The 205,501-nt window shown below is 37.1% G+C and overlaps 7 protein-coding genes across 16 annotated transcripts; 5 read left to right on the forward strand and 2 right to left on the reverse strand.

Moving 5' to 3' along the window:
- The first annotated feature begins 816 nt into the window (after nt 1-816).
- LOC106142079 (uncharacterized) lies at nt 817-7,264 on the forward strand. The gene is made up of 4 exons (XM_060952853.1): nt 817-865; nt 1,616-1,708; nt 6,300-6,407; nt 7,081-7,264. The coding sequence occupies exons 1-4, from the start codon at nt 817-819 to the stop codon at nt 7,218-7,220; spliced, it is 390 nt and encodes a 129-aa protein (XP_060808836.1). The 3' UTR covers nt 7,221-7,264.
- A 564-nt stretch (nt 7,265-7,828) lies between these two features.
- On the reverse strand, nt 7,829-113,036 carry LOC106142093 (mitogen-activated protein kinase-binding protein 1). 9 transcript variants are annotated; one of them, XM_060952826.1, is made up of 37 exons: nt 112,698-113,036; nt 91,566-92,185; nt 63,166-63,257; nt 56,051-56,210; nt 54,548-54,616; nt 53,623-53,727; nt 52,571-52,681; nt 51,823-51,949; nt 50,863-50,918; nt 50,105-50,265; nt 49,193-49,328; nt 47,782-47,946; nt 47,133-47,248; nt 46,489-46,693; nt 44,599-44,733; nt 43,828-43,938; nt 43,144-43,233; nt 42,219-42,349; nt 40,329-40,457; nt 39,796-39,915; nt 38,929-39,050; nt 38,025-38,119; nt 36,257-36,355; nt 33,589-33,669; nt 32,239-32,363; nt 28,933-29,080; nt 27,631-27,778; nt 26,656-26,879; nt 26,284-26,410; nt 20,749-20,862; nt 18,861-18,988; nt 18,002-18,140; nt 15,806-15,904; nt 15,236-15,346; nt 13,853-13,969; nt 12,551-12,697; nt 7,829-11,305 (listed from the first exon to the last, which is right to left on the reverse strand). In XM_060952826.1, the coding sequence occupies exons 2-37, from the start codon at nt 91,704-91,706 to the stop codon at nt 11,184-11,186; spliced, it is 4,506 nt and encodes a 1,501-aa protein (XP_060808809.1). In that variant the 5' UTR covers nt 91,707-92,185; nt 112,698-113,036; the 3' UTR covers nt 7,829-11,183. The 9 variants fall into 9 exon arrangements, with proteins under 9 accessions (XP_060808809.1, XP_060808808.1, XP_060808807.1 ...); XM_060952825.1 differs by lacking the exon at nt 50,863-50,918 and adding an exon at nt 51,165-51,220; XM_060952824.1 differs by lacking the exon at nt 50,863-50,918 and having other exon boundaries at nt 51,767-51,949.
- Nucleotides 113,037-114,073: 1,037 nt separating this feature from the next.
- On the forward strand, nt 114,074-126,483 carry LOC106142100 (kanadaptin). The gene is made up of 11 exons (XM_013343727.2): nt 114,074-114,531; nt 115,113-115,245; nt 116,177-116,369; nt 116,919-117,096; nt 121,459-121,630; nt 123,141-123,289; nt 123,749-123,909; nt 124,265-124,444; nt 124,890-125,050; nt 125,818-125,972; nt 126,295-126,483. The coding sequence occupies exons 1-11, from the start codon at nt 114,264-114,266 to the stop codon at nt 126,450-126,452; spliced, it is 1,908 nt and encodes a 635-aa protein (XP_013199181.1). The 5' UTR covers nt 114,074-114,263; the 3' UTR covers nt 126,453-126,483.
- Nucleotides 126,484-127,078: 595 nt separating this feature from the next.
- Nucleotides 127,079-132,989, forward strand: LOC106142101 (tRNA pseudouridine(38/39) synthase). The gene is made up of 9 exons (XM_013343728.2): nt 127,079-127,213; nt 127,294-127,427; nt 127,891-128,092; nt 128,785-128,951; nt 129,774-129,979; nt 130,717-130,864; nt 131,175-131,327; nt 131,878-132,038; nt 132,800-132,989. The coding sequence occupies exons 1-9, from the start codon at nt 127,139-127,141 to the stop codon at nt 132,850-132,852; spliced, it is 1,299 nt and encodes a 432-aa protein (XP_013199182.1). The 5' UTR covers nt 127,079-127,138; the 3' UTR covers nt 132,853-132,989.
- Nucleotides 132,990-133,056: 67 nt separating this feature from the next.
- Nucleotides 133,057-141,144, reverse strand: LOC106142086 (uncharacterized). Of its 2 annotated transcripts, XM_060952924.1 has the most exons (5): nt 139,709-141,144; nt 138,789-138,969; nt 137,596-137,871; nt 136,647-136,731; nt 133,057-136,423 (listed from the first exon to the last, which is right to left on the reverse strand). In XM_060952924.1, exons 1-5 carry the CDS (start codon nt 139,774-139,776, stop codon nt 135,198-135,200), a joined length of 1,836 nt encoding a protein of 611 aa, XP_060808907.1. In that variant the 5' UTR covers nt 139,777-141,144; the 3' UTR covers nt 133,057-135,197. The 2 variants fall into 2 exon arrangements, with proteins under 2 accessions (XP_060808907.1, XP_013199167.1); XM_013343713.2 differs by lacking the exon at nt 139,709-141,144 and having other exon boundaries at nt 138,789-139,169.
- Nucleotides 141,145-149,596: 8,452 nt separating this feature from the next.
- LOC132903804 (Krueppel-like factor 3) lies at nt 149,597-190,557 on the forward strand. Its single transcript, XM_060953017.1, has 9 exons — nt 149,597-149,719; nt 150,535-150,812; nt 151,575-151,627; nt 160,040-160,096; nt 168,369-168,453; nt 185,815-185,884; nt 186,346-186,423; nt 187,177-187,436; nt 188,502-190,557. The coding sequence occupies exons 3-9, from the start codon at nt 151,616-151,618 to the stop codon at nt 188,672-188,674; spliced, it is 735 nt and encodes a 244-aa protein (XP_060809000.1). The 5' UTR covers nt 149,597-149,719; nt 150,535-150,812; nt 151,575-151,615; the 3' UTR covers nt 188,675-190,557.
- Nucleotides 190,558-194,480: 3,923 nt separating this feature from the next.
- LOC106142080 (uncharacterized) lies at nt 194,481-201,816 on the forward strand. The gene is made up of 14 exons (XM_060952854.1): nt 194,481-194,551; nt 194,724-194,809; nt 195,940-196,035; nt 196,510-196,631; nt 197,957-198,029; nt 198,444-198,480; nt 198,794-198,872; nt 199,408-199,468; nt 199,738-199,780; nt 199,922-199,997; nt 200,487-200,542; nt 201,211-201,274; nt 201,355-201,410; nt 201,746-201,816. Exons 1-14 carry the CDS (start codon nt 194,482-194,484, stop codon nt 201,814-201,816), a joined length of 990 nt encoding a protein of 329 aa, XP_060808837.1. The 5' UTR covers nt 194,481.
- Nucleotides 201,817-205,501: the final 3,685 nt, after the last annotated feature.

Below are 205,501 nucleotides of genomic sequence, written 5' to 3' on the forward strand. Positions count from 1 at the left end.
AAACAGTAAAAGTCAATTAAAGAGAAGACTTATCAACTTGTGATTCTTCTTTTAGGCGATGGGCCAGCAACCTCTCACTATTTAAATCTCAATTTCATCATAAGTTCATACATCTGAACGTGGCCTCTCAGCCCTTTCGAGACTGTTTGCCCTGCCTAGCCCGTAAAGCATAAAGACGTGTTGACATATATGTGTTACATAGCCTATTCTGTCACTCATGGCCTAGTTAGAGAAAAGTTAGGCAAAGGATTGCATTTTAGGTAAAACCTAAGATAAACCGCGGTACAGTCGCGCACAAAAATATTCATTCATATATATAATTTGACCCAAAATGGGTGGTCTTCTGGGGGTGAATTATAGTAGAATAGACATTCAAATAGTGCCAGGTTGCACCCAAGCCTACTACTAGCCTAGAAAGAGTTTATTTCAAATGTCATAATTAAATCATTTCCCATTTAAGCCTAACAGCTGAACGTTTCATGTCGATCTTTCAAGTCTGTTAGCTCTGTCTACCTCGCTAGGGATATAGACGTGATTATATGTATATGATTATATATCAATAAATTATTTAGAAGGTCTGAATTTGGTCAACTTGAATACGCTTAAGTGGACTTTAGAAATAAGTAAGTCTTTATTTATTTCATAAACACTTTACCACTCGCTTATCTTTGCCTAGCCGTGAGAAAATTTTAAGTAACAATATGTTAACATTGTTCAATCAAATATTGTTCCCAACATTCAATACTTATCCTTCAAAGCACACAGTATAGCCGATTAATTCGAAAAATTCAATTTTCCTGTCCGCCATCTTGGAAAATGAGGAAAAACGTGTTACGTTTGTGCGTTTTTGTATTTCTTTTGGAATGTAAGTACTTTTTTGGTCAACTTTAACCAAATAAAAAGCAGTTTGTCAGTTTTGCCTGAAAATAAGAGATAATATTGGAATTGTTTGATCTATTAAACAGCCTTCTAAAAAAGGTGATTCTCAGTTTGACCTGTATGTTTGTCGATTATCTCGCGTTTCGCTGAACCGATTACGTAGCGGTTTTCAGGAAAGTATTTGTCACACTTAGGAGAAGGTTTCAGAAATTTAACCGACTTCAAAAAAGGAGGATATCGATTTGAGGCGGTTGTTCTCTTTTTACAAAAGTAATTAGGCTTTCAAAGCGTGTGTGCCAAATTTCGTAAGTACAGGTAAGGTACAAACATAATAAGCTATAAGCTAATTAATTACGTACGTAATTAATTGCTACGGATTAATCCTTTTTGACTTAAACAAGTAAATTGCAATACACGGTGTCAGTTTTTTAACTTTATCTGCGAATGAAGTCGCCATCAATAGCTAGTTAGCATATAAAAATATTCTGTACTAGAGGCCGCCCGCGACTTCGTCCGCATGGAAACCCTATCAATCCCGCGGGAACTCTGGGATAAAAAGTAGGCTATGTGTTATTCTGGGTCTTCAGCTACCTACATACCAAATTTCATGGTAATCGGTTCAGTAGTTTTTGCGTGAAAGAGTAACAAACATCCATACAAACTTTCGCCTTTATAATAGTAGTAGGATTGTTTAAAAGTAGTTTTTATTTATGGTATTAATATTGATTGTTTGCAGTCTACCGAGGGGACTGCATCATTGTGGTGGTGCCGGAAGATGTGCCGGCTGGGTTTGCGGCTATCTACGGGTTCTCACCTAGGCTCATGATCGGTATGTTGACTTCCGGGGTAGACAGAGCCAATAGCCTTCAAAAGCCCACGTTCGGCTGTATGGCTTAATTTCAATTTTCAATTTAAATTTCAAGTTTTTTAGAGCTTTCCTTAGTCGCCTTTTACGAAATCCGTGGAAAAGAGATGGAGTGGCCCTATTTTTTATTCCTTATCTAGAATTTATTTTACGTATATGTACAGAGTATGCAAACATACCGAAGGACGTCCTGGTGAAATATCAAGAGAACATACATACATATATATAATAACGTCTATATCGCTTGCGGGGTAGACAGAGCCAACATTCTTCAAAAGACCGAAAGGCCACGTTCGGCTATATGGCTCCTTAATGGAATTGAGATTCACAAAGTGACAGGTTGCTAGCTCATCGCTTAAAAGCGAATCCCAAATTGATTAACCAATCCTTCAGTCGCCTTTTACAACATCCATGGAGAAGTTATGGAGTAGTCCAGTTCGAAAGTGCCGAGAATCACACGAGAAAACAGTTTGATGAATATATTTATTTTCAAAATTGGATACAAGGTATCACTTATTGACGTCACATAACTTAAATCCTATCCTACTTCCTACTACTATTATAAAGGCGAAAGTTTGTATGGATGTATGGATGTTTGTTACTCTTTCACGCAAAAACTACTGAACCGATTACCATGAAATTTGGTATGTAGGTAGCTGAAGACCCAGAATAACACATAGGCTACTTTTTATCCCAGAGTTCCCGCGGGATTGATAGGGTTTCCATGCGGACGAAGTCGCGGGCGGCCTCTAGTCTAATTATAACTACTACCGCTTCCAAAGCGCATGTGTAGAAGAAGCGGCGGAACAAACTACACTGCAGCATTTTGCACCGGACGTCAATATACATACATGTATAGATCTCTTAAATCTAAATCATGGACGAATGCACATTGTCTACATTAAAAAACATGAATGAATGTAGAACTAGATGATGATTTGTATGTATGTATATGTATATATATATATATATATATTTAGTTTATTTTGGCACAAACAGTCATTACAACATTTTTACAATAAGAATTACATATAAAATAGACAAATAGTGCCGAAAAATTTACCAAAAAACATATAAATTAGGAAGTGTCTAGTCTACCACCAGCGGTCATTTAATAAAAATAAATATACTGCCACTTGTGGTTAGATAAAAAATAATATTGTTCTGCCGCTGTAGGCAGAATAACAAATAACAGGCTATTCTGCCACAAGTGGCAAGTTAAACCAACAAAATATTCTACCGCTAGCTAGAGGCAGCATACCTACCAAAAATAAACAGCCACCAAAGCTGAGGCAAGCCTTTTGCGGCAATTGATATGTATATGTTCTTATCAAAAGGTAGTAAATGATAAATGATTTCTAAGAAATATATTTATTTTTCATGTACGAGTACCTACATAACAATGTTTATTTAGATATTGTTCTTTTTTTTTTCTTAAGTCCTACTACTGTTAAATCATGTCCTTTGGGTCGACCTCTGCGTTTTCGGACAGCTGGTAATTTTATTGTTTGATTAACAAGAGCATTACAGGTCTGATTTAATGCTGAAGGCATTAAATCAGGCATATTTTTGTCATTTCTATCTTCAGTTTTTACATGTTTCTCAGCCTTTTCTAGATTTTGTTTCTGTTCAACAGGTTTCTCTATATGTAGATTTATTTCTTTCTCATCTTGTTTATTATGTATTATAAGTTGTCTCTCTGCGTATTCTATCTTTTCCATCTTTAAATCTTCTGCAGTATGGTCGATTATATGTGCCTTATTTGTTTTTATCGTTACATTTTCATAGTTTTTTGTGTCTTCATTTTCTGTTTCTGGTTCAATATGAATTATTACATGTGTCTCTAAGTTTATTTTATTGCTTTCTTCTTGTTTATTATGTATTATTACTATGTTTTCAGCAAATCCATTTTGATCTGTTTCTAAAACCTCGGTAGTGTTATTGTTAATTTCTATGTTACTTGTTCTTTTAAACGTATTTTCATCTTTATTTCTGTCATCATTTTCTATTTCTTCGTCGTTTATTTCTAAATATTGTATTTTTTTGCTTTCTTCCTTTTGATTAAGTACTGTTATTGTTTTATGGCCTTCTACACATTCTGTTTGTTCCGTTTCTAAGAGCTCGGCAATAACTGTTTGTTTTCGTTGACTCCAGTAGTTTATAATGTTATCGAGTTGGTCGCAATGTGTTTTGAAGTCGTGCATGCTAAAATTAGAAATGATTGAAGCAATTTTCTCGCATTTTAACATAGCTGTTTTGTATTTTTGCGGTACACTTAGAGTGCTTTTTCTGGGTTTTATCGTTATAACGTCACTTTGAGAACCTTGCTCATTATCAGTAACCGCAACATCTTTATTAATGTCTTTATTTCTGTAGCAGTCAATATATTTTGATCTTAAAAAACGTTCTGGTATAAGATTATTGTTGAATATATTCATTTCCATTTTTGATATAACTGCAAAAATATGCGAGCATGGCAATGATGTGGTGATGCTGAAGGAACAAGAGCATTTCACACTGCTTTGTTGTATTTCGACTATATGCAAGTTTTCGTGGTTTTCTTTGTCGCGAACTTGAAATTGTGTGTTATCTTCAGTAATGATATCAAAATCATAATTTTTTTTTATACTTTTGATAATAAGATTGAATGCAAACGGTGTCATTAATTTCAAATATAAGTTTTCGGGTGAAACTTTATCAAAACGGGAAATTTTCGTTTTTAAAAGCATATCATGAACAGTTTGCTGGCGTTTGAGTTTGACGCTGTTTAATACCACAGCAAAATTTACAAAAAATGATTCTAAATTTGAAAATTTCACGCAGACTTGTTTAATCTTTTGGTTAAATGATTCTAAATGGTTTGATGTTCTTATATTATATGTAATATGTTTTCTCTTAAAACATTCAACCCACTCATGTTTTATACAGTGCCAGTTTTTCTCATAATATTGTGTCACTTTAGGGATATTTAAGCTAGTAAGTCTACTAAGGCATTCATCATATTCTGCTTCAGATTTTGAAAAAGCAATACTTTGCAGGATCTCCAGAACATTTTTTCTTTGTGAAGCAGTGATTTGCATAGACTCAGTTGTGATAGCGGTGCGGAAACGTTTCAAAACATGAAACAAACATAGTTGATGAGAAGCTTCCGGAAACTCATCGTATAGAATAGTCTTTTCTCCAAAATCTTTGTCTGTCATAAATGTTTTTATTTTGATCCAATCTGGATTCAAATCCTTAAACACCCTCACCATATGTCTAATGACATCACTTGTTTCTTCGGAGAGTAGAAATACTGCAATCACTTCTCCTTCATTATTACCATTTATCAACATTAAAACATACAGCGGCATATCCAAATTGTTGAGTTTGTATGTCGCATCTAATACCATTAATTCTGGGTAAGCAGTAAAACAGTTCTTCATATATGGGGTTTGGTGATAAATTCCAAGCAGGTCATTGTTTTCATTAACTGCTACTTGAACAATACCATCATCTTGCGTCAGTACTTTAACAACATTCTCAATGTCACTTTGAGAGTATTTGCAACTAGCTCGCAAATTTTTTAAATCTTTTAGTTGAACGGGCTTTCCAGTTTTTTCTTGTAAATAGGCTTGTACGAGTTTTTGGTTGCAATTCATATTTAACATGGTTATTGCTTCTTCTCTTTCTTCCGGTTGTAATTTTCTTTGCTTTGGCAAATTGTTAAAAAGTTCTCTATTTACTGGATGATTGTGGTTTTCTACCATATACACAATTTTAAGTATTGTGCCATCATTGCTTAAAGCCAACTTAATTTTCATGGGACAGTTATCCTTATAAGTCGAAGATTGCCGTAATCCACTACTTTCCGACTTAAACTGTCTGCCTCCCTTTTTACATGCATAAATAATACTATAATATTTTAATTCTGGGTTGTAAGTTTTTAACTTTAATGGGCACACAGCTTTCATTTTTTCTATTGTCCGACTATCCCGTTTCCACAGTTGCACACAGTTTTCAGTTTCGTAGTTACGAATATATTCATAAAGAAGTTCCAACGACGAAAATTCTGGATAATTAACACTCATTTTCTACAAAAACTTTTTGGATCTGATAATTTACAGTAATATAAACAATGAAAAAAGTTTAAAACTTCCTCGTCAACTACAAAAACAAAAGGTTATGTTTTTGTTTTTGTCACATTGCTAACTTCGGTGCGATACTTATAATAAACGTAATGAAATATATGCTTTATATGCAAGTTTTAAGGAACATATTCCAATAACTAATATCTTGTGGCGGAATAGCATTTTATATTAGTCTGCCGCAATAGGAACAACTTCACTACTACTGCCCTAGTGTATTTTAAAATTAGACTTTATTTGTTTGACTAAAGGAACAAATTTGAATACCACAATACTTGTGGCAGAATTATTTAATTTCTTATTTTACCACTAGCGGCTTAGTAATTCGATTTGTTAAATGGCCGCTGGTGGCAGACTAGACACTTCCTATAAATTATGCTAGTGTGTTTACAACATAACAAACATATATATATTTGTTTTTTTGTCAGGCAAAGACCACCGCGTGGGTTTCGGGTTCAGATTCGGCAACCACGCCGACTTCCAAGTCATGTACGAGTTGGGTCCGCAACTAGTCACCAGGCAGCTGCAGCCAGTCAGTAAGTCAATTAAATCGTCATGAGTCAGCCAAACAGCTGAACGTGGCCTATCAGTCCTTTCATGATTGTAGGCTCTATCTACCCCGCAAGGGTTATAGACGTGATTATTGGATGTATGTTATGGATTGGATGGAAAAAAAACACAAAAGAAGAATTCTTATTAAGAGTAAGAGATTTTTTCAAAAACGATAGAAAACTGGTGAGGAAAAATTATAGACCATTTAATCCAACATGGCGAATTATTTAAAACTTTAGTAGAAGGAAAAATTAATGGAAGACCAGTTAATATATATAAATATACCTACTATCCATTTACTAAAAATTTACCTCTCCATTCATAAATAAAGAGAGGAATCAAATATATCAAATAATAATAATAGTTAATAAATTTCTGATATGTATGTATACTAGAATATATATAATACATATAATCACGTCTATATCCCTTGCGGGGTAGACAGAGCCAAAAGTCTTTACATTACTTAATCTTTTAAAATTATTGTAATCATTATATAGTAATTAATGTAATTATTTTATTAAATAAAATTAAATTAATAATAATAGTTAAATTAATAATTATTGTAATCAGTATAGTAACTAACACTCGCCTGTGTACTTCAAAGTTGTGTTCACCTGTTTTTATAAATAAATAAATAATACCCACCTTTTCCAGAAATAAGATCAGCCTCGTATCGGGAGAGCGTGGTGAGACAGCGCCCTCTGTTGCAATTCCTCATCAACCTAGGACTCGTGAAGAAGGTCTCTTACAACTATGACGTCACCGATTACGAAGTTGATAATGAGCCTAGATAAACTATAACACTCCATTTTCCAACGACAACCGAATTTGTTTTCAAAATTACGGATATAGATTGAAATTGAAAAAATACCTATGTAACCATAGAGAGAAGATACTTCCCAAATCTCTTCAACAAAATCACTAGTATAAGAATAAGCTTGGAAAATTATCCTTGTCTAAAAAATATAAAATTATACATACATATAATCACGTCTTGCCAACTCTACTCGGCTCTGTCTTGCGGGGTAGACAGAGCCGACAGTCTTAAAGAGACTGATAGGCCACGTTCAGCTGTTAGGCTTACTGATAGAATCGAGATTCATATCATCATCATTCATCAGGTTAAGCCCAAGCCTGTCCCTTAGTCGCCTTTACGACATCCATGCGAAAGAGATAGAGTGGTCCTATTCTTTCTTCTATTGGTGCCGGGAACCACACGGCAAAATTATACTTTCGACAGCATTTAACATACTTGGTTGCAACACTAACACGTGCCGATTATATTAGTCATTTGACGGTGTAATAATGGGAATCCCCTTTTTTAATCATGAATTTTGGTATATAGTATTTTTTTGACTTAGCCCGTTTTGGATCTGACATGGATTGGAAAATAAAAACATCAGAAGTATAAATTAATTTATTATGAATGTTCAGGTAACCTAATATAAACAAAATAATAAAAAAGAGAAACAATTACACGAATAATATCGTAAATTATTAATTAGTCTTCGCAAATGGCAAATTTTTGTTTGAACATGTAATAATAATAATGTATCTACACGAACTATTTTTTACAGTTAGATATATTCCTATAAATACAATGCCATACACACTCTTGGCCGAAGAGGTAAATAAATTGTTTGCACGATAGTGCACGAGACGTGTTTATTTATTGCACGATTTTTTCCGCATTTACCATCTTAAATTTTTTTAACCTTCAAATTAATTGTTAATTAAGAACATTTGATATCAAACTGCTGCTGTAAAAAAAACACTGCGAAGTTATTAACGAGCTAAATTGCAGAAATAATGAGAGAGAGATCCTTCATCCATTCCTTTCAGAAAACAAGCGCGAATAAATAATTCATGTATTTGAAAAAAAAACAAAAGAAAATCAATAACAGATTACTAAGTCCTCGGCGACATAACTTGAATCATAATTCGTGCACAATAAACAAATATCGTGCGCCATCGTGCAAACGGCAAAATTCCAAAAAATTGACGATTACCATTAGTCAAAAATAAGCCTCCTGGACGTTGGAGGCTATTTATTATCCTTAATATAAACATTATCATGCACGACCATACAATGTTATTTACACATACAAACATACACTCTATTTGTGACGATAATTAAGAGAAAATACTTAACAACTATCATAACATTGGCTTTCGGACGACTTCACGTAATTCCTATTGTTTTTCATTATCTTCCTTACAATGCGTCGGGTCAACCGATATTACGCATCCTGGTTTCAAAGTATATCTGAACCTCCTGACATAACATACTTTTGTGTGATTATACATTTATGCAAAAATTGTGCTCACACAATTCAGTGTTATCAAATTTGTTTCACAAGTGAGCCGATACGACATATGTATGTATTGTCATAATTTGTGAATCGCCCAACTGGTGGTCGATCGAGCGACGTTGTCCAGGCATATAAATTATGCGTTTTATTCCCTTTTTTCTATATTTAAAGTTAACTTTAAGAGTTAGAGAAAGGAAGTAATATTAGAGGTTTATATATGCCTTCAAACTTTCATGAATAAGCCATAATAAAAAAGTGACAAGTAAAAAATAGTCTGCGTTATTTTTTTTTATGACACCATAAATTAAATCTCGCGCTAACATAATTACTGTGTGTGTTTTTTTTTTCATCAATATTCTTTAGGAATGTTAAAAACGTGTATCATATTTACATATAAACCAAAATTTTGTTTATGAAATTATTGTTTACTATTTAAGAGATAGATAGATGGTCACGCGATTATTTATAAAATTAAATACATAAAATATAATATTTACCCGTATTCTGCAATTCCTCTATTTTATTTCGTAAACATTATGTACCGATTTTTGATACAAAATTATATTCTCAGACAAGCATACCAAATCAATATTAAAATTTTAAAAACTATATATTAAACACAATAAAATACACATATTACAAAACAAAATGCATTAAATGCTGAAACCAATAAAAATGAATAAAAATTTTAAAAATCGAAATATTATACGAAAAATTTTGCTATGTCAAATACTACATTTAGTCAAAAATATCAACAATTTCCTTAATATACATACATAAAATAATAACAATAATAATTGGAATGGAAATTTAAATGCAACAAATTTGTATGGCAGGATTTTTTTAATATGTATTTATTAAATGACATTCTCAATGTCCTGTCATCGCCGCCTTATCTCTTTAAATTTTATTGCGCTGAATAAAATCAGAGCTCTTTTATTTCTATTTTTAAAAAGATAACAACAAAATGAATATGTTTGTTCTAGTTTCATATTCATTTGTTGTAAAGATAATTCGGATACATATTTACCTCTTTACATACGTATGTATATATATGTTTTCAACATGACATCATTACAGGTCATTAATGACAGGTCGCCGGCACATCGTCTAAAAGAAGAGTCCCCCAAGTTTTTTCCATTTTGCATACTCAAATAAAACCAATCTCAATTCCGCCGTAAAACCACAGAGCTGAACGTGGCCTTAGTATTTCCAAGACTATTGACTCAGTCTGCTCCGTAAGAGATTAAGATGTAATTGTATGTAAAATAATATCAAGTTTGTTAATAAAACGGTAAATATACATCCGATTATCGCGTCTATCTATACAATCAAGCCTTGTTCATTTTGATAATATATACCTCAAAATAAGTTGGGATTATTTATGTTGGTTCAAGTTGGAAGGCTGAGCAGTCCCATCTCTTACTACCTACGCCTTTACTAGTACCACTCTTTATTATTAGCCGTACGTCGGCACAAGGTTGGCTGATTTAATCATTCGGATTATGCAGAAGATTGAACGTGTGCGACCTTATCCTTTATTGCTCTTTTTCAACTTCCAAATCTTTTAAACTGTTACTATATGAACTTCGGTGCTACAGTTTGTTGATTTGAGAGGCTTACTCGCTCTTTCTTTTTTTTAAATTGTTTTAACACCTGGTTACTCTTCCTCTTAAAATTTATATGTTCAGTTTCCCTCTGTTTCTCACTTTCACACTTCACTTTTCTCAATCTTTAGTCATCTCCAACTAGCTATGCCGATCCAGGTGATACGTAATTTTGTGTTGGATTGTGTGTAGGAGAAAAAAAACATTTCTATTAAATACCACTTCCCAATTCCCTTTTCAAACGCTCGTGAATGTATTTAAGTCAGTCCTTTTGTGTTTCTCACGTTTCTCACTCTTTATTCATCTCCTACTAGCAATGCTGGTCCGACTGTGGTTGGAGCCTGTGTGTCAACCTTTAAACTTGTAAAACAACGAGTATTTGAATAGATACACTATCACATTTTCTCATCCTTTAAAATTTAATAGAAATGTAACGAATTATAACGCATGGAACTAAAGTGAACAATTTCCCCGTTTGTTTGTTTTTTCTGTAAACACATTCAGTAGAATACGACCCAGATCTGATTCTACTATTTCTTTTTATCTTAATATATGTACTACGTTGTAATTTGTTATGTGTGACAATTAATAAAATAATCCTTTTTTATAACGTATTACTGCGTTTCTCACTTCACTTTTAACTCATTCTCTACTCTTCACGTGTCCTACCAGTTATAGGAGACTATGTGGGAGAACTCGTTTTGCATAATATACAGATAACATTACTTTTTTCAACATCACATTCCAATTCCCTCATCTAACGCTCATGTATGTATGTATGCTGGTCAGCCCTTATGTGTTTCTCACTTCAAGTTTCTCACTATTCACTCGTCCTCTACTAGCTGTGCTGGTCTGGCTGTGGTGGGAGGCTGTGTGTCATCTTGTTCTGCATCATGTGCAGAAGTATGTCGGAGTACTGGTCGAAGAACGACAGAGCCGGACTTGAGGGATTGTTGGCTTCTGTTGACAAAGATATTTATATTACAAGTTACACATACATGCATATACTCACGTCTATATAATTGCGGGGTAGACAAAGCCTTGAAAATACTGGTAATGCCACGTTCAGCTGTTTGGCTTAACGCTAGAATTGAGATTCAAATAGTGACAGGTTGCTAACCATCGCCTAAAAGAAGAATCCCAAGCTTGTAAGCCTATCTCTTAGTCGGCTTTTACGACATCCATTGGAAAGAGATGGAGTGGTCCTATTCTTTTTGTATTGGTGCTGGGAGCCACACGGTTACAAATTACAAGTTATTGCTTTTAATCATGTTTATACATTTAATTCGATTGTAATTCACATTGTCTATTACGGCAAACAATAAAAAAGCATATTTAGCCGTCAAGTTATGAACTATTATCCTATGAATAGTTCTGATGAAATGAGGGCACGACTTTCTCTATCAAAAATTCATTTAACTCTTTTGGCCCATGTTGAGAAGAAAATTATTTGAGTCCAACTATAAATTCAAATTAACTTATGACTTCAAAGACACATTTAGCTCAAGTCATGTTAATGTGCCTTGCAATTAATAATAATACAATTATCTAACCTAAGAAACGGCAGAATTTAAAAAATTGCCTGCCGTTTCTTAGGTATTAAGTCACAAAATGATTAAGAAAAATTTTGGATTAACCAAATGAATGGTGATTTTAGATATACGATTAACACAAATAAACACGTTCAAGTTATTAGTTACAGTACTAAAATAGATTAGCCAAAGTTATTAATGATTCTAAACGCACAATTTAGCCCAAGTTCACCTTAAAAGTCACTATTTGTACAATTTCATACACATACAAGACATACAAAAGCTGAAATTGTCAATAATTTTTAAATTAACTACAAACCCAAGATAAAAAATGTTATCATCACACATAGGTTACCAAAATTACAAATTTCAGATACATGATTAGTCACAGAGATGATTTGAAAACCGTCGTCAAAAATTTTATCAAAATCACCAATGATTTGCCGGATGACTGGAAGAGATCCCTTCACGGGATAAATCCCCAATTGCAAGTGATTTATTTATTTTACAACTAAGTACTATTTTCTTCAAACTGTATAAATTTCTATAAATACAGATATTACAAACAAACAAACAAACATTTCAACACATACACAAAACGCAACAAAAACACAAAAACCAAATTAAAAAAAAAAATAGAAAACTAACCTAAAACGCAACCAGCTTCACCAACCTTTAGACAGCGTCTCCAGCTTCTGCCGTGCGGTGTCGACGTCTCTGAAGTCTCCGTCTGATGATAAAGAACTCAGGGCTTCGGTACCGTTTCGGGCCACGGCCGAGCGGAGCACCTTTTGAGTCTCCATTATGGCCGCTTCGAGACCTGTGACGGGATTAAAGTAAATATGATTAATTATAAAATGAAATAAGTACCCGAAACCGCCGAGCTTACATGAAGAGAGTTATGAATGTGGATGAAGCGAAGGAAGTATGCAGATATCGTGGCAAGTGGAAAGAGGTAGTCTCTGCCTACCCTTCCGGGAAAGAGGCGTGATTTTATGTATGTGTAAAATAAAATTTAAAACGTCTTTGCGAGACTGTTGGCACTGACTACCCCGTAAAGGATAGAAACGTATTTAATAAATATGACATAAAAAGAACAACAGGTGGACTAAATGCCAAGTGAAATTCTCTGTTCAGTCAAAACTTTTGGACCAAAACTGAGATGTCTGCAATGCTAGCTGTTACCCAAGCAAGGGTGCAATTTAACGCCACCTACAAAATAATACAGGTTTTTACGCAAATCCCACGTGAACTGAAGTTTTTACCATAGTTCGGTGCCACAATAAAAGTTTTTCAGTTTCATGTACTGATTCACATGTTCAAAAAGATTCGTTTTAATTCAAAATAACCCTGTAAATGTTTGTGACAATTTACCGCGTTAAGGAAAAAATGCCGTGTGGTTCCCAGCACTAATAAAAAAAAAGAATAGGACCACTCCATCTCTTTCCCGTGGATGTCGTAAAAGGCGACTAAGGGATCTGCTTATAAACTTGGGATTCAATTCGGATATACATACATACATAAACTCACGCCTCTTTCCCGGAGGGGTAGGCAGAGACTACCTCTTTCCACTTGCCACGATCCCTGCATACTTCCTTTGCTTCATCCACATTCATAACTCTCTTCATGCAAGCTCGGCGGTTTCGGGCACTTTTGACCTGACCCTTCACCTTCAATTCGGATATGCTTAAATAAATATGGCAATGGGCTAGCAACACTATTTGAATCTCAATTCTATCATCAAGCCAAACAGCTGAAGGTGGCTTAACAGTCTTTTCAACACTGTTTGTTGGCTCTGTCTACTCCGCAAGGGATATAGACGTGAGTACATGTATGTATGTAGGAAAAAATACGTGACATGCATGTTATGCAAATATTATATATATATATTAACGAACTTACTTCGAGGCTAACTCAATCTGTGTAATTTGTCCTGTATATATATATTTATTTATTATTTATAATATATACATACCGCTGATGTCCGCCGCAGCGCCGGGCTCCCTCTGCAAACTGGCGTACAGCTGTACAACTTTGCACGCTGTCTTGGTCAGTTGTTCAGTCAATGCTGAACATAGCTGGGATGACGTCACTGTGTTAAATTTAAAAAAAAATCAACTGAAAATCAATAACATGACAAAATGAAGTTAATATTGTAAATATTCAGGGTCAGGCCAAAAGTACCCGAAACCGCCGAGCTTGCATGAAGAGAGTTATGAATGTGGATGAAGCGAAGGAAATATGCAGAGATCGTGGCAAGTGGAAAGAGGTACTCTCTGCCTACCCCTCCGGGAAAGAGGCGTGATTTTATGTATGTATGTATGTATTCGACGCATCTGTGGCTTAACTGACATATAATTCTTGGTTTAAGATCTTCTTCCTCCTGGCTTTAGTCCCGGTTGCATCCTCACCGCTCTGGAGAGGAGCCCGGGGTATGCCTTTTATCATGGATCCTGGATTAAATCAGGTTTTTACACGAAGCGACTCCCGTCTGACCTCCGCAACCTTTTCAGGTAATCCTCACCTTATTGGATCATATGGTTTCCTCACGATGTTTTCCCTCACCGTAAGAGCTTCTTGGTTTAAGATCGACATGTATTATTTGAATAAATTATTATTTGATATAATTAAAAAAGTCATACATTAACATTAGATTACATAATTCTATAAAATGTGGTTCCAGACACTTTAAATAGGACAAACCCATCCCGTTCAACATCCATGGGGTATCGTAAAAAGCAAATAAGCGAATAAAAAACATGATGAATGCCAGCTGCTTCTTTCTTAGGAAAGGGAAACTTGGGATTCTTCTTTTAGGCGATGGGCTAGCAACCTGTCACCATTTGAATCTCAATTCCATCATTAAAACGTAGCCTATCAGTTTTTGCGAGAAATTAACTCTATGTACTAATGTAAGGGACAAAGACATGATTATTTATTTATTTATTTAAACTTCATTGCACAAAATATAAATGTATATAGCACAATTGGCGGACTTGATGTTAGAAGCATTATCTACCAGTCAACCATTGGGTCTGACAGAGAACTTTATGATTATATGTACATATGTTATTATGTGCCGTGTGGTTCCCGGCACCGATACAAAAAAGAACAGGACCACTCCATCTCTTTCCCATGGATGTCGTAAAAGGCGACTAAGGGATAGGCTTACAAACTTGGGATTCTTTTTTAGGCGATGGGCTAGCAACCTGTCTCTATTTGAATCTCAATTCTATCGTTAAGCCAAATAGCTGAACGTGGCCATTCAGTCTTTTCAAGACTGTCGGCTCTGTCTACCCCGCAAGGGATATAGACGTGACCATATGTATGTATGTATGTTATTAAGATAACAACTCACAGTTGTCCTCTGCGGGTGGTTCAGGTTTCGTCCTGTGCCTAGTGTTAGCCGTAAGTCGAGCTGTGACCTCGCGCGCCTTCTGCGACAAATCACGTTCGCTGCCGCTGCGTCCTGAATTGTAAAAAAAAAAATAGTAATTTGAAAAACTAAACAAAAGAACATAGGTATTTTCTTTTTTTTGTTTAAAAAAAGAATTCTCGATTGAATACAAGTATTCGCTAATAGAGAAACATGTTATACTGAATATAAACGAATTTTCAATAAACATACCTAACCTAGTGGAAAAGAATATTCAAGTTCAAAATTTTTACTCATTATTATGGAAGATTTCATACATTACTTAATAATTGTCACATGTCACATTCAGGTTTCACAACAAAAGTCCCAAGTTTATTAGCCATTCCCTTAGTCGCCTTTTACGACATCCATGGTGTATATCTATAAATATATATATATAATATATATATATTTATATATTTATAGGAAAGGACATACACATACATATATATGTCATTTTCTAAAGTGCCGGTAACCACGCGCCACTAACATCTCACCGCTACCAATACGTACCGATTCTCCTCTGATCGACAGAGCCGGCCCTCGGCCGGGCGCTCTTCTCCTGCCCCTCCTCGCTGCTGGACTCCTCCGCGTTCCCGGTAGACAGAGACACTGGTGACGTTAGAAGAACTAAGTGCTGTGGTTATGGGACTACGGTATTAAATTAACACAATCTAAATTAGAACGGGTTTTATGAGTAACAGAGATCGGTTATTCAGATCTTATGTATAAAATTTTCGTGTAACAATCTTCGTTCCCGTACTCCTCCGAAACGGCTTGAACGATTCTCATGAAATTTTGTGAGCATGTTGAGTAGGTCTGAGAATCGGCCAACATCTATGTTTCATACTCCTTAGGTGATAAGGGTTGTCCACCCTTCACATTTTTTTTTTTAACTACAAATAACTTAAAAATTATTTATATGGCAAAACAACGTTTGCCGGGACAGCTAGTAAATAAATAATATTCAATTAATTATTTTGATAGCTAGATTAGACTAGCATCAAGTCCGCCATTTGTGCTATGCATTTGTATTTTGTACAATAAAGTTTAGATAAATAAATAATTATTTATTTTCGTTAATTTTCTGTTTAACTTTTTATTTTTTAATAAAAGTAAATTTAATTTTATACTCTAAGTATGTAATGCAATGGTTTGTCATGATACGGCAGGTTCGTCTCAAACAAATACATACATAAAAAACAAAGCAAAAACTATAACGTTTATCAAATGAATGAAATAATCATGTGAATAACATCAATTCCAGCGATTGTTATTATTATATATATTATAACAATATAAGTATATTTATTACAACATAAATTAAAAAAATAATTCAAAAAAAGGAACACAATTTTACTCTTACGACAATACAAAGTTTTTTATAACACCACTCTATACCTAGCTTTGGAAAAGTGTAAAAATATTTTAATGTTCAAATGATTTAAATAGCTTCACAATACAAAGACTGTACAAATGTATGAAAAAAATTATGAAATAAATACTACCTATCATTATGTCAGATATATTAAAAAAAAAATGAGTAATGTGTTTGTCATAAGAGGAGTTCAGGCTGTAATTTTTAAGATCAATACATAGTTCCTTAAGTCAATTATAAAGTACAGAGTTTTAATCAAATGCTTAAACATTTCGTCAAGCGACAATATCTTTTTGGATTAGCTATATTCAAATGATCTGTTCAAAAGGACATAATGTTATTTACGTCATCCCTGTTATATTTATTTAATACTAGAGGCCGCCCGCGACTTTGTCCGCATGGAAACACTATCAATCCCGCGGAAACTCTGGGATAAAAAGTAACCTATATGTTATTCTGGGTCTTCAGCTACCTACATACCAAATTTCATCGTAGTCGGTTCAGAAGTTTTTGCGTGAAAGAATAACAAATATACTGACATACTCACAAACTTTCGCATTTATAATATTAGTAGGATGATCAACCAATCTCTGTTAGACTCATAGTTAATAGCGTGAGCTATGCTGCTGAGTTAGAAGTACAGGTAGCATCTTCTAAATATATAATGAGTGAGGGTATATACAAACTATTAAAAATATAAGCACAATAAAAATTCACTAGGAATGGTATCTGTGCAATCAAATACTGACTTTTTACATCAATTAAAATTAATTCTCTTGTGACATAAACGGTTATAAGTTTCGCTGCTTGAAGCCATCAAAGGTGAATAATTTTCCCCGTTTTTTTTTTCACATCATCCATTATTCCTTTGCTCCTAATAGTTGCAGCGTGATGAAATATAGCCTAAAGCCTTCCTCGATAAATGGTCTATTCAACACAAAAATATTTTTTCAATTCGAACCAGTAGTTCCTGAGATTAGCGCGTTCAAACAAACAAACAAACTCTTCAGCTTCATAATATTAGTATAGATAAAGCAAATCAAATAAACAAGGTTCCATCAAAATTAATTCAAAATTAACTGTCGGCGTCTCTTCTCCAGCGTGGCAGCTCTGCACGACTCCTACCGACGCCGACAGTCAACATCGCTCTCAACAGTCTCGACCCACTGCAGACTTACTCATCATCTCCACTTCCGACTGGACGACAACCTGGCACTTCACGCACAGATTGCAAAAAAAAAAAAAAAAAAAAAACCAAGACTTCAGACCTCCGGTCTTGGGGGGAGTACTGTGCCGAAATCTATACGCCACAATTATATATTTATATATACCTGCGCTAAAAGCGTTAGCTAGGCCGCGCCTCCTGGCCGTGTTCGCCGCCGCCTTGTTCATGGAGCTGATGGTGGGCCGCATCAGACCCTGGGGCCTGGACTGCTGCCGCGAAGGCTGGGGGTCCGATTCCGAATCGCTCTGTTGAATTCAAATGTTGTTTTCGAAACTTTTGAAGAACAATGCGAAACATACTAAATACATGGTGAGACATGTTGATAGTACGCGTTTGTGGAGACAAAGGTTAATTTCTAATTTAGCCTGATTATGGTGAAATAATAGAATAGGTTTATTTCAAAATTGGATACATGGTATCACTTATTGACGTCACATCACTTAAATCTAATAATATAAAAGATAATTATAACTACTGCCGCTTCCAAAGCGCATGTGTAGAAGAAGCGGCGGAACAAACTACACTGCAGCATTTTCACCGGACGTCAATTTACAAATATAGAATCTCTTAAATCTTAATTGTGGACGAATGCACATTGCCTACATTAAAAAACATGAATGAAAGTAAAACTATTTTTTTATATATACGGGACAAATTACACTGATTGAGTTAGCCTCGAAGTAAGTTCGAGACTTGTGTTACGAGATACTAACTCAACGATACTATATTTTATAATAAATACTTATATAGATAAACATCCAAGACCCAGGCCAATCAGAAAAGTTCTTTTCTCATCATGCCCTGACCGGGATTCGAACCCGGGACCTCCGGTGTCACAGACAAGCGTACTACCGCTGCGCCACAGAGGCCGTCAATTATTAATTATTAACTAATTTAATAATTAGTTTTACATTTACATATGTATAAATATATCGTATATATCGTAAAAATATTAAGAAAATCACCTGATTATTCAACACGCCCACGCTGGAACTTCTGGTCATGTTGGATTTGGCGTGGCGAGCGGCTGGCCGAACAAATCCGCTCGGCGACTTGTTGGAGTTGCTCGGCGGTGTGGTCGGTTTTGTCGGCGCTATAAATTATATGGTTCATCATATTTTTAGGGTCTTGAATTTCTTAATTCAACTGATTAACAGAGTAAAGTTCTCTAAACAGATCTTACAGATTTTTTTTAATGCTTATGTGTTTTGTGGGCAAAAATATATATATCATAAGTTTTCAAAATTTAAGTGTCGGAACATTAGCGGTGATGCGTACCTGCGATCTTACAGATTGAACGACTACTTCAATATATTTGAGAATTTTTTACTTTAGAAAAGGCTAATAAACTTAGGATTCTTCTTTAAGGTGATGGGCTTGCAACCTGTCACTATTTCAATCTCAATAAGCTATACAGTGGCTTTTCAGTCTTTTCAAGACTGTTAGCTCTGTCTACCCTGAAAGGGATATAGATATAATTATATAATATTTATGTCATGTCATCAAAGGTTAAGGTCAATCAGAAAAATAATAATATTTTTTCTAATCCGTGGTTCGAACCTGGGTAAATGTGATTGTGTTCAATTCTACAATGGATATTTATTACTAAATGTTGACATCTATATCCCTTACTGAATGGCCACGTTCACAGAATTGAGATTCCAATAGTGACAGGTTGCTAGCCCATCGTCTAAAAAAGAATCCCAAGTTTCCTATCCCTTAGTCGCCTTTTACGACATCCATGGGAAAGAGATGGAGTGGTCCTATTCTTCGTTTTTGTATTGTTGCCGGAAACCACAAGGCACTGTCATGTCATACATAGATTACGTTAGTTTCTCACACACACAAATAGTATATTAATTTTAATTACAATCAATTTAGCAATTCATACACTATTAGTTTGTGCATGCAAAAAGCTCAGTTAAGCATTATTTAATTCATATTACCTTTGTTTAAACGAGTCGCCCAATTAAATAATGATTTTAGTGCAAAATATACTTACTTCTGTGCAACCTATTCTGCTTTAATTAGACGTGCATTTGAAAGAATAGATATATAGAAGATACAAGGCAATTATTATTAAATATTTAAATATAATAGTTAAACATATATTATCCGTTTGGTGTAAAGACTCCACAGGAATAGTATACACAGCCTTCCTCAGTCCCGGTTTCAATCCTCACCAATCTGGAGAGGAGTCCGGGGTAAGCCTTTGACCATGGACCCTGGATTGGGTGAGTCAAGTTTTTACACGAAGCGACTCCCGTCTGACCTCCGCAACCTCTGCAGGGGGACCTAACCCGTATTGGATCATATGGTCGGTATGGATCACATCCAATTGCCTGAATGTGCAGGTTTCCTCACGATGTTTTCCCTCGCCGTAAGAGCAATGGTTAGAATTAAAACTAATGTACATAACTTCGAAAATAGTTAAAGGAATACATGGCCGAGGTGGGATTCGAACTGGTGCCTTTACGCATAACAGGCGTTTTAACCTTACCGATTCCACCACCGACGACGCTCAGGCAGAAGATATACCGCATGGCATTAAATCCCGGAAGCATTTAATGCCATACGGTATTTTTTTCTAGGTTATTCCATATTATTTGTGGTACAATTGATTTTAAATAAATATATATTACCCTTAACAAATAAATAAATAAATAAAAATTAATAAATACATTGCAATTTATCACCAAACCGATTATACAGTGTTAACTGAAAACTACCATTTTACACAAAAAAAATAAAAAACTACCACCTCGCACCGAAAAACTACCACTCCTCACCAAAAATCTACCATCCCGAACACCGGTAGCGCCCGACACCTTTTTTTTAATCTATTCAACCCACCTTGAGGCGTTCTCGGCGCCGGAGATGGTTTGACAGCTAGATCGGACAGTGAAATGGCGCGCCGCATTCCAGAGGATTCCTCTTCGGGTTCCACGGATAAGTGGTTGCGGTTCGCTAGAGGTAACATGCAGGTAAGCTGTTTGAACTGTTGTCATTTGTCCGTTGAACAATTGGATCTGTGCTTATACTGTGCGTGGAGCGGTTCCACTGTATTGGTTAATTAATTATATACCTATTTGGGTATGTGTGCCGTGTGGTTCCTGGCACCAATATAAACAAGAACAGGATCTCTTTCTTGGATCCCATTTTAGGCGACGGGCTAGCAACCTGCCGCTATTTGAATCTCAATCCTATCGTTAAGCCTATCAGCTGAACGTGGGCGTCTTGAAAGACTGGCTCTGTCTACCCCGCAAGGGATATAGACGTGATCATATGAATGAATAAATGAAATGTTTCATTGCACTTCTCTTTGTAAGGTTTTAATGAGATTTGGCATAAAGTTTGACTAAACCTTCAGGAGTAAGAGGCTTTTTTTCAAATTGGGTCAAAAGATTCCGAAAAGATTTAAATTAAGAAATTTTCCTTTTACCAACCTAATTAAGAACTTTAACTTTTACACTTTTTGAATCTCAGATACTGACTTATGTAGGTATTTTGTGGACAAAAGGAAACAAGTAAGTGATCCATTAAATAAGAAAGACGATCGACTCCAGACACCAAGGTCTGTTAGATTCGGTGGAATTTGAAGAAAAGACAAATGAACAACAGTTCCTATTGCTTGATCGCAAAAGCTAAAAAATTTAAAACACTTAATGAAAAATGACCATGCTTAACACTAAGACACAATACAATAAAATAAAACTGAACAATCTCATGCTTAAAACGGAAGCCAAAGGCTTGATTCGTGAATGTTGTGAAGATGTTGGCGGTGTCTTATAAAAAAAAATGTAATATTAAAATTGAGAGGCCTCTTCACAAAGATCACCAATTTGTTACATAATTCAAATATCAAAGAAAATAAACACTGATATTACTGAAGCATAAACTAGATCTAGGAATATTTAACAAAGAAGTGACTACAGATGTTGTTATAAACAATCAGATTGGTAATCTATAACAACAAAAAAAGGCCACTAAAGCGCTTAAAATAAAAATCGATAATCTTAAGCGCAAATAAGAAAATGTGTCGCCAATCATGCAATCCCAACCTTGCGTTGGTGAAAACTTCGATGGCAAGACGGGGGTCTGAAAAGGCAGCCTCTTCGATAGGAACGAACCCCTTAAGACATTCCCCGAACAAATTACAGGTCTAACTCTGCTCGTAGACGGAAAATTCTTATTCTCCAAACACAATCTCGGAGTTGGAACTCTTATTATCTTCCTGAATGGAGTTTTCGCTCTGTTAAATCCGTAGAAAGACAGCCTTTTCGGAGAGTTAGTACAACTAGAACTCGTGGTTGACGATTCGTAATTCTCACTGTCCAAATGGACGTCAGTTTTGGGGAACACCATTTCGTTGTAAACTCGTTGTTTTAAACTTTTAGGTGTATTAGTTGAATCTGTATTTACAGTGTTGTTAAGTTTCATTTCTGAGTCCTCTGTAACATTATTATTGCCAGCTTCGTTTAGTGTTTCCGTTTCCTCTTGAATTAAACTTCCGATCTGATCTGAATCTAGAATATCTGGAAGACTTAAGTTTCTTTTAATTTCTTTATTCTCTGAATTTGGTTCAGTATCTGTATCAGCCTCTTCCAAAGTCAGCGATGTGAAGTTAGGGCCTGTTGTTTGTTTAGTTGCAAGTTTCTCAAATTTTTGTGATAAAACTTTGACAACGCCTGTCCCGTCATTTATATTAGCCTTTAGCGGTCTCATTCGCCATTCTTTAAGTATCTTTTCTTGCAGTCTCTTCCTTTCTTCCATTTCCACCAACTTGTTAATAATTTCCAATTTCCTTTCGATGTATTTATATTTTTTCAACTCGTCACTCATTTCTCTTGGTGCTATATTTTCTTTCACATCGCTATGACGACTATGACATGGCTCGACAAAATCTCTTTCGCTCGATATTTTCTTATTGATCTGATCTTTAATATTTTTACTGTAAAATTTATTTTCTTGTTCGGCGTAATAGTCCAAAGAATCTTTGGCAAAATCATTGCTATCTTCTATAACGTCCAACGAGTCCATACTAACTTGTTTCATTCGTTCCATTCGCTGCATAGCATATACTTCTAGACTGTCCATCTGGATTTCAGATTTATTCTCATTTACATCTTTTTCTTTCACAAAAACGTCAAAAGTCTTTTCAGAATTATCCGAAGAATCAACCCTATTCGAATTTTGATCTTCATGTTTCTTATTATTAAGATAATTCTTATTTTGTAATCCATCTAATTTGGCTTTATATTGGGAAGATATCGAAGAACTTAGACTGGCTTTTTCTAAACCAGCTTTCAGTCTGTTGTTTATCTTAACGGACGATGTTCTCTTTATCGGTTTCGGAGGTTTGTGTGGTACAAACTCCATAGTTATTTTGTTACCATTTTTGTGAGTATTATTATTTTTCTGTGATCCCCTTTCGAGGCTTTTGGTTGCATTATTATATTTATTGCCATTGGCTTTTTCTTTGTTCATCTGATTTTTGTTCACTTTATTTTGTATATTTTTACGTATTTGCTCTTCAAATTTCTCTAAGTTTTTCTGTACGTGAGAATTGCGTTTTTCCATCAAATTTTTCAAAGGATTTGGCTTAGATGCTGGTTCCAAAACTACTTCAAAACTACAACTCTTTGATTTAACCATTGCATTCCGATCACATCCATCCATTTCACTCGTGTATTTGTGTTTCTCAGCAAACTTTGGTTGTAAAGATTTACTCGTATTAGCCCTGTAGTCTGCTGAATTCAATCTTGGTATCTCACCTGTTTGTTTCTTATCTTTAGTATACTGCTGTACACTATTTCCGTCGAAATAATACGCAATATTTTTAGCTGGAGGTGGTGGTTGCTTAGAAGAAGAATCATACAAACTTCTAGATCTTGTAACAGTTTTATGACCAGACATCTCATTTGTAGGTACTTCGAACCCGTATACTTTAGTAGTAGGTGCTTTCGGGTTCATACATACAGGCGTTGAATCTTTGTAAACTGGACTTGTACCTTCAAGGTAATTATTATACATATACCCGCCAAAATATGGCACGTTGTTAGGACTAGAACCGTAACTTTTCGATGCATTATCAAATTCGTAACAACTTTTACTGTTTCTGGGTATACCGACTCCCGCGTTTCTTTGTTGTCTTTTAGGCTTCGTACCTTCGAATAACATTTCTAAAGGTGCACTCTTAGTGCATTCAGAATCGTCTGATAATACGCTCTCAAGCGAATTACAATTAGTTCTGGACAAATGATTATCATTATCAAGGTACATCTCATCTGAAAGCACTGATTCTTGACTGCAACTAGATTTCATATACTTCTTTTGATTGAGGAAGAAACTAGCGCTGCTATGTCGGTGACTTTCGAGATACTTATCATCCGGTTCATTGATATTTTCAAAAGAGCAATTCTGAGATTCAATCAAATTATATCGACTATCAAATTTAGCTTGTTGGAAAGCTACTTCGTTGCCATATTTGAGAAATATTTCATTAGAAACACTTGAACAATTCGAGTGATCACTGAGCATAGATTCATTTGAACGTGTAACGCACCTTTTAGTCAGCACACTTTGGCACCTATACATGTTAGAGTAATTATAATTCATTGAATCCTCGTCCATTATATCTTCAAGGTTTGACGGCATATTACGAGGTAAAGTTGAACTTTTCTGACCTATATAAGACGGTTTGACGGGAACAACTGGCTTATCAGTCACACTGGATATTTCATAATTAGACACAGTTCTTCTGGGAGCTCTATTTTTATTATGCTTCTTGCAAACTTTCTTAGAATACAATTTGTTTTTACAACTAGCATCCTGACTAAGGCTGCAATCTTCCAATGAATCAGACGAGAAATTGCCGTCATCTTTTTCTTCTACTTCTTTAGTCGGATGCAGATCTAAGTCATCTTGGGAATTAGGTTCAAACTCATCCAAATCACCGTATTTCTTAGTTATTTCCGCAATCATTTTCTCTGTATCGCTTTTTATTGTATCCACGATACTTTTACCGTTATCTTTTATATTTTTACCATCAAAACCTACGAAAAAAATAAGGGAATTTCTCTTTTTGGGATCCAAAGAATTAGTTTGTGATTTCTGCTCGTTTCCAGCTTGGTTTTGGCTTTTCTGAGCTTTGTCAGCCCATTTGCATTCCTCCGACACGGGAGAAACTGGACAAGACTTGTAATTTTTGAAAATACTTCTAGCACTAGGCTTGGGCTTTGGTTGCGGTTTATCATTATTCAAATCCAACGTGAAATTTCTGGCTGGCACTTTAGGTGGATCCTTGTCTTCTTGCGTTGGGAATAATCTATTGAAAACTTTTGATTGCACCTTTTTGCCCATATCTATTGTAAATGCCAAAGGTTTCTGTGGCAACTGTTCTTTGAAAACCATAGGTTTAGTCCCGTAGGGCGTAAAATTCATCGCTCTCTTATCATTTTGAGTTGTCGTCATATTAGCATGAGGTGGTACATAAGGGGCTAAGTTTTCTAAATAGTCCGGAATTAATTTATTCAAATTCGCGGGAATGGCGTAAGGGTTTTTGTTCCTATAGTCTACGTTAACCGGGTAGGGGTTAAGGCTGTCGAAAAAGTTGGAATTTAGACTGTCCAGGGTGTCTTCCGGACAAGGGTTGGGGAATCCTGGCCAGCGTGGTGGGAAATCACAAATGTTAGTATATAGCAATACATGTTGCGTTCTGACGAGAAATATTTATCAATCAATTGTATTAAGTCTTACTTAAAACTTCAATAAAACGGCTTCACCATTTTTATAACACATTCTAAATTTTGTGGAATATTATTAATTATGTTTATAAAATATATACTTCATTCAATGAGCAATCAAAATCATGAAACATAGAGTTTCTCACCGAACATTTCTCGCCAGATTTATAAATGATTCCGTCATTGTTATGATGTTAATGGTAGTGTTTCACTCAAGATCATTAGCAATGATTTAGCAAATAGAATGTGGACAGTCGTGAAAATTTCTATGACAAAAAAAAATTAACATTTGCAATACAATTTTGACATCATTTTACTTGTTTAACAGTCGATTTGGAAATCTAGTATAGCATAAGTTCCCTGGTTTACTCCCGGTTACGGGTACCCCAACAACTACACAATACATCCCATTCACTGAAGATGTTTGTAATTTAGTAATAAGAATTATGTTTATTTCGTCATCCAAAAAGAAAGAAAGTAATCTTTTCTTTTTAATGAATGTTTGTACACAAAAAAGTAAAAAGGTCTTCATAATCTAAATAAAAAAAAAATCCGTAATTTACTCTTTTCTTCCAACTGCTTAATTTAAGACACGACTACCCACATCCAGCAATTAACGCAAAATAAACCTCAAGTTTCTCACCATAATTCCTATTATTGCTTGGCACAGCCATGGAGATAGGTCTGGTTCTTCTGGATCCATCTTTCTCCGGCACGTATGAAAGATCCGTGGTGGATTGGCTGGACTTGAGGTTAGAGCGGAACGCCACCTGTCGGAAATTTGGTTTTAGCGAATAAATCAAATATTTTGTATAATCAAAAATCTATAATTTGTGTGGTATTTCAACAAAGGTGCCGTGTGATTCCCAGCACCAATAGAATAAAGGAATGGGACCACTCCGTGTCTTTCCCACGGCTGTCGTAAAACGCGACTGGGATAGACTGAAAATGAGTGAACAAGTGAACGAATGAATGAATGCGTGAACGAGTGAATGAATGTAGTAATGTAACTCACGTTCTCCAGCTGCCTCCTCGTCTCCAGTATCCTCCTGGTGAGCTCGGCCCGGCGGCGCGCCGCCTCGGGCTCCACGTGCGGCGGCGCGCGGGGCGCGGGCCGGGGCGCGGGGGCGGCGGGGGACAGCGCGGCGGGGGCGGGGGCGGGGGCCGGCGCGGGGGGCGGGGGGCGCCGCGCGGGCACCGGCCCGCGGGACAAGTGCTGCGACGACAGGGAGGTGTTGCCTGGAAATATACATGCTGTTAATACATGCTGTAATCTTCCTTATACTTTTGTTAAAATAAATTACTCACATAATTTAATGTTGTTATACTTTGTTCTATAATAAAATTCATCCTTTAGATAAAAAAAAACTTAAACACAAACCAAATTTTCTTATCAACGTGGAAACTGACATATTTGATAGGCTAATGGCACTTAAAGAACAATCAACGGGTTAAATAAAATTAACGACCTCTTCATACAAATTACAGTGGAGCGCCGATTATCCGAACGTCGCTCACCCGAACGACCGCTCATCCGAACATCACCGCCCGCCCGCGCGTCAGTTTTCGCGACACTTGTCGCGACTTGTTCACTTCGGTATTGTACGTCCTAGTAACTGCTAGGCGTTAATTTTAATTAGTAAACACTAGTTTGACTACAAGATTGTCTGCACTTTTTTTTTGTTTATTTTCTATTTGTCATTAAAGATATTCATAAATGTAATATGGTTTTCATTTACCTGTACGTAAATTTGTATGACTGAATCAATATATATGTACATTAGTTCGATTATCCGAAAATACCGGTTTTCCGAACACCCACGTCCCCCAATTAGTTCGGATAATCGACGCTGTATATGGAAAAGTAGTTACTTAATTATATAGTAAGCACACTTGATGTAGTACATCTTCCTTCTCGACCGTTTTCAAGAAGAAGATGCGAAAGAGACAAGTAGACTAAAATAAATACAAAGATATTTTAAAACCTTACCTCCGCTAAGTGCTGTTTCCATCTCAGCCCCGCTCAAGCTATCGAAAGCTGACTTGATGTATTTCTCTCTTCTTCCAGCCGTATCCAGGGATTCACACGACCCTGATAACGGGTTCCTATCAGCGTTATCACCGGACGGAGTCGATACCTGCGTTAGAAACATGAATAATCATTATTATGTTGGAAAAAAAAATTATAAAGATTATTCATTTGTCTTAAACAATCAAATGCATTTGCTGTTAAATAATATAAGTCTTACGGCATATTTATTATAATATATATTTACCAATATCAGTGTGCAAAAAGTTATGGCAGAAACAATAAAATATTTATGACTATGCTATGTAGAAGTTTAAGTTCAATTTAATTTGCCATACTGTAGCGGTAGCGATGAATAGAATAGAATAAATTTATTTTCAAAATCGGATACAAGGTATCACTTATTGACGTCACAACACTTGAATCTAATTATAACTACTAGTACCGCTTCCAAAGTGCATGTGTAGAAGAAGAGGCGGAACAAATTACACTGCAGCATTTTCATCGGACGTCAATTAACAAATATAGATCTCTTAAATCTAAAACATGGACATAATCATTAAAAAACGAATGAATATAGAACCAATTATCCGGCTCGACCGCCACCAAAGGGAAGATCTTCCGCCCGACTAGATGTTATACCGTCATTTTCTTCGCTATGATTGACAGTTGACGTTTGACGTTAGTGATTTCGCCACACATACATTTTTCATTCACGATTGTATATATTGAAACGATACGACGATACTTATGGGACACAGACAAAACTAAGAAGTTAGGTACATATAAATTCATCTACTGTCAGATAGATGGCACTACTGTCTTAACAAATCTGATATAAATTGCGATATAGAAATTTAACGAGTTGACATCGCACCTTCTTGAAGTGGATTACATAATAAATCATTAACTTCATGATCATCAGAATCATGCTCAATTCTGGTTGAATCCGCCTTTCATCTCTTGGAGCGGTTGAATATTGGCGGCATCAAACTAACCGATCAAAAGCATGTACGTAGTTACTTTTTAATTCACCCGCTGTCAGACAGATGGCGCTATAAAATAATGTCATATCGTGGTGTCGACGTTTCGAGTTGCCGAGACATTTGGACTCAATAGTAAGAAGAATACACATTTGAAGCGAAAAAGTAAGCGGAAGTATGCAGAGATCGTGGCAAGTGGAAAGAGGTAGTCTCTGCCTACCCCTCCGGGAAAGAGGCGTGATTTTATGTATGTATGTAGTAAGAAGAATCAATGACTCACCTCATCATCATCAGAATCATGGCCAGACCCACTGAGAGAAGTACCGCTCGGCGGCAACTCCAGTCTCGGAGAATTCGCCTTCCACCTTTTGGAGCGACGCACGGATTGACGCAACTCTTCCGCGTCCATTGCGTTCACCATGAATTCGCTGTAATAATCAGAATCATATGCATAAATGTATAAAGTCACGTCTATATCCTTTGCGGTGTAGACAGAGTTAAGAGTCTCTAAAAAAAAAATATAATTATAATTATCTATCATATTTCAAAAACCAGTGTTTTAGTTTTACTTACGTTCACTTTCATTCCTTTCTCTTTTAAAGCTTCATGCATACAGTTTACCATCTCCTGTAACTCCTCCGCTGATGACGCCAGTATAACCTGATCGTCGGCATAGAGCAGACATTTGACGAGTAACTCATTCATCCTTAATCCACTTTTAGACTCTTTCAAATCTGTCAAACAGCTATCCATAAATAGGTTGAACAGCCACGGTGACGCAAGACATCCTTGCCTAACGCCTTTCTCAATCTTAAACCACTCAGTGTGCGCTCCGTTTATCCTGACACAAGCACTCGAATCCTCATATAAGGATTTCAGTGCTCGTATTAAGAGACTGCTCACCCCATGCAAAGAAAGTGCTGACCACAATTCATTCCTCTCAACTCTGTCATAGGCCTTTTCCAGATCTACGAATGTGCAATAGACTTTTTGACTCTTGGCCAAAAACTTTTCGGCTATGCACCGCAAGGAAAAGACCTGATCAGTACATCCCATTCCCTTTCGAAATCCCGCTTGAGCATCCCATATTTTGTCATCAGTTTCATTCCTGACTCTATTAATCAATACCTTAGCATACAATTTGCCGACGACGCTAAGCAGGCTTATACCACGATAATTTTTGCAGTCCAGCTGTGACCCTTTTCCTTTGTAAAGTGGCACGATAACAGCCTTACACCAATCTTTTGGTACTCGGCCGCTTCTCCAACACAAATTGAAAAGGCAGTACAACTGACTAGCTACTACGCCTTTTCCTGCTTTAAGCATCTCGACCGACACTCTATCACACCCAGCAGCCTTTCCCGCTTTCATACTCTTAAGTGCTTCCACAATTTCGAACATTTCAATTTCGCCTTCCATCTCATTCTCTTTTTCTTCGCTATAGCAGAAATCTTTCTTATTTCCTTCCTTTTTTTCAAATAAACTTTCAAAATAGTCCTTCCATATCTTTAGTACACATTCTTCTCCTTTCACAACGCTACCATCCTGGCATCTGATCCTAGTCAGCTCTTTGGTTATAGTATTTCCTCGGGCTGACCTTACGGATTTCCAGAATACTTTCAGATTTGACTGAAAGTCTTCTGATAGCCTTTTATCAAAATCCTCTTTATACTCTTCTTTCTTTCTAATCACAGCTTTCTTAACCAAATCTTTCATTTTCTTATATTCCTTACGTGCTTCATTCACATCTTCATCTATAACCTCTTGCATTCTTAAGTTAGCTTTTGCTGCTAACAAATCCAGCCATGCTTTCTTCTTTAATCGCACAAGTTCTTGCACATCTTTACTCATCCACGCATTTTTGTGATTTTTTCCATTCCTTCTTCTACTTACACCACACACTTCAACAGCTACTTTCACAATTCTTTCTTTAAATTCCTTCCATCCATCTTCAATATCGCTCATTTCCTCTAAATCTTCAAATTCATCCTTCAGTCTATTAATATACTTCTTCCCTACATCCATATCTTGCAAATTTTCTACTTTTACTCTTTCCAAAGCGCTGGTTTGCTCCCTTACCCTGTGCCGCCAGCGATTGAAGATACCCCTTATCCGGGATATCACCAGTAAATGGTCCGAGTCAATGCCAGCACCGCGATATGCACGGGTATCCAGCACTTTGTTCTTCAATCTTTCATCTACAATCACAAAGTCTATCATACTTTTTAAAATACCTTCCACTCTTGTGTAGGTGTGGATCTCTTTATGTTGAAACATTGAGTTCGACACAAAAAGATCCCACTCTAGACAAATTTCTAATACACTTCTTCCATTATCATTCACCTTTTCGTCACCAAACGCACCAAGCACCTTTTCATATCCATCACGCTTTACACCCACCCATCCATTAAAATCACCTAACATAATAATCTTCTCATTTGGCTTGGTAACTTTCAATACTTCTCTTACACTATTCCAGAACTCCTCGTTTTCGCTTTTTCCTGATGTTGTACCCCTCGAACCCACATCCCAAGGTGCATAAACACCTAGAACGAAGATCCGAGTGATTCCAACTTTCAGCCTAATCCATAGAAGACGAGGGCTGACACACTCATACTCATTCACGCACTCAGCCATTCGTGCAGAAAGAATTAGACCGACCCCTTGACAGCCTCGCCTGGTACTGGAAATTCCAGACCAATACGCCGTGTAAGGGCCGTGCTGCGTCGCGTCGCATCCTTTCCGCTTCGTTTCATTCACGCACAACACATCCAAACGTCTTTCATCCATCATCTGGCATACTTCCTCAATCTTATCCTTCATTCCTCCTCTTACATTCATCGTCGCAAAGCGGCTTTCAGCAGACCGCATACCGCTCCCGCCGGGAACGAGACGTGATGGGGTGCGGACACCATCGCCGCCATTTATATGCTTTTTAAGGTTCATAATGCGATTCCCACGAGACGCTAGGGAAAAATTTTGTCCGCCCCAGCAGAGCCCCGCATGCCAGGGTAAGGCTAGCCATTACCTGGGGGTCGCCCAACCCCATGGCGGAAGTGGCACGCTCGAGACTAGGCTCGCCCCTAGCCATGCATCCATCGGCGCGGCAGACCTTAGATTGGCAGGGATTTACATTAAAGAGGAATCCCAAGTCTATCCCTTAGTCGGCTCTTACGACATCCGTGGGAAAGAGATGGAGTGGTCCTATTCTTTTGTAATGGTGCCGGGAACCACACGGCTTTAAAACATACAAAACAGCACAAAACAGACAGAGATTGAACAAAGGCAGACTTATCGCTAATGCAATCTTTTCCAGTCTATTTTTCAATCTGTGCCGTGTGGTTCCCGGCACCAATACAAAAAAGAATAGGACCACTCCATCTCTTTCCCATGGATATCTTAAAAGGCGACTAAGGGATAGGCTTACAAACCTGGGTTTCTTATTTAGGCGATGGGCTAGCAACCCGTCACTATTTGAATCTCAATTCTATCATTAAGCCAAACGGCTGAGCATGGCCTATCAGTCTTTTCAAGACTGTTGGCTCTGTCTAGCCCGCAAGGGATAAAGACGTGATTTCAAACTTACCCGGGCGTATCGTCATCATTGTTCCCTGGGTAATACGTGGGCCTGTTCCGGCTCTCAGAAGACGAGGTTCTCTCACCGTCCGATATGTCTTCTATGTCGCCATCGTGCTCAGTCGACTCCTGGTCCTGGAATTGAATCATTATTATAAGTGAATTAGCTGAAAGAAACTCAAGCCTTAATTTATCGAACTACTAGCGACCCGCCCCGGCTTCGCACGGATGAAAAATTATAAATGTTATTATACATAAAAACCTTCCTCTTGAATCACTCTACCTGTTACAAAAAACCGCATCAAACAAAATCCGTTGCGTAATTTTAAAGATTTAAGCATACAGACAAACAGACTAAAATAGCGACTTTGTTTTATACTATGTAGTGATTGTGATAAAGTAAAACTTACTACTAGGTACTTGTTTTTTTTTTAAATGGTCTAAGTACGTGGTTCCTATTTTTGGTCTTTTAATTAACTATTTATTATGTTATTAATATAAAATATTTTATACTGACGTTGATGTTAACACTGTGAACAAACCTCTGTGGTTTTTATCAGTGTTCTTATATAGTTCTTATATATGCACTAGATATATTTAATTTTTATATATATTGTGAAATAAATAATAATAAAAAAAGCTATAACCGCGCGAATTTAGCGCCACCCATGTAAAAGAATAAAGGGTTTTACACGAATCTAACAGGAACTATGGTTTGAACCGGGATGAAAGGTACCCTAGGTCTTGAACTCTTAATTATATTTACGTGTAATTTTAAGGTTCTATAGATAACGCGTGAAGAGGTAACAAACAAACAAACACTCGGTGAGCCATAGTAAAGTTAAAGATCCGTCATACATAAAAAAATGGATGACAGAGACACAAGTATGCGGTTTTTATTATCTTACTCTTTCTTACACAAGACATTGACCGACACCCTGTGATAATGTCAGCACCAAAAGAATCTTTATTAGAAAATTTAAAAAAAAATGGTGGCCTTTCAGTCTTTTCGGGACTGTTGGCTCTGTCTTCCCGCAAGGAAATAAAGACGTGAATGTATTTAATAAAATTTGCTTTTTTTAATAATTTACACAACGTTTGTGGTAAGTATGCGGTTGTCAGAAAGATTTTTCTTTTTAATATTTTTACTATACTCTTACTGCTGTCACCCTTTCCATCATATTTCCTATCTCAGTTCTGCTGAAAGAGATTTCTTCCAAAATAAACAGAAACTATGTAATTTTGTTTCTTGTGTATATCATTCTCGATGTTTTCTGCGCACATATAAATTAAGTAAATAATAAAAAAAAAACAAAAAAAAAACGAAAAAAAAATGAAAAAAAAAAGAACAAAACCCAACCTCATATTTAAAACTGCCGAGCGACGAATCATCCGTGTGATGCCTCGTGCGGCCGTCACGGGCATTCGTTACTATCGTTACCTAGGTAGTAAAAAAAATAACATAAAGTAAAAAAAAAACTTTAAAAAAATAATAATATGAAAATGATCGAGCTAAATAGATCAGATTTACCTATACCGATACCTCATATCAAATGAACGATAAAAAAGAAAATAAAGAAAAAAGAAATGATAACTAAATTAAGGCAACAACTAGTCACTATTCACACTCTATTCGCAAAAACTTTTTTGTAACGCAAACAAAAATCAGAAAGATGTCGTTAAAGGCGACTTAAGGAAAGACTTATAATGTCCCCTAAGCAACCAGTCACCATTTGAATCTCAATTCCATCTTAAACCAAACAACTGAACGCGGCCTTTCAGTCATTTCAAGACTGTCGGCTCTGTCAACCCCGCAGGGGATATAGACGTGGTTGTATTTATGCACGTTAGAAACAAAATATCGAAAATGCAAACGTTGTCTCATTACAATATTTGGATTTTACATTCAACATAGCAGATGCTCTTTACAATACAGCAAAGCATTTATGAAAGCTTTATATACAATATGTGATTAAAAATGTGAATAAAGCAGAAGCATGTATGTACAAAATGTACATATATAGGGACCGTGGCAAGTGGAATGATGCAATCTCTGCCTATAGGTCGCGCGGTGGTTAAAGAACGCTCGGAAAAAATAGTGGGGGCAAACGGCGCATGTGTACATTCGCGCTCAAAAATGCTAAGGGAAATGTTTTTTTTTTTATTTATTTAATACTAGCTGTTGTCCCGCAACTTCGCCCGCGTGATTTTCCAAAAAAAGTAGCCTATGTTTTAACTCGGTTATTTAACTATGTATATCCATATCTTATAATATACTTATAATGTTAGTATGGATTTTGTGCCTTATAAATACTTATAATCCCTACTTATATTATAAATGCGAAAATGTGTATGTGTGTATGCATGTTCAGTTTTCACACTTAACCTGACCTGGCTGGACCAATTTTGATGAAATTTGACATAGTTATATTCAACCGTGGACGGACATAGGGTAGGGGCGACTTGTACTGTTTGAGAATTGATATATTATTTTAAGTTGTCGCGTACAAATATGATAAAACAATTTGTGCGCAACAGTACCCAAGAGACACGGGACGCGCGAACTCAACGCGGGAAGTAAAGAGTGACTAATCCACCAATACGTGTCGCCGTCGGCGCACACCCGCCCCCCCTCTCTCCTCGTCGCACCTAATAGACCTAAAAATTGATCACTGCGCATGCCCCTTCTACTTTTGCCGAGCGTTCTTAAATCACCGCGCGACCTGTACCCCTCCGAAAATAAAAAGCGGAATAAACATGTATTATATAGCGTTAACATAACTAGCATGCGCAAATTAATTGATTTCTATAATTTACAGAGATACATACACACTCACATACATACATCACTATTGTACATCATCAAATAATACTTAGCTAATAAATTACAACGACTTATTGACGATTAAACAAACACTAAGCGTATACGGATATGCGTAATAAAATAAAATCTTAATTGTAACAAATTATGCTCAAGGTTCGAATGGTTCTGTGCCGTGTGGTTCCCGGCACCAATAAAAAAAAGAAAAGGACCACTCCATCTCTTTTCCATAAATGTCGTAAAAGGCGACTAAAGGATGGGCTTATAAACTTGGAATTCTTCTTTAAGACGATGGGCTAGCAACCTGTCACTATTTGAATCTCAATTCTATCATTAAGCCTAACATCTGAATTGGTCTTTCGAAACTGTTTACTCTGTCTACCCCGCAAGGGATAAAGACGTGATTATATGTATGTATGTTTGAATGGTATACGTACGGTAAAATAATTAACGAGTCCAAATACAAAAAGGTTCCTAATTGAAATGCAACTATGTACAAAAAACCACAAGCGAATACGGACAAGCGTACAGGGTGACATTTAAAATAACTGCATCCATTTAAACATAGACTATACCCATGCTTCTGAGCCGTTTGAGCCTATTTTTATTTAAATTAAACGTCATCATTTTCACATTTAAAAAACCCTCAAAAACTACGTCACACGCTTTATTAAAGACCAATACTACAAAAAGAAATTAAAACTAAACATATAAATAAATGTCTGAAAAATAAATTATTTTTCTAGTATCAAGATCAAGTAAAGTACGGAGTTGTCGAGATCGATCAGCTGAATAAATTGTGTCGTTGACCTCTGAATCTTACGCGTCGCTTTTCCGCCGGCCGGGGTGATATTACGTATTTAGGATCGTGGATTTCGATACTTTTATTTTTTTTCGTACTTTCTGATATATGAACCGATATTTTTCTTTTAACGTTTTTAAATATCCTTTAGATGAGTACACTTAACAGTTAAATTTATGCAGTTGAATTAAAAGTCACTCTGTATATACAAACGAGTCTAATCTTAAAAAAAAATATAATGAGATGCGACACCCCAAAAACATATGAATGAATTTACTGGCCGAAAACACATATGGCGACACCAAAAAGAACAATCCACAATGTTCGATAAACAAACTAAAAAACAAAAAAAAAACAAGACAGTCAAGCTAAATAAAAAAAAATATATTAAAAAAAAAACAAAACCTTTGCTCTCGGGGACAAAATCGAGTTGGCCAGCTTATCGAAGCTTTCAAAGAGCGCGGCCACCCGTGGAAGCTGGCTCAGGTTGAGGGATTTCGGTCTCTAGTCCGTTATATATATAGGGTTTAGAGTCGACAATCACAAATTCGAAAGCGCCCTCTATCGTAAAATTTGAGAAGTCTAATAAAAGCAGTTTTGTTATTAACTTTTGTTAGATTTCTGAGGCGCCTTCGAAGTATGATAATGGGGTTGGGATTGGAGTGGCAGATGATTCGAGATAAATTTTACAAAAAATTAATAAAACATAAATAACAGTTTTTTTTTTTTGTATAACATCAAAAAAATACATTACATATTTACTGATTTGCCTCATATTATTCCATTTTTTCATTGTAGTGCCTAACTAATCAAGAAGAATTATGCAAGGATATGGTAATTTCCTCATAAAATTTACTAAAATACATACATGTCTAATGAGTTAGGAGTTAGTTGAATAGTGAGATATCTTCTCATACAGCTGTCACTATTTGAATCTATCTATTTCCATCATAAAGCCATACAGCTGAACGTGGCCTTCTTTTCAAGACTGTTAGCTCTGTCTACCCCGCAAGGAATATGTACATCTCGTACAGCGCATACTCCCTGCCTGTCTTTTTAGTATTGTACAATAAAAACAGAAAAATATCTCAAACCATCTGCATAATGGAAGAAAAGAAAAAAATATGTATTAAGGAGGCAAAAAATATAAAAAAATAAATAAATATTATTTCATTAAAACCATAAACAACTTAACAATTTTTAACTTTTAACAATTACTATTTACAAATTTATTATCTAAATATATTAACACCATCACCTAAAATAACCAAAACCGTGTGAGTGATTAGACGGTTCGTTAATTTTTTTTTTAAATATAACAAAAACAATAATTGGAAAGTCCAGGATAGATATTTATAACTTTATAATTACATATACTCCCCATTAATTTGTTAAAAAACATAAAAAGTAGTTATAACACAAAAATAACACACACAAAACAAAATTATGTTATATTAAAAAGACGACATTTTCTATAAAAAGAAAAACATAGTTTTTTTATATACAAAATGGCGTGATAATGTCACGATGACATATTCTGATCTACACGCTAGGCGTGAACAATAGAGTTGAATTTAATAACATCAATTAGTTGTGCGACAGACGAGTACTAAATAGGGTTTAGTAAAAAGAAACGGCACATACAATTTTTTTAACGGATTCTATCACAAAACCATACAGCTGAACGTGGCCTTACAGTCTTTTCAAGACTGCTGGCTCTGTCTACCCCGCAAAGGGACATCCGTTTCCGAGATCCTGAATCATGATCTCGGAAACGATCTCGGAAAGGATTCCTGATTATATATATACAAGAATTGCTCGTTTAAATATATGAGATGAATAAATAAAATCAAACTAAACTGAAATCCCATTCGTAACGAGATATTCCAAATAAAAATAAAATATTTTTTTTTTACAATTTAAATTTACTTTATAATTTTTTTCAATTTTTATACAACTTAAAATACCTATTTTAAAAATAGCAAAGACTGTCGCAAATAATTATTATCAGTCCAGAGCTTTACTCTTCTATAAAATTAAACTCAATTCATTCACACTGACACGTTATCACTGTACCATCCCAGACTTTCCAATTCTCCCTCCCCCCACCACTTCACATTTAATTAAGATTATATATATAATATATAATATATATATATATTTATACATGTACCTGTTTAGTAACTTGATCTCTCCTTTTCTCAATATACCTAGTGTCGGTGCCGCTGTCTAGAGAACTGTCTTTGGAGCCGTCCGAATCCCGTTTTTCTGTAAGACACAATCATTTATTAGGGGCCACGGTTCAAATCCTAACAAGGCCACCTCTTATTGAACAATACGTAATAATTGTCATATCTTTCGGTTTCACAACATTGGTTGACGTCAAATAAATTACTTAAAACCAAGTTTACTGCCGCTTCCAAAGCATCAGTGCAGAAGAAGCGGTAACAAACTGCACTGCATAGCATTTTCTTCAATAACGTCAACTTTACAATAATCCAAATTTAGAGTAGAAATATGGAAGAGTATATGATTAATTAATTTTCTTTTCCACTTTTCCGTAAAAGGCGACTAAGGGATAGGCTCATAAACTTGGGAATCCTCTTTAAGGTTATGGGCTAGCAACCTATCAACTATTTGAATCTCAATCTCATCCAACCAGCTGAACGTAGCCTATCGGTCCTTTCAAGACCGTTGTCTCTGTCTATCCCGCAAGAGATATAGACCTAATTATATGTAGGTATGTATGTGTGTAATTGAACGGGTCGAAGGTCTGATGGGTCAGTCAGGTCACAATAAAAACGTGATTATTTGTATGTATGTTATGTATGTTTGTTTGTTTGTAATAAATTTATTGCATAGAAATTTACACAGTTAACATGAAAATAGTACAAAGTTATAAAAGAAACAAATCACTTTTTATGTATGTATGTATGTTATGTATGCATGCATGCATGCCTGCATCTATGTATGTATGTATGCCTGCATGCATGTATGTATTAATGCATGCATCTATGTACGTATATATATATATGTATGTATGTTTGTGTTCGAAATTTAAATAATGTCACAGTCACCGGCGGGCGCGACGCGGGCGGCCCACTTGCCGCGCGCGGGCGGCGGCGCGGGCGCAGCGGGCGGCGCGGCCGCGTCCCCCAGACTCTTCTTCGCCCATGTCGGCAGCCTGCCTATCCTCAAGCTGGAAGAGATTATAACTCACGTTAAAAACTTTTAACGTTGCATTCACATATAAATAAATAAGTATATATAAAATACTAGCTGTCCCGGCAAACGTTGTTTTGCCATATAAGTAAAAAAAAATGTTAAGTGTGGACAACCCCTATCACTAAGGGGTATGAAAAATAGATGTTAGCCGATTCTCAGACCTACTGAATGTGCATGCAAAATTTGGTTAAAATCGGTGAAGCCGTTTCGGAGGAGTAGGGAGACAAACATTGTGAGGCGAGAATTTTATATATATATATATATATATATATATATATATATAAAATAAAATATATACGGGACAAATTACACAGATTGAGTTAACCTCGAAGTAAGTTCGAGACTTGTGTTACGAGATACCAACTCAACGATACTATATTTTATAATAAACACTTATATAGATAAACATCCAAGACCCGCGCCAATCAGAGAAAGTTCGTTTCTCATCATGCCCTGGCCGGGCTCGGAACCCGGGACCTCCGGTGTCACAGACAAGCGTACTACCGCTGCGCCACAGAGGCCGTCATGTAAGTACGCCACAAGTCACAACGGCCAAGGTCACGCGACGCTATCAGCCGAATAGCAGCTTTATATGAATCTCAATTCAATCAGTGAGCCAAACATCTGAACAAGGGCTTACCAGTATTTTCAAGACTATTAGCTCTGTCTACCCCGCAACGGACATAGACGTGATTATATGTATGTATGTCAAAACTCACGTGTAATCGGGAACGACGGGTGTAGCGAATTGCGTATCAGGTATCTCCCTCGGCGGCGAACCCAGCTGAGATTCATTCTCACTCTCCATCGATAGCCCATTGGAGGGGGCCGACACTTTTCTGAAAAACAAAAATTCATGGATTATTACATACATACGTATATGTATGTATGAATGTATGTATGTATCCATGTATGTATGTATGTATCTATGTATGTATGTATGTATCTATGTATGTATATATGTATCCATGTATGTATCTATGTATGTATTTATGTATCTATGTATGTATGTATCTATGTATGTATTTATGTATGTATGTATGTTTGTAAGTATGTATTTATCTATGTATGTATGTATCTATCTATGTATGTACACATGTATCTATGTATGTATGTACATATGTATCTATGTATGTAAATATGTATCCATGTATGTATCTATGTATGTACACATGTATCTATGTATGTACATATCTATGTATGTGTACATGTATCTATATATGTATGTACATACATATATCCGTGTACCGACCTGCCCTGCCGGATGGCCTGCTGCGCCAGGCGCGCGCGCATGGTGACCACCATGTCGTGCGGCACGCGCCACACGAACACGCAGCCGTCGCCCGACGCCGACACCAGGTGCTGGCAGTCAGGGGTGAACCTGTCAACAGATAAATGTATAAATAATAAATAAATGTTCGTGATAGAAGAACAAAAAAAATAAAACATTCTTGATTAAAGGGTAGACTTGTTGCAATTTTAGAAAAAAAAAAAATTACAATTGTTAAAGGAACAGCACAGCTGGTTGGTTCAGATGAACCTGAACCAACAGATGATGTCAATCAATTGCGATGATGATGCAAATCATTTAATATCTCGCACTCCAAGGATTTGTTATAGCAACAAAAAAATATCGAACATCAACTGAACAATCTGTCAACAGATATATAGATAAATAAATAAATAAATATATATTTCCGTGTGGTTCCCGGCACCAATACAAAAAAGAATGGGACCACTCCATCTCTTTCCCATGGATGTCGTAAAATGCGACTAAGGGATAGGCTTACAAATGGGATTCCTTTTTTAGGCGATGGGCTAGCAACCTGTCACTATTGGAATCTCAATTCTATCTTAAAGCCAAATACGCTGAACGTGGCCTCTTTACAAGACTGTTGGCTCTGTCTACCCCGCAAGAGTTATAGACGTGATTATATGTATGTGTGTATGTATGGGACAAATTACACTGATTAAGTTAACCTCGAAGTAAGTTCGAAGTGAGATGATGTCAATCAATTGGATTGGTTTATTTGAATTTGATTTTTCAAGGTCACATTGTTACACAGTTAACGAAATGGTTGAAAATTAATATATGTATATATATATATATATATATATATATATATATATATATATATACATATTTTAATATATATATGTATGTTATACGTTGCATGCGTACAGCATCTTTTCTCGTTATTTACATACATATAGTCACATCATTATAAAGCAAACAGCTGAACGCGGTCTTCTTCAGTCTTTTTAAGACTGTCGGCTCTGTCAACACCGCAAGGGATATTTACCGTTATCTACATATAAAAGAACAATGTATATAGTCACGTCTATATCCCTCGCGGGGTGAACAGAGCCAATAGTCTTGAAAATACTGAAAGGCAATGATTTATTAAACACTCACTAAAATTAATATAAAGTTAATATATTGTAAAAATAAAATTGAAAAAACATTGAAATAAACATAAAATAACTGAAACTGAACTGTGTAAACATAAAATAACTGAACCGTTGTGTGGTAATGTGAGAAAAAAAAACAATTGACTGATGAGAGTCAATTGTTTTTTTTTAACTAACTTTTTTTTAATGCTGCCAGTTCACTAACAAAACACAACAGGCAACATACAAAAAAAAACATTAGCTATTAAGTAAGTCCCGATGTTAAGTACAACATACAAAAATAACATCGGCTATAGTATCCAGCGTATCTTGTTCAAACGTATCTTGATCAAATTAAGGACGTCTTGGTAAAGGGTCAGGTCAAAAGTACCCGAAACCGCCGAGCTTGCATGAAGAGAGTTATCAATGTGGATGAAGCGAAGGAAGTATGCAGAGATCGTGGCAAATGGAAAGAGGTAGTATCTGCCTACGCCTCCGGGAAAGAGGCGTGATTTTATGTATGTACTAGCGACCCGCCCCGGCTTCGCACGGGTGCCAAAATTCGTAAAAAATTATACATAAAAACCTTCCTCTTGAATCACTCTACCTGTTACAAAAGACCGAATCAAAATCCGTTGCGTAATTTTAAAGATTAAAGCATACAGACAAACAGACTAAAATGGCGACTTTGTTTTATACTATGTAGTGATGTATAGTATCCTGGTGTTAAGTAGTCACCATCACCACCCACCTCAGTCCGGTGACGATCTCCGAGTGGCCGTACATGGTGGCCATACATTCGCCGGAGTAATAATCGTACACGCTCAATATTTTATCAGTGCTCGACGTGGCTAGGTATATACCGCTGCTGTCCAGCGCCACCTGGAAGACAAAATATTATTATTATACATTATATTATTATACATACATACATACATAAAATCTCAATTACATTTTTTTTTTATTGAGTGAGCCTCGAAGTAAGTTCGAAACTTGTGTTACGAGATACTAACTCAACGATACTATATTTTATAATAAATACTTATATAGATAAACATCCAAGACCCAGGCCAATCTGAAAAAGATCATTTCTCATCATGCCCTGGCCGGGATTCGAACCCGGGACCTCCGATGTCACAGACAAGCGTACTACCGTTGCGCCACAGAGGCCGTTATAAAACCAATTGAACGTGGCCTTTCGGTCTTTTCAATACTGTGCGCTGTCTACAGGAGTATAGACTTGTTTATAGGTATGTATATATGTAAATAAAAATTTTAAGACCTTTTTTTCAAGTAAGCTTCTGTCATTACCTTCCCATAATGATGAAGTATTATAAACCCAAAGGTTTGTGTCTCTGTCTACCCCGCAAAGGGATAAAGATATGACTATTTGTATGTGTATGTATGTATATGTAGACGGCCTCTGCGGCGCAGCGCTATCTATATCAGCGGTAGCGGTATCCCGGGTTCGAATCCCGGCCAGGGCATGATGAGAAACGAACTTTCTCTGATCGGCCTGGGTCTTGGATTTTTATCTATATAAGTATTTATTATAAAATACAGTATTGTTGAGTTAGTATCTCGTAACACAAGTCTCGAACTTACCTCGAGGCTAACTCGATCTGTGTAATTTGTCCCTTATATATTTATTTACTTATTTAAATTATCAACATTACCTTTATAAGAGTGCCGTCCTCAGCCGTGGTGCCTCTAAACGTTTTCGTATGACGACCCTGCGCCGCACTGTACACTCTGACATTACGATCCTGGCGTGATAAACAAACAAATAATTACCTATGTTATTTTTGTGCCGTGTGGTTCCCGGCACCAATACAAAAAAGAAAAGGACCACTCCATCTCTCTCCTATGGATGTCGTAAAAGGCGACTAAGGGGGGTAGGCTTATAAAATTGGGATTCTTCTTTTAGGCGATGGGCTAGCAACCTGTCACTATTTGAATCTCAATTCTAACATTAAGCCAAATAGCTGAACGTGGCCATTCAGTCGTTTTCAAGACTGTTGGCTCTGTCTACCCCGCAAGGGATATAGACGTGACCATATCAATACTAATATTATAAAGCTGAAGAGTTTGTTTGTTTGAACGCGCTAATCTCAGGAACTAATTGTAAAATTCTTTTTGCGTCGAATAGACCATTTATCGAGGAAGGCATTAGGCTATATACCTAATATCACGCTGCAACTATAAGGTGCGAAGAAATAATGAAAAACGTGAAAGAAAAAAAAACGGGGAAAATTATTCATCCTGAAGGCCTTCAATGATGCCCAAAACAACTATTCCACGCGGACGAAGTTGCGGGCACAGCTAGTGTATGTATGTATGTATGTAGAATCTTCCATTACCTGACAAGCTGTAAGTATATGTCTGCCGCCCGCATCCACCTCCATATCGTATAAAGTCGTACGACCCGACACGTTTTGACCGCGAGCGAATTGATAGCTACCGTCAGATGTCTGTAAAAAAAAAACATATATGTAAGAAGAAAGCATAATTTTTTTTTTTAAGTAAACAGTTTAAAAAGAATGCCGTGTGGTTCCAAGGACTGTAGAAAAGGATCACACCATATCTTTCCCAGGGATGTCGTATAAGGCGACTAAGGGATATGCTAATAAACTTTGGATACTTCTTGTAGGCGATGCGGCTAGCAAGCTGTCACTATTTGAATCTCAATTCCATCGGTGGGCCATGCAGCTAAACGTGGCCTTTCAGCCAGGCCAGGCCGACTCTTTTCAATACCATTGACTCTGTCTATCCCGCAAGGGATGTAGACGTTTTAGTGAAACTGCGCAGGTGAGAGAAATGAGAGATGATAAAAGAAAAATTATACAATAACGACAAACTTTTTATTTATTTAAAAGCTGAACGTGGCCTATCAGTCTTTTCAATACTGTTGACTCTGTCTACTAGTAAAAAATTTGACTTTATTGTATAATTTTTTTCGCTGCAGTTTCACTAAAACGCCACATAGGAATATTATTATGTAACATTCTCAACGTATTATTTGAGGGATCTATAAGGATCGTGGCAATTGGAAAACCATAGTCTTTACCTACCCCGACGGGAAACAAGCGTGATGATATATATGTATGTATGTTTGTATGTAACACTCTCACCGTCCGTATCTGCCTGAAAAGTATAGTTTTGTCGGCTCCGCACGACACCATTTGCAGGTGAGGGCCCGAGTTCAAGAACCGCACGGCCGTGATCGATGAGGAATGCTCGTCCAATGTCTGCAGTATTTGATAACCCTGGAAATGAGGTAATACTATCATAATATGTAAGTGTATGAAGTTGTTAAAAACAATTGACGCGGCAATATTAAAAAAAAAAACAATGTTACATAATAATAACAAAAGCACAGAGTAAATTCAAATTTAGAACACACAGATATTATTTTTTTTATTCTGGTATAAATTGTATAGATACATACATCATACATATCGATGTTTATGTGAGCCTGGTATCAAAGGTATGGTTTCTTTGTATCTTTGATGAATTAGATCATAAGTTAATAAACTTAATTTTCTCCTTAGTCTATAGTTGTATTTTTTTCCGTGATTCAGGCACAAGAATATATAAATAAAACAAAATGAGGTACCTACAATTAAGAATGCCTATGAAAAATCAATGAAAAAGGAATACAGGTACATTTGATACAAACTGCTTGGTACTCGTTGAAATCAAGAACGTTGTAAGGTATAGCAGAAAATGTACTGCCCGCCCATCTCTAACTATACCATCCTACTAGTCCTACTAGTTTTATAAATGCGAAAGTTTGTATGTCAGTATGGATGTTTGTTACTCTTTCACGCAAAAACTACTGAACCGATTACGATGAAATTTGGTATGTAGATAGCTGAAGACCCAGAATAACATAGGCTTTTTATGCCGGAGTTCCCGCGGGATGATTGTTATGTTATGATAAGGGTTCTATGCGAACGTAGTCGCGGGCGGCATCTAGTCTTTAAAAAGCTTACTATCAACTAATCTCTAAATAGACCATCTTTATAAGCTGACTATCGACTAAATATCGCATCAGAAGCTGTACACTATCCAGATCCATTTCATAGTCACTATGAATATACAACTGAACCGGACACAGAATTAACCAACACAATTCATTCCACTTTCAAATTTCTTCTAAATGTTCATAAGAACCTCGTTCTAATCCGAAGGTTTCTGCCCCGTACAAGAAGTGCATCTAAGGATGCTCATTCTACTTTCAAATTACTTCTCAATTTTCATGACAGCCTAGTACCAAAGATTCCTATACCTCTAGCTAGACCCATCAAAGCCCATTTAAAGATAACCAAATACCCTTTAAATGGTCATGATAGCCTAGGAACAGTGATAAGAGTTAGAGGACTGCCCGCCCATCTCTTACCAGACCATTTTGAAAGTTGCTTACCTTATCAACTAAGAACACGTGTATCAGCCTATCCCTGGACGCCGAAGCCATAGTAACAGTGATAAGAGTCAGAGGGCTGCCCGCCCATCTCTTCCCAGACCATTTTGAAAGTTGCTTACCTTATCAACTAAGAACACGTGTATCAGCCTATCCCTGGACGCCGAAGCCATAGTAACAGTGATAAGAGTCAGAGGGCTGCCCGCCCATCTCTTCCCAGACCATTTTGAAAGTTGCTTACCTTATCAACTAAGAACACGTGTATCAGCCTATCCCTGGACGCCGAAGCCATAGTAACAGTGATAAGAGTCAGAGGGCTGCCCGCCCATCTCTTCCCAGACCATTTTGAAAGTTGCTTACCTTATCAACTAAGAACACGTGTATCAGCCTATCCCTGGACGCCGAAGCCATAGTAACAGTGATAAGAGTCAGAGGGCTGCCCGCCCATCTCTTCCCAGACCATTTTGAAAGTTGCTTACCTTATCAACTAAGAACACGTGTATCAGCCTATCCCTGGACGCCGAAGCCATAGTAACAGTGATAAGAGTCAGAGGGCTGCCCGCCCATCTCTTCCCAGACCATTTTGAAAGTTGCTTACCTTATCAACTAAGAACACGTGTATCAGCCTATCCCTGGACGCCGAAGCCAACAATCTGGGCTTGGCGCTGTACTCCAGACACAGGACCTCAGCGTCGTGAGCCTCCAACGTGTGCAATGCCGAACCGGAAGCGGAGTGGACCCACACGTTTCCGGCCCGGTCGCCGGACGCTATGTGCCGGCCGTCCGGCGAAACACGCACGCATCTACGGCGGAGAAAGGTGGTGTTATGGGTTTTGCGTAGGCTACTTATATACCGCCGAGCTTGCATGAAGAGAGTTATGAATGTGGATGAAGCGAAGGAAGTATGCAGAGATCGTGGCAAGTGGAAAGAGGTAGTCTCTGCCTAACCCTCCGGGAAAGAGGCGTTTTTTTTATGTATGTATGTATGTACTTATATAAATAAACATAAATATTACCACATATTGATCTAGCCTAAGATAGTTCAGACTTGTGTTAAGGGATACTAACTCATCGATACTATATTTCAAATGTTCACCTAAAATATTCAAGATCAATTTATGTGCCGGTCAATGCATACTAGCTTTTGTTAAGACCATAATTCTTATATTTCTCATCTCTCTATTTGCATCCTCAGAGATAGAGTGAGAGGTAAGATAATAAACTTGGATTATTATTACTCACCTGACACCAGTTTTATCATCATAGGATTTGGACTTGTCCTTATCACTGGGTGCCGTTAAGTCGACGTCCTTCAAAAATTTCAGTTCTGGATCTATGTATATCACTTTGGTGAGCTCCTGTTGAGAAAAGAAATGTTGATTACAAAAAAAAACATGTGTAATAGATTGCATTTCTTAAACGCACAAAATTAAGAAGAATGGAACTGAAAACTTTTACTTCGTAATTATGAAATTATAAAATTTAAAAAAATAGGGTCACTTTAAATTTGGAATGCTTAAACAACCGAAAACTTAAACAACCAAAGAAGTGCGCTTTTTTTTTAAAAAAAAAAGCTAATTTGAATCAGGAACTCTGAAAGAATATTAATTCTGTACGAATTTAAATTTAAAATATCTATCCCACCCATGCTCCTTCCTCTTCAAATCACTTACATCTTCATGTTTGCCTAGTACTTCTACGCCATACTCCGGCCACCCATCCACACTAAGACCATTCCCAAAGTTGCTTAACCATAAAATAGAATATATTAATTTTCACTTACTATCATCACATCACTTAAATCTAATAACAACTACTACCCGCTTCTAAAGCGCATGTGTACAACAAGCGGCGGAACAAACTACACTGCAGCATAAGACGTCACACTCACATTGCTGTATATGTTCTGCGCCTGAGGTTGAATCTGCCAAGCGCGAACCGTGTCGTCACTGGAGCACGTGAGGAAAGTCCCCGGGGGCAGATCCCCGGTGCCCGGCGCCACGTCCATGCCCCAGATGCAAGCGGAATGGTATAAGGCCGAATGGGATTTGCCCACCTGTGGAAAAAATTAATTGTATTGTTGATTTTAACCATAGGACGTTTTAAAAAAAATGACGCGGACAGAGTGTGGCTTTGAAAAAAAAAGGGGAAACATCGTAATAGCGGCGTTGTACGCAGTTGTAAGTGAATAGAATAGAATAGATTTATTTTCAAAATCGGATACAACATACATACATATGGTCGCGTCTAAATTCCTTGCGGGGTAGTAAGAGCCAACAGTCTTGTAAAGACTGAATGGCCACGTTCAGCTATTTGGCTTAATGATAGAATTGAGATTCAAATAGTGACAGGTTGCTAGCCCATCGCCTAAAAAAGAATCCCAAGTTTGTAAGCCTATCCCTTAGTCGACTTTTACGACATCCATGGGAAAGAGATGCGAGTGGTCCAACTCTTTTTTGCATTGGTGCCGGGAACCACACCGCACAATCGGATACAAGCTGTCACTTATTGACGTCACATCACTTAAATCTAATTACCGCTTCCAAAGCGCACGTGTGGAAGAAGAAGAAGAAGTGACAAAACCTGTCATTTCGTGGGATGTGTGTCTGTCTGTCACACTACTGGTGAGAGTGTGTGCGCGTGAGACGTATACATGTATATACTATTGGTGGTTCCTTTTGCCGTATAGTAAAACACCGTCTGCCGTTTTTTTAAGACTACCTAATTCAAATAAAAAAAAAACAATATAAATTTATTACTACTCCTAATACTCCTGGTACATGCGTTAAGATAATCCCGGAATAGAATAGAATAGAATAGAATAGATTTATTTTCAAAATTGGATACAAGGTATCACTTATTGACGTCACATCACTCAAATCTAATTATAACTACTACCGCTTCCAAAGCGCATGTGTAAAAAAACGGCGGAACAAACTACACTGCAGCATTTTCATCGGACGTCAATGTACAAATATAGATCTCTTAAATCTAAATCATGGACGAATACACATTGTCTACATTAAAAAAAACATGAATGAATGTAGAACTAGGAATAGGGGCGAGTTGAGGGTACTCGACCTCGAGACAGGTCACCCATGAGGTGGACAGATCAAATAAAATACACAGCACAAAGGTGACCCTCTCTGTGAATACTCCAGAAAGGCGACGAGTGGCGAAGGATCGTGAAGCGAGCCACTAACCCTTCTGTGTACGACCACGACCACTCCGACAAGAGTGTTTACGCATAAGAAGAAGAACTGGGAATAATGCCAGACGGGGGTGGGCGGAGACCAACTCACCCGTTTTATATCCCGCACGTCCCACACGTACAAACTGTGGTCGTTGTACACGCATGTCAACTTGTGGTTCCTCTCGTCGTATGTCAACGCCACGGCGTCCGGGTATCTAGCGTTCGACGGCTGGGAGAACATATGGCTGTGGGGGAGATTATTATTATTAATATTTTTTTTTAATTTATTGATAATTACAACATTCCCAATTGCATGTAATAATGTAGTGTGATCTTAACCATAGCGCGAGTCAAAACTAAGACTCCACATCTTTTGTTTAATTTTATTAATAATCATACATAACAGAATACAACGTAGTACATTTAATCTATATTAAAACAAAAACAAATGGAATCCGATCTGGGTCGTATTCCGGAGAATTTATGTATATACAAAATACCAACGGGAAAATATTTCACATTAATTCCATGCATTAAAATTCATTAAAATGCAATTAAATCAAATTGTCGATCTTGTATGAAGAGAGTTAGGAATGCAGATGCAATATGCAAGTAGATAAAGCGAATAAAAGTATGCAGAGATCGTGGCAAGTGAATAGATGTAGTATCTACCTACCCCTCCATATATGCTTTGCATATTAAATTATTTATCAACTGCAACGTTTTGCAGTCCTTTATATCCATAATCACTTATTTCGTAACTATATGGTCATTTCTCACCGAAAGTCATCATTATCTCATGTAAAATCATACATTTCTCACTCTCATCATGATTTTCTCGTCCGTTTCTAATCAATTTCTCATATGTACAATAAATTTCTCGCCTTATATAAATCACATCAACATCCAAATAAGTGAGTCCTTGCCAACGTTGTTGTAACATTTCGGAATAAAGGGCAAAATTAATGTGTATATATGTATGTACTAAAATTATAAAATTATTTCTATCTATATTTCTCACCTAATATTCGTCCCCTGCTGTACATCAACACCGAGATAATGCGTCCTGGGTAACGTGGTGACATACTGTAGCGTGTCAGGTGCGAAACATCGTACGATGCCCTCCGCGCAGCCCACGAAAATGTATTGACTGCCGATCGCCATGCAGTTCGCTGATGATGTCTGGAGGACGAGAAACATTTATGGTTTAGAGTAGACAACATACATGTAGTCATATCTATATTACTTGAGGGCTAGACAGAACCAGCAGTCTTGAAAGATTGATAGGTCAGGCTCAGCTATTTGGCCAAACAGCTGAGCGTGGCCTATCTTCCACCCGCTTGTGCAGTAGATAGCCTTCTACTATTGAATTCGCATAGTAGACCTCCTTTAATGATGACTTACTTGCTGCTTTTAGTCTTCCTAACAACCACCTTCAAAAGCTTTATGATTTCCTGGTAACATAGACTTCTCACTCACCCGCAATTCCACCCACTTGTCCAACAGCCTTCTGCTATTGAACTCGCACAGTAGACCCCCTCTGGTGATGGTCTACTTGCTGCTTTTAGTCTTCCTACTCGTATAAACAACCTTAAAAGCTTTATGATTGCCTGGTAACTTATCTCACTCACCCGCAATTCCACCCACTTGTCCAACAGCCTTCTACTTATTGAACTCGAATAGCAGACCTCATCTAGTGGCGGCTTACATGCTGTCTTTTGTATTCCTTTAAACTTCATAAAGTTTATGATTGCCTGGTAACATAGACTTCTCACTCACCCGCAATTCCACCCACTTGTCCAGCAGCCTTCTGCTATTGAACTCGCACAGTAGACCTCCTCTAATGATGGTCTACTTGCTGCTTTTAGTCTTCCTAACAACCACCTTCAAAAGCTTTATGATTGCCTGGTAACTAAGACTTCTCACTCACCCGCAATTCCACCCACTTGTCCAACAGCCTTCTGCTATTGAACTCGCACAGTAGACCTCCTCTGGTGATGGTCTTCTTGCTGCTTTTAGTCTTCCTAACAACCACCTTCAAGAGCTTTATGATTGCCTGGTAACTTAGACTTCTAACTCACCCGTAATTCCACCCACTTGTCCAACAGCCTTCTGCTATTGAACTCGCACAGGAGACCTATTTTAATGATGGCTATCTTTCTGCTTTTAGTCTTCCTATAAACAACCTTCAAAAGCTTTATGATTGCCTGGTAATTAAGACTTCTAACTCACCCGCAATTCCACCCACTTGTCCAACAGCCTTCTGCTATTGAACTCGCACAGTAGACCTCCTCTGGTGATGGTCTACTTGCTGCTTTTAATCTTCCTAACAACCACCTTCAAAAGCTTTATGATTTCCTGGTAACATAGACTTCTCACTCACCCGCAATTCCACCCACTTGTCCAACAGCCTTCTGCTATTGAACTCGCACAGTAGACCTCCTCTGGTGATGGTCTACTTGCTGCTTTTAGTCTTCCTACTCGTATAAACAACCTTAAAAGCTTTATGGTTGCCTGGTAACTTATCTCACTCACCCGCAATTCCACCCACTTGTCCAACAGCCTTCTACTTATTGAACTCGAATAACAGACCTCATCTAGTGGCGGCTTACGTGTTGTCTTTTGTATTACTTTAAACTTCATAAAGTTTATGATTTCCTGGTAACATAGACTTCTCACTCACCCGTAATTCCACCCACTTGTCCAACAGCCTTCTGCTATTGAACTCGCACAGTAGACCCCCTCTGGTGATGGCGTACGTGCTGTCGGCCGAGTCGCCTTTGCCGCAGACCACGTCGCAGAACTCGTTGTCTTTCTGCTCCCCCAGTATCGCCGATCTGCCCATGAGGGGTACTGGTTCTTTGAACTGGAAAAAGAAGTAAAATACGTAAATAAACAATTGAGGGTATTTTTTTTCATTTGATAATGGATAATTCATTTTTGTTAAAAAAAAATTTTTTTGTTTATAATGATTAAAAGCATTATGATGTTATTGTGATGATGTTTGGCGCTGATATAGAAAAAACCTACAGGCCTATGTTACTGCTGATAGATATAATAGAGTTTGCCACATTCAGCTGTTTGGCCAGAGCCAGACAGCTAGCTGAACGTGGCCTATTGATCTTTTCGAGTCTGTTGGCTCTGTCTTTCCCGCAAGGGATATAGACGTGATTATATGTATGTATGTAGTAACATAGTCAAACTTTTCCTGTTAATTTCCACAAGAGCAGACCTCGGCAAAACAAAAATCTTCATAGAACATACCTTCCAATGTACTTAGAGACTCAGACTCCTCAGATAAGGTGTGAAGTAACTACATATAAGTGCAAACCAATTATTTATTATTATGATAAAAGAAATTGCAGATATTACTAAAAACTTAATTACGAAAACAATGTAAATGTATATAACACAATACATATGCAAATAACTGATCACATTTGGAGAAAAAAAAACAATTTGCGGCCTTTATTTTTCAATCACTAACCTTAGCGTTCCTCGAGTATTCCAAATACCAGAACTTGACATGTCTAAACCCGACCGTGACGAAATAGTTGCCGCTCTCCGAGAAACACACCGCTTTCACTCGAGATGACACCTATGAAGATGAAGAAGAATCGTGAATCGTATTTATATCGTATAGCGTCGGTGGCCGAATCGGTGAGGTTAAAATGACTGATGCGCAGAAAGGCACAGGTTCAAATACCACCTCGGCCATGACAATTTTCGAATTAATGTGCATTATAGTCTGAAAACTTACGGTAAGGGAAAACATCGTGAGGAAACCTGCACATTCAGGCAACTGTATGCGTAAGTAACGACGATCGATCCCAATACGGGTTAGATTCCCCTGCAAAGGTTGCGGAGGTCAGACGGGAGTCGCTTCGTGTAAAAACCTGACTCACCCAATCCAGGGTCCATGGTCAAAGGTATACCCCGGGCTCCTCTCCAAAGCGGTGAGGATGCAACCGGGACTAAAGCCAGGAGGAAGAAGATCTCAAACCAAGAAGGATTCGTCAGTTAAGCCACAGATGCGTTGAATATTTACAATTTTAACTTCATTTTGTCACGCTATTGATTGAAGAATCGTATTAATATATTAAAAATGATGCACAAAGATCATTATCCCTGTTATCCTTGCGTGTTCCCATCTCTCAAATCTAGAATTCCCTCATCGCGTTTCTGTCCCCGATATAACATAACAGCGTTCAAGGCAAGAGTGAATAGGCGTTATTTTATTCATTCATACATGAATTATGATGAATGATTATAATCAGGCATTCATAAGTCACCTTAGGCGTTATTAAAACGTATTTTAATACACTCAAATAACGCCAAAAGCGATTAAGGAATAGACTTAAAAACTTGATATTCCTCTTTTAGTCGATGGGCTAGCAACCTGTCACTATTTGAATCTCAATTCCATCCTCAAATCCAAACGTTTGAACATGCCATTTCAATCTTTTCAAGACTGTTAGCTCTGTCTACACCACGAGGGATATAAACATTACTATATGTATGTATGTAACTTAAACTCACCTTATTGCTAGCTAATTTGAGGTTATTCCGCCAATCCCACACGTTCACGATCATGTCGTGTTGGGAGCCGACGGAGACTAGATATTTGGAGGACGTTGAGAAGGCCTGAAATATTTAAAAAAAAAACTAAAGGCTCACATCATTACTTTATAAACCTTCGCGTTGTTACTAAAACAAAATATAGAACTTCGATATTTATAGTTCTTTATATAGCTCTATATATAGTTCTATATATAGATTGTTGGCCTTTTATTAATGTACCTATATAAACGAGGATTAACTTTTCAACTGAAAGTTTTTCCTACAGTGGTACATCCTATGTATCCTATTCTGGTCCGGTCGAAAAGTTACGGATATGTCCGCTCTAATTCCCGTTTGCATACATTAATAAAAGGCCCACAATCAATTTATGTATAGAACTACGATAAGGGATAGGCTTATAAACTTGGAATTCTTCTTTTAGGCGATGAATTTATTAGTTTATAAGCTTTTCTCTTAGTCGACTTTTTCGACCGTCGACCAAAAAGTCGACCAAAAAGCTGAACATGGCCTATCCGTCTTTTCAAGACTGTTGGCTCTGTCTACCACGCAAGGGTTATACGACTACATGTGTAAGTGTGTGATGTCTACATTAAGTTAATAAGTAAATTTTCTGAGGAAGGTTCTTGGACTCTGTAAATGGTCGCTAGAAAATAAATTCTACTTACTATTATAAAGGCGAAAGTTTGTATGGATGTATGGATGTTTGTTACTCTTTCACGCAAAAACTACTGAACCGATTACCATGAAATTTGGTATGTAGGTAGCTGAAGACCCAGAATAACACATAGGCTACTTTTTATCCCAGAATTCCCGCGGGATTGATAGGGTTTCCATGCGGACGAAGTCGTGGGCGGCCTCTAGTAAATAAATAAACAAATCTCACCACACAGCTAACGCCGTGCGTGTGACCAGGGAACTCGGCTATTTGCACCGCCCCGGACGCCGTCGGATCCTGAAACATAAGAGACATATATCATTATATGTGCCGTGTGGTTCCCAGCACCAATACAAAAAAAAGAATAGGACCACTCCATCTCTTTCCCATGGATGTCGTAAAAGGCGACTAAGGGAATGGCTCTCAAACTTGGGATTCTTTTTTGGGCGATGGGTTAGCAACCTGTCACTATTTGAATCTCAATTGTATCATTAAGCCAGATAGCTGAACGTGGCCATTCAGTCTTTTCAAGACTGTTGGCTCTGTCTACCCCGCAAGGGATATAGACGTGACCATATGTATGTATGTATATCATTATATTTTGATTAAGTTACAGTCGTCATCCATGTAAATACTATAGTTTCCGCGACATTTGCGAAAAAACTGTGTATGTCTTTCGTGGGTGGCGCTCAATTCGCGCGAACAGAGCCGCGGATATCAGCTATATGCGTACATAATATTAGATAAATATAAAAAAGTCACGATGTTGCAAAATGTTTGTTTACTCCAACGTTTTAGGTTATTCGCCGCTAGATGGCGTTGTTCACAGACTCCCAATAAAAATTTCAAATTCAATCTATGGAAAATTCTATTGCAAGTTGGTGTAAATATTTCAGATGTATTTATATACATACCATAATTATAAATGCATGATTTTTTTCTAACACACTTTCGTAAAGCCAGATATCAACATTTTTTTTAATATTAATTTTCAGTTTCATTTTCTTATTCAAGTTAGTGAATATCCCATGTTACCTGAAGGTCCCAGACCCGCACGGCTGGCGCGTGCCCGCACTCCCCCGTGGCGAGGAACCTGCCGTCCGGCGAGAACACCACGCACGTGACGCTCTTCCGGGACGCGTTCACAACTTGCTACTTTCTCTACTAGTATATAAAGTTAGTGAATATTCCATTCTCCACTAGTAGGTATATAAAGTTAGTAATATCCCACGTTACCTGAAGGTCCCAGACCCGCACGGCTGGCGCGTGCCCGCACTCCCCCGTGGCGAGGAACCTGCCATCGGGCGAGAACACCACGCACGTGACACTCTTGCGGGACGCGTTCACAACTTGCTACTTTCTCTACTAGTGGGTATATAAAGTTAGTAATATCCCACGTTACCTGAAGGTCCCAGACCCGCACGGCTGGCGCGTGCCCGCACTCCCCCGTGGCGAGGAACCTGCCGTCGGGCGAGAACACCACGCACGTGACACTCTTCCGGGACGCGTTCACAACTTGCTACTTTCTCTACTAGTAGGTATATAAAGTTAGTAATATCCCACGTTACCTGAAGGTCCCAGACCCGCACGGCTGGCGCGTGCCCGCACTCCCCCGTGGCGAGGAACCTGCCGTCCGGCGAGAACACCACGCACGTGACGCTCCTCCGGGACGCGTTCACAACTTGCTACTTTCTATACTAGTATATAAAGTTAGTGAATATTCCACGTTACCTGAAGGTCCCAGACCCGCACGGCTGGCGCGTGACCGCACTCCCCCGTGGCGAGGAACCTGCCGTCGGGCGAGAACACCACGCACGTGACGCTCTTCCGGGACGCGTTGAGAACGTGCGACTGACGGTTTTTCCTGACATTGTACAGGACTACCGTGCATCTGTGGAAAAACGGGACAGGTCGTTAAATATTAAAGAGTAAAAATTGCGGTTTATAAACTCGATATTCTTCCGAGTTTATAAACCTATTCGTTAGTCGGCTTTAACGTCATCCATGGGAAAGAGATGGAGTGGTTCTATTCTTTTTTTATTTTGGTGCCGGAAACCACACGGCGGTACTCAATTCTATCATTGAGCCTAACAACTGAACGTGGCCTATCGGTCTTTTAGGACTACAAGCTCTGTCTACCCCGCAAGGGATATAGACGTGATTAAATTAATTTTAAAACACATTTTTCAACAAAAACACATAAGTACCTATCAATATAGTTCTAACTTAATTACAGTACCTTAAGAAATTAACTATAGCATATACTTATTAGTTGAGTGGAAAGACCTAGACGAACGTATCTTGATCAAATTAAGGACGTCCTGGTAAACAGTCAGGTCAAGAGTACCCGAAACCGCCGAGCTTGCATGTAGAGAGTTATGAATGTGGATGAAGCGAAGGAAGTATGCAGAGATCGTGGCAAGTGGAAAGAGGTAGTCTACCGCTCCGGGAAAGAGGCGTGATTTTATGTATATATGTATGTATGTATACACAACGTAAAAATAAGTAAGAGGTCAGCTAACAAAAGTATTTAAATAAAAACAAAAAACAAAACTTCTCCCACACGGCCGTCCTGCACATTCATCTGACCCAGATGAACAAGTGTCATCGTTGATCCATGGCTTCAAATCAGCAAAGCTTGTTGTCCTATCCTACTACTATTATAAAGGCGAAAGTTTGTATGGATGTTTGTTACTCTTTCACGCAAAAACTACTGAACCGATTACCATGAAATTTGGTATGTAGGTAGCTGAAGACCCAGAATAACACATAGGCTACTTTTTATCCCAGAGTTCCCGCGGGATTGATAGGGTTTCCATGCGGACGAAGTCGCGGGCGGCCTCTAGTATAGGTAATAAATAAGAGGTATATTAGTTGAACCAAAAGTACAGCTATCTCTTACACTAAACCACGGTTAAAATCCCACGGTCTAATGCCTCGTATGCAATGCGTGTCATCTATTGTACCAGCTCATCAATGGGCATACATTAGGCGCGCGCCGGGAATTTTTATTCGACGACATTCTTACATACATAAATGCTTTTTTTAAACCTGACTAATTTATAAATGGTCAGTAATCCAGGTGGATTTTAAGCTTTTACAAGTCCTAAAGATGTTAAACATTGTGCAATAAACTTATTTTGTCATCAATACATATAATAAAATAGTAATAAATAAATTGTCTGTACATTGAGTATATTTTCAGAAAAATCATTTATAACAATATAAAAATAGGACCAGCTAGAAATTTGAGTAAATTTAATAACCTTAACCTTCGTATCTATACTAATATTATAAAGCTGAAGAGTTTGTTTGTTTGAACGCGCTAATCTCAGAAACTACTGGTTCGAATTGAAAAATTCCGTCCCGCAACGCAGAAGGAGTTGCGGGCGTCAACTAGTGCCATAAATAAATTATATTTATTTTTATTTCTTTCTTCAAAATCAAAAGATAACTGGTAGATAATTAACAATATATTAATAAAAAAAACCGCAGTGGAGACAAGGGTCATTTACACTGTGCTATTTGCAACAGCCGCACCTCACCCTCGCATCAAGGTCACAACCGCACCTTTGAATCGATAACTTGGCATGTTTCTGATCAACAACCATGGTCAGTTTTAATTTATAAAATATAAATGGATAGGGGATTGAACTATCGAAATCTTAAAATGTTTTCTTCGTGGATACCCGGGGCTTTTTTCCAGAGGTGAAAATGTACCGTGTGGTTCCCGGCACCAAAACAAAAAAGAATAGGATTAGTCCCATCTCTTGCCCATGGATGTCGTAAAAGGCGACTAACGGATAGGCTTACAAACTTGGGATTCTTTTTTAGGCGATGGGCTAGTAACCTGACACTATTTGAATCTCAATTCTATCATCAAGGCAAATAGCTGAACGTGGCCATTCAGTCTTTTCAAGACTGTTGGCCCTGTCTACCCCTTAAGGGATATAGACGTGAACATTTGTAAGTATGTATGTATGTAGGTGAAAATATAACCGTGATAACGTTAAGACCAAAAAAGGCGGGATCGTAAATCAACTCGTGGCAAACACACCACACCCTCGTTCCTCCCGGGGGGGTTAAAAACAAGAAATCGCGAAGGCCACCAGACGAACAGACAGTCGGATGAGTCAGCTGTTACTGCCAGCGGAAACGGAAGCGCACAGTTGCGGTCGACGCCCCGCAGTCCATTCGGGCCGAATGTACTGTTATTGGAGGTTACGAATATTATGCAAGTAATTAGCTATGCCCGCGACTTCGTCCGTGTGGAATAGTTATTTTTGGCATCATTGAAGCCCTCAAGGATGAATAAGTGTCCCCGTTTTTTTTTTCACATTTTCCATTATTTCTTCGCTCCTGATAGTTGCAGCGTGATGTTATATAGCCTTAAGCCTTCCTCGATAAATGGTATATCCAACACAAAAAGAATTTTTCAATTCGAACCAGAACTTCCTGAGATTAGCGCGTTCAAACAAACAAACTCTTCAGCTTTATAATATTAGTATAGATTCTTCTTCCTCCTGAAGTTGGTCCCAGTTACATCCTCGCTTCTCTAGAGTGGAGCCTGGGTTGCGCCATTTTTGACAATGATCCAGGATTGGATGACTAAGGTTTTTACAAGAAGCAACTCTCATCTGACCTCCGCAACCTTTGCAGGAGAACCTGACCAGTATTGTATCGATCATGGTTACACATCCAGTTGCCTGAATGTGCAAGTTTCCTCATGGTGTTTTCCCTTACCGTAAGAGCTTCGGTTAGCACTCAAACTAATGTACATAACTCGGAAAAAGAGGCATTTTTATGTGGCCGAGGTAGGATATGAACCGCATACGCATATCAAACGTTTTTACACCGAGCACCTTATCCATTCGAGCTTACGACGAGCTTAAGATGAGTGTGTATTTTATTGTTCATATACATATAGTCACGTCTATATCCCTTGTGGTGTAGACAGAGCCAACAGTCTTGAAGACTGATCGGCCACGTTCAGCTATTTGGCTTATTGATAGTATTGAGATCCAAATAGTGACAGGTTGCTAGTCCATCGCCTAAAAAAGAATCCCAAGTTTGTAAGCCTATCCCTTAGTCGCCTTTTACGACATCTATGGGAAACAGATTGAGGGGTCCTATTCTTTTTTGTATTGGTGCCGGGAACCACACGGACACGGCATTTTATTGTTCCATTTCTCCTAACACATCTTTACCAAATATCTCTTGAAACGTTATATTTTCTGCATCAAACTAAATGCTATTCTCCGCAATAGGTTGCATAATCAAACTTGGCTCTTTCAATGCATTTTACAAAATGGAAACACGCTGATTGAATAGCTAGCATTTTGAAATACAGAATGGAAGATGTAATACTTATATTCTGATTTGAATTCAATTGAAAGCATTCCGTTATGTAACACAACTCATAGAAGTCTGTTTAATCAGAGCAGAGGATGTCGAAAATCAGTCAAAGTTGACAATAAATAGGAGAAATGGAGCCAACCACTTTCAGCTACACCCTCCACAGCCGTGTTTCGAGGCCGGGGGTCCCCCTTCCGACTAGTCTCTCTCGGTCCATACATACATACATACCTACATATGGTCACGTCTATATCCTTTGCGGGGTAGACAAACCCAACAGTCTGGAAAAGACTGAATGGCCACGTTCAGCTATTTGGCTTAATGATAGAATTGAGATTCGAATAGTGACAGGTTGCTAGCCTATCGCCTAAAAAAAGAATCCCAAGTTTGTGAGCCTATCCCTTAGTCGCCTTTTACGACATCCATGGGAAAGAAATGGTTATGGTTCTATTCTTTTTTGTATTGGTGCCGGGAACCACACGGCTCTCAGTCCATTGGTTTGCATATCATCTTTTGCGACGAGGATTCCTTCAGCCTGCTTGCTGCTCTTCCACTTGGGCCCGCCGCAGTCGACCTCGGGTCCTAAAGCATAGCGGCAGACCTCTGACAAACCCAGACAGGTGTTCATTGAATCTACATCGATATAAAATAAATGAATATATACGGGACAAAATTACACAGATTGAGTAAGCCTCGAAGTAAGTTCGAGACTTGTGTTACGATGATACTAACTCAACGATACTATATTTTATAATAAATACTTATATAGATAAACATCCAAGACCCAGGCCAATCAGAAAAAGTCATCATGCCACAGACAAGCGTACTACCGCTGCGTCATAGAGGCTGTCTGACAGATATGACTCTCGAGAGTCAAAAAAAATAATATCATAAGCCTTTGATGATGAAGAAAATGTTTGTTTGACCTCAAATTTGTCTTCCAACTAAAGATACTGCAGACGAGACAAAATGGAAAGAGAAAAGGCAAAAGGAAGACCCCAGACCCAGAAGGGGAGGGTGCAACTGGGAACACGCTACAATTAGAGAGATTTAAATTAAAAGCATAATATCTCCAAGTTATAATTGAAATATCTGTGTAACACTGAAATAACTCCGACCGCAAATCGGAAATAGCTTGATGTATAACTTAACTGCCTTTTGTAAGGGCGCGTACACATTGGTTTATCGAGAGATACGGATTACAAAGGCAAGAAGAATAAATGTTATAAATTTTTTTGTTTATTTTTATTTATTCTAGTATGCATGTGATGTGCTTATACTAACGTAAAAAACATTATTGAAAGTTTCATGCAACACTAGAAAAAAATTTCCTGTCAACTTTTTTAAATACTAACGTAAAAAACATTATTGAAAGTTTCATGCAACACTAGAAAAAATTGTCCTGTCAACTTCTGTTAAATATACAAGTAGGCTAAACAAAGCGAGCAAGTAGACCAATAGGACCCTTCCACCTCTTCCCAAAAGAATGTCGTAAAAGCGACTAACGGATAGCCGAACGTGGCCTATCAATCAGTCTTTTGCATTGACTGTTGGCTCTGTCTACACCGTAAGGGATATAGACGTATAGGTACCAAACAAAGCATCAAATTACAACATGGTCAACCAATACAATACGAGTATACCATATTTTTTAATTTGTTGATACTTGCTAGCTACTTATAAGGCTTTATGATTGAATTGAAATTCAAATAGTGACAAGTTGTTAGCCATAAAACATACATACATATAGTTGCGGTAGACAGAGCCAACAGTCTTGAAAAGACTGAAAGGCCACGCTCAGCTGTATGGATTAACGATGGAATTGAGATTCAAATAGTGCCAAGTTGTTAGCCCATCGTCTACAAGAGAAATGCTAAGTTCATCAGCCTATCTTTTCATGCAAACTGAACACACACATTATACACTCAGCCTTACAACCACGACCTAATGACCTTTCACGAGGCAGCTACAGGATGTTAATTTAAACGGCTGACAAATTTGCGGAAGCGATTACCTGTACAGGGTGTTGGTAAATGTCGCATTTCGAATGGAGGGTAATTTAGTTTGATGAAGAATAATTGTGATTTTATTTAGAAGTTGTTATTGAGATGACTTACATCTGGTAAAATAATTAGCAGTCTGCAGGAATTTTTCTAGACCATCCCAAGTTCTAGTTCGTGCCTTGTGGCTCCCACCACATTAGAAATAGGACGGTTCACTCCATCTCTTTCCCATGGATATCTTTAAAGGCGACTAAGGGAATAGGTTATTATATCCAGGAATTATATTTGCCGTGTGGTTCCCGGCATTGCCGTGTGGTTCCCGGCACCAATAGAAAAAAGAATAGGACCACTCCATCTCTTTCCCATGGATGTCGTAAAAGGCGACTAAGGGATAGGCTTACAAACTTGGGATTCTTTTTTAGGCGACAGGCTAGCAACCTGTCACTATTTGAATCTCAATTCTATCATTAAGCCAAATAGCTGAACATGGCCTTTCAGTCTTTTCAAGACTGTTGGCTCTGTCTACCCCGTAAGGGATATAGACGTGATGATATGTATGTATGTATGTAAGGGAATAGGACAGTCATATAATGCAGCATTTACCATGATCCAATATGGGTGAGCTCCGTCTAACCTTGAAATTAAACCCATAAAGGAACACAAAGTAAATTACACATCCAGCAGTTGCCAAATAAGTATTAAATATTAAATTAAATAAGTATTAAAAATATTAAATTAAACAGCAGTTGCCTAAATGTGTAATTTCCTCACGACATTTGTTTTCCAGATTTGTTCACCCCTAATCTGTTATTATTCACGGGGATCACGCTAGCTGGATATTTCTAATCATCAACAGCTGCAGGGCGGGTCCTGACCGGAAAATTGGAGTCGCTCCAGCGTGAAATGTGAACGGCGCGAACACACCTCTAGGGGTAAATCTGACGTGACCTCTAAAACTACGTACCCACATACACATACATACATACATACATACATATGGTCACGTCTATATCCCATGCGGGGAAGACAGAGCCAACAGTCTTGAAGACTAAATGGCCACGTTCAGCTATTTGGCTTAATGATAGAATTGAGATTCAAATAGTGACAGGTTGCTAGCCCATCGCCTAAAAGAAGAATCCCAAGTTTATAAGTCTATCCCTTAGTCGCCTTTTACGACATCCATGGGAAAGAGATGGAGTGTTCCTATTCTTTTTTGTATTGGTGCCGGGAACCACACAGAACAAATACAAATACATCCACATACACAAATACATAAATCACGCGTCTTTCCTGGAGGGGTAGGCAGAGACCACATCTTTCCACTTGCCACGATCCCTGCATACTTCCTTCACTTCGTCCACATTCAAAAATCTCTTCATGCAAGCTCGTCGGTTCCAGGACGTCCTCAATTTGATCAAGATACGTTCGTCAAGGCCTTCCCACCCCGACCGGTTGTTATCTTTGTTCGTAATAATTTGGTTTACTCACCCAGCGGGATAGGCAACCAGTTCGGTGTTGGGGTCGCAGTCCAAAGCCGCGTTACTGCCTACCGTCAGCCCGAGCACGGTCTCCAATTTGATCTGTGGACAATTGAGAAATACATCATTGAAATGTACATACAGACATACAATATATACACGTCTATATCCCCTGCGGGGTAGACAGAGCCAACAGTCTTGATAAGACGACGTTCAGCTGTTTGGCCTAATGATAGTTTTGTGATTCAAATAGTGACAGGTTGCTAGAACATAGCTTAAAAGAAGTTTATTAGCATATCCCTTTGTCTAATACACACATACGTCTTTATTCTCTAACGACGGAGAAATGATCAAAAGGTCGCGTTAATTTGACGTTTACTTAATTGTGGAATAGAGCGTGACACGCTAGAATGCTTTTAAATTTAGATTTTTGTTTTAAACGATATGGTAGCAACCTACTCTTAATTCAATTATTCAGCTAAATTCGTCGTCTTTTGACTATATTATACGTATGGGATAAAAAAGTGATATGTGTTTTTAACCTTACTCAACTTCTCAATATACAACATACAACATAATACACGGGACTAATTATACAGATTGAGTAAGCCTCGAAGTAAGTTCGAGACTTGTGTTACGAGATACTAACTCAACGATACTATATTTTATAATAAATACTTATAAAGATAAACATCCAAGACCCAGGCCAATCAGAGAAAGTTCGTTTCTCATCATGCCCTGGCCGGGATTCGAACCCGGGACCTCCTTTGACACAGACAAGCGCACTACCGCTGCGCCACAGAGGCCGTCATATAAATCAGTGTAATTTCTAGGTCAGTGTCACAACAACTTAATTTAGCGTCATATATTCTAAGGAAGCCAAACAAGGCCTATATCCAAATGTGTCACGTTAACGATGCGCACGCGGCCCAAAACCGCTAATCTTTATAGCAAACATAGATAAACACAAGGTTACAATAGACAAACTGTTTAACACAAACACGGTGAACCTTGGCAATAGAATGATAGTTAATTAGTGGAATCAAATTTGGCGAAACGGAAATCTTGAAATAGATAAGGTATATATACATACGTGCATGTTGTCACGTATATATCCCTCGCGGGATAGACAGATCCAACACTTTTTAACAGAATAAAGGCCACGTTCAGCTGTATTGCTTTAAACAGAATTGGAATTCAAATAGTGACAGGTTGCTAGCCCATCGCCTACCAGACGAATTCCAAGTTCATAAGCCTATCCCTCAGTCGCCTTTTACGACATCCACGGGAAATTGATGGAGTGTTTCCATTCTAAACTATCGCAAATCAAATGCCACGCAAACCATAGATAAGGTATGTTTGAATTAATTTATCATTTGGATGACCTAATTATTTAAGAGTGAGACTTATATTTGTGTGTGGTTCCGTGTGGTTCCCGGCACCAATACATAAAAAGAATAGGACCACTCCTTCTCTTTCCCATGGATGTCGTAAAAGGCGACTAAGGGATAGACTTACAAACTTGGGATTCTCTTTTGGGCGATGGGCTAGCAGCCTGTCACTATTTGAATCTCAATTCTATCATTAAGCCAAATAGCTTAACGTGGCCATTCAGTCGTATCAAGACTGTTGGCTCTGTCTATCCCGCAAGAGATATAGACGTGACCATATGTATGTATGTATGTATATATGTCATTTTACACCTTGCGTGTTCCAAGATACACCCGTCGTCACAAAGTTTTAGGTGACTGGGTCTTCTTTGAAAATGTTATCTGATTCATGGTCTAAATTTGGCTGGTGTTTAAAAATTCACCCGGTAAACAAAACCATTAAGAAATAAATCCCCGAGGCAGTAAACTTTCGTTTATCTTATCTCGACTTTTACTTGCCATGCTTAGAACTAGTTTAGGCGATATAGCTTTTTTTGAATTTAACAAGGCTTTGGCCCCGTCTTCGTCTCTTTGATAAATATCACGTATATATAATAAAGAGTCTGGAAAAAGACATAAGGCAACTTTCATCCCGGCACAAACTATTCTTCCCGTGGGATTTGCGAAAAACTTATTCTTTTATTGGTGACGCTAAATATGTCGCTTTTTGTAGGTGGCGTTTACGAAACATTCGTTGCTTTTTATATTCTTATTTTTTTTTCTTATTTCGCTTTCTTGTAGATAACGCTCAATTCACGCGGGCGAAAGCCAGTAACATACATATATAGCCTAAAATAAAAATTACCAAGTTAATTAGTCTTTTCTTTACCATAATCAAAACTTTACAACCCCGCAAAAAAATTTCCAAGCAAAGTTTTTGAACACATTAGTTTGGCGACTAACTAACATGAAACCATAACATAATAGTTTGTTTGTCTGCCATGGCGCGTCCGTGGGAGGCCGTCACCTGCTACCGACAGTTGCCTAAAACTATACACCCACGACATTCCTTACTAATTGTACAATTCACAAATCCGATTATGACACTTATTGACATCCATACTTGTGAGCGGATTATTCAAGACCGAGTTGGAAAAGGATTTATTCAGTGTGGTCTGAACTGCCGTGCCGTGTGGTTCCCGGCACCAATTAAAAAAAAAGGAATAGGACCACTCCATCTCGTTTTTATGGATGTCGTAAAAGGCGACTAAGGGATAGGATTATAAACTTGGATAATTCTTTTAGGCGACGGGCTAGCAACCTGTCACTATTATTATTCAAATTGAATTCTAACTTTACGCCAAATAGCTTAATGTGGCTTATCAGTCTTTTCAATACTGTTGGCTCTGTCCACCCCGCAAGGGATATAGACGTGATTATATGTATGTATGTATGTCTGAACTGTTAAGTTACTTAATACTCAATAGTTCGCTTCCTTAAATGGTGTTATAAAAATGCCTCTAGTCAGAGCGTCGGTGTCGGTGGCCGAATCGGTAAGGTGCCCGGTTAAAATGCGTTCTGAGCAGAAAGGCACAGGTTCAAATCCCACCTCGGCCATGTAACGATGATTCTTTTCAAAGTTATTTACATTAGTTCAATTACTAACCGATACTCTCACGGTGAGGGCAAACATCGTGAGAAAACCTGCACATTCAGGCAACTGAATGTGTAACCATGGATCCAATACGGGTTAGGTTTACCTGCAATGGTTGCGAAGGTGAAATGGGAGTCACTTCGTAAAGCCAGGAGGAAGAAAACGATACCTCAATGAGAGCCTATAAAACATACCCATCCATACCACCAAGACTTTATCCCCAACCAAGTAGACAGAGCCAACAGTCTTGAAAAGACCACCCTCAACTCTATGGCTTAATGATGAAATTGACATTCAAATAGTGACAGGTTACTAGCCCATCGTCTACAAGAATTTCATCATTGAGCCATACAAATGAACTTGGCAAGTATTTTCGAGATTGCTGGCTCTGTCTACACCGTGTAGGATAAGGACGTGATTATATGTACCCATGTAGTTTGTTACAAAGCCAGTATTACTGTCGAATGGGATAGGAATTTCATAATCTGGCTGCCATCTGAACCAGATAAGGATTGAGGTATGCGCGTCGGCGGAACTGACTTGGTATCAACTGCTTTTGGATTGCGTATTGTTCGACTTGTTCCGTTTCAAATGGTCATTGTTACAACGTTGCAAGATGAAATTTAGCAGTTAGGCTCGCCATATTTTATCTTGTTAGGTGTAAGATTCTTAAACCCTTCTTACAGTAAGATATACATGAGATCCGTACATATAGAATTGACCGAGCGAACGAAGCGAGTGAGGTCTTCCAATCAACTTGAGGCGAAAATATATTTTTATATGTAAGAATGTATATTTGCAACACCATAAATTAACTTCGTAGGACATCAAAATCGGTCAAGTTCTATTCGAGATTTTTACAATTTTTTTAAATTTTAAGTGTGCCGTCTACCCCGCAAGTTATATCCCTTACTCACGTCTATAGACGTGACTACGTGTATGTATGTATTTCATGCGTCCGCCAGGTCTAAGTTCGCGGCGAACGACTAGCTCTACTATCGTTCTGTTCGTGACGTAATCTCTCTCTCGTCGCAATGATCAAACATTACAAAGAAATCTCTTTCAAATCCCTTTCACTCTCAGAATCCCCGACCTACAGCGAACGTTGTTGAAATTCCGGACGATTACTTCACTAATGTCGACCCACGCGTGGGGTTTGACCGATGCTAATCTTACTGGGCACACGCCTTAGGCATTTATGTTCAAAAATAAATATATATACATACATATACATCTTATATATAAAATTCTCGTGTCACAATGTTCGTTCCCGTACTCCTCCGAAACGGCTTGACCAAATCTCATGACATTTTGTGAGCATATTGAGTAGGTCTGAGAATCGGCCAACATATAGTTTTCATACCCCTTAGGATTGTCCGCCCTTATTTTTCTTTTTAACTAGAAATTACTTTAAAAATATTTAATATGGCAAAACAACGTTTGCCGGTATAAGATACTAACTCAACGATGCTATTTAATAAATACTTATATAGATAAACATCCAAGACCCAGGCCGATCAGAAAAAGTTCTTTTCTCATCATGCCCTGGCCGGGATTCGAACCCGAGCCCTCCGGTGTCACAGACAAGCGTATTACTGCTACAGCATAGACACTGTCAGTTACGCTTTTATTGATTGCAATGTAATAAGATATCAACACGCTTATCACAAACAAATTAACTCGACTAATTTTACACTTACATAATTTACATCTGAGCCAACTTTCAAACGCTATTGTTTTTCTATCGGTTAATAAATCGAACACAACATCGATTAAATCGGCGAGAGCGAAAGTGGAATATTAATCTATGTAGCTTCGATTGTGCTCGAAACTATATCGAATCGAGTCGATTCGTAGACACTTTTTTTTGCAATCACAGATGGTTAATGATGGTTTCACAAAAAGTCTTTGAAAGTACCTAACTTTAATTATTTCTAACATAAGTAAGGAATAGGCGTACCTATATAATTGGGATTCTTCTTTTAGGCGATGGGCTAGCAACCTGTCACTATATGAAATTCGATTCTATTATTTAGCCAAACAGCTGAACGTGGCCTTTCAGTGTTTTGAAGACTGCAGGCTCTGTCTACCCCGCGAGGGATATAGACGTGATTATATGTTATGTTATGTATAATTTGTTCGAACTTTTTCACTATTACCCAATACATTATTGGTAAAATTATCAAAAGCACCCAAAACCGAGCTTGCATGAAGAGAGTTATGAATATGGATGAAGCGAAATAAGTATGCAGGAATCGTTGCAACTGGAAAGAAGTAGTATCTGCCTACCCCTCTGGGAAAGAGACGTGATTTTATATAAGTACATAAATCAAATTATTCGGTTACGTCAATAGTGAGAAAATGTGAGAATTGAAGAAGATTAACTTAGCAAATATAACTTAACCTTAACTTTGACGAAGGTAACAATGATTTTATAGTCTCGATCGCTCAATTTACACCAAAAAAAAAGTATCTAAATTAGACCGTCATCCAATGTAACTCGACTGCAAAGCAATTAAATAAAATTTCTATGCAATAAAATATATTACAAACACACAAACAAATTATTCGGTTTCGTCAATAATAAGAAAATTTGAGAATCGAAGAAGAATAACTTAGCAACTTAACCTTAACTTTGACGAATAGTATCGGTCGCTCAATTTACACCAAAAAAAAAACGTATCTAAATTAGACCGCCATCCAATGTAACCCGACTCCAAAGCAAAGGTCCTAAGTAACCGGTTAACTGCCTTACATCCTTGCCCTCAAGGACTTCGGGTCAGGTGGCGACCTTGGCCGTGCGATTAATTTTACTGTCCTTTTGTCAGGGTTTAGTTATATGCATTAATATAAGTGCCGTGTGGTTCCCGGCACCAATACAAAAAAGAATAAGACCACTCCATCTCTTTCCCATGGATGTCGTAAAAGGCGACTAAGGGATAGGCTTAAAAACTTGGGTTTCTTCTTTTAGGCGATGGGCTAGCAACCTGTCACTATTTGAATCTCAATTCTATCATTAAGCCAAATAAAACGTTTTAATTTTTTCACATTATTAATCATTTATTTAGATACAATATGGTAAGTACATAGCAACTGTAACCAGAGATGTAATATTCATGTAAATTTTCTTTTTTACATATTGTTTATTCAAAACGTTTAACTGGATCTTGAGCACCTGAAACACAATGATTTTAAACCCTAGTTCACGCATAACTTTATTAAAATATAACTCAATTAGTGACTTAAGTTAATTGTTATATTTTTTTTTAATAAAGATAACACATACGTACAAACATATAATCACGTCTATATCCCTTGCGGGGCAGACAGAGCCAACAGTTCTGAAAAGACTGACAGGCCACGTTCAGCTATTTGGCTTTAAGATAGAATTGAGACTCAAATAGTGACAGGTTGCTAGCCCATCGCCTAAAAGAAGAATCCGAAGTTTATAAGCCTACCCCTAATAAAGATAATTATTAAAAAATTTATTATTATTTATGATACTCGACCGATCTTAACCGGTTAACTGCCTCACATCCTTGCCCGCAAGGACGCCGGGTCAGGTGGCGACCTTGGCCGTGCGAGGAATCCGTCTGTCTGTTTGTATATTAATTTCCGCCATGTGGAAGTACCTCTGTGTGCAGAGACAGCAGGGCTCTGTCTACCCTGCGAGGGATATAGACGTGACAATGTTTTTATGCGTGTAGGTATAAACGTGCGTGTGACATTTCGAGTCTTGAATAGATCCAATTCGATCATAAGCAAATCGGCTGAACGAGGCCTTTCGATCGTATTGAGACTCTGTTCACCCCGTAATGAATAAAGATGGGATAAATGTATGTATGTAAAAGACCCAGCCTGACCTCGAACCCGCAACCGGTTACGTCAAGGTCGAATGCGCTTGCGCATCCGTGTGCAAGGACGACTGGTCTACAAAACTATTTATTACAGGTAGGTACTCATTGTTTGGATGTTCACATCTTTGAGGTTTATTTCTATGATCGTTGGCAATACATTTTAAAAAAAACGTGCCTTTTTCTGAGGTGCAGACAGAGACTACATCTGTCCACCTGCCACAATCCTTAAATACTTGATTCACATTCATCCATACGTATTTATTTTGAACTTTAGGTCCCGTTAGGGATATAGACGTGATGTTTATGTTTTTTAAAAGAAGCGTATCAAAAGCTAAATTATTATGGCCAAAATCATAGAGTTATGGCTCATAAATCTTTACTTATGGCGACATTAAAACAAATAACTCATTATAATCAATATAAAATCTATTAATTCGGAGGCCATTAAAATAATCATATCTTTATCCATATAAAAAATATTAATTGCTTTATTATGTATCATGCTGAAATAAAAATATAACTACGGTGAATGAATCCGCAAAACAAAACTAATAATTGAAACTGATGTCGAGACAGGGAATCTCAAAATGTAAGTATAGATTTATGATTACTTTTAAAAGAAATCTGCTTTTATATGTATGTTTCCTATATATAAGATATACTCCCACAGAAGACTATGGAAACCCAGTACTGTGTGGTTCCCGGCACCAATAGAAAAAATAATAGGACCACTCCATATCTTTCCCATAAAAGTCGTAAAAGGCGACTAAGGGATTAGCCTATAAACTTGGGATTCTTCTTTTAGGCGACGGGCTAGCAACCTGTCACTTTATATGAATCTCAATTCTATGAATAAGCCAAACAGCTGAACGTGGCCTATCAGTATTTTCAAGACTGTAAGCTCTGTCTACCCCGCAGGGGATATAAACGTGATTATATGTATGTATGTATCAAATATGAAAGAACGTCAAGTGAACGAAACACTTGAGAAATCACTTATTATGATTAATATAGCATCATAGCATAATGATAGTCCTTATACTTTGCGAAGTGTATTCAAACGCCTGCGCAATATCAATTTAAAACGTCAAGTTTTATGGTCACAAAGTGTTGAATGATATCACTAGTCAACTCGAAAATAGCTCGCGATTGGTCATACAATCATATTTGAACTGTATTACTGTACTAGAGACCGCCCGCGACTTCGTCCGCGTGGAATCAATTCCGCGGGAACTCCGGGATAAAAAGTCGCCTGTATGTTATTTTGGGTCTTCAACTACCTACATATTTCATAGTAATCGGTTCAGTAGTTTTTGCGTGAAAGAGTAAACAAACATCCATACTGACACCCTGACATACTAACAAACTTTCGCATTTATCTTTATTGTCAATGTTATTTATAAAAAAAAAAATGTAGAGCATACAATACAATATAAATTATCTGTATTGCCCATAAAAAGTTACATATATGTAGTAGAAACATACATTAAGAATATGTCGAGCAAAGGCGGCTTTATCGCAGAGCAATCTCTTCCAGCCAACCTTTGAGTAGTGAAAGGTAAAACATGGAACCGGGTGGGCAGTATACCTAACATATTATAAATGAACTACATACATGTATTGGTGCCGTGTGGTTCCCGGCACCAATACAATAGAGAATAGGACCACTCTATTTCTTTCCCATGGATGTCGTAAAAGGCGACTAAGGGCTTACATACTTGTGATTCGTTTTTTAGACGATGGGCTAGCAACCTGTCACTGTTTGGATCTCGATTCCGTCATTGGGCCGAGCAGCTGAATGTGGCCATTCAGTCTTTTCGGGACTATTGGCTCTGTCTACCCCGTAAGGGATATAGACGTGACTGTATGTATGTATGTATGTAACTACATACATACATACATACAGTCACGTCTATAGGAGCCCGATGTTCGTTTTAACAATATTCGTCTGTTAGCACACGAAATGTATGTATGTAGTTACGAATATTGCTAAAACGAACATCGGCCTCCTATAGACGTGACTGTCTTCCTGTCACATCTCTCCTCTTCCACCTCCAGGCCTTAGTTCCGGTTACATACTCACCTTTCTGGAGAGGAGCCCGATGTTCGTTTTAACAATATTCGTCTGTTAGCACACGAAATGTATGTATGTAGTTACACACGAAATGTATGTATGTAGTTACACACGAAATGTATGTATGTAGTTACATACATACATTTCGTGTGCTAACAGACGAATATTGTTAAAACGAACATCGGGCTCCTCTCCAGAAAGGTGAGTATGTAACCGGAACTAAGGCCTGGAGGTGGAAGAGGAGAGATGTGACAGGAACTACAATAATAAATTCTGGATCGTCTCCTGAATTGTGGTCAATTGGATCCTATTTTTCTCCCCAAACGAGACAAACACGAAGAAGATAATGATTTAAAGAAATATAGACATCATAAGGGCCTTGGGATTTCAAAAGAGAAAAATATAAGACACGATGACTTGCCACATGTATAAGATTGTTTTACTTTGGACATAGTTACCCTAATTGGTTCAATAAAAGATGATGATAAAGGAACTCGACCACCATTCTCATACGTTACAGACATTTCTTTAAAAGTAGGACGCGAGAGAACACGCGAATACAATATTTCAGCGACGCCACGCTCCGACAAATTCGATAATCTTGTTGAATTCTATCACGATATACTACAGCTAGAAAATGACGATGCTGTGCCGGGTTTGGTTATCAAAATTATAATAAGAGTCGAACTAATTGAACATAATATCGATATAAATACTAAGGTTGACGATAATCAAGATATTCGGGAAGTTATCTAACATAACAAAGATATTTAACGGAAATACGGAACATATAAACTTTACTCGATATATATATTTTTTAAACAAGCGGTCAAACGAGAGACATGTGTAGCGATAGGAATGGAAAGGGCATACTCCCGCTAGATTGTTTGTTTCGGGAATTAATGATATCAGTTTGATTATGCAAATATGTATAAAAGGTAAGTTTAAAGCGTTAAAAAGGTGAAGACCAAGACACAATCCAAGATAGAATCAGAGACGTCCCGGTGAAAGTTCAAAAGAACCCCAAATCGAGAAGCTCGTGTGAAGTGAGTATAATAATTTCAAATAAAGATGATGCGAAAGAAGTATACAAATATAGTTTTTAGTGGAAATATGTAATCCAGCCTACCGCACCGAATATATGGAAAGACCCTACCTTTATCTTTGTTCCTCGATATCTGTCCCTTGTGGCAAAACCTAAATTAAAATTATTTGAATTTTTTGCTCATCACGTCATAGTTAACTCACCTCATAAGCTGGAGTGTGGAGACTGTCCTTGATGACTGGTGCACTGTTCCTCGGACCGATAAACGCCATTTTCTCATTTTAAAACATATAATCACCAAACGTTATTTTATGTTTCAATCAACTTTCCACTTCACTGATTTCTATATTCACTGCATTCCAAATTTCGTCTACCTTTGTAGATTTAACAACATTGGGAACTATGAAAAACAATTTCGAAAATGTTGCTTCCTTCTGAACTTTTGACGTTAGATACAAGGCCAGACTAATTATCGTTAGTAAACGTTACTGTCATGCTAATAACTGGTTCTTTTAGCGGGTTATCTGTTATTTATTGTCGCTTATTTGTCTATGTGTTTACGGTTTGCTATTGTGATATTTTCTAAACAATGTAGCATAAATGGTTCATGTGTAAAACATAATAGGTAAAAGTTCGGTCTTTATTCAAGAGGAGGTCAAGCGGATAAATGAAAACAGAGCAGAGAAGAATATGAGCTAAATTTCTTAATAGCAAGATTTTTTACAAACTGATCCGTTGTAAATTCTTATCGTTAGTGATAAGAATTTTGTACTGAAGAATATTAAATAATGGACCTTATTCATTAATTTTGACGCTTTCTCTTTATTATCCCAAAAAAACCTCAACAAAGAAAGGCGGCTTCACTGAGCAGAACTGGTTATAAGCGAAGATGAGAGACACTTTTCGATACAAAATGTCATCAGATTTGCTGTTTTTATTACAGTAAATAAACGAGAGAAAAGTTTATATACTCAGATACTTCTAGACGAGACGCCTGATTAGGATACAGACGTGTTAAGTATTGTGTATATAAAGCGATATAACAGCCAATAATACACAAATTGCAACAGCACAAGCAACTTTTATCTCTGAAAGATGTCTCAAACATCCTAAACAAAATGCCATCAGATTCACTATTCCAACAGTAAGGTTAAAGTCTAGTGCAACGCAGGGCGGTCCCTGCAAGCTGCACCTGCCACTTTCCCCGGAGAAACTCTTAATTGGTTCGCTTTCTCGCGCCATCTCGCTAGACGACGCCGACAAACGATACTATGAAATATGGCTGATATTTTACAAAATGTGAAAAGTCTTTAAAACGTGTTGGTTGCCGCAAACTAGATTGGAATTACTCCATTTCTTTTCAAGGAAATAAACACTAGGTATGAAGCTGGTGCTGTTAACAGGATCAAGAATGTTAGACGGATATATTTTCATGTAAACTAGCTGACAATGGTTGAATGATATAAACCTATCCCCTTAGTCGCCTTTTTCGACATCATGGAAAAGAGATGGAGTGGTCCTATTCTTTTTTCTATTGTTGCCGGGAACCACACGGCACTAGTAGCTTAGAAATAATTTCTTGAAATTCTCGTAGTTTAAGCGACAGTTCCCAGAAGAGAAGCTTATACAGGCCTGTCAACTAATTACGTTATTAACGTCGCAAAACTAACTAACAAAACTGCGGTTACCAACTTCGTCATAAACTATCAGAAACTCGAAACGTACTGAAAGTGTAAAGCCACATACATGGCTGTATTGTTTCAGCGGCTTTAGAGTGAAAAGCTTTTAGGAAACGCTTTTGACTTGTGACCTTTCGAGCGACAAAAGCGTCTTTGACATACAAAAGATTGGCGTGAAACATGTGGTGTGAAAAGAAAGTTAAATTTAACACTGATAGGAATTGATTTCGATGTAGCGTTTGGATATTTAATGAGAATGATTTTAAAATGGTTGATAATAATTTCTTAGCTATATATAAAATTGTCTTTTACCATTTGTCTCTTCAGCTTCTTTAGCACAAAGTTCACAAGGCTCAGTCATTTATAACTTAATGCTAAAAGCATTCTCTACCAGTCAAACCTTTTGAAATTTAGTGTATTTCATAATACACAACAAAAAAAGGTTTATTTCTTATATTTGTTCACACGAAACCCGACTATCGCATTCTACTCTTTAAAGTTTTTCTACCGAGCCATCAAAGAAATCAATTGCATTTAATTAATCCTAAATCAATGCAAAAAGTAACACACGACCTTTCATACAGTGTTCATTATGGATAATGGTATAGTTACGCCATTTGAAAAGGTAATGTTGCAAAAACACTATCTTATAGGCACGATTGTTACGTCTGCTTTCATATTGATGATAACAAAAACATATTGTGTCAAGAGTGAGTCGTAAAATAATAGGTGTCCACATGTCATATTTGAAAAAAGATACGAGTGTAATTTACATAGATCGTTCTAATAAACAGCTTTGTGAAACTCCACTCTTACATCGTCGTATTACATTTAACGCACTTAGTTATCACGAAGACTCGCATATTAACATCAATCACAAATCATATACCGAATAACAAGAGACGTCAAAATTATAACTCATGAGGGTTCTAATAGAATGCCTTGCGGAACTCCACTCTATATCAAACTATATATCATATACCGAATAACAAGAGACGTCAAAATTATAACTCACGAGGGTTCTAATACAATGCCTTGCGGAACTCCACTCTATATCAAACTATATCGATATGTCACATCACATAATGCAGTCACGAGTAGCAATCACGAATCATACGCACGATATTGTTATAATTGATGTTTCATAATCATAGTTCGAGAGTCAGAGTGGTATAGTTATTAAACAATTTTATTACAAAAGCAATGTTTTGTCCAGAAGTGAACTCATTACACGTACAGGTTTAGAGCTAAAAAAAAAACAGATACCTTTTCTTATAATTTATTAAATACGTAACCGCTGTTATTTTTATATTAATAGGCTTCAGGTCTATTTTATTATTCATATTCTGTGGCAAAAATTTATCAGGGCCGAATAAAGGTCGAAAGAATTTCATTATCTTCTTCAAGTACCTAAAAGCAACCGTAATTCAAGTCGTAAAAATATAATAAATGCAGCTTTACTGATACACATTCTCTCACGACTGCCCTAAGTTGAACTACTGACATTTGACATTTGGACATAAAGATGGCGGGGTTCGTAAAATGGTGATACAATTTTGGCGCGAATATTTCGCAACACAGTTGATCCGGATCAGAAATTACGAAATGTTATATTATGCTCTTATCTAGTGAAAGATAACCGTTTCTTTCATAAAGAGAAGATACAAAAGTCACCACTGCTCACATAAAGTTCTAGATAAAGAATAAATACTAAATCCGAAGTTTGTCTGTTGGTTGCAAATTCATGGAGATGGTGATGACAACTGTATGTGTGTGTAATAAGTGATAGCACAAATTTTAAAACCATCTTAAGTAACTTAACAACACGATACATTCTGAACGAAGATACTAATCCCAAGTCAATTTGAGCCGTCAAGAACTAATCCATTTTTCACACGAATTAATTTCATTCATTACATATTAATCTCTGAATAATGAACCTCTGAACCGAGACAGTATATTATATAATCGCTTTCTTAGCTTCCTGCTAATCGGATATAGTTTCCGTCAACCGCGGAAGCTGGCTTCACGTTTCCAATAATAGCAACAGTAGTGTGTCTGGTTCATTTATCTCTTGTGGAATTAATGTTAAGTAAGACATAATCAAATGTAATAAACGTATGCAATAAACGATTATAATATTTTCACCGACCAGTAGTTACCAAGTATTTACCGTCGTTTAAAAAACGAATTAAAACATATTATAGTACCTTAGAGAAAATTAAATAAATTTTGAATTGGAATTAGAAACAAGGTATGTAGTGCATGAATGAAATCTATGATGAAAAAAATTAGGAGCAACACCAAGTTGCCCATTATCAACCAGTTCTTCAGACAAGACAATATTGAAAATTAGGAGAATTGGTGTTTGATTTATAGCCATCGGAAGTTTTACAATCGTACTTAACGGAGATTTGATAGCCAACGACCATACCAAACACGGCAAGGCTTGTCAACAGTCAAACAAATATGGATTATTTAATTCCCGCGCATTTTAACGTTTCCGGTCGCAGATATGGGGTCTTCCGTTAGCGCCATCTACCGGTCGCCCCGTAAATAGACCGGTTTAACTGTTTGTGTCGTCGAGTTTATGGCGAAGGGTAATATAGGTTGGATTTCCGTAAATACGTTTAAAAGGTAATCGTTTACGTTTAGAGGTAGTCTCTGCCTACCCCTCCGGGAAAGAGGCGTGATTTTATGTATGTATGTATGTACGTTTTAAAGTTAAGTTTAGTGTAACTCCTGTCAAAATTATAAATACTCGGCTTAAACACTTCACAAGAAGAAGATATAAAAGAATTCTCGCTTCTAATTACTAACAATCTCAGCCGTCTCATTCCTCGTGAAGAGGAGCCCAGGGTGCGCATTTTTGACCATGAACCTGAATTACAACAACACAAGAGAGAACAGAAAACAATTCCTGCATATTTTCGCTTTCACACATATTTCATCATTTCACTTAACACTCATATTCACCAATACTACTACTGACAAACACTATTCATACTTGACACAATTCCTAACAGGCAACATAAATCAAAACAAATACTTACAATAAGTCTAAAAGTTCTTGATGATTTATGAGAAGGTGCGAATTATGAGTGAGTGCAAATTCTCACATTTTAATTAACTAACGGAAAAAGGCCGCTTGAGAAAGACCTGTTTGTTGATAATAAAGAAATACGTGGTTTCTGTCAGAATTAATTAAAAGCTAGACTTTTAGGACGTTAGTATTTTATTTTAAAATTCATATTCTAATAAATAAATAAATGAATTATCTAAGAATGATGTTGTAGCCACAGTTATACCTATTAATCGATTAAATACATTTAACGAATATATGCAATCTATTTAGGTATTAATTCCAATATATAATCTGTGAACCCGAATTTTAAAATCAAACAAAAATAACCTCTCAATCGCGCGCTGTATCTACCATTCGATTTCATCTGCGTTCATCGTAAATACTACCTTTCACTAAATCAATCAAATTGTTACAATCCACTTACATCACTTCAACCAACCCGCAATTTAGGACTTGTCACAACGGCATAAGCTCCTCGCATGTCGCTGGATCTCTTAAAAGACTGACAGTAACAAAACCACAGCTGGTATTGTCACGTAATGTAGCGTGACGGTTTGTAGCAGGTTTGGGTAATTACAGGTCATAGTTTACATCTTGAGCAAAAAATTTAATATGTTAAGTGTTAGAGCATCGGAAAATTAAGTGTAGGTTGATCCAGAGGCTAGGTGGGTTGAAAATAAAAACATGCGAAGGTTATATATGAGAAGGTTGGCACAGACAGAAGGTAAGCAATGGATCGGATAATTCTGATGATAATCGATTTGACTCGCTTGGTTGATTGGTGAAAAGCGAAAGTTTACAGGCCATCTCGGATAGTTATAAGGTAGTAATGAAACGATTAATCAAAAAGGTCAAAGAGTAAACTTTGCAAGAAGTACGTGTAAAAGTCATAAAAAAAATGATAAGTATTACAGCTTGCACATAATGAGAGAAGACAAAATTCATATCATTACTTTTGGCAAGCATCACCCACTATCTCTTGGCTGGCGGCCAGATCGAACTTACCCTTTCTATATATTTGCTGGGGATGTTTTCGTTCATGTTTGTCCAATGAAGATGAATAGCAAAAATCTTTTGAATTTATCCACGGTCAATATAAGTGAATACTTTATATTGTAATACTTAATATTAATTCTGTTTATTGTATGCGTCTTCCTCATGGCTTTAGTTCAGATCGCATCCTCTGTAGAGGAGCTCGGGGTAAGCCTTTGACAATGGACCATGGATTTGATGAGTCAGGTTTTTACACGAAGCGACTCCCACCTGACTGTTTAATCTATTCGTTCATTCATTTATGTGATCACGTCTTTATCCCTTGCGTACCCTGCAAGCGTACCTCAGCACAGCACTCTTGAAAAACTTTTAGGCCGCGTTCAGCTGATAGGCTAAGTGATATAATTTCGATTCAAATAGTGACAGGTTGCTAGCCCATCGGCTTAAAGAAGAATCCCAAGTTTTTAAGCCTAACACTATCGCCTTTTACGAGACCCCTGGGATTGGAATGGAGTGGTCTTATTCTTTTTTATATTGGTAGTTAGTTTATTCTATGGATACTTGATAATATGGAAGTGTTTGTTTCTCCATCTTCACTTCTTAAGTTAGCCGATTTTAGTGCAGCTACTCCGAAAGCAACATTGCAGACAAACACAGACACACTTGGATTGAACCCAAGCACCTAAGACCGAGGACAGCAGACCAAAGTATAATGAACTGTCAAGAAAGAAGTAGAGACGATAAACTTTCTATTCCACCTAGCACACTACATCTGTAGCACACCGAACTGACAGACGTACTCTATAACTCAGCGCACAGCGCCAAATGGTCTAGAGGGCTCTTCAAATAGACACTTCATACAGTGTCATAACGTACAGACAATGATCTTGAGTGTCATTACTTCCCACACAGAGGCCTCCGTGGTATACAGAAATTTCTCGAAGTACTCGCATACATATTCATCGGAAGTCCCGCCTACAAGCTAACAATTGCAATAAGAACAAAATTAATAATTTTGATACGCCGCCGACTAAGACTGGTCTTCTTACTGATTTGGACATCTTACGCGCGTAATCTCCAAATGGTTATGTTGTAAGATGTTTAAGCTTTGCTAATTTGAACATTTGCATTTGATCTAAGCGGAGGTCTACTTAAGTAATATAATTATGTGCTTCAAACACCACTACCGAGTCCATGCATACATAATAAATCTGTGACAGATTCCAACACATGTGTTTTTATGTAAGTAAGTTATTATAATAAAATATTTTCATATTTAATACATGTTATTAACCAGGTTCATTTAAATACGAAAGTGAATAAGAATTAGAATGAAACTAGAAAGTAATAAATGATTAATGGGAGTTATAATTATTGACAAAATGAATCTGCTAGAAAATGGAATAGCAAATGAGTACGAACAGGCGGAACATGTAAGAATCTTAAATTAAAAAAATAATAATCTCAAACAAGGTCACTGCATTCTAACAAAGAGATTATTCAATCAAATATGTCAGAAGCCAACTTTTTGAAGCGATTTACATGCCAAATACTACGCCATTGGAGAAAAACAATGAGCTACCATTGTAACTCTGAATATGCACATATGCTAATGTCCATTACGTATATGTACGTAAGTGTGGGCGTGAAAAAAATATAATTAACTGCGTAATCAGAGTTTGTGAGGTAGATTAGTTGATTGTTTTAATGCACTTGTGGGTTATTTAATACATTTATGCATATAATGATTATGATGTCAGTTTTGTTATGTTACAAACAAGGATAATTAATGCAGAACTGATTGACGATGCAATGTTTTTGAATGATCATCATGTGTCAGATATTCTTTTTGGTATGTGTATTCCTTAGATGTGATACAATAAAAGTCATACCAGTAGGCGCAAACCGGTTCTCAATACATACATACATACATATAATCACGTCTATATCCCTTGCGGGGTAGACAGAGCCAACAGTCCTGAGCGGACTGATAGGCCACGTTCAGCTATTTGGCTTTAAGATAGAATTGAGATTCGAATAGTGACAAGTTCGGTTCTCAATGACTGAAAATATTGCGCAACAATGTTGATTGGTAACTTATTTTTAATCGTTCGATTCCCTATAAAATGTTTTAAAATCTTTATGAACCGCCAAAAAACGTAGTTAATGAATTGGATCATAAAGACATTAGCCCACTTGCTCTCACTTTCGATTTCGTACTTACATCGTCTCCGTTACGAAATTTTCGTAAACCTCATGTAATCTATGGGACGTGCTAATTTGATTGTGTATTTGATCCTTTGTTTGTTTTGTAATATAAACATTTATCGTAATCGTTAGAAAAGCTAATGAAATGTTGTATTGAATTTGCCATTTTATCCATGTCAAATGTTTGTGAACCATGCCAACCATCATTTCAAAACGTAATTCATCATTATAGAAATTAATTTTGTCTATGTTCTTACATTTGAACAGAAGTTGAGATTACAAAGTATAATGATTTTAGGCATGCATTTTACAGCGTTTGTTGCATTAAAATGCGTATCATAAAATGTTCCTTCACATATTTTATTATTTATTACACAATCTCCATTAGCACGTGCATAATATTACTGTTAAATATTATCTTGCGTAGCTAATTTGAGACCCACGGCATCAAATTCTATTAAGCTAGTTTAGCGTTCCCCAAGGCTGCATTCTTGGACCTTGTTTGCATGTACTTTCCGACTATTAATAAACTGAAATGGCGGGTATACATAATTTGCTCTCATTTACATATTGGTTAGCGTTTATCGAGGTAATAATGGATTTGAATTATCTAACGAACAAGCTTTAAGAATACAAGTATTTTATGAAGATATAAAAATTAAAGAGAGTGCAAATAGAAATTTTGCAAAAGGTCTAGAAGAACGTGACTTGGGAGACTTTCTGAAAAATATCACGTAGAGTACTTAAAATAGAAGATTTTGTACAAAAAGATTGATGAATAGGGACATTTTTTTAAAAAGGATAGAAGAATATAAAGAATATAAGCTATCTGAAAGTTTTTAAGACATACCCTAAGAAAACTATACGCATATATTTTCCGTTTACGACATAGCGTAAACAATCTATTCAAACAGCGAAATATAAGTGGAACGACCAAAACAGGTATGGGACAAATGACAAAACTGACAGAAGGTCATATTTAATCATGTTTAACTGTCAACAAATTCTTGTATGTTGAAATAACAGCAAATATGATGGTGTAAGTGATGACAGGTGAAAAACATATGAAGAAATGATTTATTCAAAGTACCTAAATTATTACAATTAGTAGGCCGTACGCAGATGTGAGACAAAACACATTGAAACAAGCTTTTAATTAAACCAACGTGGTTTATTATAATGAATGAGAAGGCGAAAAAATATTGCTCAATGATATTGTTAAATGAAGGAATGATGAAACGTGCTCCTAATTTTGTTTGCATATATACTCGTATAATATATAATATAAAGGCTCCCACCTCTCTTAATTCTTAGTTTTTATTTAGTTCTTATAATAATGCAATTATCGATAAAAAAATCCAACAGATTGATAGCACAAAACATAACTGAAGAGAACATAAAAAATGTTAGTAATATATTTAATTACATACATTTGTCTGTTTATCTTAAACTAGTTAAGATAACATAACGTGAGGCCTCTCCACACAGCAAATACATAAAGCAAAGAAGACTCATTACAATGATAGTAAGTCTTCTTTGCGCAATACGCAACACTAACACATGAAATGTAGTTTTTTGTAAGTCTCGTTACTACACAGTGTCTAGCCGAGAAATATAGTCAAGAATGGGCTGCACTTAACTAGCGGGTTCTGTTTTAAACGAGTGATTTCCATAAAGCAAAGTCAAAATCAGAATATTTATTCATAAACAAAATAATTTATTTAGGTTTCACAAGTAATAATTAAAATGAACTCAAATTAAAACTAAAGCTAAAACTACTTATAAAAAGAAAGAAAAAAAAAGATGATTACAAACAAATAAAATTTAATTTACAAATTGTACAGTCCCTGCATAGCATCAATATGCGGGAGTGTGCCCAGAAGGCTGGCAACATTTGTTCATTATTATGGAACATTTCAATATCACTTAGTAATTGTCGGATCTTTTGGTTTTTCACAACATTGGTTGACGTCAAATAAATTACTTAAAACTAAGTTTACTGCCGTTCCCAAAGCGTCAGTGCAGAAAAAGCGGTAACAAACTGCATCGCACAGCATTCTCTTCAAAAACGTCACAATTCACAAACTTTACAATAACAGCCAAAAGACCCTGAATTAGATAGGTAATCGTAAATAAGCTATGCCCTGTGAAAAATTCAATGTACATATACCACTTTTTGACCAGATATTTTTCGCTAGTTCAATATTTATAGCGAGTTTAAATTTTACTTCAATACAATAAGCGAGATTCTTTACGTTACGTGCATATCCCTAAAATTTTAAATGTTTTTTTTTCTCAAACGAGGAAGGCTTCATATTTCACGATGACCTTGAAGCAGTACTTATAATTAGCATCATTGCTTTAGGTATGATTAAGGTGAAAAAACTGATAATTGGCAGGCAGGTACAGTTGATAGCATTTAGTTACGAGCTATATATATTAGTAGGATTATCTTAGCTGGTTCAAAAACTGGCAAATCTGCGTATCAACCTAATTCACTCTTTAAACACGAGAGATATGATCTAACCGGGACACTTATCTCATTTGCAAAGTGACATCATATCAGCAACACTTGCACTTTTCTATTCTTATCTATTAGTATAATAATACTTATATACATACATATACACATACATATATATCTCATCACGTCTTTATCCCTTGCAGGGTAGACAGAGCCAACAGCTTAATGATAGAATTGAGATTCATATAGTGACAGGTTGCTAACCGGTCGCCTAAAAGTATGCCAAGTTTATAAGCCTATCCCTTAGTCGCCTTTTACGACATCCATAGAAAAGAGATGGAGGATATTGGGGCCGGTAACCACACGGCCTCATCGTTCTATGTGTATAATGAATATTCTTTGTATTTATGAATCTTACCTACCCCTCCGGGAAAGAGGCGTGATTTTATGTATGTATGTAGGACATATCTCACGTTTCTGCGAGCTACCAACAGCGCATCATCAATTAAAAGCATGCAAACTAGCTGATATATTTACCGATTCTAAGGGCGTGTCGTGTTAACATACAATGAAGAACGTGATTCATCGTTTCCTGATTATCTGATACTGGATTCCTTTTCAGGCAGCGGTGGAGACTGTTAGGATCATCACATTTAATATGTGTGACTAGCTGTGTTCGTTCCAAGTGATAATCTATCCGTGTACAAAATTTCATCTAAATCGGTCCAGTAGACATTGCATTGAAAGATTAACAAACATTCATCCACACAGAATTTATAAACTTTCGCATATATGATATTAATAGAAAACAAAATACGAATATATTTACAATCTTCTGAATCCTCGCCCTCTTCAAGTATAGTAAGTATATTATAGTGGCGTGTGGTTCCCGGCACCAATTCAAAAATGAATAGGAGCGCTTCATCTCTTTCCCATGGATGTCGTAAAACGTGACTAAGGGATAGGCTTATAAACTAGGGATTCTTTTTTAGGGCTAGTAACCTGTCACTATTTGTATTTTAACTCAATCATTACGCCGCTGAACGTATCAGTATTTTCAAGACTGTTGACTCTGTCTACCCCGCAAAGGATATAGACGTATGTATGTATGTTAGTATCATTATACTTAGATCCTTATAATCACATTTAATTTTAATCCGTATTGCTCCTATACATCTTAAGAATTGTGTCATATCCGTCACATAGCGTTTAACAACATTTGTCACCTTGGTTGCGAATTATTTTACGATTGGAAACATATACACATACAAAATTATATGTAACTGCGTATTTTCTGAGGACAAATGATGTCAGACTTAATATACTTGGCTGACTAGTAATTGTAAGCAAACTTTACCTTTAAAAGTTGCATGTTTAGGTTGAAAATCGTCCGTTACTTCTGTTATCTATGGTATTAAGATTAAGATGGTAGGTAAAACAAATAATGGTTTGTTTAATTAACTATAGCAACAGCGAAGAATACTTTAAAATTACTAGTATTAGTTAGTATAGTAGTACATAGTTATTAGTTACATACTTGGTAAAATTACAATTTTCGCTAAAACTTGATTGATGTCGTGATTTTATTTGTTTTAAATGAGTTTTCAAATTGAATTGACCGATTAATTTAATTTTTTTAGATGATAGTCTAGCAACTTAGATAGGGAATCTTGAATCTCAATACCATCATAAGCCCAACAGGTAAACGTGGCATTTCAGTCATTCCAAGACTGTTGACTCTGTCTACACCATAAGAGATAAAGACGCAATATACGTATGCATCTTATTAAAAAACAACTTCAACTTCCTACAATTAAAAAAGTAGTCTGACACACAATAAGGCTGCGCAAGATTCTTTATACATCTTCTATAAAAGGAGTTCATGTTACTATAAAAGGTTTTGTTGTATTTGCTTAGATATTTTCACTTTTTTTAAAGCAGCAAGTTCTGCAACTAACCGTAGAGAGTAACATACATACATACATATAATCACGTCTATATCCCTAGCCAGCAGTCATAGTAAAGATTGAAAGCCACATTCAGCTTCTTTTTGTATACGATGGACTCACAACCTGTCTGTATTTGAATCTCGATTCTATCATTAAGCCAAACAGCTGAACGTAGCCTGCCAGTCTTTTCAAGACCGTTGGCTCTGTCTACCCCGCAAGGGATATAGACGTGATTATATGTATGTATGTATGTATTTTAATAGCACCATGTGATGTGATGTGACACTGTTCACAGATAGCCGCCAACGATACCGTATGGTACGAGAAGCGATTGAAATTCTAATGTTTCAATGGAATGTCGGGAAAAAAAGTGGGGATAACGGGTCGATGGCCTGGCAACATAGGATACATGGATCAGATTGATAAATCAATATATATGTATATATATAAAACTCTGTTATGAGTGACTGGCGAACAAAAACATCCGAACCCGTAGCCCGCCAAAATCACATATGACGATAACTTTTTCAACCAAGTAAGCATTGCCTGGGACCTCCTTAACCGTAAAAGATTAATGACAAACTTTAATTACATACTTTTAACACTAGCATGAAGAGAGTTATGAATGTGGACGAAGCGAAGGAAGTATGCAGAGATCGTGGCAAGTGGAAAGATGTAGTCTCTGCCTTCACCACCGGGAGAGAGGCGTGTTTTTATGTATGTATGTTTAACACCTACCCCCTTTTTTCGCAATAAAAAGTAAGCTATGTTCATCCTCAGGTTCAACTTTATATCTGTTACCAAACATCATCAAAATCCATGCAGTAGTTTAGGCGTGGAAGCGTTACAATCAGACATATTACTTTTGCATATTTATAATTTTAATAGGTAGATATAAGATTTTCCAATAGTTAAAAGATTGTTCTCCTACGATCAGTTACCTAACATTGACAATGTAAATCACAATATTACAAAACCTCCCATTTTCCAATCGAGGACGGCAATGCAAAATAGCGTATAGGTAGGCTGTGCTTTTGGAGCTGAAGGCTCACCGAAGGTCACACAAAGGTGTAATCAAATCACTTAATATACATTCGTAATAGTGCGAAAACAGGTTACCGAGTTGGGCAATGAGATAATTTAAAAGAAACCGGTTTATGTAACGGATTTTTTTAGGATTCAATGGGACTACACAGACTTATATCTGAAGTTTATGTCTTTAGGTAGGTACTAGAATAGTAGTAAACAATCTTGGTACCTGCTATTTGTCGAAAAATATATTTTAAAATAAATATCACGCTCATTTATGTTGTAAATAAGTTACGTTACTACGTTAAGTTACGTTAAAACGTCACGTTACTTGCTTTTTTTATCATGCTTCGTGTAAAAACTTGACTTTCCCAATCTAGGACCCATGGTCAATAGCATACCCCTACATAGGGATATAGACGTATGTATATTTTATCTTAAACCGGACTGAAATGAAAATATAGTCTATAGGTGACCGGTTACAGAAATCTGACAGAAAATCTATATATAATAAATTCTGAAACTTCGCCGGTTGGGTGGTCAAGAAGGCGACTCAAACGTTCCAGATTCGACAGACGTACGAAGTGTGTAGAAATACCTCCTCATGAATATTACGATATCTGCGGTAGATATCTAAATCATGTTCGTCAAAGAATTCTTTATGTGCATATATATCAAAATGTCAAATTCGTGACACAATACGCAAACACGGTCTGGTGTTATTCTTTTGCCTGACGATAATCCCGGTCACATTTTAATCTTGCTGGATAGGAGTCCGGGTGCCTTTGACCATGGATCCTGGATTGGGTGAGTCAGATTTTACACGAAGCGATCCCGATCTGACCACCGCAACCTTTGCAGGGGATCCGAACCTTTATTTACTTTTTAACCGGACTATAACCTTTATTTACTTATTAAACCAACCTTTATTTACTTATTGACCGGAATAAAACTTGCACTAGATTAATGTACCTATTCCCTTAGTCGCCATTTACGAAATCCATAAGAAAGAGATGCGAGTGTTCCCGTTCTAATGTGCCGGAAACCACACGACACAGTCTGGTATAATAGTATCTGTTTAATTATTAGCCGTGAGTACTAATCGAATATGATTTTTTTAAAATTAAATAATCACATACTTTGTTGTTATTTTCTACGACTTACGAGCTCAGAAGGAAGCGACACATATAACATTTACAAACATTAAAACATAACACACCTCCATTAATATAACACTGGAAAACACCATTAAAATAAACTCACTTTCCCGCCAATATCACATTGCACAAAAAACTCGGTATGTTTTTTTTTTTAATTATTTTTTAAATTACGCATTCGATGTCGTGTGCGCACAAGACGTGCTCTCTCGTGCTTAGTTCGTCACTAACTAAATATTCCGTGGAGAGTGTAGGGTCCATTGATAAAGAACAACTAGATGTGACATGTGTAGTATAATAGAAAGAGGTGAAATTTTGAAAAGGTCTATTATAGCATGACATTGCTTTCTCATATTTGAGGAATCGTCGGTGGTCGATCGGGTGATGTCAACTAAAAATAAGTTTACGTCACATATTTCTACTTAAGTCCCCGCCAAAAGGTCCATCTTGATATTCCATTACATATTGATAAGAGAATTTTTGAAATGGTTAAAATATTTTCAGAGAATAAGCCCCTACATACATATATAAAATACTTCTTTGAAGTTAGTTAGCTAGTTTACTAATTTTTAGATAAAACGTTACGTTCCCATAGGAATTTTGATACAAAAAGTATCCTATCCGTATACTAAATTCCTTTAAAACCCGTCCAGTAAATGTTGCATTAAATAGAAATGGAATACACCCACATTCACACATCCTTACAACTCTCGCGTTTGCAATAATAGTAGCGTACTCATGCGACCCCATGCTTAAATGTTTAAGCCACATCTAGTCACACCTATACCAATGTCACGATAAGTTGCATTCATATTAAACGGCGGATGTCCACATTTGGGCACGCGAAGGTTCCAATGAGGCATAATGTGACATAATTTTAACACCGTCCAATAAATGTCGTGAGCTTTGTAGTTTTATAACAACTAGTTTTTGTCTGTGGATTCTCACGAGTAAATAAACAGAAAATATATATCAAGAGGCAGTTCGATTGTTGAATTTTTTAAACTTGATAAAAAAAAGTGCCATCTTGTTCTAAAAGAAGACTCAGAATGTTAAGTCTAGTGACGAAAAAAAAACAAAGATTTAAAATAAGTTCTATAGTAGGGAGTCATTATTGTTTAAACTGAAAATTTTAATAAAAACGAAGATCTTATGTAAAGATTTTTGATAAAGTTAGGTTAAAAAAACTTTACTATAAGATTTTATTTTGATAATTTAAATACTGAAAGTTTTAAACTCATGATAAAATTGTACAAAATCTTACTTTTTTAATTTGCCCTAGAATCAAAAAAGCCTAACATCAGTTTCCTTAGCAAACCCTTGACAAACACTTGTGATACCAGGTCTAGCACCCTCCACCGTGGCTTTGACACGGCATCTTCAAGCTTTTACAGATAAAAAATACACTGCTTATTTTTGTTTCTTATTTCGCAAATTTATTATTTTTTGAGATTAAGTCGTTTAGTAATATTAAAAAAAAATAAACTAATTACTTCATATATTTTAAAACTGTGTAAGCCATAAAAACATTTCGAGAACCATTAAAGTTACTTCGTTTAAACTTTTCCATTATACCCATTTTATAAAAAGTGAAATATTACTCAATAAAGAATAACTTGGCGTTATTGTACGGTTATAATTATATACAGCCACCTGCAATATTATTTAATAAATTATATAAGCCTTAAGGCACCATTCACACAAAAAGCGCTTTGCTGTCGATCACCCAAATGCAAGCTGTCGATGTAGCAAATGCTCTATTTTAGCGCGCTTATATTTACATATCGCCGTTTCGTTTTTTATTATGACGTAAATCGGGACAGCGATAATTTATCGCTCGATAAATACGGCGTCGCGGGTGTTATGCCACGAAGGCTGAGCGCTCAATGTTTAGTCCTCTATTATACAAAGCTGTTGACATTGATGATAAGGTAATCGACAGCAAAATGCTGTCCGTGTGAATGGAGCGTAGCACCACTGGAGACGAAGAGTATAGTCAGGAGACGAGTCAAAACCTGGCTCACACAATCATGGATAGTGGATAGTAGAGGACTGAAGTCTTCAGTTTTAAGACCATTTGGCCACGCATGCATCTTTAACGTTATCAAGCCATGTGGAAACCTGACTGGACATTCGTCTACCTGAATCTGTCGCAGGCGAAATGACCACACATTTGTTACCCAGACTGCAGATTAGGAACTTAAATTATTTTTTAGTCCTAAAGCCTAAGCCTCTTTGGCGTAGCGGTAGTACGCTTGTCTGTGACACCGGAGGTCCCGGGTTCGAATCCCTGCCAGGGCATAATGAGAAAAGAACTTTTTCTGATTGGTCGAGTCTTAAATGTTTATCTATATAAGTATTTATTATAGTATCGTTGAGTTAGTATCTCGTACCACAAGTCCCGAACTTATTTCGAGGCTAACTCAATCTGTGTTATTTGTCCCGTATATATGTATTTATTTATTAAACTGAATATGAAACCCAATCCATTACGGTGTGACGGTGTGTAGTTCAGTTCAGGACGGGAGCGGCCCACGGGTACCACACCCGGTGACTAACGAATTATAAAGAGGGGAACATAAATTATGACTGTTTAGAATATCGCTTTGTACAGGTAAAAAAAAACTATGATGACAAAAAATTTAATCCAATTAACTACGATAAAAATATAACTCAACTAGTATACCTACTTTCCCATTGATGGCGTAAAAGGAAGTAGGCTTATAAACTAGGATTCTTCTTTTAGGCGACGGGCTAGCAACTAAAGAATCTTTGTCAGCAACTAAACCTATTTGTCTTTTTAAAGCTGCTGGCTCAGTCTACCCCTCAAGGGATATAGGGGTGATTATATGTATGTACGAAGCCTCAATGAACTTAAGTTATTTTACCCAGAAAAGTCCCTGGTAGGTACATGGCCGCAGTAGGATTCGATCGTTATCGGTGAAGTGATTAAAAAAACAGTTGTGACATACACAGATGACCAATTAGTTCTGTATTTAATCTTAATGTTTCTCAATAAAATGTCGTCTGAGAACATCAAGTAATCAACGGTATAGTCAATCTGTTGCATTGGTATGCTGCGTTGCATAGGTATTTTAACGAATGCGAATCTTCTTTCTAGGTGCGACGTTTAGTCTAAATACTTTTTATCTACTTTATTGAATGTTTCTTTAATTGTACATATATTGCAAAACTGGTTTTTCGCCCGAGATTTCGTCCGCGTGGTTTTTTCTAAATTTTTTACTTTTTCCATCTCTGTACTAAATTTCATCAAAATTGGTTCAGTGGTTTAGGCGTGAAAGTAAAGTAACAGACTAAGACGAACAGAGTTACTTTTGCATTTATAAAATTAAGTAGGGATGTTGATTGCTACTTATTTTTACAATAAACAGTCAAAAACATTGAATGGATTTCGTAAAAAAAAATTGTCGGTAAAAACCAAAGCACTAAGGAAAAAAATAATAAGAACAGGCATTGCTAACGGAAGAATTATTGGTAAAATTATATTTGAATTATGTAATTATTAGAGAGGCATATAAATAAGATTAATTTTCGCGAGGGTATTTAATACCGCCTTTTCATTCATTTCGGTAATCGCTGCACCTATTTATTTATGTACATTGTTTATCTATTGTAGTTTTTATGTATAATTATATTATAATTATTTTATATTTTGTGTAGGTATAAATATATTTATTTAGTTTATCCCCCCATAAAGTTCTCTGTAAGGCCCAATGGTTGACTGGTAGATAATGCTTCTAGCATTAAGTCCGCCAATTGTGCTATACATTTATATTTTGGGTAATGAACTTTAAATAAATAAATTAATTTTACAAGAAAACTTACCCTGTCCGATATTGCCTCTTCCATTTTTCCGCGTTTCAACCCTGGCGCTCGAATCACGTTCGCCGGTGGCGCAACGACGGCGGGAGGCGGTACTACGCCGCCACTCCCCACCGATGTGGCCGGTATGAAACCGGCTTCCATCGTTTTAACCACTCATGCCACTCCACAAGAGATGGCGCTGTACACAATTTTCACGAACGAACTAAACCATCCTATTCGACAATAGATGGCGCTGTTCCGAATTCGGTGCAAATAATCAATTCACAATGCATTTAGCGAGGTAAACACTATTATCACTTAATTTTACACTTTTCAATTCACCGTTTGGACGCAAATACTGTGTAGGAATCCACTTTTCATTTTTTGAGGAACTGTTATTTTTGAGCACTGCGGGTGTTTTTGAGCACAAAATGAACGGAATACAGCGTAATTTTTAACTCAAAAGAGCACTGATCACAATCAATAATTATTTTTATCACTAAAACACTATTATTTGTGTCTATTTTTTATTAAAAAAAAACGACGATAATAATGCGAAAAACAAGGGGGACGTGACGCTCCTCGGACGATTTCTACGTTTGTGAGTGACAGAAGTGCTCCGTCCCCTTCACTCGGTATACCTGCGAAAGAGACGAACGCTCCATTAGGGTAATTGACTAAACATTGGGACAGGTTTTACCTGTACAAATATTGTAAATACATTTATAAGCGGACAAGTTCGTGTTTTCTGATATTTATAACACTTGTCGAGCATGTGTTTTGAATAATTAATTAGTACCTATTTGCGAGGTATTTTAAATAATTAGGTATAACTCGAAGCCATTATTCAAATATAAGTCTGAGTGATGTTGGAGCAATTCTTGAGCATAAACATCGTTTGTACTTAGATTCACAAAATTACGTCTTATTCCCACAGGACTTGGCAAGGGCCACATTTATTAGGTATGCCCACTTGCCGGATCTCTGTATACTTCTTTCGCTTCGCCAACTCTTTCATAAAACTTTGATGGTTAAGGGTTTAACCTAATTCTTTCACTAGAAAGTCACCGATTTGAAATCAATTTCCTTACAATCATTTGGCGACTACTAAAAAATCGTCTATGTAGGTACCTACCTACTAAGAATTCGATCTACTTATAAATTTTCATAAAAAAGTGGCAATAACACAAAAATGCTTTGTTTATTTATGGTATGTATGGTATGGTATTTATGGTAGACAGGGCCAGCAGTCTTGAAAAGATTGATAGGCCACGTTCAGCTGTTTGATACAGCAAGTCCCGCTAATAATAGGCTATTCCATATTGTGTCCCTAACTGTCAGCTCAAAATCTACTTACTACATAAATCGGAGTGACCATGCCCTGTCTGATTTCCGGAACCTAAAATGAACAGGACATTCATGTTGTAGTCATAGGTCAAACCTGGAAATAATCGCAACAAAAGTCAGGATGACCATGCCGAGGTAAACTTTGACTTCAAAACACTTTCGATACGTCCCATGTAGATAAAAATAGAGTGAATATAAAATATATTATCAGCGATCCCGTTATCAATCAATTAGGAGCATCCGTTATCACTGCCGATTTATCTAAGAATCAAAGTTACTATGTGATTTATCTTATTGTCAGTGTACTTTAATCACGGACTGTTAAATCAATCATTATGTCATATTTATTCCAAATAGATCACTATATATTCAACTATACATTATTTATTATAACCTACACGAACGTTTCTTTGCTTGACCCAATGGTAGACTGTTAGATAATGCTATAAGAATTAAGTCCGCCTATAGTACTTTACAAATTGTAATTGTTACAATAAAGAATAAATAAATAAATACACTAATACCTTAAACTACTGGCAATGTAAATGGAAACTGTAATTTATACCATATTTCTAGCGGATTATTGTTTGATGACAAATACGAGAGAAATCTTAAGAAGTTCATAGCAATAATAGCTATACTAAATGATTTATACATATTTGTCAACATACATACATACATACATAAAATCACGCCTCTTTCCTGGAGGGGTAGGCAGAGACTACCTCTTTCCACTTGCCACGATCTCTGCATACTTCCTTCGCTTCATCCACATTCATAACTCTCTTCATGCAAGCTCGGCGGTTTCGGGTACTTTTGACCTGACCCTTTACCAGGACGTCCATCAACACATTTGTTTGTTAACATATTATATAAAATATATTTAAACAATACTACACTAACATACTTTGCAATTGGTAATTTGCCCCCGCGTTACACCACGCTTACAAAACGTTCACAACTTCTATTTGTATGCAAATATTTCGGTTACGTAAGTCAGACGCGCCTTTTTCTATTACACTACTTACATTACCATTTTCTATCAACAAAACCTTAAAAAGGCAGAAGAGGCATGGGTTAACGCAGTGAAAATGTGATCTTCAAGAAGTTATGATTGATACATATTAAAATCACGCTTATATCCCTTGCCAGGTAGACAGAGCCAACAGTCTTCAAAAGATTGATAGGCCACGTTTGGCTGTTTGGCTAAATGATAGAATTGAGATTCATATAGTGACAGATTGCTAGCTGGCCCGTCGCTTAAAAGAATCTCACATTTATAAACCTATCCCTTAGTCACCTTTTACGAAATTCATGAGAAACAGATGGTCCTATTTTATTTTCTAGCAGTGTCGGGAACCACATGGCTAATTAGCTGTAATTGATGTAAAATTTGATGACAGGTTAAGGAAATGTTATGATGTGAAATACTGTTATTATAATACCTCGGGCGCCACCTATTTCCATGCCTGAAAAGGTTGCCAAACCATAAGCTCTAGTCTTCATTTTAAGACTAATAAGGTACATTGGTCAATGAACCTTGTCTAAACTCTGTTTTAAAGGGAATCCAAACATACTTAGTCACATTTGTGGCCTGAAAATGGTCAAGTTTCCTTTAGAAATTTTTCCTTCACCGATTCCGTGAGGGAGTCGGATGCTTCGACAAAAAATAAATATATCACAAAAAATAAAACAAACCAGGACATCAAAAGAGTCCATACATAATGGTATCGAATCGAATCCAATAGCTGTAACAATAGGTCCATCAGAGCATAGCATCGCCATTGTTAAGATCGTACCAAGTACGACTTATATTATTAACGATTATGACTTCTACGCTTGAATTGAGTTCTTCAGTAGCATTTACAATGATTGTATTGCCTAGCCCCTAATATCATAATGGCCTCTTAAATGCTTGTGCATTTTTGACATGATGTTGACATAATTTGTACAGTGTGTACATATTTTATTTTATCTTTATTTATTTGACGAAATATCGAATTCGTATTGAAATAACTAGTTCTACATTCATTCATGTTTTTTAATGTAGACAATGTGTATTCGTCCATGATTTAGATTTAAGAGATCTATATTTGTACATTGACGTCCGACGAAAATGCTGCAGTGTAGTTTGTTCCGCCGCTTCTTCTACACATGCGCTTTGGAAGCGGTAGTAGTTATAATTAGATTTAAGTGATGTGACGTCAATAAGTGATACGTTGTATCCAATTTTGAAAATTTTGAAAATAAATAAATAAATCTAATCACGTCTTTATTCCTTATGGGGTAATCACTCAGCAAGCAGTCTCGAAAAGACTGAAAGGCCATGTTTAGCTTTGATAGAATTGAATATATTTATGTAAATGATTTTCTGCAGTCTGTCAAACAGGACTAATGTCCGACTATGCAGAAGACCGAAGAAATCCCGGCTTGACATGAACTGAAGACCTTCCCATAATTATTTAGAAACCAAAATTGCCACAAATAAATAAAATATATTAAACTAGAGGCCGCCCGCGACTTCGTCCGCATGGAAACCCTATCAATCCCGCGGGAACTCTGGGATAAAAAGTAGCCTATATGTTATTCTGGGTCTTCAGCTACCTACATACCAAATTTCATGGTAATCGGTTCAGTAGTTTTTGAGTGAAAGAGTAACAAACATCCATACAAACTTTCGCCTTTATAATAGTAGTAGGATATATACGGGACAAATTACACAGATTGAGTTAGCCTCGAAGTAAGTTCGTGACTTGTGTTACGAGATACTAACTCAACGATACTGTATTTTATAATAAATACGTATATAGATAAACATCCAAGACTCAGGCCAATCGGAAAAAGTTCGTTTATGCTGAGAAATGCCCTGGCCGGGATTCGAACCCGGGACCTCCGGTGTCACAGACAAGCGTACTACCGCTGCGCTACAGAGCCCGTCAAACATCAACAACTAAGTCTTAAGGTCTTTTGGCAGAGAATACCAAAATAGGAATATTAATATTTAATAGAGGTCGGACTAGAAGAGTTCAAGAACGGAGACCAAGATCAGACTCCAGAGAGCATCACAGCCCTGGGTAGACATGCGACGACTTTGAATCAGTCTAGCAAAAGATCGCTTAAAGTATATAAAAAAGAACAAGACTGCATTTCCAATAAGCTACCATCTTGGTGATGAAAGGCCAAATTAACGAAAATATCTCGATCATTCCGTACGACAATATTCAATTATCACGACAACTTAATCGCAGAACGACGGATAGCCACTATTACCAAGAGTGGAAGAGAGAGGAGGCCCTTTCCAAAGGGCCACTATTATGATGAGAATCAAAATATTATCATCAGTTATCTTGACGATTCCGTACTACAATCTTCAATATGTCGATGCAGAAACTTAATTGTAGAACGACCGATAACCACTTTTGCCAAGAGCGGAAGAGAGAGGAGGCCCATTCCAAAGGGCCACTATTCCGATAAGAATCAAAATATACGCAGTTATCTTGACGATTCCGTACTACAATCTTCAATTATGTCGGCGCAGAAACTAAATCGCAGAACGAAGGATAGCCACTTTTGCCAAGAGTGAAAGAAAGCGGAGGTCCTTTCCAAAGGGCCACTTTTATGATGAGAATCAAAATATACGCAGTTATCTTGACGATTCCGTACTACACTCTTCAATTATGTCGGCGCAGAAACTTAATTGTAGAACGACCGATAGCCACTTTTATCAAGAGTGGAAGAGAGAGGAGGCCCTTTCTAAAGGGCCACTATTATGATGAGAATCAAAATATACGCAGTTATCTTGACGATTTCGTACTACAATCTTCAAATTATGTCGATGCAGAAGCTTATCGCAGAACAACGGATAGCCACTTTTGCCAAGAGTGGAAGAGAGAGGAGGTCCTTTCCAAAGGCCCACTATTATAATGAAAATCAAAATATTATCATCAGTTATCTTGACGATTCCGTACTACAATCTTCAATTATGTCGGCGCAGAAACTTAATCGCAGAACGACGGCTAGCCAGCAATGTCGTCGCGATCGGAAACTGTCATTGCGCACGCTCTGTTTGGCAGCAGTCGGCTAGAGATATCAGGGTTCCGTGTGTGGTGATCAAATGCTATTCCATTTGTTATTTTTTTTTTCTTTTTATAGCTGTTGCCCGCTACTTCGTTCACCCGAATCTTACTATGTAAAAGCTGACCCCTGACGGGTGGGGCAGAATTTTTTATAAACTAGCTTTTAAGTTGAACCCTGAGATATTTCGCATGATGGAAATACAAATATACAGACGGACAGAAACACAAAAAATTTTATTTTCCGCTTCTATTGTCTAATACTTTGAAAATTGCCAATACTTTTCAATTAACCTCAAAATCTTCGCTCTTGTAGAACCGACAAAAGAACACTTCATAAGTTCTTGTAACACTAGTCATATCAAATATTTTAAATAATTTGAACCTTGACCAGACCTAAATGTTCTTTCTAAGTACACAAGTAATTTGATGCCTTCAATCCATTCGACACAGCTAACAAACGTGCCAAGTCAAACAAGAATCCGAAGATAGAGTACATCCTATTTTTTTTTTAAAGTCCATTAAAAGTGAAAACAAGTTAGCATAGCAATTATAAGTGGCGCTAACGGTGAACATATTGGAAAGTACAAGTGTTATTATAAAAATAGCCCCCTCACCACACGACAGAGACGACAAACATGTCATTACTACAATAAAATTATACGGAACATCGTCACGCTACAGGCAAAACCGCTAAGTTTTTACACGCAGTTTCTCACGCGTCGGTTAGATAAAAATTCATAGATATAGAATTACCATCTTATAATGTTACGAATGGATAAAATTTTCGATGGCCTCTGTGGCGCAGCGGTAGTGCGCTTGTCTGTGACATAGGGCCCGGATTCGAATTCCGACCAGGGCATGATAAGCAATTTACTTTTTCTGGTGCCTTTACTCTTGGATGTTGAGATAGTAATTCGTAACACAAGTCTCGAACTTACTTCGAGGCTAACTCAATCTGAGTAATTTGTCCCGTATATATTTATTTTTTTAAATTACCTTCTAGGTATAAACTGTCATTTAAAATATTATGACATACTCCAATTCTTGCGGGCTAGACAAAGCCAGCAGTCTTGAAAGACGTTCAAGTTATATGGCTTAATAATAGAACTGAGATTCAAATAGTTACAGATTGCTAGCCCATCGCCTAAAAAATCCCAAGTTTATAAACCTAACCCTTAGACAGTATGTACAGTTAATATATTTGGAAATACCATAGTGTACTAGAGATAGCAAACATATACATACTAAATACCGTGGAGACTGCGGACTAAGAGATATAATTTTTACTGTAGGCTGCCTGAAACCAACACGCCATTACGAACAGTCTTCCAGGTTTATTATGTAAATTTTTTTGTCACAAAACCGTCTTTTGTCATTTGTCATAAAGACAAAATGAGGAGTCAATGAGTCACCACTGTTCTTTGTCTGAACGGTACAAAATACAAATCTTAACTGCACTCATTGCATTCTGCGAAGATTCTAATATCGGCTTGATTACTCATTTCATTGCACATATAAGGACAAGGGAGATTTATGGTGTCTTGTGGTTCCCGGCAACAAATAGAAAAAAGATTATGACATCATCATCTCTTTCCCATGGATGTCGTTAAAGGCGACTTAGGAATAGGCTTACAAACTTGGGATTCTTCTTTTAGGCGATGGGCTAGCAACCTGCCACTATTTGAATCTCAATTCTATCATTTAGCCTATCAGACGAAGGTGGACTAACCCCCCCCCCCCCCCCCCCCCGCCATGAGATATAGACGTAATCATATGATTAAAAATATAAGCCTATTTAGGGTTGCCAGGTCGCCAAACCTAATACCCGGACAGACCAGCCAGTTTGGCCGGACATTTGGCTAAAAAGCCGGACACCCTATATTAATGTAAGCCTAGCCATTAGTCGCCTTTTACGACATCCATGGGAAAGAGATGGAGTGGTCCTATTCCTTTTTTGTATTGGTGCCGGGAACCACACGGCTTTTATCATTAAGCCAAATAGCTGAACGTGACCATTCAGTCTTTTCAAGACTGTTGGCTCTGTCTACCTCGCAAGGGATATAGACGTGACCATATGTATGTATGTATGTACCCTATATTAAATAGGTACGAAAAAACAATTGTTAAATGTAAAAAGCTTATCAAAAGCCGGACAAGACCGGACACCGTTTATTATGGCGATCAAAAAGCCTAACTATGTCCGGCTTTATCCGGACGCCTGGCAACGCTAAACCTATTATTATTTTTTCGGGACATCTCAAATATCGAGGCAACCTGAAAGCTAAACTGAACGGGACAATACAACGTCAGTACCGCTCATCGTCATTGGGGAACGGCCCAATAAAACTACAGCTAATCGAGCGTGCAATCGATCGATTCGTTCTACGTAATCGATTCTAAGATCATTCGATTACAGTTGTAATGGTCCGGATTCTGATTCTCGATGTTAATACGAAACGTTGATACAGACGTAACAATTTTTTTTGCATCCCATTTAGACGAGACGTTGCCCGGGTTTTCATTACGTGGGAATTTTAAATGTAATAATATATACGTAAAGTCACGTCTATATATCTTGTGGGGTAGACAGAGCCAACAGTCTTGAAAGGACTGATAGGCCACGTTCAGCTGTTTGGCTAAATGTTACAATTGAGATTCAAATAGTGGCAGGTTGCTAGTCTATCGCCTAAAAAGAGAATCCCAACTTTATAATGTTCTAGAGGCCGCCCGCGACTTCGTCCGCATGGAAACCCTATCAATCCCGCGGGAACTCTGTGATAAAAAGTAGCCTATGTGTTATTCTGGGTCTTCAGCTACCCACATACGAAAATTTTATCGTAATCGGTTCAGAAGTTTCTGCGTGAACGAGAAACAAACATCCATACTGACATCCTGACATACTCACAAACTTTCGCATTTATAATATATGTATGTATATACTTTTTATCCGTTCACGCGGGATTGATATGGTTTTCATGCGGACGAAGTCGCGGGCGGCCTCTAGTAAACAAATCAAAGTACCAGGCTGCCAGAAATCCTGAAGAGCTAAAACGGAATGTCTCAACACTTAGTCACCGCCAAATTTAACTTCCAAGTTCCAACTTAGGTCGCCCTATCGATTCAACTACCCGCCCTCCGTGACTGAAGCTTATTGGCTTAGTGCCAGGAGCCTAATAAGCAAATTAACAGCAATAAACATGTATATTTAATACCGAATGAGCTTGTTAATAGTGTGTGTGCCGTGTGGTTCCCGGTTATTTTGATATGACTTTTTACTTCATTTATTTTCCGTGCAAGTTGATAATATCCCGGTAATAATATGATTGTTGCCTTTTGTGTATGTGTGTATGTTACTTTTTCACGCAAAATCTTTTGAACGGATACATACATATACTTGTAGTCATGTCTACATCCCTTGCTGGGTAGACAGAGCCTACAGACTTGAAAAGATGGAAACGCCACGCTCAGCTCTATGGCTTTATGATGAAATCGAGATTCAAATAGTGACAGGTAGCTAGCACATCGCTTACAAGAGGAATCTAAATTTTAAAAAGGCTATCCCTTAGTCACCTTTTACAACATCCATGGTAAAGATATATGGGGGTTCTATTCTTAACTGCGGGAAACCACACGGTTTACTAATATGGTATACGGGTAAAACATAGTCTGAAACAACGTTTTTCTTTTTTTATCACGAAATTCCCACGCGAGCAATGTCCCGGGGCGCAGCTAGTACAATATTAATTTTAAAAAATCGTATCCTATTAACTGCTTACAACTTCAATATCATACAAAATATAATAGGAAAACCCGGACTAACTAATAAGTATGAAACAGTTAAAATTTGTGTATAATTAAAAACATCGTCAATGCAAAAACAACTTCACGTCTTTACATATAGAGTTGCATTTTTAACATAAAATGCTACATAAAAAATTGTCTCATGATATCGCTTCGCAAAAAAATCGTCTAGTCAATGGGTTAAGGTCAATGACATTACCGTACCGTGTGGTTGAACCAAAGACTTACTAAATATATAGAAGATTACACTGACTGACTGATTGACTGGTATCAATGCACAGCCCAAACCACTTAGTCTAGAGGTTTGAAAATTTCATTATCAATATATATGTACACATATCATCACGCCTATATCCCTCGCTGGGTAGACAGAGCTAATAGTCTTGAAAAGACTGATCAGCCACGTTCAGCTATTTGGCTTAATGATAGAATTGAGATTCAAATAGTGACAGGTTGCTAGCCCATCGCCTAAAAAAAGAATTCCAAGTTTGTAAGCCTATCCTAGTCGTATTTTATGTCATCCATGGGAAAGAGATGGAGTGGTTCTATTCTTTTTTGTATTGGTGCCGGGAACCACACCTTTAACAAACATATAGCTAACAATTTGTTTGCTGGAATTAGAAGAATATGCACAATGGCGGACTTATCCCTAATTAGTATTTCTTCCAATTTTCTTCCAACCTGAAAAGACTCAGTTGTAAGACGGAATGGACTATAGTTATAAAATTTGTATGCCGATAGCAATATCAAACTACACAGCAAGTTGCATATGCATGCATGCTGAAACACAAACATTCCATAGGCACGACAAAGGCAGGATGCTAACTGATGAATTTTTAATGCCACCCACTCGATAATAAAGGTGATTGTCCACTAAAGATGCGCTATGCTAAGTTCTATCCCAAACTAGACCAAAAAAAAAATTGTCGAAATCACAGCATTTAAAATAAGACTTGCATATTGTTTTTTTTTGGCGAACTTTTAATTACAAAAAGTAATGGCTAGAGGTATATTGACATTTAATTTAATTTATATTGAAATTAATATACTGGGTATTTTTATTCAATATTAATAAATATATATTGGGTAAATAGAATATTGAATTAAAAAGAATGTGTATTTATAACGTCACTTCAAACGTCAAAATGCCTGTTTTATTTATTAAAGGTAGTATTTTACTGTGGTTAAAGTTGCGCCCGCCGCTTGAATTTATACTTACAACTCTATTCATTTTGTTTTTCAGTAAAAGATTAACAAACATAAGCACAAACTTTAACATCACATATTTGATAAAAATTTTAAGTTACATTTTATATTAGAATAAAAATATTCCTAGAATCTTAGCTTTAAGTACAGCACAAGCTTAACAGGTTACAGACATACTTACATACTATAACATAATGGCGTCGGGGCGTCGTCTAGCTCCCGTAAATAATATAAAATCTATTTCCCCAACGTGGGAGACTGGGTGATAGAAATTTAGATTTTATTGCCCCTTGTGAGCATAAAATGTTATCACCTGTTTTGGTTGTACTCGGCAATGTAAGGAACATTATAAGTATATGTGCCGTGTGGTTCCCGGCATCTATACAAAAACAGAATAGGACCACTCCATCTCTTTCCCATGGATGGCGTAAAAGGCTAAGGGATAGGCTTACAAACATGGGATTCTTTTTTAGGCGATGGGCTAGCAACCTGTCACTATTTGAATCTCAATTCTATCATTAAGCCAAATAGCTGAACGTGGTCATTCAGTCTTTTCAAGACTGTTGGCTCTGTCTACCCCGCAAGGGATATAGACGTGACCATATGTATGCATGATATTGCAGAGAAGAAGAATTCATGTGCGGAACGGAAGTTCTACACATAAATGACAACAAATGACACGGGCCGTGACAACAACATAGGTATGGTTTTACAAAAACATTGAAAACACAGTGTAGATCACAAAACTGTAAGTCTTCAACAATGATTCTTATCACAGTGGGGTTACGTTCAAATCGGATCGTATATCTTATGTTTGAGAGTATGTAGCTGCATCGCCATTGATAGTATGTTAATAAGAAGATAAACAAGAACTTGGCACATTCTTGTTTGGATCTGGTAAAAATAAATCAACATCATTCTTCTAGACCTAACGTTTGATCTGGTTGTGTCATTACTACCCTGACATTGCAATTATTATTTTTTAATTGGCATGTCTATCTATTCCTATTACATTTGGGGTTAATGATTTGACCCCAAATGTTGTAGGAATCAATGTAGTAAGAATCAAGCGACCTATAAAATCTAATAGATGTAAAAGCGAGGTCTACAAATCCACTTGGGGGAAAAATACATTTTTTTTACCGACTTCAAAAAAAGAGGAGGTTCTCAATACCACCGCATTTATTTGTCTATGTTACCGCATATCTCCTGCATTAATAATCCGATTTCAATAATTATTTTTGCATTTAAATGAAAGATTAAATTTGATACATTAAAATTTTACGGTAAGTAGGGAAAAGCGGGAATTTTAAATAAACGCGAGCGAAGCTGCAGTCTCAAAATAACATCTACATAGACCGAAAGGCCACGTTCAGCTGTATGGCTTTATAACCGAATTGAGATTCAAATAGTGACAGGTTAGGTGTGACAGGACAGGTGCCAGCCCATCGTCTACAAGAATGCCAAGTTTATAAGCCTTTCCCTTAGACGCCTATTACGACATACATAATAAACTAGTTATCAAAAATAAAAACCGAGTAGTAAAAGTACCGTGTGGCACCAATATAAAAAAGAATAGGACCACTCCATCTCTTTCCCATGGATGTCGTAAACGGAGACTAAGGGATAGGCTTACAAACTTGGGATTCTTTTTAGGCGATGGGCTAGCAACCTATCACTATTTGAATCTCAATTTTATCATTAAGCCAAATAGCTGAACGTGGCCATTCAGTCTTTTCAAACCTGTTGGCTCTGTCTATCCCGCAACGGATATAGACGTGACCATATGTATGTATGTAAAAATAAAAAAATCGCATATCCAACAAAGCTTCCACACGCTCCATGTAATCGTCATGATGCACACCTCTTTCCTGATACCGGTAGACAATGGGATCGCAACACGATTGCTAATTATACACAATTCAGTTGTGTAATCTGTAATCACTTAGATTGTTGCTACTGCAAGAACGAAAAGGCTATCCGGCTCGAACGAAGGACCAATAAATAAAGTTTATTTTATTTCGGCTGTATATAATCCCGCTTGAATAGGTTATCCTTATATTAAAGGATATTAATCTTGTGTGAATCCCTTACGGGGTAGATAAATCCATTAGTCATAAAGGCTCGAAGGTCACCTATAGGCTGGATAGCTTTCTGTTCTAAGTCTCTTAACTTCACTTTTACGTATGTGAAAACAAGTATAATTCATCACAAATACCTTTTATTAATTATACAAGGTCATTCGCGCATATTTACTATTATATATTTACTATTATTTACATTTACGGTCATAGTTACTTACAACATAAAAACTGTTACATAAAAAATACCCTTTCTTCCTCCACGCAAATTTCAACTTTACGACTAGTATGTGAGAGCTAATAAAATTAAGAAAAACCATCATAAACTATAGGGTCTATTATGGCGTACATAGGTATAGTTTCATGGTTGATTCGGGTTCCCACGTGTATGTGTTTGTAGGATTGTAAGTAAGTAAATGATACAGGGAATGACCATTAGCATCTGAAGACTACACAATACTGCTTAATTTTATAAATTAAAGGATATGCCATCTCGAAAGTTTTGACAACAGACCCCGTAATACGTTACGCGCAACGCCGTTTTTATCGCGCGAGTAACTATGCCGTGTGGATCCCGGCACCAATAAAAAAAGGATAGGACCACTCCATCTCGTTCCCATGGATGTCGTAAGAGGCGACTAAAGGATAGGCTCATAAACTTGGGATTCTTTAAGGCGATAGGCTAGAAACCTGTCACAATTTGAATCTCAATTCTTTCATCAAGCCAAATAGCTGAACGTGGCCTATCAGTATTTTCAAGACTGTTGGCTGTCTACCCCGCAAGGGTTTTATGTCATATTAAAAAGAGCGTGTCATGCTACGGGGGCCAATTTACAGTTTTTAACAGACTTCTAAAAATAAGTAGGTCCTCAATTGAACCGTATTTACAATCTGTAGAGTAAATTAGTATCAACTTTCAATATATTGGTAGACATCATTAGCGAGACTTAGAAAAAGTTATATGTTTAATATTACCAAAATAAACCTACCCTAGGCATGATTACTAGGCGCCGGACTAGCAACCTGTCTGAATTTGAATTGAATCTCAATTCGATGATGATGATTGAAACCTGATTTGAATCTCAATTCTATCATTAAGCCAAATAGCTCAATGTGGCCTATCAGTCTTTTCAAGACTGTTTCTGGTCCAACCACGCATAAGTTTTATTGATAATATTACGATTACCAGGTGCAAAGGAATGTTATGTTCTTTACGATTGTCAGTAAAGGTCACAAAAGTTACAAAAACACCTGCTCGTTTATTATGTCTGGTAATACAGAATTTAAAGAATATTATTCAAGATTCTTCATTTCGACATCATTACAAATAAATCTGTTTCTATAATAACTACCGTGAGTCGTCTTACGTCAACAAATCACATCTCAGATGAGACATCAGTATGTAATGAGAACGTGTCATCCCCAAGGAATATTCACAAAAAAATCAGTCAACTTTATTTAATTTTTACAAATAATTTTTATTGCCGTGTGGTTCCCAGCACCAATTAAAAAAAAAAGAATAGGACCACTCCATATCGTTCCCATGGATGTCGTAAAAGGCGACTAAGGGTTAGGCTTTCTTCTTTTAGGCGATGGGCTGGCAACCTGTCACTATTTGAATCTCAATTCCATCATAAAGCTAAACAGCTGAACGCGGCCTATCAGTCTTTTCAAGACTGTTGGCTCTGCCTACCCCGCAAGGGATATAGACGTGATTATATGTATGTATAATTTTTACCTATTATATACCTACCCATCAAAACCCAAAGTTCCTTACGCAAGTGGCCAGCCAGCACCTTCTAGTTAACGAAATTAAACTTAACAAAGTTAGTGTAACTACTACTTAGTCTAATGTCGCCATGAACATAGGCGATGTGCAATGTCGTTATAGCGACCTAACTTCAAGGAGACTTACAGAAACTTAATTTTCATTGGAAAACAGAAGCCATAAGAAATTCGTGTGTAGCAAAGTTTATATAGGATTAAATGGCTTAGTAAATCAACAGTCAAGGGCGGCAGCTAAACGAAACGGCGTTTATTATATATGTATATAGTCACGTCTATATCCCTTGCGGGGTAGACAGAGCCAACAGTCTTGAAATCTGAAAGGCCAGGTTCAGCTGTTTGGCTCAATGATAGTATATGGGTGAATATACGCTATTTGAATTTCAATGGTCTTTAGAAAATGTTTATGTTAAACTTATTATATTATTGTTTCTCTATGTTTAAACAATAAATAACATGGCCTTTTATCTGGCCCACATAGTCTAATCACGATAATTGTTTAATTTAAAGCATTATTAGCTTAAAAAGTTAAAAATGTATACTCCTCTGGCCTTCCCATTCATGCATTATAATGATTGAACGGCAATATACTTTAAATACGTATACACAAATATGTTTTTTTTTAATTATTACTAACTGTTATAAATATCGAAACATATTTAATCAAAATACATTGTAAAAATATTTAATAATATAAAAAAAATAAAACTTATTTTCATGTCATGTAACAAATACGTCACTTCATCTGGCGAAACTCTAAAGAAGAAAAATTTCACTTAAAATCACCAATTTGTGTTTTGATCTTGAATTGGGCGCGTCGAACAGTGTGAAGTTAGTAGCAAGCTAATAATCTTGAGCAAAACTTAAATAATATTGCGTCAGTTTACGAATGAATTTGGGAGAGCGTGTTTTTGCCACTCGTTGGAGTATTTCCTTTGGTAAGCATATGTTTTCGTATTTTATTGTTGGAAAACTGTTTATTAGCACAATGCAAGGTTTATTGTGTGTAGATGTCATGTGTTACATCAAACTGTGGTGCGAAAATCGAGTGATGTTATTTTTGTACATTAAGTACGATTTTGTCACTTCTCTGGCGTCACTTCTGTGGCAAATTTCATGCCAGAGGAAATACATGATCGCCAGAGAAGTGACGAAATTCTGTTTCGTTAAATATCTTAATTATACGGCTGATTTGGTGTAATGGTTAAGAAGTTGGTCATTACGCCTGAGGTCGCGGGTTCGATCCTCGCACAGTAAAAACATTTGTGTGCATGAACATGCCTGTAGTGGGCCATCCGCGGGGATCTCGGGCCCCAGGTACAAGTATTCTGCTACGCAGATGATACGCTTGTGGCCGCCTGGGGACACGAACTTGAAGCGGCAGAAATGATGATTCGTTCGTCGCGTTGGTATGCTAGGGATAATGGTAGCCCTGAGCAAAACGGAGGCCATCGCCTTTGGCGGTCGAGGTTGGAAGACTCAGGCCGGTGTGTTCATGATGGTGGATGGGGAGAGGGTACAAGCGATGCCACACATCAAATACCTTGGCATCATATTGGACCCACGGTGGAACTTCGGGGAGCACTTTAGACAGCTAGCTCCCCAATTAGTGAGAACCGCATCGGCACTCAGCCGGCTGCTGCCCAACATTGGTGGGCCTGGTGCTACATGTCGGCGCCTATATGCAGGTGTAACACGCAGCATGGCGCTGTATGGGTTGCCGATATGGGCGGATAGGCTCACTAGAGCCAACAGGGCCTTGCTGCGACGACCACAGCGTGTGGTGGGCATACGTATCTGCAAGGCCTACACCACTGTGGTGTGGGCGGCAGCCTGCGCTTTGGCTGGTACCCCACCCTGGGAACTGGACGCTCTGGCTCAAAAGGAGTTGTTCTGGGAAAGGAGGAGGAGGGCGGAGATGCCTGAATTAGCGGGAGCGGCTGGTGTAAACTTGGCTGTGGTATTGCGGGAGCGATAGAGAACTCCGAATTCAGCCATTGTACTATCGGGGCGCTCCTTCCATCGCTTGACAACTGGTTGGACCGACGCCACGGCCAGGTGACATTCAGGCTGACGCAGGTAATGACCGGACATGGTTGCTTCGGTCATTACCTGCATCGGATTAGATAAGAGGCTTCTGAGGTCTGCCATGAGTGTGGGGAGCCGGATGATACGACCCAACATACTCTGGCAGAAGGCGTGCACTTTATCGTGCGCGCCTACTGCCTCACTAGGGTCACTTCCCGACCCTGGGATGGAAAGGGCGGCCAGCAACTTACTGGCCACCCATTACAGCAAGATTCCCGGCACAGAAGCGCCGGGCAGCCTGAGAGCATCGTGGTGAAATTCCTGCAATCCCATGATGCGCTCAAAATGGCAAGAAGGGCGCACGGAGGGGTTTTAGTGGGTAGGCTGGTTTACTAGGTGCCAGGAGTCCCACTCTCCCGGGTGTAGACCCGGGGTCTTGTCCGTAAAAAGGATTTTCCCTTCGATAACAAAAAAAAAAGTATAGTAAGTTCAGTATTTGAGTATAAATTATTTAGCTACACAAAAATTGTTGATTCTGATCTGAAAATGAAAGAGTTCTTTTATACTGGAGACTGAAACTTTTAAGTTGTTTAAATAACCTCGAGACTGAAAGGTGTATCATTAAATAGTACTATTGTTATGTTTTGTGAAAGAAGAGTATATTTTTTTTTAGTAAGTTGGTTAAGAATTCAGTGCTTAAATGTTACAAACTTATTGTTTTATAATAAAAAAACTATTAAAGGGTAATATTTACTGTTAATTTCATCACAGATGAGACTGATAAGCAGAATATACTTCATTCTGTTATTTTAAACGGGCATTGAAAACTTAAGCATTAAAAAACTATTAAAATTAATATAATAATAAGGTTGCATTAAGAAATTGTGGAGAGTGAATGTGCCTTATATAATAAAAAATATTCTAATACAATAATTTAAACGTGTTTAATTTAATATAAGTCTCTTTACTCGTCTTATAACAATGGTGTGTCACTTTCCTGGTTCAATTTGTCACTACTCTGCCAGTAGTGTCACTCCTCTGGTAACACATTTTCCTCTGGTACTTATAAAACACCAAAATATGAGAAATTCTTCTGGCCTCCATCATTAAAACTTTAAAAATAGTGTCAAATAGAGAAATTATAAATATTAAATAGAATGGATTAAATTTCCTTCTGGGACACAAAAAAATCAAATAGCGTATATTCACCCATATATATGTTATAGTATATAGACATATGGCTCACTAGAGAGCGTCCGCGGCCCCGTCCGCATAAAACGACAACTCCCGTCATCTCCCGTTTCCGCGGGTTCCCGTATCCCATGTTGCTACTACTTTTTTACTATATGCATACCAAATTTCATTGGAATCGGTCCGGCGGTTTAGCAGTGAAAACGGAACAGGCAGACAGATAGAGAGACAGATTATCGCATTTATAATATTAGTAAGCAATAACTGAAAGGATTGGCAGAGAATACAATTTTCTACAAGCCCCAATTCTTGCATACTTCTTTTGCTTCATTGACATTCATCAAAGTCTTATTTACACAATCCGGAGATTGGATTTTAAAAATTCGCAAAACGAAACCAAAATGGCCAAAGTCTTTTGAAAGGCTCTTTCCATGCAAGTTCACTATGTACCCGAGTTCCTGACTGTTATTAGTATAAATTCACTGGAGAGGATGCAGTATAGATAAAAAACAAGGATGGTGACTGATTAAAATATATGTATGTCATTGTAGCAATGTGCATACTAAATAGAAATACTGGCTTTGACTGATAAGAAAATGATACACGCTTGATATGATATGTTGATAAGATATGTTATGTTGTGACGTTCATTTCAATACTAAAGTTACTCTATATGATAAAAAAAATATTATGTGAAAACAGATGGTATGGGACAAATTACACATATTGAGTTAGCCACGAAGTAAGTTCAAAACTTGTGTTACTAGTAGTGTCCGACCGAAGCTTCGGCTTCGGCTTCGGCTTCGGCCACCTTCGGCCAAAAAATCCACCTTCGGCGAAACATTCGGCTTCGGCCCAAAATCCGGCCGAAGCCGAAGGTTTCGCCGAAGGTCCGAGCGACCGTCGAGATTGAACGAACTGTTACGAAAGTCATGAGGCGGCGGGGAGTCACTCAAAATATCACATTGCTGATTGCATGCATCAAAACAAGTCCGTACGTGTATTTAAACGAGTGTTTTTGTAAGAAATCAAATCATTATTTTTTACCAGTAGTTAAATCACAAACTTTTATCTATATATACATATAATAAAACAGTAAAAATATTTTGTCTGTAGGTACATTTAGTATTTTCGACTGAAATGGATAGAGGGACACTTAGAATGAATAATAGAAAGCAAAAATATATTTTTTTAATTTCTTGTCTGTCTGTCTGTATGTATGATCACGATTATCTCCGAAAGTACTAAACCGATTTACTTCAAACTTTCACCAATTGCTTTGTTTTAACTCAGAATAACATTTAAAGTTGGTTTCATCAAAATCGGTTCACAAAAAAAAGTTATCGACATTTGAATGAACTCAAGGCATCAGTATGCCTGCAAATAAGTTACGAAATTAAAAATTCAAAGTCATTTATCGTTATACGACGGCATTATACCTATAACATATAAATATAAGCGAAAGGCGACTAAGGGATGGGCTTACAAACTTGGGATTCTTTTTTAGGCGATGGGCGAGCAACCTATCACTTTTTGAATCTCAATTCTATCATTAAGTCAAATAGCTAAACGTGGCCATTCAGTCTTTTCAAGTCTGTTGGCTCTGTCTACCCCGCAAGGGATAAAGACGTGACCATATGTATGTAGTCTACTTTAATTTCGACACCAACGCAACGGCTTCGATGGTCCAGTGGTTAGCCCGTGAGACTGTGAAGTTGGCGGTCCAAGTTCGAATCCCAACAATTACAAGATATTTTTTATTATTAAAAATATATTTTTTTTGTATTGTTTGAGTATTTTATGTAAAAAAACTGAAAATCAAAATACTACATATAATAATAAAACGGTAAAAATATTTTTTCTGTACATTTAATATTTTGACTGAAACGGATAGAGATTTTTTTTTTTATTTTTTGTCTGTCTGTATCTGACTGTATGATTAAAATTCAACTCGAAATTTACGCGGACGAAGTCGCGGGCAACAGCTAGTTTATCTCTAAACCATGAGACAGTCAATATATAAACCTTCAATATTGAGGTTTTGAAATGATTTTAATATTAATTGTAGCTTGTAGACAATATTGAACAAAATTAATTACTGAGTGCTGAGAGAATATAAACCTTCGGCTTCGGCTTCGGCTTCGGCCGAAGGTTGTGGCGATAGCCGATTAATCGGCTTCGGCTTCGGCTTCGGCCAAAAATAGACCTTCGGTCGGACACTAGTTACTAGACTCATAGATACTATATTTTTATAATGAATACTTATATAGATATACTCTACTTTTTTCAATAGTTATGAACATTTGATTGAATACCAACCAATGTCACGGTGAAACAACATAAGGAAACCTGTACATTCAGGAAACTGGATGCGTAACCATGATCAGTCCAATACAGATTAGGTTAACCTACAAAGGTTGCGGAGGTCAGATGGAAGTGGCTCCAAGTAAAAATCTGACTCACCCAATCCAGGGTCCAAAAGACATACCCCAGTCTTCTCTCCAGAGTGGTGACAATGCATCCATTACTTAAAGTCAGGAGACTATAGATAAACATCCACGACCAAATGTAACACCAAACACAGAAATTAGAGGCAGATAGATAGCGAAGGTATCTCAACCTGTGTGTTTACTTGTATGTCTGTATCTTTATATTTTAATCTTCAGAACTACAGCACACATTTTGATGCTTTTAACAATGGACAATGGATGAAGCGAAAGAAGTATGCAGAGATCGTGGAAAGAGGTAGTCTCTGCCTACCCCTCCGGGAAAGAGGAGTGATTTTATGTATGTATCTATGTAACAATGGACAACATATGGAATATGTTTCAATTTGATAACTAAAATCGTTTTTGTATAATGACTGTTGTATTTTGTTATATTCTTTTTAGTGTGCAATAAAGAGTTTTCAAATAAGACAAACTTTTGTAGTACCATAATACTGTTCCATGCATATGAAGCAGTAGGAAACAGTTAACATTAGATATTTTTCACTTATCTCTGTATAGAATGAGAGAGAATATTGGTGCAGCGCAAAGTGCAACAGGAAACGAGAATATTCTGATTCGAATAAAGATATACTTCATCAATTTACAAATAAGATTTAAGAAAAAATCAACAAGAATTCACAGATCAGGTTAAAATATCAGAAGCACAAAAGCTTTACAAGTATATTATTATATGGTCAACATAATCAACCTAGGTACCTCAATTCACAAATAAATAATCTCAGAATATGCTCTTCAGCTGTTACTGCATCTCAATTCTATCACTTATCAACTTAATGTAGACTTTGTGACTTGTGACTCTGTCTACCTCCTGAGTAGTAAACAAGTTCAGCTATTAATGGGAATTCGGACGTGGTATAAACTCCAACTAGAAAACAACGGTAGACAAAAAAAAACTAAACAAAAACAATGATCACAGCACAGTTCACCGTTGCTTTGAATTGGAATTTATTCTGAGAATCATCAGAAGTTTTGAAGCATGGCAAAAAAGGTTTTGAAGCGAATGAAATACGCAAACAATACACCATTATAACACGGAGATTTTAGCAAAATATACTTTCACCGCCACGCTTGTGTTAGCAAAAACTTATGAAATTATTTTGCGTAGTCGCAAGTGTAGTAATAACTCACCATATATGTTTTGAAAGTTAATAAACACAATTAAATCACCTCACACGTGTACTAATATGATAAGAAATTCGACACAGGTAAATAAACTCGAAAATACTTATTCAACGAAACGGGTTTTAACAATATGGTCACTGTGTAAAAATTTATCAATATGTTCTCACGCAATATTATAACAATGTGCACAATAAAAACAATTTGAGGACGCGTAATTTAAAATGTTCCGTAAAATTAACACAATCTTTCGGTACGATTAGCATTACCATCACGATTCTTTTTGCCGTTTTGACCATTTGACTTTTGATTGAAAATGATTTTTTTTTTCTTTTCGCTTGTATTGAACCATAGACGTCCAAGAATAGGACTATGACAATATTGACAGTGACAAATGCAGAGTAATTTCAATTTGTGTTTAGATTTTAGAACTAGGACCACAGAATGCGTAATCACTTTGATTTAAGAGTCGGAAGTTTCACATAAAAAGAATAGAAAATACCGTAGTATGCAACGAACAGGAAAAATTTTGCCAACATGAATGCCACAAATCAAATTGTAATGCAACATTGTGCCAACATCAAGAAAAAAGGAAATAGGGATGTACATCACACTTATTACAACCGTAATCAGAATTGTTGACAATGGATTCTTAGGTTGTTAGGCAGGTGATCTAATTAATAGTGACCCATGAGCATTCTTTTATTTTAATTGGTGTAATTTTTCAATTGAAATGAAAATTTTTACTATGCAAAAATGTTATGACATTTCTTGTTTACAATGGTAATGACTTACATAGTTTAGTCACATGGTAATAAATAATATTAACACATACAGATCACAATCTATTGGAAAGATCGCCATAAAATCTCTTTTTTGACCGACCACTCTACAAGTTTTTTTTAAACTTATATTTTTAAACTAAACTCAAATATTCCATTCATTTAAGGTTGTGATTGTTTAGAGTAGCTCTAATAGATGCCAGTCCATAAACAAAATTTTGAAAAAATATGCATAATGCTTGTAAAATTAAAAAATAAGCTCAGATATTTCTTATAAAATAACAACAAACGAGCGTCACGATCACGAAAAAAATGACAATACTTTGACTACCAGCATAGTGGATCTAAGACAGCGGCTCATCAAAAATTCCTGTAATAGTTAACAAGGTCCAAAGTGATTGTAAAGTGTTTATAGCTTTTACCTCAGCGGGATCTTTTTAAACCTTCTTTATGTATGAAATATCCTAAATAGCTAATAATAAAAATAAAACACATTTAAATTTACGCTCTTACAGCGTTCTGAAGACTAATTCGAACTTGAAGACCTGAAAAATTCCCATTTGTTTCATACAATCGCTTTTTTTCTTTACAGTTGCGTCAGGCTGGCTCGGACGTAGAACGTAGACAGGTCCGCCTTGCCTTTCCTTGATTTATAAAAAAAACGGAATTGAATTTTACTGAATAGTAAATAAATAATTCATTTGTATTATTTTTTTTAACATAGTACCTATCGAATATTGTGTTTATTCATCGAGTTTAGTGCTCCTATTTATACTTATTTGTAACCTTAAAAATGGAAGAGGATAAATCAATAGAAAATTCCCAAAATGAAACTAAAATTGAATTCAAGAAGCCTGTCCTTATTGGGCGCATCGGAAAGCTTCCTAAAAAAGCCAAGAGTGATATCGAAAAGCCTACCGAACCAAAAGCTGACGAAAAAACGAATGAATCTTCAGGAGATAGTTCGTCCAAAAGCAACCTGCCTCCGGCCGTTTTACTGAAAGAATTGTCGACCCCAATTCCATACAAAGAACCCAAGTGGTCTGGGCTTTGTCCAGATGGTATGTATCATTTTTTCTCAAAACAATATAATAGGTATACATACATGTAATCACTTTCATATCCCTTGTGGAGACATATACCACAATCTTGAAAAGACTGAAGACCGCATTCAGCTGTTTCGCTTAAAATGACATTGAGATTCAAAGAGTGACAGGATGCTAGCCCATCGCCTAAAAAAGAATCCCAAGTTTGTAAGCATATCCCTTAGTCGCCTTTTACGTCATCCATGGGAAAGAGATGGAGTGGTCCTATTCTTTTTTGTATTGGTGTTGGGAACCACACTGCACTCAATTTGGCTCAATGCGGCTCAATTCTTCAATAACTTTAATATTAACTTTTTATTTACAAGAAGAGATACTTATTCTGCCCATGTAAAATTTTCCTTTAGTACTCTACTAAACATTATTAAGTGGACCCTGGGCCCCAAAATACTTTTGCGGAGTGTGCAACTAGGATCACGCCTCTGCGGAATCCTTTCAAACTTCTCTTAATCTTCTCATCTCTATGAAAGAGATTCTGTTAAACATTTTTTTTATGTAATGTGAAGATTCAACAGCATAATGTTGCTCGTAACTTTCAGGTTCAGAATACGGTTTAGAAGTCCTCAAATCCGGCATGATTGTGGAAAAAGTTGATTTGACAAACAAAGCGTTTTACGTGTTTGGGCGGCTGGCTAATTGTGATGTCATAATGGCACACCCCACCATATCAAGGTTAGTTTCTGCTTTTTTTTAACCATACACATATATAATCATGTTTATATCTCTTGCGGGTAGATAGAGCCAACAGTCTTGGAAAGACTGATAGTTCAGTTGTTTGGCTTATTTCATATAAAGTGACAGGTTGAAACCCATCGCCTTAAAGAAGAATCCTAAGTTTATAAGCTTGCCCCTTAGTCGCCTTTCACAACATCCATGAGAAAGGGATCAGGTAGTCCTATTCTTTTTTCTATTGGTGCCAGGAACCACATGGCATTATTTTGGTGTTTGGTCTTAACATGTAACTCTTAGTTCTATCCTCCCTGAGTAGTAAGGGGTCCCGTAAAAGGCGACTAAGGGATGGGCTTATCAATTGGGGACTGTTCTTTTAGGCAACAGGCTAGCAAACAGTCACTATATGAAACTCAATTCTATCATTAAGCCAAACAGCTGAACGTGACCTATCAGTTATTCCAAGACTGTTGGCCCTGTCTACCCCGCAAGGGATATAGGCATCATTATATATATGTATGTACCAAAATATTGTAATAAAAAGCACTAGTATAACTCATCACTGTTTGTTTTTTTTCATTTATAAGCATTTAGTGCCGTGTGGTTCCCGGCACCAATACAAAAAAGAATAGGACCACTCCATCTCTTTCCCATGGATGTCGTTAAAGGCGTCTAATGGATAGGCTTACAAACTCGGGATTATTTTTTAGGCGATGGGCTAGCAACCTGTCACTATTTGAATCTCAATTCTATCATTAAGCCAAATAGCTGAACGTGGCCTGTCAGTCATTCCAAGACTGTTGGCCCTGTCTACCCCGCAAGGGATATAGGCATCATTATATATATGTATGTACCAAAATATTGTGATAAAAAACACTAGTATAACTTGTCACTGTTTTTATTCAATTTATAAGCATTTTATACTTTATTTCAGACACCATGCAGTCCTTCAATACAAAGCGTTCGCCACAGAAGGAGAGCCACCCTCCGGATGGTATCTCTATGACCTTGGCAGCACCCATGGGACATTCCTCAACAGAGAGCGCTTGAAGACCAGCCATTACACCAGGGTGAGGGTTGGACATCAGATCAAGTTTGGGAACAGCACAAGGACTTACATTATGCTGGTAAGTCTTCATGATTATTCTAAGTTATATTGTAAATGCGTAAGTAAGTTTGTTTATTACCCCTTCACGGAATGTCTATCTTTTTTGTAGATGGCGTTAAATTTGTCGCATTTTGTACATACATACAGTTATGTCTATATCCCTTGCGAGCTAGACAGAGCCAGCAGTCTTGTAAAGGCTGATAGGCCGCATTTAAATGTTTGGCTTAATGATAGAATTGAGAATCAAATAGTGACGGATTACTAGCCAATCGCCTACAAGAACCTCAAGTTTATAAGAATTTTCCTTAGTCGCCTTTTCCGACATCTATGTGAAAGAGATGGAATGGTCCTTCTTTTTTATATTGGTACAGGGAACCAAACGGCACTTTGTAGATGGCGATAATTTCGATAATATAATAAAAAATAATACATGACACAGCTGATGATAGAAGAGATTGAGCAGTAGCTCTTGTTTTGAATTTAATTGTCACAATATACAATAGTCAGGGTGTGCGTCATTGAAATCAAGACATTAATGTAAAAAAATTAAATCTACATTCCATTTCAGGGTCCAGATTTCGACTGCGATGGAGAATCGGAACTCACCGTGTCTGAGATCAAACAGAGAGCTGAGAACATGAAGGCAGAGCGAGAGAGAATGATACAGGAGGCGGTAGAACAGAGAGAGAAAGATAGATTGGCTGAGGAGAAGCGGCGGGAGGAGCAGGGGATTGATTGGGGAATGGGTATGCATATGCACCTTTTTCAATAGATACATACAGTCATGTCTATATCCCTTGCGGGGTAGACAGAGCCAACAGTCTTGAAAAGACCGATAGGCCACGCTCAGCTATTTGGCTTAATGATAGAATTGAGATTCAAATAGTGGCAGGTTGCTAGCCCGTCACCTAAAAAAGAAGAATCCTAAGTTTGTAAGCCTATACCTTATTTGCCTCTTACGACATCCATGGGAAAGATGGAGTCCCATTCTTTTTTGTATTGGTGCTGGGAACCACACGGATATGGATGTAAGGAACTAATATACACACGTACATACATAAAATCACGCCTCTTTCCCGGAGGGGTAGGCAGAGACTACCTCTTTCCACTTGCCACGATCTCTGCATACTTCAAAATTTCAAAATTCAAAATTCAAAATTTTTATTCATTATTATAGGATATTATTATATCGCTTAATAATTGTCGTATGGTTTAACAACTTGGTTGACGTCAAATATATTACTTAAAAACTAAGTTTACTGCCGCTTCCAAGGCGTCAGTGCAGAAGAAGCGGTAACAAACTGCACTGCAGCATTTTCTTTAACAACGTCAACTTCACAATATTAAATTATACTTAGAATATAATGTGGACGGGAGAATACATTGTTCACGGGAGATTTATATATTTATGAGATTTAATATTGAAAAAAGAAAAATATATATATATATATATATATTTTATGGATTGCCAATTTTAAAAAGATTTATGTACAGAGTGTACTGAAATTTTGATTTAAGTTCAAATTAAACTACAATTAATTACGAGGTTCCTGTGCCAAGCTCGAGCCAGATGTTTTTATCATTAAGGTAATCATCAGTCCTATAATAAGCCTTCTCACAAAGTACTTTCTTTACATACTCTTTGAATTTTCGGTAGGGCATATCAAGAACAGACTCCGGCAACCTATTATAAAATCGTATACAGTTCCCCATAAATGATTTACTGACTTTGCTAAGCCTATGAAACGGCATGACTAATTTATGTTTATTACGTAAATTTCTATCAGTTGTGGCACTAACTTTTTGAAAAAAAGAGGTATTTTTCCTAACATACATTATAAGATCAAAAATGTACTGGGACGCTACTGTAGGTATGTTTATTTTCTTAAAGAGTTGTCTTAACGAGTCTCTTGGTCCTAAGCCGTAAATTGCGCGAACGGCCCTTTTCTGAATTATAAAAATAGTTTGTATATCAGCCGCGCTACCCCATAAAAGTAAACCATAAGATAACAAGCTATGAAAATAGCTGAAATAAACAAGCCTAGCTGTAGCTACATCTGTCAATTGTCGGATCCTCCTAACAGCATAAGCGGCAGAGCTAAGTCTATTGGATAGTTTAGAAATATGAGCACCCCACTGTAGCTTTGCATCAATTATAATTCCTAAAAACTTTGTATTTTCAACAAATTCTAATTTCTGGCCTTCCAGTATTATGTCAGTATTGGCCTGCCTTACGTTTGGAAGGGTAAATTTAATGCATTGGGTCTTATTAGCATTTAAAAGAAGATTGTTGGTTGAGAACCAGATAGATATGGCCGACAGTATATTATTAACCGAACTTACATTTTCGCTATGGCGATCTAATTTAAATATTAAAGAAGTGTCATCGGCAAACAGCACTATACCCGCCTGTTTTTCCACCATAAAAGGCAGGTCATTGACATATACCAAGAAGAGGAATGGTCCTAAAATTGAGCCCTGAGGAACACCCATTGAGACGCTTGATCCGCTTGACTTTACTCCATTAATATCTACAGTTTGAAGCCTATCAGTCAAATAGGATGCCATTAGTTTAGTTGATTTGTGGTCAAACCCATATTGACGAAGTTTACGCAAAAGTGTCTGATGATCTACGCAATCAAATGCTTTAGAGAGATCGCAAAAGACTCCAACTGAATCCTGTGAACTCTCCCACGCGTCATAGATTTGAGTAACAAGTGCTACTCCCGCATCAGTGGTGGACTTCCCGGCAGTGAACCCATATTGTTGGGAATGGAAAATGTTATTGATTTTAAAATATTGTTGCATTTGATTAAGCATCATCTTCTCAAACACCTTGCTCAAAACTGGCAATATAGAAATAGGTCTATAATTGCCAAGGACTGTTTTCTCCCCTTTTTTGAATAGAGGTATTAATTTGCTACATTTCATTAAATTTGGAAAAATACCCTCATCAATACATTCATTAAATATAAAAGCTAGATCAGATGCAATAATATCTATGATTTGACTTATGATACTAACAGACATACCCCAATGGTCTTCAGACTTTTTCAAATTAAGTTGTTTGAACGCCTTTAATATAATATCAGAGTTAACATATTTAAATTTAAAGACAGATTTGATGGGAGTTGTGTTATTATTAAGTAGGGTTTCAGCGCGCAATGGACAAGAGTCAACGTCAGAAGTTAGCTCCACAGGGATTTTTGCAAAGAAATTATCAAAAGCATTTACTATGTCCTGAGTTTTAGAAATACTTTTGTTACCGGATGATATTTGTTTAATACTGTCTCTATCTTTGATTTTGCCAGATTCTTTATTAATAATGTTCCATGTTTCTTTAATTTTATTTGGTGCGTTGTTTATTTTACTACTTATGTGAAAAGACTTGGCTTGCCTGCAAACTTTTTTAAATAATTTTGAATAATTTTTGACATATTCTACAAAACTGGGGTCAAAATTGTATTGTTTCTGGGCATATAAGTCATATAACTTATTCCTACTCTTGTGAATACCTAATGTAGCCCATTCACTGAACTGTAATCTATTACGAATATTGACTTGTTTCTGCTTGAACCTTTTTGAGTATTCAGCAGAAATCATATTAAATAAATTGTTATAATGTTCATTAGGATTATTTCCAGAATATGTTAAAGTATTTAATTGATTTGCAATGTTTATTTTAAATTTTCTTATGTTTTTGGAAGAAAGAGGTCTACACATAATTTTATCATTATTTAAATTGTTTAAGGACTCTTTCTCAAAGGTAACATATTGACCGGTGTGATCCGAGGGCAATTTGTGAATAATTGATTTCCGTATAAAAAGATTATTGCAAAAAAAATTATCCAGACACTTGGCAGATGTAGATGTTATTCGGGTTGGTTCGAAAAAAACAAACTCTAAATTATAAGATTTAAACAAATTAATAAATTGTATACTAACAGTTGATTTAACTAAAATGTCAATGTTAAAATCACCACAAATAATTAATTTTTTGTTACATTTTGAGGTAACATGTAACACTTGATCCATTATTTTTAAAAATTGTTTAAATTCACTGTTTGGGGGACTGTACACACAAACAATTATATGATGATCTAGCTCGGCACAGGTCACTTCGGCACACCGCTCAACCGAAAGTCTGGTTATGTCTGTTCGCTCTTTACAGCGAAGACCGCATTTGATAAATATTATAGACCCACCTCTAATTGCAGACTTTCTGTTTAAGCAGCTCACAATATTATAATTGTTTAGGCTGAACATCATCTCCCCCTCCATGAGCCAATGCTCAGTCAAACATAAAATGTCCACATTTAATTCTTCTAAAACTAGTTGTACTTCTAATTCTTTGCCGGGAAGACCTTGTATATTTTGATGGATAATTCTTAACCCTCGAGGGTTTCCCGTTGTCTGAGTGTGCAGTTTAAATTAACTGTCAAGTCAACAGAGTTACCATCACACAGAGTTGGCAATTCTGTAGTCAACTTATAATTAATATTTCGCTTACAATGTAAACTCGTCCAAACATTAATATTATACTATATACTTCCTTCGCTTCATCCACATTCATAACTCTGTTCATACAATCTCGGCGGTTTCGGGTACTTTTGACCTGACCCTTTTCCAGGACGTCCTAAATTTGATCAAGATACGTTCGTCTAGGTCTTCCCACTCCGACCTTTCCCTCCACACTCTCCTTGTATATCAGCTTAGTCAACCTGCTTTCATTCATCCTCTCCACATGTTGTGATATGAAAGAAGATGTAGTTACAGGAATAGAAAATTGTATGTTAAGATGGTTCGGTCATGTGGAGAACTAATATAAATAACATACATATGGTCACGTCTATATCCCTTGCGGGGTAGACAGAGCCAACAGTCTTGAAAAGACTGAATGGCCACGTTCAGCTATTTGGCTTGATGATAGAATTGAGATTCAAATAGTGACAGGTTGCTAGCCCATCGCCTAAAAGAAGAATCCCAAGTTATTAACCTGGGATAGCCTACCCCTTAGTCGCCCTTTACGACATCCATCTGTATGCTATACAAAACGCCAATAACATATTTAAGGAACTAATAAACCAAATTATTTATTTCCCAAACAGGAGAGGACGCTGAAGACGAACCAGATTTAGCGGACAATCCATACGCGGTGACGGCCAATGAGGAACTGTATCTGGAGGATCCCAAGAAAACATTGCGAGGTTATTACGAGAGGGAGGGGCACGAGTTGCTGTATGACTGCGAGGAGAGAGCGCCCGGGCAGTTCATGTGCAGGTAACAAATAATGTATTAAACTTCACTACGAATTGACGAAATATCGAATTCGTATTGAAATAACTAGTTCTACATTCATTCATGTTTTTTAATGTAGACAATGTGTATTTGTCCATGATTTAGATTTAAGAGATCTATATTTGTACATTGACGTCCGATGAAAATGCTGCAGTGTAGTTTGTTCCGCCGCTTCTTCAACACATGCGCTTTGGAAGCGGTAGTAGTTATTATTAGATTTAAGTGATGTGACGTCAATAAGTGATACCTTGTATCCAATTTTGAAAATAAATCTATTCTATTCTATTCTATCACTACATAGTATAAAGCTATTTTAGTCTGTTTGTCTGTATGCTTAAATCTTTAAAATTACGCAACGGATTTTGATGCGGTTTTTTGTAACAGGTAGAGTGATTCAAGAGGAAGGTTTTTATGTATAATAACATTTATAATTTTGCACCCGTGCGAAGCCGGGGCGGGTCGCTAGTAATAAATATATACGGGACATATTACACAGATTGAGTTTAGTTTCGATTTAATAGATCTGTATTTATAAATTGACGTCTGGTAAAAATGCTGCAGGGTAGTCTGTTCCGCCGCTTCTTCTGCGCATGCGCTTTGGAAGTAGTTATAATTAAAGTGATGTGACTACTATAATACTAGATATATTTTCAAAATCGGATACAAGGTATCACTTAGTGACGTCACAAAACTTAAATCCAATTATAACTACTACCGCTTCCAAAGCGCATGTGTAAAAAAACGGCGGAACAAACTACACTGCAGCATTTTCATCGGACGTCAATTTACAAATATGGATCTGTCAAATCGAAATCGTGGACGAATGCACATTGTCTACATTAAAATACAGTACCCGGTTGACCGAGCTTTGCTCGGTCTACCGGGTTTCTTAAAACGCGGCTTTTTAAATGTTTATATATCTTGGGAACCGAGCTTTTCTCGAACCTAGGACCTTGATAAATCGATTCCTTGAGCCAAAAAACCCCTAATCTGTAACTTTCATGAAAATCGTTGGAGCCGTTACCGAGATCCTGATTATATATATACATGAATTGCTCGTTTAAATATATTAGATGAATGAATGTAGAACTAATTATGTACGGTATGTGTCATATTAGTGTCATTGTCAAGAGAGATAGACTAACAGTTCGTAACGGCCATACAATATAATAAATCAGTTCGCATTGCGTCATCATGCAAGCGATGCTCGAATGTGTTATATACATAGAGATACAGGACTAGTCCTAGTTCAGGTGTCAATCCGCCATAATTTTATAGAAGGTACTGTTTTATTAGCACTGTTTTACACCTAAATAAGAATAAAAATTGTTATTGTACCAATTGTCTTAGAATTAAGTTTTTTATACTGTTCTATTTAACTTAACTGCAATTGATTATGGTGAGCAATAAACTTATATTATATTTATAAATATCCTAATATAATCATAAATTCCTATATGTAACACGGTATGTACATATATGTTTGTTTCAGAGTGGAGTTGCCAATAGACGACGCCAGAGGGCGCCCCGTGACGGCGGAAGTGCTCCACCGCGGCAAGAAGAAGGAGGCGGTGGTCGCGTGCGCATTGGAGGCCTGCCGGGTGCTGGACAGGGCCGGGCTGTTGAGGCAGTCTAAACACGGTACGTTACTATGGAATAGATTTATTTGCAAAAATTGGATATATACTTACATATGTATATATTCACGTGTATGTCCCTTGCAGGGTAGACTGAGCCAAAAGTCTTGAAAAGACTGAAAGGCAACGTTCAGCTTTTTGGCTTGGTGATAGAATTGAGACATACACATGGTCACGTCTATATCCCTTGTGGGGTAGACAGAGCCAACAGTCTTGAAAAGACTGATCGGCCACGTTCAGCTATTTGGCTCGATGATAGAATTGAGATCTAAATAGTGACAGGTTGCTAGCCCATCGCCTAAAAGAAGAATCTCAAGTTCGTAAGCCTATTCCTTAGTCGCCTTTTACGACATCCATGGGAAGAAGATGGAGTGGTCCTATTCTTTTTTTTTGTATTTGTTCCGGGAACCACACGGCACTGATCTCTAATTGTATATAACTATTCAGTATTCATTGGTTACAGAGTCCCGTCGTCGCAAAGAGAGAGACTGGTCGGCTGATGACTATTACGATTCAGATGACGACACGTTCCTGGACCGAACGGGGGCCGTGGAGAAGAAGAGGAACATACGTATGAAGAAGCATACCCAACAGCCGGAGAAACCTCTCACTTATGATGACCTGGTGAGTATATATAGAAGAATTACTTCTTACCCTCTCACTTTTCTTCATGCAAGAATTCTGTATTTGAGGTTATTATTTTTTTTTTTTTACTATTAACACGTCCCGGCTTCGAACGGATAGTATTTATAGATAGACAAGTGGATAGGCAAAAGGCTATGCCTGCACATAGAGGGGTAGGCAGAGATTACCTCTTTCCACTTGCCACGATCTCTGCATACTTCCTTCGCTTCATCCACATATCATTTCAATTCCTCATACGCATTTCACCTAAGAAATAAGAAAAAAATTCTATACACTAAAAGATAATGAAATATTTTGAATATAAATTAACCATATTCTTCAAATCTCCCAATAGCTAAAACAAATAACGGACATCGAAACCAAAATATCAGCCGAAGAGAAGTGCCTGGCGAGATTGCGGGAAAACTCCAAGCCTGTACAGCATTCCAGCGAGGAAGACGCCTTGGACGCCTTCATGAGCACGCTGAGCGGTAAACAGAGCGTTGCCCAGAAAGCTGACATTTCCAATGCGAAGGTAAAATTTTAAATAGCGCCATCTGTCGGTTTAAATTTGCATTAAAAAGTAATCTTTAGGACAACGTCATCGCCGGGTCCGCCGGTAGACGAGACGTACATATATATAATCCTTATATAGAAAACATACATACATATAGTCACGTCTATATCCCTTACGGGGTAGACAGAGCCAATAGTCCAGAAAAGACTGAAGGCCACGTGCAGCTGCTCGGCTTAATGATGGAATTGAGATCCAAATAGTGACAGGTTGCTAGCCCATCGCCTAAAAAAAGGATCGCAATTTTATAAGCCTATCCCTTAGTCGCCTTTTACGACATCCATGGGAAAGAGATGGAGTGGTCTTACTCTTTTTTGTTTTGTATTTGTGCCGGGAACCACAGGGCACAATATAGAAAAGTATATAGTAGTATATAGAAAATAATAATGTTATTTACTTACAACAGATGAACATAAGAAAACTACAAGCGGAACTTAGCAAAGTGCAAAGGTTAGCGGAAATAGCGCGACCGGCACATCTCCCGCCGCTAATAAAGAAAGGGACGGACAGACAAGAAAACAAGATGGCGGTCAAAGTCGGATCTAATTCAGTTGTTTATGGGAAAAGGTGAGTTTTGCGAAGAGCGTCGATGGTCGATTCGGTAAAGTGTCCGGTTGAAGTGCGTGTGACGCAAAAAAGGCACAGGTTCGAACCCCACCTTGGTCATGTCCGGTTAAAGTGCGTGTGAGAGGCACAGGTTCGAATCCCAACCCGGCCATATGAACCAATTACTATAACATAACATAAAATCACGCCTCTTTCCCGGAGGGGTAGGCAGAGGCTACCTCTTTCCACTTGCCACGATCTCACCAATTACTATTTTCGAAGTTATGTACATTAGTTTGAATACTAACCGATGCTTTTATGGTGAGGCAAAACAGCGTGAGGAAACCTGCACAATCCAACCAGGCAACTGGATGTGTAACCATGATCTATCCAATACGGGTTAGGTTCCCCTGCAAAGGTTGAGGAGGTCAGACGGGAGTCGCTTCGTGGAAAAACCTGACTCACCCAATCCAGGGTCCATGGTCAAAGGAATACCCCAGGCTCCTCTCCAGAGTGGTGAGGATGCAACCGAGACTCAAAGCCCAGTGGAAGAAGAAGTATATTTGAATGATGTGGTTCGCTTCACTTAAGAATAGGACCACTCCATCTATTTCCCTTGGCAGTCGTAAAAGGCTCTTAGTAGCCTTTTACGACTTCCATGGGAAAGTGCAGGTTCCTCACGATGTTTTGCCTCATCATTCAAATATACTGTTTAGATTTTTTTTTAAATAACTTGAGAATTGCGTACCAAGCCAACTAACAGCTAACTTGGCATTTATTTTTTACAGAATAAGATTAAAAGAAGACGCAGAAAGGCGGCCAAAAGTGAGAAAAGAAGTTAAACAAGAGGAGAAAGAGTTTGTAGAAGAAATGGACTCGGACGAGGAAGTCAAGGACGATAAAGCAGATATTGAGAGTGAGAAGAAGACTGTTGATGATACGAGTAAGTATCTTATACGAGTAAGTTATGTATTTTAATGCTAAGTACCTGGGTGACCGAGCGAAACTCGAACTGTTTCAAAGGACGTAAGAAATATAAAAAAAAATTGAAAAATACATAAAAAATTTAATTATTTGTAGTTGCGGTTCAAACATGGGAACACAAACGTGATATCCGATCGCTCTGACCCGATTAAAAATCAAACAAATTACATGTTAATTAAATAAACCAACAATCGAGAAAAAAGATTTTTCTCTCTACAATCTTATTTTTCCTTCAATAACACCAAATCGGTCTCTGTAACATGTTTTTTTTTTCTTTCTAGGCGCGAACGAGACAGCAACAGATGCCAGTGAGAGTGAAAGAGACGAAACGCCGAGGAAAATGTACGGGCCAATGAGACCGCCGGAAGATTATGTCATACCTGAAAACTATTTTGATCAAGAAACAGAGAGGGATTTACCCGAAATTATAGAGGAATAATGTTAAGCAATAAATTATTTTATTGTTTCTATTTTTTTTTTTCTATAATTTATCCTTTACATACATACATAATATTGGAGAGGCATATGCCCAGCAATGGGCGAATATAAGCGAAAGGAGAAGAAGAATAAAGAGACACAACGAATGTTCGTGTCGATGAAATAAAGAAGAATGAAAACATTATTATTAATATCTTGAAGCTGTTCACAGCCCGAGAAACATTTTAATAAATAATTTCCATTAAAAAAGAACGCTTAAATATAAGGTCTTGTTAAAAGGATGGATTAACCACAGCTGATATAAATAGATGTTCGGATGAACGCAAGTAGTAGTAAATGGGAACATTATAAAACCCCTTCTTTTATTAGTTGGGGGTTAAAAATGTAAATTCGGTTACGAACATATTTTAATTAAAGCCTACTAACTTGCATGAAATGAGCGGTGAAAAAGCAAAAGAAGTACCTACATTGTGTACATTAGAAGGCCCTACTTACCCCTCCGGGATGGGGGTGTGCAACTGCGAAACGTCCATGGGCAAGTCTGTCCAAGCAAGACTCCAAAAAAAATATTGTGTCAAGTGTCAGTAGCATAATTTTTTTGACATTGACAATCATATTATGTTTGTAAACAACAAGTTGTAGCGAAGTAAATATTTTGAAAATATAAAGAGAAATATTGGCAAAAACATGGATAAAGTACCACCAAAAACTAAAAAATTTAAAGGCGCGTCCAAGGAAGATCTAGAAAAAATAGACAAAAACGTACGAGTGCTTATTTTATTATAATACAAAACATAACCTCTCCCGTATTTGAAAACCTCTAAAATTTTGTAATATTTCAGGAACTCATTGAAAGAATAATACAGTTAGAAGCTCACAATCTACAATTGAAAAATATTATTAGTAAAAACCTGTCAGGGGAGCATGAAGATGCTAAAAATGATAAAAATAATAAACGTTCATTTGATTTCTCAAAGTAAGTTTATGCTTGATTCTGTACTTTTATTTTTTTAATGCGGTATTAAAAGTGCAGGGAAACAAACATTCATATCATTATATATGCTTCTTTTACGGAGGAGTAGGCAGATACTATCTTTCCACTTGCCAAAAACTCTTATATATTTTTTTCAGTCATCATTTTCACATCCATACATTGTAACAATTATTCTTTGTTAACTTGTATATTTAGAAAATTAAACGGAAACATATTTGATTATATGTATGATTAAAAAAGGGCCCTAAATAAAGAAATATGGTACAAATTATACACGTTTAAGTTGCCTCAAAGTAAGTTTGAAACTCATATTACATAGATATACTATTTAATCCAAGGCTCAGGCCTATCAGAAAAAGTTTGTTTGTATTATATCCTGGGCAGGATGACACAAGATATTAAATAAATAATCTTTAAATATGATAACCTAATATTTTTTCACAAGATGTCATTACCGCAAAGTACTCATTCGCATACTCTACTTCGGCTGGGACTACCAAGGACTTGCGGTACAAGAAGATAGCAATCAGACGATTGAACACCATCTCTTCCACGCACTGACCAAATCCTGCCTGATACAGAGTCGGGAGATGTCTCAGTACCACCGTTGTGGACGGACGGACAAAGGTGTTAGTGCTTTTGGTCAGGTATGACTGTAATTTTTCTTTTGTTGGACTTCTAGTAAACCAGGATAATATTTGCGTTGTGTGGTTCTTGGCACTAATATAAAAAAGAATATGGCCACTCTGTTTCCTTCCCGTGGATGTTGTAAAAGGCGACTGAAGGATAGCTCATAAACTTGGCGATTCTTTTTTTAGGCGGTGGGCTAGCAACCTGTTACTATTTAAATCTCGATTCCATCATTAAGCTTAACAGGTGAACATGGCCTATCAGACTTTTGAAGACTGTTGGCTCTGTCTACCCTGGCAAGGGATATATAGACGTGATTATATGTATTTAGCCTTTGCCTTAGTCACTTTTTACAACATCCATGGAGAGAAAGAACCACACGGCACTTGAATATTGCATTAAAAAAAATCTATACTCTAATATTATAAACCTGAAGAGTTTTTTTGTTTGTTTGAACATGCTAATCTCAGGAACTACTGGTTCGAATTGAAAAATTCTTTTTGTGTTGAATAGACCATTTATCGGGGAAGGCTTTAGGCTACAATGGAAAATATGAAAAAACGGGGAAAATTTATCATTCTTGATTAATTTTCCCCGTTTCCCGTGGGTTGCAATGATGCCCAAAATAACTATACTACGCGGACGAAGTCGCGGGCACAGCTAGTGGTAAATAAATTAATCCTTTATACATACAATACACTCCTGCCAGGTTATATCAATAACATTACGAAGCAAATTCTCACCAGAAGAACACAAGACGCAAACTTTGGATTCCGAAATGCAGTATTGCAAGATATTAAACCGATTATTGCCAAAAGACATCCGGGCTGTGGCGTGGATGCCAATACCTGATGATAGACCAGAGTTCAGTGCTCGGTAAGTTTAACAGCCATCTTTCTCCCGATGATTTTTTTTATTTTTTTTTTAAATTGATGTTGATTGTACCTATAAGTTCTATATCATACAAAAATTATAAATGCGAAAGTTTGTATGTCCAGATGTCAGTATGGATGTTTGTTACTCTTTAACGCAAAAACTACTGAACCGATTACGATGAAATTTGGTATGTAGGTAGCGTATTCATGCGTACAAAGTCAATTATATGGGGTAATGGTGTCTGACTGTAAATATAACCCTTTAAGATCTTGAGATTGAGTGCCGTGTGGTATCCGGCACTTTAGAATAGGACCACTCCATCTCTTTCATATGTCGTAAAAGGCGACTGAGGGATAGGCTAATAAACTAAGAATTCTCTACATATAAGAAACTCTATACATCTTTAAGCCGTACAGCTGAACGTGACCTTTCTGTCTTTTCGAGATTGTTGGCCCTGTCTAGCCCGATAGGGATAAAAACGAGATTATAATATGTATGTATTTTAAGATCACTTTGTTTTAATTTGTCTCCATAAAAATTTTAAAACTATGTCTTGAACCTTAGAACTCGCTCTTGACGAACACAGAAACAACATTTTTCCATAGGCACGATATAAACATATATCGTGCCTATGGAAAAATGTTGTTTCTGCCTACTCCCAAGGGAAAGAGGTGTGACTTGACCGTGTTATTTCCTTGCTTAGAATTGTCCGTTCTATTCCAGTTTCATACATACATACTGTACACACGGTCACGTCTATATCCCTTGCGGGGTAGACAGAGCCAACAGTCTTAAAAATTGAGATTCTAACATCTATTCCAGATTCGATTGTGAGAAACGCCATTACAAATACTACTTTCCCCGTTCAAACCTCAACTTACAATCTATGCGACAAGCCGCCAACTACTTAGTCGGCTCCCACGACTTCCGCCATCTTTGCAAGATGGACGTCGGGAACGGCGTCACGGAGTTTAGGAGAAATGTGCTCGGAGCGGATATTTTGGCTGTGGAGGAAGAAAATGATGACCGTAAGTCATATTTAAATTTTAAATAGAAATATAATTTGTAGCGGGAGCGATGATTCGGCTCGACCGCCACCAAAGGGCAGATCTTCCGCCAGGCTGGTGTGATGCCTGGGGAACCGCGGCTCTGATGATGTTGTGTCGGAGGTTGTATTTATTTTCCAATCCATGAAATCTTTGCGCGATTTAGATTCTTCACTGCTATTGGCTTGGCGCGTCAATTCTCGTGTGATTTGCTGCCGGGAAAGAGGCCGCCCGCGACTTCGTCCGCATGAAAACCCTATCGATCCCGCGGGAACTCCGGGATAAAAAGTAGCCTATATGTTATTCTGGGTCTTCAGCTACCTACATACCAAATTTCATCGTAATCGGTTCAGTAGTTTTTGCGTGAAAGAGTAACAAACATCCATACTGACATACTCACAAACTTTATAATATTAGTAGGATTTAAATATATATATACGGGACAAATTACACATATTGAGTTAGCCTCGAAGTAAGTTCGAGACTTGTGTTACGAGATACTAACTCAACGATACTATATTTTATAATAAATACTTATATAGATAAACACATCCAAGACCCAGGCCAATCAGAAAAAGTTCTTTTCTCATCTTGCCCTGGTCGAGATTCGAACCCGGGACCTCCGGTGACACAGACAAGCGTACTACCGCTGCGCCACAGAGGCCGTCAATTTAAGTTTGTAAATAAAAGCTATTTTATATAAAAACAATATATTTCAGCAACAACAATGTACTGCCTGGTTATACAGGGTAACGCATTCCTCTGGCATCAGATCCGGTGTATCATGGCGGTTTTATTACTGGTGGGACAGGGTCTGGAGTCACCGGATATCGTGAAGGAATTACTGGACGTAGATACCCATCCTAGGTAAGGTAACATCATAGATAACATACATGTATGTAACATATGGTAACGACTATATCCCTTGCGGTAGACAGAGCCGACAGTCTTGAAAAGACTGACAGGCCAAGTCCAGCTATTTGGCGTAATGTTAAAAATTGAGATTAAATAGTGACAGGTTGCTAGCACATCATCTATAAGAAGAATCCCAAGGTTATCATATAGCCTTTTCTTTTCAGCGTTAATATTATGAGATCGTGGCAAGTGGAAAGAGGTAGTCTCTGCCTACCCCTCCGGGAAAAAGGCGTGATTTTCTTTTTTTTTGTCTTGTTGACAGAAAACCACAATACAGCATGGCGTTGGACATTCCCCTGAACCTGTTCCACTGTTCATATCCCCTGGAGTTGTCACAACCCTGGCATTACGATGTGGATGAGTTGCGGAATACAATTTCTCAGTTACAAGCCGAGTGGACGGTGCAGAATGTCAAGTGAGTGTCTTATAAATACATACATACGTGTAATCATGTCTGTATATCCCTTACGGGGTAGACAGAGCCAACAGTCTTGAAAGGACTGATTAGGCCACGTTCAGCTGTTTGGCTTAATGATAGAATTGAGATTCAAATAGTGACAGGTTGCTAGTCTGTCGCCTAAAGGAATCCCAAGTTTATAAGCCTATCCCTTAGTCGCCTTTTACGACATCCATGGGAAAGAGATGGAGTGGTCCTATTCTTTCTTTTCTAATGGTGCCGGAAACCACACGGCCACATATAAATACATACATACGTGTAATCATGTCTTTATCCCTTATGGGGTAGACAGAGGCGCCGATTCTTGAAAATATTAATGTCTACGTTCAGCTGTATGGCTTAATGATGGAATTGAGATTCGAAATTTGTATGAAGCAAAATAATAAATAGTTTATAGGTACGTATATGTCTAAGGCATATTAAGAGTGACCTTCTAGACTTTGTGACTACAGACGAGGCTCTGTCTACCCCGTAAGGGATAAAGACGTGACAATATAATTGTTTTCAGATCAACAATGATAAAGGACACACTCAAACAGTTGGAATCGGCATATTGCAAATGTGCAAGGGAGACGGGTAGCGTTGAGAGTGTGATGGCATATGCAGATTGTCTGACACAAGGCGTCAAGTCCAAGGTTTACACGCCTTTGTTGAAGCGGGAGACGTGTTGTAAGTATTCATACATACATAAAATCACGCCTCTTTCCCGAAGGGGTAGGCAGAGACTACCTCTTTCGACTCGCCACGATCTCTGCATACTTCCTTCGCTTCATCCACATTCATAACTCCCTCCATGCAAGCTCGGCGGTTTCGGGTACTTTTGTAAGTATTCATTGTTCAATATGTCAAGTGCCGTGTGGTGTCCGGCATTTTAGAATAGGATCACTCCCATATGTGTCCCATGGATGTCGTAAAAGGCGACTAGGGAAAAAAGCTTGGGATTCTTCTTGTTACGCGATGGGCTAGCAACTTGGCACTATTTGAACCTTAAATCGATCATTAGAGTCATACAGCTGAACGTATCCGTTTAATCTTTTGGCTCTGTCTACCCCGCAAGGGATATAGGCGTGACCATTTGTATGTATTCATTGTTCATCATTCGTCTAGAATTAGAACTATCACTTATAAGTCGCCTCGGCAATATTCGGAGGCGCAGAATAGCTCAACCTACCGCCGAAGAAAGTAGAATGTAAACTCAATAAACTAACCTTATAACAGGGACATTAAAATTTAAAATCCAAAAACAAAATGTCTGCTGTTGTCTCGATCACAATAGCGGAGAGTTCAATTCGCGGGTTCAAATGGCGCGCTCTGATTGGCTCAACCGCTCAAATATTTTCGCGCCATACAAACATTACACTCCTGCGCAGGTAAAGGAAAGAGGCGTGATTTTATGTATACATGTATGTACCTATGTATTTTTGTTTCAGCGAGTCTAGAAGAAATGATAGAGTTCTACAAAAAGAAAAGGAAACTTAATTAATTTTAATTAAGATTCCCTGATCATCAAATCGTAGACGTTCTAGCAAAAGGTCTGGTCAAGAGTACTCGAAACCGACGAGCAGGATCGTGGCAAGTGGAAGGATCTGGTCTCTGCCCACCCCATCGGGAAAGTGGCGTGATTTTTGTATGTAAATAAAAATTATTTCTTTTGCAAGTGTTTTTTTTAATTCTTTCATAACTATGTACTATTTCCTGTAACTGTGTAAATTCCGGTGCAATAAAGGTTTTACAAACAAACAAACAAATTTTATTATATTTGAAAAGATATATCGTTTTTAATACTTTTTTTTGCAACTGGTGAGGTTGGAGAATATGTAAAAAATAATCTCAAAAATTTTAAAATACGATTTTTTATCACTATTTTCAAACAATATGCACCACAGACTTTAATTAGACTTACTTTAGCTGCCTTACAGAATTCATTCATTGTCATGTCTCATACAGACACAACAAAACACTTGTATCTACATTACAAATTATAGCATTATCGCAAGATTAGGGTTTCAGTTCCGAATAATAAAATCTATTTAAGTTCAATAAAAGTATTGAAATAAATGTACAAAAATATATATTAATCATTCTTAACCTTATTATAGAATCTATTTTAGTACATAATATAACCGTATCTACATAAATCTTAGTGCCTTACCCATATACCTAACCAAATAATAATAATTATTAGGTCCAATAGGCTATTTGACTGTATTAAAAATATACATTTCTTTTATGTCATCAGTCTTAATATTATTTTTTTGGAGCGATTTGTAATAACGCGAGATAAAAATATTGCATTATTTAAATAAAATCAGTCTCAGAATATTAGGTTTTTATATGCAGCTGTCACGTGACTAAAAACGAACGCGATTAGCTATTTCTATTATGACGTCAATTATCCATAAACAGACTGTGGATCGTACCGTTCCTTAGTGTTCGCTATTATTTTTCAAGATTTTATAAGTTTTTGATCGCTCAGGATTACTCAGATAACATAGGTATTTAATAATGGAAACCAATTCCGCGAAAGCTGACAGTCAAAACCTACCAAAAGTGGACGCAATAATGGTTGAAAGAAGAAATCTGGATTGTCTTCTTCAAAGACAATCCAGATTTCTATGCTGCCGAACTGAAGAATGTGAAAACATCAATGTAAGTATATCTTGGTAACCACTGATCTTAGATCATGATCTGAAACCACTTCTTGCGAATATTTAAATCCATCGGTATAGAAAAAAACAGTTTCGTAGGAGATTTTATTGTTGTATTAGTGCATTGAGGCACTGCACAACATTTATAGGAACTCATTTTAATAATTTTCACACATATGACGTGTGGCACAAGTTAAATAAAACAAGAGAAAATCAAAACTTTTCGAAACACCAACAAGCTTTGTATGATATTTACACGAAATTTACGTCACTGCATGCCATGGCCGCCATATTGCTAAAAGTCGCGTTTTGGCGGCATATTTGAATATTTCATTTTCTTTTTCGATTTTTTAATAAAATAGCTGTAATAAAGGCAGAAAAGTATTTTTGTAGGGCTCCTTATCAATAAATAAATACCCTAAGATAGTTTTTAGAACTTTGTCAAATAGCCTATTGCGAATAAAAGGTGATTACACTAAATGCGAATTGGTCCATACATATGTATATATAATTACGTCTAAGCCAAACAATAATAATGTTTTTAGGTCAGATTGTTCTGATTCAATCATTAATCCTTACATTTTGAAGGTCGCCTTTCAATCTTTTCAAGACTTTTGGCTTTGTCTACCCCGCAAGGTATATAGATGTGATTATATGTATGTATGACATTCATCTAAGGTAGACTATTCTAAATATAAGGAACCACACAGCATCCCTTTCTACTTTTCTTCCTCCAGCTATTTATATCGCGCGAGAAACTATCGCCGTTTCGTTTTTTATTACGACGTGAAACGCAACAGCAATAGTTTTTTTCCTGTGCTATGTTACGGGTGCCTGGTATTAGTCCTCATCATTCTGGAGCAGAGCCCAGGGTTCGCCTTTGACCATAGATGGGGTGGAGTCAGATTTTTACACGAAGCGACATCAATGTGACCTCTGAAACCTTTGCAGGGGAACCTAATTCCTGCACATTCAGTTGCCTAAAGGGTTTTCTCACTATGTTTTGTCTTGCCATACGAACAACGGTTACCACTGAAACTAATGTACACAACACAGAAAATTCATTACCACATACCAGAGGTAGGAGTTTAACTGGTGCTCCCACACGCATTCCTTGCACATTTTAACTGTTCAACCACCTTCTCTACTAGCACTATTTTCTACTCTATTCTACCGAATATCAGCAGCTATGTTCCCATCTGTTCTCAGCCAGCTCAGCCATAGTAAATGAATTTTTACACAAAACACATTGAAAGTCCGGTTCGTTACTGTGACAATTTGAGAAATGACTAACCATAGCACTGTCTAAATCATCCCCACTAAAGCACTCCTTTTTCTCTTTACATAACCCACATTTTATCGTTATCCAGTCCAAATTATCAGGAAACTCCTCTTCTGGGAATTCAAGCTTGCCAGCTTGGAATACAAATCTCGGTGACACCACCTCCTTCAACTGTAAATCGTACAAGTTACCTTCCAATGGTAAGTCTTCACTGTTTTCAGAGAACAAGTATCTTACGTATGAATATTTACTCATGTACCGGCGATAGTCTGTGAACAGATTGATAATTTCAGGTGCTCCGTTAAGATCTAGAGAAATTTGTTCAAAAACTGCTTCAACTATGTTCCTGTATTTATCATATTTGCTGTAGTGTTGGACTATTTTATTTATCATATTGAGTATATCAGAAATATCAGTCTCTACAATACTGGTTTTTAAAATACCCTTCTTGGGTCTGGATTGCCATTTCTCATTCAATTTGACAACACAATTTTCATCTTTATTCAATTTCTTGTTAACTAAAGTATGCTTCAACTCGTGTACTGTCTCCCGTTGATAAAGGAATCCGTTAACATTTATTTTTACTTGTACGTCCCACCAATTGAGTATACATTTATGCGACAGGTTGTTTTTTAATACCGGATCGTCTATTATTTTGAAAATTGAGTTATTCGCTGTAGGTCTACGTAGTATAGCCCCATTGAGTTGGTCCCTCGTGCAGTAAATCTCCATGAACACAGTACTTTCACCTTTGCCTTCTTCATTTTTATTTTTCTCTATAGAATTCCCTATCATTTCTTTCATTATTGGTGTTGCTTTATTAAGTATTTCTTTCAAATAACTTTTTAATTTCAGATGAGTTTCTTGTAGTAATGTTCTAATTGAATCATAGTTTCTTTGTTCTTTTAATTTATTGATGGAGAGGTCGAACATATCCCACTGTGCCCAGTCTTTGAGGAATTTCTTCATGAGGTTGAGGTATACTTCTACCTCGAGATCATGCAGGAACGCAACATCCAAATCAAGCTCTTTTTGTAGGATATTTATAATCTGTGTGTTCGTCAGCATCGTGCTTTGTTTGTTATCACCAATGAGGCGTTTGAAAAGGTGCATTAAAGGTTTATCTGAAAGAACAAAATCAATTTTTTGCATTACAGTAATATATACACATAACGATATTATAATTTATGTTTATGTTTCTATAAAATACCCACGACGTGACGTATGTTAAATTAGAAGCGAGAAAAGCGAGCTATGTGAGATATAAACAAAATCTAAGGAGAAATTCTCTTATATAGGTACCTATTTATTTTAGATAATGAAGTTTTGATTTTTGACAAAACTTACCATCCGGTACTTCTATCATCTGGTCAATTTCGCTACAACTGCTCGTCATGATAACATCGTCCGAGTTGTCGTCTTCCATTTTATTCTAAAATCATAATTTTTGTTTATTTTGTAATGTAAAATGCAAAACCCTCAGGTTTTTTTAGGTTAGGAATTATAAATTTCCTTGTAAACAAGTTGATTTGATTGGCTATTAGAATTGGAAAGTGTAGTTAAGCCATCTATTGGCCAGTAGCTGTAATAAATTAGCAACTACGGACACTTTACTTATTGTTGCCAACAGCAGAAAATTTATTAGCTTACTGCCTGTAATTCTTTCTTAGATTTCGTAGATTCTTTGCTTAATTTTTTGGACTCATTTCCAAAATTTAAATAATCCAGATAAAAACGAATTTTTATTGTAAAATTAACCAAATCACTCATTTATGTGGAATTTTTTGAATATCGAGTACTTTTAAAGTTTCTCAGTAGCATGTATAATAATAATAATACAAGATAATAATGTGTACAAAATGCTTTTGATTTTCATTTATAGCAGTAACATCTTAATTGATGTCAAATATGTATTGTTCGGGTACTTTTAACACTAGATTGTTGTTATTCAGAGACAGACGAAAAAAATTGCCATATGGTTTCCGACACCCATATAAAAAAGAATAGGATCACCCCATCTCTTTCCTATTGTAAAAGGCGACTAAGGGATAGGCTTAACTTGGGATTCTTCTTTTATGCGATGGGGTAGCTACCTATCACTATTTGAATTTAATTCCATCATTAAGCCTAACCACTGCTCGTGGCCTGTCAGTCTTTCGAGACTGCTGGCTCTGTTTACCTCCTAAGGGATATAGAAGTGATTATATTAATGAATGAAGACGAGAAAAAACCTTAAGTTTGACATGATTGGGTGATGTTATTGTCTAAAGTATTTATTAATTGCTTTTATACTCACGCCTATATTTGCAGTATCTCCTTCATCGATACTGAGATCACTTCTCAACACACTGGGCGCTTGTGTAGTTGGCACGAGATCCAGTGTAATGGAAGGTATTTCTTGTGTCAGGTCAGTGTGGGTTGGTGATGTCTCCAGGCCCAGCCAATCAAGAACGGAATCGTTCAACCGATTGTTCAGTTGTGCGACTTGTTCCTGACGAGCAAATCGTTCTGCAGAAACGGTAATAGCTGGGCCTGCCTTCCTGGACCTCTTGGCTAGCTTATCGCACTGAAACTAAAGCAAGACTGTTTCTCCCACTTCTTCTTCTTCTTCGTCGTTACCTTTTCCCACTTTCTACGTGGGGTCGGCACAGTATGTTAGTTTTTTCCAATTACTTCTGTCAATTGCCATCTCACTGTAAGATTGTTTCTCCCACTATAGTACCGAAATGTGAGCGCAATCATGAATTGGCAATTTTTATTGACAGAAAAAAAAATTATGTCAACTATTTTTTTAATTTTAATTAAATATATATATATACATACATACATAAAATCACGCCTCTTTCCCGGAGGGGTAGGCAGAGACTACCTCTTTCCACTTGCTACGATCTCTGCATACTTCCTTCAGTTTCGGGTACTTTTGACATGACTCTTTACCAGACTTAAATTAAGGACAATTTGATCAAAATACGTTCGTCTAGGTCTTCCCACTCCGACCTTTCCCTCCACATTCTCCTTGTATATCTGCTAGATATATATTAGATACAAAACATATTCATACTTTTTTAGGGAACATAAATTTGTGCCGGCGTTTTGTTTTATTTTAAATTTTTTTATAGGTGCCGCAAAAACACAGACACGTCCAACTTATAATACCCCTCTTTTTCCATCGGGGGTTAAAAACATTTCTATTTCACCTATACTATATACTATGTTATACAAACTACTTCATCATAATTCTTGACGTCCTCTGTGGCGTAGTGGTAGTGCTTGCGTCCTAGGTACGAATTCCGGCCAGAGCATGACGGAAAATGAACTTTTTCTGATTAGAGGTTTGTCTATAAAGGTGTTTGTTGCAAAATATTGCAAAGTATCGTTGAGTTAGTACCTCGTAACACAAATCTCAAAGTTACTTCGAGGCTAACTCAATCTGTGTATATTGTCCCATATATATTCATATAAGTAAACGTTTAATATTAAACGACTAACCTGTTTTGTAAGTGAAGGACATGCTCCCACTCGAAGCATCCTATAGCCGTTATTCAATTCTGAAAGAAAGTCTGTGTCCTTAAAATGAATTGAACACACTCTGCTCTGTGTTTTTGGCGCCCAATTAAATTTATTTATAACTTCGATCCATTTTAGTTTTAAAGCTTCGTCCGATGGGAATCTTAAAAAGAAAAATTGTGCCCGATTTTTTTAATTTAAACTGTTTAACGAACAATATTTGTATATGAATATATTTGTAGGTAGTGTCGTCCTAGAAAATGGCTCTAACGATAAAGTTTTTTTTTTTTGACAAATTACACAGATTGAGTTAGCCTCGAAGTAGGTTCGAGACTTGTGTTACGAGATACTAACTCAACGATAGTATATTTTATAATAAATACTTATATAGATAAACATCCAAGACTCAGGCCAATCAGAGAAAGTTCGTTTCTCATCATACTCTGGCCGGGATTCGAACCCGGGACCTCCTTTGAGACAGACAAGCGCACTAACCGCTGCGCCACAGAGGCCGTCAGTTGAAATATAGGTTGTGACCTCGTGCCGCTGCGGTCATCCCTTAGGCCCTCTTCGCCACCCGGGGATCCTTTAAAAGCCCGCGCGCGCGCTCACCGGACATTCGCATTTGGTCTTCTTCAGCTCTCACCAAGTTGCTTGCTATCTCGTGTCTTTTGGTGTTGAGTATATAATTTTGGTAAAAGAGCTAGGGTCTTAAAGTATTTTCTAGTGGTTTTATTTTCCCTAGTTATAATGTTTCTTTTAAAGAGATATGTTTCGCAATATGGAAACGTCCTAGAAAATTTTTCTTTCTTGTTCTGCTTTTCCACGACAGGTGGCGAGAGGTAGAATGAACTGTGAAATATTCGTTAATAAAATAAAAGAGTTATTAAGTAAATACCTACGAGTGAAAAGATATATTTTTATCTCCTGTTTGGGTGGAAGATGTACAATTCACAACACAGCACTTCATTACTTTATAATAAATAAAGGGTTTTTCTTTATTTACTAATAATATTATGATAATATTCACCCTAAGATAATAACACTGACACCTTATTCACTAGTTTAATTTGCGAAAGTTCCTGAATATTGATTGCGAGAATTGATAAAATTAACGACTTAAGCTCAATAAAACAGATTGAAGGTTAGGTTATAAAAATAACAAAAAAAAGCAGAAGTGGCCGAGCATTTACGAATGTTGTAAAGATAGAAAGAGAGGGAAGGTGGAAAGGTAATCTCGCGAACAGAATAAACATTCAGGAGTGCTTTTTGAAGCAGAGAACAGCTATTGGATACGAGATTGCGCTAAAACTACTTCATTTTCCATTTTCTTCGTTTTTTAATTAAACTTCTTCACATGAGCTTATTATTGTCAGTATGGTTTAGCTAGTTCTAGTCATAGAATTAAACTTTTTATCGATCGAGTTATAGCTGTTGGTGCTTTACTTCGCCCTTTCTGGGTACTTTTTATAACAACATCAGTCATTCAATTCAATAATATTGTAACACTCTCCAACTCTCACGCTTGTCCACAAACACTTATTAATCAAAATTCCCCACACTCACAAATTAAATAGTTAAACCACATAAATAGTATATCAAACAAATATTTTGAAAAAATATTACAGCACAAGCAACATCACGTTTGAGTTCCCGCCAAAAAGTCCGCTGAAATTACTTCAATCAATAAATTTGTAAAACGTCCAACGGTCCAAGTGCGTGTCGGGCCTGGTACGCTAATAAGATGTAGGTCTATACTGGTAGTTACATACATACATACATATGGTCACGTCTATATCCCTGCGGGGTAGACAGAGCCAACAGTCTTGATAAGACTGAATGGTCACGTTCAGCTATTTGTCATAATGATAGAATTGAGATTCAAATAGTAACAGGTTGATAACCTATCGCCTAAAAAAAGAATCCCAAGTTTGTTTGTTTGTGTAAACCTATTCCTTAGTCGCCTTTTATGACATCCACTAGCTGTGTCCGCGACTTCGTCCGCGTGGAATAGTTATTTTGGGCATCATATTTATTTTTGCAAACATCCTCCTCGGCTTTATCAATTATAGCTGCTAATTGTTATGCGACTTGGCGACGACTTGGCCCACATCATTACCCGTGACGGAACGGAGACCGTATAGTGAGATGAGAGGCCTTTGCCCAGTAATGGGATCTTACAGGCTGATACTTTACTTTAAAATAGTAATAAGGGCAATCGAAAGATGCGGGGTGAGAGGGGCGGGGGCGGTCACGCGTATTAGAAAGAACGCTGGTTCGCCGTATTAAATGTTTCGCTGCAAATTGCTTATAACGACTATATCTCAAAACCTATTCGTCTGCTTTATATACTGTAAATGGCAATTTTAGTCTACATGAAAAGCCGAAAGTAATAAACATATTTATTTGGATAAGGATTTATACTGAATTAAAGAAAATTGGTTTCAAAATAACTTATGTTTATAATGAAAAAATAATCTTAAAAAATGAACATAAAAGTGGTTATTGTAAGTAAACCTTAAGAGATAGATATATGCTCTCGCGGACTATTTTGTGGCAAAAAATGAGAACTTCACAACTTTAGTACATTGTTTTACTATATCTTTGTTGGTTTGCGCAGCGTTCGCGTGGAAAGCTCGCAGATGGCCGACTCATTCAACTTTCACCGTCATTGTTGACGTTTCCCGTAGGAAATCCGGGATAAAATGTAGCCTATAGCCTTCCTCGATAAATAGACTATCTAACAGTGAAAGAATTATTCAAATCGGTTCAGTAGTTTCTGAGATTAGCGCGTTTAAACAAACAAACAAACAAACAAAACAAACTCTTCAGCTTTATAATATTAGTATAGATGAGAAAGAGATGGATTGATCCTATTCTTTTTTGTGTTTGTGCCGGGAACCACATGGCACTATGAAAACATACACACTTTTGCATGTAGGTACAATAAGTACTTAATTCTATTTTAAATGAGCAAAGTTGTATTCCATATGAGGTGTGGGTCCCAGCACCAATAGAAAAAATAATGGGCCCACTTCATCTCTTTACCATGGATGTCTTAAAAAGCGACTAAGGGATGGGTTCATAAACTTGGGTTTCTTCCAGTGGCGTAACTACAGGGTAGCAAGTCGGCAAAATGCCACGGGCCCCCAGCCAGAAGGGGCCCCCGGTCAGAGGAGAATCCCAACTCCCAACATTTCTTATTTATCATACATGTTTAGTAGAAAAAAGTTTTAGTCTTTGATTTATTTTTATTACCTACTCAGTTTCCTACACAAGTAAAAAAAAATATTAACAATTCAAAGCTTTTGTAAAAAAAGGGTTGTAACCCAGTTTTAGAACGTACCTTTCCGATGAATTTGCCACGGGCCACGAATGGTATAGTTACGCCACTGGTTTCTTCTTTTAGGCGATGGGCTAGCAACATGTATTTGAATTTCAATTCTATTATTAAGCCAAACCTCTGATCGTGGTCTTTCAGTCAGATAGTCACTTTGTGTAAAACTGTTATTAGACAAAATACGCACGCGAGGAGCGCGTGTTGTTGTGTCCAGAAAGTTGAGGATCTAACCGGGAGTAAATGTCAGGAGGAAAAGAGTTGTATTTTTGAACATGAACATTGGTACCACACCCAGCCAAGCAAAGCCTGACCCAGTCTAGCTGGATACACCAGGGGGCACAGATTTTATAGGGAGTGACACGCTCAGGGATGGGAGAGGAAGGCCGACCAGCCGCAACCAGTCGACCACAATCGACCGACTATACAGCCTATAGCCAATATAGGAATTAAGGAAGACGGGTATTTCGACGGAGGAGAGCGTTGATGTGTTGCGTGTTTCCTTCTTCCTTGTATCTAGTTCTTGTTTTAACGGTTCGTTATCAGTTTCATTTATTTCGTAGGAATCTCGTGCTGCTGTGATGATTTTTGTTATAAGTCGCGATGTCTGCCCATTCTAAAGAATTTGTAGTGTAGGATTTCATTAGGCCTTCGTTATTATGTAGGAATTTTATCCCCGTTTCGATGGTTTTTGTGATTGGTTGGTCGGCTGTTTCAGATCTTTATTCTTGTCATCCAAATTTGCCTTCAACCTGTGGCTTTCTCTCAAGTTGGCCGCGTTGTTTCCAATGTAAGTACTTCCAGTTTTAGATATTGATGTCACACGTTTCGTTTGTAGTGTTGTTTCTAAAGTGTCGTGTTTCTTGTACACTTCCAGTTGCAGCATTAGCCCTAATGCGTCGTGTTTCTCCAGTTCGTAGCATAGATTCCGATTTTATTTACTGTAGTTTTTCCAGATCTCATTTTCGCCTCCTATGCCCGTGTTTAATCAGGTTCTTAGTATTGATTCTATACGTCGTGATATCTTTAATTAGCAGCGTTTATTCCTATACGTCGTGTTTGATGATGATGATTTCCATCAGTTCGCAGCATTCATTCCTATACATAGTGTTTTCTCGGATCCAAACCTATGATTCCAATACATTGTGTTTTCTCAGGTTCGCAGCATTAATTCCAATACATCATGTTTTCTCTAATTCGTAGTCTTGATTCCAATACGCCCTGTTCTCTCAGGTTCGCAGCAATGATTCCAATATGACCTCTATCAGTTCGCAGCATTAATTCCAATCATGTTTTCTCTTTCTTTCCAATACATCATGTTCGCAACATTAATTCCAATACATCTTGTTTTCTCTAATTCGTAGTCTTGATTCCAATACATCGTGTTCTCTCAGGTGCGCAGCATTGATTGCAATATGACCTCTATCAGTTCGCAGCATTAATTCCAATATGACCTCTATCAGTTCGCAGTATTAATTTAAATACATCACGTTTTCTCTTATTCGTTGTCTTGCTTCCAATACGTGATGTTACCTCAGGTTCGCAGCATTGATTCCAATAAGACCTCTCTCAGTTCGCAGCATTAATTCCAATACATCATGTTTTCTCTAATTCGTAGTCTTGATTCCAATATGTCGTGTTCTCCCAGGTTCGCAGCATTGATTGCAATATGACCTCTATCAGTTCGCAGAATTAATTCCTATCCATCATGTTTTCTTAAATTCGTAGTCTTGATTCCAATACACCATGTTGTCTCAGGTTCACGGCATTGATTCCAATATGACCTCTATCAGTTCGCAGCATTAATTCCAATACATCATGTTTTCTCTAATTCGTAGTCTTGATTCCAGTATGTTTTGTTCTCTCAGGTTCGCAGCATCGATTCCAATATGGCCTCTATCAGTTCGCAGCATTAATTCCAATATGACCTCTATCAGTTCGCAGCATTAATTCCGATGTGACCTCTATCAGTTCGCAGTATTGATTGCAATATAACCTCTATCAGTTCGCAGCATTGATTCCAGTCCATCAAGTTTTCTCAAATTCGTAGTCTTGATTCCAATACGTCATGTTGTCTCAGGTTCGCAGCATTGATTCCAATATGACATCTATCAGTTCGCAGCATTAATTCCAATACATCATGTTTTCTCGAATTTACAGCCTTAATTCAATACGTCGTGTTGTCTCAAATTCGCGGCATTGATTTTAATAAGTCATGTTTTTTGAGGTTCGCAGCATTAGTTCCAATATATCGGTTTTCAGTATTTCCTCCAGCTCGTAGCCTTGATTCCAATATGACTTCTCCAGTTCTTAGTACTTAGTTTTATTTAGCACTCAATTTTGATTCTAATATGTCGTATTTTTTCCAAATTCCAGCATTGATTTTATTGCCTGAGATCCACGTGGTTTTGCAGCTTGCTCTGCCGATTAATTTATTTAATCTAAGTTGTTCAATCGTTATAAGGTTTGTTAGAATTTCTCCCGTGGTATTTTTGTGTTTGTGGTGGAGGTTTTCCTCTATGCTCTTTAAGGTGCGTTGTTTTCTAGTGTCTTGGTTTACGGCATGTGCGTTGAAATCACCTAGAATTATCAGGTTGGAGTTGTTTGGCTGTACTCTTATGAGTTTTCGGATTCGTATGAGGTCGTTAGTTACTGCGGATGTTGAGTTTGATCAATGTTTTGTGATCACGAGTAGATTAGTTTTGCTTCCGACGTTGATTAATGCTGCCATGTTGTTAATGTTGGATTTCATCCAGTCAGTCGATATATTGTAGTTTTTCTTTGTCAGGATGACTAGTCTAGCCCTCGGCTACTATTGTTGCCGCTCAAAATCCAGTTATAGTGTTTAGATTCATAGGTGCCGGATATTATGTGCGTTTCTTGAAGGCAGGCTATAGGCATTGCTTTGTCTTCCAGTGTTTGGTCGATGTCCAATTTCTTAGTTAGGGTTGCAGCGCCTCTTACATTCCATGTTGCTATGTTGAGGTTATTATTATCGATCTGGTCGTGGTTTAGTAGGGCCTGGGACGAATAAGTCTGTGGCCTGTCTCGTCTGGGCGGCATCCATCGGCGTGTAATCGTTAGAGCTTAGTGTGTCTTGAGTTATGATTGGGCCCATTGCGCCCATATGGTGTTCGAAACAATCGTAGTAGTTTTCTATGAAGATTAAACTCTGCTATTTCTTTTAAGAGGGTGCCGAGAAATACTTTGACGTGGATGATGTCGTATTCGGCGGCAGCTATTAGAATGTCGGTTCCACCTCATACTCCTTCCGTGAATTGTGATTTTGTGTATTTCTTGATTTGTGTTTCTAAATCTGAAATATCTGTTTGATGGTTCAGGTTGCTTATAATTTCTTGGCGTTTGTTTTTGTCGTGTTGGTTTTCTTCCGTATATTTTGCAAGGTCTCGACGAATCGCACGGTGATCGAATGTTAGGCCTAATAAGTCATTTATTTGGTGAGCTTTGCTTTTGAGTGATTGCTCTGTATATGCAGTTGCCATCTCGCATTATTTCCTTTATCGATATGATTTTTGTGTTTGTTCTTGCAATGTATTTTAGCTGTAAAAAGAACTTAATATCTAGAATGGCTGTGGAGAGAATGGTTCATTATTAAGTACTATAATGGTTTATGGTTTAGTATGTGTATTTGCAGGGTTTTGTTTTTTAGGTTGGTAATTTGTTTTGGCCAGATGTGCGTTCTTTGGATTTTATTGTCGGATTCATTGAAATTGTTGTTTCTTTAGGGTCCCTCTTTTTGTTATTTCTTTTTAAAATTTTTGTTTATTGCGCAATGCTCGCACATGTTCGGCATTGACTTTCGAGAAAGTTTTGTAGGAGGATTATTTTATAGTGTTGCGCTGTCATTGACGCCGATGGTTTTATTTATTTATTACGGATGGCCCTGTTTAGGTTTTTCTCTTTTTTAGAGTTTTTGTGTATTCTGAATATAGAATAATTGTTACATGGACAAGGTTTATTAAGTCTGGTGATTGAGGTTCCTTAATTTTTACTACGCTTTTATTAGCTTGGGTTGTATGTATGTATGTATGTATGTATGTATGTATGTATGTATGTAACGGAATCTTTGAGCTTAATTTTCACTGATTTCTAAACGTCTGATCAACTTGAAACTTTGCACACGTATCAAGGACCGATGACAATGCAATATTTTGATAAGAGTTTCTCATTATCCTTATTAAAACTGCCAGGATTAATAAATTCATTTTTAGATCCTTCGTATGAGAGTAAGAGAGACAGAGATAGCACCAGTGCCAGTAATCTCCATACAAGAAACCAAGAAGTTCTGACGTATAATGAGTCAAAAAGAGATGTAATATATTTCCATATAATGTTACTATTAACCTGAGGCTTCTTTATTTCATCGCATTGCTCCATTTAGAATTACCATTAGAAACCATAGTAGAATTAGTAGAATATTTTAAAACAATAAAAAATATATAAGTAATAAAACAAAAGTAATAAATGAAAATTGAACAACTAAATTTACAAAAATACAAGAATAAAGTTACTACCTACAGAACTTTGCGATATTTAATACGTATTTAACATATTAATGCAATTCTTGAATTAACATTAGGTATCTTTTGCCTATTTATAATAGCAACACTGTAATACTCGTTTGGAAAATGAGTGACAGTTTTTATGTCAAATAAGTTTTGCAGTAAGTTTTGATTGAATTCGATTCGAACACCTGTAAACTTTCTTTCTGTTGTTTTTTACCGGTGCCTGTGTATTTACCTATTTGCACTTTGTTTTGTGCTGATAACTTGTCGTTATTTGGAGTTTGGAATCTTCCGTTGAGTCGAGCTTTGTTCTTCCGGATATTCGTGTAATTTTATCATCTGAGATTGGACTCTTGACTGTGTTTACTGTGTTGTGCAGATATTTTGAGATAGGACTCCTGTAAAAAGTACCTTATTATTTGAGATAGGAGTCCCAAGTTTGTGTTTGTTTTTGTGAAAGACAGATTTTACAACAAAAGTGCCACGATGTCTTCAGATAAACTTTGTTGCGTTCCTGGTTGTAAAGGCAGTGGAGGTATGTTTGAAATATTTTTGTTCCTGTATCAATCTGCCTCTTAATCTTATGGTTTGATTCCTGGCAAGGCCACAATCGAAAATTATTACGTTTGCTGGATAGTGAAAAATATTATTAACAGTGATTTATCACTATAAAATTCTTTTCAACTGGGTTTAACAATCATCATACATACATATAATCACGTCTATATCCCTTGCGGGGTAGACAGAGCCAACAGTCTTGTAAAGACTGATAGGCCACGTTCAGCTATTTGGCTTTAAGATAGAATTGAGATTCAAATAGTGACAGGTTGCAAGCCCATCGCCTTAAAAAGAATCATGATGATGAGAATATTATGAGATTTAATCCAATCAGGCCACATATAACTTTAAGAAAGTTAGTTGTGAAAACCTCCGGCGATGGGCGCATGGTTGGGAAAGTCTTTTCTAGTAAGATAGTTATACCAGAAGTGTTAACTTCCAAAAAATAATTGTATAAAAAAACTAAAAAACTACCCGTTTTATTGCAAATCAAACTAAAAAATAGAAAATAAATAATAGTTTAAAAAAAACTAAAAAACTACGCTTTTATTGCTAATCAAACTAAAAAATAGAAAATAAAAATTAATGACAAAGGAATTCAGTAGTAGCAAGTCGAACAATCAGTTATAGTCAGTTGTAGTAGTAATTACCTCGGATTAAAATTATAACAAAATTAAATTTATAAACAAAACAATTTAAATCAGAGTAAAAAGCGTGGGGTGCATTTTACTTCATTTTCATAACTCTCTTGTCATAAATATATGCTAATAGAATGATTTTAATATTTACTACACCAGGCACCCCACGCTTTTTACTCTGATTTAAATTGTTTTGTTTATAAATTTAATTTTGTTATAATTTTAATCCGAGGTAATTACTACTACAACTGACTATAACTGATTGTTCGACTTGCTACTACTGAATTCCTTTGTCATTAATTTTTATTTTCTATTTTTTAGTTTGATTAGCAATAAAAGCGTAGTTTTTTAGTTTTTTTTTTTGTTAACATATATGAATTACTATACTACATTAATTATTACATTAGCTGGTTCATATGGTTTGGTATATTAATTGGCTTTGAGATGTTTGACCTTTTTTGATAATAATAGCGGGAGCTACGATACTCGGGTGTTAGTGGTTGTTAAAGAAAACCTATGTGAATTTAATGATGTTATTTGTTGTTATAGTTAAAAATGTAGTTGGGGTTGTTATTGGATTGATCTCGATGTGTTTAAATGTTTGAAGTTTCTTAGGCCCTATTGTGTTGTTTACTTGATTTGTGTCATTTAACTTTTACACAAATTTAAATTGTTAGCAGAATTGGTATTTACTTTTAATTTTATTAGTTATAAATAATTGAATGTAGGGACTGTTCTGTTTGGGTTAAAATGACGTATTCTTATCATAGTTTTCTTTCTTGGGAGCTCTGGTACCGCAGGTGTTAAAGTATATAGAAACGATCTCACCGGGTTTTCTGCAGCACGAGCACATATAAATATCGCAATTGTTGCGCTGCACCAACACAAAACACTTGAAAACACGACACAATTTGCACTATGTATGGTTTAAGGAATCTAAAACTAAAAAAGTCTCTTAATATCGCGACTAAACTTATTGTATGAGGCTCAGCCCGGGTGACGTTTAGGCGGTGCGAGTGGTCAACAGATGTGCAGGAGGAAAAGAGTTGTATTTTTGATACTTAATAAATTTAAAGCAATAAAATTTTATTTTGCCAGAAGGTAAGAATTATGGTTATCAATTTAAATGCGTAGGTAACGTCTGTTCATGATTAGGTAGATTAATTTATTAAAATTCAATTCGTATTGCTTTGATTAAGCATGCAAGTAATCATCCTTATAGGTTTTAAGGTCATTGTGCTACAAAAAGCGGCCAATCGACCTCTAAACAGAAGCGGGAACGTTTTGTATCCGTAATTGTACCGTAATTATTATGGCATTGTGTGTATAAAGCACAACATTGTACCTACATAATCCACGATTAGTACGCAAAACCGGCTACGGACGGCGAACGGTGGCCGTCGATTTTACTATCTCGCTGTGTAGTCGTACTCAGTGTTAGAAGGCTGCGCCGGCGCGTACGCGGCCTGTCCGGTAAAAATTGGGAATAATAATCCTAATGACTCCGAAAATACGAAAAATGCAAAAATTTACTTTCTGTGCCGTTGAAAAATAAAAGTAAAGTAAAAATTTTTTCGCGGTTCCTAAACTTTTTTTGCGATAGGTCTATTAACCGACAAAATTGGAAAGTCCTAAGTTACCACTTGGTAGCGTTCTCTAAATACTCTTCTTTAAATGACAGTGTAATAAATTTTGACAGTTTGAAGAAAATGTTCGTGACGTGATCTTAAAAAAACTTTGTCAATATTTTCGTTTGTTTAAAAATCGTTATAAATGCTTTATTTGACTCACTTGACTTAATATGCAGTAATTGCGGATTACAGACTGTTTCATGGATGTAATTTGTAAATACAGGTAAATTTGCCTCTTTAATTACAGTTAAACGTTCTGCACGTCAAAACTAGGTTTCAGTCTTCAATTCATTGATTAATTACTCTTTTAATTTAAACGATGGTTTTCATTAGAGAATGGTTTTTGTTGCATGCTTCATAAGATTAACACAGCTATTAAAGTTACTTACCTAGATATTGTCTCTATTTAGAAGTAAGTACTTTATTCTTTGAATAGAAAAACTTATTACTTTTTAACATGTTTATAAGTATAACATGAGTATTTATTTATTAGACAAGTATTTTATGTTTAGTATGGTGGAGTTTATATATCATAATACAATTCTTGAACTTTGTGGCCAGGGTAATCTTTGAATTTTCTTGTTACATATTTACTACAAAATTTAAAAAGTTAAGGAGTATCTTGGTACCAAATAAATATATGAATAAATTGTTTATTAATTAATTAATAATGATAACACCATTTAATTTGAATATATTTAGCATTTAGGGTTCTTCTATGATTAAAATCATGCCTCACGGTATGGACAGAGTCAGTCCTTTAAAATTACACAACGGCTACACTCACCTTACTGATGAAAATGAGATGCTGAACTCGGAAGAAGAACAAAGTTAACTATAATTCTTTCACTTGTCAAAAACAGCAGGGTCACACTATTTTTTTTCACTATCATGCCATTGTGTCAATCATAAAAATGTAAAGATTAAAAATGATAATTAGTTCATTTAGGTTTAGATAGCTAGAATATTGTAAGAATGACAAATAAATGAAAAAAAAAGTACCTACATACTTAAAAAACCTTTTTCTTTTTGTTTCAGATGCTGTTTAGGTTCAACAATCAATTCAATAAATTTATATAAAAAAAATTAATGCATTTCATATCAATGTAATTTTTTTACTTACTATGAAAAGTAAGGCCAGTATGAAGTATTTTTTTTTAATAATAAAATATAAATAAGTTTTTATGTAAGAATCAATTTTTTTGAGTAAACAAATGGCCAGTATAAATCATTTGTTATTTATTAAGAAAAATAAAGGAATAATAATTTCTATTCAAATAACTGCAAGATGGAATTTGGAATATTTATGATGTTATGTGAGTATTATTTTTATGTCCATACTTAAAAAATATTTTATACCTACTTAATGGCAACATTACACTTCTTGCGCTCCCCCTCTTTTCTCATAAAATGTGTTCCATTAAGTATGTTTACCATTAAATTAAATTTATAATATATTTTTGTTAGTTTCTTAACATTTCTAACTCATATTTTATAGTACACAACGGCTCAGGATATACCTGGGCCATCTCCCTTGAAGCAATCAAGGAGAGGCACCCTATCTTCTCATCCCACTGTGCTGTTCATACTTCTATTACATATTTGAACATTTCTTACTAAAGAGAAACAATATATTATATTTTATTTTGATGGCCTCTGCAACGCAGCGGTAGTACCCTTGTCTGTGACACTAGAGGTTCTGGGTTCGAATCCCGGCCAGGGCATGTTGAGAAAAGAACTTCTTCTGATGGCCTGGGTCTTGGATGATTATATACATAAGTATTTATTATAATATAGTATTGTTGAGTTAGTATCTCGCAAGACAAATCTCGAACTTACTTCGAGGCTTACTCAATCTATGTAATTTGTCCCATATATATTTATTTATTTTATATATTATATGAAATAAATCAGAGATAGATGTTCTGTTCAGTAGTAACTTGGGATTACCATCATAAAATACTAAAAAGAAATTGGTGCCCGGAGCCACACGGCACTATAAGTATTTATTATGAGATAGTATGTTTTGTTGTTTTGTTTAAAAACTTTTAAACTTGAAATATAATTTTTTTTTACAGTTTGCACGGACAGCTGAGCTTAACGATAGCACAAACACTTCATGGTTTCTATGGTAAGAATAAATTATGTTTATTACATACATACACACATACATACATATAGTCATGTAGACAGGGTAGACAGAGCCAACAGTCTTGGAAAGACTAATAGGCCACGTTCAGCTGTTTGGTTTAATGATAGAAATGAGATTCAAATAGTGACAGGTTGCTAGCCCATCACCTAAAAGAGGAATCCCAAGTTTATAAGCCTATCTCTAAAACCTGTGTCTTACGGTTATTCATTAGAGTATCTTAAATGTTCGACCACAAACGCTGATAATAATTATCAGCATATTCTATTAGATTTAATAGCCATAAAATTCTGTCTTAACTTGATTTAATCGTGACATTTTAATGTAACCTTTTCAAAATATCAATTTTGATTTGTGTAGTTCGAAGATTAGCTCCCGTGTTTTATAGGACGCCTTGTAAACTGAACCTATGTATGCCAAATTTTGCAGGAAACATACATACATACATTATTATCATGTCTTTATCTCTTGCGGGGAAGGCAGAGTCAATTGTCTCGCAAAGACTGAAAGGTCACGTTTAGCTGTATGACTTTACAGATGGAAGACAAATGAAATGCAAAAAAATGAAATGCAAAATGAGAGAGAGAATGATCCTATTCTTTTTAAAAAGTAGTTGAACGTGGCTTATCAGTATTTTCAAGACTGTTGGCTCCGTCTATCCCGCAACGGATAGGTATAGACGTGATTACATACATACATACATATAATCACGTCTATATCCCTTGCGGAGTAGACAGAGCCAACAGTCTTGTAAGGACTAATAGGCCATGTTCAGCTGTTTGGCTTTAAGATGGAATTGAGATTCAAATAGTGACAGGTTGCTAGCCCATCGCCTAAAAGAAGAATCCCAAGTTTATAAGCCTACCCCTTAGTCGACTTTTACGACATCCATGGAAAAGATGCAGTGGTTCTATTCTTTTTTCTATTGGTGCCGGGAACCACACGGCAAACGTGATTATATGTATGTTTGTAAAAACAGTTGTTCCTCTTTCTTGAAGGGGGTTAAACAAGTCAGAATTAAGTCAACTGCTTGCACGCCATTCAACGTTCGTTATTGTTTTTCTTAAAACATTCGGAACGATATATTTTTTACGTCGATTTCAGAAATGGCGCATATTTTTTGTGACCGGTATCGTGTTTGTATTGATTACATACATACCTACGCCTCAGATGGCAAAGTATGTTTGACACCATATTTTATTGACCACCTCTATGTACACATAATTTTAAGGAATAAATGAATTTTGAATTTGAATTTGAATATAATCAAGTCTATATATTGCTTGCGGGGCAGACAGAGCCAACAGTCTTGAAAAAACTGATAGGCCACGTTCAGCTGTTTGGCTTAATGATAGAATTGAGATTCAAATATTGACAGGTTGCTAGCCTATCGCCTAAAAGAAGAATCCCGAGTTTATAAGCCTTTCCTTTAATCGCTTTTTACGACATCCATGGAAATGAGACGGAGTGGTGCTATTCTTTTTTTATCGGTGCCGGGAACCACACGGCATTGATTACTACATTTTACCACTTGCCACGATCTCTGCGTACTTCCTTCGCTTCATCCACATTCATGCAAGCTCGGCGGTTTCGGGCTTAATATTTTATTTATGTATGTATGTATGTTTTTCGTTTTCCAGCTGTATAAAATGTACACGTTCTTATTTTTTTTTGTCTTACAAAACAAAAACTGAATTCAATCACGGCTCCAAGCGTCCGGAAAAACTGATGTTGCATGATATACACGTTTTGTACAAAAAAAAACTGTAACGTTTAAGCTGTTTGTCCACTAGCTGACGTTCACCGATCACATTCAATCAATCATTACAATGTACATACATACATATCATCACGTCTATATCCCTTGCGAGGTAGACAGAGCCAACAGTCTTGAAAAGACTGAATGGCCACGTTCAGCTATTTGGCTTAATTATAGAATTGAGATTCAAATAGTGACAGGTTGCTAACCCATCGCCTAAAAAAGAATACCAAGTTTGTAAGCCTATCCCTTAGTCGCCTTTAACGACATTCATGGGAAAGAGATGGAGTGGTCCTATTCTTTTTTTTATTGGTGCCGGGAACCACACGACGTCTGTGCATCTTTTAATATATGATCGAAAACTCAAATGCTTAATTGAAATGTTCGTTATCTATTTATATTTATATCAGTGGTACGGATAAATGTTAAATTTTATTGTGTAGTCTAATTCCTGACGTCCTAATCGTGACGAAAGTGGCCGGAATCCGCTTCCACGGTTCGACATGTAGCAAATTGTATAAATGCTTATTTCCTACGCCACGCATCGTGTGTAATACCGCGTAAAAATCGGGGTAAGGCTGTGGCCTGTCTTTGAGCGAATAGTAACAATTAGAATCAAAATTGCCTTTGTTGCGAAATCTATACACTACAAGTCACAAAAATAAAATTACGCGACGCTATCATTAAAAAACAGTGAAAAACCTAAATCGCGCAAGCAAAGATTTCACGGATTGGAGTAGTATATACAACCTCCGACACAACATCGTCTGATCCCCAGGCATAACACCCAGCCTGGCGGAAGATCTTCCCTTCGGTGGCGGTCGAGCCGAATCATCGCTCCCGCTACACCTTTAAATTTAGGTGTCCGCCAAAAACGGCTTGTTTAGGTTTAGTTGTTATTGCGTAGTGACAGTGGCGGATTAACACATTTGCCGACAGTAGGCTGGTCAAATTTTGCCGCCCCTTTTCATTTATATACATTTCGATTCCTCGCACGGAGAAAATAAGTTTAAATGTCAAATATAATAATAAAAAAACTAAAAATTCTTATCTTTAAGTACATATTTCTGTAACCAAAAAAAAAATTTTGGGTCTGAATTTGCCGCCCCCTCAAATCCATCGCCCTAGGCTTTGTAACAGTTGGTTTTTTTTTCGTGACACAATGTTCGTTCCCGTACTCCTCCGGAACGGCTTGAACGATTCTCACGAACTTTTATGAGCATATTGAGTAGGTCTGAGAATTATTTTTCATGCCCCTTAGTGATAAGGGTTGTCCACCTTTAATATTTTTTTTTAACTAGAAATAACTTAAAAATTATTTATATGGCAAAACAACGTTTGCCAGGACCAGTAACATATAAAACTTTTGTCAAATAAATTATTGCTAACAATAGAAAGAGAAGAGAGGTTTTGTTATATTTAGTCACGGCTTCTTTTAACCCGTTACTCTGTAGCGGGAGCGATGATTCGGCTCGACCGCCACCAAAGGGAAAATATTCCGCCAGGCTGGTGTGACGCCTGGGGAACCGCGCGACACACGATGTTGTGTCGGAGGTTGTATATATAGCTCCAATCCGTGAAATCTTTGCTTGCGCGATTTAGATTCCTCGCTGCTATTGGTTGAGCGCGTCAATTTCTTCGCGATGATTGACATTAGTTGTTTGATTGGATGTTGTGACGTGTGGCGTAGAGATGTCGCCACAACTCTACCATTATCAAATTCGCTTATCGCGGCTCTCTGTCACCAAAACCCGAGCCCACGAGCCGATGTTAACGCGATTAACTAACAAAAACCTAGACTGAGCCGCTTGTAATTATTTTTTGTTGGTTTCTAGCAAAAACCCAGTTATTCGGCCTAGCCTGATGTTAGTATAATGAGTTATGACGTGCGATCCACTATGATTAAATATTTATCTTGGAATAGCTAATTTAATATTAATACGTGTGGCTTATGAGTAGAATGAATTGGTGAGGCAGAATAAGCAAATACATATATAAATAGGACAAATTACACTGATTGAGTTAGCCTCGAAGTAAGTTCGAAACTTGTGTTACGAGATACTAACTCAACAATCCAAAGTTTATAAGCCTATCGCTTAGTCGCTTTTAACGACATCCATGGGAACGAGATGGAGTGGTCCTATTCTTTTTTTATAAGTGTCGGGAACCACACGGCATAAATAAATAATATGATAAATATATACGGGACAGATTAAGTTAGCTAGCCTCGAAGAAATTAAGTTACGAGATACTAACTATCGTTGAGATACTATATTTTATAATAAATACTTATATAGATAAACATCCAAGACACAGGCCAATCAGAAAGAGTGATTTTCATCATGCCCTGGCCGGGATTCGAACCCGGAACCTACTGTATCACAGACATGCGTATCTACTACCGCTGCGCAACAGAAACTGTTATAGACATAGTGACAAAAAAGTTCATTTAACCTGATGGTCTAGTTTCAGTAAAACTAAAACAAATTAATATTTTGAGAAAGCAGGCATTAAGCGAAAGTAAATGGTAACTTTGGAAGGGGAAGGTCTAAGAGAATGTACCATGGTCAAATCGGAGACGGCATGGCAAAAGGTCAGGTCAAGGGTACCCTAGGTAAAGTAAGGGAATATATGAAGTGGAAGAAGTATGCAGGAAAAGTGGCAAGTGGAAAGAATCTCTGGCTACCTACTTCTGTGGGTAAGATGCGCGTTATATTGTATTGTAGCAGGAGCAAATTCAAAATCTTTATTCATTATTACATACATACATACATAAAATCACGCCTCTTTCCCGGGGGGTAGGCAGAGACTACCTCTTTCCACTTGCCACGATCTCTGCATACTTCCTTCGCTTCATCCACATTTATAACTCTCTTCATGCAAGCTCGGCGGTTTCAGGTACTTTTGACCTGACCCTTTACCAGGACGTCCTTATTCATTAGGATACTATCATATCGCTTAATAATTGTCAAATCTTTTGGTTTCACAACATTGGTTGACGTCAAATAGATTACTTAAAACTAAGTTTACTGCCGCTTCCAGCGATGATTCGGCTCGGTTCTCAAAAGGGAAGGTCTTCCGCCAGGCTGGTGTGATGCCTGGGGAACCGCGCGACAGACGATGTTGTATCGGAGGTTGTATATATGCTCCAATGCGTGAAATCTTTGCTTGCGCGATTTAGACTATTCGCTGTTTTTGACTGATAGATAGCGTCGCGTGATTGGTTGTTGTGACCTGTAGCGCAGAGATGTCGCTACAGTATATTGTATGATTAGTGGCTAATCCATCATGGAGAGTCCCACGTACGAAACCCTTTCCTTTGATCGTCTTTTGTAATCTGCGCGGGAAGAGAAGCCGCTGGCAAGCACGGACCTAAAAGGAAGATTTTTTGGTCTTTTCTAAAGGTGCGTCACATTAACGGCCTCTATGGCGCAGCGGTAGTACGCTTGCCTGTGATACCGGAGGTCCCGCGTTCGAATCGCGGCCAGGGCATGATGAGAATAGAACTTTTTTTGATTGGCCTGGGTCTTGGATGTTTATCTATACAAGTATTTATTATAAAATATAGTATCGTTGAGTTAGTATCTCGTAACACAAGTCTCGAACTTACTTCGAGGCTAACTCAATCTGTGTAATTTGTCTCGTAAGTATATATTTGTTATTGTTATTTATTATTATTAAAACTAATTTCCCGTTAGTCCCACACACGCAGACTGGGATAAGTTTAGAATTAGGAAACTGTTAACCTATTCATGATTTTGAATGACCAAAAGCATACCAGTTCAATGCAAAGGACCGTGGTGTGCCGAACATTACGACTTTGAATGCATGTGTGGTCTCCCTTGCTTCGTGCAAAGAACCTTTGCCAATAACACAAATATAGTCCTAAAATAGGTGCCGTGTGGTTCCCGGCACCAATACAAAAAAGAATAGGACCACTCCATCTCTTTCCCATGGATGTCGTAAATGGCGAGTAAGGGATAGGCTTGCAAACTTGGGATTCTTTTTTAGGCGATGGGCTAGCAACCTATCTCTATTTGAATCTCAATTCTATCATTAAGCCAAATGGCTAAACGTGGCTATTCAGTCTTTTCAAGACTGTTAGCACTGTCTAGCCCGCAAGGGATATAGACGTGACCATATGTATGTATGTATATGTAGTCCTAAAAAATATTAGCAAAGGTTTGTAATTCAATTCATTTGTTTTTTTTTAACCGACGAGCTTACACTAAGAAACTTATGCGGATGAAGCGAAATAAGTATGCGGGGATTGTGGCAAGTGGAAAAATGTAGTATCTGCCTACACCTCTGGGAAAAAGGCGTGATTTTATGTATGTATGTGTGTCGGTCTATTTTTTAATGAGCTCTCATTCGGTTTTATTCAGCGGTAGGTTTCGCTAATATTGCTGATGCGAATTATAAAGTGGTTACGATGTTAACCCAACCACTGGTCTATATTCGCGCGAGGCGACAAGCGCGGACGCAGCCTAAATTGTGAAAGCAAATGTTATGTTCTCACGGTGTTAGTAGGTACAGTCGTCAATGATTTAAGTTTTCGTATCAATAGATTTAAATGATATGATGTCAATATGTTGATACCTTAATTTTGAAAATAAATTATTCTATTCTGTTTATTTAAGAAAACATAGGAAAACAGAATAGGGCCACTCTTTCTCTTTCTCATGGATGTTGTAAAAGGCGACTGAGGGATAGGTTTATAAACTTGGGATTCTTATTCTTTTATGTGTTTGCAAACTGTCACTTCTTAATATGTCATTAAGCCATACAGTTGAACTTGTCCATAGTTTTTTTTAAGACTTGGCTCCGTCTACCCCGTGATTTGTTTTTGACTACATAGTTTTCGTAATTACCCACTTAACAACTACTATTTACATCGCAAATTGCCTCCCGTAATGAGTTCTTATCAATCAATTTAGTCTTATCTCCTTTATAACAGCGTCTAGAGCTGTAGGTGAATGTGAAATGGACGCTTTTCGAAATCTGTGTTTGGGTTTATTTATTAGTAAGTAAGTTTATTTGCGTTAAAAGTGATATTACAGGTCAAAGTACATTTATGTTATTCACTCTTAACCTAAAAAAGGCATGCAAATTTCTGATAATAATATTATACAAAAAAAATATATTGACTAGTTTTTGCCCGGGTCTACGCTTCTACAAGAGCAATCTCAAGTTTACTAGCCTTCTCTTTCATTGACTTCTGCATGCGCTGGCGCACACTATGTTTCTTCCTCGCTATCTGACCGGCACTGAAGAAATAACGCTAAATTAAATAGTTATACACTGTCAAATAAGAATAGGACCCAATCGAATAAAGAATAGGACCACTACATCTCTTTCCCTTGGATGGCGACTAAGGGATATGTTTATATTCTTGGGATTCCTTTTTAAAGCGATGAGCTATATAGTAACCTGTCACTATTTAAATCTCAAGCTTTTTTCTGGAATTTCCCACATGAGGCAAGCCCCGCGCAGTAGCTAGTGAGATATGTACTACATTAATTAGCACCACCTGCATAAATGATTTAAAAATTTAGGCTTAATTGGAATTGAGATTCAAAAAAAGATCGAAGATACATACATACCTACATATGGTCACGTCTATGTCCCTTGCGGGGTAGACAGAGCCAACAGTCTTGAAAAGACTGTATGGCCTCGTTCAGCTATTTGACTTAATTATATAATTGACATTCAAATAGTGACAGGTTGTCAGCCCATCGAATAAAAATGAATCCCAAGTTTATAAGCCTATCCCTTAGTCGCCTTTTACGAAATCCGTGGGAAAGGGACGGAGTGTTTCTATTCTTTTTTTCTATAGGTGCCGGGAACCACACGGCAAATTGTGTATTATGCCCCAAAGTGCGGTATCGTGATTCTCGATGATTACAAAACTGAAACAATTTTAATGATTACGTACATACTAATAGAAAGTTAATGACGCCGTGGGAACTGGGTTGGTAAAACCGCGTCCTTTCGGTGACAAATATTGATTGACTTGGGATACTTCTTTTAGGCGATGGTCTAGTAACCTGTCACTATTTGAATCTCAATTCTATCATTGAGCCAAATAGCTGAACGCGGCCATTTAGTCTTCAAGACTGTTGGCTCTGTCTACCCCGCATGGGATATAGATGTGACCATATGTATGTATGTATATTGATTGACCCTCATGGTAGCGGGTGTTGTTGGTTTGAGGCGGTGTGCTTAGAAGTGCCGTGTGCCGTGTGGTTCCCGGCACCAATACGAATAAAAGAATAGGACCACTCCCATCTCTTTCCCATGGATGTCGTAAAAGGCGACTAAGGGATAGGCATACTTGGGATTCATTTTTAAGCGATGGGCTAGCAACCTGTCACTATTTGAATCTCAATTCTATCGTTAAGCCAAACAGCTGAACGTGTCAGTCTTTTCAAGACTGTTAGTTCTGTTTACCTTGCAAGGGATATAGACGTGATTCGACACACACGGCACATTATTATTATATTTTATACATACATACATAAAATCACGCCTCTTTCCCGGAGGGGTAGGCAGAGACTACCTCTTTCCACTTGCCACGATCTCTGCATACTTCCTTATATTTTATACTTTATAATTATACTTTTTTTTTGTTACAGGACGAGATAGAGGGCGCGGGCCGCAGGGAAGGCGCCGTGCGGCCCAACACTATGGAGGTAAGTTTCACCACAGACTATGTAATATTATTATTATAGGATACTATATTTCGCTTAATAATTGTCAAAACGTATGGTTTAACAACATTGGTTGACGTCAAATAAATTACTTAAAAACTAAGTTTACTGCCGCTTCCAAGGCGTCAGTGTCAGTGTCAGCGTCAGAAGCGGTAACAAACTGCACTGCAGCATTTTCTTCAACAACGTCAACTTTACAATATTAATTAAACTTAGAATAGAATGTGGACGAGAGAATACAATGTTCAGATTTATATATGAGATTGAATATTGAGACTAGTGACGTTTTAGTAAAACGTCGCAGGTAAGAGAAATGAGAGATATTTAAAATGATAAAATAAAGACAACGAATCAAATATGCTACTTACAAAAAGCGACGTATTTAGCGCCACGTTTAAAAAAATAAATAAATAACTCACTTTCGCATAATAGCTGGGATTTGGACTAGTAACTCAGTGCTTAGTGTGAGTGCAAGTGTTATACGATGCTTTAGAATGGCCAGTGGTGTAATGAACGTGGTACTATCACCAAATCGAGCGAAACGTTGCAAAATACAAACCAAACTGTTTAATTTGACGTCAGTTTGAATGATTAGGGCTGGCTGAAGACCCTTTTTTTGTATGAATAAGAGATTCCCCTAGCCTAGTGTGATTTGTAGCTATTAAAAGTGGGGCAACTCTATAACTTTTCCATAGATGTCGTAAAGGGCGACTAAGGGATACGCTTAGTTAACTTGGGATTCTTTTAGGCGATGGGCCGGCGACCTGTCACTATTTGAATCTCAATTCCATTACTAAGCAAAACAGTTGAACGTGGCCTTTCTTTCTTTTCAATACTGTTGTCTCTGTCTACCCCGTTAGGGATAGAGATGTTATGATATGTATGTATTGATAGGAGCTACGTTTAGTCACGTTACGTCTCAGAACCCCGGGTTCGAACCCCGGTTAGGTCATGATGAAAACTTATCATGATTCGATAACAGCGGTAGTGCGTTTGTCTGTGACACAGTGGGTCCCGGGTTCGAATCCCAGCTAGGGCATTATGATTTCTGGATGGTCTGTGTCTTGGATCTCTGGTCAAGGGCGAACCCCGGGCTCTTCTCCTGAGTGGTGTGGATGCAACCGGGACTAACGACAGGAGAGAGAGAATCGTTAAGTCTCGAACTTGCTTCGAGGGTAACTCAATCTATATAATTTGCCCACTACATACATACATACTTATAGTCACATCTATATACCTTGAGGGGTAGACAGAGCCAACAGTCCTGAAAACACTGATAGGTCAAATTCAGCTGTTTGGCTTAATGATACTCGTAGAATTGAGATCGCCCAATAAAGAATACCAAGTTTATAAGCCTATCCTTAGTCACCTTTTACGACATCAATGGGAAAGAGATGGAGTGGTCCTATTCTTTTTTGTATTGGTGCACGGCACACTATAGGTATATTTATAACGGCCTCTGTGGCGCAGCGGTAGTACGCTTGTCTGTGACACCGAAGGTCCCGGGTTCCAATCCCGGCCAGGGCATAATGAGATAAGGCCTGGGTCTTGGATGTTTATATATCTCTATATAAGTATTTATTATAAATATAAGTATTTATTATAAAATATAGTATCGTTGAGTTAGTATCTCGTAACACAAGTCTCGAACTTACTTACAGGCTAACTCAATCAGTGTAATTTGTCCCGTATATATTTATTTATTTCACCGTTCATCGACAACCCTGTTTCATTGCTAGAGTAAATAATATAATTGAACCATTGATTTGTCAGTTACCCGATGATGGCGGGCCGTAAACCAGCGGGCCGCGAAAGTTGCCGATGGCCGGATTATGGCCGGATTTAGTTCAACCATTACCATTTGTCCGACATTTCAATGATTTATGCAATTTATACTAAGTAGATCGGTACTGTTACGGTTTGCGTGAGAACCTTTGTCGCGTTGTTATTTATTTGTAGTAAATACATACATATAATCACGTCTATATCCCCTGCGGGGTAGACAGAGCCAACAGTCTTGAAAAGACTGATAGGCCACGTTCAGCTGTTTGGCTTTAAGTTAGAATTGAGATTCAAATAGTGACAGGTTGATAGCGCATCGCCTAAAAGAAGAATACCAAGTTTATAAGTTTACCCCTTAGTCGCCTTTTACTGACCTGTCACTATTTGAATCTCAATTCTATCATAAAGCCGAACAGCTGAACGTGGCCTATCCTTGTTTGCGAGACTGTTGGCTCTGCCTACCCCGTGAGGGATATAAACATGATTGTATGCATGTATGTAACATCAAACTAGTGGTGCTACACGTAGTGTGTTTTTCGCGTTCCACACATTACTGAAACAGTGAACCTTGTAAGTATAAGGAAACAGGCATTTTCGCGCGGCGGGCGTGGTTGCCGCTTTCGTAAACATTCTGAGGATGTGGTCTTAGTACCAGCGATTTACATTACTACCACTTTTGTCAGTCGGATCGGCGATTGACAAAAGCGCAACGAACCGCCGAATCGAACAGAATGAAGACTCAATAAAAACAATACATACATAAAATCGAGCCTTTTTCCCGGAGAGTTAGGTAGATACTACATCTTTCCACTTGTTACGATCTCTGCATACTTTTTCTCTTCATCTACATTCTAACTTTTTTCATGCAAGCTCGGCGGTTTCGGGTACTGACTGTTAACTTGACCCTTTGTCAGGACGTCTTTTATTTGATCAAGATACGCTCGTCTACGCATTCCCACTCCGACCTTTCCTTCCGCACTCTCCTTGTATATTTGCTTGGTCAACCTGATTTCATGCATCATCTCCACATGACCAATCCATCTTATAATACCCTTTTCTATTCCTGTTACTACGTCTTCTTTCACATCACTACATTCCCTTATTACGCTGTTTCTTATCTGCCCGGATTTCACACCGATCATACTCTTTAACGCCCTCATTTCCACCGCATTTAGCTTTCGTGCTTCTTTTGCCACACACAATTTTCACTCCCATACATTTATGTTGGGACCAACACGCCTTTATGCACAGCCAGGCGAGCCTTTTTGGATAGTTTCTGACTGCTCATAAAGGCATGCAAAGCTCCATCCACCAAGTTTTACGCGTTCACTTTCCTTTTAATATTACTATCACACTTGCCATCTGATGTGAACTTTGATCCTTGATATACAAACTTCTAATACTTTCAATTGCTCAACTTCTCCTCCTTTTCTAGTTCGACAAAATAGTAACGACTTTATTATCTCTATCGCTATCTCGCTCATATTAGTGGACTGTACAGTTCGCCGGTTCATATGGAGAGCTCTGATAGGCCCAAATATCGCGCTCGAATCGCTCCCTCGATTTCTCGCCCAGGACCGCCCGGAGATTTTTGCCGACCACTCTTAACACCACGGGGAAGTCACGGAACACCTTTGAGACCTTCTGTCCGAGCCACCATAGGTACATACATACATACATAAAATCACGCCTCTTTCCCGGAGGGGTAGGCAGAGATTACCTCTTTCCACCATAGGTAGCTTAGGAGAATCCCTTTGTCATCCCTGGACGGGACACTACGCTCAAAACTAGATAACCGGCCGGGTTATGATGTTGCCCAAGGTGGGGAAAGATCTAATGAAACTGGAATGCTACCGGCCAATTACGCTACTCAGCGCCCTCTCGAAGGTTTCGAAAATCTGTGTGAAACGATTTAGGTTCATCTCTCTCTCTCCATCTCCCCGCGAGAATAAATAAATAAATAAATATATACGGGACAAATTACACTGATTGAGTTAGCCTCCAAATAAGTACAAGACTTGTGTTATGAGGTACTAACTCAAAGGTACTATATTTTATAACAAATACTTATATAGATAAACATCCAAGACCCAGGCCAATCAGAAAAAGTTCGTTTCTCATCATGCCCTGGCCGGGATTCGAACCCGGGACCTTCGGTGTCACAGACAAGCGTACTGCCGCTGCGCCACAGAGGCCGTCAATGAATGAATGTTCCGAACAAATTAATTAGTATCTTCAAATCACTGTGAAAGTCTCCTTTGAAAACTATAACGTTTCTCCACACGCTGTACGTGAGACCACACCCCAACATCATAATAAGGATGCCAATGCGTTACGAAAACGACGACGCCACACCCGTTTGTGGAAAATGCTGTTTTCTCATATTGTAACTAGTTGGCTTGTTAAGCCGTACACAGAGCAAGGAACACCGTGTGGGTCCCGGTATCTATACATATAATAAATCTGTAGAAGGGTCAATTCTGTACATTGAAAATATTGAAAATATAAATAGCAGGGGGTGTTACTGGATCGATACAAAACCCAAATATGTGATTAAAAAAATGTTATTGTCAGAGTTACTCAAAATGGAGAAATAAACCATCCATGCGAAGACCGACATCCGCGCGGACGGTGTCGCGGGCGGAAGCTAGTATAGAATAAACCACCTTACTATTAGAATAGAATAGATTAATTTTCAAAATTGGATAGAAGGTATCACTTATTGACGTCACATCACTTAAATCTAATTATAACTACTACCGCTTCCAAAGCGCATGTGTAGAAGAAGCGGCGGAACAAACTACACTGCAGCATTTACACCGGACGTCAATTTTCACATATAGATCACTTAAATCTATCATTGTGAAAGAAGATATAGTGACAGGAATAGGAAAGGGAATACTTAAAATGGTTTGCTCATGTGGAGACGATGAAGGATAGCAGGTTGACGAAGCAAATATAAGATCAAAGAGAGTGAAGGCTATGAAGAACGGACCTAATCTGATCTAATCGCGGACGTCATGGGGAAGTCCCGGGTTCGAATCCCGGCCAGGGCATGATGAGAAAAGACCTTTTTTTTGATTGGCCTGAGTCTTCGACGTTTATCTATATAAGTATTTATTATAAAATATAGTATCGTTGAGTTAGTATCTCGTCACACAAGTCTCGAATTTACTTCGAGGCTAACTCAATCTGTGTAATTTGTCCCGTATATATTTATATATAGTTTATAGTTTTATGTAAGGATCGTGACAAGTGGAAAGCTGTGTTTTTGTATTTACTGTTATACACACCAGCTCAGTTGATACCAGGGCCACCTCCGGTACTCTTCATCAAGGGGAGGAAGCACAGCTTTCTGAGCCTACTATTATTCTGCGCTATCCTTACGCTGATAGGATTTAGTTGTGACGGTAGATGACGTCAAACAGCATGTCAATTCTGCTATTTTATTTTAATCCGAAACGGATCTGAAACGCATTGATGACAACTTTTGGTATTCTACTAACAATTTGTCAAAACGAAGCCGTAACGCATTGGTTACGCAGCCGAAACGGTTCGTTTGTCGTATTCTGCTAAAGGACACATAACCTTCCGTTTGCCGTTCGGCTATTATTTCGTATTCTGATAAGTTTTTGACAGTTGGTCCGGCCGAAACGCAACGGTTCTGCATTGGTTGAATTGTCCAAAGTTACGGTTTTGCATCGGCAGCAAATAACCAACCGCTTCCGTTTCATTTGCGTTTCAGCTATCAACGTAAAGTTACTGGAATACCGTTTGACAATATAAACGCAACTGTAACCAAGCTGAAACGCATCCGAACTGTTTCGGTTAACAAATAGCAGAATTGGCCTGCAGAGCTCATTAACTTCCTGGCGTTACTTAATTCACGTTGCGTCCATTTTATACTGTTGGAGAAGTATAAGGTGCGTCTGTGACCACCGGCCCGGAGAGGGAAGTCAGGTATTTACACGAAGCGACTCCATGTGACCTCCGTAACCTTGCAGGAAAACCTCAACCATACTGTATCATCATAATTACGAGGCAGTTGGACGCGACTCACGCGCAGTTCTGAACGCAACGATAAACAACATTTATGAGGTTTGAACATGCAAACAGACTTACGAGATGGATATAAGTTTATATACTTAATCAATTAATGATTGACCTGTTTTGTTTACTACTTACTTGAATTTTGGAAAATCTCTTAGTCAACACCCCTAGAAGGCAACTACATGCTAAATTTCAAATCTCTAGATCCAATAGTTTGGCTTGTGCGTTTTTGTGTCAGAATTTAAAGACAAGTTCTGTTCCCACGGAAGCGCCCTCAATTAGTTCAATATAATAACCAATATATGAAAAAGAATAGGACCACTCTATCTCTTTCCCATGGATGTCGTAAAAGGCGACTAAGGGATAGGCTTATAATCTTGGGATTCATCTTATGATGCGATGGGCTACCTAGCAACATGTCATTATTTGAATCTCAATTAAGCTTAACAGTCGAACGTGGCCTATCAGTCTTTCAAGACTGCTGGCTCTGTCTACCCCGCAAGGGATATAGACGTGATTGTATGTATGTATGTATGTACTTTTTAAATGCTCACCTTGATGTGTCCATGCCTTAAACGAAGAAGACCTAGTTGCGCAAACGCATTCGTGCAACAGGCACGCCCTTCCAACAGACATGCATCGTGACTGCATTCATATCGTGTTGGTTGAGCAATGCTCTGATGTATCTACTGAAGAGTGTTGGACCAAGATCCAATATGGGTCACGTTTTTATATATAGTATACTAAAACTAATGAGTTGACATACAATTGAAAAAAGGTTAGCTTAGCTAAAAAAAATTGTGCCGTGTGGTTCCCGGCACCAATAGTAAAAAGAATAGGACCACTCCTTATCTGACCCATGGATGTCGTAATAGGCTTATGAACTTGGGATTCTTCGTTTAGGTGACGTTTATTTTAAACCATAGTTTTAAAAAGTTTTGTGCCGTGTGGTTCCCGGCACCATTGAAAAAAAGAATAGGACCACTCCATCTCTTCCCCATGAATGTCGTAAAAGGTATAGGCTTACAAATTTGGGATTCTTCTTTATACGATGGGCTAGCAACCTGTCACTATTTGAATCTGAATTCTATCATTAAGCCAAATAGCTGATCGTGGCCTATCAGTCTTTCAAGACTGCTGTCTCTGTTTACCCCGCAAGGGATAATGACGTGATTATATGTATGTATATATAATACCTTATTTTAATTGAAACACAATTAAAATTATGTTAGCTTAGCTAAAAAAAAAGATTTACTTAGTTACCTTGCAACTTTTGCTAAAGCGAATCGAATTAACTAATTCTATTTAAGAATTTACGAGTAGAATCAAGAAATCACCGTTTATCAAAGATCGCAATCGCAATAAACCTTTGCATGATGATTAATAAACCTACCGGATAAAACTCATTATGCTCGCAATGAGAGAACAGCCTTACGAAGACGCTCCAACATTTCGCAACTACGGTCTGCGCAAGCGCATCATGCCACGCCCGACGAGCATTTCCCTTTCTAATATGCCGTACAGTTACATACATAAACATAACCACGTCTTTACGGGGTAGACAGAGCCTCGAAAAGACTGAAAGGTCGTGTTCAGTATGGCTAATTGACAGGATTGTGTTGAGATTCTCTAGAAATGACGTAGTTCGACGACGAAGTGAGGGTAGTTCAGTGCTTTGTTTTTTGTTAAATTAGCCTTCCTAGGGCTTTCCTTTGAGATTTCTAGATGGACGTGGCGTATGACGCAGAAGAAGTATGCAGGGACCGTAGCAATAGGATTTATCTACTCTCTCACTTTGGGAAAGAGGTGTGGTTATATATCTATATAAATTAAGAATGAAATTTTATTCGCCTCATTAAAATTTGCTGTCAAAGACCACCCATTTTGGTTGCGCAAAGGCAAAGTCGTGCGCCGACGCGCTTCGACGCCTGCGCAGTGATAATGGTAATGAAAGTGCATGTTGTATGATTATTTACATGCGGTATGCTTCTCAGAAGCATATAATATATCGCTTCTTTTACGGATGGGTAGGTATAGGAGTGCAAGATATAGATTATTAGACATAGTGATGCGTGATGCGCAGAAAGGCACAGATTGAAATCCCACCCCGGCAATGTACCATACATACATACATATGGTCACGTCTATATCCCTTGCGGGGTAGACAGAGCCAACAGTCTTGAAAAGACTGATAGGCCACGTTCAGCTATTTGGCTTTAAGATAGAATTGAGATTCAAATAGTGACAGGTTGCTAGCCCATCGTCTTAAAGATAAATCCCAAGTTTATAAGCCTACCCCTTAGTCGCTTTTTACGACATCCATAGGAGAGAGATGGAGTGGTCCTATTCTTTTTTATATTGGTGCCGGGAACCACACGGCGCCTATAAGAGTATTTGTAGTAAAAAAAACCACTTGTTGCAGGCTTGCGAGCCACCGATCCAACTGGAGCCAGTCGACCTTAGCCTGAAGAGACCAGCAACCCCAAGAAGACGCTGCCGGGCTATCAGTACGTATCTATATATTATTGATCTGTGAACGATGAACTCTAATATTTCATTCATTATTACCTACCGCCGAGCTTGCATTGAGTTAAGAATGTGGATGAAGCGAAGGAAGTATGCAGAGATCGTGGCAAGTGGAAAGAGGTGGTCTCTGCCTACACCTCCGGGAAAGAGGCGTGATTTTATGTATGTACTAGCTGTGCCCGCGACTTCGTCCGCGTGGAAGTCGGGGGGACGGTCAGGCGGTCACGCGTATTAGAAAGAACGCTGGTTCGCCGTATTAAATGTTTCGCTGCAAATTGCTTATAACGACTATATCTCAAAACCTATTCGTCTGATTTATATACTGTGAATAGCAATTTTAGTCTACATGAAAAGCCGAAAGTAATAAACATATTTATTTGGATAAGGATTAATACTGAATTAAAGAAAATTGGTTTCAAAATAACTTATGTTTATAATGAAAAAATAATCTTAAAAAATGAACATAAAAGTAGTTATTGTAAGTAAACCTTAAGAGATAGATATATGCTCTCGCGGACTTTTTTGTGGCAAAAAATGAGTACTTTACATCTTTAGTACATTGTTTTACTATATCTTTGTTGGTTTGCGCAGCGTTCGCGTGGAAAGCTCGCAGATGGCCGACTCATTCAACTTTCACCTCCATTGTTGACGTTTCCCGTAGGAAATCCGGGATAAAATGTAGCCTATAGCCTTCCTCGATAAATAGACTATCTAACAGTGAAAGAATTATTCAAATCGGTTCAGTAGTTTCTGAGATTAGCGCGTTTAAACAAACAAACAAACAAACAAACAAAACAAACTCTTCAGCTTTATAATATTAGTATAGATGTATGTATGTATTATTATGGCACATTTCCAACATCACTTGAAAATTATCATATCTTTTGGTTTCGCAACATTGGTTGATGTCAAATAAATTACTTAAAATGTAAGCTTACTGCCGCTTCTAAAGCGTCAGTGCAGAAGAAGCGGCAAAAAACTGCAATGCAGTATTTGCTTCTATATTAGCTTCTACCTACGGCCTACACGCAATTTTAGCGCAACCGAGAATGAGGTTATTCGCAAATGCCACGGAATATATATTTTTACCGGGATGAGAGGTTCTTCTTCAGACTTCTTAGATACTATACGAGAAATTTCAAGATTTGCTTAAGTAGACAACACGTGAACAGGTAGCGTAACAAACAAATAAACAAACTTATTTTCGCATTAATAATATTAGTAGGGATTCGCGTTACCATGTCGCCAATCCTAACAGCCGGACAGACTAGAGGTTTTGGCCGGACATACATACATACGTACATAAAAATCACGCCTCTTTCCTTCTTACTTTTTTGGCCAGACATTTGGGAAAAAAGGCCGGACACCCTACATTATTGAGGATTTGGACTAAGTATTAATTAGCGAAAAGAAATTTTTTGTATGTATGCAAGTATGTATATTTGTAACGCGATAACTTCCGAGCAGTTGGTCTGATTTTGATGAAATTTAAACTGTGCGTAGGTTAAGTCAATAGAATTTTTAAGTTCATACGGCATCAGAATCGGTTAAGTAGATTTAGAGATATTCACAATTAAAAAAAAAAAGTTTTGGAGTCGACAGGTCTAAGTTCGCGGCGGCTCGCAAGTATATTAATGCGAAAGTTTGTATGTCAGGATGTCAGTATGTTTGTTACTCGTCCCCGCAAAAACTACTGAACCGATTACGATGAAATTTGGTATGTGTGTAGCTCAAGACCCAGAATAACACATAGGCTCCTTTTTATCCCGGAGTTCCCGCGGGATTGAAACGGTTTCCATGCGGACGAAGTCGCGGGCGGCCTCTAGTATTAAATAAAATGCACTCAACTGATGACAACAACGAAGTATTGTAATAAGCAATTGAACTTGCGACCAAGGTTAACCGGACCACATTCGTACCGGATACGCTATAGGCGTTAAACTAAACAGAATTAAAGTGTCAATTTGTTAGGATATTATAGCGTGGTGGTTCCGTAGCTGAAATTAAGATGTATAACCCTCCCACCCCCACATATGATGATATTCGATGAGATTAATGGATGCAGTGAAAAATTGGGGGATAATTTTACAGCTGCATGTATGTACCTATTAATTTTATTTATTCAAAACTTTATTGCACAAATAAATTATGTATAAAAGGCGGACTTAATGCCGTTTGGCATTCTCTACCAGTCTACCAGCTGACCGAACAGAAACATTTTTAAGTTCGTGGTGCGATAAAGTGCACATATGTACTCCAAAATAAACACAAAATACATTATAATAAATACATATGCATACGTACATAAAATTAAGATGACCCATTATACATATTGCCGAAGGAAGTATATGCTATATGAAGTATATGCTATATGTCTACACCTCAGCAAAAACATTATTGGCCCTCGGCAAGGTGATGCTTAATATACTAACACCGTACCCTCCACAGGTAGGAAGTATGCAGAGATCGTGGCAAGTGGAAAGAGGTAGTCTCTGCCTACCCCTCCGGGAAAGAGGCGTGATTTTATGTATGTATGTATGTATGTATGTACCCTCCACATTTAACAGGCAGGCTTTGTCACAGATAAGATTATTGAAATTACAATGTTTTTAATATTCGAAAGCGGTTTTCGGACGCCAATGTCCAAATTTTGAAGCAAAACTAAATATTTCCGAATTTTAATTACGAATCGCTGTAACATACATATATACAGGTTCTTTGGGATAAAAATGCATTAGAATATAATTTTGTTACGAAAATTTGTTTGTCAAGTAAGTCAAAAACGAAAATTTGTTTGATTGAACGAAATCGATCAAGTAAGTCAGACTCACATTGACCGGATTAAAAAAAAATGTCTATTATACTACCAGATGTACATACATACATATGGTCACGTCTATATCCCTTGCGGGGTAGACAGAGCCAACAGTCTTGAAAAGACTGAATGGCCACGTTCAGCTATTTGGCTTAATGGTAGAATTGAGATTCAAATAGTAACAGGTTGCTAGCCCATCGCCTAAATGAAGAAACCCAAGTTTTGAAGCATATCCCTTAGTCGCCTTTTACGACAACCATGAGAACGAGATGGAGTGGTCCTATTCTTTTTTTTTATTGGTGCCGGAACCACACGGTACCAGCACAGACCCACATTGACCGGATTAAAAAAAATGTCCATTAGACTACCAGATGTATATGTCTGAAGTAAAAAGATATATGATCGAAGACTTAACCTATAAAATTCCTCTCCAATTCACAAGTTTATAGAAACCTTAGAAATTCTCCATTGTTTCAACTATTAACAGCTTGAATTTAATTTACTATTGATAAACATCAAGTTACCAATGGTAAAATTGTAACCGTAAAATAATTACAGTCCAATGTTGTGTTAATTAGAGATCAGTGAAAGGGACTGTGCTTGTTCAGATGTAAAGGCGTATCTACACGGTCGGACTTATGCATACATACTAACATATCATCACGTCTTTATCCCTTACGGGGAAGAGAGCCAAAAGTGTCGCAAAGACTGATTGGCTTAAATTTATCGGAACTATATTCACTGTATGTGCCGTGTGGTTCCCGGCACCAGTACAAAAAAGAATAGGACCACTCCATCTCTTTCCCATGGATATTGTTAAAGGCGACTAAGGGATTAACCTAGCTACTGCAACTATTTAGCTAGCAACCTGTCACTATTTGAATCTCAATTCTATTATTAAGCCAAATAGCTGAGCGTGGCCTATCAGTCTTTTCAAGATTATTGGCTCTGTCTACCCCGCAAAGGATATAGACGTGACTTTATGTATGCACGTAGCGGAAGGGAATCGAACCTGCTTACTACACCATAATCAGACCGTTCTAACACCGACCTAATAAATACTATCATCAATACCATGCTTAACAGGACAACCTTAATTTATAGTGCGTGTTTTGTCTGGCCCACTTGTATCGTTGCGCACCGTGTGCACTCGCCCTAACACCACTTTTACTTATACCTCGACTTGTATGGAAATGTGCCTTATACTTGTTAACGATAAATCTGTCGGGCTTTACAGGGTCTAAGTACATATTTTTGTATAATAATAGTCTATACTAATATTATAAAGCTGAAGAGTTTGTTGTTTGTTTGTTTGAACGCGTTAATCTCAGGAACTACTGGTTCAAATCGAAAAATTCTGGATAATTTTGTGTTGAATAGACCATTTATCGAGGAAGGCTTTAGGCTATTTAACATCACGCTGCAACTATAAGGAGCGAAGACATAATGGAAAATGTGAAAAAAAACGGGGAAAACTATTCATCCTTGAGGGCTTCAATGATGCCCAAAATAACTATTTCACGCGGACAAGTCAAGTCGCGGGCAATTTGTCATACAATTTCTTTTTACGGCGGACGATGTCGTCGGCAACAGATAATATAAATACCTACATAGATCGGGCGCATAGTATACAACAATAGTACCATTGCTTGAGTTGACTTTATGACACGCTACTAATTGTTCATCAAATTGAATCCATCGACAAAAACTTGGCGTGACCGCTGCCGTGCGCATACGTTTAAAAAGAAGGTTAATCACGCTGACTAATAGTTATTAAGTGTTTATTCAACAATTAGTTGAAGAACTCTATTCACAAATTGAATTTTATTTTCGTTTGTTTAAATTGCTCTAAAAGTCTCATTTGCATTGTTCAATCTATAGATGTTAATGAGCTTCGTGATCGAAAGTATCGGATATCCGATATAAAAAAGAATATCCAAAACCATAGCCGCTGCATTAATAGGATATTCGTTTATATCGGATATCCGAAATCCAAATTATCGGATATCCGATATAAAAATAATATCCGAAACTATAGCTGCTGCATTAATCATGTCACAATGATCCGTTATCACCGAGCGACTAAAATATAATATGTTTAATACCCGTATTGTTTATAAATAGTATAATCATCGTTAAAACTTCTTGAAAATTTCTCATGTAAGCGAGTCATAAGCTAAAACATAATGGAGGTCGATAATTAACAGAAAAGCTTCCTTTTCTCAAAGTGCTGTTTCTGCGATGCACATTGCAGCATTTAAAAGTATTTTTGTACCTACTTCATTTTAAAAATTGTATACTAAGTTTAATTGGATAGCTATAAAACTGTTATTTCCAATAAGTAGATGCCATTTTGTGTTTGTTTGTATGTATGTAATAATCTTTATTGTATATACGAAAGAACACAAAAATACAGTGAATTCGTAAGACGAAATGTACAAAGGCGGACTTATCCCGTTTAGGAATCTCTTCCAGATAACCTTGGAATAATTTGTTTAATTACAAATTTAACTTAGTATGATAGCTAAGCGATGCTCTTACGGTGAGGGAAAACATCGTAAGGAAACCTGCACATTCAGGCAACTGGATTTGTTACCATGATCTGAAAATGCTGCAGTGCAGTTTGTTACCGTTTCTTCTGCACTGACGCTTTGGAAGCGGCTGTTAACTTAGTTTTAAATAATTTATTTGAAGTCAACCAATGTTGTGAATCCAAAAGATATGACGATTATTAAGTTATGTTGAAGTGTCCCATAATCACTACATAGTATAAAACAAAGTCGCTATTTTAGTCTGTTTTTCTGTATGCTTAAATCTTTAAAATTACGCAACGGATTTTGATGCGGTTTTTTGTAACAGGTAGAGTGATTCAAGAGGAAGGTTTTTATGTATAATTTTTTCCGAATTTTGCACCCGTGCGAAGCCGGGGCGGGTCGCTAGTAATGAATAAAAATTGAATTAAATACGACAGGTGATACAAGTAAGTCACTCAATCAAATAAGATCACGATCAAAGCCGTGATCCTCCAAAATTTACAGCAATATAAAATACCTATAAATACACTAAGCAATTACATACGTTTACGTGCTTTTTACGAAAACAAAATCACGCCCTTGATGTTATAAGTGAAGCTTTCGGGAAAACCGTGGCGAGTTCTACATTGTAACAGCGCCATCTTGTGTCGAATAGAGAAAGTTGCATGAATGTAGCGAGAGATGTACATATGTAGGGGTCGTGTGATGGTCGTTCAGAGCGTCGATGGTCGAATCGGTAAGGTGCCTGATTAAAACTCATACATACATACATATAGTCACGTCTATGCCCCTTACGGGGTAGACAGAGTCAATAGTCCCGAAAAGACTGAATGGCCACGTTCAGCTGCTCGACTTAACGATGGAATTGAGGTTTAAATAGTGACAGGTTGCTAGCCCATCGCCTAAAAAAAGGATCGCAATTTTATAAGCCTATCCCTTAGTCGCCTTTTACGACATCCACGGGAAAGAGATGGAGTGGTCCTATTCTTTTTTGTATTGGTGCCGGGAACCACACGGCACATTAAAACTCGGTTGCGCATAAAGACACCGGTTCGAATCCCACCGCGGAAATGTACCAATGACTATTTTCGAAGTTGTATACATTAGTTTGATGCTCAAACGGTGAGGGAAAACGTCGTGAGGAAACCTGCACATTCAGAAAACTGGATGTGTAACCATATGATCCAATACGGATTAGGTATCCTGCAAAGGTTGCGGTGGTCAGAGTGGAGTCGCTTCGTGTAAAAACCTGACTCACCAAATCCAGGATCCATGGTCAAAGGCACACCCCGGGCTCCTCTCCAGAGTGGTGAGGATACAACCGGGACTAAAGCCAGGAGGAAGAAGATCTAATATTACATACAGACATCATACATACATATAGCTGAACGTGGCCATTCAGTCTTTTCAAGTTTATTGGCTCTGTCTACCCCGCAAGGGATATAGACGTGTCGTACATGTGACGTGTATGTACTACTCTGTCAAGAAAGTAGCAGGAAAAGATCAATAATACACAAACTGTTTGTTATTCATCCAAATTTATTTTATCACCTTCAAAATATGCTCCTTTAGAAACGATACACTTACGCCAACGAATAATCCAATCATCAAAACATTTTTTAAACGCTGTTTCCGGAATTGAGGTCAGTTCTCGCCGCGAATTCTCTTTTATGTCTTCTACCGATTGAAAACGGGTGCCACGAAGTGGTAATTTGAGTTTAGGAAAAAGAAAAAAGTCGGCTGGAGCCATATCTGGTGAATATGGTGGTTGCTCGATGGTATTTGTTGAGTGTTTGGTTAAAAATTCGTTCACAAAGATGGCTTTTGTGCGAAGGTGCATTATCATGGTGCAAAATCCAAGAATTTTCTTTCCACAAATCTGGCCTTTTTCGTCGGATTTGCTCTCTTAAACGCCGCATAACACTCAAATAATATTCCTTATTTACCGTTTGACCTTCCGGCAAGAATTCCGAGTGCACAACACCGCGATAGTCAAAGAAAACAGTCAACATGACTTTGACTTTTGAACGACTTTGGCGTGGTTTTTTCGGTTTCGGTTCAGTTGGAAGGCGCCACTCCGAAGCTTGTTGACTAGTTTGCATGTCAAACTCGTAAACCCACGTCTCGTCACCAGTAACAATGCGTTTCATGAATGTTGGGTCGGAATTGACTCGTTCTAGCATGTCCTCAGCGACTCTCATGCGATTGAGTTTTTGAAAAAAATTCAGTTCTTTTGGGACTAGCCGAGCGGCAACATGTTTCATACCCAAATTATTAGTTAAAATGGTACGGATCGACTCGTGAGATACAGAAAGTTCGGTGGCTATCTCTCTCAAAGTTGAATGAGGATTTTCAGTCACTATTTCCTTCACTTTTGCGATGTTAACTTCAGTTGCAGACGGTGATGGCCTACCAGAGCGAGGCAAATCTTCCATCACATCTCGACCGCTTTTGAACGCTTTGTACCACTCATAAGCACGAGTTTTTGATAAAGTCGATTCACCGTAAGCCTTCTGTAACATTTTCAGTGACTCCGAACACGATATTCCATTGGCAATGCAAAATTTAAGACAAACTCTTTGTTCGATGTTTTTAACCATTATGAAATTAGCAATACACACTAGATATGATATAACTAAAAATAGCACTGTATTTAATGTAAACAACAGATGCAACTCAAACTCCGCGCCAAAATGGAAAACAGTTGTGCCAATCTAACAACAACAAAAAAAACAAAAATTTGAATTTGGAACCATAAATAAATAATCCATTCCCGATACTTTTCTGACTGAATGTACATACAGACATAGGGACAGATGTGTAAAGCGACTTTGCTATACAAGGTGACATTTAAAACAACTGCATCCTTTTAAACATAGACTATACCCCTGCTTCTGAGCCGTTTGAGCCTATTTTTATTTAAATTAAACGTTATCATTTTCACATTTAAAAAACCCTCAAAAACTACATCACACGCTTTATTAAAAACCAATACTACAAAAAGAAATTAAAACTATACATGTAAATAAATGTCTGAAAAATAAATTATTTTTCTAGTATCAAGATCAAGTAAAGTACAGAATTTTCGAGATCGCTCAGCTGAATGAATTGTGTCGTTGACCTCTGAATCTTACGCGTCGCTTTTATGACGTATTTAGGATCGTGGATTTTGATACTTTTATTTTTTTTCGTACTTTCTGAAACATGAACCGATATTTTTCTTTTAACGTTTTTAAATATCCTTAAGATGAGTACACTTAACAGTTAAATTTATGCAGTTGAATTAAAAGTCACCCTGTATACTATGTTGTGAAGTCCCCTTACTTTCTATGTTTGCGCTTATTTCAGAAAGTAGTGGACGGATTTTGTTCTTGTTTAAAATGTTGTAAAAAGGATTTTTTGAGGAAGGTTTGTGTACCTATAAATGCTATCGGTGCAAAGCCGGGGCGCGTCGCTAGTGTCTTTTAATTAAAGAAACCACTGTACTTTGAGTTTTGCAAGCCAACAACTGGCTATAAAGAAGCTTGCATGACGAGAATGGTTCTAGTGAAGGAATTATGTAGGGATCATGGCAAGGGGAAAGTTTTTCTGCCTACTCTGGGCAAAAGGCGTGATTTTATGTATGTAAGGCAGATTTACTGACCGAAGAGTTGAACGTGGCCATTCAGTCTTTTAAAGACTGTTGGCTCTGTCTACCCCGCTAGCGATATAGACGTGATGATAAGGTATGTAGGTAGGAAGATAACCCCAAGAACGCCAGAAACCAAAATTCATATTTCAATTCAAAGCCACTACTCTACTTGTTACTCCTCTCGACGCTAGATGGCGCTATTTTAATTCTAGGACCTTATAGAACGCGCTGTGGTTTATTTCAGTTATGATACGAGTACTTGTATGGCTAAATTCAAACCAATTTACAACTTTGAAAATAGTAATTGCTTCATGGTTCCAAGGTGGAATAAATTGTTATTTCTTGTACACGTAGTATTTTTTAAATTGTTTCAATTTTACTGAACTTAATTGAGTAACATAATCATGCTTAGTGAGATACTAATGATAACTGTTATTACGGTACATAATTATATTCGTAGGGTAGGGACATAACTATATCGTAATATAGTATCGCTTGATCTATCTTATTTCGAAACTAGCTGTGCCCGCGACTTCGTACACGTTGAATAGTTATTTTGGGCATCATTGAAGCCCTCAAGGATGAATAATTTTCCCCGTTTTTTTTTTCACATTTTCCATTATTTTTTCGCTCCTAATAGTTGCAGCGTGATGTTATATAGCCTAAAGCCTCCCTCGATAGATGGTCTATTCAACACAAAAAGATGTTTTTCAATTCGAACCAGTAGTTCCTGAGATTAGCGCGTTCAAGCAAACAAACTCTTTAGCTTTATAATATTAGTATAGATTTCGAAATTACAACACATCAATATCTTACCTTCTATACATTTTGTCTATTGCATTTAGTTTTGGAGTCCCATTGTTTTGTGATTTAATGTGTTATTGTCCGTTTATGGTGGGGATTAACAAACTCTGGGATCTATGGAAATATCTCGCCATATATGGTCATGTGGAGTAAGACGATAATTATTAGCTATGTTAATTAATCAGACGGTTAGCTCTGTCTACCCCACAAGAGATAAAGGTCATCATATCAATGAATGAATGATTTTAATCAAAAACACTAGCCCGAAACCGTCGAAATTGCCTGAAGAGACTTGTGAATGTGGACGAAGCGAAAGAAGTATGCAGGGATCTGGACAAGTGGAAAGATGTAGTCTCTGCCTACCCCTACTACATACATACATACATACATATGGTCACGTCTATAACCCATGCGGGGTAGACAGAGCCAGGAAGGCCACGTTCAGCAGTCAGGCTTAATGTTAGAATTGAGATTCAAATAGTGAAAGGTTGTTAGCCCATCGCCTAAAGGAAGAGTCCCAAGTTAATAAATTTCAAGTACAGTAGCCTATAATAACTCTCAACAGATTTTAATAGCTCTTATATCAGTTCGCGCCATCGCTTCCGCCCGGCTGTACAGTCAACAGCATATCAACCTACCCAATATCTCAGTGAATTCGCCTCTGTTACCGCGTCGTAGATTCCACGGGTAACGTGATATGCGGTTGACTGTACCTGTACAATAACTACCAAAAGTGTACGGTAAGCAAAGTGTGAGAATCAATTTCTTTGTGGTACAAGTGATAAGAAGTAGCGGACACCAAGACACCGAGGTATACATATATATATAATCACGTCTATATCCCTTGCGAGGTAGACAGAGCCAACAGTCTTGAAAATTCTGATATGGCCACGTTCAGCTGATTTGCTTAATGATAGAATTGAGATTCAAATTGCGACAAGTTGTTAGCCCGTCACCTACAAGAACAATTTCAAGTTTATTATCCGTTACCTTAGTCGTATTTTACGAGATCCCTGGGAAAGAAGATATGGGAGTGGTCCTATTCCAGAGTGCCTTGAACCACACGGCGCACTTTCTTCCCCTTGGCGTAAAATCGCATTGTAACCCTCCTTGAGGAGCAGCGCCTTTTGACCATGACAAATCAAGTGAAGAAGCAGCTACCCCCGCAGCATGGCACGCGCGACGCCGTTTTCATCGCGCGAGAAACTATCGCTGTCTCGTTTCACGTCATAATAAAAATGCGAAACAGCGATAGGTTTTCACGCGTTAATAAGGCTGGCACAGTTATAGGCACCTGTTTTTTTAAGCTACAACATCAGAATGGAATTACCAAGTTAGTTGAAAAAAAAATATAACACTTGCAAAGTAAACATACATACATATCTATCTAGATAGACTCTTTATTGCACCAGAAGAAAAAGAGAAACAGAAAAAAAAACACAGGTAATGAGGTACAAAGGCGGACTTATCGCTAAAGCAATCTCTTCCAGTCAACCTTAGGGTGGGAGGAAAAACATACATACATAAATCACACCTCTTTCCCGGAGGGGTAGGCGGACACCACATCTATTTATTTATTAATTTATTTATTCAGTTCACCAACAGTCGATACAACAGTAAATACAGAGATTATACATACAATAAGGTTCGTTCTAATTGCTCGAGCAGTTACAGGCAAACCCAGCATGCTATGGGGAACAATCCGTGTTTAATTTAAATTATTACTGATAAATTTAAGTAAAAGAAGACAGCAGGTGGGAAGACCTAGACGAACATATCTTGATCAAATTAAGGACGTCCTGGTGAAGGGTCAGGTCAAAAGTGCCCGAAACCGCCGAGCTTGCATGAAGAGAGTTATGAATGTGGATGAAGCAAAGGAAGTATGCAGGGATCGTGGCAAGTGGAAAGAGGTAGTCTCTGCCTACCCCTCCGGGAAAGAGGCGTGAGTTTATGTATGTATGTATGTAAATTTAAGTAAATATCTATCTACCTTTTTGTTAGTATAAAGTTTATTGTGGTGCAAATAGTAACAACATCAATGTTTTGAACGGCAAAGAACTAAAGTAATAAGGCATCTTTAGAATTCAAGCTATAAGCTATAACTTAAAATAACTATTAGCAAATTGGGCTCGTCAATCGCTCAATTTTATGACTCGCACCAAAGATACGGACCAATCAGCCGAAGCAATCAGTGGCAGACGGTATTTGTATGCAAATGTGGCCATAAAACGAGCGGACAGTACTGGTATGTATGTATGATAATGTAATCGTATAACATAACTCTTTCGAACAAGGAAGTCACGGAATGCTCTGAATGCATTGCTATTTTGAATTTGGAATTTTCGGTTTAGAGTTAATTTGGTTACGGTAAATGATACATAGGTACGCAAAATGTTGCGCCTTATCACTACATAGTATATTGTATGCTTAAATCTGTAAAACAACGCACCGGATTTTGATGCGGTTTTTTTTAATAGATAGAGTGATTCAAGAGGAAAGTTATGTATAATAACAGCCATTAAATAGTGAAGAAAAACTGTTATTTTTTGTTGTAAAAATAAAATAAATATTCATAGTTTTTCTGTAGTGTATCAGCATTGCGCCCGTGCGAAGCTGGAGCTGGTCGCTGGTTAGTGTATAAAATAAAATTTCCTATAAAAAAAAACTAAAAGAAATTAAAAATAATCTTTGATTTAATTAAATAACATTATCTCAATAACTTATAGTTAACATAATGTATACAGTTGTTGCAGTATATATTAACATAATGTTACAGGTAAATAACATGATAGTAAAATTATCAACAGTGTCTCTGTATGTATACCAAATTTCAATGAAATCCATTCAAAGGTTACAATTTGGTAATCAAATCAATTTTCTAGTAATACCGTTTCCTTTGTTTTATATTAGAATCAACCGCCCGCGGCATCTCACGCGTGTCAATTATTATATAATCTATACGTAATTCTGATCTATTTTACTGTTCAATATAAAATTAATCCGTCCATGAGTTTTGCGTCAACGAATTCTCATGTAAACAGAAGTTATAATAAACGACTGGACAACGTCCCACTTTCGAATCATTGCATGTCGTACGACACCGATAAATGGTCACTAGGACTTTAAATCACGGCGATCCACAATTGGAGCTCCGAAGATATACTATCTCTCGTTTTTCCCACGAATAACTGATGTTTCGTGGCCCAACACCGTAATAAACTGAACGCAGGGACAATTAAGATTGCATCTAACAGATCTGCGGGGAAAGTAAAGTACGTTTTGAATCTATAACACGCGGTTTTAGTGGCCCATAAATATGTAACGGACTTGGGTTTCGTTCAGATGTGTGGTTTAGTGTTTAAGTGCTGTGTGGTTCCCGGCACCAATAGAAAAAAGAATAGGACCAGTAAAAGGCGACTTAGGGTTAGGCTTCTAAACTTGGGATTCCTCTTTTGAGCGATGGGTTAGCAACCTGTCACTATTTGAATCTCAATTCTTTTATTGGGCCAGGTACATGGGCGTAGCATTTTCAATCTTTTCAAGACTTTTGGCTCTGTCTACCCCCTAAGGGATATGAACGTGATTATATTTATGCATGTAAAAAAAAATATATGGGTATACTAGAGGCCGCCCGCGACTTCGTCCGCATGGAAACCCTATCAATCCCGCGGGAACTCCGGGATAAAAAGTAGCCTATATATTATTCTGGGTCTTCAGCTAGGTACCTACATTCAAAATTTCATCGTAATCGGTTCGGTAGTTTTTGCGTGAAAGTGTAACAAACATCTTTACTGACATACTCACAAAAACTTTCGCATTTATAATATTAGTAGGATTAGATGGTCCATCTCTGTTTCGCCATCTATAGATAATAATGGCCTAATAGCCAAGTAATGCAATCGTTACCTCACATAAGCGTTTCTCACGAGCCAAATCTACATAGCTACCGCTGCCCATCGGATTAGGCCGGCCTACTTACACAGGGTTGCCAGTTCAAAATTAAATTCTTACATACATACATATGGTCTTGTCTATATCCCTTGCGGGGTAGACAGAGCCCACAGTCTTGAAAAGACTGAATGGCCACGTTCAGCTATTTGGCTTAATAATTGAATTGAGATTCAAATAGTGACAGGTTGCTAGCATATCGCCTAAAAAAGAATCGCGAAGTTTGTAAGCATATTCCTTATATTAATATTAATTATATTCTTATTAGCCGCGAAAACTAAATTGTGAATATCTCACAGACTATTTAACCGATTTTGTTGCCCAATGATTTTAAAATTTCTATTGTCAGATCGTACGTACCTTTTAATTTTCATGAAATTCAGTGCCGGTGCAGGTGCAGAAAGCCAAACAGCTGAACGTGGCCATATCAGAATTTTTAAGACTGTTGACTCTGTCTACCCCGCAAGGGATAAAGACGTGATTATATCTATGTATGTGCTACCATAATTTCGGTAACTAGCTAGTGGTAGCCCTCGTTGTCCGAAGGGCAGAGAGCGGTATTGTACGCTGTCGTGTCCGCTCTAATGAGAGCGATTTGCGGTGGGGACACATGTCTGAACATGTTTAATGTGGTACAGTCGGCAATCAAGTACATATATTTGATTTGATCACTCCCTGACTTCGTGAAAGACAACAGTCTTGAAAAGACTGAAAGGCCAGGGTTTTTAGAAAACAAAAAAAAAAAACAGTTATTATACCTTATTATATATGCATTATGCTGTCACATTTTGAATCTCAATCTTAACGTGGGCTTACTGTCTTTTCAACTGTTGACTCTGCCTCGCCCGTGATTGAGAAAGACGTAATTGTATAACATACATATGTGCATGGCCGAGGTTAGATAAAAACTATCGGCGCAGCACCTTTCATTATCTAATTTACGTGCTTGCATGTCGTGAAGAAAAAGTGAAGTGTTGATGCGTCAGTCTTCGTAAAGGGTTAATGTGGTTGCCTATTATGGGGGAAATAAGACAGTTATGTGGTTTTTTCGCCGTGGAATGTCCGTTGGGTATGTGAGTGGTCACTATTTGTCAGTTAACGCCTAACGATTTAAAGAGACAGCTCAAAATACCTTGAAAGTTATAAATACGTACTAATATTATAAATACACTTTCACGCAAAAACTACTGAACCGATTGCGATGAAATTTGGTATGTAGGTAGCTGAAGACCCAGAATAAAATGTAGGCTACTTCCCTACTACTACTGTCCCGGAGATCCCGCGGGATTGATTCCACGCGGACAAAGTCGCGGGCGGCCTCTAGTACATACATATAATCACGTCTATATCTTGCGGGGTAGGTAGAGCCAACAAACAGTCTTGAAAAGACCGAAAGGCCAAAGTTATATGAACGCTATGTACAAAATGCGACAGACTAAGGATACTCCTCTTAGGCGATGGTTTAGCGAATTAAAGATACATCTCGCCCATTAATAATCTGGCCTATCTTTATAAGACTGTTGACTCTGTCTACCCCGAAAGGGATATGGTCCGCATGTATTTATGTGGTATGTTTTTAATCTTGCTTTTTTTGTTATTAGGTATCGCATTTCATAGTCAGCAATACGGCTTTACTGAGGGGAAATGTACAACAGATGCAGGTGTGGCTCTTGTCACTCATATTCTCAATGCATGGGAAGACTCACAGGATGCCATCGGAGTGTTTTGCGATCTGACCAAAGCATTTGATTGCGTAGATCATAGAACTCTTCTGCTCAAGCTCGCTCATTACGGGTTCGATACTGCTGCCGTTGAACTAATTAAATCATATCTTAGTGATAGATTACAGACGGTAGATTTAAATAATACAAAATCGAAAGGAGCGACGGTAAAAATTGGGGTACCGCAAGGTTCCATTTTGGGACCTTTTCTCTTTCTGATATATATCAACGACCTGCCTTGCATGATTGAGAAACAGACTGGCATCGTGTTGTTTGCAGATGATACGTCACTAATTTTTAAAATGAACCGCCGTAGCGAAATCTGTGATGATGTGAATAGCACTTTAGCCGCCATCTCGAACTGGTTTACAATACATATAATACCATCTATAAATATAAATATATATATATGGGACAAATTACACTGATTGAGTTAGCCTCGAAGTAAGTTCGAAACTTGTGTTACGAGATACTAACTCAACGATACTATATTTTATAATAAATACTTATATAGATAAACATCCAAGACCCAGGACAATCAGAAAAAGTTCTTTTCTCATCATGCCGTGACCGGGATTCGAACCCGGGACCTCCGGTGTCACAGACAAGCGTACTACCGCTGAGCCACAGAGGCCGTCATCATCACAATCAACAACTTACTGTTAAATGCAAATAAGACCCAATGCATTAAGTTTACACTTCCCAATGTGCGGCAGGCAAATGTGGATATTAGTATAAATAGTAAAAGATTAGATTTTGTTGATAGTACTACTTTCTTAGGAATAACATTAGATTCAAATTTGAAATGGCATGCTCACATTTTAAAACTTTCTAAAAGGCTTAGTTCTGCAGCATACGCTATTCGTCGTATTAGGCATTTGACGGATGTGGCAACTGCTAAGCTAGTATATTTTAGTTATTTTCATAGTTTAATGTCATATGGTCTACTGCTTTGGGGATCAGCAGCAGACATACAAACTATTTTCATTTTACAAAAAAGGGCAATTCGATATATCTACGGTCTTAAACAAAGAGATTCCCTTAGAGATTTTTTCAAAAACCTAAATATTTTAACTTTGCCCTCCCAATACATATTCGATAACATCATGCATGTTAGGAAAAACTTAGACTCTTTCAAAAAAGTAGGTGAATGTACTAGTAGATCACTGCGGAACAATTACAAGTTGTCGATCCCAGCACATCGGCTGGCTAAGGTAGGGAAATCATTTCTTATTAATTGTATAAGATTTTATAATAAATTACCAAAAAGTGTTCTTGAAATGAATGATAGAAAATTCAAACAGTATATTAAAGTTGAGCTTTGTAGGAAAGCCTATTACAGCACGGATGATTATATTAATGATAAACATGTGTGGCCCGAGCTGGACATAATGGCCTCTTAAATGCTTGTGTATTTTTGACATGATCTGGACATAATTTGTACAGTATGTACATATTTTATTTTATATTTATTTTATTTGACGAAGTATTCGTATTGACATAATCAGTTCTACATTCATACATGTTTTTTAATGTAGACAATGTGCATTCGTCCACGATTTAGATTTAAGAGATCTATATTTGTAAATTGACGTCCTATGAAAATGCTGCAGTGTAGTTTGTTCCGCCGCTTCTTCTACACATGCGCTTTGGAAGCGGTAGTAGTTATAATTAGATTTAAGTTATGTGACGTCAATAAGTGATACCTTGTATCCAATTTTGAAAATAAATCTATTCTATTCTATTCTATTCTATTCTATTTTGCGATAAGGCGGCCTTATCGCAAAATGCGATACGATTTTGTACTTCTTATTTTTTTGTATATATATAATATATGTTAAGTTTTTTTGATGCAATAAAGTCTGTAAACTATTTTTGTATCGTTTTAGGCAGCGCAGACCCGGTTCCTGTGAAGTTCGCGAAGGAGATCCAGCCTACATCGACACAAATTTTATTTGAGTAAGTTTCTTTTTTCCAGTTTATCAGGTGTGCCTGCCAACCTTGGTTATTTATTTATTTAAACTTTACTGTATAAACAACGTTATATCATTACCGCTCATATATCTATTACGGCTTCCGTAGCGCAAGAGTAGAAGAAACGGTGGGACGAAATACACTGCAGCATTTTCAACGAATATTACAGTTTTAATAAATTAAATCTCTTAAGGAACGTCAAGAATGAGAAAATGTAAAAAATTGATGTATTTTTAATATATTCTCCGGGAACGAAGCGTGGAATACAAATACGTATTAGTATTTTTATACTTTATTATATACTACTAAAAATTTGTTATGTATAATTTACAAACAAACATAATTATGTCAAGAATTTACATATTTCATTATTTTAGCGTTATCAGCTTTTCTCATTAAAGGCTCATAAAAAAATAATGTAATAATTGACATTTTGGGGATTTCAGAGCCAGCCACCAGGTGCCGAAGATCAAGGTGGGCCCCGACCTCCGCAGCGCGAGGAAACCCAAACAACACTGTCATAAGTAAGTCTTATTTTTTTTTAAGTTTTTTTTTACATTTTAAAAATTTTTCTTTTTTTTAATATATAATTTTTTTGTTTTTTTTTTAAGCTGACTATGTTTGCGCGTGCATACAGTCGATGTTACCCTTTTAGGCGTATTTGATCTGATTAAATGTCAGTTGATTCACTCTCGATAGGTCCATTGCGCGATTTTGTCTAATGCTAAGGAGAAGAAGATTATTAATCACGCCTCTGAATTACGCAGAGACTAACATCATTTCACTTGTCACGACCCCTTAATAGGTTCTTCTTTCTTCCCTTCTGTTTACTGTACTCTTGAATGACATAAACATTAATATTTCAATCAGGACCTTATTCAGGAACTAAGCCCTTCGCAGGACTTCAATGTCATTTATTGATTAAACACATTATTGTTAACTAGTTAGTAAGAACATTTTTGTGAAGAGCAAATAAACGTTATTTATTTATAAATAAATATAAGTATATACAGGACAAATTACACTGATTGAGTTAGCCTCGAAGTAAGTTCGACACTTGTGTTACGAGATACTAACTCAACGATACTATATTTTATAATAAATACTTATATAGATAAACATCCAAGACCCAGGCCAATCAGAAAAAGTTCTTTTCTCATCATGCCCTGGCCAGGATTCGAACCCGCGACCTCCGGTGTCACAGACAAGCGTACTACCGCTGCGCCACAGAGGCCGATTTATATTTATTATTATTTATTTAATCTCCTTTTTTGCAGAGTAAAACCGACTGAACCCCCACCACAGCCGATCGAGCCGAAATACCCACCGCTACCGTACCCGATCCCGAAGCCGGAGGAAATCAAGAACTTCCTTTTGAACACGGCGTTACAGAACGCGCTGACCGGCTCCATAGGACAAGTGCCGAGGAAATGCAAGGAGGAGAGCCAGAGGAGGCTTCACAAGTGTGATGTGGCCGGTTGCATGAAAGTTTACACCAAGAGTTCCCATCTGAAAGCGCATAAGAGGACACACACTGGTAAGTTGTGATACATACATACATATGGTCACGTCTATATCCCTTGCGGGGTAGACAGAGCCAACAGTCTTGAAAAGACTGAATGGCCACGTTCAGCTATTTGGCTTAATGATAGAATTGGGATTCAAATAGTGACAGGTTGCTAGCCCATCGCCTAAAAAAGAATCCCAAGTTTGTAAGTCGAATCCTTAGTCGCCTTTCACGACATCCATGGGAAAGAGATGGAGTGGTCCTATTATTTTTTGTATTGGTGCTGGGAACCACACGGCACTGCCGGGAACCACACGGCACTGCCGGGAACCACACGGCACAAGTAAGGTAAGTAGTGATTTTATTCGTAATACAGTTGTAGTTCTAATTAGATTTAGGTGATGTGACGTCAATAAGTAAATAAATATATACGGGATAAATTAAACAGATTGAGTTAGCCCCGAAGTAAGTTCAAGACTTGTGTTATGAGATACTAACTCGACGATACTATATTTTATAATAAATACTTAAATATAGATAAACATCGAAGATCCAGGCCAATCAGAAAAAGTTATTTTCTCATCATGCCCTGTCCGGGATTCGAACCCGGGACCTCTGGTGTTACAGACAATCGTACTACCGCTGCGCCACAGAGGCCGACGAATAAGTGATACCTTGTTTCCAATTTTGAAATTAAATCTATTCTATTCTAATAATGGGGACTACGTAATTCCATCCCAACTAATATTGTATATTATTGCAACACCGACTTATAGTTTTTCTGTTTGGTCAGGTGGTAGACAAATTTCAAATGCCATTAATGTCCGCCTTTTTTACATTTTTTGTGCAATATTTTTTTCTATTAAATAAATACAGGTTTTTCGCAAATCCCACGGGGAACTATAGTTTTTTACCGGGATGAAAGTACCCATGTCCTTCTCTTAGACTCTTAATTACATAAACGTGATATTTCAAGAAGATTAATTAAGTAGAGAGCCCGTTAAGAGGTGACATACAAATAAACTTTACTTACTTTTGCATTTATAATATCAGTTTAACTTATTCTTGGCTTATAAAGTAAATTTGTCCCAACAGGGGAAAAGCCGTACTCATGCGCCTGGGCAGGTTGCTCGTGGCGTTTCGCTCGCTCGGACGAGCTGACTCGCCACACTCGCAAGCACACCGGCCATAGACCCTTTACTTGTCCACTGTGTCGACGCTGCTTCGCAAGGTCAGATCATCTCGGATTACATATGAGGAGACATTAAAAATAGTAACAAGATGAATAAAAAAATATAGTAATCTATGTAGGTAGGGTCAAGAGTGCAACCTTGAGGAACTCCAGACCCTCTAAATGTCCACTGTGTCGACGCTACTCCGCAAGGTCAGATCATCTCGGATTACATATGAGGAGACATTAAAATAGGATCAAGATGATTTTAAAGAAGTTATGAAAATCTATAGAACCAAGAATGCATCCTTGAGGAACTCCAGACCCTTTACGCGGTCGCTATGTCGACTTTGTTTCGCCAGGTCATATCATCTCGGATTATTTATGAGGAGGCAGTAAAATAAACATCGAACTTAAATCACCAACTCTGTATTTTAAAGACACAAATTGAAATAATTGTTTGGTTAGCAACAAAATTTTTACTATATAGTTTCACAACGGACTCTTATGGGTCAGTCTCAAACGATCTTATAGTGGCATAATTGGCCCTAGAAATGAACCTCTCAAAGTCGAAAGTCTTTAAAACATTAAGAAATTACATTAAACTTAAATAATCTGTATAGGGCCTAGAATTGTTCCTTGGGGTACTCCAAAGTCAATACATACTTTCCTAGATGTTTTTCCTAAAAATCTTTATGAGTTTATCCTTCCTTATATGTGTAGGATCTAGAATCACAGTGTTGTGTTCACTGATAATCTGGATGGTTTTTTGAAAATATTATTATTCTCGTTTGGATTTTCTAAAGTGCACTTGAAAATACCAAATTATATTTTCAAGAAAATATATTTAAATCTTTAATAGGGAATAAATAAATCTTTAAAATATGCCCGAAACCGTCCAGTCTTTTGAAATACTTTAAACTAGTGTCATTTTTAACAGAGGAAAAAGTTAAAAATGATGTATGACTTATGTCGTTATATTTGCTCAACGATATATTTATAGTAAAGAATGTTTCTCTAAATATTCTCTAAGTATTTAGTATTAAGCTGTGACGGCATTAGATGCTCATAAATAAAATAAATTTATAATGGAGGATGATATGGTAAGATGTTATATTCTGTTAAAACGACGAGCTGCTCGCATGAGGAGTGATGTGATGAATGTAGATGAAGCGAAAGAAATATGCAGGATTCGTGGGAAATGGAAGGATTTGAACTCTGCCTGTCACTGGGTAAGAGTAGTGATTTTTGGAAATATATTTTCCGTTTCCAATGTATGTATTGTGGTGTTCTGTTTTCAAAATAAGAATTAAAAACAGCTCTACTTTATTTTAAGAACAGAATCCTAATATGTGTGAACCCTTCTTCCATTAAACTTTTTTGAAAGAATTTTTAATTTTGACGTTTCGAACGTTTCGTATTGAAAAAATATTCGTGTATTGGTTTTATGCTATCTGTTTTCTCATTAATGAAGGACTCCATTATAACAATATTGTATTTAAGAGCAGAAATTAAATATATTTGTGTGGCATTATAATTAAACTTAAGGGCCAGTAATTATGATACATTTATTATTTTAGATATTTTTAAACATTTTTTTTATATTTTAGTAAGTAATATTAAGATTTTTATACTTTTTACAGTTTTTGTAGAAAATATTACTTTAATAGCACATCTCTATGGTGACATTTTTGAATGAAAATGTCATTAGTTAGGAGATTCATGTTTTGAAGTAGCTACTTTCCACAAAAGAACAAAGTATATTTTCGAAAAATATTTTGTCATTTTACGTTATTTAAATTAGTTAAGGCTCAAAAAGTTCCACAATTTTACAATATAATACAGGGCACTTGTGGCAATACTAGAATTTTAAAAAAATATTTTCCTATTTTTATAAATTTTATGGATTTTATTAGATTTATTGTTTTGTTTCAGATGTTTAAAATATTTTTTATTTTTTAGTTATCGAAATGAGTTATTATTAAGGCCAGTATTTTTGAAATTATTTAGAATAAAATAGTTAAGTTGTATTTAAGTACTTTATTAATGTCAATTAAAATAATTTAATGAAAGGAGATATTTTCAATCTTGTATAAATGCATATATTTTATTATCTAGTAAGATACTTTTGTATCGAATGTAAAAAAATAACTTTAAAAAATAGAGAATAAACTGTTTGATCTCAAATTGGGTATACTATATCTTCCTTTATTGTGAGTTTTGATCTCAATCTGATCTTGAAAATTATTATAAATGCAATAATTTTATGAATTTAAGTTTATTTTGATAATTTTAGTATAAATATGAAGATAATATATTTGTTTTGGTATGGCATGATATTTAATGCGCAAGAAAAAAGTCAGAACCTTAAAGAAATTTTATTTTCTTTTTATTTATTTAATAAAGAAAAAAAAATCAAAGTTAAAGTATGTAATTTTATTATTTAAAATTTATATTTTAAAGCTAATCAAATTAGTTATAATTACGATATGTCAAGCATTTTGGCGGCCAGTAAAACAAGAAATTTGATATTCCTATATTATGGTAAAATAATAATAAGTTTAGATATAAAGTTATGTTATAAATATCTATATTTTTGTACTGAAATAATTTCACTGAACTTTGTTCACAGAATTTCTTTGTTTACATAATTTTTCGATTTCCATGTAAAATGAGGTATTTGGAGTATTTTTTCTTTGGTATGACATTATAGTAAACATGAAAGGCGTCGGTGTATTCTTTTAGATCCAACTAATATTTGAAAAATTCTGACCACATAATATTTCGAGTCATAAATGGCAAATTTTATGCTAATTCCTGTCAGTGTCAATATTTTAAGTCGATAAATAATTTGCCAGCTTAAGATTCTGTTTACTTTATCAAGAATAATATCTGTGGATTACGTGAAAATAATTTAATTATTTAATATAAAAAAACCTTTTTTTTAATATTTCGCAAAAACAATGGTGCTCCTATTATTGTGTACTTATTTGTAACAATATGTAATAGCAAGATTCGTGCTTATTAGTTAGAAATATTTTAAGGAGCGATGAATGACAGTATCTATACCATATGTAACGAGAACCATGTTCGAATCTAGTGTAGGTTCTATTAAAAAAAATGGCCAGAAAATAAGTGAAAATTACCCCTGTAAAAAATAATATTTCGATGGTAACACGTTAATTTCTTGAAATTTGGGGAATACATACATTTTTAATTTAATAATTTTATTTCTGTCTCGTAAGTTTCGTTCTCGTAACTTTATCACTTCTGTCGGGATTTTTATTCTTTTCTTTCAGGTAATTGTAATATGTTCTTTTCGGATCAGACATGTTTTTATTAGATACTTTTCTCAATCAAAATTTATATTTGTTAGTAAGTTACACAGTTTTTTTTTAATTAAACAAAATTTATTTAATTATTTTACTTACTGCCACTCGTACCTTATTTTTCTTGTAAAAATAAAAACTTTTATTTCACATTTTGTTTTATTTTTATTTCAATGTTCTATCATTTCAGTAAGCTTAGAACAAAAACATTTGTAAGATCGAATGTTCATTTTTTCTGTTAGCCAAGCCTATTACAAAGATACATTTTAGCAATATCTTTCAAGTACAGGCATCGGTCAGTCACAATTTCATTGTATGTATGGGTTCAGCAAATTTTTTTTTATTGTGACTTATAGCGTTTGTACAGTAATTTTATTGAGCCAACATCTAAATAAATAAAAGAAGAAAGTGAATGACTGACTGACATATCAATGTAGTTGAAGCCCAACCGCTAGGTCTAGAGACTTAAAAATGGCGTGTACCTACACGAACCTACCTAGGTTATGTGGTCTAAGGGTTTTCTAAGAGGAGATTTTCCGAAATTACCGCGGGAACGGGAATTATGGTAATTTTTGTTTAACGCAGGAAAAGCCACGGGCTTCCCATAGTTTGAATTTAAGGAACTACTTACAAGAAGCTACAGAAAGGCCGCCGCTTATACATACTACTAAATATTTTTCGAAGGAATTCATTTCGCGCATGTTCCCATTGATAGTCCCTGTAAGGTACCGCGGGAATTATTTTACCCGTGGTCCCTGAATTTAGTATAGAATAGAATAGTTTTGTTTTCAAAATCGGACACAAGGCATCACTTATTGACGTCACATCACTGAAATCTAATTATAACTACTACCACTTCCGAAGCGCATGTGGCGAAGAAGCGGCGGAACAAACTACACTGCAGCATTTTCACCGTGCGTCGATTTACAAACATAGATATTTTAAATCTAAATCGTGGACGAATGCGCATTGTCTACATTAAAAAACATGAATGAATGAATGCAAAGTAATTTAAAAAGGTACGTAAAAATAAAAAATTGCTGGTCGGTGGACTGCAAAAAAAAAATGCAAGAAAAAGAAAATCACACAGAAAATTGACTTCTGTCACTCACTGCAACGTCATTGGATTTATAGTCATGTAAATTTTCAGAAAAAAAAATGTGAAAAATATAAAAAAAATACCATAAGCCTAAAATGACGTAAGTATAGTATATGTTTCTTCCTCATCACTTATATTTTTGGTATCGAAATTATTATTTACGATAATTTTCCCCCCTTCTATGTTTTTTGCCCCGCGGATGAATCCTCAGATCTCTGAAATGAGCCCAAGGTCACCGAATGATCATGATCATCTACAACTCCATGTAAGTCAGGTTTTTACACCAAACGACTACCCTCTGACCTTCGCTACCTTGGCAGGAGAAACTAACCCTAGAGATCATTGTTCCTCATCCAGTTATCTAAATGTATCCTCACGATGTTTTCTCATATCATTTGTTTTTTTTGATCCTCAATTCTATAATTAAGCCATACAGCTGAACGTGGCCTTACAGTATTTCTAAACGTTTGCTCCGTCTGCCCCGTAAGGGATAAAGACGTTATTATATGTTTGTATGTACTCTATCTTCTATCAGTGCAGCTTGCAACGGGCTCACTTCCTATATCATTAACCGACGGTCAAAATAATCTCTTCTTTTTAAATAACAACGTCCAATTTCGTGAAAATAGGTTTTTGTTTGCATACATACATACATACATATGGTCACGTCTATATCCCTTGCGGGGAAGACAGAGCCAACAGTCTTGAAAAGACTGAATGGCCACGTTCAGCTATTTGGCTTAATGATAGAACCGAGATTCAAATAGTGACAGCTTGCTAGCCCATCGCCTAAAAGAGGAATCCTAAGTTTATAAGCCTATCCCTTAGTCGCCTTTTACGACATCCATGGGAAAGCGATGGAGTGGTCCTATTCTTTTTTGTAATAGTGCCGGGAACCACACGGCACGGTTTTTGTTTGTTTGTTTGTAATTTCATTATTGCATAGAAATTTACACAGTTTTAAGAAATTAAAGTATTTTTCATCCATATGTAAATTATAAATTGCAATTGACCGATGTATGTATGTACTCGAAATATATTGTCAAAAAATCGATATGAGAATCTAAATATGACAGCATAACTGACTATCTGTGAATATGTTTGTACTCGCATCACAAGAATACCGAATTACTCCAAAATTGAATGCGGTTTTCTCAGTAATGTTTGACTTGGTCCAACTCAAAATAGGTACACCAAATTTCTTCAGCATTCTTTCAATTCGGTCAGCTTTTTTTCGCTTTATAGCGGACGCAGTCACAGACAATAGTGTATAATACATACATAAAATCACGCCTCTTTCCCGGAGGTGTAGGCAGAGACTACCTCTTTCCACTTGCCACGATCTCTGCACACTTCCTTCGCTTCATCCACATTCATAACTCTCTTCATACAAGCTTGGCGGTTTCGGGTACTTTATACCCAGATAGTGTATAATAATTGTGTCCTAGTTGCGAGGTGTGTCAGCATTGCCAAGAAATGGTATCCCAGGCCGAAGGTTACGCAGTACACGCGGGCTACAGCTACCACAATAAGTGTCATAAGTGCTGTAAGTATTATATTATACCTATATATATCCGAGTAAGTTATTATATATACTATAAGTTATTATATATAGTAAGTTACGTGCGCGTTTAATACCTGTATTATTTACAAATAGAATAAAGCAACGCGAAAGTTTTGAAAATCATCCTATAAAGAATTTTATTTATTGCTTTCAGACGTGTGCGACGAAACTGATCTCCATAATGCTGAGGTGTTTAAAGGCGTTATATTTTGTTCGAGCTGCGCACAACGAATCTTCCAGGTTTGTATTTTTTATGCCTAAAAGCCCGTGGATGTAGTAAGAGAAGACTAAGGGATAGGCTTATAAACTTGGGATTCTTCTTTTAGGCGATGGGCTAGCAACCTGTCACTATTTGAATCTCAATTCTATCAAGCCATACAGCTGAACGTGGTCTATCAGTATTTTAGAAACTGTTGGCTCTCTCTACCCCGGAAGGGATATGGACGTGATTATATGAATGTATATATGAGCAGAGATACAAGCGCTGCTTAGTTCAGACACCAGTCTCTCATAATTAGTTAAAAAATTAGTTAAAAATCTTCGTAGGTACCATGTATACCTCAATGTTTTAACATGGTAACATTTGAAAGAGAAAAATAAGAAATTATTATTAATTTATAATTATTTAGGCGTAGGGACGCGACGACCCTATCGCCCTCTGTGGTAGGGTCTCCTTCGCGGAGACTGACTTCACTGGGAAGGAATCCCAGTGCAGTCAGTCTCCGCGGGGCGGCTTGTGCCGAAGCCGTTGGTGAGTGGCGACACCACGGACCCTACCTCCTGGGGAACATACAGACATGCGCCATACACACACATACACACAGTGACACTTTCCCCGCCTCTGGCTTGCCTTAGTCGGCCGGCCAGAGTGGAGTCGCAAGAGCAGATCCTATGCTCCAGGATGGAAGTGTATTGTACGTAATGGCGTACTAGCGGGGAAACCAGCACGGGGTCATACCTCGTGCTCGTGAAACCGGGGCCGCACCTACTCTTGACCTGACGTTTTGCCAGGACGTCCTTAATTTGATCAAGATACGTTCGTCTTGGCCTTCCCACTCCGTCCGTTCCCTCCACACTCTCCTTGTATATCTGCTTAGTCAACCTGCTTTCATTCATCCTCTCCACATGACCGAACCATCTTAACATACCCTTTTCTATTCCTGTAACTACATCTTATTTCACATCACAATACAAATACAATTACAAAGATTAAAATAGGTACAAGTAATCATCGATATAGGTACATCGTTTGCTTGCTTCCCTCATTTGATACGCTCGCTCGTTTGCATAACATTTCAAGCGAGCGAGCGTATCAACTATATTGATTTGATTTGTAAAAATGGCAAATATAATTTTTTTTTTACATCTAGGGATGCTCCACGGCTCGCAACACCAAAAGCGGAGACAAGGCGAGACGCGGGAGATCACGGTCCAAGTCCAAGTCTAGGAGGCGGTCGCGTTCACCAGTATGTATCCAATTTAATCATAGCATCATTATAATTGCCGTGTGGTTCCCGGCATTTTGGGAATAGGCCCATTCACTTAGTGCAAGCGTTTATGCTGGTGTGGCGACATCCCTACGCCACTCGTCACAACATCCAATCAAACAACTACTGTCAATCATCGCGAAGAAATTGACGCGCTCAACCAATAGCAGCGAAGAATCTAAATCGCGATTTCAGAGATTTCATGGACTGGAGCTATATATACAACCTCCGACATAACATCGTCGGAGCCGCGGTTCCCCAGGCATAACACCTAGCCTGGCGGAAGATCTTCCCTTTGTTCCAGTTTGTCTTAACGCGAAGATTGCTAGCTAGCTAGCAACCTGTCACTATTTGAATCTCAATTATGGCTTAATGTGGCCTCTTAATTCGAGACTGTTTGCCTTTCCTACCTAGGGATGAAGACATGATACATTTTTTTTATCAAATTTTAAGGCTAAAACCGGACCACGTGCTAAGAACCCAATTCCGACGGGCGTCATCGAGTTGGCACACCTAGCTGCCTCTGTCAGCCGCAGCAGTGGACGCATGGCCGATTTGGACACATTTGATGACAGGTTAGTGAACCTCTTAGCGTTTTTCTCTGAGTCAAAAAGGGCCAAGGTTCAAGTAAATTTGAGAATATATTGGAGGTGCATTATTTAGTGACACATTTGATGACAGGTTAGTGATCCTCTTAACGTTTTTCTCTGAGTCAAAAAAGCACATATATGATAATATATTGGGGATGCATTATTTAGTGACACATTTGATGACAGGTTAGTGAACCTTTTAACGTTTTTCTCTGAGTCAAAAATGCCATGGTTCAAGTAGATTTGATAATATATTGGGGGTGCATTGTTTAGTAACACATTTGATGACATTGACAGGTTAGTGAACCTCTTAGCGTTTTTCTCTGAGTCAAAAAACGCCAAGGTTCAAGTAGATTTGATATTATATTGGGGGTGCATTATTTAGTGGCACATTTGATGACAGGTTAGTGAACCTCTTAGCGTTTTTCTCTGAGTCAAAAAACGCCAAGATTCAAGTAGATTTGATAATATATTGGGGGTGCATTATTAAGTGACACATTTGATGACAGGTTAGTGAACCTCTTAGCGTTTTTCTCTGAGTCAAAAAACCCCAAGATTCAAGTAGCATACATACATACATATAATCACGTCTATATCCCTTGCGGGGTAGACAGAGCCAACAGTCCTGAGCGGACTGATAGGCCACGTTCAGCTATTTGGCTTTAAGATAGAATTGAGATTCGAATAGTGACAAGTTGCTAGCCTATCGCCTAAAAAAAGAATCTCAAGTTTGTAAGCCTATCCCTTAGTCGCCTTTTACGACATCCATGGGAAACAGATGGAGTGGTCCTATTCTTTTTTGTATTGGTGCCGGGAACCACACATTCAAGTAAATTTGATAATATATTGGGGTGCATTATTTAGTGACACATTTGATGACAGGTTAGTGAACCTCTTAGCGTTTTTCACTGAGACAAAAATGCCAAGGTTCAAGTAGATTTGATAATATATTGGGGGTGCATTATTTAGTGGCACATTTGATGACAGGTTAGTGAACCTCTTAACGTTTTTCTCTGAGTCAAAATGGGCCAAGGTTCAAGTAAATTTGAGAATATATTGGAGGTGCATTATTTAGTGACACATTTGATGACAGGTTAGTGAACCTGCTAGCGTTTTTCTCTGAGTCAAAAAGGGCCAAGGTTCAAGTAGATTTGAGAATATATTGGGTGTGAAACTAAGATATTGGACATATGAAAAAGAACTAACTGCTAAAGTTAAATAAATACATATATTTTATTTGTAATAAAATATAAAGCAATTTTTCAGGTGATATAATTGCGTCGTGTGATTTTCTTTTTGTTTTGTTCTAGTAAAAAACTAGAAATCACCACTGAATTGGCGTTGCAAGTTGGGAAACGAATTTACGAAGAACCAGTGGTTGAGGTGGGTACTTATTGCTTTTATTATTATACATACAAACATATATCCCTTGTGGTGTGAACAGGGCCAACAGTCTTAAAAAGACTGATTGGTCACGTTCAGCTGTTTGGCTTAATGTTAGAATTGAGTCGCCTTTTACGACATTCATGGGTTAGAGATGGAGTAGTCCTATTCTTTTTTCTATTGTTCCGGCAACCACACGGCATTATTATCAAAGATTTTATCAAAAAAATTTTGTACTTGCATAATATACCTTACTGTAAAACCAAAAATATTAAATAAATATATCTATGTAGGTAATTAATAAATTGTTTTCTTTTATTTTTTAAAACAAATCGTTAGCTACAGAAATTTTACACTTGGTCCCAAACATGCCCGTCTTTTTCTGTATGTTGTAAATGTGTATAATATTTGCAGAACGATGCTTGGGATCGCCTCAAAAAAGATAGTGTAGGTAAGTGCTAAGTCTTATATACAATGTTACTTTGTATTAATATTATATATGTATATTGCATAATTTATTCGTTTATTATGACAGAAATAGATTATAGGTAAAGAAAATAAAGTAAGTATGAAGTTAAAAAAAGAAGGTACAGTCGTTAAAAAGTTTACCTACATATTTTCAAAATGGTGTTAAATGTGTATCGTCTTTTTATTTTGGTTAGGTATTTCGTTTCATTTAATGTTATATAATGTTATATGACAACATATAATTATTTATAGGTACACTCAAAGATTTAAGTATATTTATAATTTTTATATTTAAGAGATTGGTGTAACTACGGAAGTCACCCAGGATCTTCTTCGCCAGATGAAATGTCCAGTGGTTGAAAATCGTGAGAAGAGGTAGGACTCCTTAATATTTCAATTCTTTTTATGTAATATAATTACATACATACATAAAACCACGCCCCTTTCCCGGAGGGGTAAGCAGATACTACCTCATTCCACTTGCTACAATCTCTACATACTTCCTTCGCTTCATCCACATTCATAACTCTCTTCATGCAAGCTCGGCGGTTTCGGGTACTCTAGACTTGACCCTTTACCAGGACGTCCTTAATTTGATCAAGATACGTTCGTCTAGGTCTTCCCACTTCGACCTTTCCCTCCACACTCTCCTTGTATATCTGTTTAGTCAACCTGCTTTCATTCGTCCTCTCCACATGACCAAACCATTTTAACATACCCTTTTCTATTCCTGTAACTACATCTTATTTCGCATTACAATACAAATACAATTACAAAGATTAAAATAGGTACAAGTAATCATCGATATAGGTACATCGTATGCTTGCTTCGCTCATTTGATACGCTCGCCCGCTTGCATAATGTTTCGAGCGAGCGAGCGTATCAAGTATATTGATTTGATTTGTCTAAGGTACAAGTCGGCTTCACCCACGCGGGAGAAACGCAAGCGCAATAGAAGCGATAGCAAGCCTGTAAGTAGAAGAGTTACTTAATTTTGTTAACTTTCTGCTTTTTATCCATACTAATGTTATAAAGAGAAAATGTTTTGTATTTTTGTTTGTAATGAATAAAATAAAATAAAGCACTCGCTTATTTTTTATATTTGCACAGAAGCAGGCAAAAGAAATAACTCTATAGGAGTAACATAGTCTACTTTGTTTTTTTTTTTTCTAGAAAAATAATATACTTATGTATATTTTGGCATTTAGTTTATTTAAACAAAAAAAATGTATTTCCACAGATTCCCATATCTCGAGATAAATGCAGTGACTGGAGAATAGCAGGTTATTTCGTTATTATTACTTTAATTGTGCCCGTTTTTTGTTATGTATATTGATATATTTAGCTAAATAAGAAGTAGTATTTGATATTTATAAATTAAAATTGAAGGTCAGAAGAAGTTAACTTAGCCAATAATTTTTCAGAATTGGGAGAGTCGACAGAAATAGCTAGTATGGTGCTAAAGAAAAAATCTGAAATGCCAGTCATTATAAGATCACTGTGAGTTAAAACTTATTCTACTTATAATTTATTTTAAATTTTCACGTTGTATAATATACAATATAATAATATATCATTTATAAATAATACAGGTACTAAACGCGCACGTAACGTGCCTTTATTTTATCTCGGTTCGAATCATATTACAATGATCCGCGGTCACCGAGCGACTGTCCGGGATAAAATAAAGGTACGTTTATTTTATTGCTCAGCGATAAGTTCGCCTTTGCTCAACTATTCTTCATGTATGTTTTTACTACACATGTATTTTTTTTTTGGACAATAAAGATAATTTGTATTGTATTTTAGTATTGTAAGTACGTTACGTGTGCGTTAAATACCTCTATTATTCAATAATATCCGCATTATTGCTTAATTTTGCTCTAAACCCAGCTGTTTGGTTGATATCATCAAATTAATCAGTGACTGGCCACTTTTTTATATATATACCTATGAACCTTGAGAGATTTTTAAATATTGTACTTCCAGGAACCAATTACAGAAGGAGCTATCTCCCCACCCGTCGTGCCTGAATCGTGAATCGGGTAAGTTGCGTTATTTTACATGACACCGATCTTCCATCTGCTATCTCCTTTGCATAGCAAAAACTATCGCTGACTCGCTTCACGAGGTTTATGTATACAGGACAAATTACACATATTGAGTTAGCCTCGAAGTAAGTTCGAGACTTGTGTTACGAGATACTAACGCAACGATACTATATTTTATAATAAATACTTATATAGATAAAAATCCAAGACCCAGGCCAATCAGAAAAAGTTCTTTTCTCATCATGCCCTGGACGGGATTCGAACCCGGGACCTCCGGCGTCACAGACAAGCGCACTACCGCTGCGCCACAGAGGCCGTTTAAAAAAGCAAAACAGTGATAGTTTATCGCGCGTTAAAAATGGCGTCGTTCTTTCCATGCTGGGCTGGCGTTTGGCCTGGTTGCGTACTCTCTAGGTAACTCGGGGTCAGCTCATGATCATTACACATACATACAGACATACAAGTCTTTATCCCTCACGGGGTAGACACAACCAATAGTCTCGCCAAGACTGAAAGGCCAAGTTTAGCTGTATGATGGAATTGAGATTCAAATAGTGACGCGTTAATACTAGTTCGGCGGAAGATCTTCCCTTTGTGGCGAGCCTGAATCATCAGTCCCGCTACGCCATATACATATAGTAGTGATGATGAACTGATTTCAGATGTCTCCGGGGATAGCAACGAGTGGAGAGTCCAGTCTTCTTGTGGAGAAGATTCTGAGAGAGGGTAATCCCTTCTAATCTTCTAAATTTTCTTTAATCCTAACGATACATTGTACTGTTCATAATAATATAATATTTTTTCAGAACGGGGTTGAAAGATATGCGTGTTGGAAGTTTTTTGAAAATTCCCATAAGATGTTGTAAGTATTATCTTATCTACCTATTATCAAGTTTTCTGTGTTATTGACTGTTTATTCTTGTGGGAATTCCAAAAATTAAAGTAGTCTGTGTTTATCGTGAAGATCTGTTAAAGACCGTGCTAAATTTCATTAAAAACGACCCAATTCTTTATGACCAAAAAACAATTATCCAAATTATACGAATCTTCGTTCTATAAACTAGTACCAATAGCTATTGTACGTGTCATCATGCCCGTTGAAAATTCCACAAAGAAAAGTAGCCTATGTTATCCCAGCTGGTATAGTTTGTGTATACATAATTCTTAAAGAACTTATAACAAATTCACTTTTCACAGTTAAAAGAAACATTCTGAGGAGAAGTTCGATCATCGATGTGATGATGAACAGTGAAGATGATAAGAAGTGAGTACTTATATTTTAACTTTGAATCTGTCTGAGATACATACGAATACTTTTATAAGCGCCTCGATAATATTCGTCGGCGCAGAATAGGCTATTTTACACCATGTAAAAAAAAATATAAAAATGCACGTATCTTATAGATTTTGTAAAAAATAAAAGAAAAACATCGATCATTATTCATAAAAGTGCAATATGGATTTTATAATTCAATTTAAAAAATCCTCTTTTTTAATCTGTTCTTCAAAAGTCGAAAACGCTATCCGCCATGTTGGGTACTGACGTGACGTCATACTTTTAGTAAACAAATATCGAATCGAAAACATATTGATGATGTCAGGCTCTGTTTATTTTGAAATTTTAAAATTTCTATCACGTTTTTGGGTTTTTACTCTTTAATAATTTAATAGAATCATGGAAGACGGTTTTGTGAAAGCAGACAATATAAATCTACCCAGGATTAATACGTTGATGGTTCACTTGTGTTTCTGTCCGCTTGGCAATCAAATCTAGATGGTATGCAGTTTGGTTTCATCCGAATTTGTTTAACAGAACCCATTATCTTATATTCTGTATAATTCTTCATATCGTTTTCGAGCTAAAACATGAAATAAGTATATAATATGAAATCAACTCGCATCATAGGTTCATAACATAACCTAAAAGTACTCAAAGGTTGTTGGTGTTATATTAACATGACTTGTGGTTACTTTACTATTTACAATGAATGCTGCTAACTTACATCAAAGTGGTCTTCAAAGAAATACAATCTTGATTTTGTAGACAATGCCTTTGGATCTCTTCTTGCTAATTTCAACCAAGTGTTTCTCATTTTAATATCACTTGGCAGTGGAATCCACAATTTTTCTGGTGTTTTTATACTTGTATTCTTGCATTCAGGAACAAGACACCAACAATATGTATTGTAATTCATTATTACAAAAATCTTTTTACTTTAGTCTTACGTAGAGCCGTATTGTTTACTAAAAGTATGACGTCACGAGTCAAAACAGCATGGCGGATGGCGTTTTCGCGCGAAAATACAAAATCATAAATAATAAATCGTTTTTAGAGCACTTTTCGGCTTCAAAAAATTTTAATAAAAATTCCATAGGTATAACACAGTCTCAGGATTGATTTAAAACAGTTTTCAAAAAAGAGTGTAATAGCCTATAGCGCTACCTACCGCCGAATCAGACCGAATATAAACTCATTTAAATAGCAACCTTATTACAAGGGCATTAAACTTAAAAGCCAAAAACAAAATGTCTCCTGCCATCTCGCTCTTAATAGCAGACAGTATCAGTTCGCGCGTTCAAATGGCAGGCTCTGATAGGCTGTTAGGCACAAATATTTTCGCGCCATAACAAACATTTGGGACTTCAACGCGGGCAAACTTATAAAAAAGTGTATCTACGTGAGTTTACTATTGTAAGTGAATATCTCTCCAGAGAAAGGAAGTGAAAGGATTGATATGAAATAAACTTTCACAATATACTTACCTACTATGGTTTTGTAATAAAATGTTCTTCTTTCAGCTTGATAGTCGATAAATTGAAGACGTTGTTCCATAAAGAGGCGATTGGTCACCAACGTAAGTAAATATTAACTTTTCTATTCCTGTTCATATATCTTCTTTCACATCACAACATTCCCTTTATAATTATTACACTGTTCCATAACCTGTTACTTAATTTTACACGGGTCAATGTATACTATATTATTCTGTGCCTTAGTGACATAACGAACTGTCAAACTAATATATATTTTTTTTAATTTCAGGCCGTGGCATAAGAAGGTTATATTCAACAATAAATAGGAGGAAAATTCCATATCGTATGGGCTGGTAATATTTCAAATTTAACGGTAAAACTATCTATTATAATCGTCTTCCTCCTGGCTATAGACCCGGTAACATCCTCACGAAGGGAGGAGCCCGGGGTACGCCCTTGACTGCCTATCCTGGACTGGGCGATTCAGGTTTTTAAACGGAGCGATTGTAAAGCTAGATATATACATGTGGATAAAGCGAAGGAAGTATGCAGAGATCGTGGTAAGTGGAAAGACGTAGTCTCTGCCTACCCCTCCGGGAAAAAGGCGTGATTTTATGTATGTATGTATGTATATATACATATTATAATGTCTATATCACGTGTAGAAAGAGCGAACAGTCTTGAAGATACCGAAAGGCCACGTTCTTCTGTATGGCTTTATAATGGAATTGAGATTCAAATAGTGACAGGTTGCTAGCCCATCGCCTAAAAGAGGAATCCCAAGTCGGCTATCCCCATAACTTAGAATCTGCTCGGGAAGTTAAACAGTTGGCACACGACTATGTTTTTTGTTCGCTTATCAGCACAGATCGGAATAGGTAGATTGATTTTATGTACTTGCATCATGAATTACCATAGATAGCATAACATGGATAAGCCTCTTTTCCGGGATTCCATTTCAGTACTTACACTGTAAACTACATTGTCCGCGGGTAACATAGGACTACAATTTACGTGAACGAAGTCGGGGGAAAACAGCTACCACTAATATATTCTTCATCCCACTTGTAAAAATTCCGGAAAAAATCCTTATAATTTACAAATCCCGGAGGCATGTCCAAGACCATATTAATATATACGTTTCAGTTCATTGACCCCATTTCAATCTACCTATTCCGATCTCTGCTAATCAGACCAGCAAGGTCTTTCAGGGACTCTGGTACAGTAAAAGCCGAAGGAGAATGTAGGCGTATCAACATTTTATATTTTACAGGCCCCACATGGTGTCTAAGGTGTCAGGAGTTATAAGGTTGGTTTCGTTCAGTGATAATTATAAAAAAAACTAAGCCTTGGTGTATAATTTCTTTCCGTATGGTAATAATTTCAAAACTAGCTAAGCCCGAGCTAATTTAGCGCCACGTACACGCGCGAATTTAACACCACCAACAAAAGAATACAGGTTTTTTGCAAATAACACGGTAACTGTAGTTTTACCGGGATGAAAGGCATGTAGGTATAAATGTCCTTCTCCAGACTCCTATTATACCTACGTACTTATATACGCAACTCGTCAATTTCGACAAGATTGGTTCAATAGATAACGCATGTAGAGAATACAAACAAACAAACTTATGCACTTATAATATACAGTAGGGATGGGATGTTACAAAAAGGTTGAATACTAACCGATGCTCTTACGGTGAGGGAAAACATCGCGAGGGAACCTCTCATTCAGGCAACTGGATGTGTAACCATGGATCCAATACGGGTCAGGTTTACCTGCAAAGGTTGCGGAGGTCAGATGGGAGTCGTCTTAGTGTTAAAACTTCACTCCCCCAATCCAGAATCCATGGTCATAGGCATACTCCGGGATCGTCTCCAGAGATGTGAGGATGCAACCGGGACTAAAGCAAGGACGAAGAAGGATGTAACAAAAAGGGTTTATTTGATGGAAAATTTTATAAATTTATTTTATGGAGACTGTATTTGCTCTCTCAAAATCTAGTTATGACCTTATCATTATGCCGTGTTTTTGTAACGAAATTATTATTTTTACAAACTTTATTATTTTTAAATAAAGTTTTACTCTAATTTTATATTTCAGGATGAAACACCCAGAGTGTAAGAGTTGTAAAGGGTAAGAAATAAATTAATCTTTGGTACTGGCTTTATTACTTTAAACTTTTTTCACATTATACC

Source organism: Amyelois transitella, chromosome 30, assembly GCF_032362555.1.
Source record: "Amyelois transitella isolate CPQ chromosome 30, ilAmyTran1.1, whole genome shotgun sequence".
NCBI lineage: Eukaryota > Metazoa > Arthropoda > Insecta > Lepidoptera > Pyralidae > Amyelois > Amyelois transitella.

Coding starts and splice junctions, on each gene's coding strand:
- LOC106142079 (XM_060952853.1), top strand. CDS start 817: ATGAGGAAAAACGTGTTACGTTTGTGCGTTTTTGTATTTCTTTTGGAA. Junction 866..1,615: donor TTTTGTATTTCTTTTGGAAT/GTAAGTACTTTT, acceptor GATTGTTTGCAG/TCTACCGAGGGGACTGCATC. Junction 6,408..7,080: donor CAGGCAGCTGCAGCCAGTCA/GTAAGTCAATTA, acceptor CACCTTTTCCAG/AAATAAGATCAGCCTCGTAT.
- LOC106142093 (XM_060952826.1), bottom strand. CDS start 91,706: ATGGAAGCCGGTTTCATACCGGCCACATCGGTGGGGAGTGGCGGCGTA. Junction 15,905..18,001: donor AGCTAACGCTTTTAGCGCAG/GTATATATAAAT, acceptor TAACGTCACCAG/TGTCTCTGTCTACCGGGAAC. Junction 11,306..12,550: donor GCTGGAGACGCTGTCTAAAG/GTTGGTGAAGCT, acceptor CTTTGTCAACAG/AAGCCAACAATCCCTCAAGT.
- LOC106142100 (XM_013343727.2), top strand. CDS start 114,264: ATGGAAGAGGATAAATCAATAGAAAATTCCCAAAATGAAACTAAAATT. Junction 115,246..116,176: donor GCACACCCCACCATATCAAG/GTTAGTTTCTGC, acceptor ACTTTATTTCAG/ACACCATGCAGTCCTTCAAT. Junction 123,910..124,264: donor CTCTCACTTATGATGACCTG/GTGAGTATATAT, acceptor ATCTCCCAATAG/CTAAAACAAATAACGGACAT.
- LOC106142101 (XM_013343728.2), top strand. CDS start 127,139: ATGGATAAAGTACCACCAAAAACTAAAAAATTTAAAGGCGCGTCCAAG. Junction 127,214..127,293: donor TAGAAAAAATAGACAAAAAC/GTACGAGTGCTT, acceptor GTAATATTTCAG/GAACTCATTGAAAGAATAAT. Junction 128,093..128,784: donor GTGTTAGTGCTTTTGGTCAG/GTATGACTGTAA, acceptor CACTCCTGCCAG/GTTATATCAATAACATTACG.
- LOC106142086 (XM_060952924.1), bottom strand. CDS start 139,776: ATGAAGTGCTGTGTTGTGAATTGTACATCTTCCACCCAAACAGGAGAT. Junction 137,872..138,788: donor GTCCTTCACTTACAAAACAG/GTTAGTCGTTTA, acceptor GTCTTGCTTTAG/TTTCAGTGCGATAAGCTAGC. Junction 136,424..136,646: donor GATGATAGAAGTACCGGATG/GTAAGTTTTGTC, acceptor TTGTTCTTTCAG/ATAAACCTTTAATGCACCTT.
- LOC132903804 (XM_060953017.1), top strand. Junction 168,454..185,814: donor AAGACGCTGCCGGGCTATCA/GTACGTATCTAT, acceptor GTATCGTTTTAG/GCAGCGCAGACCCGGTTCCT. Junction 187,437..188,501: donor GCATAAGAGGACACACACTG/GTAAGTTGTGAT, acceptor TTGTCCCAACAG/GGGAAAAGCCGTACTCATGC.
- LOC106142080 (XM_060952854.1), top strand. CDS start 194,482: ATGGTATCCCAGGCCGAAGGTTACGCAGTACACGCGGGCTACAGCTAC. Junction 198,030..198,443: donor ACGAAGAACCAGTGGTTGAG/GTGGGTACTTAT, acceptor TAATATTTGCAG/AACGATGCTTGGGATCGCCT. Junction 199,469..199,737: donor ATAGAAGCGATAGCAAGCCT/GTAAGTAGAAGA, acceptor GTATTTCCACAG/ATTCCCATATCTCGAGATAA.